The sequence below is a fragment of the Bos mutus genome, chromosome 10, assembly GCF_027580195.1.
Source record: "Bos mutus isolate GX-2022 chromosome 10, NWIPB_WYAK_1.1, whole genome shotgun sequence".
Classification (NCBI taxonomy): Eukaryota; Metazoa; Chordata; class Mammalia; order Artiodactyla; family Bovidae; genus Bos; species Bos mutus.
This window is the reverse complement of record NC_091626.1, coordinates 32,959,781-33,167,258: the sequence shown is the minus strand read 5'-3', so window position 1 is coordinate 33,167,258 and position 207,478 is coordinate 32,959,781. Positions and strand designations below refer to the sequence as shown.

Sequence of the window (207,478 nt, the reverse complement as noted above, 5' to 3'; positions counted from 1 at the left end):
GAGAGTCTCAGTCTTTAGAAATGCACTAATCTGCCTGACTGAATCACTGCTTCTTACCTTAACCTTGCTGAAGAGCTCACATCAAAATAAATTATGGGGAGAAATTTTTTCTAAGTAGAGATGGCCCTGACATTTAGTGAACAATCAAGTCCAGAGATGGGAAGCTAAAATTATCAAGGGAATAGAAGAATTTAATAATAAATAATGGGCTTTGAAAAAGCAAAATCACCAGTCTAAAAGATAAGCTGGACAGGCAAAGCCTGAGGAGAAGGAAAGTACAATATAAGATCTTGAGGCCATGGTGGCTATGGTAGAGTGAACAGCAGTATATCAAAGGCACACCTGAGACCCAATTCGCTCTGTAGCCGTGGGCCTGGGTCCTAGATGTCTCTTGGAACCAGGGACCCACCTTTGCAAAATGCTGACCAAGGATTAGAGAAGCAGTTTGAGATTTTTAAGAGCTGAATAAAGAGTCTCAAACCCATGATTCTGAGTTAACAAGCCATGGATATAAAGCAAACTAACGCCCCAAATATGAAGCTGAAGCAGCCTGAATATTAAGTGTATTCCCTTCTCCAGGGAATCTTCCCAACCCAGGGATCGCACTTGGGTCTCCTGCACTGCAGGTGGATTCTTTACTGTCTGAGCCATCAGGGAAGCTCAAATTATTAAGTACATTAACATCTAATACCATTTGTTGATTTCCTTACTATCTACATGATCTCTCTATTTGATGTCACATGCATGAGTGCGTTCTAAGTCACTTTAGCTATGTCCAACTCTTTGTGACCCTGTGAACCAGAGCCCCCCAGGTTCCTCTGTCCATGGGATTCTCCAGGCAAGAATACTGGAGTGGGTTGCCATGACCTCCTCCAAGGGATCTTCACAACCCAGGGATGGAACCCATATCTCTTACGTCTCCTGCATTGGCAGGTGGATTCTTTACCACTGGCGCCACTTGGGAAGCCCATTTGATGTCACAGAAACATCCTAACTTCATTATGTTTCAAACAAAGTTCTTTATCTTTCTCCGTAGGGTCTTTCCCACCCACTTCGTCTGTCATTTCCCATCTCTGAAATGAAACCTTTGAGATTCATTCTAAGTACCTCCCAATCCCACCCCCTGCACCCCTACCCCCCAACATGTGCAGTTCTATCAGTTTTATCTCCTAAATACCCTGTGACTCAGTTTCCTAATTCAAAACCCTTGAAGACCCTTCTTACTAATGCCTCTGACTTTCTGTTCACTGTACCTGGGAAGATCTTTTCTAAATGTCAGTCTAAATACGACTTGTTCATTCTGGTTTAAACTCATCACTGCTTCTCATGCCACCCAAGACAAAATACAAGCTCTTTAACAAAGCTCTCTCCTTAGCCCCTCCCCATTCTCATTTCAAGTTCAGGTCTCTCTGCATGAGCCAAGGACCACCTTCTTTCCCATCTGGTCATCACATTTGCCCTTTCCTCTCCCCAACCCCTACCTCTGCCTCACCCCCTGTTCATCCTTTAGGACTTGGCTTCACTGCTAGCTTCTTTCAGGAAGCCTTCTCTGAGCCTCAAAGTCTGAGATGGGCACCCAAGACATGTGATTTCATCATTCCTCATGCCTCCCCTATTGCAGCTCCTTTCATGAACAGTTCACTTGTCTTCAACCCCTACTAGTAGCTCCCCATCACTCTCCTGTTCAATCTTCCAACCCCAGTGCCTTACAGAGTAAGCAATAAATGCTGAACTGAATGAGAACTGAATGTTTGTGGAGAACACCAAATATCAGTTATTCCTACTTTTTCCCAACTCAAAACTTAGCTTCCATTAAAGTTTGGCAAGTATCTCTGGAAAAGCAAACAGTCAATCCAATAAGATCTGCCTTTCAATTTCTAAATGAAAGCTCAGTGGACGAGTGCAGGTGTCACCATGAAACGCTTTGAGTTGGTGCAGAGTGGGGTCCACATGAGAGGCTGTGAACTTACACAGGCAACAAGAAGTTCTAGAAGGATTAGGCCCTGGGAGCAGGGCCCTTCCCATTATCTTCTTTCCCATAACAGGACAGTAACCTGATGGCTTCCACCCCCCAACAATCGGAACAGAGTCCTCCATGTGAGTGGTCAGGCAGGGCACACATATCTGCTTCTTGGAACTCCTTGGCACCGTGATCTGTTTGACTGAGTTTTATAACTAACTTCAATTACTTGGAAAGGAAAAAACATTTTCCTTCTTTGCAGCTTGAAATGTCTCATCAAAGAAATGTGGAGACTATGGAAACCAGATTTGATTGGCAGCCAGCTCTTTGCTTCGATCACTTCTGCTGTTCAGCAGCTCTCTTTGGACAAAGGAGTTTGGGCTTTTCTGACAGCCTGATGGGTAATGACATAATTTTAATAATCCTCTCCCCTCAGGGGCAAAAGTAAAAAAGGAAACTTCATAATGAAATTACTGTGCCTCAAAGATGTGGTCGTTAGGTTCATCCTTTCTGAATTGTTCATGTCCAAGGCTCTGGAAACAAGATGCGTATTTCAGGCATGCCTAACACTGCTGTTGGTGCTGTTTTTTGCACTGCCTTGAAGACCGGTGAGGCCTGTAGAAGACTGAGCCCAAAGTGTGAAGCCTCAGAACTGCTATCAGAATACACTCACTCTCAATTCAGCCCTGCTCATCATGTAAAATCATGGATCTAACTCTTCAAAAATTAGAAGACCCTTGTCTTTTAGACTCTAATTTCCAATGGTAAGATCAGGGTGGGGAGAGATGCTTATCTCCCATTCTCACTTGTCTGCAGTGGGCAGAAAAGGATGGGTAGAACGCTTCATGCCTCTGTCTCTCTACTCTACACCCCACCTGTGTTTCTTTTCTGATCGACTGATGAGATTGGAAAATAAATATGGTGACTCAAAATCTTGGAGGTTTAGAGTTCAGGTAGATTTATCAATTGGGATGGTTTTGGCTGCAAATAACAAGACACTGAAGGTGTCATAAGCATACTTGAGCTTAAGTAACAAGAAGCCCAGAGTCAGGGTGATCCAGCATTGGTGTTGCTGCTTAACATTGTCATCAAGGACCTGGGTGCTGCCCATCTGCCTGGTCTGCCATCCCCAGCATGCTGACCTGCCTGCCCTCATGACCTGCCCCAACTCCAAACTTAGTGTCCTTAGGCAACAGTGTCCAAAAACAAAACATCAGGCTGGGGAGGAATAAGAAGAAGAAAGTACCTTGTCACAGCATTTCTCTTTTAAGAGAGGAAAGGTCTTACCAACACTTCCTGCCAGTTTCCGCTTTAATCGCATTGGCCAGAATCAGGCCACACGATCATGTCCTTACTGTAAGGAAGGCTGGGAATGGGAGTGCCTGGCATTTCCAGCCTCTACAGTGGAAGACCAGCTCTGCTGACGAGACAGGGCACCTACTGGTGTCGAGTAGACAACCATCAGTGCCTGTCCCGTGTGTTGGTTGGAGTCAGAGCAAAGGCCAGGTCAAGGCCTGCTCTCTAATTTAACCCCTTTCAGTAGGAAAGTCAGCATCTGTACCTCCTCCTGTCAGATTCCTGTGTCTTATCTGTTAATCCAAAGCTCTGAGCAAGGAGAAAGTCACGATTATCACCCTCAAACACTAACAGTTACTGCCAGGAACACTGTTGACAGTAGGAAAATAAACCAGTACCCTCAGTCTTTATCTGCAAAGTGAGGGGTTTGCATGAGTGTCTCTGAAGCCCCTTCCAGCCCTGACGTTCTGTGGTTCTATGACTATGCATTCAAATGTCTCCATGCAGTGAATCAAATCACAAGTAGCCTAAGAAACATTATGAAAGGAAACAATTTGACTCACATTGACTTACTCTGGCCTTGAGGAATCAAAACTAGTAAATAAGGATGAACTTTGGTGCCAGTGTCAGTTTAATAAAAATAGGAACTTGTGAATATGCCCCAAGCCTGTTGTTCAGTGTAGCCATGTAATGGGCTGACAAGAGTTTAGGAAAATTGTTATTCGCTTGAAACTGAGTTTTGTAAGACAAGAAGAATGACAAGGCACTAAAAATGAGTCTCTCGTTCATCTCTGCTTTGAAATAATCTCTAAGTCTACAGGATACAGCCTGGGTCCGGACAGGCTTGACCTAGCTTATAAAAGTTCCTAGCATCAGCCTCTATTCACACATAATAATAACAGCTAATGTTTTTAGTCTTACTCCCTGTTCAATACATATTAAACACTTTCTTGTCATTGTCTCCTTTAACCCTCACAACAAGAATATTGCTATAATGTTAATATCTCCATTTTACATGTGAAAAAACTGGAGTTAAGTAACTTGCCCAAGGTCACACAGACAAATGTAATGGAGTTAGGATTTGAATTTAGGCAGTCTGTGTCCAGAGCCCATGCCCTTAACCACTATGTTATATTTCTCTGACAGTATCTAAATATTTTTTAAACTTTTCTTTACGTTTCTACTTCTACCACTAATCCATAGGGGTCATTGTTTTTCTACCCACTGAAGCGACTTAGCAGCAGCAGCAGCAGCAGCAGTATTGTATCTGGGGCTTCCCTGGTGGTGCTAGTGGTAAAGAATATGCCTACGATGCAGGAGATACGGGTTCAATCCCTGCATTGGGACAATATCCTGGAGGAGGACATGGCAACCCACTCCAACATTCTTGCCCAGAAAATCCCATAGACAGAGGAACCTGGCAGGCTACAGTCCATGGGGTCACAAAGAGTTGGACTGAAGCAACTGAGCACGCACACATGCAGTATTATATCTGACAGCAAATAGACACTCAATAAATACTTGAAGAATGGATGAATGAATGAACAAATGACTTCCTGTGCAGACTTTTCAATGTTCTTCAAACAGACTCTATTACACCACCCCGCTGCTGTGCCCCACCTTATACAGCTCCCTCTGCCCAGCAGACTCCTACTAATCCTTTGGGCATGTGCTCAGATGTTGTATCCATGCTGTGTTCTTTCCATCCATCTTCCAAAGAGAAAAATAGGTCACATGGAAAACAAGTCACATAAGAAGGAACTAGAATCAGAATGACACAGGATTTGCATATTAATCAGATTAGCTAACAAAAGTCCCCAGGTCTCAGTGGCTGAACATAATAAAATCACTTACCATCAGCAGAAGCTGAGGGCAGGGCTCTGCTATCATTAAGGGACAGAGGGTCCATCTTGTGACAACATCATCTTGAGGTGTGGCCTGGAAGACCACCATGGATGGGAAAGAGACAGCCTGGAAGACAGGGCGAGCCTGAAGTAGGCACATCACTCCCACCACACTCCACCATAACTCAGTCTCATGGCTCTGACCTAACTGCAAACAAGGCTGAGAAATGAGGCAGTCTTGCCCACAAAGAAGATGAAATAAATTTGATGAACACATAATATTCTTTTCACCAGAGCTCCTTCACAGTAATATGGAAAAATACCTTCAAAATTCTATTGAATAGTATCTTCATCTTAGCAAATTCTACACCTAGACACATTTTCAGTCAAGCATAAAAGTAGGATAAAGAAATGTTCAGGCATGCAATATCTCAGATGTGCCTGTTCTCAGGAAGCAACCAAGAAATATAAACAAGGAAGTCAATAAAGGAAGAAGAAAATATCAAATTCAGGAATGAGCAATCCAAGGCAGGAGAGAGTTGAAGAGAATCCAGAAGAGTCAAAAAATGGCCCAGAGAACGGCAAACCCAAACTTGACCAGAAGGGTATAAGGGGGCCACATTTGAAGATGGGGAAAAGGGAAGGGGGCTGGTATATAAATGGATGACATACCACCCTGCTCCCTCATCTTCATTACAGAAAGTCAATAAACAACATCACAAATTTATAAATCTAGAAATTTCAATATAGGCATATTACTTAGAAACAGAGAAGTAAATGACAAATGGAACAGTTAAAAAGAGTTGAAAAGTGTTGCTCTAGGATAGTTGAACTTGGAAGTAGGGTGAGCTGAACTTGGAAATAGGGTGGGATACAGCCAGAGGATGCCATTTGTCATTCTAGCTCTTGGTAGAGTATTTGAGTATTTAACCATGTAATGTATTTCTTGGCTAAAATTTCACATATTTTTTAAATAAACAGGAAAAAGAGATAAAGAGGTTTTCATAATTTTTTCCTTCATCCTACCTAAAGCTCCCCCCCAACAGACCTTATTATGGCCTCAAATGTCAAAGAGGGAAGAACGAGACAGGGTAAATGTTTATTAATATGACATCTTGTTTGAACTCCAAACAGAGTATTTTCACTTCCGTCCAGTTCTTTCAATTCTTCAAAAAAAAACACTGGCCAATGGTCCCATCAAATTGCTAACATCCGCTGGATCATGGAGAAAGCAAGAGAGTTTCAGAAAAATATCTATTTCTGCTTTATTGACTATGCCAAAGCCTTTGACTGTGTGGATCACAATCAACTGTGGAAAATTCTGAAAGAGATGGGAATACCAGACCACCTGACCTGCCTCTTGAGAAACCTATATGCAGGTCAGGAAGCAAGAGTCAGAATGGGTCATGGAACAACAGACTGGTTCCAAATAGGAAAAGGAGTACATCAAGGCTGTATATTGTCACCCTGCTTATTTAACTTATATGCATAGTACATCATGAGAAATGCTGGTCTGGAAGAAGCACAAGCTGGAATCAAGATTGCTGGGAGAAATATCAATAACCTCAGATATGCAGATGACACCACCCTTATGGCAGAAAGTGAAGAGGAACTCAAAAAAGCCTCTTGATGAAAGTGAAAGTGGAGAGTGAAAAAGTTGGCTTAAAGCTCAATGTTCAGAAAACGAAGATCATGGCATCTGGTCCCATCACTTCATGGCAAATAGATGGGGAAACAGTGGAAACAGTGTCAGACTTCATTTTTGGGGGCTTCAAAATCACTGCAGATGGTGACTGCAGCCATGAAAGTAAAAGATGCTTACTCCTTGGAAGGAAATTTATGATCAACCTAGATAGCATATTGAAAAAGCAGAGATATTACTTTGCCAACAAAGGTCTGTCTAGTCAAGACTATGGTTTTTCCTGTGGTCATGTATGGATATGAGAGTTGGACTGTGAAGAAAGCTGAGCGCCGAAGAATTGATGCTTTTGAGCTGTGGTGTTGGAGAAGACTCTTGAGAGTCCCTTGGACTGCAAGGAGATCCAACCAGTCTATTCTAAAGGAGATCAGCCCTGGGTGTTCATTGGAGGACTGATGCTAAAACTGATACTCCAGTACTTTGGCCACCTCATGAGAAGAGTTGACTCATTGGAAAAAACTCTGATGCTGGGAGGGATTGGGGGCAGGAGGAGAAGGGGACAACAGAGGATGAGATGGCTGGATGGCACCACTGACTCGATGGACGTGTGTCTGGGTGAACTCCGGGAGTTGGTGATGGACATGGAGGCCTGGCGTGCTGCGATTCATGGGGTCGCAAAGAGTCGGACACGACTGAGCGATTGAACTGAACTGAACTGAATGGTCCCATCTTCCTGAGTAGGTTCAAGGGAAGAGGGGAAAACAGATGGGGCCATGAACACAGGCCCTGAAATTTCACCAGTGACCACCACCCATGTCTGCCTCTCCTTCATCTTGCCCCCAAAAAAATTAAAAATAAGACATTTTAGGCATTTTTCTGAAATCAATGTGCTCTATGTGCTCTTTATCTAGTTTGACATGACTGTTTTGGTGATCACCCATAAGTATTGCCTCCCAAATTGCTGGTACAGCTATCAGTCTTACCTGTCTAATTTCAATAATTCACCTTTAGTTTTTGTAGGCAACGTTTGTCCATTTCTTGGCTCTCTTGCTACCCTTCATACTTCTACAAGTTTACCAGCAATAGTTCTGCTGTTAGTTCTGTAAGATCTATTAGAATGTCATTTACTTGGTCCTAAATACTTGACAACCTAGACAGCATATTAAAAAGCAGAGACATGTATAATATCATATAAGAAATGAATCGCCAGTCCAGGTTTGATGCAGGATACATGATGCTTGGAGCTGGTGCACTGGGATGACCCAGAGGGATAGTATAGGGAGGGAGGTGGGAGAGGGGGGGTTCAGGATTAGGGACACGTGTACTCCCGTGGTGGATTCATGTTGATGTATGGCAAAACCAATACAATATTATAAAGTAATTAGCCTCTAATTAAAATAAATAAATTTAAATTAAAAAAAAAAAGCAGAGACATTACTTTGCCAACAAAGGTCCATCTAGTCAAAGCTATGGTTTTTTCAGTAGTCATGTATGGATGTGATAGTGGCCTATAAAGAAAGCTGAGCACCAAAGAATTGATGCCTTTGAACTGTGGTGTTGGAGAAGACTCTCGAGAGTCCCTTGGACTGCAAGATCAGACTAGTCAATCCTAAAGGAAGTCAGTCCAGAATATTCATTGGAAGGACTGATGCTGAAACTGAAACTCCAATACTTTGGCCACCTGATGTGAAGAACTGACTCATTGGAAAAGACCCTGATGTTGGGAAAGACTGAAGCTGGGAAGAGAGAAGAGAAGGGGATTACAGAGGATGAGATAGTTGGACGGCATCGCTGACTCAATGGACGTGAATTTGAGTAAGCTCTGGGAGTTGGTGATGGACAGGGAAGTCTGCCATGCTGCAGTCCATGGGGTCGCAAAGAGTCACACAACTGAGTCACACAACTGAGTGACTGAACTGAACTGAACTGAAGAGGCAAGAAGTCATATGAAGAGCCTCAGAGCTTAGTACTTAGTTCATTGAACCAAGGTATTTATCTCCTTAGGGTTCCCACAGCACATTGACCTAACATCCATCGTTATGTCTGTATACAGTTTTTTCCTGCCTGAGACACAGTGAGCTTGAAGGTAAGGACAAAATCTTAGTTTATTCACGTCTGTAGGATTAAACACACAATTCGGAATATTCTATAATATTCTACATGTTCAACATATGTTTATTAAATATTGATTGTAAACTTGTAGTTCATGGAAGAGACAAAAACAGCAAGTCTGATGTGTTTCAAATTCAGGGAGGTATAAGGCTTTAGCATGTCACTCAAGATAAATTTTAATCTAGGAACACACCTCTTCCCTGTGCCCCCTCTTTCTCTTTAGTCACTTAAGAACAGAAATTTGGTTTCTAGATTCTGCCGCTTGTTTTTCTCCATCATCATGAAAACAAGGGTATTCTTTCTTTGAACTGCATGTGGTTACTTTAAAAAAAATTTTTTTTTAATTTTTCTTGGAGTATAGTAGGCTTCCGAAGTGACACAGTGGTAAAGAATCTACCTGCCAGTACACGAGGTTTAAGAGATGTGGGTTCAATCCCTGGGTGGGGAAGATCCCCTAGAGTAGGAAATGGCAATCCGCTCCAGTATTCTTGCCTCGAAAATTCCATGGCTCGAAGACCCTGGTGGGCTACAGTACATGAGGTTGCAAAGAGTCAGACATGACTGAGCACACACACACACACACACACATAATTGCTTTACAATATTGTATTGTTTCTACTGTATAGCGAAGTGAATCAGCTATACGTATAGCTATACACATAGCTGAGCCACCAGGGAAGCCCATATAAACATATACATATAACCCTTCTTTTGTGGATTTCCTTCCCATTTCAGTCACTAAAGAGCACTGAGTAGGGTTCCCTGAACTATGCAGCAGCTTCTCGTTGTGCTCACTTTTACAACTAAATTTAAATACCATAGAAAGGGTCCTGATTGGTTTCTGCTCTTCAGTTAATCCTTGTCTGAGGCCCCAGCTTGGAGAGGGAGATCAGACCCCCTCCTGGGGCGGGCACCTGTGTGACAATTCCAGCAGCATGGTTATTCTATGAGGCTTTTGTAATCAGAACCTCTCTCTGGGGATAGTTTACTGACACTGGAAGTTTGTCATGGTTACAGAGCACTTTGATTTCACAAAAATAAGAGGTCTTCTCTGCTGAGGTGGCAAGTGCTGTTTTGTTTAATACAGATTAACTGGGGAAGAACCACAAGTTCAGTGTTAAAGAGCCAAGATTTCTCTCCCCTCCCTGAGCCAGCCTGCTCAGAAGATAGTGATACGTGTTTATAGTCACTAAATTGAACTGAAGAGAAAGTCAAGTTGGAAGGCATCTGTCTTTGAAAAGAGGCCATCAGAGGCAGGCTCCTGCCCTATCTGCCCATAGAAGTCCTCATATCCCCAGCCATGGGCCCTCTTGGTAATAAACAAATGCAGCTAAGAGTTTGTATTTGGCATAAGAGCCTGATCAATGTTACCTAAAAACAAAATAAAAACAAAAAGGTGACCAAATCTGAGTACTGGGCTTTGGCTCCAGTCAATACGATGCAGGCAAGAGCTGGTGTCCCAGTCTCAGACTAACTTTCTACACCCAAGAAACAACAGCGATTATATCAACCCTGGAACCTCAGTGGGAGGGTCAGCATTTAATGGAAAAGTGCTCTCCTCACAGTTCTCCCCCTGAGCCTGGAGATTAGATGTCTGTGTTGCTATTCCATACCTGACAACAGAAAAAATATATATTTAAATGACATCCAGTGCTGACAAGAATGTTGTACAGATAATACATCAAAATTATGGAGATGCTGTAAATCGATACAAATCTTTGGGAAAATAATTTGCTCATAGATCTTAAAAGTCATAGAAAGTTTTCTACCCTCTCATTCCTGGAAATTTATCCTAGTGGGAAAAAAAATCTAAAATTAGGATACAACTTTGCAAAGTGCACTTATTGTAGCATTATTTTACAAACTATTATAGCAACAGGAAATATCCTAACCGTGCAAGGATAAGAAAGTGTTAGACCATGGTCCAGCCACACAATGGAAAGTATTTATCAATTAAAATTATTATAAAGACTGTAGCATGTGGGAAAGCACTTACAAAGTGCCTGCAGGGGACCCAGGCCACGAGTGGAGGTGGAAGTGCACGGCAGCAGCCCTGGGCAATGGTGGGCGTCCCTGGAGCAGCCGCCTTCCAGCTTGGTGCTGACAAAAGGGTGCCAGCGATGCCTGGATCTCCTGTGAAAGTGAAGATACAGTCAAGCTCCTCACCTCCCACCATGCCACCCCTTCCACCAATAAATCCTGGAGGACCCAGGCCCGTGTCATTCACTCCTACAGCATTGAGCAATGGCATCAACAATTCTCCTCCTACCCTTAGCAGTGCCCCATCACCACCACAAAGATTCAGCAATGGTCCTGCCTCTTCCACATCATCTGCACTAACTAACCAACAGTTGCCAGCCACTCGTGGTGCTCGGCAGCTCAGCAAGTTGAAACGCTTCCTCGCCACTCTGCAGCAGTTTGGCAATGTCATCTCACCTGAGACTGGGGAGAAGGTGCAGACTCTTGTTCTAACACTGGTCAACTCAACAGTAACAATTGAAGAATTCCATTGCAAGCTCCAGGAGGCTACAAACTTTCCTCTTCATCCTTTTTTTATTCCATTCCTCAGGGCCAACCTTTCTCTGCTGCAGCAAGAACTGCTGCACTGCGCTCGGGCTGCCAAGCAGACCCCATCCCAGTACCTGGCTCAACGAGAACACCATCTGCTCAACACAAGTATTGCGTCCCCTGCTGACTCTTCTGAGCTGCTCATGGAAGTGCATGGAAATGGAAAAAGGCCCAGTCCAGAGAGGCGGGAAGAGACCAGTTTTGAAAGAGATGCAATTGCTCCTGAACCTCCTGCCAAGAGAGTGTGTACCATTAGCCCTGCTCCCCGGCACAGTCTTGCCCTCACTGTACCCTTCATGAATGCTGGGGGCCAGTTCCATCCTACTCCTCCGCCTCTTCAGCACTACACCTTAGATGAATCGCAACTTCCCACCTATATCGTGAGCCTAGCAAGATGATAGAACACCGAGAAGTTCGTGATAGACACCACATTCTTAGTCTAAATGGAGGCTATCAAGATGAGTTGGTAGACCACCGTTTGACAGAAAGGGAATGGGCTGATGAATGGAAACATCTTGACCGTGCCCTCAACTGCATTATGGAAATGGCAGAGAAAACAAGGTGCTCCATGGCAGTCCTGCGGCACTGTCAAGAAGCAGACCGTGAAGAACTCAACTACTGGAAAAGACGATTCAACAAAAACACAGAAATGAGGAAAACAGGGAGTGAGTTGGTCTCCAGGCAGCACAATCCTGGGAGCGCAGATTCTCTCAGCAATGATTCTCGCCGGGAATTCAACAGTAGGCAGGGAATAGGATATGTACCTGTGGAGTTTTGGAAAAAGACTGAAGCTGTGAATAAGGTGAAAATTCAGGCCATGTCAGAAGTACAAAAAGCTGTTGCTGAGGCAGAGCAAAAAGCCTTTGAAGTGACTGCAACCGAGAGAGCTAGAATGGAGCAGACAATAGCGGACGTCAAACGGCAGGCTGCAGAGGATGCCTTTCTCGTCATAAACGAGCAGAAGAGTCAACGGAGAACTGCTAGAACTGTGGCCGCAAAGCCAGTGAAACTGCAGTGGCTGCAACATCGCACGATACTGCGGCTGTTTCTGCCCTTACAAAGTGCCCTTACAAAGGCCCTAGTACAAAAACCAGGACAAGAGAGCACCAGAAAAGAAAGCCATAATCTTATTTTTCTTATGAATACTGATATAAAAATAATAAATAAACTGAGCAAATTGAATCCAGCAACATACTAAACACATAATATACCATAGCCAAGTTGGGTTTATTCTAGAAATACAAGGATGATTCAGTAACAGGAAATAATCTGTTCATATAATTCTCCATATTAGATCAAAGGAGGAAAAACACATGATGTCATCTCAACATAGGCTGCAAAAGCATGTAATAAAATAAATCCAACAGTTATTTCCCAATTGAAAATATTTAAATTCTTAGTAAAATAGGAAAAATAAATATTTTCTCAATTATCTGTATATCTAAGCTAAGCTAAGTCGCTTCAGTCATGTCCGACTCTGTGCGACCCCATGGACTGCAGCCTACCAGGCTCCTCCGTCCATGGGATTTTCCAGGCAAGAGCACTATGTATGTAGCTATATTGAGCTTTGGTTATTTAGAACTATAAGAATACAGCAACAGATGAACTGATGAGTTCCTTAAAGACTAACTGAGTGCAATGACTATTCAAAGGTTCAAAGGCAAATCCTGTCCTGATCTTTGCAGATTGTACCTTTAAGTCCAAGTTAGTTTACCTCTATACTCATTAGAATGCTTTGAGCTGCAAATTATTCCCATTCTCAATATTTTCCAGTAGCTTTGCTTTATGCAGATAAGCAATTCCAAGTCTATCAACCCACATGTTCTCACCACTGCCTCCTTCTTACCACCAATCTCCATCTCATTCACCTGTACCAGTAATTTGGGTTTTCCTAAAGATATACCAAGCACATTCCTGCCTTGGGACCTTTGAACTTGCTGTTTCCCCTGTCTAGAAAGTTCTTTCCGCAAATGTTTTAATGGCCCATTCCCTCACTTTATTCACTTGCCTGACCAAACAGCAAGCCTCTCAGATATATGACCCCCAATCGACACTTCCTGTCTTCTTACCCCGCTGGATTACCTGATATCATTCTATGTACTCATGTGTGTACTGTTTTTTTCTGTTAACAGAAATTATGTTTCATGAGGATAGGCACTTTGACCATATTGTTTAGGACAGCGCCGGGCACATAGTAGCTGCTAAGCAGGCAACAGGTTAAGTGAATTGTTGAAATAAAGAGGAAAATATGACTCACACATATTTAAACATCAAGGAACTTGTTATCTCACAAAGCTAAATCCCCAAGGTAGGACTAGGTCCAGGAAATAGTAAAGGTTTTTTTTCTCTTTCTCTGAAATTCTCTATGGTCTTCCCCCTTTAGCATGCCTGCTTTATCCTTAGAAAGAGGCTGCCCGCATGGTCACAAGATGGCTGCAGCAGCACCTAGAGCAACATGCTTTCTCTTTCATGTCCATTTGAGAGAGAGAAAGATTCTCCCTTTATACCAGTCAGAGTTCTCTCATGTTGACACATAAAATTAACCATCATTCCTCACCCATTGTGAAATTAAAGTCCTTCCCTTCCATCTGATTGAGCTCCCTTTGTTCATCACATGCCCACCCCTGACCAACCACTGAAAAGGAGGATTGAATTCCAATTCTGGCTCACATGAATGAGGATCCATCCCTGGAGAAGGGCTAGAGTCAGCCTCTACTGTCTCACAATGGAGGAGTTTCAGGAGGAAAAAGTAGGTGAATCCTTGTCTTAAACAGACAACCAACCATGAACTATAATCTCTGACTTCAGAGAACTCTCAAGCCCAGGAAACCCTTTCTGACAGAGTAACTAGCCTCTTGGGATCTTGAAACACAATTAAACTGTACATGAAACAACAGACTGGTTCCAAATGGAGAAAGGAGTACGTCAAGGCTGTATATTGTCACCCTGCTTATTTAACTTATATGCAGAGTACATCATGAGAAATGCTGGGCTGGATGAAGCACAAGCTGGAATCAAGATTGCTGCAGGAAATATCAATAACCTCAGATACGCAGATGATACCACCCTTATGGCAGAAAGCAAAGAAGAACTAAAAAGTCTCTTGATGAAAATGAAAGAAGAGAGTGAAAAAGTTGGCTTAAAACTGAACATTCAGAAAATGAAAATCATGGCATCCAGTCCCATCACTTCATGGCAAATAGATGGGGAAACAATGGAAATAGTGATAGACTTTATTTTCTTGGGTTCCAAAATCACTGCAGATGGTGACTGCAGCCATGAAATTAAAAGATGCTTCCTCCTTGGAAGTAGAGCTATGACCAACCTGGACAGCGTATTAAAAAGCAGAGACATTACTTTGTAAACAAAGGTCCATCTAGTCAAAGCTATGGTTTTTCCAGTAGCCAGGTATGGATGTAAGAGTTGGACCATAAAGAAAGCTGAGTACTGAAGAACTGATGCTTTTGAACTGTGGTTTTGGAGAAGACTCTTGAGAGTCCCTTGGACTGCAAGGAGATCCAACCAATCCATCCTAAAGGAAATCCATCCTGAATATTCATTGGAAGGACTGATGCTGAAACTGAAACTCCAATATTTTGGCCACCTGATGTGAAGAACTGATTCATTAGAAAAGACCCTGATGCAAAGAACTGACTCATTGGAAAAGCCCCTGATGCTGGGAAAGATTTAAGGTGGGAGGAGAAGCGGAAGACAGAGGATAAGATAGTTGGATGGCATCACTGACTCAATGGACATGAGTTTGAGTAAGCTCCAGGAGTTGGTGATGGACAGGAAAGCTTGATGTGCTGCAGTCCACGGGGTTGCAAAGAGTCGGACATGTCTGAGCAACTGAACTGAACTGATGTCTTGAGTAAAGTACCACTCTTAGACAGGAGACCTGTCTCAAAACCTTTCCTCCTGGGAGAGACTGAGCACTGGGGGAAAGAGAGTCAAATATAACCCTTTCTTGAGGGAAGGAGATGGAAACAGCAGTACAAAACACGTTTCACCAGAGAGCATTTTTCACAAATCAGTGTCAAAACATGAAGCATCTACAAAATAACATATTCCGCCACAGTAATTAAAGGTCATTTACTTCCTATTCAGGCAGTATGAAGAAAGGCAGCATTTCAACACAGGAGAAAATATGTTGTCAGCAAAATCAGCCAGGCTGTAAGTTACTGAGACTATATCACCAGGCACATACCTACACTTGTAAACCAATAGTTCCACTAAAAGTTGCTTTGGTCACAACTCTGACATTAAGGTGATTTCCTAGCAAAAAGAGCCCCAGAGAGACGTTGAAAAACATCTGAAGTATTGTCTACCATTTGAACAATGTTACAACATCCAATGTAACCTGCTGCAAAAGCACAAATCAACTTCTAATGTAGCCTCCCTAGAAAATATTTGATCATTTTTTACAGTGGCTCCTTTTACAGTGAGATGCTTTAAATCTCATATAATTATTTTATTTTTGATTAGCTGTTGAGTTGTCACTAACTATATTAAGCCATTTGGGGATGAATGTTTCACATGCCTTGAAAATGCTACTTTCTCAACATCCGATACATCCAAACTATTGTAAGTTGGCCTCCTTCTCAACCCTCGGCACTGGAGGCTGCAAACAACCATAGCAAAGGCACATATTTTGTTTCTAACACAAAAAAGAGTAAGGTTCTGAGTAAAACTTTCTTGCTTCCTTCTAATTATCTTGCAAGGGTATCTTCTTCAAAGGGGCTACTGTTTACTCACATGACATGGGTCTAAATATTATCCAACATTTGTAAGCTATTTCATGAAAAAACATCCACTAATTTTGTAATAAATGAGAGGGAATTGGAGAAGATTTGAAGACACCCAACATTGCCAGAAAATTTACTAGCCAGAAAATTTGATACAAGTTGCCCCAGAACACAGCCAGCAAGGGACAGAGCTGGAGAATCCAGCCCAGGTCTTCATCCTCCGTAACAGGGCTCCCACCACAGGAAGGCTCGCCCCTCAGCCAGGCAGCCTCGTCCCTTTCTGGTGTACCCTTCTGTACACATAGTGGGCTTCTGCTCATGTGCTACAGCAAGGCACAAATTCACTCTAAGTTTCCTTTCATCCAAAGCGAAGTCCTAGTGAAGATTTAAACATTCATAAGGAGATACACGTAGATATCCCATGAGGATATATATAGATATATCCAACCTAAAGTTGTTCAAAAGAATCATAGCTTTTCCTAGTTCCGATAGGACTGAAACTACACATTAGTAGAGAAACTAATCTCTAGGTCTACTTGATTTTATTCAGCAGAAATCAGGGACCAACGTCAGCCAAATTGTAGAAAGCAGAGAGTCAGACTGAGGCAAGATTAGGAGGTTTCCAAGACTGCTCCGGGCTTCCCTTGTGGTTCAGTTGGTAAAGAATCCACCTGCAATGCAGGAGACTTAGGTTTGATCCCTGGGTTGGGAAGGTCCTCTGGAGAAGGAAAGGCTACCCACTCCAGTATTCTGGCCTGGAGAATTCCATGGATGTGTAGTCCATGGGGTCGCAAAGAGTCGGACACTGCTGAGCGACTTTCACTTTCAGGACTGCTCTAAGGCAAGGGGCTTGAGAGGTTGTAGACAAAGTGAGTCAGGAAATGAAGCAGGAGTCTGAACTGGATGAGAGAATGCGGACAAGGGAGAGCTGACAGGCCATGGAGTCCTTGCAGCAAGGGCCAGGTCACGTTTGTCTCTGAATCCCAGCTTCTGGCATAGTCAATGCTCATCAGTACATACTGAATTTATGATGTATGAAAGAAATGGATGAAAGAATTTATATATACCATGAATGTACACACACACATGGGCATACACACACAGAGAATTGGGGGGGGGCGCTTATACACTAGAACACTAGGATCATCGTTAGACAAAACTCACCATTATTATTCATCCTTGTTAATTCTTGTCTCAGATGGATACTTCTTTGCTTCCTTTGCTCTGACCCTTTAAAATCTAAGACTTTGACGCTCAAACTCTGCTTTCTGGGGAACCCAAGCAAGGGCAGGTAAGTCTCCTGGGAGGCGTCTAGAAAAGAATCTCCTCTCTAGTGGAAAGAGACCTATAAAGAGAAATTGTTCTTTCTTCTTTTGGATGCAGTAACATGAAGACATGACGCCTGGAACTGAGGCAGCCATCTAGTAAGCAAGAGAAAAGTTTGCGAAGGAAAACCAGCGTGTTAAGGACAGTGGTGTGATAAGATCAAAGTCATTGCATCCAACCTTCAGACTTCTTATTATGTGAATTTATAAATATTTGCAGTATTTAAGCCATTGTTAGTCCAATTTTCTGTTAGTTGCCGCCCTATTCCACCTGTTACAATGAGACCAACAGAGTGGGATCCCTCACCTGCCAGCTGTAACTCACACGATGTTGTTGCAACAAGGCGGTAGCACTGAATTCACTTAAATTGAAATAGTCATGTATTTAGGTCAGGAAGTTCAGAAGCACAATAACTTAGGTGGGTTCATAAGTATATTGTTGACAATATTTCTGACCAGCTAATTTAGGAGGACCTGATGTAAACAGAGATAAAATCTAAGCCTCATTTCAGCCAATAATCTGACCCCCTCTTCTTTTTTATTGAGAAATCAATAAAACTAATTCATGTAAAGTGAAAAGGGGAAGTGTTAGTCACTCAGTCATATCCGACTCTTTGGGACCCCATGGACTGTAGCCCACCAGGCTCCTCTATCCATGGAACTCTTTAGGCAAGAATACTGAAGTGGGTTGCCATTTCTTTCTCCAGGGGATCTTCCAGACCCACGGAATGAGCCTGGGTCTCCTGCATTGCAGGCAGACTCTTTACTGTCTGAGCCACCAGGGAAGCCCACATAAAATGGTTTGCAATTTGTATTTGTTGATCTTACATTGTACCAGCCACTATGTTAAGCACTCTACATATATTATCTCTTTGATCCTCAAAACAACCCTATGAAATAGGGAATATTATCATTTTCATTTTATAAATGAGGAAAGGCAAGCTGAAAAGAAGCATCAGATTTCCATCTTGCCATAAATTTCTTCTCTGTTATAATCTCATCCTTTGATATAAATGTTAATGAGTAATGAAATACACAAATATCAGAACACAAGAGAAAGACAGAAAAGCAAGAGACTTCAATAACCCAATCTTAGAATAAGTTAGTCAGTGCTTTGGCAAACAAAGCCAACATGTTCAGAACTTAGAATAAGCTAATATGGAAAAATCCACTTTACATAAGTTTCTTCCAACTCCATTATTCAGTTTCTCTCCAGCAGGCTCTGAGTGGGTTTCTATCTTACCTCTTCCATGACTAGATACTGGGAAGGTTTCCTTAGAAAGGATACCTACCTATTAACAAAAAAAAATTTCCAGTCATTTCCAAAGTTTCCCCTAGAGAATTAATCTTCTTCTAATTCGTGTTCATAAGCTGCCAATCAGATGTCATCAATAGTAATGAAATCCATATCATTAAAATATAAAACTTTTAAAAGCCCATCTGTAAAAAGACAACAAAAGACATGTTTGTTTACTTTAGGAAAACATAGTAACTCTGTGCTAATTAGTCAACTTCCCAACTAAATCAGAATTTCTATTATTCATGACTATGACATTTGATCAAAGGAAAATACTAGGACTACTTGTGGCTTATTTCTCCACAATCTTTTCCCTGGTAGTTAAGCCAAACAGAAATTTCATTACCTGGTTTCTAGTTACACAATAATGAACCAGACTGTTCTGAAATCTCAGACATCACAGCCAAGGATTTTTGAGAGGGGTTGTAGATGAGTCAGGAAAATCAGAAAATAATAGTAATGGGCAATGGTTTTTAGGAATAATTTGTCAAGTGGAGGGGAAAAGAAAAGGTTGTAAGTAGGGATTTTTCAGGGCAGTAATAGAATTGCATAATCTCTCCTCTTAGGAACTCGTCACTCAAATTCACTAAGGTTCCAAGATGGCTTTAGGATAATGTGGTATCCTAGTAAGTTTTCCAGTTCCCTGTAAGGTATATTCTATAGAAGTCCTCATCACTTAGTCTGTTTAGAAAAGCAATGATTGTTGCTTAGAGGTGGCCTCTTGGACTCATTCTCCTTATGGGACATGAAGAAATATATACAAGAAACTCCTTATATGGAAGTTTCATTTGATGATGAGAGGAAGAGCTGCAGGACTACAGATGCCACACAGAAACGTGCCAGCAAAGACATCAGAGAGGAATTTAAGGCCCAGATAAACTCATTTAAGCATATTTATGCATCTAGCTGGTAAAGAATCTGCCTGTGATGTGGGAGACCAGGGTTCGATCCTTGGATTTGGAAGATCCCTTGGAGAAGGGAACAGCAACCCACTCGACCATTCTTGCTTGGAGAATTTCATGGACAGAGGAGCCTGGCAGGCTACAGTCGATGAGGTCGCAAAGAGTCGGACACGACTGAGCAACTAACACACACACACACACACACACATACACACACACACGCATCTACTTGAAGAAAATGATAATCAAGAACACTGAGAGACAAGTGGAATCATATCATGCATTTTACATACATCATCTGTCCCAACAACAGCTCCATAAAATTGGTGATGTTAACCCCTTCTTACAGGAAGAGAGAATAATAAACTACCAAGAGTATTTAAAATTTTAAATATCTCAATCATTGTCTATCCTACGTACATATTAGTTTGTACTTTGCTTCAGATGAGAATTTTGAAATTAAAGACTTTCTCACATGAAATCGTTGAGAACAAGAGTAACACTGGAATGCACATGAGGAACACAGACTTTTTTTCTAGACCACAGATTCTCAAACTCTGATCTCAGGATCCTTTTATTCTCTAAAAATTATTGAAGACTCCCAAGAGCTTTTGTTCATGTACGTTCTAACTGTTAAATCCTTTCATTTCTACCTTTCACCCTCATTTCATCCTTTCATTCTCATTCATGGCACATATTCATAGATATACTCTAACGTTCAACTACTAATCAGTTCTAAAATAACAATAAAAAGCTCATTACATGTTAACATAAATAACACATTTTGTGGGAAAAATATATTTTCCCAAAAAAAGTAGTAAGGAAAACTGCTCTGTTTCACTCATTTACAAGTTGCTATAAGAGCTGGCATATAAAAACATCTGGATTCTTAAAGGTACTTTTATATTCAATCTGTTGTAACACATTGTTTATGTTGACGTATATGATGACAAGCTAGTCTCATAATGATACATAGTTGGGAATGAGAGAAATATTTTCATACTCTTCAGATGTTTATTTTTAACGTTTTAAAAATTACAGTTAATTTATAATGCCCTGTTAGTTTCAGGCGTACACCCAAGGATTCAGTTATACACGTGTGTGTATACAGCTACTCTCTTTCAGATTCTTTTCCATTATATGTTATTACAAGATATAGAATATAATTCCCTGTGCTATACAGTAGGTCTTTGATCATTTATCGATTCCATATATGGTAGTGTGTGTATGTTAATCCCAAATTCTTAATTTATCCCTCCCCTCCCCCATACCCCTCCTTGCTATCCTCCTTATGTAACTAAAAGTTTGTTTTCTATGTCTGTTAGTCTATTTCTGTTTTGTAAAGAAGTTCATTTATATTAATTTTTTAGATTCCACATGTAAATGATACCATATGATATTTGTCTTCCTCTGTATGACTTACTTCAGTTAATATGATAATCTCTAGGACCATCCAGTTTGCTGCAAATGGCATTATTTCATTCTTTTTATGGCTGAGTAATAGTCTATTATGTATGTGCATATATATATTCATACATATATAATATATGCACCATTTTTTATCCATTCATCTGTTGATGGATATTTAGGTTGCTTCCATGCCTTGGCTATTATAAATATTGCGCTGTGAACACTGGGGTGCATTTATCTTTTCTAATTAGGGTTTTTCTCCAGATATATGCCCCGGAGTGGGACTGCAGGGTCATACGTTAGCTCTACCTTTAGTTTTTCAAAACATCCTCCATATTCTTCTCTATAGTGGCCATATCAATTTACATTCCCACCAACAGTGAAGGAGGGTTCCTTTTTCTCCACACCCTGCTCAGCAATTATAATTTATAGAGCTTTTAATTATGCCATTCTGACTGGTGTGGGGAGATACATTACTATAGGTTTAATTTGTATTCTCTCATGATTCTCTTTTCAGTTTAAATTAGGTCTCAGTTGTTGATTTTAGTTTTTATTTCCATTACCCTAGAAGACGGATCCAAAAAAAGAAAACATTACTGTGATGATAAAGCATATTCTTTGGTACTAAACCAAAGCTCAACAAGTGGCAGTTTCTTTAAGGTTGGTTTGTAACATAGAATCTGAAACTACATCAATGAACTTTTTGTAGTGAATTACATTAAAATCCATTTGTCTCTCTTGCACTTTAAATAGTTTACCCAGGCATGATATCGTCACATACTGCATTGGTGATTGAGAAAACATTAGTTGACTGAATTGTGCAAATGTTCTGAGAGTTCATAAATTTCATCATACAACATAAAAATAAAATCACATTCATTCATTCCACCAATACTCTGATCAGAAAAGTCTTTAAATTTCTTGGAAGCTGACAAGGTCACAGTAGTGGATATGTTTTCCAAAATTCTAATTTTCCCTTAAAATTTCAAATTTCATTTTGCCAACCAACACTATCAGTTATTTTCCTTGAAGTGATAGGTTCACTTGAAATTTTTGGCAGAAAATATATGCAAAATACCCAATGCTAAGTAACCACAACTGGTCTTTCACTCTTTCAAGTAAAAATGATGCCCCATGAAAAATCAGCTAATTCAACTCCCAACTCAAACAAGTGCTACTTCTGAAGATAATCATATTTCAATATGTAACAGAAGTGCTGTATATACACTTTCCATATCATCACACAAATATTAAAATTGTTCAAGGAATGAGAATTTTAGTAAAATTTGCCATTTTTACTGCTTTATGAATGACATTCTTAATTGAAACTAGCATGCTTTTTTATGAGAGTTGGACCATAAAGAAGGCTGAGCACCAAAGAATTGATGCTTTTGAACTGTGGTGTTGGAGAAGACTCTTAAGAGTCCCTTGAACTGCAAGGAGATCAAACCAGTCAATACTAAAGGAAATCAACCTTGAATGTTGATTGGAAGGACTAATGCTGCAGCTGAAACTCCAATACTTTGGCCACCTAATGTGAAGAGCCAATTCATTAGAAAAGATCCTGATGCTGGGAAAGATTGAAGGCAGGAAGAGAAGGGGATGACAGAGGATGAGATGGTTGGATGGCATCACTGACTCACTGGATGAGTTTGAGCAAGCTCTGGGAGATGGTGAAGGACAGGGAAACCTGGTGTGCTGCAGTCCATGAGGTAGCAAGGAGGTGGACATGACTGAGCAACTGAACAACAACAACACTATATTATTATATATCATAGATTTTATATATTTGAAAAAAAGAGAACCTCAATCTTATTGGACTTCCCTGGTGGCTCAGATGGTAATGAATCTGTCTGTAATGCAGCTTTTGATCACTGGGTCAGGAAGATCCCCTGGAGAAGGGACTGGCTATCCACTGCAGTATTTTTGCTTGGAGGATTCCATGGACAGAGAAGCCTGGCAGGCTCAGTCTTATTAATTTTTTCCTTTTCTTGAAAAAAATAACATATTTACATTATTTTAAAAGCAAATCAACATTAGAAGTCTAACTCCTACCCTGTCCCCCACTCATGCAGTTCTGCCCTCACCCACTACAGGGAACCGTTTATATTAATGTCTTACTTATCCTTACAGTATTTCATTAGGCAAATGAAGAGAAATGCCGCCCAAAATCTTATTTTCTCCTCTGTTTTTTTTTAAGTAAGCCTACAGTATAAACTCTTTCCAGTATTGCTTTTTCCATCCAATAATATGCCCTAGAGATCTCACCTTATCATTTCATAGAGATCCCCCTCATCCTTTATTACCAGCTGCATGTCATGCCATAGTATCGTCGTCATGCCATAGTATCGTCCTTTATTCCCCTATTGCTTCAATGTCTCCAATCTTCTGCTGCCACAAACTACACTTTCATGAATAACTGAACATATACATGAATGTTTCTTTTTTTAAGGGTTTCACATGTGGTTTATTTCATTTGTATTTCAGCTGTGTAGTTAGCATTTAAGTTTTGCTTTTAGTACTTATTTACATTCATGTGCACAGAGTTTAAAAATAGCATCTTTTGGGTGTGTGATTTTTTTTTACCAATTTTTATTTGAGTATAGTTGCTTTACAATATTGTGTTAGTGTCTGCTGTACAGCTAGGTGAATCAGTTATATATATACAGACATCGTCTCTTTTTCAGATTTCCTTTCCAATTAGGTCACCACAGATCACTGAGTAGAGTTCCCTGTGCATCCTTTAAAATTATGGTTTTCTCCAGATACATGCCTAGGAGTGGGATATATGAAAGCTCTATTTTTACTTTTTTAAGGAGCCTTAATACTGTTCTTCATAGTGGCTGCTTCTTAAACCTAGACTTTCACCTCCTGATCAGGAAGAAAGTATAAGCATGCTTGTAGTCTGATCCCACAGCCAACAACTTGATCCCTTTAGCTTCCAATGTTTCATCCTAGTTTTTAAGGAGACCAATTTGTGTTTCTGTCTCCCTTTGTCTGTCTCTTCTAAGGGCACCTAACATTGGTTTTAGGATCCAACCTAAATCCAGGGTGATCTCACTCAAGATCCTCAACTTAATTCCCTCTGCAAAGATCCATTCCATGTAGAGTCACATTCACAAGTTCTGGCTGGATATATTCTTTGCCTCTGGACAAGTGACAGTGAAGGCTTGATGATCAAAAATAATGTGATATAACTTGACCTGAATAGGAACCTACTCCAATGGAGCTAATAAAATAAAAATTACCTTTGTCTTTTTTTTTTTTTTCTTAAGAACTGGCAATTTCTACTCAGCAAGAGACTCTAAGACTGCCTCTTTCCCACATCAGCTGAAATTACTGTTAACCATACAATCTTGTCCCTGGAAGCCCTGCCTCCTATCCACCCAAAAAATTAAAACACAGTTTTAACTAAAGTTGATCAGAAAGTTGGACAAAGGCTCTTAGGAATAACTACAAGGCAAGACCACTCACAATTGAGGGCACTTTCCTAATAAAAAGGTAAAAAGTGAACCTTTCAAAAGACAAAGAATATATTTGCATGACAGTGGAGAATAAGAGCCTAGCTGAAACTGAGGAATGTATTGACCTAGATGAAATGGAAACATGTGTAAGGATGGATGCTACAAATGCAATAGCAATTTCCCAAGCAGAAGAATGAGTCATTCGGTCAACTGAGATGTTAGGACACTAAGATATAAGGACATGCCTGTGGCATCCAGGAAATCATACTGAATTAAGCTCATGAGATACATACCAAGTTAGACAGGCATGATCCTTAGGGCACTCAAATGTCTATAGATTTTTCATCCTGGCATTTGCCATAGAGAAATATTCCAGGTTAGTAGAGACCAAACATGAATGCCAAGCAGCACTCTTGAGCCTTGGGAGGACCCCAACCTGGGATCCCAAGGCTCACCTTCAGGGTGTGTCCCCAGAAGTGGACAAAGTCATGGAATCCCATGGCCAGCTTGACTTGTTGGCAGCAGAACAGGGTTGTCATGAGGGCCTTCTAGACTGAAGCATCTTTATCATATGTCAGGATGCTTGGACAGCCTGGCTGCCACCCTAGGGGACAACCATCATCATCATCCTCCTCCTCTCAAAGGTCAGACTGCTGGAGGGTACTCACAGGCAGTGGCCCAACAGCCTGCTGGGGAAAACATGTTTTCAAATGGATTGACAATCACAAAGCACAAACCCAACACCAAATGATCCATCCCTAATACCCCTCTAGGCCACTCACAGTCCTCCTTGCTGCTAATACTTTCCAGAAACCCCAAGCCCAAATCTTCACCCAGTGGCTTGGTTTCAATTTGCTCTATTCGCTCAGCAGAGGGATGGAACCCCACAGGCATATAAATATGAAGAGAAAAGAAACCTATCCATGATGATGGAACAACAGCATCAGAACAACACCAACAAACTTGTCCTAAAAGGTAACTGTCATCAAATAGTTTTCTGTGCCCCTAACATACTGTTGGGAGTATAAAACGTTTTACTCAGCACTTAGGGAATCAAAGTGAGTCAACTGTTAACTTCCCTTAATTCAGCTTGGTGGAAGGCATACAGAAAATCTATTAAGATGAATTTGGGTATGTAGAAGTGGGGTCCTGCCATAACAAATATGAGCATGGTCTTGGAGCCTGGAAGACTTTTGAGGCACATGAGAGAGAAAACCTAAATTGACTCCAATAGACTGTTAGTAGAAGAGACTTGAAGACACTGTTTGTTAAGGCTCTGAAGGAAGTGAGGAGCAAGTTACCGGAAACTGGAGAAAGGGAGATGCTTGCAGTGGCAGAAAGCTTTGCAAAGGTCTCCTGCAGTTACGTCAAAAAAAAAATGTAAGGATTGACCTTGGTTATTTAGCCAAAGAGATTTCCAAGCAAAATAAAGAAGGTACCACCTGGCTTCTTCTTGCCATTTGTACAATAGTAAAATGCACTGGGAGACCAGTGAATTGGAGGCGGGGGGTGGAACTGTTAAATCAAGAACCAGGACTTAATGACTTTTTTAAATTATTAGACTTTTTGTATGTTGAAAGATACTAAAATTAAGAAATGGCTTCCTTGCACTGTCAGGAAAATGTGGCACGGGAAAAAAAGCCAAGGATGTGACTTTTGTTAAAATCTCAAGACAGAGTTGCAGAATAGTATTCAGTCACACAAAATGTCCTCTCAAGACACCAAGGCTTTGTCTCCCAGATTCTCTTAATCACACCAAATAGCCATTGAATGAAACCAAGAATCCAACCCAGGGATTGAACCCAGGTCTCCCACATTGCAGGCAGATTCCTTATCAGCTGAGCCACCAAGGAAGCTCAGTGGGGATCTTAGGAGCCTCCTATCTCAGCCATCGCACCAGGGGCACAGGTAGAAAAGGGCTACCTCACAAAGATCTGCGAGTGTGGACTCATTCAATGAAATGAACCCCAGTCCTAGTGGAATCCAAGGAAGACCCATTATGTTTTCAAAAAAGTTATTTTAGCAAAAGTCCTGCCAGATTGGACTGAAGGAACTAGAGATAAATCCCTAGTGGCTCAGTCGGTAAAGAATCTGCCTGCAATGCAGGAGACTGCCTGCAGCGTAGAAGACCTGGGTTCGAGCCCTAGATTGGGAAGATCCCCTGGAAGAGGAAATGGCAACCCACACCAGTATTCTTGACTGGAGACCCCCCATGGAAAGAGAAGACTGGCAGGCTACAGTCCATGGGGTCACAAAGAGTGGGACATGACTTAGTGACTAAATCACCATCACTAAGTGAAAAGAGGCATTTGAACTCACAAAATCCTACTCACAAGAAGTAGGCTAATAGGACTATTAAGCTACAAAGAGTACCATCTTTCACTAAAAAAATAAAATAAAGAATCATTCAGGGGATGAAACCAAGATCTCAAAGAACAGGGCCAATTTGTACCTCCCATTTCGCCCTTTTTGAACAGAACTATCTATATCTATAGCCTTCATCCTCTGCCTATATTCCACAGTTGTAGGGTGCAGGGACAAGGGGTGGATAAGTTGTCTCTCTAGTTTTAAAAATCCATCAATGTAGAGGAATTTTACCCAAAGTGCACTTTCTGATTTGGATAACGAGATGCTGGACTCTGAACAGAGGCTGTAATGAGAAATGGGATAAGACTCTGAACAGAAAGTTTTGGCCACAGCAATCAGAGCAGAAAAAGAAATAAAAGGAATCCAAATTGGAAAAGAAGAAGTAAAACTCTCACTATTTGCAGATGACATGATCCTCTACATAGAAAACCCTAAAGATTCCACCAGAAAATTACTTGAAATAATCAATGACTATAGTAAAGTTGCAGGATGTAAAATCAACACACAGAAATCCCTTGCATTCCTATACACTAATAATGAGAAAACAGAGAGAGAAATTAAGGAAACAATTCCATTCACCATTGCAACGGAAAGAATAAAATACTTAGGAATATATCTACCTAAAGAAACTAAAGACCTATATATAGAAAACTATAAAACACTGGTGAAAGAAATCAAAGAGGACACTAACAGATGGAGAAATATACCATGTTCATGGATTGGAAGAATCAATATAGTGAAAATAAGTATACTACCCAAAGCAATTTATAGATTCAACGCAATCCCTATCAAGCTACCAACAGTATTCTTCACAGAGCTAGAACAAATAATTTCACAATTTGTATGGAAAAACAAAAAACCTCGAATAGCCAAAGCGATCTTGAGAAAGAAGAATGGAACTGGAGGAATCAACCTACCTGACTTCAGGCTCTACTACAAAGCCACAGTTATCAAGACAGTATGGTACTGGCACAAAGACAGAAATATAGATCAATAGAATAAAATAGAAAGCCCAGAGATAAATCCACGCACATATGGACACCTTATCTTTGACAAAGGAGGCAAGAATATACAATGGATTAAAGACAATCTCTTTAACAAGTGGTGCTGGGAAATCTGGTCAACCACTTGTAAAAGAATGAAACTAGACCACTTTCTAACACCATACACCAAAATAAACTCAAAATGGATTAAAGATCTAAACGTAAGACCAGAAACTATAAAACTCCTAGAGGAGAACATAGGCAAAACACTCTCTGACATACATCACAGCAGGATCCTCTATGACCCACCTCCCAGAATATTGGAAATAAAATCAAAAATAAACAAATGGGACCTAATTAACCTTAAAAGCTTCTGCACATCAAAGGAAACTATTAGCAAGGTGAAAAGACAGCCTTCAGAATGGGAGAAAATAATAGCAAATGAAGCAACTGACAAACGACTAATCTCAAAAATATACAAGCAACTCCTACAGCTCAACTCCAGAAAAATAAACGACCCAATCAAAAAATGGGCCAAAGAACTAAATAGACATTTCTCCAAAGAAGACATACAAATGGCTAACAAACACATGTAAAGATGCTCAACATCACTCATTATCAGAGAAATGCAAATCAAAACTACTATGAGGTACCATTTCACACCAGTCAGAATGGCTGCGATCCAAAAGTCTACAAGTAATAAATGCTGGAGAGGGTGTGGAGAAAAGGGAACCCTCTTACACTGTTGGTGGGAATGCAAACTAGTACAGCCACTATGGAGAACAGTGTGGAGATTCCTTAAAAAACTGGAAATAGAACTGCCTTATGATCCAGCAATCCCACTGCTGGGCATACACACTGAGGAAACCAGAAGGGAAAGAGACACGTGTACCCCAATGTTCATCGCAGCACTGTTTATAATAGCCAGGACATGGAAGCAACCTAGATGTCCATCAGCAGATGAATGGATAAGAAAGCTGTGGTACATATACACAATGGAGTATTACTCAGCCATTAAAAAGAATACATTTGAATCAGTTCTAATGAGGTGGATGAAACTGGAGCCTATTATACAGAGTGAAGTAAGCCAGAAGGAAAAACATAAATACAGTATACTAATGCATATATATGGAATTTAGAAAGATGGTAACAATAACCCAGTGTACGAGACAGCAAAAGAGACACTGATGTATAGAACAGTCTTATGGACTCTGTGGGAGAGGGAGAGGGTGGGAAGATTTGGGAGAATGGCATTGAAACATGTAAAATATCATGTAAGAAACGAGTTGCCAGTCCAGGTTCGATACACGATACTGGATGCTTGGGGCTAGTGCACTGGGACGACCCAGAGGGATGGTATGGGGAGGGAGGAGGGAGGAGGGTTCCGGATGGGGAACACATGTATACCTGTGGCAGATTCATTTTGATATTTGGCAAAACTAATACAATTATGTAAAGTTTAAAAATAAAATAAAATTAATTAAAAAAAAAAAGACTGAACAGAGGCTGTAATGAGAAATGTAATGAGAAAAGAAGTGGCTCCTCTTGGAAGGAGGTGGATGTATTTTGGGGGGCAGGAAGGACACCAAGAGGATGTAAACCATTGGGAACTAGATTATGGACAGTGACAAGCAGATTCTAAGATGATCCAGGGAGCCCTGCTTCCTGGCATTCCTGTTTCACATCATCTCCTCCCCTAGAGTATAGCCTGGACCTGTGACTTGCTTTAGGCTAGAATATGGCAACAGAAATGAGATGTCACTTCTGTGACCACATGACATAAGATCAGAACATCCATCTTGTAGCAGATTCTCTCCCTTGCTGTCTTCACTGTAGTGAGCAGGCAGACTGGGGAGACCCTCATAACAAGGAATTGAGGATAGTCTCTGGTCAACAATCAACTGGAAACTGAGGACAGCACCCTGCCAATAGCCAGCCAGAAACTGAGGCCTTTAGCGCTAAAATTGCAAAGCACAGGATTCTGCCAACAGCCACGTGAGCTTGGAAGCAGTTCCTTCCCCCATCAGTCCTTGAGAACAAACAGACCACAACCCTAGCCTACACCCTGATGGCAGCCTGATGCAAAATCCCAAGCAAAATCCCAGCTAAGCCATGCCCAGACTCCTCATCCAGAAAAACTAGGAGCTAATGAATGTGACTTAAGTCTCTAAAGTTTCTAAGTTTATGGTAAATTGTCACACAGCAATAACTAATACAGAGCTCAGTAAGCTAGCCTGGGCTTTGCAGAAGCCTACATGTAGAGCACAGTGCTCAGATCTCTATACACAAGACCCCAGGGGCCTTCCAAAGAAGAAGAGCATAGGCTCATCCTCACAGAAACCTTAGCGTAATGGATACGTTTATCATGCATATTGTTCACTATTCATTTACTCATTCAGTCAACACAGACTTACTGAGCACCCACTACCTGCCAGGCACTGTTATTCTCAGGGCTAGTTTATAGGCATCAGTGAGGCAGATAAAGTCTCCCCTATTGAACTGACCTTCTAGAAAGGGGAGGTAAAAATAAGTTAAAAAAAAGTTAACAAATAAAAGGTAGTTTCAGGCTATGAGAAGCTAAATTCAGTAAATAAAGAGGACTATGAGACAGGAGTGATTCAGAAGAAGGGACTTGTTTATTTAGGTAGACCAGTCATGGGAATCCACTGACATCTAAGCAGAGAACTAAAAAGTGAGAAGCAGCCAATGACACAAAGTACCGAGGGCAGAGGAAACAGCAAATGCAAAAGTCCTGAGGCAGAGCCAAGGAAGAAGATGGCAGCCAAGGGAGCTCGGATCAACGAGTAAGGGAAGAGAATAGCAGGCAAGATCAGAGAGCCGGGTGGTGCCAGATAACTTGGCACCTTGTACACCACGCTTGGGAGTCTAGTCTTTGTTCCTAGTACATCAAGTAATCACGGAAAGGGTTTTTGGAAGAATGTTGACATGATCTGATATTCAGAGCAATCCACTGCCTTTTCTTCAGGCTTTCTTTCATTTATCTGAATCAGTGATGTGTCATGGGATGGAAACAAACCATGAAGCTCATGGAGAAACCATAGGAGAGACTTTGTAATGATTCCTTTAATCTCTCATAGTCCTATTTCTTTTATAGCCTGTACCTGAAGACTTACTGTCTTCCCAGGTGCTGCTGGGTTCAGCGCCGAACTTGGCAGGACTTCCATTGCTATGGGTATCCTCAAAGGAGGTCAGCCTGAGGTGATCCTGGTTGGTTCTTAGCGGCATGGAGACAATTTCAAGGAGATGTAGCCATACGTGGTTATCAGGTGTACATCAAAGCATCGAGCCGTTTGTCTCCAGATGGTAACAGCAGAATGCAGTCTTTCCCAACCTATCTTCTATGTCTCACTTTGGTTTCTTGTTTTTATCTCTTTAAAGAAAACAGTAAAAAATGCAGTGAGTTGTTCATGTAGCATATGTACTCTTTTCTGCAAGGATGTGCATGTGTGTTAAGTTGCTTCAGTCATGTCAGACTCTTTGCAACCGAGTGGACTTCAGCCCACCAGTCTCCTCTGTCCATGGGATTCTCCAGGCAAGAATACCGGAGTGGGTTGCCATGCCCTTCTCCAGGGGATCTTCCTGACCCAGGATCAAACCCATGCCTCTTATGTCTCCTGAATTGGCAGGTGGGTTCTTTAAAACTAGCACCACCTGGGAAACCCCATATTATACCTCAAGAAGCAGTAAAAATGAAAGGGTACATATAATTTCATAATGAAAATAAAGCCTGCAAAATTGATATACTTTTTATTCATGAGCTTTTAAAATGATTCTCCCCAGCACCTCCCTTCCCTTCCCTCTCCCACTGCTGTAATTTAGCTGAACCATTCATGCGGTGTTTTATGTATCTTCAGAGGTTTCTCCCTGTGATGATTCCTCATCAAATTAGCCATAAGAAGAGTACAGGACTCCAGCCCCATAAGGATGCCTCCTGACCTTTGGATTTTCAGAGTCTGCAGAAGAAATAATGAAAGTTCTCCTCTCTCTCCTGACTGGCCCCTCTTGGGCTTCTCCAGGTGGTCCTTCCTGGATTGCTGAAGCTCCTGGAACAAGCAGCAGGCTTTCCAAAGAGACAGAGCTATTCCAGAGTTGTAAGGAGGAAATGAGTCTGCCTGTGAGATTCCACAAGCTCAATTTGTTCAGTCATAATCACTTGCCATTTCACATTGCTCATTATGTGAATTCGCTATTGTCTGAGACACTCCAGGTGCTGAAGTGCAAGGGGGAACAGCGATAATATCCTTTTTGTGTCAGTGAAATAGCCTGTAAACGCCTAATTAACACCATCTGATGTTCAAATTTCCTCATTCAAGCAAACTAGAAGGTTATCTGTGCCAGATTTCTTTCTAATCAGTGGCAGAGATCAATTCCTGACCCCCTGCATTCTCAGAATCTCAGAAAAAGAATTATGCATCTTGAGGGATATCAACTCAACCTGTTACATCCTAATTCTTGACCGGGATGTGCTCTATCCATACAATATGTAATCACTCTGGTCTGAAGAAAGCCCCTTTTATACCAACAGGCATGTCTCAACTTGCGTTGGAGGTTGTTATAGGTCTGCTCCACTTGAGTTTTTGAAAAAAGAATGCACACTATTTGACCTATTTCTCAGACATCAAGACTTTGATAAAAGACAATTAAGCCTTTTTTTCATGATCTCTCTCCTCTTGAATACCTTTAGCTAATATTACCTATATTATATCTGCAAGCTATCAGTAGTTGCTTCCACATGTCCAATTGCTTATGTCGTTATTTCTTGATTTGGAAATTCTACAAACATTGTCAAAGATTCAGCTTAATTTTGCATAACCTGTGTCTCCCCTCTCCCATCCTCCCAATATATCATTCTTTTAATTAAGTCAGTAATCAGGGGCTGCATTAATATGAGTATGTTAATATTCTCTCTAGCCTAATAATAAGCAGTGACACCATGTACTCCCTGATATCATGCACTGAGGGAGGAGCATCATCTCTGAAGCATCCTATCAATATCTTGAAATAATGCCTCTAACTTCAATCTTATCATAAGGAACCATCTGAAACCCCAAACTCAGGGACACTCTAAAACATAACTTACCAGTGTTGTTCAAAAGCATCAGTAATGAAAGATCAGGAAAGACTTGGAAAGTGTCACCAAGTTGAAGAGACTAAGGAGACGTGACAGCTACTTACAACGTGGAGTCCTGAATTGGATGCTAGACGAGAAAAGGGACATTAATGGGAAAACTGGTAAAATCTGAATAAATTCTGTATTTTAGTTGACAGCATTACATCTAGGGTACTTGTGCCAAGGATAAATCCTCTTTGGTTATAGAAGATGGTAACATAAGGGGAAGCTGGAAGAAGGATATCCAGGAATTCACGGTAATATTTTTCAACTCTTGTATAAGTCTAAATTTGTCTCAAAATAAAAAGTTTTAAAAGCGAATAAATAAAATTGAATGAAAATATGATTCATTTAAAAATAAGCTAACACATTACAAGTGTAATATTAAAGTGGCAAAATTAATGGCAGTGATATGTAAATTACTGATGTGTGGGAAATACTTACCTGACTTAGTACCATGCCCCATATGTAGAATGTTTTGGGGTGGGGGAGGGAGAGAATCATGTGTCTCCAAATTATAGCCCTTGAGGGAAAATCTGCTTTAAGAATACATGATCAGAATTCTGCCAGACCTCTTCATGCAGATAAAAATGGGGAAATGTAGCACAAAAGAGACATACACACAGAGGAGAAGGAAAGCAACTGGAAAGCACTAAAAGGCATATTCTGTAGGAAAGGCAACACTCGGGAAAAAAGGATGACACTGGGTAAATCTTCCATTTTTTAAGTTTGAGCCTGAGCGTCAATGCTAGGTGAAGCAGGAGAACACAAGTAGAACATAACAGGAAAACTGTTTTTCTGCCCTAAAGAACCACAGAGTGCAGGGCAGCCACAGCCATTGGAAAGTGAGGGTAATATCACAGAAAGGACAGCACTAGAAAGGAGAAACAAAAATTTTGTGTGCGTAACCTAACCCAAATCTATGACTAACACCTGACCCTCACACGCGTGGAACAAACTCCAGAGAAGGATAAGACAACTGAACGATGATATGAGCTACTTACCAAGCGACGGAGCTTGTAGAGTCCCACCAAATTAGTGTTTGCTACAACTAATTAATACTCTTCAGAGAAATATTACACAATCCAGAGTTCCCATAACATAAAATTTAAAGTATCCAAGAAAAAATTCAAATTTACTCAACATACAAAGGACCAGAAAAATGGGACAAATTCTCAAGAAAAAGACCATTAAGAGAGACAAGTCCCAGATACTGGAATTTGCAAAAAGAACCTTATGATAGCTATGATAACTATACAGAAAGATATTAAGAAAGACATACAGTGAATGAAAAGATAGACATCTCAACAAAGGAATAGACTCCAGAAAATGAACCATGAGAACATTCTAAAACTAAAAAATATAGTATCTAAAATAAAAATATTTGTTATATGAGCATAACAGTTAATAGAGAGGACAGAGGAAAAAGAACTTGAGGAAGATCAATATAGTATCAATTTAAAAAGCACTGAAAAAAGATATTTTTTAAAAAATGAACAGAACATCCACTAGGATGACTATAGATAAAAACAACAACAGAAAACAACGAGCATTAGCAATGAGGTAAAGAAATCAGAACCCCCATGCATTGCTCAAGGAGTGTAAATTAGTGCAGCTACTGTAGAAAAAAAGTCTGACAGTTCCTCAGAAAATTAATCATAGCATTACCATATGACCCAGAAATTTCACTCCAACCTTATTTACTGAAAGGACTGAAAACATGTATTTAAACAAAAACTCATAATGATCACTCATGACAGCACTATTCACAATAGCCAAAAGGTTAAAACAACCTAAATATCAATAAATTGATAATAGATAAATAAAATGTGGTATATCATACAATGAAATATGCAGCAATAAAAAGGAAAGAAGTACTGATACATACAATATGAACTTCAAAAGGAATACGCCAAGTGAGAGAAGCCAGACAAAAAGGTTATACATTATATGATTCCATTTATGTAAAATATCCAGACTAGGTAAATGCATAAAGACTGAAGGCTAATTTATGGTTGACAGCTGTTGGGAGGGAGGAATGGAAAGTGGTTACCTGAAGATTATGGGGTTTTCTTTTGGGATGGTGAAAATATTTGGAATGATATAGAAAAGAAAGCTGTACAATATCTTTAATGTACAAAATGTCAGTGACTAGTATATTTTTAAATGGCCAATTTTTAAAAGTAAATAAAATGATTAATTTTATGTGAATTATATCTCAATAAAAAGATAATTTATTAATAAAAAATGAACAGTACCTGTGATGTATGATACTATAACAAAGATTTAAGTACATGTAATTAGTGTTCCAGAAGAAAGAAGGAGAACAGGACAGAAAAAAATATCTGAAAAATAACAATCAAAATATTTACCAAATCTGGTAATAGGTAAATATGTAGAGATTTAAGCAGCTCAGTGATCTCCAAGCATGATAAATATGAAGCAAAACATGAGGCACATCAGAAGCAAACAGAAAACAAAGGATAAAGCAAATTTTGAAAATAGCCAGAGATGAGCACAAAAAAATAATCCAAGATGAATCATGAGCCTAAACATAAAAGCAAAAATTATAAAGCTTTCAAAGGGGATATATAAAAGAGTATAATTTGGACTGGCAGGGAGGGATGAAAGGAAGCAGGAAGAAAGATTTCTTAGGACACAAGAAACAATAATCATAAAACAAAAAAAGTTAAATTATATCTCATCAAAATTTAAACCTTTTGCTCATTAGGTATGGAGAAAATATTCACAAAACATATATGTGACAAAGAATTATTACCCAAGAAACATAAAGATACCCTACAATTCAATAATAAAAAGGTCAACAACACAATAAAGCAAAATGGGCAAAAATTTGAACAGACACTTCACAAAAGAAGATATACAAATTGCCAAAAACACATGAAAAAGGTGTTTAATATAATTAGTCATCAGGAGAATACAAATGAGAACCTCAATAAAATATCTTTATATGCATTCACCAGAATGGCTAAAACTATTTAAAGTGACACCACTAAATGTTGGCAAAAATGTGCCAACATTTTTGAATGTTGTTGTCCTCATACCTTGTTGTTCAGAGTGTGAAATGTCATATCCACGGTGGAAAATGGTTTAGTAGCATTTTTTATTATTGAGGTAAAATACACATAAAATTAACCATTTTGATCATTTTTACATGTACAGGTCATTTGTACACTTCAGTGTGCAACCATCACCACCACCCATCCTCTTAACTCTTTTCATCTTTTAACGCTGGAACTCCATACTTATTAGAAGATACCCCATTCTTTCCTCCTCTCAGCCGCTGGCAACAACCATTACACTTTCTGTCTTTATGGTTTTGACTCATCTAAGTACGTCGTTTAAGTGGAATCAAACACTATTTGCCTTAGTGTGACCAGCTTATTTTCATTTACTATAATGTTCTCAAGGTTCATCTATGATGTATCATCTTTCAGAATTTCCTTCCTTTTTGAGGCTGAATAATATTCCATGTACATGCCACATTTTGCTCATCCAGCCATCTGCTGGTGGACACTTGAGTTGCTTCCACATTTCAGCTACTGTGAATAATGATGGGTGTAAAAATAACGTTTTGAAGCCCTGTTTTCATTTCTTTTGGGTATATACTCAGAAGGGCAATTGCCAGATCATATGATATTTTTAATATTTTGAGGAACTTCCATACTGTTTCCGCAGCAGCTGTATCATTTTCCATTCCCATCAATAGTGCACAAATGACCTGGTTTCTCCACATCCTTGCCAGCTCTTCTTGTTTTCTGGTTTTTCGATAGTAGCCATCCTTATTGGTATGAGGAGGTATACCTCAGTTTTGATTTGTAGTTTCCTAATGATTAATGATGTTGAGTATCTTTTTATGTGCTTGTTGGCCAGTTATTATCTTCTTTGGAAAAATATCTATTTAAATCCTTGCCCATTTTTGAATTGGGCTGTTTAAGTTTTTTATCGAGTTTTTTAAAGTTCTCCACATATTCTTGATGTTAAACCTTTTACAGATATACGATGTGCAAATATTTTCTCCCATTCATGAGCTGCCTTTTTACTCTGTGGATAGTATCTTAGGATGCACAAATTTTTTAAATTTCATGAAGTCTAATTCACATATTTTTTGTTACCTGTGCCTTTGATGTTATGTCCAAGAAGTCCTGTCAAATATTGTACAATGTTGTACAATGAAACTTTTGTCCTATGTTTATTTCCAAGAGTTTTATTATTTGGGGTCTTACATTTAGGTCCTTGATTCATTTTGAGGTTATTTTTGTATATAGTGATCCAACTTCATTCTTCAAAGTGTGGATATCCAGTTTTCACAGCACTGTTCTTTGAAAAGACTTTCCTTTCCTCATCAAATGGTCTTGGCAGCCTTGTCAAAAATCTTTTGACCATATATGTTTCTTCTGAGTTCTCTATTTTATCCCATTTACCTATATAGCTTTATGCCAAAACCACCACACTGTTTTGATTAATGTAGCTTTATAGTAAGTTTTAAAATCAGAGTGTCCTCCAGTTTTGTTCTTTTTCAAAATCGTTTTGACAATTCATGCTCCCTTGAGATTCCATATACATTTTAGAATGGATTTTTTAATTTCTGCAAAAAATCCTTTTATCAATCAATCATTATCAATTGGGATTTTGACAATGATTACACTCTATCTGTAGATCACTTCAGCAGTATGTATTTTGCCAATAATAATTAATCCAATCAATAAACATGGAATATGTTCCCATTTATGTCTTAATTTCTTTCAGCAGTTTTGTAGTTTTCATTGTACAAGTCTTTCACTATTAATTACTAAGGATTTTATTCTTTTCGATGCTAATAGTATATGGAATTGTTTTTGTAATTTCCTTTTCAGTTTGCTCATTGTATACAGAGATGAAACTGATTTTGGTGTGTTGACTTAGTATTCTGCTACTTTATTAGTTGCAACTTTTTGTGGAGTCTTTAGAGTTTTCTACATGTAACATCATACCACCTGCAAACAAATTTACTTCTTCATTTCCAATTTGGATGCTTTTTCTTTTCCTTGCCTAATTGCTCTGAATAGAACTTCCAGCACTATGTTGAATATAAGTAGTGAAAAAGTGGGTATCCTCATGTTCTTCCTGATCTTAGATGAAAAGCTTTCAGTCTTTCACCATTGAATACCATGTTTGTTATGGATTTTTCACATGTGGCTTTTACAACGTTGAGATAATTTCCTTCTATTTCTATTTTGTTAAGTGTTTATCATGAAAGGGTGTTGAATTTTCTCAAATGCTTCTTCTGCATAAGTTGAGATTACTACGTTGGGGTTTTTTCCCTTCATTTTGATGATGTGGTACATTACATTGACTCATTTTTGTATGTTGAACCATCCTTGCATTCCAGGAATAAATCCCATCTAATTATGGATAATGCTTTTAATATGCTGCTGAATCTGTTTGCTAGCAATTTGCTGGACATTTTTTTATCAATGTCTATAAGGGATATGGGTCTTTAGTTTTACTTTCTTAAATTATCTGTTTTTGGTATCAGGATTATACTGACCTGATAGGAATGGGTTAGGAAGTGTTCCCTCCTCTTTGATTTCTTGAAAACATTTGAGAGGCACTGGTATTAATTCTTCTTTAAATGTTTGGTAGAATTCACTAGTGAAGCCACCTGGGCCGAGATTTTTGTTGGGAGATTTTTGATTACCAATGCAATTCTCTCACTAATTATAAGTCTATTCAGATTTTCTATTTCATGGTGATTGAATCATTTCATCTAGACTACCCAACTTTTTTTTTTTTTGGAGGGGGCAAACAAATGTTCACAGTACTCTTATGTTTTATTTCTATAGAATCAGCGAAGATATCTCCACTTTCATTTCTGATTTTTAGTAATTTGAGTCTTCTTTTATTTAGTCCATCTGGTTACAGGTTTGTTAATTTTCCTGGTTTTTTCAAAGTACCAACTTTTGGTTTCACTTTTCCCTGTTGTTTTTCTATACTCTACTTTGTTTCTGCTTAATAATCTTTATTACTTCCATTCTTCTGCTGTGGGTTTAACTTTTGGGTTTAATAAAGTATTCATCAAACATAATATTTTTAAGGTTACCATGTGTCACACTTTATGCTATTTTACATATACTGCCTAATAGAATATAACAACAGTGAAAAATAAGTACCACTTTACAAATGAATTTGAGGCTTAGCTCAGTTTTCCCAAAGTCACACCGTTGATAAATGTCAGAAGCCAAATGATCCCAGGGGTCTCTGTCTTCCAAGTCCATGGTCATCATCTTGGGTGACACTGGCTGAAGACACCTTGCCTGAAGAGCTTTAGGGAGGACAAAGGGGGCCGTGACTGATATCCATCCTGGTTCTGAGGCCCCATATCATCTGGTAGCAGCAAAATTTGACTCAAATCGTATAATTAATTCAGATTGTGAACAAAATTAAATGAGACAATAAAGATGTAGGAAATGGGAACAACGGAGGATGGGCAAAACTCTGGACAGAGGTGATCAATTAACATTGGTCCAGTCAATCAATGAACATACATGACTTTTAATGGTCTTTTTGATACGGGGAGTAGCATATAGGTATTCAGTTTGTTTCTTAAAATCTTCCTTCTCAAGAATATACAATGAACATGTATCATAATCAGAAACAAGCAAATTTTAATTCCCCTAATCCCACAGTCTTGGTCAACTATTCCGTACTTTTCCATACTTAGTCTTGGCTAAAACAAACAAACAAACAAAATCTGGATTATACATTTGTTTTGCTTCATTATAAGACAGGAAGCAATGTTATAGAAAAGGTTAGACATTCCATGGAAATCAACTCATATTTCTATGAACCCTGAAATTTTTTGTTACAAGTTTCTTCTTGGTAAGTAACTTACCAAGGTGATCTTCAGATGTAAAATTGTCATGCTTTGAAATACAAAACTACTGAATGTACAAGGATTTTTTTTCCCCTCCCAACTTAGTTTAACTGAACATGAAACATTAACTAGTTAACTCTACGTGGTTCCAAATCTAATTAGCCAAGAGAGTAAACCACACCTAAATCAAATGCTTTACAAAGTATCCCAGGGTTGGCTACAGATGACATTCCTCTCAGCACATAGCAATGAGGCTCACATCCCCTGCACTTGTATCTGAGCAGACTTCATCACTGTCTGAGCAACAAAATATGACCGAAATCATGCTGTGACAGTTTCTGGGCCCAGGTTTTAAAGAATTCGCAGTATCCACCTCCTGTCGATTAAAACGTTCATTCCTAGTTTTCATACTTTGAGGAAGTAAAGGAAGGCACCCCCATAAGGAGGTCTGTGTCAAGAAGAAATGAGGTCTCTGGCTGAACCCCAAGTCAACAGCCAGCACCGACTGGCCAGCCATGCAAGTGAGCCATGACTCCTGGCCCCCTTGATAAACCCAAGCTGACACTGGAATAGCAAAGACAAGAATTCTTGCCAAGTCCTGCCCACATCGTACATTTGTGAACAAAATAACTTTGATTTTGCCACCAAGTTTTGGGGTATTTGCATATCCAGCAATAGATCCTGAAGCCCACCCTAATTACAAACTGATTTTCTCAAGTTGAAAGCCTGAACATACCAACTTCACATTTATATTGATCAAATCTACCATTTGTATGGTTCAAAAAGGTCACGGAGGTCAGAAACAGATGAACACACACACATAGCCAGGCGCCTGAAAACTCTTCACCGCTTCTTTATTGGATGTACCCACAGTACAGAACCTCTCACACAGCTGTGAAAGGGGAAGGTTACATTTTCCTTCAGGAGCACCTTCATTTTTGTTTCTGTTACCACTTTGAAGAAAGTAAATCATTTCCAAAGAAAGACATTTTAAACTCCAAGTGTTTTAAGATTCAGCTTGCATTTTGTTGTGTTTGAAAAGGAAGTAGCATATTTTAGCCAGTGCCAGAAGATTCTTTTGTGGCCTTTTGACTTTCATGTGGATCAGAAGTCTTCACTGTCTGGTTCAATCAGTCTATAATTTTCATATGCAAATTTTCATTATCAAAAATGTTTCATTTTTTACCTCTACCCACAAACAGATGCTGTTTAAAAACACACACACACAACTAAATTTAAAACCGGTCATGAACCACAGCATTTCTAACAGGGAAAATGAACTTTTGCTGCCCTCTCCTGCTAAAACAATGAAATACTAAAATACCAAAAGATGTATGAAGCTAAAGCGAAGTCCTCAAACCAAAAGCAATGGACATGTCATTCTCATTATACCTCAATCAAAAATCAGACAACAACCAGAAAATGTATTGGTAATATTTATATTTGAAAGTTCCCCATTGATACATGAGGTCTGGATTACAACTTATATACAATAAGTGATTTCCAAAAAAGTAAAGAGAAGGGAAAGAAGGAAAGACGGGGGAGGGAAGGGAAAGAGTGGGGTAGAAAAGGAAACCTATATTCATAGACGTCATAATCTGGGATGTTTATTTCCAAGAGAGATGCTACTGCTGCAGTTGTGCACAATAAGCAGCACAAACGAACATTCCACCAGATTAAAATTTGCTCAGCTTTCTCTCAAGATGCACCATCCTTTTAGAGTTTCAAAATTAAATACTGAAAAATATAAAATGCGTTCCCAATATAGCTACTACAAAAATTCTTTGTGGCTCATTCCTTAACTCCACTCAGAGAAGCAGCTGAGCCAGAATATAAAAATAAAAATATCGATGTGCAAATAAATATCACTGATCATGTCTGGTGCCACTTTTTTTGTTCTAGGCGACTGTCACTTTGTCATAACATTGGTAACAGCATCAAAAGAGAGAATCTCTTTATTTCTTGGGCCAGGTCAGTGCATCCAATTGAAGGGAAAAAAACAAAACAGAAGGGGGAAAAAAAAACACCTCTGAACACTTAAAAATGCCAATAGCATCCATACATCTTCCCTTTCCCACCCACCCCCCACCCCGGCCCCCACAAAAAAATAAAAAAGCTTTTAAAGCTCTAAATATACTTTTTTTTTCTTTCCATAGTGTGATTGAGCCTAGGGCTATACATTTAAGTATAGCAGGTGCAATTATGAGCAATTCCTGGCTCCGCACCCTGGACTGTCCCACGCATAGAAGGAGGTACAAAATAAATTAAACCCTTCCATTTAGGCAAGTGAGCCCAAGATGAAGGAGTATAACCCTGCTTGTGAGTATCCAGAGGCATTGAGGGTATTACTTATATCTCACTTTTTTTATTTTTTATTTTATTTTATAAAAAACAGATGTTAGGGAGAGCAAAATATAATAAAATTTCAAAGGCCGAAAACTAAACACTGAGGGAAAACTGGGGACACTTGCACAATGAGAAAAGGAATGCATGCTTGATTCAAAGTATGAGATGGGTCAGTTCACTCACATGGCTGTTCCAGGCCCACAGCCTAAGGCCTCAGCATCCTTCTAAACCACAGGGTTTTGTTTTCGTTTTTTGTTTTTCTTCCAAAGACACTCTTAGTCCTACCCCTGAAACCAATATGGTAGGGATAAGGTTGGAGTGATCATCACTCACTAACTACAATATTTGCTATTTAAAAAATATATTTATATATAGTTCTGGAAATTAGGAAGCAAACAAAATATAACACAAAGATGCATTTGTCACAATTAACTCGACTTGCAGCAACAGCAGAAATGTGGGAAAGGACAAAGAGAGAGGGCTGCTGCAAATGCAGCAAGTACGTCCTTAAATATGTCACATAGTGCAACAGTCAGGTTACCTCAGTTACTCTGCGTCACTGGATCCAACATGACAAATGTCACATTGTCACTTTCGGTTAAAGTAGAAAAGACAGTGTTTCTTCTCAGAAGTTGCCCTATGAATTTTAGACATATAATAGCTTCTTTAAATATGTCTAAAATTTGGCCTTATTCTTCTCAGTTTGGAATGCTCAGCATACGAAATTGACATCAAGGATATCGGTACAGCTTTCACCTTAACTCTGAGGACAGGGTAAGGTGCAATAAAGAGTCCTGGTCTTTCTCATTTCAAATGACTGCATTTCATTCTAATGGGCAGAGATATAGTTCATAAACCTGTGACCTTGATAGCAAACAAAAGTTCATATTGTCAAAATTAAATATAAAGCAAAGTCAAAACCCATGGGCTAAAATCAAAAGGGCTGAAGGAGATGGTTTGTTACAAATTTATTTTTTATCTTTAGCATTTGAACTTGCACCTTTGCTCCAGCACTTTTAAAGTAAGTTCTTTCATCTTTGGCAGCCTCTGCCAGCTTTACATTGAATCCCCATTAAAGTTCTTTAAAAAAAAAAAATCTATTAATTCCACTAAACCATGTTGTGTTTGATATTGCATATGACTCTTTTACTGCTGTTTCTTTTTCAGAATTAACAATGCCAAGTTTTGTTTTTGTTTTACAAAGTTATTGAGATGACAATGTCCATAACTGGCTGACTTTTGATGCACAAACTGTGACCTGATAATCCTGAAACACTTGATAGGGGAGAAAGGTCAGCGGCTTTTTTTTTTTCCTTTTTTCTTATAAAGAATAAAACTGCATATTCTATCTTATATTTTAAATGGAAGGAATAAACTATACAAGCCCATATTGATACCATATTTCTATTAAGAGCAACAACAGTTCATATGTTCCTGTTTGCTACTATCACAATTCAACACATGAACGCAGAATCAGCTCCATGTCACGAATACTTCTGGAAGGGATGGTTTAGGATTATCAACTCACTGCTGCCATGTCCATAACAAGCAAAAGCATCCTGGAAATAAATCCCAAAACACGTATCTTTCAGTACATGATAATGCAACTGCATTAGGTTAAGTACACAATGTACACAAGTTTTATCAGCATTTTAACTCCCCAAGATGTAAGATTCCTCTTTCAAATACAGAGCAGAGAGCCAGTAAGATATATCTATAATACAGCCCTAGATTTTGTGTTTTTTTTGTTGTTGTTTTCTTAAACAATTTGGTCACAATGCACCTTTGATATAAAAGCATTTTTAAACTTTATTATTAACACTCAGGACATTAGGAATTTCCAGATTTTTTTCAGTAGCATTTGTAGAACCACTTTTGGTAACAAATACAGTAGTTAGGAATACGCATCCAATTCAGAATGCATAATAATGTTTATCCTGAATCCTTTCTGGCTAAAAACAGGGCTGGCGCTGTGATGGGATACAGAACGAGAATCTACAAAAAACACTGTAATATGTTTGTTTTCCCCAGAGGCTACATCCTCTTTTTGCTGGAATACTTTATAAATACATATTAAAAAGTAAGGCAACAACTCCAAACAGTCCAAGCTGTTTGCTCGACTCTATTCCCAATTAGATTCACATCCTGGCAATCAATTTCATGGTTGTACTGTTCAGTGTTTGTCTTTCTTATTTCCAAATGGTCCGAAAGGATGTCTCCTGACATTTCTAAAACATCTCTGGTATGTGTTTTCAGTGATGTACATAACTAATACTGGTCAGGTGCTGAACCCTCTCCTGTCCCAGTGCCTGTTTTCAAAGGATTCAAGACATTGATCTGGATTCACCATAAACTCAGGCATGAATCCGAAATTCCCTTCCCTACCATGTTTATCACCTGTTCTCTTTTACTCCTAATTTTAAAACTAAAGGAGTACCAGCACTACCTGGTTACTGGAAGGATGTTCATTCCAGTAAACAAAACTTTTAACACGGGACCTTTATACTTCATAGCCCCATTCCACATTCAACTCATGAAGATGTGCAAAAGGAAAAGATGTCAAATTACAGTCAAGTTATCCAGAGGAGGATGTTATACAAACTTATAAGGAAATGACAGTCTTTTTTTTTTTCCTTCCTTTACTATAAATACATTTAACAGCTTAGCAGAAAGACAAGCTAAATTTAAGATTGTTCACATTTGAAAATTGTTTCATACTCTCTGCTAATGATAAATAAGGAACTCCCAATAATGGAATTTTAATATAGCAATTTCATCAACAGACCTCTGAAGACTGCTTTTTTTTTTTAAAAGAGGGTTAGAACAATAATTATGTTTGCCAAGTTCTGAGAAGTCCATCTACTGTCCAAACTTTGGATTGAAGTCCTTATTTTTTTTTTCCTTTTACTTAGAGACAGGTATATACAGTGCTGTTGTAATAATGAAACAAATGTGATATCTACTGTAAAGTTGCACAATACAGAAAACTGTTGCTCCATCTTCTACTACATAAATGTGTGACTCCACAGGTTAGTAATGTTGTTGTCGTTATTTTTGTTAAGTTGGAATTATCCCATCACGTCTAAGACCTCTCTTTAACTCCAGATCCTCCAGTTTTTTCCACAATTCTTCACGTTCCTTTTCTTTCTTTTTCTCACTGGGGAAAAAAAATAGAATATAAGGTAAACAACTGAGAAAGTTTAAAAAGATTATCCAACAATAACTGCCCCTTTGACATATTTTAACCCAGTCTTTTAAAAATCTCTGAAAACTTTGGCATTAAACTTGTAGGTGTTTAATCTTTTTGGTTTTCTGCTCTTTTTTTTTCCTTGACACATATATAGAAAGAACATAGAGTAGGAAATGACAAGTATATTTTAAGATTTCATTTCACATTAATATTCCTTTACACTTAGCTTAATAAGGAAGATTAACTTCAAAATACCAAGAAAAAAAAAGATCAACATTTATAAGTATCTGTTACCCTAAATCCAATGGCATTTTTACTTTGGGTCTAGTTCAAATCTGATTTTCTTTTTCTCTCTGAATAGTTTCTCAAAAGGGTTGCTAGAGATGACATGATATAGAGAAGGTAGTAGGTCAAGAAAACATACTTCCTCTTATTACAGTCCATTTTTTCTGCATTATATGTATGTAAAGTCTTTAGCAGAATCTTGTTCTTAAAAATATCAAACCACAGGAACCAAATTATGAATTTATTTTATACCTATATATAAAACTAAACATCTTTCTTCTATAATTTCAGTTTTAATTCTCAACAGAACTTTGTTAGTATTATCAGTTATTAAATTTTTAATGTTCCAAGCCTTCAAATTGGCTCAATATCAATTTGTGACTTACAGACTTCAGATTTTACTGTTTGGTTAAAATTTTCCCATAAACTAGATGTTCAAAATAGGGTAAATGAATTTTATTTTGCCAAGGACATTTTTAGATTACCATAGTTTTATAAAAGAAAAGATGTTAACTTTAATATCAATGAAGTAGTAAGTACGCAATCCAGGAACACATGGGTACACTATAAATTCATATTTATTAAAAATAACTCACTACACTGTCCCTAGTTTCTTCATGTTGTGATGAACCAGTAAACAGCACACCTGATAATATTTGTGAATCTATAAATTCAGATAATTCCTAAAAACAGGGGCTCTACTTCACTTGGGAAGAATTTGACTTAGCAAGAATTTTGCACTTCACTGTAGTATAGTATATTTATTCAGTGAAGGAAATCCACATAAGTGGAATGTATACATAATTCCACCGCCTTATATTTTTTAAGTCATTACCAGTTTTTTAAGTTGTACTGATTGTCTACAGCAACAGAAATTAATCTTCATGCCCCCCTGCCAAAATACCTCTAGAAATATCTAAAGACTTTTACATCCCCATTCCATCATTTTATAATTAGTATTTTGGCAATTTAAGCCTTGTTTACTGCAACTAGTTTTAACTGGCTCAAATACACTTGATACAATATAAATTTTAGTAGGCATAATAGTTTTTCAAACAATTACCTACTTGGTACCTTTGACCCTGAAAAATTTTATTTATAGGGCAATAATTCTCCAACCACTATGGATCCTAGATACCTAACTGCAGAGCAAAACTGTTTGGTAAATCATCACTTTAGGTTTCTCAGTACAATTTGGGGATAACATTAGGTCTGTCTAAAGCTTTATTATTTATCTATCATTGGCTGTGCTGGGTCTTCATTGCCGTGCAGGCCCTTCTCTAGTCGTGGTGAGCGGGGGCTCTTCGTTGTGGTGGAACAGGCTTCTCAGTGCAGTGGCTTCTCTTGTTGCAGAGCACAGGCTCCAGGCACTTGGGCTTCAGCAGATTCAGTGTGTGGGTTCAGTCATTGTGATTCGGGCTCTAGAGGGCTGGCTCAGTAGTTATGGCACACGGGCTTAGTTGCTCTAGGATGTGGGCTCTTCCCAGACCAGGGATCAAACAGGTTTCCCTTGCACGGCAAGGCAGATTCTTAAACAATGGACTCCCAGGGAAGCCCAACATTAGGTCTAAATAAATGTTATCATAGAATACTGATTTGAAAGTAAATTTTGCTGATCCTGCTGAGTTTCAATGCATATTGATCTTTTTACTTGGAAGAGGAGGAAGATAGTAAGCAAGGGCTTTAGAGACTTTATTCAACTAAAAAACAGCTTCAATATATGTTAGGTTCTTATTGCCTTAATTTTCAGTTTAAATGAAGAGCTGACATGATTAAACATTCATAATCTTGTCACTGAGGCATTTCACCAGTCTTTGATCAAGAGTTGTATAGCAATCAATGCACCCCACTCCAGTACTCTTGCCTGGAAAATCCCATGGACGGAGGAGCCTGGTAGGCTGCAGTCCATGGGGTCGCTAAGAGTCAGACACGACTGAGCGACTTCACTCTGACTTTTCGCTTTCATGCATTGGAGGAGGAAATGGCAACCCACTCCAGTGTTCTTGCCTGGAGAATCCCATGGACAGAGAAGCCTGGTGGGCTGCCGTCTACGGGGTCGCACAGAGTCGGACACGACTGAAGCGACTTAGCAGCAGCAGCAGTCTACCCTATGGGGCTTTTCTTCTAGGTAAACTTTTTGCTGAGTTATCATACATCTTTTATACTGACAGCTTTATCTTCAAAAACCCTAAATATTTCTGATATAGCTTCTGTCACCCCTATTCTTTCCCACTTTTCTCTCTCCCTGTAGGTGGCAGTTTAAAACTTCACTAGGCTGTCATACTAGGGATAATGTCAAACTCCCTGTTACAATTTCACAGAGCACTAATGTTGACATATGTATCCGTCAGAGTTAGTTACTTATTCCACCCACCATTTTCAGATTAAATATTTTAAAAAATGTTGATCTGAACTGCAACAGTTACTAACTTCTTGCCTTCTAGAAATAAATCCTCTTTTCATTTCTTGTTGGGACTCTTTGTGACCCATGCACTGTAGCCCACCAGGCTCCTCTGTCCATGGGGATTCTCCAGCTAGGAATACTGGAGTGGGTTGCCATTCCCTCCGCCAAGGGACTCTTTCCAACCCAGGGGACTCTTCCCAACCCAGGGATCCAACCACGTCTCCCACACTGCAGGTGGATTCTTTACCATTTGAGCCACCAGAGAAGCTCCTGTCGGACAATACCAAATAAATCTCTTTAGTCTCTTTTTCTCTTCCTATATCCATGGAAAAACTAGTATTTCCATCTACTAAGTATACCCTTGTATTGCTCATTAGACAAAATACTGGTTTTTAAATACTCCTTCTGTCATTAAGAAAGTCCACTCGCTATAAATCACTTTAAAGCACCAGACTGTCATAGTCAGCTTCATAGTGTCTATTTGCTGTTAATTATCTTTTTCAAGAGGCTGGCCTATTTAGTTTAAATGATAAATGATCATAAAACAGTTTTGAAATTCAATAAAAATGAACGAAATTAATTCAAATGATTTGAATATTTTAGAAACATGTCTTCAGTAGTCTTAATGGATTTCTGCAGATTTAATTCTTATTCAACTAGGAAAATAAAAATGGGTTTCTAGTTACTATAAAAAGAAGGATATTACGTACAATGCACTCCTTAATGGTATATCACAGTATGAAAATCTGCCCTGTATTCCCTTCACTTAAATAACATTTTTTAAAGATTTTAAGTTTGAAACATGGAGAGTTATTATAAATTTAATGATTTGAAACAACTACAAATATAGTAAATTAAAAGTTCTTTAAGTCTGGTACAACATATCCAATAACTAATATTTACCTCAACATGGTATTAAAAACAACTCAAGTCTCTTCTCTCTACTATTAAACACTTTTCATATTCCATAAAGTTGCTCTTGTATGCCATATCTTGGTAATTTTTTAAAAAATCACTGTGACGATCATCTGTCCCCTGCCACCAAACCTTTCCCTTCATTGCTCCTTTTATCTAAAATCCAAGTAACATATTAAAAATCGGGGAAAGGTGCAAAGGAACCAGACAGTTTTTCTCAGGAGGTTTAGCCAGGTCCTGAGTATGAACACTGGGATCCTTGAAAGTCTATGGTTTTATAATATACACAAAGCTGACATTTTCTTCTGGATGAGAAAAGTCAACCCAGCGGTTCAACTACTAACTAGCTCTCCAGACTTTCCTCAACCTCTCCAAGTACATCAAAGGGTCTGAATATTTGTATGCCCCCAAAATTCACATGTTGACATCCTAAACCCCAGAGGTGATGGTATTAGTAGGTGGGGCCTTTGGGGGTGATAAGGTCATGAGGGTGGAGCCCTCATGAATGGGATTAGTGCTCTTATAAAAGAGACCCCACAGAGATCTCTTGCCCTGTCCACCTTCAAAGACACAGTGAGAAGGTACCAGCTCTGAACCAGAAAGAGGGCCTTCACCCAACTATGGTAGCGCCATGCTCTTGGGTTTCTGGATTCCAGAACATTTTTGTTGTTTGGAAGCTACCCACAAGATACCTATAATACAGTATAGCAGCCCACACAGACTAAGACACATCTTTTGGAAAGTTGAATATACTGAATGAGAAATAACAAAATTGAAGAATCACATAAATGAAATCAAGAAAGACCCATGAAACCAGAAGCATTTATTATAATGAGTTCAACTGGTTTCTGCTCCCTCTGACCTTAAACGTATCAAGATTTGCATAATACTCTTTACCTCCTTGTTCTTTTCACTGCCCTCTAAATCACAGGAATGTGCTGGGTTCTAGTATAGAAAGTTAAGTTCTGGGTCAAAGAGCTAAACAAAAGCATGCCCCATCTCTCTTGCTGCTGGAGTGAAGGACATATCAGCCCCATTCTAGTTCAGAATGGGAGTGAATCCAGATGGCTATCAACCTGATGGTCCCCTTATGTGGGCCTGAAACACCAGTTATGCGTCAGGCTTCTAACCTGGACGCAGAAGAGAAACATTAGGGAAGGGAGGAGGAAAGCAGACTTAACCAAAATGACGCTTTGTTACCCAGTGACACACTAATAAAGACACAACTAATGCACATGCGAAAATGAATATGGAAATAAATACAATTGTGCTGCTTAGGATTTCAGGTACAACGAGGCAAATTCAGCAAAGAGCAAGGAAAGAACTCAACAGTTTTATGCACAGCTGACAAAAAAGCTTTAAAAAGTTACCGCTGACGATCTGACTTGTATGTGGCTGTCAGCTCATCAAACATGGTGCTGTTCATTTCCATAAACGCCTTCAACACATTGTACACTAACGCCACAATAGCCCTGGAAGCACAGAGAGAAAGGAACGTGTTGTTTAGTCCTATGTAATGGGTTGCTGCCCAAAGAAAATGGATGTACAACCTTTACCTGAATGAGCTGCTCACACCGCCTAGTCACCATCCCTTTTTTAGTTGGAACAACTAGAAATGACCTACAATTCATTTCCACCTGAAGAGAGCTACATTCTTTAGACAAGAGATCTTTCTGAGGGGTTGGCAGGATTAGAAAAAGAAAATCTAATTTTGCCCTTCTAATCACTGGTACCCAGAATAGACTTGCCTATGGGCACTTGTTAATTTCATTTAATAAAAAGGCAAGTATAAAGCAACTTCACCCTAAAAATGAACACTTGTGGCAGGACCAACCTTTGAGACCTGAATTTGCATAGAATTTTATTTCTAAAGTGATAAAATACATAATTCATCAAAATCAAAGGCTGTTTCCATGGTAACAAAGTTTATATATCTATAATTCATATTCAAAGATGATACCAAGCCCCCCCTCCCCCGTAAGTTGGGCAGCTTAATAAGAGTTACATTTCTAGTGGTGATTTGCATCAGTCCTCTTGCTGACTCAACACACAGGCCGAAGGTAATTGGCTAGCTGGTGATGGCTGCTATCAGTGATGGAACACTAAACAGCTCAAGAGCCAAATGGCTGCCCATGCTTATCAAGTCTAAGAATAAGCTCTCGGCAATGTGAGGACTCTGCCATGACAAGCCTAGTATCTCCAGACTAGAATCTAAATAACACTTCCCTGTGCAAAACTATACAACATTTCTTCCATTTTGCGTGTTTTCCAACACCACTGAAAAAGGCATTCCTTGGGTTTGAAGTTTCTAAAACATTTATAAGTGGGTTTACTGTGTTGCTTCTACCCTGTGTTCATTAAAAGAGAAACTTCAGCTGTCTTTTGTTGAAAAGAAAGACCTTCTCAGATATGACCGTGATGGAGCTGTGATGGAGAAAAGGCAAACACAGTCTGCTGAGCGGTTAAGGACACGTGCTAGAAGCACTCTAGGTTCTCAAGAGGCTCCCTGCATAATGAAATTTAACTGTTTGCCAGCTCTTATATTTTTATAAGCTTTAGTCACAAATTCGACAAATGTGAAAAGTGAGAAATATGACATTTTACAGTTGTATGCAAAGCTTGTAGACAAACATACTATGGAAATATGGAATTATATTTCATTTTTAATGCCACATTCAATTTTCTTTCTATGTCATAGAGAAACATGTCAAGTCATTCAATACAGAATGCTTTAACTTTCATAAAACTAGATGATAAAAAACATTCAAAAATGTTTTTGCCCTCTACAGAATATGTATAATGACTGAGTTGGTTTTTAAAAAATGGATCTTGCTAAAATGCAAATCAACTCAGACCACTTCCCTTCCTACAACTCTCTAACGTCTCCTTGTTATTCACTTGGTGAAGACTCACGTAGGCACTACTCGATGTTCTCAAATGACCGTGCGCTTCAGCCCTCCCGAATTCACAGGCCTCAGAACACGACAGGTGCTTCTTACCTTTTGTGCCTTTTTAGGCGACGGGTAAACCCACTATCTCAATGGGCTACCCCCATCCCATCCACTTGCCCAATTCTTTTAAGATTCAGTATGAGCATCATCACCCCCATCAATATAATACAAATCTCTCCACTTGATCCAGAGCATCCCCAAAAGATCTTAGCAATATTCATAGACAGGTTAAGATGCCCTCAAATAAACAGATACATGAACATAACAACACTTAAAACACTGTTTTATAAAAAATCTGTTTACTTGTGGGTCTCCCCAACCAGTCAGTGAATTTCTAAAATGTAGACATTTTACCTTTTCACACACGTATCTTCAGCAGCACACACAACATCTGACATACAGCATGCATACAAGATATTTTATCAAGCAAAAGAGAAGGAAGGAAGAAGAGAGGCCAAAGGAGAGGAGGAGAGGGAAAGATGGAAGGAGAGAGGGAGGTATGGAGAGCGGGGAGGAAAGAAGGAAGGAAGGAAGAGGAGGAGGAGAGGAGGGAGGGAGGAAGAAAGAGAAGGAGAGGGAAAACTGTGAAAACCTACGGATTCCAATGCTCTTTTGAAATCCTATAAAGACTGGAAAACATGATGGGAAGGATGACGTTAGAGTTTTCTTCTATTAAACTCATGATGTATTCGTTATTCCAATAATAGAGTGCCCTTTCTGCCACCTTTGAGAAAAGGAAAAAGAAAATGTTAACAGAGAGAAAGAGACAAAGATAAAACAAAATTATAACCTCTTCAAAAAAAGTATTTTAAGACTATTTTAGTATCATTCAAACAAGTATAAAATTAAGTATTAATCACACTTTACATTTTTGTGGGTTTAAAATCTTTCACAAAGTTCCAAACTGGTTAATCAATTTGGGAAAGAAAAAGAAGATCTGCTACCTGCTTATTTTTATTCTCCTTTTAACACATTTATTCTCCTGATTCCACATTTTCCCTACACAGCTCGCAAGCATCAGACACCTTCACCCTGCTTCTAAATGCCATGCTGTTTCCCATCACTTTAATTCCCTTCCTGGCTCACCTCTTTCATCCCACACACTTCAGATCAACCACAGGGCCCAGCATGTAGCTGGCCTTCAGTCAATAGCTGCTGCAGAAAACGCAGCTGCCCATCCCTGTAGAGCAGGCACATTTGCTAAACACCTCCTTTGGCCAGAGACTATGCCCAGCCTGCAGGCAGAATGTGTCATCCTTACCACCATCCGAGGAGTGGGTACCACTGTACAAACGAGGGCACTGGGGTTCAGAGAGATGGGGAACCTGGCTATAGTCACACTGCTTGTCAGTGATAAACTGAGACGTGAGTTTAGTGCCTAGACTCCTTCCAGAGTTCATTTCTGGTCCCCTCCTTTGAACTGGGTAAGCCAGGAGGAAGGCACTCAGTTTTGGACTTAGGGCTACTGGCTGTATGTACATGCACTTGCTATCTCAGACCTCTTTTTTCTGACTGCCACTTTTACCAACTGACCCTCTGAATTCAAAGGAATGCTTCAAAGAAAACCTAAAAAATCTAAAAAGCAATCTAAGATAACAATAAGAATTCAAGTAAACCAAAGTCTCAGAAGAAAAAAAAAACTGTACCAAAAAAAACCCACTAAAAACTCTAAGAGTAGTTATATGGGGAAAGGAAAAGAGTTTCTTTCATTTACACCGATTTAAGAAATTATGCTTCATTTAAATACATTTAATAAGTCTGTCCCCACCCCCTCCACAAAATTCATTTGCTGAAGCCCTAAGCTCTAGTGTGAGTGCATCTGGAGATAGGAGGTAATTAAGGTTAAATGAGGTCATATGGGTGAGGTCCTAATCAGATAGGCTTGGTGACCTTGTATGAAGAGGAAGCAAGAGATTTGCTTCTTTCCTCAAGCATGCAGCAAGGAAAGGCCATGCGAAGACACAGTGAGAAGATGTACAAGCCAGAAAGAACCCTCCCAGCAGCAGACCATGCTGGCACTCTGATCTCAGACTTTCAGCCTACAGAACTATGAGAAATCAATTCCTAGTGTTTAAGCCACACAGACATGTGTGTGCTCAAGTCATGTCCAACTCTTTGTGACCCCATGGACTGTCGCCTGCCAGGCTCCTCTGTCCACAGAGTTTTCTAGGCAAAAATACTGGAGTGGGTTGCCATGCCCATCTCCAGAGGGATCTTCCCAACCCAAGAACCGAACCCATGTCTCTTGCATCTCCTGCATTGACAGGTGGATTCTTTATCACTAGCATCACCTGGGAAGCGCTATGGAAGTCTGCTGTGGTCTAAATGTTTGCGTCCTCCAAAACTCCTAAATTGAGATCCTAATCTCCAAAGATGATGGAATTAGTGCCTTTTCAGAGAGACCCCGAGAGCCCCCTAGCCCCTTCTACTACGTGAGGATACAACAAGAAGTCTGTGACCCAAAAGAGAGCCCTCACCCATACATGCTGCCACCCTGATCTCAGACTGCCAGCCCCTGGGACTCTGAGAAAAGTTTTCTGTTTTTCATAAGCCACCCAGTCTGTGGTATTTTGTTAAGCAGCCCTAAGACACAGACCCAGTGGATTAAGACACTCTGTCTCCCTTTGATGCTTTTGAGCTTCACTTGAGTCTAAGTCTTCCTGATAAAGTTCATTTGGAAAGAGATTCCTGCTCTTTGTCCTCCACTACCCCCAAACACATAATAAAAACTGAAAAATAAGGTAAACAACCCAAGTATTTGAGTACCACAGACCATGAGTAATATGTAAAACATCTACAAAGGGTCCTTCATTTTCAAAGAAACCTAGACATGTGTCATATCATCTGAATGTGATGGTTCATAGAATGGTTTCTTTTTTTTTTCTTGGCTCTGTGGTACAACTGCAAGGTGGTCATTAGATTACTGACTTGACATACTAAAGATGTCTTTAGGTCAAAAATTAGAACAGCAACAGCCAGTGTCTCTAACTATGCAAGATAATAACAGCTCAGAGGGAAGTCTACCATCAAGTCCATCATGCTAGCAGTGGGGCTTTGTGCTGCCAACTGCAATCTGAACAATCTCTTCCAATCAAGAGGCAGTATATAAACAGTCAATTCTCTAGGTCTGTGATTTGGACCTTTGATGAGACAGCCAAATTAGAAAACCTAATGTGTTTCACCCCAGATCACCTTCTTCTCTCCAGTGTGGGTCCCACAGCACAACTTAAACGGCCCCAGTGGAGAAAAGCGCTGCCCAGGCTCACCTTCCCTGTAATCTCTCAGAGTGGCCACAAGGAGGCAGACTGGTGCCACCGGAAGGTCACAGGCTTTCACAAGAAGCTATGCCATGTGACTCCTCACTCCCTCTTGGGAACTTCAACAAATCATTTTCTGAACCTCCTTTTTCTCATCTAGAAAGTGGAGTGGGGGAGTCTCATAGGATGATCTGAAGTTCAGGAGTAATGTATGTGAAACATGTAACACAGTAAAGAAGATCAGCATTCTTTTTTTTGCTTAAGCTTTATTCACCATTCTCTCTTACACACCATAGGAGCCCTACCTGCCTACCTCTTATTCAGCCCTTTCATTTGAGACAAGTTCTTGTACCGCTCTGAAGGTCAGTGTTTACATCTGTAAAAATCATAATGCCCTGCCTGCAGAGTGGTCATGAGAATTCAAGTTACTAGACATGCACCATCACAGTGGATGTCATGTAGCAAGAGTTAAAGATGGAGGTGGTGATTATCACAAGTATTATTATCGTGTGAAAAAACAGCCAATAAAAACAACAGGTAGCTAGTGTCCACTACATTTCTTTCAATAGAAATAAAACTCGACCAAAATAATACATGTTGTACAAGCCACTCTGGCTCATGCCCTCTTTTTAACTAACCTGAAAATGGGGGCTAGACACACACTTGGCGATTTGTTTAAACAAAGGTTCTTGGATTTTAACAAATTGCGAAGGTTCAATCACATCCAGTATTTCTTCCAGCTCCCCAAGGAACATGACCTAGAAGTACATGCAAAACACCAAGAGTCAGGTATTGATTAAAAATCTATACGGACAATGAGGAAAACGAGAATTTTGCATGGTTTTAACATAGTGAAAATTTATGCATAAAATCGAACATGAACAAATGAGAATTTAACTTACGTTGGATGTTTATTTGTAAGAAACTCACCGGAGGGCACTTGTTCAGAACAAACTCCCTGCAGCGTTGAAGACGTGGTTCTATTTACTTTGGAAAAAATACCCTGTGCTACATCTAGTACATAAAGCGGGGAGCACTCACACACTGCAGCAGGGCCCGGGGAACGGGGCTGGCCCTGTGGGGCTTGCCTCCCCTCCTCCATATTTTTACAACGGTGGGCAAGTGGCCCTCCTGCATGATGGACAAAGTCCACTGCGGCACATGCAGATATTTGCCAAACACTGACGGCCCCGTGCCGTGAGCGAGGTGCTCCTCTAGGAGACACTGGTTCACGGAACATACAAAGTCAGAGACACACCAGTGAGCAGATTTAGTCACAGACAGATGCCACTTTAAACTCCTCAGCACACGCTGACCCATTGTCCACGCTTACATGTACATATGTACACACTCGCTCGCTATTGAGCACAATGAATCTCGTTGCCTCAGTACCCTGTGCTTCCAGAACCAGAGCTTTTAGATCCCAAAATGGAGCCAAATCAATAGTACAGTCACTTGTTTTAAATATAATGGAAAACTGAGAGAGAAATAAAAACCATTTTCCTATTTAGGTATGAAGAAATGACTGCCTAGAAAAAAATCAAGTATGCAATTAAAATATGAAAAATGATCTTTTCATATCTTAAGATGCATCTGGGCAGCAATGACTAGTTTAATTTTACCTAACAGGTATTAAGAAATTAGAGAGTTTCTGAAAATATGTAAAGGAGGGTTTTGGCGAACTGAAGCTGATTTGACAAGGAGGGTGTTTCCATCAAAAGTGAAATATTGTCGAGGTAGTATTAACAAATATTACCATTTGTTAAGAAACATTCTGAATTTCTTCTAAAACACTCTCCAAATATAAAACCAACTGCTGACCTTTGTTTCCGGGCCGTTTTCCACATGGTTTCTAAACTTTCAGAAAAGGTGGTATAGATCTGGTGCTCAGCGAGGCTCACTTTGCAAGGAGACTTGCTTCCACCACAACCTCACACTGCACATGCCCGGTGAGGTCTTGGCAAAAGTACAAATGATTATAAATCAGGGATTTCCAGGGCCACTTGTGAACAGCTGAAACTAAAGGTCTGCAACATATTTTAAGATTGTGCATAGTAAGATCTCACCCACATGATGCTTTAAAGTGGGTATCTGGGCAGGTTGCTACAGCATCTATCAACAGTGACAGCAAAACCTCCATACTCCGTAGGAAGCGGACATCAGTGAGCAGACCAGGATAAAAGCCCAGGGTGCAGGAGTCAGGCGGGAAGGCTCTGGCCTAATCACCTAAACTTAGTATGCCCAGGAAGGCTACTTAACCCCTAACTATCAATTTCATAACTAGTAAAAATGAGAATATTTACAGTCCTGCCTTATTCTGAGTTACTGTGAGGATTAGCTAAGATAATGCATCTTTACAGATGCCTATTATCTCAGTGCTCTAGTGAGCTATTAACACACTGACACTGAACACTTACCTCTTTTTGACTACATGTTTTGGGCCAAAATTTCATTAATCCCCTAATAACCTAAAATGAAAAGGAGAAAAACAAATTGCACTTCATTTTTCTTATATACTCCATGAAAAGTAGTTTTTCTGAAGTTTTTCAAAATTATAGAAAAAAATACTTACTGGTTCTGTGAGTGAAGGATCTTTCTCCAGAAACTGTACTATGCAATATGCCAGCTGGAAAAACAAGCAAACACAAGACAAAATTAGAAATTCTATATGCTCAGGGCTCAAAGATGTATTATTAAAAAGCCCTAAAAAGCTTCCAGAATCTGGTTTTAATAACTTCACATTCAATTCATTTAAAAAATAAAATACATATAAAGGAAAATAAGCTACTTTTTCAAGCCAAAGATCGACACTAATAAGGCAGCAGGGAAATTTTTTTAAAAAGAATGTTGGGACATGAAGTAGTCAGTTAATGAAAAGCAGAGGTGAAATACCACATCCAGTATATTCTGAAAGTATCTCATCTACATAGAGTTTGCGCTACATCTCACGGGTTTCTTTCCTCTTTGCTGGAACGTTAACAATATACGGTTTTACTGTGGTTCCAGAAGAGCCCTATCTGAGAAGCAGGCACTTAACTGAAAACACTGCTGACCACCTGAAATGGCACATCCAAGCTGAAATAGTTTCATGGAAAGATTTAAAAGGTTGTACCTGCCATGGATAGAACCCTGAATAAACACCAAGAGTTCCACATCTGATGCTAACTCATCAAGGTAAGAATTTTTTTAAATGATCATGAAGTGTGATATCCTATTTCAAAAACTCAAGGCAAGATCAGCAAAGGGGCTCAGAAAGATTCTTGGACAAGAAATTCACTCTTATGAAACAATATTTTGATGGTGCTCTAAATTAGAAGCATATGGGCTAATTTTTCCTCGAAACACACTATTTCACATTTAAAGAGGAACACTACTCTGAAAGATGTGTTACATTTTTATGAAAACTCAAAACATTCCCATTACAGGGAGGGGGCATGTCAGAGGTTTGAAATGCTAAAACTAAAACGCCATGGTAGCATGTATCGACCTCCCAGTGACATGCTTACCATGCAAGGCAGTGTTAGCGGGAAATTAGAATGAGGGGACTAGACAGGGTATGCTTTTTAAAGTAATGGAGGCTAAAGTGAAAATACTGATTGATTTCATTTCTTGTGAGAGTGTTATTTGTATGGAGAAGGTGAGGAAAAAAAGGTGAATGAACTAGAAGAGGGGGCAAGAAGGGCAAGGACAGAGTAACGCAAGATGAGGATGGGCTAAAAGACTTGAGAACGTTCCAAAATGACTACATACCTCCAAATGTCTAAATCTGAAATCTACATGTTTATCACACGCAACCCGCTGAATATATGATTATGAACTTGGGCAACTAAGTTCTCTCTGTAAGATGAGATGACTAAGCAACTGCTGTTCCCACTTAAGGAATAATTCCCATGATTCTCCTATACACAGGCAAATATATACACATTTTATTTGCTTTGGGGAATATTTTTAACTTTCACAAGCCTTTTGTTTGTTTAAATTAAGTAAATAAAAAGAACAACAAAACACTGGGTTTACAAACTTTATTTTGTTTCCGAAAGTAGTTGTACAAAATTCTACCTGGGCATGGAAGAGTGATAAGCTCCTGACAGTGTGTAAAGGGATCAACACTTTCACCAGGAACTGTTTGTGTTCTGCCTTAAGAGGTAAAGCAAAGCCATTGATAATACTAGGAAAAAGAAAAGAGACATGAATTAGTGATGTTATTACCACAAGCTAAACTGAGATGATGTTCTTGTGAGATCAGGTATATCTAAATCAGTTTCTGTTTGATCCAGAACAAACCAAAACCCACCCCAGTGGCATTCAAGTCCTCTCAGTTGCTTTAAAGAATATCTTTAAGTAGAAAGAGAATTTAAAAGAAGGAAATTTGCTTCTGATCTCCCAGCAAAGGCTCTTGAGCTCTTACACTCAGATGCACAGTTCCCAAAAGCTTTTGTATCAAAACTCTTTATTTTTCCTTCCCCCTTGCTACTGCTGCTGCTAAGTCACTTCAGTCGTGTCCGACTCTGTGTGACCCCATAGATGGCAGCCCACCAGGCGCCCCCATCCCTGGGATTCTCCAGGCAAGAACACTGGAGTGGGTTACCATTTCCTTCTCCAATGCATGAAAATGAAAAAGTGAAAGTGAAGTCGCTCAGTCGTATCCGACTATTCGAGACCCCATGGACGGCAGCCTACCAGGCTCCTCCATCCACAGGATGGGGTGCCATTGCCTTCTCCGTTCCTTCCCCCTTATCCTTCCCCAAATAATCGCTGGCCTGGTTCACTGATGACCCTTTCCATTTCCAGACAGTGTTTCTTTCCATCCCTGAAATCTGCTCATGCCAAGAACACCCCAGGGTATAAAGCCCACCCGTGGGAAGTCCTAAAGGGAACCAAGTGGCTCCACCTTCTCTCTCTCCTCATATTAGGAGAAGAAACTAAGTAACCACATTGTCCAGCTACATTAGACTCCCTTGTGTGTGGAAACCCAACAACAGCTGCCTCTCCCCAATTCATCTCACTACTCCAGGCAGCAGCCGTTCAAGAACTACACCTGGTACATGGGCCCTTTGAAAATGGCAATCTTTCTAATTTTTTAAAAATACTGTATTTATTTATTTTCGGCTATGCTGGGTCCTCCTTGCTGTGTGCAGGATTTCTCTAGCTGCAGTAAGCGGGGGCTACTCTTGGTGGCAGAGCACAGGCTGCTCTCGTTGCAGAACACAGGCTCTCGGGTGTGCAGCCTTCAGGACCTGCGGCACGGGGCTCAGCAGTTGCAGCCTGTGGGCTCTACGGCGTGGGCTCAGTGGTTGTGGTGCACAGGCTCTTCTGCCCGCACCACGTGGAATCTTCCCAGGCCAGATCAAACCTATGTCCCCTGCACTGGCAGGCGGATTCTTATCCACTGTGCCACCAGGGATGTCCCTCTAGTTTATTACAAACCTGCTTTCAAAAATTATGGCAGAGAAACGAAAATGACAAGAAGAAGATGTTTGAGTAACTGGTCTGACGGTGATTAGATGAATAACGAATAAACCGTCGGCTCTTTCTGTCATTCCAAAATAATTAGCAATGCATAATTATGAAAGAAGGGGAACACAAAACTATGTTTTGTAGAGTCAGTTGGGAAACGTGCTATAAGCACAATTGAGACCTGACGTACATACAGTAAGATCTGGGGCAGCGTCTCCCTGTGCCACCTGACCCTAACCATCACAACAATATTCACCCGAGATTAGCAATGAGCTAAAAATGTGCTTGCTGCTGCTAAGTAGCTTCAGTCATGTCCGACTCTGTGCGACCCAATAGACGGCAGCCCACCAGCTTCCCCCGTCCCTGGGATTCTCCAGGCAAGAACACTGGAGTGGGTTGCCATTTCCTTCTCCAATGCATGAAAGTGAAAAGTGAAAATGAAGTCGCTCAGTCGTGTCCGACTCTAGCGACCCCATGGACTGCAGTCTACCAGGCTCCTCCGTCCGTGGGATTTTCTAGGCAAAAGTACTGGAATGGGGTGCCATTGCCTTCTCCGAAAAATGTGCTTACCTTCCTAATATTTCCAGCAGTTCAGCCACACCATTGAAGTGTTCTGTTTCATAAACAAACCTAAAAACAGAGAGGAAAGAAAAGGGGAGGGAAGGGGAGAAGAGGAGAGGAAAGAGAAGGAAAAAAAGAAAAAGTCAGTACGCTATGTTCAAATATTTGAGGTTTACTTAATACTTCTATAAAACCATCAACTTTGCTTCTCCTCCCTCTACTTACCTTAGAAAAATATTGTTAATCTGTTTTCGGATAAATGCTCTAAGACCAAGAAACTTGCCATAAATTCTGTGTAAGACTGTTTTTAAGTAGTCCCGTTCCCGAGGGTCTTCGCTGTCAAACAGCTCCAAAAGCTGTTGTAAATAAAAAATAGTGTAGCTGTCAAAAGCGGTTTCAGCAAAGGATTTAGAAATTCTGCCACTTGTTATTTAAAATCTCTTCCTTCCTTCTTCAAAACACTATTAAAAATCTATTATGTGACAAGCACAGCACTAGTCTCTGGGAATGCAGGGATAAGTCAGTCAGACTAGAGAAGAGATGCACAAGAAGAACAATAATCAGAACCGTAATTATAATATTAGGTAACACACATATAGCACTTAGTATGATCAGCAGGCACTTTTCCAAACAACCTGCTTACGTTGTAGTCTTATTCCCATTTTAAAGAAGAGGAAATTGGGGCACAAAGATGAGAAGTGGTAGAACTAGAATTTGAACCCAAGCAGTCGGGACCCTAGAGTCCATTATTTCAGTCACCACACTTTTGTCACATAAGCCATCTACTGAGCTTATGTTTCAAAGATACAGCTAGGCTTTCAGCTCTCCCAGAGCATACAAGTAAACTGAGATAACCTAACCCAAAGCAAAGATCAAAAAGTTCCCAAGAACACTGGCAACATTCTCTTCTGAGATCCTGGATCTTATTACATGGGTATGTCCACTTTATAAATACTCACTGGTGTGAACATTTATGATTTCCGTATGTATGTTATACATGAATAACATTTTTCAAGCTTCCAATCATTTATAATCTAAAGACAATAACTGAATCCTGGTAAGATCACATCTTAGCAGAATTGAAAACATATGCCAACACAAAAACTTGCACACGAATGTCCACTGCTGCATGATGCATGACAGCCAAAAAGTAAAATAACCCAAGTACCCATCAACTGCTACAAAGTGTGCTACAGTGGAATATTATACAGGCATGAAAAGGAATAATGTACTGAAATATGTTACCACATGGATATGCCTATCGAACATCATGCCAAGCAAAAAAAGCCAGACACAAAAAGGCCACATAGTGTATGATTTCATTGAAATATCCAGAATAGGCAAATCCGTAGAGACAGAAAGTAGAATGAGGAGTGACCACTAATGAGTATGGCATTTGTTTTTGAAATGACAGAAAGTGTTCTGCAATTATATGACAGTGATGATTAAACTTTGTAAAATATTTTGCTAAGTCGCTTCAGTCGTGTCCAACTCTGCGTGACCCCATAGACGGCAGCCCACCAGGCTACCCCATCCCGGGGACTCTCCAGGCAAGAACACTGGAGTGGGTTGTCACTTCCTTCTCCAATGCATGAAAGTGAAAAGTGAAAGGGAAGTCGCTCAGTCGTGTCCAACTCTTAGCGACCCCATGGACTGCAGCCTACCAGGCTCCTCCATCCATGGGATTTTCCAGGCAAGAGTATTAGAGTGGGGTGCCATTGCCTTCTCCATTGTAGAATATATTAAACATTAAATTATAAACTTTAAAAGGCTGAATTTTACAGTATATGAATTATATCTCAGTAAGGCTGCCTTTTTTTTTTTTTTAATGATAACAGGAAGGTTCCTCTACCTGTAGAACAAACTTGGAGACTGGTTTGAATTTTAATTCTTCATACCTTCATTATCATTGCAATAAAGCAACTCATAGTTCTAATGTTAACTTTATAGCAAAACATTTCATGAGCATATAGACACCATACAAATGAATGCAGACTACCTTAATTACCAAAAAAAAAAGCTGTCACGACACACTTAAACATGATTTCAGGTGATTAAAGACTGAGGCTGGGATTGACAGCAGAAGAACTTGGTGGGCAGTAATCAAATAAATTATCTACTTTTGTCTGAACAAAAGACAGAGTTACAGGGCAAAAAAACACAAACTGAAGAACAGTCTTCAAAACTGAGCAGTAAGACAGACTAAATTTTTGACTGTACAATGTCATCCATCCATCCATTCAAAAATTGAATATTTCAAATGAGCATGTCACCAGCCACTGAGCACAGTGTCAGGGACAAAATGATGAGCAATACAGACACTGCTTTTATAGAACCTAGTGTAATGAGGAATACATGGAAATAAACACCATGGCAAGTGACTCAGGATACTAGATAAATACACAGCAGCAACATCTACTCTATTTGAGAGAAGTGGAGTGAGCAGGTAAGACTTCTACTCGAAGTGACATCCATGTAAAAATTAGGAGCCAGAGGTGAAGAAAGTGTTCATGGCAGACTCAACAGTACATACCTTCACCTGCAGCCTATCCAAATAGAAGATGTGGTTAAAATACCTGCCGTCTCTCTGCCTACTTAGTCATACAATCAACCAGCCAGTCAGTCAATCAATCTCTACATATACCAGGGACCATGACCATGACCACTGCCTTTGCTGGGTGCATGCATGTGTGTGTGCGCGCGCGCACACACACACACACACACACACACACACACACACCAACAAACCTGAAACCCACAGGAAAGCAATGAGAAAGTCAACTACACATTTCCACAGGAAACACTGAAGAAAGATGCGAGCCCTGTGGGCAAAAAAGGCCCCATGGGTTCGTTATTTCTTGCCTCTACCGCAGAAAATGACAGATTTCTAACTGACCCATTCCATTCCGTGTTAACAGAAATAATTTACCTTTGAGTTCTATTTTTTAATTTGGTTTCTATTTTTAAGTGTTGCAAAAAGGCTTAATGAGTAATTTGTAACTAACACAGGAGAAGGTTTGAGGGGGTGTAATGCTAGCAAAACTTGAATCAACCATGCTTATGTACTGTTAATCTTAAGAGTTTGATGAACACATAATAATTAAACAAAAATTATTTAACTAATGTGTTTATGACCAACCTAGATAGCATATTCAAAAGCAGAGACAATTACTTTGCCAACAAAGGTCCGTCTAGTCAAGGCTATGGTTTTTCCAGTGGTCATGTATGGATGTGAGAGTTGGACTGTGAAGAAGGCCGAGCACTGAAGAATTGATACTTTTGAACTGTGGTGTTGGAGAAGACTCTTGAGAGTCCCTTGGACTGCAAGGAGATCCAACCGGTCCATTCTGAAGGAGATCAGCCCTGGGATTTCTTTGGAAGGAATGATGCTAAAGCTGGAACTCCAGTACTTTGGCCACCTCATGCGAAGAGTTGACTCATTGGAAAAGACTCTGACGCTGGGAGGGATTGGGGGCAGGAGGAGAAGGGGATGACAGAGGATGAGATGGCTGGATGGCATCACTGACTCAATGGATGTGAGTCTGAGTGAACTCCGGGAGTTGGTGATGGACAGGGAGGCCGGCGTGCTGCGATTCATGGGGTCACGAAGAGTCGGACATGACTGAGTGACTGAACTGAACTGAACTGAATGTGTTTTCATTAGGCCCTCAAAGAAAATGTATTACCAGGCACCTAATCTGAGCCAGTCTTAAAGGCACAAATAATATATATATACTATGTTCTTTGAGAAAGATGAACTATAGTATACAAACTACTTTTCTGCACCGCTACAGAACACACTCAATGATTTCATGATATATGAGGCAAAAGAAAAGGTAGAATCATGTGTAGGCCCAAAAAGAAGGGAGTGGGATGAGTTTTAATTTCCAAAACCAAGTAATATTTGTGTGCATAGTCATATATAAAGTCCAAATACTCCCCACCAAAAAAAAAAAAGCTATGAAAAATATAATCCAGTATCTGTAAATGCCTAGGTAGACTGTGCTCTCTATAATGTAACAGGCAACTTGTTGTCAAAGAAATGAAGCTGGAGAGTTTCCAAGGTGATTGCAGAGCAAAGACAGACCTGTCAACATGCTGTCTCCCACTTTACAAAACCAGCCATCCTGAAGTTGACAGAGACAGTGCCCAGTGACTTAGCCCAACAACCTCCTTTGAACCTCATCATAAATCTACAGTGAAATGTAAAGGACAAATTGAAAAAGGTAGTCAGGGTCTGTCAGTTAGACTAGAGGGGTTGAACCTCTCTCTTCTTAAACACTCCCTGAAATGAGAGTAAAGGAATAAAAATGAAAGAAATCCATGGGGCAGAGAGGACTGGGGAGCAGATCAGACAAATCTGCGTATCTCTCAAAGATGGAAAGTGGATGGCAAGAGGTAACTATCTTAGGTTTCTTCTTCTCCACTCTGCTAAGTGTTTTTCCATTCTGCCAGCAGGGAGGGAAGCCAACAAGAAGCAAGCCAATTCACACCAGAGAACCCTTAAAAGGCATAAGCACTGAAGGCACCAGATACATTTGATGGCAAGGATGTGAGGAGCTAGAAACAGGAGAACTGATTGAAAGTTTGGAGGAAGAGTAACAAGATCTCCCAGATCCATGCAGTTTACTGAAGATTTACACTCAAGGCCTGGAGAGAATAAATGAGCAAGTCTCTAGTCTTGAGGACATCAGATATAGGCTGAAGTAAAACACTTATTAAAAACAATGGGATTCAATAAAATTCTGCATGCTGAAGAGCATTATCTTTGCCAGGCCCTTCCCTGACTAAGCTCTCAGTTCTGACTGAGGCAGGAGGTTAGAAAGTTCCTTATGGGGGAAATGGACAGTCCCAAGAGGAAACAGCTATAGACATACTGATATCTGAAGGTTTCTTATCTGAAGGTTTCTCAATTAAATGGCAAGGCCTCTGCCCAAGTTGCCAAGTGTTTCCCACTTACGCGTGTGTGTACACATGCACACACACACGCACACACACACAGATACAGATTCTAAGAGGTCTTTTTTTTAAAACTAACATGTTAACTATGAATATAGGGCTTCCCTGGTGGCTCAGTCATAAATAACCTGCCTGCCAACGCAGGAGACGCAGGTTTGATCTCTGGGTTGGGAAGATACCCTGCAGAAGGAAATGACAACCCAGTCCAGTATTCTTTCCTGGGAAATCCCATGGACAGAGGAGCCTGGTGGGCCACAGTCCTGCTGCTGCTAAGTCGCTTCAGTCGTGTCAGACCCTGTGCGACCCCATAGACGGCAGCCCACCAGGCTCCCCGACCCCTGGGATTCTCCAGGCAGGAGCACTGGAGTGGGTTGCCATTTCCTTCTCCACAAGGTCACAAAAGAGTTGGACACGACTTAGCAGCTAAACAACAACTACGAATATAGTCTAAGATCACCAAAGACTCTAACATAAAAGATACAGACCCCCCCCAAAAATCATAAAGAATCCAGAGGAAACAGCGCAAGAGTGGAAAAAACTGAAAATAAAAGAATCTGTAACATCCTCAAAACAAACAAATCTACTAGATCTTTGAAACAAAAACAGAATGCTACTATAGATGAATATTCAGGAAATAAAACAGCACACTTAGAAATTCACAGAAGGTCTGGCACATTAAAGTGAGCAAATCTAGCTTGAAAGTATAACCAAATGATAGAGTATACAGAAGAAAGAAGACAAGAAAACTAGCAGATCAAAATGTCAATCAAGTTACGTGGGCAGAATAAAGACATTTTCAGAGAAGTGGGTATCAAAAAATGTACATCCCATCCATGCTTTCCTCAGAAGCATCTAGAGGATGTAGCCCACCAAAATGAAAGGAAATGAAGCAAGTAAAGACACAGTCAGAAAAGGGGCAAAGGGAAGTCCCAGGATGGCCACGGTGGACACAGCCGAAAGTGCAACTAGAGCAGGATGACTTGGGCTCCAGGAAGAAGGCCTCCAAGGAAAATACAAAGACAAAAGACTAGTTATCAGTGTGGGCCAGATTAAGAGCTGTGTGACACTCTCACAGAACTAACGAATGACTAATGACCACTACATAAGGAAGCAAGCAAGTGAAAAATCAGGTAACTACTAATTCTAGGGGTTTAAAAAAAAAAAAAACCCTACAAGAAAACAAATGTCATTATGGCATAATGTGCCTTTGCTCTGAACAACATGTACACAGTCATGTTGTTTGTAAAATACTACAATTTGATTTAATTAAATTTTCTGACTGTACTGGAAAGATGGACAGGAGGGAGATAGAGAGGCAGACATGTAATAGCTTATAACAGGAAGATATTTTAAACAATCAAGAAACAGCATTGCTGCTGCTGCTGCTAAGTCGCTTCAATCATGTTCGACTCTGTACGACCCCATAGACGGCAGCCCACCAGGCTCCCCTGTCCCTGGGATTCTCCAGGCAAGAACACTGGAGTGGGTTGCCATTTCCTCTTTCAATGTATGAAAGTGAAAAGCCAAAGTGAAGTTGCTCAGTCATGTTCGACTCTTAGCGACCCCGTGGACTGCAGCCTACCAGGCTCCTCCATCCATGCGATTTGCCAGGCAAGAGTACTGGAGTGGGGTGCCATCAAGAAACAGCAGTAAGAATGCTATTTAGAAATACTGAGATACATACCAGGAAACAGCTACTTGAATGTGGTTACTTCCAGGGAATGAGACTTTGGGTCGGGGAAGGATCAGGCAGGAGTTGCTATTTTTCTTTACAAAATGTGTGAGCAAAAGACTTGAAACAAAAAGCCCATTATCCTCTTCTGCAATAAAGAAGCAACTGCCCAGCTCTATTTCATGTAAGTGCAAGTGAGTCGCTCAGTCGTGTCCGACTCTTTGCGACCCCGTGGACTGTAGCCTGCCAGGCTCCTCTGTCCATGGGATTTTCCAGGCAAGAATACTGGAGTGGGCTGCCATTTCCTTCTCCAGGGGATGGATCTTCCCAACCCAGGGATCGAACCCGGGTCTCCCGCATTGTAGGCAGATGCTTTTACCGTCTGAGCCACCAGGGAACTTCATGTAAAGAAGAGTAAATAATCAATGAAATTAGTATTCTAAATGTTTCAAACCTAACTAAAATCAGATCTCTACATGTCAGGCTTTACTTAAGCTATTCTGCTATGCTGCTAGTTGCAAGAAAAGCTATGACAAACCTAAACAGCATATTAAAAAGCAGAGACATTACTCTGCCAACAAATGTGTGTATAGTCAAAGCTATGGTTTTTCCAGGACTCATGTATAGATGTGAGAGTTGGACTGTAACAAAGGCTGAATGCAGAAGAACCGATGCTTTTGAGCTGTTGTGTTGGGCGACAAAGAGAGTCCTTTGAACTACAAAGAGATCGAGCCAATCAATCCTAAAGAAAATCAACCCTGAATATTCATTAGAAGGACTGATGTTGAAGCTGAAACTCTAATACTTTGGCCACCTGATGCAAAGAGCCGACTCATTAGAAAAGACCCTGATGCTGGGAAAGATTGAAGGCAGGAGGAGAAGGGGAAGACAGAGGATGAGATGGTTGGATGGCATCACTGACTCAATGGACATGAGTTTGAGCAAGCTCTGGGAGATGGTGAAGGACAAGGAAGCCTGGTGTGCTGCAGTCCATGGGGTCACAAGGAGTCCGACATGACTGAGTGACTGAACAACAAATTCTGCTACATGAAAAAATACTATCTTCCTAATACCTTCACCTCGATCAAGCAAAAGTGCACCTGGAGAAGAGCCAAGAAACAAGAGCCAGCGGCAGCCTGACTCCCATGTATCACAACTCAAGAGGACCAACATATGAAATGAACTGACTGTGGGGCAGTCAATGTGTAAGTACAGTGTGCACAAGCTCACATTATAAGCTTACAGCAATTCTGACTTCAGGAACTTTGTAACTCAGTATAAAAATTTCAAAGGTATAAGTCATACAAACATGAACAACTCCACCAAGTCACATGCTTTTATTTTCCTCCTAATTTCAGCATTCTTCCTACAAAGTAGAGAAGTCCATTCTTTGTCCGTTAAGCATTTATCCTGACTCAAGAAAACCCTGCGGTTTAAAATTTTAAGACAATCAATCTGGAGGGCATCTCAAGAAAGACTGGTTACGCTACATAATGATGCACTTAGTGGGACACAGGCAGGGACTAGCTACGTAATCTGTGGGCCCAGTGCAAAATGAAAATGCCTTACTCCTTGTTCAAGGAGTGTTAAGAATTTCAAGACAAGAACAGCAAAGCATTAAACCATGAACAAGTGCCTTCTAAGCACAGGGCCCTCTGCCCCAGCATGAGCTGCATCCCCACCAAGCTGGCTTTGAATGCAGGAGTCAGAACAGTAAGACCCTTTTTTAAGGTTTCTGAGTTACAGGTTGGACAGATGAGACATGGTAATTTACTGTTCATTGGTAATGGCTATCTGATAAAATTCATGGTAGAAATAAACTCTCAAGTTTTATTTGCTAGACTCTGAGAGAGAAATGTAAACATTTTGACACACTCAAGGAACTTGTTTGGAAAATAGTTCTTTGTATTAGGGCTGAGATTCAAGGTTTGTGAATTTTATTTCATGTTAGAATCTAAAATTTTTTCACAGGTTGGTTTTATGTTGTGTCCAATTTGTCTTCAGTTTTTAAAACACAATAACCAAAGGTCACTATCAAGGACAGGCTGGAAGATTTGCATAATTTGCATGAAAATTACAGCACCTTTCAGCTAAATATAACCGCACATGTGAGGAACAAGTTATTAGCCAGCCATCTCCAAAGTACATATGTTTATGGAGATACTTGAATAGTATGTCTCTTAGCAACCACTGACTACTTTTCAGACCTGCAGAGTGGTTGAAAGCAGTCTTTAGAAATTCACCACTCAATTCCTGCCACAATAATCCACCCAGTGAAATAATTCAAGGTTTGGTGATTCATTTTTGGTCTTGGGGGTACGAAGTGTCAGAAACGAACCATTTGCCCAGCTAATGCAGATGAAATTTATCTTTATTGGGAACAGACAAGGTTGTTTCCTAAGTCTAGGCAAGCCTACACACTTATAGCTTAAGTTACCTAAGTCTAAAATCAACATTACCCTGGAAACAAGTGCACTATGTAATCAATTGACTATCTTTGAAGTCTCTGACAGATTCCTTATGTAAGGATTTAGATTAAGTACATAACAAATGCTAAAGGTTACGTAAACCTAGATTTAACAAAAATTAGTATGAAATTTAAGCTAGTTAATATGTCATTCTGAGTACGTCAAGGCTATATATTGTCACTGTTTATTTAATCTCTATACAGAGTACATCATGCGAAATGTAAGGCTGGATGAATCACAAGCTGGACTCAAGACTGCCAGGAGAGATATCAACAACCTCAGATATGCAGATGATACCATTCTAATAGCAGAAAGCAAAGAGGAACTAAGAGCCTCTGAAGGAAGGTGAAAGAGGAGAGTGAAAAAGCTGGTTTAAAACAACATGAAAAAAAAACGAAGATGATGGCATATTGTCCTATCACTTTATGGCAAATAGATGAGGAAAAAATGGAAATAGTAGCAGATTTTATTTTCTTGGACTGCAAAATCACTGTGGACAGTCATTGCAGTCATGAAATTAAGATACTTGCTCCTTGGAAGAAAACCTGTGACAAGCCTCAACAGCGTATTTAAAAACAGAAACATCACTTTCGCGACAAAGATGCGCAGAGTCAAAGCTGTGGTTTTTCTAGTAGTCATTTACAGATGTGACAGTTGAACCACAAAGCAGACTGAGGGCCAAAGAATGGATGCTTTTGAACTGTGGTACTGGAGAAGACTCTTGAGAGTCCCCTGAACAGCAAGAAGATCAAACCAGTCAATCCTAAAGGAAAGCAACCCTGAATATTCATTGGAAGGAGTGGTGCTGAAGCTGAAGCTCCAACACTTTAGCTACCAGATTTGAAGAGCCGACTCATTAGAAAAGACCCTGATGCTGGGAAAGATTGAGGGTATGAGAAGAAAGGGGCAACAGAGGATGAGGTGGTTGGATGGCATCACTGATGCCACGGACACCAGTCTAAGCAAACTCCGGGAAATCGTGAAAGGGAAGCCTGGCGTGCAGCAATCCACAGGGTCACAAAGAGTTGGACACAACTTAGCAACTGGACAACATAAGTCCATTCTGAAATAAAAACCAGCAAACCCTTCAAAGGTACAAGTCACAGATAGTTCTGACTGGCCCATAAAGAAATCTAGACTTCCAGGTTTTCCTGAAAAAAAATCAAAAGAATCTAGCAACACTTGGCCCACTTAGCAATTAGCCAACAGCTGACCAGAGTGGACTGGCAGCAGGGTCCAAGCTCTCTGGGTCACCACTGTTTCCATCAACTCCTCTCTGTCAAACCCAGACTACTAAATTCCATATCACTTGTCTGACCTCTGAAGATTTGAATGTGCTTTCCCTGGTTCTCATATACTAAAAAGTACGCGTTCCTGGCACTACACAGTTACTTCTAACACTGACTGGAAGAAATCAGTTGGAGAAGTGGAAATGATAAGAATTCAAGGACAAGAGACCATATTAAACATCTTAAAAAAAAAAAAAAAAAAAACAGCCAGAGAAGAACCATACAAGTAGAGTCCAAAGGGCTTTTTGATTTTTTAGATTGGTAAAAGTTAAATCTCAAAAAATTGGTAACATGCTAGGTAAGACATGACAGACTAATATATAACTCTGGGGACGGAGGCTGTTCTAGAAAATAATGACAAAGAAACTCCTCAAAACAAGAGGTGATCCTAACAAAAACAGTAGTGACAGCAGCAGTGTAACGTTTACTGTATAGTTAGTGATCAGAAATTGTTCTCCATACTTACACATGAATATACTTTTTAAATCTGTACAACAACCTTGTAATTACTATCATATTATGGATATTTTGGATCTACTTTCCAGGGGAGGAAACTGAGGCACAAAGCAGTTATATAATTTGCCCAAGGTCAGACACTAAAAAATGGCAGAGTCTGCATCCAAACCTCTCTATACATTATCCACTCATCTGTTTTGCTTCCTGCTGAGGAAATATCAATTAAAAAAGAGTTATTGAAAGAGGCTTTTGAGGAAATACAGGAAGCTTCCGCTGAGATTCAGACTTTAAAAGGACATACACAAAAGATAAAAGGATGGACACATAAAAAATGTTAAGTGTAAAGGAATGGCCCAGTCTTATAAAAGTAGTCTTAGGAAAGTTAATGCACAGAATCAGCTGACATTTATGAAAAATGCAAGGCAACAAAATGAGAATGTAATTGCAATGGAAATACTTTGACTATTCTTATTAATTACAACATACATGTTTATACTTTAAAATGAAAAAATAGAGAAATACCAAAATTAAAAAGTAAAGATCATCATACATAATCTGACACCCTACGAGATAATTAACAAAAATGTACTGTATCTCCTTTCACACTTTTCATTGCATAGACAAATAATCTTTTTCTCTAAAATAACAGACTCAGGTTCAAAATATTTTACTGTTCCACAATGTGCATGTTCCACTTAAAAACAGATCCTGTGTAACTCTATCTCATTCTTTTTACTCAGTGATCTATATTTTGTTAAATGACTGTCCACAGTTTATTCAACTAACCCTCTACTGAGGAACTTTCTAAAGTTGAAAATTGTTCCCAATTTTCTAATAATCATTAACAATGATGCATTCATTATCCCTGTATATTTTGCTTTGTGTACATATCTATTTCTCATGGAACTGCTCAGTCCCAATCTGCATCCACAGAATACCATCAGATCTCCTCTTCAGAGCATTATTCCAATTTAATATATAGGTATGTAGGTACCTATCTATTCATTTGTGCATTTTTATGAGTTTTATGGCATACAGGGGATCTTCCCAACTCAGGGATCGAACCCAAGTCTCCCACATTGCAGGTGGATTCTTTACCATCTGAGCCACCAGGGAAGCCCTAACAAGAAAAAGTCTTTTCTACCCAAATCTCATTATATTCTAGTCTCCTGTACCCATACCATACTTTTATAATATACCTTTATAGTATGTTTTAATGTCTAATAACATATCATTAATTTCCTTTTTCAAAAACGTTTTATTTCATGAACTCTGAAATTTTCAAGTACAGAAACTACTGAGATTTTGGGCTTCCCAGGTGGCGCTAGTGGTAAAGAACCCACCTGCCAATGCAGACTACTTAAGAGATGTGGATTTGAACTCTGGGTTGGGAAGATCCCTTGGAGGAGGGCATGGCAACCCACTGCAGTATTCTTGCCTGGAGAATCCCATGGACAGACAAGCCTGGTAGGCTACAGCCCAAAGGGTCGCACAGAGTCAGACACTACTAAAGTGTGTGTGTGTACACACACACATACAAACACACACACACACACACACACACTGAAATTTTAATTAGAAGTGCACATAAATGTGCAGATTAATCTGGAGATTCTATGGACATTTTTTGATGGCAAGTCTTCCCGCCTTGGAATGTTACATTTCTGCATTTATACAAGGCTTCTTTGCAAATTTTTATTATGTTTCTCATAAATTTTAAAATTATTTCAAAAGGCGGAAATTATGAAACTAATATTGGAATCAAGAAAAATAAGATATTCTGCCAATGTGGACAGGTAATATAATGAGGACGTGAAAAGAGGAATTCATATTTAATGAGCAAATATTAGGCCTCATATACGATACTAGCAGATATTTATGTAAGTCATATTATTTTATCATCGTAACAGCCTACTACTTTGTTTTAACTTGCTATAAGAGAGACAACTGTCATTGTCACTTTACTGAAGAAAACACAGGCTCAGAATAGTCAATAATCTGCCCAAGTTTTCAGTACCTATTTAAGATTGAAGGTAGGGAGCCTGTGTTCATATCTGTAGTGCCAATTCAATTAAGAAAATCTAACAGCTGTCAATTTGGGGTATTTTCTACTTTACTGAACAGTATCTCACTTATTCCACTATCCCTATGTCACGAATGAGGAAATCCATGCTTGGTAGCAAGTATATTAACTTGCTGAAAGTTACACTGTAAGTAGGCAGAAAAGCCAGGGTTTGAAAACAGTTTCTTCTTATGCCACAGTCATATTCTCAGCTCCTAAAATATAAGTTGATACACAGGAGAGTCAGGGTTCAAATCCAGAGTTTTCTAGCTTTCTTTCCATTACATCATGCTAAAATAGCCCAATTCTTATTTTGCTTTAGGGGATGGAGGAATCAAACTATAAAGAATCTAGCTAGCTGCTACCAATAGTGTAAATCTTATAACTAGAATAAATTATGTCTAACTGAATAAATACAGTTCTGCATTAAGATCACCAAAACTCTCTGGAATCTATGAGAATTCACAGAGAATAAGATATCTGCTCAAAGGAAAGGAATAAGGTAAGTGTCATTCTGATTTGCAAAAGGGAAAAATCTGAGGGTTCCCATGTCACAAGAGAAACAGACTAGAACCAGGCTGCACCATGCGAGTCCATGGGGCAGAGGAAAGTCAGGGTGTACAAAATGAATGGGCTGACGATAGAGCACAGACGTAAAAAGACCTGCCAGTTCAAGAACGGTTAAGGCATGGTGGTCAGAGGAAGAGGGAGCGAGGGTGGGACAGGGGATAACGGACAGAATCTCAGCACTAATGTCTCAAGATCCAAAAGGCTCACCATTGCCAGAAGGTCCCAGGTTAGGGCCAAAGGTCCAAGGAAGGAATCTCAGGAGAAGCAGGTAGACGGTTGAGTCCCTTCTCCAAGAAGGTGCTGGGCAAACTTAGGAAAGGAAAAGGAACGGGAGGCCAATTGTACAGGCCACCAACATGAATGAACAGGGTGATATGGAAGATGGAAGCTGACAGAACAACAGCTCATCTCTAACTTGATGCAATGGTTTGAGTCACATGACTACATTCAAGTACCACTCAGTGGTGACGTTTGATCAAGGATCGAATCTGGGCCCTCAGCAATGAGAGCTCAGGAGTCCTAACCACTGGACCACTGGATTTCGGCTTTCCTTTTTATGATAAAGTTCCAAGGTCCATAGAGGAGGGGAATTCTGTAAACATGAAGTCGTGGCTTTTACCATTGCATTGGACAAAATATCTCTCTGACTCTCTTTATAAACAAAAATTTGGAATCAGAGGAGGATGAAATTCTACAGTCGATTTCTAACTGGCTCAAGGATGGAATTCAAAGACTGCTGATTAATGAATCTGTGCTAAAATAAAGGGAAGTTGCTAAAGGCATGCCACAGGCTTCTATCCTCCATCCCGGCTAGTTTAACAATTTTAATTAGTGGCTTTAATGAAGCCAATAGCTAGCATATTTAGAAAGTCACAAATGTGATACAGATGGAAGGCAGAGTGAACAAGGTTGATGACAGAATCAAGACCCAGAAAGACTTCAGAAGGCTGGGGAGATAAGATATTCCATAAGAATATATGTCAGATCCTACGTCAAGATAAAAAAGCTAACTGCAAAATGAACAAAAACAAGGGAAAATGAAAATGGGTTTATGACAAAATGCATGAAACTAAATTGGAAGTCAGTCCAATGCCAGTGGGGGCGGTAGGGGGAATGATAGGGAAAAGGGATAGTTAGGGAGTTTGGGATGGACATCTGCACACTGCTATATTTAAAATGGATAACCAACAAGGACCTACTGTATAACATATGGAACTCTCTACTCAATGCTATATGGCTGCCTGGATGGGAGGGGAGTTTGGGGAGAATGGATACATGTATATGTATGACTGAGTCCCTTCACTGTCTACCTGAACTATCACAACGTTGTTAATTGGCTATATCCCAATATAAAAAAAATAAAAATAAAAAAAGTTAAGACCATAAGCTTATTAACCTAAATTAACAGTGTCACAGAACAGCAAGAAGAGCTAATGAGATGACTCCTTTAAGAACCCTAGCATCCAGACAAGGAATGCAGACCCCAATTCTAAGTTCCATTGGACTGACTGATCTCAGAGCTCTGTGTTCAGATATAGATGTCACCCTTAAAGACAAATGGACACATGTCAAAGACTTCAAAAACTAACAAATGAGACAGATACTTAGGACTCAGTCTAGAGCAGAGAACGCACACTGACAGCTGGAAGGCTAGATCTGTGAGGCAGATGGCTTTAATTCACTCTGAATAGGATTTTAAAACTATCAGAAAATTTCACCAAAAAAACAAATTTGGCAGAAAAAAAACTTTCTCTTGGAAAAAAACCTTATTTAGCAAGAACTGATGAAAGAGGTACAGTCAAAGCTCCCTTCAGGAGCAGCTGGTCTGCCTCCTATTGTCTGAATCTAGCCCCCAGACTATTTTACATGAGCCTACAAACATCTGAGTTGTAACTGCTGCTTTAGAGAAAAACTGCATAGAGGTAAATACAAAAGCTGTGTTCTAGGACCTGAAAGGTTATGCCTGGGCTAATGACACACTAAGGGACTCTACTGAAGAAATAAGGCCAAAGGCATATGAGGTACAGAGAGATTCAACATAAAAAACAACTTTCCAACAAAAAGGGAAGAACCTGCCTAAGTATGTGGCCCTTCCTCACTGAAAAAGAGCAAGCAGGTTACCCCTCATCAGGGTCTCAAAGGAAACTGATTCAATGGGTAAAGAACTAGAAGAGACAAACCAAAATGTCCCTTCCAAGTCTGGGTGTCTCTGATGTTTTAATTTTAGGAGCTTTATTATCATCAGTATTATCGACCATGGAGAGCACACAGACTGGGCCCTGAATGTTTTTCATGTAAGAAAAGCACCGACTTTCATAATAAGATTGCAGGATTTACTGTTTCCATGTCAACAGCGTCTACTGCTGAATAATTATTGGATCCTCTTGGGCACTTTAATTTACCATAAATGTAAGAGAATCGTATCATTTCATCCGTGTTGAGAGATGGGGGCTACTCCTGTCATTCCAAGTTATAGTGAAGGGAATCACACAGAGGCATCATGGTGTAAGAGACAGAAACCTGAACAGGACATGTGTGTGGGGAATCTGGTTAACTTTTTTAGACCTCAAATTTATTCATCTACAAAATGGGCATAAAACTTAGCCATATCTGCTTTAGATTATTGTATATATCAAATTAAATAACGCATATAAAGGTGCTCTGACAACTATACAGTGCTGTAGAAACGCAAGGACTTTCCAATACAAACACAGATCTGTTGTGTTTTGTTTTTTGTTCTGCCTGAAATGCATTTACCTCTTTGGGATAAGGATCTGGACCAATCTACCTATTGCCCAGTGAACCATCAATCTACTTAGCTATCCACCTCTTTAAATAAAAAACGCTGAGAAAGACTGAAGGCAGGAGAAGAAGGGGGCGACAGAGGACAAAATGGCTGGATGGCATCACCAACTTAATGGACATAAGTTTGAGCGGGCTCTGGGAGATGGTGAAGGACAGGGAAGCCTGGCATGCTACAGTCCGTGGGGTGACAGAGTCGGACATGACTGACCGACTGAACAACAACAAATATCAAATCTCACTTTTCCAAAACTTCTCAGCCTCATATGTCCAGAATTCTAAAGGTATTAATTTAAGAAAGGGGAATGAGGTCATCACTTGAGTCATTAACCTTTATCCAGTAAGACACAGAAGATCAATTTCCTGCCAAAGCAATGTTTTAAATTTGAAGTTCTGCATATTACTCACTGTTGCTGCTGCTGCTAAGTCACTTCAGTCGTGTCCAACTCTGTGCGACCCCATAGACGGCAGCCCACCAGGCTTCCCCATCCCTGGGATTCTCCAAGCAAGAACACTGGAGTGGGTTGCCATTTCCTTCTCCAATGCATGAAAGTGAAAAGTTAAAGTGAAGTCGCTCAGTCATGTCCGACTCTTCATGAGCCCATGGACTGCAGCCTACCAGGCTCCTCCGCCCATGGGATTTTCCAGGCAAGAGTACTGGAGCAGGTTGCCATTGCTTTCTCCAATATTGACTCACTAGGAGATACTTATTTTTTTCTACATAAGGCATCTCATTAATCACTTAGAAAGAAGCTACAACAATCCATACACCAGTTGGCTCAAGTATCCATTTTTACAGATGACTGTCAACAAGAACACCATGAACATACTTCAGGTCTGGAGTAAACAGATATGATCCATAATTATAAAATGTAAAATGACATTCAAGAAAAATATGTAGGAAGTTCCAAACAGATGCTAAGTCACTTCAGTCGTGTCCGACTCTGTGCAACCCCATAGACGGTAGCCCACCAGGCTCCCCCGTCCCTGGGATTCTCCAGGCAAGAACACTGGAGTGGGTTGCCATTTCCTTCTCCAATGCATGAAAGTGAAAAGTGAAAGTTAAGTCGCTCGTGTCTGACTCTTCGCGACCCTATGGACTGCAGCCCACCAGGCTCCTCCGTCCATAGGATCCTCCAGGCAAGAGCACTGGAGTGGGGTGCCATTGCCTTCTCTGAAACAGATAGGTGAGAGTTAATCTCTTCAAGGGAATCTTAAGTGTTAACCTGTGCTACTTCCTAGCTATGAAAGCTTACTAGTACCCTGACTTTGATTACTTATTAAAGCTTACTTACGCTCTAGACCATGCCTACTCAGTTTTAACAGATGTATGAAATAGTTTAAAATCCTTATGCAAATAGAAGTTTTCGAATTATATAAAGAATCACAAACTAGAGTTATATAAGTGAAATTCCTTTATAATTACATTTTAAGAAAGAAAATTGCAGGGATTTAGGCATTAGCATTCCTTGTTGTTTAAAATGTAATTTCCAGTAAAATAAATTAAAGAGGTACCTATTACTTTTAATGGGCAATAATAAATTTGTGCATATATATTTGTTTACGGGGTTATATAACTGCCACTGTAAGACTTTTTAACAAACATCTACAGCAAATGAGATAAAGTGTTATCGACTGAAAAACAAATACATACAATGACAAGAATATACTTACCTGTAATACAAATTTCTGATCTATGTATTTTTTGGCAATGCTGGGTTGGAATTCTTGGCTTTCCAAAAACCGTATGAAAAACTCATATACAAGCTGCAAGAAATGGATTATTGTTAATTTCAAACTATAATTCACTGAGAACAGTATTAAAAACCATAAAAAGCTCTAATACTAAAACTGACGAGGGGTTTAGTGTGTTTTAATATCAACTAGCAGTGCTAGCCTTTCTTGCAGCTCACAGTTGCTGTTATGATTTTTAGCTTTTTAAATTTATAATCTGAAACACAGCCTAAGAAAGCAAATAAAAACCTCCCCAAATCTCATCATTCAGAGTGAACCACTGTTAACATTTTAATGTATAAAACTACCGATTTTTTCTATACCTCTACAACATATCAATGTACTATAAATATATGTATGTATGTATGTAGGTAGGTATGTATACACACACACACACACACACATATATAAAATATAGTTTTCAAACTACTTTTACCATCTAAACAATATACTGTGGTCAATTTGTGCCAACAATATCTACACCACCATTCTCAGTAGCCAGAAGCATAGTCCACTATAGATAATTTATAATAAATAATTCCATTATTCATAATTACTTTAACCAATACCCTCTGCTGAGACATGTAAATAGTTCTTAAATTACCACTCTATTAAATTACATCACAATGTACCTTATATAACATACATTAGTGTGCACTTGTTCAAATATTTCACGAGAATAATATCTCTAAAGGGGAATTGTTAGATCAAAAGATATTCAAACATGTCAGGATTATCAACATTCATTACCAATTGCCTTTCAGAAATTTTATGGAAATTTACACTCCTCTAGCAACAACAACAACAATATATAAGAGCGTGTCAGGATGTTCTGATCTGCAAAGATTTAAGAATATCTCATCCACAGAGTCAACCTCAAATAACTTCTGATAAACAGTGGGGGATCACTGTTTACATACTTTGCAAAATAAACCTATGTTAAAGTATACATTAAATCCTGGTGTAGCACATATACCACAGTATGTTAAAACCAGAACTTTCAAGAGACAGATACTGGGTTGAAAACCTAGCTCTACTCCTTACTGTGTAACCCTAGTCTGTTGTTTCAACTGTGCAATGCGAATGATCATCCCTAAGATTAACTGTGATAATATATACATAAAGCCCCTGCACAGTGGCTGACACATACCACCACTGGCATTAGTGCTTAAAACGGGATCCTCTAACTTTTTAGTCTCACCCCTTTATAATGAAAAATTACTGAAGACTCTAAAATGCTTTTGTTTACATGAGATATAGAAGTAGAAATAAATACAAAAACTTTAATATATTTTTATTTATTTTATAAATATAACTATAAAATTATATTTATTTTAATATATTTATTATTCAGAACAATAAAACACATCACATGTTAACATAACTAATATATTTTTGTGAAAAACTTTATTTTTCAAAAAAGTTACTATGAAAAGGAATATTGTTTTTTGTTTTTATAAATCTCTTTAATGGCATGTTAGAAGACAGATTCTCATCTGCCTCTATCTTCAAGCTGTTAGAATATGTTGCTTTGGTTAAAGTATATCAAGAAAATCGAGCTATACACAAACCTACTGTTGTGAAAAAGAAAGAGTACTTCCACAGTTTTTTTTTACATAATTATGGATACTCTTTGATACTACACCAGAACGACAGTCATTTCTTAAAGCTGCAGTTAAGAATCTGAAACCATATCAACGAATTTTTCACTGTTACACTAAATTCCAATCATCTATCTTGCACTTTGGATGATATCTACCCATGCATGGTTACTTAACATCATTCATTGGTCAACTGGAAAACATTGGTTCACTGAGTTACTGCAAATGTTGATATATTTTATTACACAGTATCAATAAAAGTCCTTAATATCTCCATTAATATCTCCAAGGAATTAACATTCCTTAATATCTCCAATTTTTTTTTAAGTCTTTAAGCTTTGGGGAGCTATAAAGTTCATGGTGACAAACAAAGGACAGACACAAGTTTTCCAAAATTCTAATTCTTAATTTTGCTTGAATGCTCTAATTTTATCAGTGGGAAAACAACTGTTTTCTTTGTTTGTTTCACAGAAAACATTTACTAAATACCCAAGTGAGAACCACAGTTTGTCAGGTATTCTTCCAGGTAAAAATGATACTTTATGAATAGTTACTTTAACTTGCAGTTCAGACAATCACACAAATGCTTTATTTAGCACAAGACAAAGATTCAGCAGGCTTTATGCATACTTTCCATTTCACCATGAAGAATGTTATTTTTAATGAGTACTCAAAGGTTCAGATTTAATACAATTAGTAATTTTTGCTGCTCTTCAAGGACATTCTTAATTGAAATTGGATTTTTTAAAATTGTAGGTGCATGGCAGTAGAGAAGGTAACTACTGAGTCAGTTTGACATTTGATTTGTGCTAATAAATGCCAACACAGTAAAGAGAGAATAAAGCAGTATTGTTATAAAACTAATTTTGACTTTGCAGGCCACTGAAAATCTGATCTCAGGATCCCCCAATGGTCTGCAGATACCACTAAACTAAATGTGTCACATAGGGATCTTGTGACTTTAGACTCTAATGTAACACTTATATGAGGTGTTCACGTTAGCATTTTAATTTTCTATAAAATTCTGTTTTGCTCTCTGAAACTCTAGATTCAGAACAACTTCTTCCCTGTGATCTGAACACCGCCACGTTGTACTTCTAGTCATACCAATGCCCGAGTTCAAACATGCCCTAGAAGAATTGCTCTTTTCTTCAATATACTAATCTTTCAACTTACAGTTTTACCAATAGTTTTACATCAGCATTATTCAAATAACTCATGAAAGAGGATTTCATCTCTCTTTTGACTCCCACAAAACGGAGAGATTTCCATCTTCCAGGCCCGACTTGTGGGCTGGCAGGGCTTTCTGGTGGGATTGGCAAAGTGTCCTCTCCCTTCCTGAAAGCCGCTATGGTTTAAAAAAGTTTGGTGGAAATACTTCAGACACATTTATTAATAACCGTAAATGCTCTCTTTTTTACCAATTTTACCTCAGAAACAAAAATCCTCCTTGAGTTTCTAAAGGAAAAGACTAGGGACTGGGGAGAATAAATTACTTTTCAAGGTCACACAAGTGAATTCTCCAAGGAACTTAAGAAGACTTAAGCATTCCAGATTTTCAGTCTCAAGTGTAAAACATTACAAATAACCCCTTAATTGTAAATGGAAGTCCTACAAAATCATTTTCTACTAGAAATATAGACCAAATTTCAAAAAAATGCAAAGAATAACCGTGGTAACCATGGGATGCCAGTTTTAAAGATACCAATAAAAGAAAACATCAAACAAAACACATAGGGTAGGTTTAACATTTTTTCTTATTTTTCAATAAATCCTCAAAGATTCATAATTTGTTATGAGTAATACTGTATGAGCCAAAAATAAAATCCAAGTGTGCTGGAGCAGACAATTAGTGAAAGCAATGAACACAGCCAGCCACCCAACAACCACAGTGTGATTTTATTGTTCTCTACTATTGTCAGAGATGTGGTAATAAACACTGTTTCCTGTGTTTTGCTTCCCTGGTGGCTCAGACGGTAAAGCATTTGCCTGCAACGTGTGAGACCTGGGTTCGATCCCTGGGTCGGGAAGATCCTCTGGAGAAGGAAATGGCAACCCACTCCAATACTCTTGCCTGGAAAATTCCATGGACGGAGGAGCCTGGTAGGCTACAGTCCATGGGATCGCAAAGAGTTGGACACATCTGAGCAACTTCACTGTGTTTTCTTGTAAAATGTGCTCCAGAAGCAGCAGCACACTACAAATGCTGGAGTTATGAAAAAGTGAAAAGGTTGAAGAACATGCAGTTTGGGTTAGGAAAAATCAATTGTCTGATCAATCATAAAGTAAGATGTTGAATAGTAGTGATGGATCACTGCAACAAGAGAGACCAATCATGGACAGAAAGGGAGATTTCTGAAACATCCACCTAGGGTCTTTCAGTGTGACTGATTCGTGGAGTCAGAATGCACAAAGAAGACAGAACTCATGAGACAAGTCAGGAACCAGTACAGAGGCATCCAGAAAGCCAAAGAGAGTGAAGGCAAGACTGCCTACTGACTTGACCTTTGCTATGAATGAAGGTTGCTTTGTGAATTTTAAGAAGTTTCCTTTTTTTTTTTTTTTAAATTGGGGTATAATTTATTTACCATGTTGTGTTAGTATGAGGTGTATAGCAAGATGATACAGATACACATATACACATATTCACTCTTTTTTAGAATCTTTTCTCATGTAGTTTTCTTTTGTGTGTTTGTGTGTGCTCAGTTGGGTCTAACTCTCTGCAGTCCTTTGGATTATAGCCCATCAGGCTCCTCTGTCCCTGGGATTTCCCAGGCAAGAATACTGGAGTGGGCTGCCATTTCCTTCTCCAGGGGATCTTCCTAATCCAGGGATTGAACCCAAGTCTCCAGCATTAGCAGGCAGATTCTTTACAACTGAGCCTTCGGGGAACCTGATCCAGTCTAAGTCATGTTTTCCCCTGAGCTAAAGAAGGGCTGAGAGGACTACAGGCTGAAACACGTGTCAACAGAGATGAAACCAGACTGTTCTGGAACACAGTTTGTTACTTTAGCTCTCCAAGGACACAGATCTCAGCATCAGTCTTCACTGTTGCTTTGGTTTTAAGAGTTTCAGATGAACTAATGGTTAATGTTTCTGTACTAATGACACGGTGTAAGCTTGACATTTGTGGTGGTGGAATTCAGCTTAATAGCTTTAGAAATTAATTTAGTCCCATGTTTTATAGAGTCATTAAGCTTAGGAAGGATTAACTGAAATACTGAGTTAAACTTTATCATACTTTAGGGGAAGTTTATATCTATGGTGATCATAATTTAGAGTATTCAAAAGCTCTTGCAAATGGTAAGAATGGTCTACTGGTCTCTTCTTCAGAATGTAGACTAGACTAAAGTTGAAGCTCTGAAGGCATTTCCCTCCTCGTCTTTTCTACTACACGATGTAGGACTTTTCTAAGAAAATTATCTTTTTGTTTGCTTTGTTTTTTAAATTTCTTCCAGACAATATTGCACCTCTGTGACCTGATGCCAAGTATGAAGAATAAGACATGACAAAACCCCCATCCATTCAAAAGAGTTATTGCTTTTTTTTTTTTGGTCACAATCTGGGATCCACCATGAAAAGCACAAATAGTCTCCCAAATTTCTTAGACTGCAGAAAGTATGTCTGGCACCTTAAGGGAAAAAAAAAAAAAAGCATCTAAGATAGTAAATCAACTATAGGGTTTTAACTAATTTACTCCACTTGGCAATCATAGCAGGAATATATATGTATGACATGCCTAGGTGAGAGTTGAGAAAACACAGCCCTGAAAGCTCTCCATATAACTAGACAAAAGAGCATTACATATGTATCTGCAGCAACCTTGAGCTGCCAAAGCAGGACAGGGAAAGTTGCAAATGTATGTCAAAAATTCTGAAACAGGGAAAAAAATAAACCCTTAGAATATCTCTAGGCCTTCTCTCCCTGCTACAGTTTTCTGCCCTTCAGAAAGTCAACTAGTAACCACAAGCACACTGCTACAAAGATGCAGTGGCTTCTGCCTCGGGTTAAAATGTACAAGGTCATATTCCTTCTCCATCATTCCCTCCGTCCTTACTGTTACACAGCCTTGGAAAACAACCTAACTGAATGGAAAAACTGGCCTTAAGGTTCACTGTACTCACATTTCCTCATTCTATTCATTTGATAAAGTCCGGTCTTGAAAGAAGGCAGCCAGGAAAGGAGGATGGTGAAGGGCTGGTGTGGATAACTCAACACAGTACAAATGGGCTTAATGCTGGGAAAGAAGATGCAGGGATGGTCCTAATCTGTCCTGGCCCATGAGGGTAACTGGAAAACATGGCCTTCTCAGTGCAACAGAGCAAAACTGGCCTTCACACAAGCTTTTTCTCAGCTATTGCTCCTCCTTACGACGCCGTGAAACAGCTACTGCAATTTGTTCTTGTCCTTCCAGGCTAAAGAAACACATTCGTGGTTATCATGAAGACAGGCATTCAAAGTCCCCAGGGCACCTAACTGCTGAAAATGAGGTATGTACTCTGTGACCTAATCACATCTAACTAATATTAATGTGAAATAGTTCTGTTCTTGTTTGAGGCTCCAGCGGGAAGATCACAGAAACGCTAATAAAAGCTGCTGGCCGAGTGTGCAAGCTGGGAGGGGCCGCCCTAAAGCATTGTAACACTTATTATTTTATTCTTTTGGCATCCAATTATCAAGAGTAAGAAACATAAAAAGCATTCTCCAGCTTTCCAGCAATGTACTCTTAATCTGATTTCTTGGTGAATAAAGGCCGTCAAGGAATTCCCATGCTAATCAGCTCATGGATTAATGGATCTTTCTTTTAGAACAAATGTTAGCTCAAAGTACCTGTAAGTGTGGCCACGATGCCTCAAGGGTAGGTTCATCTTCTTCTGGATCAAATTCATTGCTGTCACTAGGAGGAAGAGTTCTGAATATATTGCAAGATACCTAAAAATAAACAAGTAGCAGAGTTAGCTGGAATGGAATCACCTCCTTGGCAGCCTTACACAAGGTCTTTGCGGCCAGCCAAAGGGAACCCAGATGACAAGAACACCACCAAACTGGAAGGAGACCCGGCTTTGAGGCCAGGACCAGCTCCAAGAAAAGCTGGGAAATACAGCAGTACCTTCCACCCTCTTGAACAGTATTCCTTGTGCTTACGATGCCATCTCCACCCCAGGCCTCTGTGATTTTATGCCTTCCATCAAAGCTTGTGCTTCATTACTTACCACTCAAGCAAGCTTCTCATTAATCAATTTACACTAAAATACAAATAACTGCTAATGGGCTTCATGTATTTCCCTTCTCAGGCTTATTCACAATTTGCGGGTTTACAGTCATACTAATGGTAAATTTCAGGCATTTACAGAAAGCAAATCGGAAAAAATATTTCAGAACCTACAGTCCTTACAATCATATCTAACCTGCTCTCAGCGGGTTTGTAAAATAGTAACAATGACCAGGGTAAGGTATCTGTGATACAAACTTCTATAAACCAGGTACTCCTTTACCATAGGAAATTTCCAAACTAAATCCTGGAGGCTCAAAGAATGGCCATGAGTTGACAACTGTTGAAACTGGGCCACGAAGAGACAGGAATTCATTATACTATTCTACTATTTCTGCACATAGTCCAAGATTTCTATGGTAAAATGCTTATTTTTTTAAATGCTGCTGCTACTATTTTGCAGTGACCTTCCCAGGGTTCCTTCCAATTTCTATTCTGTTTCTTGTTCTACTACTTATCTATCCTCTCCTAATGACTCAAATGCAGCCTCAAATTTAAAAATAAAACAGGGGTGGGGAGGGAATTCACTGGTGGTCCAACTGTTTGGACTCTGAGCTTTCACTACAGAGCGCAAGGGTACAACAGTTGTTTGGGGAACTAAGAGCTTGGAGCCTTAAGGCCAACAAACAAACAAACACAAAAGAAACAAGGCAGGGATGGGTAGATATGGTACCAGAAGCCTTTGCTGAACTTTCTATATAATATAGAAAATACTAGGCTATAATATGTTGTTCTGAAAGAGGGGAAAAGAAAGGCTCATATAATCTGAATGTGTTTACTCATTCAACAAATAATTGTTAAGTGCTCATTATGAACTCACACTGTTCTGGGCACAGGGACAATAGAAGTGAATGAAGTAGATAAAAATCTGTGCCCTCCAGGAGTTTATATTCTAGTTTAAAGTCACAATTATCCCTATTTTCTAGATATGGTCACTGAACTCAGAAGTGTAAGCTATGGAAAGACTTGATTTTACTCTAAGTGCAATGGGAAGCCATTAGTGGATCTGAAACAGAAAAAGGATACAGTTCAATTTTTCCTTTTAAAACAATCCCTCTGGCAGCTATGTATAGAACAGACAGGAAGGGGAGAAGTTAGAAGCCTATGAAAGAGTCAAGACATGATGATGGCTAGCAGAGAGGACAGAAACACACTGATTCAAGTATCTTCTAGAGGTAGTATTTGCTGCTGGCTTGGAAGTATGGGGTGAACAAAAGGAAAGACTCGAGAAAGAGTCATAGACGTAAGGTCATTTACCCAAGATGAAAATGACTGGGAAAGGGAAACGTTTCCTTTGTTTGCTGGCTTTAGTGGGGACATCCAGAAATCCATGTTAAAATATGTTAAAAGAGCAATATCCAGGAGCCAACCAGACACATGAACCTGTAAGCTCAGAGGTAGACAGGTCAGGACTGGAGATCTATACAGACTCATCAGCATGTAAAGATATTTGAAACCATGGCATTAAGGGATCTTCTTGAAAGGAATAAATAGAAAGAAGGGAAAGGACCCTCAGATATCCAACATTTAGAAACCAGACATGGATGTGGGGGAGACAAGAAAGACAAATGGAAAGGAGTAGGAAGTAGGAGAAAAAAAAAAGATTTGAGTTTGAGGATCTTATGAGCTAGGAGAAATGAGTGTCTTAAGGAAAAAAAGATGACCAAGCAGCAAATGCTGCTGGATTTTCCTCCAGAGCAAAACCTACTGGATTCAGAAGCCCTATAAAGCGAGTACTATCATTACCCTCAATTTGCCATTGAGGAAATAAAGGCACAGGTGTTGAGAGCTGAGGTTATCGTTAGTAACCAGCAGTTATGACTGAACCCAATCTGTCAGGCTCCACCCCAGTGTTCTAAAAAAGTGGGTAGTCTAACTCTTTTGCACTTCTTTAAATGACTGAAAAATAAAATTATCATTCTACAATATTTTTGCAGGAACTAACTACAGCATGTATAGCACACAGTTACTTTACTTTCATCCCTTCTAACGATTAGAAATTATGTTTACAAAGAAACCAGTGACTTTTCAGATAATCATCAATCAATGATTTCTCTTCAACCAGCCATTCATACTGTGTAATCAAAAGAGCAAAAATCTTTTAATTACTTGCTTTCGAATCTTCATTCAACTATGCGTTTATTGCAGAAACTGAGTTTCCACCTCAACTACATCATTTATATTTATTGTACTCTGGAACAAGTTTTATTTTCCTTCCCACAAGATGCAAAAGTAAAACACAGAAGGAAGGACAACTACATTCCAATAAAAATTAATTTATAAAAAGAAAGAGAAAAGAGAGAGAAAAGAAACACACTTTCTATAGTAAAAAAAAAAAATATGGGTAAAAAGACACAGAAACTTCTGTTCCTCTGTATTCTTTGACATTCAAACTCTTTCACGGTGAGGAAATACTGGGCTGCAGCAAATATTTGCTTACATATTTGTCTCTTCCCACTAATTAGGAATATGCAATGTCATATTCACACTGGTTTTCTTGGCACATATGAGTCTTCCAATAAATGTTCATAAAATAAAGTTTTGGATATATAATACAACTGTATGTTTTTGCTTTAACCAAATTTCAATCTAAATTTTTGAGTGATTTAAATAAGCCTAGGTTATTTAACCTAAGATGTTTAGCTTTGCACAGTGTTCTAAGCCTCTCTTTTGGCCAAAGCTTCATCTCTCAATTATTGTCACATCAAAAGAATGCTGAATTGTATAACCAATCCAAACAACAAAGAATTCTAAAGGCATGTACATGTCACTTAGCCACACAATGCCATTCTTCAGATCCGCCTTCCTTACAATGCTTTACTTAGTACTCCTGAACATTCACCATGAGTAATGAGGAAGCAAGGATCTATTGGGCTGAACAATTAATAGCCAACTCAACTAATTAAGTAGTTGTCTAGAACAAATGGAAAGCAAATCAAGTCAGCCTTTCACTCTGCCTGGCACATCATAGTTGCTTAATAAAAATGTCATGACTAAATGAACCATTGTTCCCATCCTTGAGAATCTATCCTAAGAAACTAATCTAAGACTGAAAAAACTATTTAGTCATTTGCAACATTCTCCAAAAAGTGTAAAATTGGAAATAACCTTTAAGTCCAACATTAGAGAAGCACATCGATTCAGTAGAACACTGTACAGGATTAAAGTTAACCATTATATTGAAGCACAAAGAGATGTCAGAAATAAAGATTTAGGGGGAAAGATGATGTGACTATAATGAAAGTGAAAGTCGCTCAGTCGTGTCTGATTCTTTGCAACCCCATGGACTATACGGTCCATGGAATTCTCCAGGCCAGAATACTGGCGTGGGTAGCCTTTCCCTTCTCTAGAGGATCTTCCCATCCCAGTGATGGAACCCAAGTCTTCTGCACTGCAGGAGAATTCTTTACCCACTGAGCCACAAGGGAAGCCCCAAAATACTGGAGTGGGTAGCCTATCTCTTCTCCAGCGGAAGTTCCCGACCTAGGAATCAAACCGGGGTCTCCTGCATTGCAGGTGCATTCTTTACCAACTGAGCTCTAATGCTGTCAACTGTAACTATACAGATAAGAGCAGATATGGATAACTCAGGTGGCGCTAATGGGAAAGAATCTGTCTGCCAGTGCAGGAGGTACAAGAGACACACGTTCCATTCCTGGACCAGGAAGATTGCCTGGAGAAGGAAATGGCAACCCACTCCAGTATTCTTGCCTGGAGAATCTCGTGGACAAAGGAGCCCAACAGGCTACAGTCCATGGGGTCAAAAAGAGTCAGAAACGACTGATCACACAGCACAACAACTAAAAATAAATTAAGAAAAGCTGTATTAAAGTAAGAGGAATATGGATGAAATTCAGTAGCTGCTATTCATTCTCTTGGGATACACCAAATAAGTTCTAAATGCATAAAAAGCCTAAGTTAGAGACATGAGGTATGTGCATTATGCCTTTAATTTCAAAATAAAAAGAAGCTCTTGAATTTGTTTGAAAAAGATTATGATTGTCAGGAAAGTTAAAAATCAGAGCCTCTCACAATGTCTAGGATCTACCTCATGAATGAATGGTTGAAGGACTGAATGAATGGACCAGGTGAACTATACAGCTGAGCTGCAAAATCATGAGTTTAAAATTGGGTCATCCTTGGATGAAAGTGAGGAGGACAGTTCTCTAAATTCCTCAAGTCTTAGCCAGCACTGTGTATGTGTGAGTCCAACTTGGGAAACGACCCAGTTGCCTTCATCAGATTTCCAAAAGACTTCCAGATTCTAAAATGGTTTAAAACCACTGTTCAAAATAATAAATATGCCTCCATTAAATCTTCCTTTATCATGGCAGTCACTTCTGATTTACAGCCCAGGTTTTAAAAGGACTATTAAGTAGGTAACAATTTAATAGGTACCTAATAGAAGCTTTGCCAACAAAGGTCCATCTAGTCAAGGCTATGGTTTTTCCAGTGGTCATGTATGGATGTGAGAGTTGGAGTATAAAGAAAGCTGAGTGCCAAAGAATTGATGCTTTTGAACTGTGGTGTTGGAGAAGGCTCTTGGGAGTCCCTTGGACTGCAAGGAGATCCAACCAGTCCATCCTAAAGGAGATCAGGTGTTCATTGGAAGGTGTCCTGGTGTTCATTGGAAGGACGGATGTTGAAGCTGAAACTCCAATACTTTGGCCACCTGATGCGAAGAGCTGGCTCATTTGAAAAGTCTCTGATGCTGGGAAAGACTGAGGACAGGAGGAGAAGGAGACAACAGAGGGTGAGATGGTTGGATGGCATCACCAACTCAATGGACATGAGTTTGGGTGAACTCAGGCAGTTGGTGATGGACAGGGAGGCCTGGTGTGCTATGGTTCATGGGCCCACAAATAGTCGGACATGACTGAGCGACTGAACTGAACTGAACAGAAGCAGAAGATATTAAGAAGAGGTGGCAAGAATATACAGAAGAACTATACAAAAAAGATCTTCATGACCCAGATAATCATGATGGTGTGATCACTCACCTACAGCCAGACATCCTGGAATGCAAAGTCAAGTGAGCCTTAGGAAGCAACACCACGAACAAAGCTAGTGGAAGTGATGGAATTCCAGTTGAGCTATTTCAAATCCTAAAAGATGAGGCTATGAAAGTGTTGCACTCAATATCCCAGCAAGTTTGGAAAACTCAGCAGTGGCCACAGGACTGGAAAAGGTCAGTTTTCATTCTAATCCCAAAGAAAGGCAATGCCAAAGAATGCTCAAACTACCACACAATTGCACTCATCTCACATGCTAGTAAAGTAATGCTCAAAATCCTCCAAACCAGGCTTCAACAGTACATGAACCGTGAACTTCCAGATGTTCAAGCTGGTTTTAGGAAAGGCAGAGGAACCAGAGATCAAATTGCCAATACCCACTGGAACATTGAAAAAGTAAGAGAGTTCCAAAAAACCATCTACCTCTGTTTTATTGACTATGCCAAAGTCTTTGACTGTGTGGATCACAACAAACTGGAAAATTCTTCAAGAGATGGGAATACCAGACCATCTGACCTGCCTCTTGAGAAATACATATGCAGGTCAGGAAGCAACAGTTAAAACCAGACACGGAACAACAGACTGGTTCCAAATCTAGAAACTAGTTATGTCAAGGCTGTATACTGTCACCCTGTTTATTTAACTTATATGCAGAGTACATTGTGAGAAACGCTAGCTGAGTGAAGCAAAGACTGGAACTAAGATTACCAGAAGAAATATTAATAACCTCAGATATGCAGGTCACACCACCCTTATGGCAGAAAGCAAAGAAGAACTAAAGAGCCTCTTGATGAAAGTAAAAGAGGAGAGTGAAAAAGTTGGCTTAAAACTCAACATTCAGAAAACTAAGATCAATGCATCTTGTCCCATCACTTCATGGCAAATAGATGGGGACACAATGGAAAGAGTGACAGACTTTATTTGGCGTGGGGGGGGGCTCCAAAATCACTGTAGATGGTGACTGCAGCCATGAAATTAAAAGACACTTGCTCCTTGGAAGGAAAGTTATGACCAACCTAGATAGCATATTAAAAAGGAGAGACATTACTTGGCCAACAAAGGTCTGTCTAGTCAAAGCTATGGTTTTTCCAGTAGTCATGTATGGATGTGAGAGTTGGACCATAAAGAAAGCTGAGCGCCGAAGAACTGATGCTTTTGAACTGTGGTATTGGAGAAGACTCTTGAAAGTCCCTTGGACTGCAAGGAGACCAAACCAGTCCATCCTAAAGAAAATCAGTCCTGAATATTCATTGGAAGAACTGATGTTGAAGCTGAAACTCCAATACTTTGGCCACCTGATGCGAAGAGCTGACTCATTTGAAAAGACCCTGATGCTGGGAAAGATTAAAGGGGGGAGCAGAAGGGGACGACAGAGGATGAGATGGTTGGATGGCATCACCGACTCAATGAACATGAGTTTGAGTAAACTCCAAGAGTTGGTGACCAACAGGGAGGCCTGGCATGCTGCAGTCCATGGGGTCACAGAGTCAGACACTACTGAGCGACTGAACTGAACTGGCAGCTGCGTGCTTAGGCAAATGTATCATGACCACAAGTAGCCACCAGCATCATTCCTCACTGCATAGAAAACTTTAAAGCATCTATGTAGCTAGATTAAAATGCATTCAGGTCTTTATAAAGTCACAAACTGTCACTATTAATACATTTTTAATAACCAGAAATGAACAAAAGTTTTTAAAGTATACTATCTCTATTTTATTTTAATCTATACTGGGGTCAATGCAATGAAAAAAATTAAGAAACAAGTGTCTTTGAGGTAAGTTTAATTCATTTTCATTTCAACAATATTAAAATAAACACTGAAAGTTGGACCAAACTAAAGGTTTGAAGGCATTGGCCTGGTCTCTAGAAAGCAGTGATAAGGACAGAAAGCAAAGCGGGGGGAATGGGAGGAATAGGTATTAAATCTGGATGTTAAAACTTCTGCTCACAGACAGAAAACCTAGGGTAGGTGATTCCACCAAGATATTTTTAGAATCAGATCTTGTTAGAGACTAGTAAGGTGATGGAATTCCAGCTGAGCTATTTAAAATCCTAAAAGATGATGCTGTTAAAGTGCTGCACTCAACATGCAACAAATTTGGAAACTCACCAGTGGCCACAGGACTGGAAAAGGTCAGTTTTCATTCCAATTCCAAAGAAGGGTAGTGCTAAAGATTGTTCAAACTACCAGACAATTGCATTCATTTCTCATGCTAGCAAAGTTAGAGTCAAAATTCTTCAAGCTAGGCTTCAGCAGTACATGAACCGAGAACTTCCAGATGTACAAGCTGGGTTTAGAAAAGGGAAAGGAACCAGAGATCAAATCCAACATTTGCTGGTTCGTACAGAAAACAAGGGAATTCCATAAAAACATCTACTTCTGCTTCATTGACTACACTAAAGCCTTTGACTGTGTGGATCACAACAAACTGTGGAAAATTCTTAAAGAGATGGGAATACAAGACCATCTTATCTGTCTCTTGAGAAACCTGTACACAAGTCAAGAAACAACACTTAGAAACTTACATGGAACAGATAACTGGTTCAAAATAGGAAAAGGAATACAAGGCTATGTATTGTCACTTTATTTAACTTAACACGCAGAGTACATCATGTGAAATGCCAAGAGAAATATCAATAACCTCAGATGTACAGATGATACTACTCAAAGAGCAAAAAGTAAAGAGGAATTAAGGAGCTTCTTGATGAAGGTGAAAAGAGGAGAGTGAGAAAACTGGTTCAAAACTCAACATTAAAAAAACTAAGATCATGGCACCCAGTCTCATTACTTCATGGCAAACAGATGGGGGAAAAGTACAAGCTGTGACAGATTTTATTTTCTTGGGTCACAAAATCACTGCAGACAGTAACTACAGCCACGAAATTAAAAGATGATTGCTCCTTGGAAGGAAAGCAATGGCAAACCTAGACAGTGTATTAAAAAAGCAGAGACATCATTTTGCCAGCAAAGGTCTGTATAGTAAAAGAAGCTATAGCTTTTCCAGTAGTCATAAACAGATGTGAGAGCTAAAGCTGAGCTTAGAAGAAATGATACCTTCAAACCATGGTGTTGGAAAAGACTTCTGAATGTCCCATGAATTCCAAGATCAAACCAGTCAGTACTAAAGGAAATCAACCCTGAATATTCATTGGAAAGACTGATGCTGTAGCTGAAGCTCCAATACTTTGGCTATCTGATACAAAGGGCCGACTCACTGGAAGAGACCCTGATGCTGGGAATGACTGAAAGCAAAAGGAGAAGAGGGCAGCAGAGGATGAAAGATTGGATAGCATTCCCAACTCAATGGACATGAATTTGCGCAAACTCCAGGAGACAGTGAAGGACAGGGAAGCCAGGCATGCTGCAGTCCATAGGTTTGCAAATAGTCGGGACATGACTGAGCAACGTAACAGCAACAAAAAAACCCAGTTCCACTGTAGGAAATCAGAAAAGTGAGGTCCTAAGAGCTTGTGAGTTTTTCAAGGTAAAAGTGCCATGATCTGTCAGAGGGTTCTTGGGGTTCTTTGTTTGACACCTCACCTCTACCACCACCCCTGAGGACCATGTATGGACCTGCCTTCTTTATATCTCTCTTTCTTCCCTGATTCCCCTCACCAGACTCTGTTTTCCCATCACCCCCTTCTCAGGTTTCTGGTCTGCCAGTGGCCTTCAATGACATGCACGGACACTCTTTTTCTGAGAGCATTCAGACTCAAGCTGATGCCCTTACCCGGCACTAACACAGAAATAAAGCAAGCTCTGCATCCCTGATGTCTGGTTCACAGCCCCATCATCAAACATCTGGATGACCGCAAGTTTCGTCTCTGGTGTTTCTCCTCCTCACGTCCCTTCTCACCTTGCCCAGTTAGCTTCTGAGTCCCTCTAGGGCTCTTTACTCATTTCTGAAAGCATGGGCATGTGTGTGGTCAGTCGCTCAGTGGTGTCCAATTCATTAGGACCCTATGGACTACAGCCCACCAGGCTCCTCTGTCCATGGAATGCTCCAGGTAAGAATGCTGGAGTGGGTTGCCATTCTCTTCACCAGAGCATCTTCCTGACCCAGGGATTGAACCGGGGTCTCCTGCTTTGCAGGCAGATTCTTTACCACTGAGCCACCTGGGAATCCCTAATTTCTGAATGCCTAGAGCCTAATATAGAAAAAAATGGAAATAAATAGGGTTTCCAGATAAAATACAGGTTACCAGTTAAGTCTGAGTTTCACATAAACAGTTTTTTGGTCAAATACATCCCACACACTACATGGGGACTAAAAAAGGTTATTCACTGTTCATCTGAAATTCAAATTGAAGTAGGTGCCCTGTATTTTTATTTCCTAAATCCAACAGCCCTAAAATAATACTAATGTTAATTAAGAATCTACCAGTTACAACTCAGTTACAACTCAAAACTGGCACTGTAACACACTGGGGAAGAGGGTGAAAGCGGGAGATGCTAGGCAAGGCCTAGGACCCGACAGCAGCTTGCTTTGAGGGACTGGCTGCTTTCTTATTTTTCAGTTCTTTGGTTTCCCGCTGATTGCTGTTAACTTCGGTGTAAAGAAATAAATTTTGAAGTCTTGACCAAATGTGAAAGAGAAGACTAAAAGAGAAGACTAAAGAGAAGACTAGACATAGCCCATCTAGCAAAAGAAGAAGTGTTTAGGCATATTTTCAACAGTTTTTGATTAAACAACTTATTTCATTTTAACCTGCAATATTAAAATACAACTACTAGCATTTTAAATAATTTATTAAATTACTGCAGGAAAACTCAATATCCTCAATCTCTTTCTCTCCATAGAAACTACTAACTTTACACCATGATTTTGGTTGACACCTTGCCATTGTTATTGCTTAAGGAAAATAACTAGCCTAGCATAAAAAAACAGAATGTGGAAGCACCTAGTAACTACTAAATATCTCCCAGGATTAATAATGAACAAAACAGAAGGTAAGGATAATACAGTTGAGTATTTTTTAAAAATAAAAATACTTTTTTATTTTTTAAAAATTTTATTTTAAAAATTTTATTTTAAAAAAAATATTTATATATATAAAAATTTTATATAAAATATATATATTATATATATTTTATATAAATATATATATAATTTATATATATAATATATATATTAAAAATAAATTTTATATATATATAATTTTATATAAAATTAAATTAAAATTTTTATTTTAAAAAATAAAAATATTAAAAAAAATACCTACTTAACTTAAAGGAATATTAAAAAGTACTTTTTAAAGGTATTAAAGGAATACTTTTTATTTCCTTTGGTTATATATTTGTTAGCACTATTAATATTTAAGGCTTGCGGAAACCAGGCATGTAATGTGGTCAGGGACACTTCCACCACAGTATAACAAGGTAACTTAAATTATCTTCCCTGTGCTTTAAAATAATACTTTCTAGATGATTAAGTGTCATCTTTCTTTGATAAAAGCAAGTGAACTAATTAACATCAGAAAGGTTTCTCCCCCTTTCATCTGTGAAACTGTAATTTCAAATACTTACGCAATACTAGCTGTAAATACAAAAAATGACATCATAACTATAAAATAAATTTTCTTGGGATTACATCTAAGAAGTAAGTTTTCTTTTTTTTTTTTTTTTTTTTAGAAATAAGTTTTCTAACAAAAAAGAGCTACATGATGTTAAGCAGAGAACATTCAAGCAAAATTCAAAATGCCATTATTCCTCTAGCACTCCTCTAGCAAAATTTGTATCAAGACCCCATGCAAGTAACAATTTCAATAATATCCCTGAGTTTTTTCATCCAGTTCTTCGTTTATCATTCCATAATCTATCATGTATTAAAAACAAACAAATGATTTAATCAAGTATTTATAAGCAGAGGCAGGACCCAGGAAACTCAATGTTGAAGCTAGGTCATCACGCATTATTCTCATAGTATTCTGTGGTAGCCCAAAAGATGTATCTAAATAGATACACTAAATCGAAAGAAAATTTCATAGTAGTTCATCAACATCTGCCATGTATGCCATTTTTAAAAATAATCACATCCAAAATAAAAATGTAAACAAAACTTACTTTAAATCTATAAATCAGACATTTGAACAGAGAAGACTGATTTCCAAACATACTAGAATTTGTATTAAACATTCAAACTCGAAGAAATAAAATTCTAACAAAATTTGCTTAGGTACACCTTGCTATGCTATATAATTTTTGTAACATAAAAGTAACAACATATACATATATAGTGTCAAGTTACTTTTGGTAACACCAAATTTAAGAATTCTTAGTGATCCCAATTATAAAGAACCTTCCAAACCTGACTCTCAGCCCCTTTTAATTACACATAAATAAAAATAAAGGGGGAAATCCCAAAGCATCTGTAATTATGCTCAAGAAAATTGCAGAAGATAAACTATCTTTTTAACTCATGCTCTGATTAGGAAACAAATGGCAACATTTTAAACTTTCAATTAGCACTTAATTTAATTCACTGGCAATCCCTTCAATCAATGTTTTGAAAGACAAACTATGTCTTTTAATTATAATAAATCTCCTGTAGTCTCCACTTCAGACTAGGCACAAATTTTCTTTTTAAACCTCACTGTCTACATGAATGGACAAGGCTGTTTAAAACTTATCTAACTCATGGAATCATTAAAATCTCTTATTCTAACATAAAGACAAGTCCTTAACACTAATTCTAAAGAGGAGAAATTTAATTAAATCAGTATAACAACGTCTTAGATTACAGGTGTTATTTTATTCTCTAATATATTAAATATGGTAAGTGTCAATGAAATTAGAAGTTTCAGACAAGCATTTCCATAAGTTATCATTCCAGACATGCTCATTAGAATATGATTCCTTGAACCAAAACCACCTCCACGCAGGTCACAAGCACAGGTCTTAGCAACACAGTAAGGACTAAAATACTGCGACACGTAGGTGTGTCAAGCTACTCCAGTAAGGCTGTTCACATTTGTATCATAAAATCATCTTGTGGACAAAGCTCTATACCTTTCAGAACACATTCACCAAACCAGAACCAAGACAGAGAGCACTGTTTCCGTGTGACTAAGAAATATGCCTGTGAGACAGTTGTGCAGTTTGTTTTACAAGATTCGGAAATCTAAAAGAGGATTTAAAAGATTTCTAAAGTCAACGATTACAACCTAATTATTGTTACCCCTTCACCATCATATTTTAAATCTGTATTAACAGGGCTTTCTAGGACACAGCAGCTATTCTATTGAAACTGATTTCTGAAATGAGGCAGAAAGAACATTTTAAAATGATAAAAAAAATTTTAAAAGCTTAGCAATCAGTTGAAGAAAGAGAGTAACAAATAACAAAACAAACAAACAACAAAAGGAAGCTTAAAAACTTATGTTGCCCAATCAGAGTTTTTAAATACACAGCCAAACTCAAAAGATTAGAGTAATAGAAATCTTAGGCATTTTCCTAACACAAGGATACCATCATTTTTACTTACATCAATATTTCCTTAAGTTTTCCTTTCAAAATCTACTAGGTACACACACTATTCAGATTACACAGACTGGGGGAAAAAAACAACAACAACCTGTTTTCACTGATGTTATTATTACTACTGCTGGTGGTGGTGGCAGTAGTTGATAACTGTTATGATCAACAGATATAACTGGATTTTTCTGAAAATAATTTGACCCCTTTAGACAATCGGTTTCTAGAAGGATCAGAGCACTGACAGCTGTATAGGAAGAAAGGAATCCGTCCATGAGAGATCAAGGACAGACAATCAACAGAACTTGAATACAGATCAAATACAAGTACCAGGTGCAGTTCTGAGGAATAACATCGACACTTAGCTACAAGGAGACGAAAGGGAGAAAGTGTGGGAAGGACAGGCCGTTGTTTTTTGCTCCACTCTCTCTGACCTACGCCCATCAGAAGACCGCAAAGACCAGTGGCAGGAAAAGAGACTGGGAGGGTAGCGAGGTGCAAGGGAAAGAGGAAGACATCTGAGCTGAACCCCTCCATGTACACTTACGTAAAGTTCAAAATCTTGGAAAACTAACTGGAAGAGAGGATTTAAACCCACAAAATTGGTGCTCTTACTCAGTATCGCACCCATCGTACTAAAATGGGAGACCTGTATGAGAGGGTGGCAGTGAGCAGTGGGCTCCCCTACAGTGAGACTGGCTGGGCTATTCCTCACCACAGCCATCCTCTCATCCCCCCAGGAATGCTCCTTTTATTGGTGCCTTTGGATCTTTTCTCTTAGGCTTATCTAATTCTCTAGAAAAGAAGCATACATCTCTAGAATAGTGGCATAAAGGATCTGGGAGCTGAGTGAGGAAGAGGGTTAAGGATCTTTTCACTCAATACGCTTCCCTGCTTTCAAAAAGGTACTGCTGCTTGGAACCAATGTCCCTGAGTTCGGATTCCCTCCAGTTTAGCCTCTCCAGAGAGTAACCCTCAGTCTTCTGCTGCGGGTTGGGAGGAGCAGTCATCTGGCTGCCTGGTTTGGGAGAAGCAGTTCCAGCTATATCTTACACAGACTGTCCACCAAGTCTGTTTTCACCCCAAGCACCCTTACTTTGAAAAGTACCTTTCTGCACCTTCTGGAGTTAATGCAGTGGGAGCTGGCAATTTCCAAACTATTGTTGCTACAGACCAGAATCAGCTTTCTCTAATCAGCCTTGGTAGTGATCACCAGGTCATTTGCTTTATGGTTTCCAAAATGTTGATTCTGAGATCTCTCCGTTTCACTTTTTTCCTGTGGGTTTTATTTCCTTTCAGTAATTTCAATGTGGTTTCAGAGATAAAGGAAGTAGACATATGTGTTCAGTTCAGTCACTCAGTCGTGTCCGACCCTTTGTGACCCTATGAATTGCAGCACACCAGGCCTCCCTGTCTATCACCAACTCCCGGAGTTCACTCAAACTCACGTCCATCGAGTCGGTGATGCCATCCAGCCATCTCATCCTCCGTCGTCCCCTTCTCCTCCTTCTCCCAATCCCTCCCAGCATCAGAGTCTTTTCCAGTGAGTCAACTCTTCACATGAGGTGGCCAAAGTACTGGAGTTTCAGCTTTAGCATCAGTCCTTCCAAAGAACAACCAGAACTGATCTCCTTTAGAATGGACTGGTTGGATCTCCTTGCAGTCCAAGGGACTCTCAAGAGTCTTCTCCAACACCACAGTTCAAAAGCATCAATTCTTTGGCACTCAGCTTTCTTCACAATCCAACTTTCACATCTTCTATGACTACTGGAAAAACCATAGCCTTGACTAAAAGGACCTTTGTTGGCAAAGTAATGTCTCTGCTTTTGAATATGCTATCTAGGTTGGTCATAACTTTCCTTCCAAGGAGTAAGCGTCTTCAAATCTCATGGCTGCAATCACCATCTGCAGTGATTTTGGAACCCCAAAAAATAAAGTCTGACACTGTTTTTCCACTGTTTCCCCATCTATTTCCCATGAAGTGATGGGACCAGATGCCATGATCTTCGTTTTCTGAATGTTGAGCTTTAAGCCAACTTTTTCATTCTCCACTTTCAGTTTCATCAAGAGGCTTTTTAGTTCCTCTTCACTTTCTGCCATAAGGGTAGTGTCATCTGCATATTTGAGGTTATTGATATTTCTCCCGGCAATCTTGATTCCAGCTTGTGCTTCTTCCAGCCCAGCGTTTCTCATGATGTACTCTGCATATGTGCATATGTTCAATTCCTGCTATTTACTCAAAAGTTAGCCATCATTTCCTACAAAACTATTTCTTCCATTAATAACTTCTGCAAATTCAAGCAATTTAATTTTCTTAGGCTAATACATCAATCCTCCATTAGTGGGAAAGAATCCAGTAGAAGGTCAAGAAAATTAAATGGCAACTGCTCTGACCTGAGCCAAAGAAAAGTGAGAGACCCCCACATCAAGTTTTCTTTCTCAGAATTAGCAGCAATCACAGTAAAACATCTTAGTGTGAAGCAGAACAGAAAGCAAAGCACATTCTGGGTCTTGGAATATTAAATACAGAAGTCAATGAATGCCTCAAAGTCATCAATTTCACCCAAGGAACACACATCTCAAAAGAGAGATGATCACTAAATCTCAAGGTGGAGCAAGCTGAATCCTCAGCAGGAAGTTCCTGTCTGTTTTCTGTCACCTTTTCTACTATGATTTCGTTTCCAAGGCCCTAGGATGTCCTTAACTCCATTATTTGCAGTTGTGCAATTCTCAGTAGATCTCAAATTCACTCTAGTCAAAACCAATCACATCCTCCACCTCCCCATAAAAGAGAATTCTCCTTTCACCTTCCTTATTCTAACTCTTAAAAATTTTCTTTAACTCTTCCTCTTTGTTATCTGCTTTATGCAACTTATCAAGAAGTCATTTTAGTTATTCCTTCATAATGTCTCTTGGAGTTAATGGTGGTGTTACTTCTAATAGTGGAAATTTGCAAGCAGCTTAAATGTCTTCCAAATGGGAAAACAGCTAAGCTGTTTTATAAAACAATGCTATATCTACAAGATGTAGAATGAGGCAGACATTAGAATGATGTTTTTAAAAGATATTTAACTACATGAAAGCATGTTTGCATCATAATTCTAAAGAAAAATTTTAATAGAAATTATACATATAGTAAGATTAGAAAAAAAATTTAACAAGGGAAAACATGAAACAGGAAATTTTCCTTAGTGACAGCAATGTTCTAGATTTAGGGTTATGGTTACATGAGTATATAGAATTGTTAAATTCACTGAACATTCACTGCCTAAGCTCTATTCTTAAAATTATATTCCATATATCTTAAAAAAATTTTTTTACTTAAGGGAAAAATCTCATTTTAAAAAAACTGATAGGAGGAAACTTGCCAAAATGTGGGCAATAATTGAATTTAAATAATGAAACTACAGATCATTTTTCCCTCTGGTTCCTGAACTTTCTTTGATGAGCACAGAAAAAAATAGAGAAGATGGGGAGTTTCTTTACATATTCTTCTCTAGTTCCTCTTCCTCTGCCACCATTGCACAGGACTGGGACAACAGTCCTCTGCCACTGGCCATGCTGGGTTGAATCGGCCCACTGAAAAGCTACACAAAGGAGCTGGCAGGAAGCTCTCTTTGTGGGGTAGGAGAAAGAAAAATAAGAATATCATTTACATTTCACCTCCTATTCAAAAACCTTAGCAACTTCCTGCTTGCCATCCACGAGATTAAGCCTACTCTCCCCTACTTAGCCTGCCAAGACCTCTGTAATCTAGAGCCATCCCTGCAGCTTCATCTCATTTCCCACAAATTCCAACCATGAACCCTCCACTCCCATTAGGCTTCTATTTCAAGACTAGACTTTGCTCAAAGAGGCAACTTTTTACCTGCTGACACGCTGACAATAATGTCAAATTTATTCTCTCTAGAGTCTATTATCCCCACACGAACCATCACAGGGAAATATTTCCCACAGAGAGACAACTATATTGCACCGTCTCCAAAATTGGAAATGTAGCAGTGAATCCAAAAGTGAAGATTGTTGATATTAAATCTTGGAATCCAAAAATAGAGGTGTAAACACTGCAATAGTCATGGTGCTTGCTGTGTATAAATACAGAGCAGGCTGTCCTGCTGTTGGCAGTCGCGCACTCACACCCCACACTCAGGCTCGCCCTGTGGCACCAGGTTTTCAGTGCATTTCATTATGCACGGACTGCAGGTCCGAACATCCCAGAAAGGCACTCAAACTGCTCAATTAAGTGATTCCAGTAAGAATCACAGTGCCCAAGTTGATAAAACAATAACAACACGGGGCTTTTTTGAGAACACATATGGTCTTTTAACATCTGCTTTCAACGCTTTACTTTCAAAATCAGCCAGTGCTAAAGGAATAATTAAACCTCTTGAATTTTGAATTAAAAAAACACACAAAACACTGGAGGCTCCTAATGGGGCATTTCTGGCTACTGAGTATGTGTTCTTACATAAAATTACTGAAGATAAACAGGAAACTGCCCAAACTGTCACTGCCCCTTACTCTGTGTCTGTGTGTAATTCTCTGGTCTCTGTGACCCCTCATTAGGAAAATAAAAGCCCTGAGCTAGAGGGTGAGCAGCGAAAACAAAAACACACCTGACCTACCTCTGACCAGAGATGAACATCACTCTTTACCAGATACTACTCTTCATAATAAGCTGAGTAAGATACGCCACTCCAGCCAGCCAGCCCCGCCTCACCAGCCTCACAGAGGCGTGCCAGCCCCGTCTCGGAGGGAGAGGCAAAAGCGTGGGTGTAAGTTCCTCAGAAAAAAAACGAGAGAGGGTTCTAGGGGCACTGTGTACCAACCCTTTTAGCTTCCATTTAAAATGTGCTCTTAAAGACCACTGCCTTCCAATTATTTTATCCTTCAAATTACTACACATGCTTTCCAGAATAGGGCATAAGAGACACCCCGCTTTGTTCCTGACGATACAAAACTCCATTTTCTAGCACCTCACCTACTGTCTAAATTTTTCTAACTTCTCAGAGAAAAATCCAAAAGTCCCACAAAAGAGGCTGGGGTTATTCCAGAATGTTCTACCCTATTCTCATAAAAGGCTTAACTTCTTCAGGAAGGGAAAATCCACAGTATGCCCGTGTAAGCACCTGCCCAGCCCCCCACTCTGTTTGTAACCTACATTTCTGGAGTGCCAGGAAATATCATACTCTCCAAAATACCTTGCTTGTCCATTTTATGAAAAAATAAACTTGCTCTCCAACTCACCAGACAGTTATGCCCAGTCCTATTTCTACTCAGAAACATCCTCTCTTCTCTGTGTCACCCCTGCCCTCCTCTCCTGGCACTGCTCTTCCCTGAATTCTGCCTCAGGCTCTGGTCTTTCCTGTTGTTCCTCCTCTGCTAACCCCCACCACTTCTCTATTCATCACTGTAACTGCATAGAATAGCGTCCCTTATTTTCCCCTCACTTTTCAGAGGCAACTTTCTCTGCAGAAGTCACTAGATAGCGTATTCCTTGTTTTCATTTACAGATCAAGTTTGGTCTTTACTATTGGTCAGAGGCCAGCTACCTCCTGGAAAGGACCTGCTCATTGTTTTCTTGCCAAATTCTTGCCTCAAGCATCTCTCAGAATTCCGCATGGAAGACACTCATTTTCTCCACTTTTTCCTGCTAATAATGCACCGCTATGGTGTAACCGGCTTTTCCCTTAGAGAATCAACCAATAAATCCTTCTCTCTCTCATTTCTGTCCTTCTTCAGTAAAAAGAAGACCAAGCCATAGAAACTAACATCAATCGAATTGCTATGCTAGAGGTAAGGACCCACTTAAATATACGACCGGCAATATTTTCCAATCATTTTGTCATCCATTTTCTTGGCAGGTTTTTCCAGAAGTATTGCTTATACAACTAACCATATTTTCAGTTTCTAGGTTAAATTACAAGGTGGGATAAAAGAGAAATCAAAACTTGAATGCAGTACTGTAATTTATCCTGCAAATTCTGCTGCCAGGCTGGGGGCAAGGAGGGAGGAGAAAGAAAAGGAATATTCTCATGTCAGTTGAAATCATAGTATTGGATAGTTCAGCGCTAGACAAGTCACAGCTGTCAAACCATTTTAAGTATATTGAAAACTCTCAACAATCTGTGAAGCAATTAAGCCAGAGAGACTACAGCTTGTAAATGAAGCAAATAGCAATCATGAGTAGCTCACTGCTTCCTGAGTAAAAACCTGCTCCTTAGAATGTTTAAATTAAACTAAACCCATTAAAATCCCTATCAGATATGTTAAGAGACAATGTTTGCAGAAGAGAAGTGGTAAATTATTAATACAGTGTGGATATTACTATGCAAGTAGTATCAGAAAAAAATGGTTATATAGGTCAACTAAGGACAGCACATACGTAAGTATATACTGTGTTGGCCAAAAAGTTTGTTCAGGTTTTTCCTATCACGTTATGGAAAAATTTAAGCAAACTTTTTGGACAACCTAATATAATTATATACACATGGGCACTTGCAGATTTACAGGGCCGTACCCTATCACAAAAAACAGACTTGAAAATAAGATTTCCCAGAGAGAATTAAAGTTTAAAATCAATAGTCAAAGATGTGAAAAGCCACCTTAATGACACAAAAAGAGCTTTCATGCTAGCAAGACTTCATTGTGACCAAAAAACTAATTAATCCATTCAAAGAAAAAAGTAAGTCTAACAGAGGTGGCAAAGGTAGTACCATAAATGATAACAATAATCACATCACAATAACTTTACAAAGTTACAGTGCGTAACAATCTTAGGATGAAGATTCACCTAAGATCACACAGCGAAGTAAGTGGCCCAGGTTATTCGTCTGTATCACTGACCCAGTAAGGACCACAAATAGGCAGGCTGTACAATCCTAAGTAATCGTAAATACTTCCAAGGATTAGGGGCCAACATAAAGATGAAAGGACATTTAAATATCTAACTTCCTAGCTCTAAATCCAAGCTAACCTAGCAATTTAAGGATCCTTTAGTTGCGGATATGGCCCTCTTGTTTCTAACAAGGAGAGAGGGGGAGAACTGTCATGCAGGGAGCACATGAACTTAGGGGATATGACCATCTCAAGGACTGTGGTTTGGGTGGAACAGAGGAGAGTTCTGAACTACAAAGCTTTCCTCCTGACCACCTCCTCACTCCCAATGACCATGTACTCTTGCCTACTGGAAGGCAGTAGTCAGGCAGGGAAAAAAAAATTAATTTGAGAATAACAAAGGCAACGTAGTTATTATACAGGGTAGTGAGGTTTGGGGTGGGGGGTGGAGAGGGAGTGAAAAGGAAGCTGTTCCTTAAGCAAAAATGAACATTTAACCCCAGAGCTTATTATTTGGTAAAATAACAAGCAAGGAAAAGGTTCCAGGGAAAGCATCAAAGCCTTATTACTTATGTAGAGGGGTTCAAGGAAAACGACACAGTACTGAGGCAAGAGTCCAAGTTTAGAGATTTTAGTCTCCATTCCTATTAGAAAGACTGATCCCAGGAGAGTATTACAGCACAGTAGTCAAGAGGATGAACTCTGTAGCCAGACTGGGTTCAATTCTCAGTCCTGACAGGTACCCAGATGAGTAGCTTTGGGAAGGTTTCTTAACCTCTCTCTACTTCCTTAACATAATCTATAAAATAATATATAATAATAATATAACATATAATACAACAGGGTTGTTGTGAAGACTTAACTGACTCACACAGTATTTGCAGCAGATAATTACACTGCTAACACTGGAAGTTGTGCAGGTGCTGGTCATCTTTCATTAGTACACACCTTTATGAAGAACCACTAAGGATTAAGTAATTCAAACACAATTCTTAATTGTGAAACCATTATAAAAACCAACAAAAGCTGACACAAGAGAAAACAAAAAACCTGAATAGTCACATATGTATTTTAAAAATTGAAGGGGTGGGGGAAGGATGGATTAGGAGTTTGGGATTGGCAGATGCAAACTTATATAGAATGGATAAGCAACAAGGGCCTACTGTATAGCACAGGGAGCTGTATTTAATAACCTATGATAAACCATCATGGAAAAGAATATGAAAATAATGTGTGTATATATATATTCATAATTGATGTATATATAGAGAGATACATATAATTGCTATACAGTAGAAATTAGCAGAGCATTATAAATCAACTATACTTCAATACACTAAATTTTTTTAAACAATGAATTCACTGCCAGAAACCTTCCCATGGAGAAAACTCCAGGCCCAGATGGTTTCATTGGTGAAATCATTCTAACAATTTCATCTTCATCTTTAGTTACTGCCATAAATAGGAAGACCCTGCTTCCCCCTAATCTCATGCTATATTTTAGGGAGCAGCACCTAGCAGAGCACTGCACATGTAAAAATTGGGCTTAAACCATTCTGGAGTCAGACTATGTCTCAAAATTTCATCAAAAACTACAGATCTTCTCCCATAAAAACAGGCAAAACACACAAAATTCTGTGCTCAACATCAAGAGGTCCACTGACCCCCACAAAAATATTCGATGGACACACAAACATGCCAAACAACATTATTAAATGAGCATTAACAGATGCAGCACAGAGTGATAGTTTAATAACAGGACAGAGTGCCTGCCAGTTTCTCTACCCTCTGATACATTACAAACGGTAACAATCTACTCCTAACCTTGAGCAGTGATTTCTTCCTGATCTCATTCTAAAAATATCTTTTGGCAATATTCATCATCATAACCTTACAGTCTTTAAAAATAACAAAAAATTCTTTTTAAAAAAATGTTTAATTGTGGTAAAAGTCCACAATATATATTATATTACACATAATACAAAACATACTATTTTAACCACATTTAACACTTCAGTGGCACTGAGTACATTCACAATGTTGCACAACTCTCACCATCATCCATCTCCAGAGTTTTTCACATTCCTCAACTGAAACTCTAACCCCAGTAAACACTAACTCCCCATCCCCCTTCCCCACTCCCACCCCATGCCCAGGCCCCCTGGCTTCTACTTTCTGACTCTATGAATTTGACTATTCTAGGTACCTCATGATAAGTGGTGTCAACAATTATTTGTCTGCACCTGCTGTATATTCATGGAGAAGGAAATGGCAACCCACTCCAGTATTCTTGCCTGGGGAATTCCATGCACAGAGCAGCCTGGAGGGCTACAGTCCATGGGGTCGCAAAAAGTCAGACATGACTTGGTGACTAAATCACCACCACTGTATATTCAAAGTGCCAATGAATTATTTACCTTCTAATTTACTAGGTCCTATCTTTTAGACTTATCCTATCCTTAAAAATTTCCCAGTAAATTCATCACTTCCTAAATGCCTTTCCCAGATGTTACTCAATTCTCCTCCATTATTTATATTTCTAATCATGTAAGCAACCCCACCTCCTCTATCCCACCACACCCAATGGCTCACACCTACATACAGATCTAATCTCCTCTGGATCTAAAGAGTCACCTCCAAGACAAATCCAGCCAGAATGTAGAGCTAAAGTCCTTATCAGATGCAGGAAAATGAAAAATGGAAATTTCATGCTCCCTCCGGTAGTTATCATTCCCAAAGCTACTTTCAGATGGCTGTTATTTTATGAAAAGAAATCTTCCATCCTTCAGCCTAGAGAGGATGCAGTGAAGTTAACAAAGCACCCATAAGAGTCTGTGTAGGGAGACTCTCAGATCTTTAAATTGCGGACTTCGTATTATTCCACAAAACCGTTTTAGTCTATTAAGAGGCTAACCAGAGCGCTGATTTCCAGTTAAATCATAAAACATATAAAAGATAAAAACAGGGACTTCTCTGGTGGTCCAGTAGTTAAGAATCCACCTGCCAGGGCAGGGGACATGGTTCAATCCCTGGTCCAAGGAGATACCACATGCTGCAGAGCAACTAAGCCCATGCGCCACAACTACTGAGCCAGTGCTCTAAAGCCCAAGAGTCACGACTAGGAGCCCACGTGCTGCAACTGAAGGCCGTGCAACCTAGAGTCCACGCTCTCCAACAAGACAGGCTTCCACAATGAGATGCCCAGGCACCACGACAAGAGTAGTCCCTGCTGGTCACAACTAGAGAAAGCCCACCCGCCGCAACGAAGACCCAGTAGAGCCAAAGAAAAGATAAAACACGTAGATAACTAAGTGACAGGGCGTAATCTGAGAGTGGGAAAAACAAACCAAACGTGTGGACAAGAAGCAATATAAAGGACTCAAGGCAAGATTTCAGTAGAAAATGTTGTATTTTATCTTAAAATTACATTCACTTTGGCAAATCATATATTCTATAATTTGAGATACATATTTAACCAAAATGAGGCAGGAGTGGAGCCAACTCAAATCAAGAAAAGCCAAGATATAGAGAGAAAATATGAAAATAATAACAATAAACTACCTATGTGATAAAACATCCTTCACTCAGGAAAGAAGGGATAGGATTTTCACTCTAATGAGGATAGTACACCCAAGATTCCACTACTGTGTGTGCAATCATTATCCACAGCCATCACTTCAACTTCCTGACACTTCACATACAACCCACTAGCTCCCCCTGAACCACTGCAGTGAAGCACAATGATTCTCTGCTATCACCTGGGGTCCCCAGCATTGTTCTTTATCTCCCCTGCCCTACGCTCATGCTGATAATTACGAATAACCATCTCTAACCTTCCCATCAAGGACTCCTATAACCTCAAAGGTAATATATCTAAACTCAGCTCAGCTTCCATCCAAAACCTGCTGCTAATCCTGCTGTACTTTTCTCAAATAGTAGCTCCATAGACTACCTGTTTTCCAGAGCTATCCGAGACTCCTTTCTCTCTCTCTAAACATCAATGTAAACGCTAAGTGGCTTTAGTTTTACCTCCTAATGAGGGTGGTGGGCACCTGCACTGGGGCTTCACTGCAGCACACGGACTTCTATTGTGGAGAACAGGTTCTACAGCACACGGGCTCGGTCGTTGCAGCAGCGGGTGGGCTTCTATAGTTGCAGCACACAGGCTCGCTAGTCGCAGTGCATGGGCTTAGCTGCCCTGCAGCATGCGAGATCTCAGTTCCCCAACCATGGATCAAACCCGTGTCTTCAGCATTGGAAGGCAGATTATTAACCACTGGAACCATTTTGAGTTTTAAATGCCATCCTTTCCTTCCTTTCTTGATGAAAGTGAAAGAGGAGAGTGAAAAAGTTGGCTTAAAGCTCAAAATTCAGAAAACTAAGATCACGGCATCCAGTCCCATCACTTCATGGCAAATAGATGGGGAAACAGTGGAAACACTGACAGACTATTTTGGGGGGCTCCAAAATCACTGCAGATGGTGACTGCAGCCTTGAAATTAAAAGACGTTTGCTCCTTGGGAGAAAAGTTATGACCAACCTATACAGCACATTAAAAAGTATTACTTTGTCAACAAAGGTCCATCTAATTAAGGCTATGGTTTTTCCAGTAGTTATGTATAGATGTGAGAGCTGGACTATAAAGAAAGCTGAGTGCCGAAGAATTGATGCTTTTGAACTGTGCTGTTGGAGAAGACTCTTAAAGAGTCCCTTGGACTGCAAGGAGATCAAACCAGTCCATCCTAAAGGAAATCAGTCCTGAATATTCATTGGAACGACTGATGTTGAAGCTGAAACTCCAATACTTTGGCCACCTGATGCGAAGAACTGACTCATTTGAAAAGACCAGGATGTTGGGAAAAATTGAAGACGGGAGGAGAAGAGGACAACAGAGGATGAGATGGATGGACGGATCACCGACTCAATGGACATAAGTTTTACTAAACTCCGGGAATTGGTGATAGACAGGGAGGCCTGGCATGCTGCAGTCCATGGGGTTGCAGAGTCAGAGACGACTGAGCAACTAAACTGAACTTTCCTCCCCTTCTCTACTTCCACCCTGTCCTTGGTTCAGGACCTCTAAAATTTCTCTAATACAACAAGCCCCTAATCAATTCTTCTCTGCCTTCACTCCAATCTACCTGGCCCATTGCCACTACAATACAAAACTGACCGTTATCACTCCCCTGTTCATAACTTTTCAATGGTGACCTACTGTCTGTAGATAACCCAGAGGTTCTTTCAGGTCCTTCTGGTCCACACCTACATCTTCAACTGCCACCATTCGCCTCTTCTCACTCCCCACCTCCCACACACACAATGCTACAACAACACAGTACTGCTTGTGTTCCTCTGATTATATCACGTAGTTTGGGAATGCCTTTGTATCATGTAATTCTCTTTTTCATTTCAACCACTGGAGTCAGGCTTTCCTCACTTTGTAAAGCCATTCCGGACCTTCCTACCTTTCCCCTTTCTCTCTGCTCCTTTGTTGCCTTCTACAAACTTCTATTAATACATGGATGACATATTATTTGCTCACATGGGTGCCCTTTCTACCAGACTTTGACAGAGCAGAGCCCTGTCTTTTTTTAATCATCAAAATGTAAAAGTGTGGCTCTAAATCACTCAAATATTACCTGGGGCTAATTAAAATAATGCCTTCACCCGTAAGATTTCCTCTCATATTTGAACTATTTCCCAGAGATGGTTTTGAAAAGGAAGATGTGTGAATATAAAGAGTATAAAAGACTGAGTTTAAGTCTGGATAAAAAAATTAACCCAAGATTACTTATTGTTCAGTGGGCAAGTCATGTCCGACCCTTTGAGAGAGTTAGAAATGCTAAGAAATTTCTCAAATGGATGCATGGCAACAGAACCAGAAAAAAAAAAAAAAAAAAAAACATGAGCATAAATGTAAAAACACTGCCTCAAGGACAGAAGCCTGACACTTGAAATGATACAAGGCAACATGTGCCAAAGCCTAAGGAACTAACAGTCCTGGTTCTCGTTTTTCCATCAGATATGACCCCATGAGAAAGAAACACATGGAAGAAACCACTGACAGAATAGAAGCAACTACTTTGGACAATATTCAGTAAACTTTAAGGATGGCAGGACCCATTCTAAATTTCTTAAAATGTGGTGGTAGTTTTTGAAGCTGGACGGACATGAGAGACCACCACCAACTCCCTTCATTTACAAGGGGAGAAATGGGCTTAGAGGAGCTTAGCCAAGTCTCACAGTAGTTAAGTGGAAGATAAGAAATGAGGACAGTGGCTTCTACTTTATCTGGGGCTATTCCATTACCCACACCACCCGAAGGTGAGTTACATGCTACATTGTTTTATTTTGTTTACACATAAAGAGTCATTTTTCTTTCTTAATTCTAACAGTCTGTAGGTGGTATCTAGACTTTATTTAAATGTCAGAAATGGGTTCCCCAACTCCTCGATTACTTGCATCTGCCACTCTTTTCTTACCCTAACAGGAACAGCAGCTCTCAGAACAGTCCCATCAGGGTTTGGGAATAATGCTGACAACAGAACATGCTATCTTAAGTCATCAGTCATACTCGTTTGTAAAACCTGGCTATCAACTTCACTGATATTTCATTAAAAGCACCACCATTTCTTTCATTAATCCTACTGAAGCAATTTCATTTTACAATAATAAGAAAGAGGAACAGGTGGGGACAGTGACTATTCAACAGGCAGGATTGGAATTAGAGAATCTGAGGACCAGAGGCAGTGGGATATAACACATCTAGCCAATAGAGCAAACAGGAACTCTGAGCTCCTCCAATGATTATAAAGTCAAGTACCTAATAATGAAATCCTCCAAGTATAGTAATAGTATTACTGACTAAACGCTTGCCATGTGTTAGGGACTATCGTTGTTGTTCAGTCAGTAAGTCATGTTTGACTCTTTGCAACCCCATGGACTGCAGCCCACCAGGCTCCTCTGTCCATGGGATTTCCCAGGCAAGAATACTGGAGGGGGTTACCATGTCCTTCTCCAGGGATCTTTCCAATCCAGGGACGAAACCCCATCTCCTAGAGTGGACGCAGATCCTTTACCACTGAGCCTCTGGGGAAGCCCTTTAGGGATTATACCAAGAGCTTCACATTGTCATCTCCAATCCTCACAAAATAACCAAAAGGCAGGTATAATACAGATGACAAAAATAAGCAGTAACAGCACCAGGATTTCTACATACAAGGGGCTCACAGGTGGCAAAATGGAAGGGAATAGAGGATAAGGAGGGACTTAGTTCCAACCCTTCTTAAATCCCTAAATCCCTGTTTACTAGATTGTATGTGTATCTGAGGTGGTGAGAACCTTGATGTACAAACAAAGCATAACAATTTTCCTTAGTGGACTATTTATGGAGCAGGGTGAGAGGGACTGTAGCCACTCTTCCCTCCATCCTACCCACCTCTTGGAACCTCATGTAAACCGAGGACGTTAGAGATGGAGGGCTTAGTCCAAGGTGATGGAGCAAGAAAGGATGCCAAGAGCTGGCATTTGAACCCAAGTTTGTGGGGTTTCAAAGCCCTTTCTCTTTCTACTCTACCATACTACTTCCTTCTCTGTAAATCCCAGACTATCTAAGAATCATGTAAAATTAGTAGCAATTTCACAAATCACAAGATGTGAAAAATAAATTACACCTCCAAGAACCCTAAACTATCATCTAGAAAGTCAATTATCTAATGTCCTAGAATAGCAGGCATGCTACAGATGCAATACTTCCTAAAACAGGACTTAAGTACATTTTAAGGTATATATTCAGAAGCAAATGACAGGAGTCATTTTTTTTGTTGAGGTTTGAGAGTTGTTGCCGGTGCGGGGGAGAGGCACGGATGGATGGTAAAAGAGAAGAGAATATGGTCTCTCCTTTGAGACTCAAGCTGCTTTAGGACCAAGATGATTCACAGGAATGAATTAATTTTTGAATTATGCCACATACTGGGTTTAAAACTGGATATAACCCAATAAATCCAGTATCTTCATCGTAATTTGACAGCATGAAATGCCCATATTTTAAGAGGGAATACGCTTTCATTCACTCATTTGACAATCTCCAGGTAGGCCTGGACTAGGATATTACAGAGGTCACAGGGATGTTCCTGACATAGTTCCTGCTTAGGAGTACTCAGCAGTCCCCAGTCTTTATGGCTAGGGACCAGTTTCATGGAAAACTATTTTTCCATGGACTAGAGGGCGGGGGGGGAAGTGTTTCAAGATGATTCAATTACATTACATTTATTGTGCACTTTATTTCTAATCTAATGCTGCCACTGATCTGACAGGAGGTACCAGTCTGTGGCCCAGAGGCCAGGGACCCCTAGAAGTACTTATAATCTAAATAGAAAAATCAAATAAATGTTTGAAAGGATTAAAGAGCAGCCAGTGAACAAATTCTAAAGGCTGGGTTGTCAAGAAGTGGTAGAACTGAAGAAAGGAGAAAACACTGGACTTTTCAGGAACCAGTGGTAGCACTTTAAGCCAGCTCTTAAAAGCAAGGGCGGAGGGGGCGGCGGGTGGGGGGACGACTAGAATTAGAGGCAGGGGGCCAGGGAATTCACAAAGGTCCAGGAAGAGGGGACAAGACAGGCTACTAGAAAACAAATCCACAAATACATAGCTGTTCTCAAACAAGGGCAAATGATATGCATACAAAGATATTCATGCGGTTATGGTTAAATACATTATGGCACATCCACACAATGAAATGCAGCTATAAAAATGAATGAGGATATGGCAAAACCAATACAATATTGTAAAGTTAAAAAATAAAATAAAATTTAAAAAGAAATTTTTTAAATACAAAAAAATGAATGAGGCAGATTTGTATGTACTTATGTAAGCGAAGACAGCAAGATACAGAGAGTGTGTATAGTATGTTACCATTTGTGTGTTTACAAAAGATAATAGGCTTGGATATGCTTCAATATTCACAGACTATCCATGGAAAGATGCAGAAGAACATTATAAACAGTGGATAACTCTGTTGGCTGAGAACACAGGTAGGTTAAAACCAAGGGACTATGCTCTGAAGAAGCAGGTGGACTAAAGAAAATCCTAGGTATCAGGGTAAGAGGGCTGGAGAACAGGTAAACTCTAGAGCCAAGGTTTCTCACCAGTGGCATTACTGACATTTGAGGCCAGATAATTCTTTGTTACAGGGGCTGTCCTGTGCATTTTAGGAGGTTTAACAGCATTCTTGGCCTCTACCCCTTAGATGCTGGTAGCACCCCCCTCTCAACCCTGATTGCAGCTCCCAAAAATGTCTCCAATGTCAAAGTGCCCTGGCAAGGAAAATCACCCCTGGTTGAGAACCACAGCTCAAGAGCCACAATGTAAACATGTAAACAGTTAATGTACAAAACACTGTTTTACATTCCTGTAAATTAATAAACGCAATAGACACTCCAATGTGAATCTGAGGACTATACTGGACACTGTTTTGAAATGACCTTCATATATGTGTGATAGTTTCTCAAGTTGTGATAATTCAGGTCCCTTCCCAAATCAGAAAACTATTCATTTTTAACCAAAACTACTCCATCACAGATGTCTCTCTTCTGCATTTGTTGAATCTGAGTGCTACAAGTTACACAAAAAGACTAAGCACATTTCAGCAGTACACAGAGGGTGAGCCAGATCCCCAGTGGGCTTCCCAGTGATGCACTGAGCCCCTTAGATCTCTTCAGCATCATTTCAGGAGTTAGTAGACCCATGCCACCACCTCCAAATAGCGTGTGCTCTCTAGACCCAAGATCTTCCAGGAGGCCAAGGAAGGCAACCCTCTCACAAAAATCTAACAGCAGACTGTATTTTGGCTCAGCTTTTGAAAAACTAATATAATTATTGATACAATAAGAACATAATTTCTTATATTATACTAATAATGTTTCTTCTCATAACTCTTAACGACCACACAAAGTATAAGAAGCTGTTCAAAAATAATGAAAGACATCACTCCTGACTGTAAGATTATAAAGTGAATGATTAGTTTATAAAGCCAAGAGAGGCTTTATCTAGGTTCTACATATCACAATTTCATTAAGTTTAAAGCCATTTCTAATATACCACAATGAATGGGGGTTGGGGTGGGGAAATCAAGGCATCCAACAGGCTTGTATATTTTCGAACAGAGATCTAAAACTTTTGTTGATTCTCCTGTGTCTTTTCTTTTCCCAATGCCAGAAATCCAGTAACGCTCTGGCAATCTTGGTTTCGTATTGTGAAGTCAATGATTCCGCCAATACTGTTGTAGGTGACAAGTTCTGGATTTCATTCTCATGAAATCATGCTCTTCAAATTCTAGTATTGTGCCGACTACTTGTGCTTAGCTCTCAGAAGGTTGGCTCTCATTTGTGGAGGTGACCTCCTGTGACCTGACTCTGCAGTAAATACACCTGTGCGTCCTTATGGAAGGTGCTTACATGTGTCCGCGGCGAAAAAAAGAAACTCACCATTCTAACTACTTCAGGGTAAGTCTGCTCTGTCAAACAGCCTCTGCTTATTGTAATGTAGTCCACCAGTTCATTAAGAGTGGAGCGCTTGTATTCTTTCATTTTAAGATCAGATAGCGTGTCCATGAAGTCAAAAATGACACAGCACTGCTGAAGTTTCTTTAGGAACAGTTCAGGCTGCTCTGAGGATGGAACGTCTAAGAAAAAAAAAGGAAATGGTGTAAGTCTGTCATCAATTTCTAGGTAACAGGAATTCTCTGTGAAAGTTAACTTCAAAAGCAAGCTCAAAAAAATAAGAATTCACATGACAACAGTGTTCTTTTAAAACAGTTACACATGGACAGGAGGAGATACCACATCCACTACTTCAGAGACCTTGTCTTCAGAAACTGCAGGGTACCAACACAATGGACAGCGTTTGCTATTCCGCCACCAGACACCAACCAAGATCCCAAGAGCCCTTAGAGAGGTGAAGCAAATTTTAACCAAAAACATCCCAATGTCTACACTCTTAAGCCAAAAACACTGAAAAAGGTCAAACGTTCCATTATAAGGTAGACACAGACGTTGTCACTGTTGGTTTAAATTAATTTTACTAGAAAATTTTCAAAGCAGAAATGTCAGTTGATTCATTTTAATTTCACGCTGACATCCTTGGTATTTAAGGCAACTGTTGTTGAGTGTTTATATTTTTTGTTTTGTTTTGTTTTGGCTTGGTATCTGTGAAGCTTTCTTGTCAAAGACACTCAAAAGATCAAAAGAATGAAGCAATATAGACTCTCTCAAAAAGGGCACATCCATAACAGGACAATGCAGCAAACTCTACCTAAACTCTATCTAGGCTCTCCCTCTTGACCCATCTTCTCTTACAGGGGCGAAAACCACTAACATGTTCATTAATGTGTTCTCAGAATAAACATCTGTTCTTTTCCTACAAACAGCAGATCAGACATTTGGTTTGGTGTCATTAAAAAATACGTAGAAATTTTACACTAAATTCCCCAGCTTAATGGAAACCTGACCTAGAGTTGGACTTGAAAGACACCAACTAATGGTAAATAGTTCATTCCACTTCTATCTTCTTTCCACTACTTTATTCCACCAAACTGGAGCTTCTCTGGAAAGGCAATAATATTACGACAAGAGAACTTCTGCTGCCTTCATCCAAGGAGATTAACTCATAATCCTCAGAATACTCTCTGAGGTAAGCAGGTGGCATTATTATTATTATTCTCCATTTTTCACAAAGAAAATTAGAGACAATCATGGAGGTTCCACAACGAATGAGTTGTGAAGCTAGGCACAGCACCCGAGTCTCTAACCACACTCCCATCTTTCCTCTGTACGATTCAAGAAGGACTCGAACAATGTTTGTCCAGTCACTTGCAACCATCCTCAGCTGCCAAACTCCCAGGAAATGCACTACAATGGCTTTGCAGCACGGGCCTCCTGATTCCTGGAGGTAAATGCAAAGACTAACAGCACCCATCTTGCACAGTCACCAGCAGCCCCAGCAGAGGGTGGACAGGGATAGACTGCTAGTCACAGGATCCACTTGGTTCCTCCTCTCCATTCCCCCTCTCCTCTTCACAACCCACAACCCAAGTGCCAGCCCATGTACCCAGGACCTCATGGATCATTCCCCTCAAAACTGATGTCAACTTTAGGTGAAGCATAACGGTATCTGAAAGTATCACATTTCTCTACCAGATGTAAGGGAACAAGAAATAGCTGATCATTTTAAAAGGTATATAGCACCACTGCTATTCTCAGCAAGAACAAGTTATGTATTTAGAAAGTATTCTCAACCAGTTGCCCCTCTCACCACCACCCCCCAAAGTCCCCCCAAAAGTCTAACATATTGACTTAGTAACATCAAAGAATTTGAATTAAGCCATGAGATGTCTTATTCTATTCCCCTAAATTTAATCACTTTCAAAACATCTAAGCTTTATAAGGACTAAATTAGACAAACCAAGCATTCTCTTTAACTGCTATCTCCTTCAGGTGTTTATATAAACAAACAAAAACTAGACAAGGCTGCTTATCAACATGACTCTATATCCTTAACCCATGGCTAATTAAATGAACATAACCATCATGGTTAATTACTGAAGTCTTCTAAGTTCTAAATCAGATCCCACACCTCAAAGTGGAAGAGGAGTTTTGACGCTGCACAGAGAACAAGAAAAGGCTTATTAATGTATTAAAGTCTTCAGGACAAATTTTAATGAATCCTATTCTTGATACAGTAATTTTGATAAAGCTTAAAAACCAGGCCATGTACAAGGAGAACTCCTTAACTCAGCACATATGAATTATAAAAGCATGTATAAATGACAGTTTTTTCCTCCAAAAAGCAAATCATCATTTAACAATGATTATTCTTTGTGGTCAGTACAATGATACTCAAATAATTCACATTTAGCTATTTAAAAAAATGCAGGCAGTTAACATTTAGTCCTCTTTCTTAATTTTAAACAACTGAAATTTATTCTCTTTTAATCTAAATTGCTATAATGTCAAAGACAAATGTGAAACAGGCTATTCAACTGCCCAATAATGGTAACAGCTCACATTTATTAACCACTATTGGATACAAGTACTGGGTAATATTCTAAGCATTTTACATATTTTATATCTCACTTAGTCCCAACAACAACCCTATGCAATAGGTACTATTTCCCACTTAAGAGATGAGAAAACCAAGACACAAAGAGATCCAGTGACCTTCGCAGAGTCTTAGAGCTAATAAGCAACGGAGAAAGGATTCAAACTCAAGCTAACTGACTCCAGAGCCTGAACTCTTCCCTCTGTGCAACAATCAAACTCAATGGAATGCGGGAATAATACCATATTCCACAGAGAGGTATGCACAAAGAGAAAAGAGGAAGAACACAGAAAGAAAACAACCAACTAATTTCCAACATGCCCTCAATATAAAGTATGATGCTGAACCCTCCAGCCCGTTTCCCAGAGATTAATACATACAGCAACAAGCTATGTTTTATCCTTTATCACAGACTAAATTCCTCTAAAATAACCTCCTTCCCCTAAATTTAAGAACTTAAATAATCAAGACTGAAGGGAAAAAAGGAGAGTCAAGACAAAGAAAAAAGGGGAATGGTGTCCTCAAAGAACCCATCCCATTATAACAATATTTAAAAACTGTGTTTTCATTTGTGCCGAAGGATGCCCTTAACTCACAACAGTCCAAGCACAGGGCTCTCCGTTTGGCCCTCAGACTGCCCCACATGGCTGTGCTGCTCCCACCCCGCGTGCCCTCATCTTCCCTAGTTCCAGCGGGATATAAAAGTAGAATGTGAACAGGCAGGACCGGGCAGGATCAGAGATGAAACACTGAGTAGGGCAGACGGTCCCAGAGATGTAAGTTTAATGTCTACAGAACCAGTCCCAGAGGCAGATGCAAATATTCTTTTTTAAAGAAACATGTGTAAAAAAAGGATCAGGTACTAGGCCATAAAGAAAATCCCATAAATGACAAAAAGAAGAAATCAGACAAGCAGTACATTTTGGCCACATGCAGTAACACTAGATTTTAACAACTCAAAACTACCCACCTCCCAAATCCAAGCCACCTAAGAATCGAAACATTCAGTAACTTAGATGAAGAAAAAAAAATTATAGACATTTCAAAATAAATGTAAACTAGAAAAACTAAGGGTCATTGCAGAGTCCCAAAGCACCCCGGCAGTGGAGGCTTGTGCCGTCTCTCTTCAGTCCTGCACAGACCGTCCCTCCCCCCAGGAGAAGGATTCCATAAAATCATAACCATAAATAATGAAGAATCAGTAAGCAGTTATATAATGCCATGAAGGTCATTAGCACAACAACCCATCCATCCAATGTTAGTATCTGTTTGAAGGGAAGAGTTAACTGATCTAATGATCTTAGCTTGATAAATTTCATAAGGTCAGATTCCACTCTTCTGGAACAACTCTTAGAATTTAAGCTGATTTCCAGAATATGTTCCTCACCCAAGAGGATAATGACCAAACGGTCGATCTTCTTTGACACCTGCATTTCTAACTGTAGTGTCCTTGTCCTTCCCTTTCAGCATGAGTCATTTTCTCACACATGCTTTTTTCTATCACCATCTCTCAGCATCCTCCTATCAATTTTCATTAGTAAGTTGAAATGATTACTCTCACCTCCAAGGTGTTCATACCCAAAGAATTTTAAAATTTACAAGCCCCAAAGTATTGGGAAAACAGGCACAGAATTCAACAGTAGAGAAAGGATGCAAGTTCAGCTTAAGAGCCAAAGATTCTCCTTATATCTAAAGAATAGTCAACGGGTGTTACACACACTTAGTTACACATGTAACACATGCATACAGACACACACACACCCCACTCACCCTCATTATGATTTCAAGGGATGGATGTTTATTACTTGTTTATAACTGGAAGAACACTCTTTCCTCCCTAATCAAGAGCTTCCAGTATTCCACCCCTTCTAAAGTCTGGGACACAGAATCATGGACCCAATATCAGCCCATCTTCTCTGAGGCCTGACTCAATTTTGGACTTTGCAAAGAAGAAAACAGCAAAGGCAGAAGAAATGAAACATGAGCTCAATGTCCTTTGGGTTTGGTACTTGGATGCCAGTTAAACAAAATTGTTGAAAATCACTGCAACTTGCAAATAAATATGCCAACCGAGTAAATAAAGAAAGCCCACATCATTAAATTCATTAGCCACAATATCACAGGAAGAAAGCAGATTGGTTTTTAGAAAAAAATAAAATAAGAGATGTGGGCTGATAATGCATTTACACATAAGCTGTTTAAATGTATGTAGATAAATATTTCCATAAAATGGTCATGTTTGTACTAGAAGTTAAGCAGTAACATTGTTTGAGCTCCTAATGAATAATATTTATAATCAGTTATATCCATTCAAAAGATCTGGGGAAAAAAATTCTAAATTAACAATGCTTTTCACCTGAAAACACCCTGAGCTATTACTCCTTTAGCCCTTTTACATCCATTTCCCCAATTCAAACAACAACAAAAATAGTACTCAGCATGTCAATATGGTCTCTGATCCTCTACCTCCTCCTTTAGAACTTTCCCTAAGGCAAACACACCCCCATCCAAGTATGCTATCAGTCCCTTACAAGTCACCCTTCAAAACTTCAACAAAGTCACAGAACTGTATCTGTATGGGTATATGAGAATATACTTATAGAAAACTAGTCTCACAGCAGTGAGAAGAGCTTGCCTGAGCGCTGAAGACTGAAGTGTGGTATGTTGGCAGATGTGGTAAGATATCTAAAGTAACTGTTAGTCTCTCAGTCATGTCCAACTCTTTGCGACTGCATGAACTGTAGCTCGCCAGGTTCCTCTGTCCGTGGGTATTCCAGAAAAGAATACTGGAGTGGGTAGCCATTTCCTTCTCCAGGTTTCTTCCCAAACCAGGGATCAAACCCAGGTCTCCTGAACTGCAGGCAGATTCTTTACTACTGAGCCATCAGGGAAGCCCCCACTTTTGTCATACCTACTTCAAAAACAAACCTAAAAAGAATCCTATTTTATTCATGGAACTATGCTTCTACTAGGAACTGCTTTGGATACTTAAAAAAAAAAAATCAGATATAGCCAACAATATTTCATCAAAATAAGACCACTATAAATTCTTATAATGAACCAAATAATAAAATTAGGCTTCGTGTCCTATAAACTGAACCCAAGCATACCATGTTGGTGACACAAGACAGTCTCATATAAATAAGCAAATAAGAAACTGACGTGAGCTAAAATAAGTATTAAGTATCTGACCATCCCAATTACTTTATTACTGTGTTCCAAGTAGGGACTCCAAAAACGTTTATTGTTGATGATGCTTCCACTACAAGGGATTTGTATTTTATAAAAGTGTCTCGTGTGATTTCAATGTGTGACCACAGCTGAAGACCACTGTTTTTAAAGTAATCACTTTAAAATCCTTCTTTCATCTCCTTCACCTTTGAAATTTGCCCTCAGTTTATTTAAAGCTAACAGTGAAAACTTTTGGTTTTCAAGCAAAGGAAGGTCCCTGGCAACACCTACAACAGTGAAAGTATTCCTTCTTGGCCCTGGCTATAAATATGTGAATGTAGAGGTGGCTGCTTTCAGAACTCTTCACAATCTATTAGGAAGGTCAAAAACACTTAGCTGATTATTAGCACACACTTTTTTTTAGATTCAAAAATGTGTCACATAGAACTACTACACCAATAAAAAATAGTATCAAAAGAAGACCAAGGTGTTAAATATTAAACAAACTGAAAGGCAGTTAAGACCAGTACTGATATTTTAAGGTTAAAAGAATGATGACAATGATAAGGAACATTTACTACTGCAAAGCACTGTACTAAGCTCTTGACACACATTATCCTATTTAATCCCTAGAATATCTTATGAGTGGCCACTATTAATAGTCCAGGTTTTCAGATGAAAAAACAACAACAAAAAAACAAAAAATAGAGCCTAGACAGCTAAGTCACCTGCCCAACATCACCCACTATTAAGGGTTGTAGCTAGTATCCAAACCCAGATAGTCTTAATCCAGTGCACATACCAATAGCAATGACGATGACGATGACTGGGATAAAGAAAAGCAACTCACTACTATCACCACCACCACCACTGGAGCAATGGGTAAACTATTATGACTGCTTATTTGTTTAAGAAAAGTATCTAAAAGTAAAGGAAAATCTGATACACTTTTCTACAAGTATTTACACATTTTAAAACTTTAACATAAGTGAACAATGGTAGGTGGATAAAGTTTTAAATAATATTAATTATTCTTCCTAATTCGGACAATCAACATGTGTTATTACTCTTTCATGGATCTCTCCAGTTATCCTTTCCCAAAGCTGACAAATATGTACATGCCAGTTTATAAGCAATACCCAAAGGTCACCACTAATGCAGAAAAGTGGCCTCAGCACCAAAACCATAGGATTCAGAGTTATCATATTGTTTCAACACTGTGTTCTAATCAGAATAAATGGGAAACACACACATGCACCCACACATACAAAACTTCTAATAAATATGTTTCCAATTTTTCACAGTTCTCCCTCATGCTTGACCTTCTCATGCACTGTAACTTGTCAGGACAAGAAAAATAAAACATTTAAAAATTCCTAGTTACAGATGTAGATTACATTTCTGCCACCAAACTTATTCACAGGATAGCCACCACAGCCTCTGACTAACACAGTCTCTCTACTATCAGTCCATTACCATTTGCAGAGATGAGACTAGGAAAATAGGAACCAAGGCTTTTTCAATAAAAGGAATTCCTGAAGCATGCTGGGCTATGTCAAAAAAATAAAATAAGAGCTGCAAGAATTATAGAATGTTCTAAAGTATCCCTGACAGCGGCTCCCTCTAAGATTTTAGCAGTAAAATTATTAAAAAGAAGAGGTTGACTTTCTTTTATTTCAGGAAAAGACACTAAAATAATAACTAGATATCACTTATTTCCACTATAATTTCCTAAAATGAAAGGACCTTTAAGGATAGAAAAAGAAGAGAAAGCTCAAACTTAGAATAAAAAATAACCCTTCCTCAAAAAGGAGGGTGGCAATTCTCCACACACACGTACACACATGCACACACACCTGCACACGTGTGAGCACACACAGTCATGTACTCTCTCTGCCCCTGCCCTCCCCTCTACTTGTTCTTCGTTTTGCCCAGTACCAGCAACAACTCTTCCACTGGCCGTCTGCGCTTGGGAACCTCCGGGCCACATCACTTCTTTGTTCCAACATTTCTCTAGTAGCGTGGATAACAGTCTCAGCTGTAACGACAGTACTAATTTCAATTGTATTTAGATGGTTGTAAACGCTGAGAAGATAATCATACACCCTGCATGAGTATAGCAGTATCTCACTTTATAGCAGCCATGAAGTCCTGAAATCCCATAACATAAAAATGCCCCGTAAAACTTTATATATATAACTCCATTCAAGGACTTGCCACATTACATTAGGACCACTTTTTTTTTTTCAAGTCAATGAATCATGTGTCTTGTTCCTCTTTTAATGCCCCCCAGAAGAAGTTTCTGGAACATGGTTGCTGCTGCTGCTAAGTCACTTCAGTCATGTCCAACTCTGTGGGACCCCATAGACGGCAGCCAAGAACACTGGAGTGGGTTGCCATTTCCTTCTCCAATGCATGACAGTGAAAAGTGAAAGTGAAGTCGCTCAGTCGTGTCCGACTCGTAGCGACCGCATGGACTCCAGCCTACCAGTCTCCTCCATCCATGGGATTTTCTAGGCAAGAGTACTGGAGTGGCTTGCCATTAGGTACATAATAAATGCAAGTTGACTTTATAAACCGAATCTTATTTTCCTCTACTTTCAATGGTAAACTACAGCTTTATTCCTCTAGAAAAAAATTATACTGAAGAGGAAAAAGTTTAATATATTTAATAGAATAAATTATTTCCTAATATTTTAGTAATACCAAGTCACAAAATGCAAATTTTAAAACTAAGATGGAACAAGTCAGACAGAAAAAGACATATTGGAGGTTACCACTTATATGTGAAATCTAAAAAAGTCAAACTCAAAGAAACAGAAGCTAGAATGGTGGAGGAAATGAAGAGATAATGGTCAAAAAGTATTAACTTCTAGTTATAAGATAAACAGGTTTTGAGGATCTGAAGTACAGCATGATGTAACACTAAATAAAGCTATATTATATACTTGAAAGTTGCTAAAAGAACAGATCTTAAATGTTCTCACCACAAAAAAGAAATGGTAATTATGTGATCAGATGAGGTGTTAGCTAACACCACGGTAGTAATCACTTTGCAAAATATAAGTGTAGAAAATCAACATACCGTACACATTAAACTTACACAATATTATATATATCTCAAGAAAACTAGACATAAATAAAATTTTAAAACTAGGTTGGTTTTTAATGACACAATATTTATGAATGTTAAAAAAAAAAAGTGTGGCTTATTTGACAAAGACTTAAGTTCTTTGAACCACCTGCCCCTATTACTATCTGAAAAGATTATGTCTCACTTTCTAACACTTTCTTCAAAAAAAAAAAAAAACTGGTTGACTTTTAAAATCAAACAGAATGGTTCATCTTCACAGATGAGAGGAAAATACAACAGAAAAAAATATTTGAAATGAAGATGAATGCATGAAATTAATGAAGTAGTATTATTTGGAATGCCCTTCATAGCAAACATAAATCTAGTAATTTTGTCAAGTTTTTCATTAATAAATGAAAAGTGGGAGATCTGGTGCAAAGGGCATTCACTCACCTAATATTCACTGAACACTCATTGAGGTCCAAACACAGGGAAATCACAAGGAGGAAAAGTGACAAAAATCCCTTCTCTCACAGAGCTTTACATACTAGCAGGAGGAGACAAAAAAACTGCAACTGAAAATAATAAACACGTTGTATGGTATATGCTGGAGGCAGGCAGAATATGTAGGACAAGGGGGATGAGGCCTGTTGGGTTGGAGGGTATGATTTTAAGTGGAATGTTTATCTGGAAGATGCTGTCTGCTGTGCTTAGTCGCTCAGTCATGTCCAACCCTTTGCTACCCCATGGACTGTAGCCCACCAGGCGTGGATTTTTCCAGTAGTCATGTATGGATGTGAGAGCTGGACCATAAAGAAAGCTGAACACTGAAGAATTGATGCTCTTGAACTGTGGTATTGGAGAACACTTGAGAGTCCCTTGGATGGTAAGGAGATCAAACCATTCAATCCTAAAGGAAATCAATCCTGAATATTCCTTGGAAGGACTGATGTGAAGCTCCAATACTGTGGCCACCTGATGCAAAGAACTGACTCACTGGAAAAGACCCTGATGCTGGGAAAGATTGAAGGCAGGAGAAGGAGACACAGAGGATGAGATAGTTGGATAGCATCACTGACTCGATGGACGTGAGTTTGAGCAAGCTCCTGGAGTTTGGACTCTCCAAAGGACAGGGAGATTTTTCCGATGGACAGGGAAGCCTGGCATGCTGCAGCCCATGGGGTCACAAAGAGTTGGACACAACTGAGCAACTTAACTGAGACTCCTCTGTCCATGGGATTCTCCAGGCAAGAATACTACAGTGGGCTGCCATGCTCTCCTCCAAGAGATCTTTCCAACCCAGGTATTGAACCCAGGTCTTGCACATTGCAGGCAGATTCTTTACCGTCTGAGCTACCTGGAAGATGAATTTTGAGCAAATTCTTGAAGATGAGGTAATCAGAGAGTATCTGAGGGGCAAGTGCCTAAGCAGAGGGATAATAAATCCAGGGGACCATGGCAGCAGAGTGTGCAGATGAATCTGAGTATCAGCAAAGAGGCAAACAAGGCTGGAGCCTGAGTGCAAAGTGGGGTGATGGGCTGCAGGAGATCATGGTGGGCCTTGAAAAACACAGTAAGGACTTTGGCCTTGCCTCCAGTCCCTGGAGTAGGGAATGGCACCCCACTCCAGTATCCCTGCCTGGAGAATCCCATGGACAGAGGAGCCTGGTGGGCCACAGTCCATGGGGTCACAAAGAGTCAGACAAAACTGAGCATGCACACAAGGCTTCCAGTTCTGAAGTGGAATCACACTTTTACAGTTTAATAATAGACACTGGACAAGCCACTTACTTTCTGAGCATTAGTCTCCTTATCTGTAAAATGTATTGCACAGGGTGGAGAGAGAAGTAAATGAATTAGGTGTTCTGTAGGCTGTTCAGTCCTTTCCAAAAGCACTTTCAAAAAGTTACCATTTACTTCACAAACATCATATCTATAGCATACAGTATCGAATAAATTTGATATATAAAATCCTATTAAAACTATTTTCTGTATAGAAAGGCTTACATTTGCTTTTTTAGCACATCTTCATTAGTATTTTAAAAACATATACAAAATACATTCTGAACTGTTTTCAGAAACATTAATTTTTGAAAATTTATTCTAATAATATCAAACTTCAATTAAATAAAGGCCATTTCTTTAAACCCCTAAGATAACAATAATTTGTCTTTTCTACATTTGGATTTTAAGACAAGGAGTAAATCATGAAAATCATAATCTGATAAAAAGTAACTAATAGAACAAATTTCCGGGATATGTTAAAGAGTCAGCACTGTTGATGCCCAAATTTCAGCCAAGTTCAAATATATGAGCAACAAAAACCTTCTAAAAGATTATTTTCACTTATTCCATGATTATAAAGTAAGAAATAAATTAATGGGATTATAGTTTTTTTCAACAAGCACTTAGCCCTTCAGCTGACCCTCCCCCACCAAAAGAAAAAAAAAATGCATTACTTCAAGTATTCAGTTAATTGAACACCACCACCCCCACCCCCACCTCTTCCCTAGGGATTACTTCTACAAGGGATAAAAAATGGCCTATCTACTTTCCATTTGTTTTGAGGATTAACATCAGTGGGAATCAGTTCAGAATGAGATGAACCTCAGCTATTTTAATGGTATGATATGAAGTTAAAAACAAATTAAATAGATAGACATCACATTAATATCAATTAAGCCCATGTCTGCTATTTAACCACCACTACCTCTATTTCACAACTTACAGCTGACACTAAAGATATCATTAAACTTAAAAAAAAAAAATTAAAAAAAAAAAAGAATCAATCCAATGTTGCAATGCCAGCTTAGAGATGCTATTTCTGAACCTCGGCTGGGAGTTTTAAATATGAGACCTTAAGCTCCCGAGAGTGACACAGGACTGAGTACAGTGAAATGACCTCTAATCCCAAGAGTAATAAAGAGTGTATATGTATAATTAAAGTCATAATCTGGACAATAAAATCCAGCAATGGCATGTAGTACACCTCACTAACTGTGGAATGTGCCTATACTTCATACAAAGGATATTACTTAATGAATAGAAATTGAAGATAAATGCAAAGCCCATATATATAAACACCATACTGAGAAAAATGAAGTCAATTTTGAAACCTTATTTCCTATTATGTATAAAGACAGTAGTCAAGTATAAAACAATAGACAGGAATTTACATGTATGTATTCATGTATCATGTTCATTTGTATGTATAAATACAACTGTGAGTGCATGATTCCAAAATGGAAACTTAGAAAACAGTAATACAAAGATTTTGTAAAGACACAGAATTAATCTGGCAAGCTTAACAGCTTCAGAGCAGAGAAACATTTTAAAACACTGAACAGTAAGATACACCAACTAGAACGAGGATATTTACAACATAACTCCCTTCTTTGCTACTGACTTCCTGGCCACAAAAATCTGTCACCAAAGGTAGGAAGAGTCACTGACACCTAAAGATAAGCATGCTAATGATGCAACTCTAAGCACAAGTATTTTTACTGAATCTAATTCAGCATTCTACAACCAATGCAGCACTCTGCTGCTGCTAAGCTAAGTCGCTTCAGTCGTGCCCCTGTCCCTGGGATTCTCCAAGCAAGAACACTGGAGTGGGTTGCCATTGCCTTCTCCAATACATGAAAGTGAAAAGTGAAAGTGAAGTGGCTCAGTCATGTACGACTCAGCGACCCCATGGACTACAGCCTACCAGGCTCCTCCATCCATGGGATTTTCCAGGCAAGAGTACTGGAGTGGGGTGCCATTGCCTTCTCCGATTCAGTACTGTAGGGCTTAGCTAATGTCACTGGGTAGTACAAATATTTTCTCTTCAGTTATACTAAAAACGACTTTTAGGAAACATATTCTATGATTGTATCTTCCACTTAAGGAAGCAGACCAAATGTGAGACATAAGATCTGGCGTTAATAAGAGTGATAAACACTAAACTGGACACTTAAGTCTACTATCTCAAAAGTCTGTCAGTTATAATTCTGAAGGAACATTACATAGATGTTTACAATTTCACATTAAGCTGATTTCCTTCAGCACAAGCGGAAACTTTCTACATTCAATATACCAGATGGCTGAGATTATGCTGCAGGTTCCACGCTCTGAAGTCAGGGGTCTGGGCTCTAAGCAGACTCCACTGTTTGTCGCTTGTCAGTTTGGAGAAGTTTGCCAGTTTGTCAGTTTGGGTGACAGTTAAGGCAATGGACTACAAAATCAGACTGCTGGATTCCAAGCCTGTACCTGCCACTTCCTAGCCAGAGAATCAGAGGTGAGACTCAGTCCATCGATTCCCTCAGGAATGAGGGCATAATAGTTGTTATTGTTTAGTCACTAAGTCATGTCCAACTCTTTTGCAAACCCACAGCATGTAGCCCACCAGACTCCTCTGCCCATGGGATTCCCCCAGGCAAAAATACTGGAGCAGGTTGCCATTTCCTTCTCCAGATCTTTCCCACCCAGAGATCGAATCAACATCTCCTGCATCTCCTGCTTTGGCAGGTGGATTCTTTACCGCTGAGCCACTAGGGAAATCCCTTAAGAGTATTTATTGTTGTTCTGGTGCTAAGTTGTGTCTGACTCTGCAACCCCATGGACTGCAGCTCACCAGGCTTCCCTATCCTTCATCATCTCCCGGAGGTTGCTCAAATTCATGTCCATCGAGTTGATGATGTCATCCAACCATCTTATCCTCTGCTGTCCCCTTCTCCTCCTGCCTTCAATCTTTCCTAGCATCAGGGTCTTTTCAAATGAGTCAGTTCTTCACACCAGGTGGCCAAAGTATTGGTGCTTCAGCTTCAACATCAGTCCTTCCAATGAATATTCAGGGTTGATTTCCTTAGGATTGAGTGGTTTGATCTCCTTGCTGTCCAAGGGACTCAAGAAGTCTTCTCCAGCACCACAGCTCGAAAGCATCAATTCCTCAGTGCTCAGCCTTCCTCATGGTCCCACTCTTATATCTATACATGACTACTGGGAAAAAACCATAGCATTTCTAGAAAGACCTTTCTCGGCAAAGCGATGTCTCAGTTTGTCATAGCTTTTATTCCAAGAAGCAAGCGTCTTTTAATTTCATGGCTGCAGTCACCGGCCGCAGTGATTTTGGAGCCCAAGAAAATAAAGTCCATCATGGTTTGCATTGTTTACCCCTCTATTTGCCATGAAGTAATGGAACCAGACGCCATGATCTTTGTTTTCTGAATGCTGTATTTCAAGCCAGCTTTTTCACTCTCTTCTTTCACCTTCATCAAGAGGCTCTTTAGTTCCTCTTTGTTTTCTGTCACTAGGGTAGTATCATCTGTATATCTGAAGTTGTTGATATTTCTCCTGGCAATTTTGATGCTAGACTGTGATTCATCCAGCCTGGCATTTCACACTGATGTACTCTGCAGAGAAGTTAAATAAGCAGGCTAACAATATACAGCCTTGATGTACTCCTTTCCCAATTTTAAACCAGTCCATTGTTCCATGTTCAGTTCTGTTATTTCTTGACCTGCACACAGCTTTCTCAGGAGGCAGGTACAGTGTTTCCATCTGGTATCCCCATCTCTTTAAGAATTTTCCACAGTTTGTTGTGATCCACACAGTCAAAGGCTTTATCATAGTCAATGAACCCCAAGTAGATGCTTTTCTGAAATTCTGTTGCTTTTTCTATGATCCAACAAATGCTGGCAATTTGATCTCTGGTTCCTCTGCCTTTTTAAATCTAGCTTGAACATCTGGAATTTCTCAGTTCACGTACTACTGAAGCTTAGCTTGGAGAATTTTGAGCATAACCTTGCCGGCATGTGAAATGAGTGCAATTGTGCCAAACATTCTTTGGCATTGCCTGTCTTTGAGATTGGAATGAAAACTGACCTTTCCAGTCCTGTGGCCACTGCTGAGTTTTCCAAATTTGCTGGCATATTGAGTACAGCACTTTAAGGGCATCATCTTTTACTATTAGAAATAGCTTCGCTGGAATTCCATCACCTGCACTAGCTTAAGAGTAGTAACTACCTACCTCATATGATTGACTTAAGGATTAAGTGAGTGAATAAAAATAAAAACACATAGAACAATGTCTGGAACACTTTAGGTGCTCAATAAACTTTAGCTGCTACACTGCTGTTGCTAAAAAGCACTGCTGAACCTTAAAATCCTTTGCAAAATGAATCTAAGAATAGTAGCTTTGTCACAGTGAGAGCTCAAGCATTTCATGAGATAATACATAAAATGTTTCACACAATGCCTGACACATGGAAAATGTTTCAAAATATCAGCTTTTTAAAAAATACCTAACAAATGAAAAACATAAATTGATGATACACGGAGGATTTCTTCCCTTCCCTTCTGCATGTGTGTGTGTACATGTGTCTAATTGTGCAAGCCATATTTGTAGAATTATAATATTGAGCTTTTGATCTACTAATATCCAGTGAGATTACTTCAAACTAAAATTGTAATTTGATTAGAAGAAAGGTGAAGACGCTGACTCAATTCAATACGTGAAATGATTTGGCTGTCAGGACATGTTTCAGCAGTGTGTCACAATCAGAGGGTGAAGACAGTCAGCATTTGATTGAAAGTATGAGAGCCTAACAGAGCATCAGGGACAGAAAACCAAGAAATTATGAGAAATACAACCATCTGGAGGAGCACTGGCCAGACCCGGACACACCCAGTTCTCACACATTCCCAAACAATCAGGTTTGCAAAGGAAAGAAAAATAAACAACGTTGCACAGTGTTGTCCTTCAAGCCTGAATTTTAAAATAACATTAGTACTCACAGATGTTAATACTTATAAATATTAGCTAGAAGCAATAACAGTAATTTATACTTAAAGAGTTCTTTACAATAACATATTTATAACAAACATTACTGACCTCCCACAAAAATAACATTAAGTACTGAACCACTTCAAAGTACCTCGTAAACCTTTTTTCTTTTCCACATACTCTGTTATTTAAAGATCTAAGGTGTTAGTTAAAATTCTGCAAACTTTTTATAGCCTCCTACAAGGCTTCAGGCTAAGTCTGGAAGGAATATGATAGGTAGTTTCAGCCTTCCCAGAACAGAACTGGCTTAGAATCTAGTATGTTTAATTTAATAATCAATCATTCATTCATTCATTCCACAAATATTTACAGAACACTTTTTACATGCCAGGCACTAGTTCAGGCCTTAAGTACACATTTCTGAGCACGATCAAACAAGATTCTACTCTTCAAGAAGCTTACAGACCAAAAAGGAAGAAAATCTAACTAAACAGTCATGTAAATAAATATAAAACAGGTTGCACAATGGAGAAAAGGTACAAGATACTATAGGAACATAAACTACAGAGAATAAAAAAGAAATGATGCTTGTCCTCAAAGAAATTCAGCCTGGTTGGAAGCAAAATTAACATATGTAAACAAGAGCAAAAAATATAAGAACAATGCAATTAAGTACCTAAATTTCAAGGACTAAGAGACAGAAAAGTAAAAAGCATTCAGGGAGGACCTAAAATATTCCAGCCAGGGTCCTTCCATGAGTTCTCTCTTGAAATCTTGCAAAAATCCTGAAAGGCAGGCATTAATAATCCCATTTTACAGATAAGAAAACTGAGGCTGCAAGCTATTCAGTTTCATTAATATAGGCCAATAACCATGATGTAAAAGCAGTTTCATTGTACAGAACCAAAAGGTATGAAAATTTTACATTAAAATGGAATCCTTCTTTGGCACTAATTTGAACAGATATACGTGGCAGCAGGAATGTGGAGAACAGATTCCTCTACTTCCTCTTTTATAGTCCATCTCCAACCTCTGAGGCAGACAGTATTTTCACATAATCACACCGTGCACTCATGACCTTTCCACACCCGCAAGTATCTGCCTTATCCTCTGAAAAATATGGTGGATTACCCTGAATGCTAAAGGGCTAACAGGTTTACACCCATGAAGAAACATATTTATACTATTGCAAAGATTTCATAAATAATAACAAAATGGCCTCACTCGGTCTAATTTTAACAATGGACATTTCAAACAAAATGGGCAAGATACTTAGAGCCCCCTCCTTCCCAGTTATATTTACACTACTCACATCCTCATAAGGCAAGTCTTACCAATAGATCTTGGGCAGGAAAAAAAACAAGAAAAGCACATCTTGATAAAAAGAGAAAATATGTTTCTTTTCTTCCAGTTTTACTTAGATATAATTGGACATGTCTAAGGTATACAGTCATTGAGTGGCATCCTGACTTGACAGACATGAGTCTGAGCAAGCTCCAGGAAGTGGTGATGGACAGGGAAGCCTGGCGCACTGCAGTCCACAGGGACACAAAACGTTGGACACAACTGAGCAACTGAACTGAACTGAAGGTATACAGCATAATGATTTGATTTATATACATCATGAAGTGATTATCACAATAAATTTAGTGAATATCCATCATCTCACACAGGTACAAAGTTAATGAAAGAAAAATACGTTCCCTTCTTATAACAAGAACTCTTTGGATTGACACTCTTGACAATTTTGGGAGTTGATAATGGACAGGGAGGCCTGGCGTGCTGCGATTCATGGGCTCGCAAAGAGTCGGACACGACTGAGCAACTAACTGAACTGAACTGAACTGAACGTGTGTGTGTGTTAGTCACTCAGTCACATCCAACTCTTTGCAACCCCATGGACTGCTGCCCACCAGGCTCCTTTGTCCATGGAATTCTCCAGGCAAGAATACTGGAATGGGTAACCAATCCCTTCTTCCCAACCTAGGTATTTAAACCGGGACTCCTATATTGCAGACAGATTCTTTACTGTCTGAGCCACCAGGGAAGCCCATAATATATATAGTGTTCATCATATTTATCATGTGTATATTATATTCCTAGTACTTACTTATCTTGTAAGTATATATCTTTGGACTGCCTTCACTCAATTCCCCCTTCTCTCACCTGTGCCCCAGTCTTAAAAAGATGAAATATCTATTCTGAAGTTCAAACAAATCACATTGTTCGTTTATATCATTCAATTCAGTTCAGTCGCTCAGTCGTGTCCGACTCTTTGCAACCCCATGAACTGCAGTACGCCAGGCCTCCCTGTCCATCACCAGCTCCCGGAGTTCACCCAAACCCATGTCCATTGTGTCGTTGATGCCATCCAACCACCTCATCCTCTGCCGTCCCCTTCTCCTCCTGCCCTCAATCTTTCCCAGCATCGGGGTCTTTTCAAATAAGTCAGCTCTCTGCATCAGGTGGCCAAAGTATTGGAGTTCAGCTTCAACATCAGTCCCTCCAATGAACACCCAGGACTGATCTCCTTTAGGACAGAAAGATAACCAGGCAACAGCATGAGTCATTGCTCCTGAGCCATTGCTCCTCCTGAAGTCCAAAGTCTTAAGAGTTATCAAGCATTGCCAGCAAAGGATAATGTCTCTTTGAAAGGGTTTAACATGCAGCAAGCTCAGCAGAGTTTTGAATGACATTCATCCAGAGTTCAGAAACTCTCATATTACATAAACTGGGAAAAATATGCACCAGATTCTCTGTGGGAATAGAAAGCACATGCTAAAATGTGTATGTTTCCAGCTTCCGATGAAACCAGATGCTTTATCTGTATAGCTGGTTCACAGATCCAGATGGGCCAGAAGAACCTCATTCACACCCCTCATTAAAGTATTTTTCAGAATCCATCTTCTACTGAAAATACCATAATCTCCTAGAGACAATCTGCCCTTTTAGGATCAAAACACTATAAACAATGTCAAAAAATACTTGTTCATGAATGAATAAATCAAAATAAACAAGAGTCACCAAGGACAGGTCAGATATGAAAAAAAAAAGACACACACTCAAGAGCCATTTCCTGTTTCACAATAAATAGTTCTTTCTGAAAATCTTCAATGAGTCACCATTTCCCAGCCATATCATGTATACATAATAGTAAAAACTTAGTAAGCACTTACTCTGAGACAGTCACTACTCTAAGCAGTTTACATGTACTAACTCATTTAATCCTTTCTATAATATTGTGCAGGAGACATTATTATCCTCATTTTACATACAGGAAATTCAGTCTCAGAGAGATTTAGTAATTTGCTCTTGGTCACACAGCTGGAAAGGAGCCCTGCTGAGCCTTAGACTCAAACAATCTGGCACCTGTACACTCTATCACCTCTGCCAGAGAGTAATATGAGTTGGCTTATCAATAACCACTTTTGTTTTTTCATCTCATACCTACAACATAAACTAAAGCAGGGGTCCCCAACCTCCGGGATCTAATGCCTGAGGATCTAAGGTGGAGCTGATAAAATAATAATAGAAATAAAGTGCACAATAGGAATGTCCCTGGTGGTCTAGTGGCTAAGACTTCACACTTCCAATCCAGGGGCCTGGGGTTCAATCCCCGGTCTGGGAACTAGATCTCACACGCCACAGCTAAAGATCTGGCAGGTCACAATGAAGATCAACAATCCTGAATGCTGCAACTAAGACCCGGGGCAACCAAATAAATAATTATTCTTTAAAGTGCACAAAAATGTACACTTGAATCATACTGAAATCATCCCCCCACCCTGCCAACTCCCCTAATCCGTCAAAAAATAGTCTTCCACAAAATTGATCCCTGGTGCCAAAAAGGTTGGTGACCATGGCATTAGAGGGACAAACTGAAAAGGTATCCTCTTAATAAATTCTTTAATATAGTGTCTACTAAAGACACAAGTTCAGTGATCTACCTCCACTTGGACCAAACAAAACGCAAGTACCAGGAGTTATACAGATTCTCTATCTGGACTGTTATTTCTATTAACATTTAAAGGACCCCTTTATGTTGATGTTAAGTCTCTCAAATGATTACTACAATTCTTCTCTGGCCTTCCAACACCCTCCTTTGCACCTGAGCTGCTTTAAATTAAATCTGTTTGGATTTAATTTACTTTTCAAGGAAATGTAAGGACACAGAGGTTTAGCTGTTGCATTTTTTTCTGGAATACCTGACATTTGTTGATCCTTCATATGTTTTGATAAGATGAGTCAAATTGAGTGTTCAATCCTTTGTTATCACTGGCAGGGCCTAAGGTCAAGAAGACATCCAGCAGATTGAGGGCAATGGAACTTAAGGGAACCATGAATGGGACAAGGAAAAAAACAAAGGAAGGGGAAGAAGACATTTTATTTTAGGCAAGAAGAATACGGTTAAGATCGAGCACATTATATGGGAAATATAAGAAGATGTTCATGACTGTGGAAAATTCTTAAAGAGATGGGAATACCAGACTACCCTACCTGCCACCTTGCTTATTTAACTTATACGTAAAGTACATCATGCAAAATGCTAGGCTGGATGAAGCTCAAGCTGGAATCAAGAATGCCAGAAGTATGAATAACCTTAGCTATGCAGATGACACTACCCTAAAGGCAGAAAGTGAAGAGGAACTAAAGGGCCTCTTGATGAAGGTGAAAGAACAGAGTGAAAAAGCTGACTTAAAACTCAACATTCAAAAAATGAAGATCAGAGCATCCAGTCCCAACACTTCATGGCAAATAAATGGAGAAAAAAAATGGAAAGAGTGACAGACTTTATTTTCTTGGGCTCCAAAATAACTGTGGACAGTGACTGCAGTCGTGAAATGAAAAGATGCTTGCTCCTGGGAAGAAAAGCTATGGCAAACCTAAACAGCATATTAAAAAGCAAAGATATCACTTTGCTGGCAAAGGTCCATATAGCCAAAGCTATGGCTTTTCCAGTAGTCATGTACAGATGTGAGAGTTGGACCATAAAACAAGGCTGAGCACTAAAGAATTTATGTTTTTGAACTGTGGTGCTGGAGAAGACTCTTGAGAGACTCTTAGATAGCAAGGAGATCAAACCAGTCAATCCTAAAGGAAATCAACCCTGAATATTCACTGGAAGGACTGATGCTGAAGCTGAAGCACCAATACTTTGACCACCAGATGCGAAGAGCCTACTCACTGGAAAAGACCCTAACTCTGGGAAAGATTGAAGGCAAAAGGAGGAGGAGGAGACAGAGGATGAGATAGTTGAATGGTATGCATCACCAACTCAATGGACATGAGTTTAAGCAAACTCAGAGTCAATAAAGGTCAGGGAAGCCTGACATGCTGCAGTCCATGGGGTTGAGGGGTCAGACAGGACAGAGCGACTGACCAACAACAACAATGTACAACTGACTGGATAGCAGACACAGTTGACTGGGAAGAGTAGGAAACCAGAGTGAAGAATTAGAACAAACCAGGCCTCAAATGGCCTTGAAAAATGCACAGTAATCTGAGTTTCATGCAGGTGACAACAGAGATCTGTTAAGCAGGAGCAAACACAATAAGTGTTTAAGAGAGGTGTGAAGGAAGGTTAGCAAAAACACTGTCACCAAAACCAAACATGAAGAGTTATGACAGCCAAAACTAAGCTGATGGCAACCGAGGAATGGAGGAAAGTCTGAGATACATTTAAAAGACAGGAACAAAGGGGTCAAAAGGATTTTTTTGTCATACTACGTGTAACGCAAAGGAAAGATAGTCAAAGATTACTAATGTCTCCAGGTTGAGAGAATGATGATACTGGTGGTAAAAATGGAATCATTAGAGAGGTTAATTTATAAAGGAAGCTCATGTATGTCATTGTTGGGGACAATGGAGTATGAGATTAACTCCAGGGCATGCACGGGAAGAGAAATTCCTGACGGTACTGGAAACATGAGGCTAAACTAGAGAATAGAGATTCCAGAGTTTTCCCATAAAAGTGAAAGTCAGAGAAATAAATAAGCTCAATGACACTATAAGTGACAAGCTAAGCACAGAAGGTTAAAAATGGAACCATAAAGTGGCTAGAAACAAGACAAAGAAAACTCAATCACAAGGCAGAAAGCTCCGTATGGGAGCTGAGAACCAAGATGAAGTGTCACCAATAACAATAAGCAGAACTTCTAAGCCACATCCTATGCCAAGAGTTTATGACATACAAGTGGAAAAAACTTCTCCTGTAGCCTTAAAGAAATTCTCCTGATGCTAATGAAACAAAACAAGTTCCCAAAGAGGTCTGAGAGATACCCAATGAACTCAAAAACTTGGGAACTGGGACAGGGACAGCTGTAATTTGGTTTTGATTTGGTTTTTATCAAATTAAGAGAAGAAACAAGAGGAAAAAGAGACAAGATGAAAGAGGGAAAAAAATCAAGTCCATTCAAGTTCTTAGGAACTCAGCAGTTTTAACCCACATGCTATTGATTTCAACATTACATTTTAATTAGTAATGTCAGGAAAACTGCATGAAAAAAGCCAAGGTGAAGAGAGAAGAGGAAAAGGTGAAGGTTAGGACTTTGGTTTTAATTCCAGATGCAGTGAAAACCCATGGCAATGTTAAACCCTGAGGGAGAGACATAGCATACAATTTCTATTTTTAAAAAGACTTCTCTGGGCACAATGAGGTGAATGAATGGAAAGGGGGCAAGAAAAGAAGTTGGAAAACCAATCAGACCACTGGTATATAAAAGGCTACTGCCATGGAGTCCCCACAATGACTAGAGACAAAGTGGACTTAGAGATATATACCGGACGCAGCATCAAAAGCACTTACTGATGGCAACCGTTCTTTGGGGAGGGTATGAAGGCGACTTGAAAGTGAGAAATAGGAATCAATGGTGAGTATTGGTTGCCTACTTTGAACAGCTGGGCGAATGGAGGAGTCGTCAGTAAAAAAGAGAAGAAATAGTTGAGTGGGAGAAATCAAGTATTCCACTGAGAATGTGTTAAGTTAGAGGTGTTTAGGAGACATCTAACCTGAAGATGTCTAGTCAGTAACTGGGCATACAAGACCAAAATCTGAAGTAAGGTCAGAGCTGGAGATAGAAATGTGGAAGCAAACAGCACATAAATGTTCTTAAAGCCAATCAAATAGATGAGACCACCTATGGTGAGTAGAGAAGCCTAAAAAATCCAACACATGTAAGTGTAGGAGAGAAGGAAGAAGCAGCAAGGATAATGAGAAAAAATAGCCAGAGTTAGGAAGAAAATGTCCAGAGTGTCACAAAAGCCAAAGCAAAGTATGTTTCCCCAAGGAGAATGGGGACAAGCAGCAGATGCTGCTGACAGACATGTGTCCATCAAGATTTGGAGGTGGCCTTGAAGAGTAATTTCACTAAAGCAACAAAAAGGCAGGGCTACACAACACCAAGAATTTATGGAATCCTACCCTGTGGCCCCACCATTAACATAACTTTTCTTCAATTTATTTATGTTTAATTGAGGGATAACTGCTTTACGATATTGTGTTGGTTTCTGCCATACATCAACATGAATCAGCCATAGGTATGTTTTCAGCCTCTATTCCTGCCTTCAGTTGCTCTGTGCCAAGTTCAAACTTAGGGATTCTGATTTTGGTATAACACGTCACTCTCATCTGTTGGGTAGAGCCTCTGGGTTGGATTCCTTCCTGCCTGGATCAAAGGCCTGCCTATTCATTGCATGGTCTTGAGACCAGACCACGAGGTTCTACATGACATCCATTAAGAGAAGGTCTGTGAATACAATGGGTATTCTAAGTCTTGGCTTGTCCCTAATACATTGCCCTCTACTTAAATTTGAAACAAAGATCATGACTTTCCCTGAAGGTTCAGTGGTTACGACTCTGCGCTCCCACAAGCCATAACTAAACCTGAGCACAGCCAAATAAATAAAAATTTTTTAAAAAACAAAAATCAATGAATATTTTTACTGATGAAGGTGAAAGGAAATTTTAAAACTGTAAGTAGTTTAGTTTTTCTTAATTTGGAGTAAGTATCCAGGTGTTCAAGACATCATTCTTAGACCTTATCATTAGTTTATAAAAACAATTTACATCCTTTTAACTGGGATAATACAATGAAGACAGTGATCATTTTAAGTGGAAAAACTACAACAAAGAAAAACTACTTATGAATATAGAGTGAAAATATTTAATACATTTTTAATTATTATAGAAAGAAAAATACATACATGTATTTTAAAACCTTTACAATAAAACAAAGTGCAGGAAAAGTTTTTAATAGCATGCCTTCACTCCCTATTTTAAAGAGAAAAAAAGTTTCCAACCAAAACACTCAGGCCTCTATAATTTCACCCCACAGGAAAGCCAATCTAAAATGAAAAAAAAAAAAAATCTAATGGAAAGTTTACAGTGGAAACTCTGACAAACGCTTAACTATAGTGTCATAAACAGCACTGCTATCATTACTTATGCCTACATAGCCAGACACAAATGCATACATCCTCCATTTCAATTAGTGGTCAAAAAAAATAGAAGATCATGCATGATACTTAAAGTTTATACTTGCCACTGATGAACCGAAACAAAAAATTAAAACCATAAACACAAGCTAGAGTCAGAATACTCTCAAACAATGCCTTTGCATTTGAAAGCAGGACTGACATTAATTTATATTTGTATAGTACTCAGAAGCATTTTAAGCCATCCCTAAAATACAATACTTCATTTAGTGATCTAACAAAACTATGAGGTAGGCTAAGTTTGATACTAATTTTGCAACTGAGGAACCTGAGTTGCACCAAAGAGGCACAATTTGCTCAAATTACACATATAAGAGTTAACAAGGACCACATTCAAATCCATGTCTTACAGGTTTCAAGAGGTCCACTTCTCCCTCCACCAAAGTTTACAGTAATATAGTCTTTAATTAAAGGGTTTCAAATCCCTGCCAAAATTGGTTCAAATATCACATAAAATACTGTGACTTCTCAACAGACTCAGCTATTTGCCCAAGTAATAACCAAGCTTTGATGATTAGTTCTGAGGCATTAGATGCCCAACTACACTGATGTATGACCAGAAAGCCAATTCTGACAGTTCATTCATTATGCTATTATTTTTCCTAATGAGCACACAGAAATCACTGTAAGACTGTTGGTGGTCATTGTGTTTCCATCCTTTCTTAGAAGTTCCACTGATTTCAAACTCATTAATAATTAGCAGTTATAAAGTAATCTATAAATTACTCATTCATGGCATTCATGAGTAAGATCATATATTTAACACAAACTTAACTAAGAGTAATAGGGATTCCCTGGTAGCTCAGACCATAAAAGCGTCTGCCTGCAAAGCGGGAGACCAGGGTTCAATCCCCAGGTTGGGAAGATCCCCTGGAGAAGGAAACGGCAACCCACTCCAGTACTCTTGCCTAGAAAATTCCATGGATGGAGGAGCCTGGTGGGCTACAGTCCATGAGGTCGCAAAGAGTCAGACACGACTGAGCAACTTCATTTAACTAAGAGTAATAGCTGAAAATTAAAGAACAAGGTGAACCATTTAGACTGTAAAGTATTAGAGTCTGTTTTGTGACTTACACACACCAAAAAAAAAACAAACAAACAAAAAATCCAACACCTCTTTACTTTAAGATGCTGATTAACAAGTATCAAATCTTTCTTTTAATTTTAATAAGACATTTTAACCCAAAATTTCTAAATACTATCATTCACCACATAATCAGTATAAAGTATTAATGAGATATTTTGCATTCTTTTTTCATATCTAAGTCTTCAAAATTCAGTGTATTTTTATACTTCCAAAGCATCTCAATTTGTATCAGCCTCATTTCAAGCATTCCATAATACCATGCATGTAGTGGCCACCATATCAGACAGAGCATAACTAAAGGATTCAAGAAAGGCCACAGGCAAAATTAGAATGTGCAATAACTTTGTCCTTAATGCTCCTCTTCTTCTCTCTTCTCCACTGAGATGCCTTCTTGCTTCCCTTTTCAGGGCCCCATGCTTTGCTATTCACATTCTCTCTCTAGGAAAATAAGAGAGCACAGGGCATGGAAATACACTATGATTCAAACAGCCCTAGATTTGTAACCTGAAATGCCACTTCACCAGTATCTCTTCTCCCCACTTCCCATTTAATTTAACAGACTGTTCTCAGGGTATCCTTTATGAAGTCCACAATATCACAGGCATGATCCAGCATCTGCATCATTTCATAAGAAAAAGAAATTTCACCTAGAAATTAAGATAGCATTTAAACTACTATTTCACCTCTCTGCCTCAGCCAAACTCAATACACCACCTAAAAGCAAATGTGAAATTCAGTTCAGTTCAGTTCATTCGCTCAGTCATGTCCAACTCTTTGTGACCCCATGAATCACAGCACGCCAGGCCTCCCTGTCCATCATCAACTCCTGGAGTTCACTCAGACTCAAGTCCATTGAGTCGGTGATGCCATCCAGCCATCTCATCTTCTGTTGTCCCCTTCTCCTCCTGCCCCCCAATCCCTCCCAGCATCAGGGTCTTTTCCAATGAGTCAACTCTTCGCATGAGGTGCCCAGAGTATTGGAGTTTCAGCCTCAGCATCAGTCCTTCTAATGAACACTCAGGACTAATCTCCTTCAGAATTGACTGGTTGGATTTCCTTGCAGTCCAAGGGACTCTCAAGAGTCTTCTCCAACACCACAGTTCAAAAGCATCAATTCTTCGGTGCTCAGTCTTCTTCACAGTCACAACTCTCACATCCATACATGACCACAGGAAAAACCATAGCCTTGACTAGATGGCCCTTTGTTGGCATAGTCATGTCTCTGCTTTTGAATATGCTATCTAGGTTGGTCATAACTTTTCTTCCAAGGAGTAAGCATCTTTTAATTTCATGGCTGCTGTCACCATCTGCAGTGATTTTGGAGCCCCAAAAAATAAAGTCTGACACTGTTTCCACTGTTTCCCCCATCTATTTGCCATGAAGTGATGGGACCAGATGCCATGATCTTCGTTTTCTGAATGTTGAGTTTTAAGCCAACTTTTTCACTCTCCTCTTTCACCTTCATCAAGAGGCTTTTTAACAATATTAAATAATATGAATAACTACCATTTACTGAGCACTTGATATATTCTAGGAACTGTTGATGTGCTTTAATGATAACAACAACAACAAAACAAATACCAGATAATGTTCTCTGTGGTTTGCAGAAATGACCTCCCTAGTATTCTTGGGCTTCCCTGGTGGCCCATCTGGCAAAGAATCCACCTGCAATGCCGGAGACCTGGGTTTGATGCCTGGGTTGGAAAGATCCCCTGGAGAAGGGAACGCCTACCCACTCCAGTATTCTGGCCTGGAGAACTCCATGCACAGTATAGTCCATGGGGTCGCAAACAGTCGGACACAACTGAGTGACTCACTCATATTCATACATACACCCCCCTTTACAAACGGAGAAACTAAGATCCATAGGGACTATGCATTTTGCCCAAGGTCACGCTGGCAGTTAGGAAGAACCCAGCACCACAGCCTCTGCTCTCTCTTCATCATATGTGAGTAAAATGGGCTAATTTAAGTAAAACGCTTGGAACAATGCCTGACACATGATGAACACTCCATAGATGCTAGTAATTGTTACCAGTATTACTCAATCTTCCTAACAATCAAATAAACTCCTAAAATAAAAACATGAGAAAAGAATATGGAAAACAAGAGGAAACTGAGAAGAGAGAAGGTAACAGATCCATAAGCGAAACCTCAGGAAGAAACAAGTCAAAGCTTTCAGAAAGAAAGGCCAAGTTCAGTGATGACTGTCCAGAGTTTTATATCTTTGTAACAAAATGTCATCTTCTATTATTTTACTGATTCATTTATTTTAAAAAAATGCAATAATACTAAAAGGAAATGGGAAGGGGAGAAGAAGGAATTAGGAAAATGAGGGAAAGAGAAGTTAGATACATTATCTGTAAAAACTAACTGCCAATAAATGAGGATTTATATCCTCATTTTAAGGCAAGCTCTTTCAAAGAAAATGTAAGTGTAGGTTAGCTTAAGGTTAAGTCACTATCCACTACTGACTCCTACAGAAAAAAAAAAGCTCTTACTTAACATGCATACTAGAGTTAAAAATCCAAAAATCTACATGAGAGAAACAATGAATCCCAAGTGATATTGCTCTTATGCAAAACATGGGTAAATGAATCAGTATGATTTAGCTCTGAGATCCTTCAAACACTCTCGAGGCTGTTTTCCCATTTCAAAGGTGGAAATAATAACAACAAAAAAAGACAGAGCTCAATTTCATTTAATATCTGGCTTATTACTTGATCATCTGTTTATACTACTAATAAAACAAAAGAAGGAAAAATTGAATCTACTGATGTGGACACCTACCCTGTAGAACTGAACACTGAGACCATTGTTCTCAACTTGCAAAACAAATAAATGGCAACTTCTGGTCTTCAGCAACCTAATATCCAACATCCAACCATTTTTTTAAGAATAATGAAATTGAAACCTAGAGGGGTTAAGTCTAAAAAAGCCAGATGGTCAGTGGAAAGCAGGAACATAAAGAAATGTCATACTTAAGAGTACGATCCAAGTTCCCTCACTAAGTGTTGCCTCACTTTCCTCATCCAATCGGAGAACTATACCACTCTTCTAGCAAGCTGATAAGAAATAAAGAAAACAGAATGTACAACATCAGCAAGTAATAGGTGCTCGGTAAGCGGGAGACACTTTAGTGTTTTTAGTTAGGTTTTAGTGTTAGGCCAATCCCCCTGCAAGTGGCTCAGCAGGTGACAGTCATCACAGTTACTATTATGAATACAACCTTCTAGGGGACAAGGACTGCGTCTGCCTTAGACGGTGGGTAGAGCCTGGCAGAAAGTAGCCATTAAATACTGGAGGCAGAGAGGAAAGAAAGAAAGATTACACAAATAATCAACAGGAATTGGTACTCAACACAGTTCTTCAAAATTCCTTCTAGAAGGCACTTAATACCATGTGTATAATAACAATATGTACTATTTCATTGTTTTTTCAATCTCAACTTAGGGAATTGCAACAGCATATATTTGTAAATGAAGCAGAATAGAAACAACAATATAAACAAGTGCATCTAACATATGAAATATAAGTTCTATTTCATTTAACTTTTGTATTGGTTACATGTACCCTGTTGCATTTATGGAGAGGCCCATAAATTGCAGCCAGAATGCAAAATGAACCTTTTACTGGAGGTGGCAAAAAAAATCAGAAAACCACCATCTTAGATTTTCTAGGATAGTTTCATTCTTATGTGAATTGTATTTATCAATAAAAGTAAAAGGAAGTATACTAACTAAATAGTATCTGAGTTTTATACATATGTGTGTCAAATACCATGAAGAAAAATTAAATATTTGCCAGACCATAACTTCCAACTGGATTCTAACTTGATCATCAAAAAAGCAAGAGAGTTCCAGAAAAACATCTATTTCTGCTTTATTGACTATGCCAAAGCCTTTGACTGTGTGCATCACAATCAACTGTGGAAAATTCTGAAAGAGATGAGAATACCAGACCACCTGATCTGCCTCTTGAGAAACCTATATGCAGGTCAGGAAGCAACAGTTAGAACTGGACATGGAATAACAGACTGGTTCCAAATAGGAAAAGGAGTACATCAAGGCTGTATATTGTCACCCTGCTTATTTAACTTTTATGCAGAGTACATCATGAGTAACGCTGGGCTGGAAGATGCACAAGCTGGAATCAAGATTGCTGGGAGAAATATCAATAACCTCAGATATGCAGATGACACCACCCTTATGGCATAAAAGTGAAGAGGAACTAAAAAGCCTCTTGATGAAAGTGAAAGAGGAGAGTGAAAAAGTTGGCTTAAAGCTCAACATTCAGAAAACGAAGATCATGGCATCTGGTCCCATCACTTCATGGCAAATAGATGGGGAAACAGTGGAAACAGTGTCAGACTTTATTTTTGGGGGCTCCAAAATCACTGCAGATGGTGACTGCAGCCACGAAATTTAAAGACGCTTACTCCTTGGAAGGACATTTATGACCAACCTAGATAGCATATTCAAAAGCAGAGACATTACTTTGCCAACAAAGGTCCGTTTAGTTAAGGCTATGGTTTTTCCAGTGGTCATGTATGGATGTGAGAGTTGGATTGTGAAGAAAGCTGAGCGCCGAAGAATTGATGCTTTTGAACTGTGGTGTTGGAGAAGACTCTTGGGAGTCCCTTGGACTGCAAGGAGATCCAACCAGTCCATTCTAAAGGAGATCAATCCTGGGTGTTCACTGGAAGGACTGATGCTAAAGTTGAAACTCCAATACTTTGGCCACCTCATGCGAAGAGTTGACTCATTGGAAAAGACTCCGATGCTGGGGAGGATTGGGGGCAGGAGGAGAAGGGGCAACAGAGGATGAGATGGCTGGATGGCATCACCGACTCGATGGACATGAATTTGAGTGAACTCTGGGAGTTGGTGATAGACAGGGAGGCCTGGCATGCTGCGATTCATTGGGTCGCAAAGAGTCGGACACGACTGAGCAACTGAACTGAACTGAACTTCCAACTACTGCTTTGGAAAATACAAACATGGTACCTACATGAAACCTAGAACTTGAAACATACATTCAAAATTCACCAATGAACTCACTCATATGGTCGAACAGTTCTAAACCATTGTAACTTTTTTTCCCAACCAAAACACAAAAATTTACTACAGTGAATAGTAAATTCACTACTTTACTATAAACTCAAGATAAATTCTGAGCATAATTATTCTTTTGTGAGATACCACAAAATAATCGTATGTCTGAGATTCTCTACAGTGAGGCTGAAGTAGCAAAGCAAACTGTACCATAGGCAAAGCCCTCTACTGAAATTCAGAGGCTAGATCTATATATCACAAAAGCCAGAGTTTTGTTGTAATTTATGCCATATGATACCTAACTAGGAAAAAAAAATGCATTAAATGCTTAATATTTACCCTGCTGCTGCTGCTGCTAAGTCTGTTCAGTTATGTCTGACTCTGTGCGACCCCATAGATGGCAGCCCACCAGGCTCCGCCATCCCTGGGATTCTCCAGGCAAGAACACTGGAGTGGGTTGCCATTTCCTTCTCCAGTGCATGAAAGTGAAAAGTGAAAAGTGAAAGTGAAGTTGCTCAGTCGTGTCCGACTCGTAGCGACCCCATGGACTGCAGCCCACCAGGCTCCTCCATCCATGGGATTTTCCAGGCAAGAGTACTGGAGTGGGGTGCCATTGCCTTCTCCAATATTTACCCTACATTAAGTTAAAAAGTATGTAAGTAACACATTTAACTAGAGGGCCAGGAATCTCTTGAGTGACAACAGCCAAGCTGGCTAAGGCAGCAAGCACACTCTGAGTACAACCAGTCTAGGGTATGAGAATCCATGAGAACTTGACTCTATCCCTGATTTAGCATAAGAGCAGACTAAATCACTTATCTTCTCTAGATCCTAATCTCCTTCTGGCTAAAGAAAACATTAAGAAGAGTATCTGTCTCCAGTCTGTTATTCCCATACTTCACAACAAAGACAAAAACACACAGAGACATACACACTCTGAGCTCTTTAAAGATTAATTTCCCTCTAAAGTCTACTTGTCAAGTACTATTCAGGTGACAGCTCCAGCTGTCTGGCCCCAAACGGTCTCTTCTATTCACTCAACACCTCGCTAAATGAACTGACCCGTTTGTTTGCCTACACTTAGGAATCAAGAGCTGAACAAAACGCAGTCTTTGATACAATAGAGTAAGACACGGTTACATGTCAATCTAAATAGCACCTAGCACCACACTGACATCAAATTAAAAACCCTTTTGACAAATCCTAACTAAAAATACTGTCTATAAGGATTAAAGGGCTTGAAAAAAATTCTCCCTGAGCCATCAAGCTAGTAAAATGAAATTTTCCAACTAGAAAAATGAAACGTGTGAAGAGAAAACCAATGCATATGATCAAATATTGTTAGTGTGAATTAAATAAAACAGAAAATGTTTTTATATGTCAAAACTGATCCTAGGCCTATATGAAATATAGGCAATTTCACTTGATTCAACCTAAGAGAATGCCTTAATTCGTTAATAGCACTAAGACTAATAATATTAGTAGCATCAAAGGACAATAGGCTCAAACCAGAATACACATGTGAAAACACTTTCCACAGAGAACTTTTGCTTTGTCTTGTTTTACTTTGTGTTTTGTATTAAAATACACTTAAAAGGAAAACAGTATAATAAATCCCCACATACACATCATCCAACTTCTCTTTCTGACATTCTCTAAATGTCAATATTTACAACATCCTGGAAATTACACGCTATGCAATTGTCTAAACATACAAGATAAACTTGTCAGAATCAACTCAAAAATTCAATGTTCTACAAAATTCTGTCAGGTTTATAGACCAAAAATACTTGAAAACTGCTGCCATCAGGCATGTGTGATCCTGGATGCCATATAGATGGTATTCTCAAAGCATGAGTTTTGGTGAAATATTTTCTTAGTTGTTGAGTTTGGGTTTATATAAGAAAGAGGGGTAAATATATGCTGGCACAAAATATCTCTCATCAACAAGGACAAAGAAACTAACAGAGTAAGCCAGCCATTTACAAAATAAAACAACTATTTGAACACATAAAAATCCTGAAAAGTATTTAATTATATTTACTTCTATGTACCACACAAAGGCACAGGCATATACCTTCTGGCAAGTCTAACAGAATATACTATTCATCAACAGTTTAACTTATCCAATGCCTGCTGTGAGCTGAACCCTGGCATATTTCCTTCAACACATATTTCTTGAATACTTCCTGTGCATTGGACACTGCTCTAGGCAGTGATGATACAGTAGTGAACAAACAAGATGAAAATTCCTGCCCTGATGGGGTTTATGTTCTAGCACAGATACTATTATAAATATGAAGATTAGCTAGTATTTTAAAGGGGGATAAGTGCAACAGTAAAAAGAAAAAGAAAGCAAGGAAAGAGCAACGGGAAAGGCAGCAGGGTTACAATTTTAAGTAGGATGAGCTCACAGACTTGTGGCCTAGACAGACATTTACCTAATTATGACATCAATATGATAATACGTATTACGTGAGATCTGATCAAGGCTCAGTGGGAAGGAGGAGGAGGCCCTTAATTCTGCCTCCCAGAGGAAGGAACATCTGAACCAATTTTTGAGAGATCAAGAGAAGTTGGCCAGAGGCATGAGATGACAATGGGCTCTCAATGCCCAGAGAACAGCATGTGCCGTGGCCGGGAGAGGAGAGCTAGGAGAGGGCAGCCTCCCAGGATGAAGCCAGGGCTGACGTGATGGGGGAGGAGGCAGCTGTGAGAAAGGCAGGCAGGGGTCACAGCAAGGGGGTTCCGCCTTCAAGGGGGTGGCTTTCTACCACGAAGCTGTGCTACAGAAAACTCACACAGGCAGCTCTGAAAGGCAGCTTCGTGTGGGGCCAGGAAAAAAATGAAAAAGCAGAGGCAGTGATGGGGAAAGGAGGACAGGACAGACTCAAAACATCTACTGAGCAGCTAGAAGCAGAAAAGACACGGAGCCCAAACAGATACAGTAAAGGCCACATTGGAGATGAAGGTACCACTCCCTAAAATGGGGACATTCAAAAGAGATCCTAGAGATTTGGGGCACGCTCAATGTTAAGGGACCTGTGAAAGGGACCATGGAGTGGTGAGAAATGCAGATCTGGATTAGAAAAAATTCTAGCCTGGAAATATAAACTGAAAAGTCTGGGAGGTGCAGCTGAAGGCATCAGAATGGATACTATCAATCTTTTTCTCTCCCCTCCCCTCCCCTCCCCTCCCTCTCTCTCTCCAGCTCTCTCTCTCACACATATAGTACATACATACACAATGTATCAGTTACAAAGAGAGCACCAAGATCTTCTCATCTTTTTCAGAAAGAAGCAGCCTGCAACAACACAACTACTACTATTTTTTTTATCTGTCCTAAGTGCACAGTGTCAAACACAATTACTCAAAAGCAAAAAAGGAACTTCTTAAGAATGAGGCTATTACAGATAGTTTCCAGAACCACAAGGAACAATGTTATAATTCAAACCAAAGAAAAGTATTCAGAATCTACTCAAAAGATCAGGAAAGCCAGACACAACAAGGCTCTAACTAGGCCAGGTATATTTGCTGGGTCCTTCACAGTGTTCTCAAGCTAGTCAGAGATACAGGAAGTTTAAAAATACTACCAGGGCACCACCAAGTTCATTTTTTATAGCCTAAGATTTCAATAATTCATAAAAAAACAGATAAGCCAACAAATTATTTTAAATTTGTAGGAGACCAAGCCAGCAAAGAGCTGCCTCATCCTTCTCAGTGGGAGCACCCCTGAAAACAGTCCTGTAGGAGGGGACAATGTAACCACATTTCTTATTTTAAAAATAAAAACTTTTCAGCACTTTAAAAGAAAGGAAAAAATAATTTTTCTCCTAAAGCCATTATTATATCCAAACTCAACCATTTATTTCTTTGAACAGCCTTTTCACCTGCTTTGCTTTCATAAAAGTAAATGTTCCGTCCAAAGAAAGCATCAACTCCTTTTGTAAGATTTTGGCTTAAATCTTTCTGCCTCGCAGAAGAGAGCTACTGCTACGGTATTCAAGTAAAAACACATTTTTTTACATAACTAGTTCAACAAGATGACTATGAAATGTGAGTGCTCTTTTCCATGTTTTTCTTATTTTTTTTAAAAAGCAGGGGAAAAAATCTACAGGTGTTTCTATTATTAGTGATATATAACTTGTGATGCATATATGCAGATGATACCACCCTTATGGCAGAAAGTGAAGAGAAACTAAAGAGCTTCTTGATGAGGGTGAAAGAGGAGAATGAAAAAAGCTGGCTTGAAACTCAACAAGAAAAATACTAAGAGCATGGCATCCGGTCCCATCACTTCATGGCAACTAGAAGGGGGAAAAGTAGGAAAGTAACAGATTTTATTTTCCTGGGTTCCAAAATCACTGTAGACAGTGACTGAAACCAAGAAATTAAAAGACGCTTACTCCTTGGAAGGAAAGTTATGGCAAACCTAGATAGCGTATTAAAAAGCAGACATCAGTTTGCCGACAAAGGTCCGTACAGTCAAAGCTATGGTTTTTCCAGTAGTCATGTACAGATGTGGAGGCTGGACCGTAAAGGAGGCTGAGCGCCAAAGAACTGATGCTTTGAGTTGTGGTGTAGAAGACTCTGGAGAATCCCTTGGACTGCAAGAAGATCAAACCAGTCAATCCTAAAGGACATCAACCCTGAAATTCAATGGAAGGACTGATGCTGAAGTTGAAGCTCCAATACTTTAGCCACCTGACGTGAAAAGCTGGCTTACATCAGGAAAATACCCTGATGCTAGGAAAGATTGAAGGCTTACATCAGGAAAAAACCCTGATGCGAGGAAAGACTGAAGGCAAAAAAGGAAGATGGGGTGGCAGAGGATGAGAGAGGGTTAGATAGCATCACTGACTCAATGGACTTAAATTTGAGCAAACTCCAGGAGATATGCTGCAGTCCAGGGGGTCGCAACGAGTCAAAATGACAGCAATTGAACAACAACTTGCGATGAATCTATGGTTGTGTAAATACTGACAAACATTTGTGGTAGAGAAGCCTCCCAAAGGCATTTCCTCTAAAAACTATGTCCTCGTTACACTTTGGTATTACCTATTCTCTCCAACTCCCCTTCTCACTTCTCTCCTCTCCTCCTCACCTTTCTCCCCCCTGCCCTCTCCTAACTTCTGGCTCTTCCACTCTCTCTTTCATAAGCACACACACACACACACACACACACACTTTAAACATTTTCACCAGGAAGCAATTTTTTTTCCATGATGCTTATAAGTGAAAACATTTGCACAAACAATAGGTTCTCTAACAAATACCAAAAGACACACTCTTCTCGGTAATAAGTCTCTTTCTTTCTTCTCTCTACCTCTCTCTCATACAAAAAGATCTATTATCTATATATGGCAACATTCTTATCTTGAGATGTATGCATGTGTGCATGTTAAGTTGCTTCAGTCATGTTCGACTCTTCGTGACCCTATAGACTGCAGCCTGCCAGGGTCCTCTGTTCATGGGATTCTCCAGGCAAGAATGCTGGAGTTGGTTGCCACGCCCTACTCCAGGAGACCTTCCCAACCCAGAGACAGAACCCACATATCTTAAGTCTCCCACATTGGCAGGCAGGTTCTTTACCACTAGTGCCACCTGGGAAACCCCTTGAGATGTACACTAAATTACATATTTAGTTTATTTGTGCAAATATACTCAATTCTCATCACAAACTGCTTACCAACACCATCATTTGGAATATATCAGAATACGAAACTAGAAATCATGAGATCCACTATGCTCTACCATTTCCTTCCCCTTCCATTTTCTTTCCATCCTATCTCTGCTTTCCTGCCTTCCTCTCTCCTGTATAGACTCTAAGCCCCAAACTATTACCTGTGTTTCAGCTAAAAGACCCCAAGCAAGTATTCACTCTCCTCGTTTTGGCCCCGGACCCCTCCAGGCTCTATCCCCATCCATCCTTAGATGTCCCTCTCAAATGTCATTTTCAAAGGTCATGAACCTTTCCTGGTGATTTGCTCAACCTGATGTCATCTTTCCCTGCCTTTGAAGTGCAGGGGTCCTTTGCTTCTAACTCTCTTACTGCACTTAAGTAGATTACAGGATACGATAATATCTGCCCTCTTGGAATTATATTTAATTGTATTTGTGCCATGTAGCCCCTATGAGACCAACACACAACATGAATAGAGCTGAGCTGTCTCAAACCCACTTTTTTCTGTAACAAATAATTTATTTTATACAAGTATTCTCATATCTCTCTCTCTCACACACACACACCAGTAGCTATATGCAGTTATGAATATGTTAACTGCCTGACTGGTAATTTCACAATGCTTAAGTATTAGAATGGCACATTGTACACTTTAATTATACATATAATTTCTATTCGTCAATCATACTTCAGTAAGAACAAAAAAACAAAGAACAATTGTGCAGTCCGATACAGTAGCCCACATGTAGCTATTAAGCATTTGAAGTATCAGGTGTTCTAAGTGAAGTGCGCTATAAATGTGTAAAAAAACACATGAGATTTCAAAGACTAAGTATGAAAAAGAGAAATAATTCATTTTATATCATATATGTATTAAAATGTATTTTAGATACCTTGAGTTAAAGAAATAAAAATTAATTTTATCTGTTTCTTTTTCCTTTTTTAAAAATCTAGTTTCTAGAAAATTTTAAATTATGTATGTGACTCATATTGAGGTCTGCATCCTATTTCCCTGGGAAGCACTAAACTAACACAAGAAACAAAGGAGACAAATTGCTACAACAAAAAACAAAGAGGAAAACTGCCATTCCTTTGGACCTGGAATAGCCCACACCATTCTACTCTGTGATCATAGAAGAAACCCAGTCATTCTCTGCTCTTCAATAACCTGACTAACAGCTTACTACCTCTGAACAAGAAGTGCAGACAACCTTAAATAAACAGCACACTGAACTGTTACACCTTCACTGACACTCCATACACTTAGATTAAACCTAAATTGTCACAGAAAAAGAAGAAGAAAATACCTTACTTTTCAATCAGAGAGCTTCCTTTTTATTCAAAAGACAACGATGCCATGAGAGGCTCTACCCTAAGCAACTGTTCTTTCCTGTTAAGGACTCCAAAATTCCTGTTTTTCTCTTACATGATGGTTAATCATGTAAAAAATGTGGCCAAATATAAAGGTGCCCTTTAGAAACTTCTACTAAACAAGCAGTATTCCACGTTATTATGACTCTGAGGCCTCTTGTGAAAATTTTTAAAGGGTCACAACAGGTTTAAGTTAACCCCACAGAAAGAATCTGGCATTTTAAAAGGATCTGATGACTCAAAACATTCTTTTGGACTCTCCCAGCCTCTTCACTGGAAATGCACACCGGACGGTCACACCAGTTCGTTTTCTTTTACGCTAACCCAAGTCAAGTACAAACTTGAAATGTGAACTAAAGAGAATTACTTTAGGCTCTCTCCTTCTCAGGTGTTTTGTTTTTGTTTATGGGGGGATTTTTGTTTGATTGGATTTTGCAATTTTGTTTGTTTGTTGCGGGGGGTGGGGGGGGGGAATGCTTTACTTATCCATTTAAGTAGAAAATAACAGCAAAATTAAAATAGCTAATTCCAAGACAGAAACTACCAGAGTGTCCTCACTGGAACTTAGAAGTCGACTCTTTATACCAAGCTTTACTTGGCCAAGTTGTGCCTAATCCTGCCTGTCTCTACCTCTGAGCAAAACATGAAGAAGCTAGACATTCTAACAGCAAAGTCCCCAAAGGTAGCTAAGGGCTAACCAGATGGTCATCTGCCCATCAGCCACTCTAAGTAAAAAATTCTGATACATTAAAGACAGACTTGGCATGAAGCAGCAAGAAATGGGTACAGTTTAAGAAATCAAATAGCTGTTAAGGCTAAACACCCTAACTTCTTTGTATAGAGATGGGTTTCTCAATTTCACACTACTGGTGTTTAGGGCCAGAAAATTCCTTACTGTGGGCAATGTTCTGTGAATTGTAGGATACTTAGCAGCATCTGTGCACTCTCCACCCACTGGATGCCAGCAGTGACCTCCTTCCCACGTACCCACACCACGAGCTGTGACAATCAAAAAGGTCTCCAGACACTGTCAAAGGTCCCTTGGGAGACAAAAAAAGCCCACAGTCAAGAATCATTGGTAGAGAGCAAAAGCACCTGAAAAGCTGCACCAAATCAGAGGCAACTTTCTCCGTGTGGAGGCCGGGTGGCAAGTTGTACTCCAACAGCTGGTCTTGCACACCTGGTAAGAAGTACTTCTGACGAGTCTCTGATACGACCAAACATGGAGGGTCACAATTTATTGAAGGAACCAGCCAAGCTTCAGACACAAGGTTCTTCAACTACAGTGGAAGTAAAGCTTCCTGCCTTAAGTAACTAATTTAATTGGTAAACATTTTTATTAGATTAACCAACAATGATTATTCAGAAGACATGATGTTCTAACTCCTAAACTCAGATGGTTACTGTCTTAATATGGTTTTAAAGAAAAATAAGATACCACTTTGTGACCCAGATAGTTCAGGCTTCCCCAGTGGCTCAGTGGTAAAGAGTCCACCTACAATGCAGAAGACGGAGAAAACACAGATTCGGTAAGTAGGTTGGGAAGACTGTCTGGAAGAAGGCATGGCAACCCACCCCTGTATTCTTGCCTGGAGAATCTCATGGACAGAGGAGCCTGGCGGGCTACAATCCATAGGGTCGTAAAGAGGCGCTTCACAACTTAAGCGACTAGCACGCACACACACACAACCCACACAGTTAGCAAAAAATTAACAGGACTGAGAACATCCGGGGACTGTGGGAAAACAGGTATTCTCCGATAACCTTCTAGGAATGTAGACTGCAACTTGTAAAGTAATTTGGCAGCATCTACCAAACTTGATTTTTTACTCAAAATTCCACTTCTAGGAATCTATCCTACAGGTATACTCACCTCTACACAAGGAGAGGGATGCATAAAGCAGTTCCCACAGCACTGTTTACATCAACAACAAATTGGAAATACTTCAAATGTCAATAAGGAAATAGTTTTAAATAAATTAGTGTATATTCACACCTTGGAAGACTGTATAGCCATTTTTTTTTTTTAAAAAAAAAAGCAATAATAAGACAAACTTTTAAGTGGGAAATAAATGGACAAAGAAATATATATAGTGAGAGAAAGTATGGCTTCATGTATGTGGGTGTGGGTGAGGGCGTGTGTGTGTGTAGATACAGACAGAAAAAAGTCTGAAAGAATATACACCAATTTGTTTTGATTTTTTTGACAAGTATGTGTTCTTTTAAGCCACTAATAATTTTCAAGACACAGACTTAAAGTTAGACTTGGGCTACCTTCATTTTTCAAATTTAAGGCTTATTAAAAACTTGTTTTTTCTGTATGTCACTTTTTCGATAAATCAAGCTTTGTGGTAATTCTGTATCACACACTGGGATGTATCAGAGTCTGCCGTTTGTCAACCACATAATGTTGACATTGCTGAGCCTTCAAAGCAGTCACGTAAGGCTTAATTCACTTTGCCAAGTCAACTTCAAAGAGGTAAGAAATCTCACCAAGATGCCTTCTTGAATCATAGTCAGTGGATAACTAAGAACATAGTCAGAAAGAAGTATTTTAATTTAGCACAATATTTTAATTTTTGTGAAATGTTAATAAATGTTCTATTGTTTAATTTAGCAGACTCTTATCTTATACAAATTTAAATTTGATTCTAAGTTTACTTTTCAATTTATTGCTCTAAATGATCCATACTTATTGATGTGGCTTTGCCTCTTCTACTTAAATATTCAATGAATAATCAAACATCGGAAGGACTGACAGACCTGATAAGAAATAAAAAGTAAAACCTCAATTCTAGATTTAGAGTAACAAACTATTTTATCTGGGTGCACAGTAGGAAAGATACTTTTCCAAAAAAACCTTTTTTGGTTCTAAAATAAACGAGCAGACACTTTTCAAAACAAAATGTCAAGCATGAACCATAATAGCTATGGCCTTTAAACCAGTTTAGCACACCACCCTCTACCCTCAGCTCTAACCAGTTTAACTGCTTTTAAATGGAACATTCTAAGTTGTAAAAATAAACTGTATTCCCTCCTGTTTAAGTTTTCCCATTTTTCCAAGATAGTTTAACCTTTATTAGGGCATTTATCTCAAATACACTATATCCATAGCTCAGTCAGTAAAGAAGCTGCCAGCAATGCAGGAGACCCAGATTCAATTCCTCTGTCAGAAAGATTCCCCTGGAGAAGGAAATGGCAATCCATTCCAGTATTCTTGCCTGGAGAATCCCATCCACAGAGGAGCCATTGGTCGTAAGAGTTGGATACGTCTTAGTGACTATAACGATGATGATATGATACCACTTCTAAATTATTTTACATAGAGATGCATAAATGTGAGCATGATACTATTTCCTTTCTACTGAAAGAACAATATAACAAAGAACCTTGAAGGTCTTTATTCAATTAGAATGCTGGATCTGAAGACTGGATCCATGGGATTTCATAAAACCTGGGTCTACATCAAAAGGCTACATACAATCCTCTTCTTTCTTGACACCACCAAGATAAAGCACCATCTGCAGATAAACCACACTCCTTCATTCTCCAAAAGTAACTAACAGTGTACGGAGTAAGGAACCAGGCAGGTATAAACACAGGAAACTGCACAAAGTTTACCCAGAAACTGGAAAGGTAACCATCACTGCAACCTGTCAAAAAACACCACTTCTTTCATGGCCAAAACACACTCAGTTTAATGGTGCCACCTGGTATTGTTCAATATTTCCTTCGTCACAAATATCAGTAAATCTCATTTCCTTACTCACTTAGAAGACAATACATTTGGTGAACTTTTGGCAATAACTGAATTCAGTTTCTATGGCTTATGTCTTATTTTAAGTATAATATCATTCGGTCAACAAAATAATCATCTTAAAAAAGAAGTTAGTATTTTTTCTTTATGAGTTAGATGGCTTTTTTAGTTAGTATCAACCAAGTCTTGAGAGCTTTTTTGAATGTTTGTCATTTTGTCCTGAGACTCAATGCCCTAAATCCATTAGAGAGACAAATACTGTGGGTTTTATTAAGTGAAAAGGCAAAGTTTGCTTAAATTGTTTTACTTAAGACAGAAACTGTTTAATACACATATTTATAAACAAATATGTATTATCAGATGGTTCATCTAAGCATTTCACTACCTTCTTGACATGGTTTTTCCAAGCTTCACATATATGAATTTTTACAAGGCTTTACAGTGTTTGGGGATCTTTACATGCTAGTAATTTTATCATTCAAGAAAATACAAGGACAAAGTTTTTCTGAATTCAATATATATTTTTAAATAAATCTATGCTTTATTAATCACAAGCCACCTATAAACATCTGAAAAATACTAGTACAATACATTTATGCCCAAGGCCTATTTATTTAGCCTGTAGCTTAGGGGTTTGCATAGATGACTGAACCCCTTACAATTACTACATATCCCTCATCTTTTGAAGGCCACATTTGGTGAACCACTGGCAGAGAACAGGAAACACAAAACTGCCTAGGTACAAACAGCAGACAGCTCTTTAAGTATCTGGAATCTGAAGTGACAGTTTATTGTATGTCAGGCATGAATACGCTATTTCCCTCTAAAATTACAATTCCGAATTTAAATTAAAAATTAGTCACAAAAATCATTTACATACAAGCATTTACTTCATAGGCAATTTTTAAGAAATGCAATTACTCATAAAAAGGCCTCAGGATACTCTAGAACATGGGATATGCCAGCTTCCATTTCCACCACCGAAGAGAAGGTTGATTTAGTCCTGAGCTATGCTGCTCAGCCAGACCATCTCTAACTAAAATCTTAACAAGACTTTGCTACTGAGAGAGACAAACACATTGCAGAAATGCATAAATACAAGTCATAAAACAACCACCTCACTATGAAACTAGAAGAAAGGTGGCAGCAATTACAAGAATGGGGAAAGAGCAGTAACAACACACATTTAGTCATTCCTCTGCCCTATCCTTCCCTTATAGTGCACAGGGAATTGATCAATGTTTGCTAGCATCTTGTCTGTTACTAAATAAACCAAAGAATTTTCCCTCTGGATAAGCCCCAAGAGACCATCTATTCGGGACCCACTGTCTCATTTTACAAATGAGAAAACCCAAAGAACATTAAGTGGCATGTTCCAGGTCATTCAGCCGACTGATATAGCAAGTGGTAGCCCCAGAACTTCTGGTTCCTAGCCTAACCTCTCTAGTGTCTTATCTGGTATTTTACAATCCCTCTTGAATGTCCTAATCTAGATGTGATTTGCATTTATGCTGACAATTATTTTGACAAAGATAATTACTTTAAACAGACATTTCTCACGCTTCATTTTACTATCCTACAAATCATTTCAACTGAGCCTCAGAGTTTACCCATCTATGGAAGTGGTGGTGGTGGTGGATATGCTTTTTGGGCACTGTGAATTTTTCTTATAGGAACATATCTCCTCTTGGATTTTGGAAGTCTATGAAAAATAACTGTGTCCAAAAAATCAATTTCAAACACAACTTTCCAAGAAACAAACTTCCTTTAATGAAGTCCAACTTGGTTTTCAGAAACCAATGCCTGAGATTTACTTTACTTTAAAATCAGATGGGTGCATCATCTCCCATTCAAATAAACACATCAAGGTACCAAATGAAGAGGCATAATTACACTGCAAAATGTTGCAGGTTTTTTATGTTTGGGGGGGTTGTTTGGTATTTTTTTTAACCAACTAAGCCTTTGTGACAGGAAATAGTTTACAACTAAATTCTAAACTCTGGAGTTAAAACTGACCTGAATGACTTTTATACACTTTAAGGTAAGTCGTTAACAACACATAAACAATAAATACTAATACAGAAGACTGCAAAATGAATTAATTAGAAATATGACAGATCATACCACAATAACAACAGCTAAAATTTATAGAGTATTTACTGGGGACAGGTACAATTTTAAGTACCTTCCACGCATTAACTCATTTAATTCTTAAAACCCTGTATGTATGTACTATAATTACCTTTTATTTTACAAACTAAAAAATCAAGGCAGAGACGAATTAAATGACAAGTTCACGGTTAGGTTCTAGTAAGGGACTTAAAATCAGGAAGTGAAGCTCTGGAATCTGTATAGAAAATGCTAACAAGATACAAAGATGGTAGAAAATGTACATGAAATGTCCAGAATATCTAGACAAATCTAGAAGAGACAGAAAGTAGATTAGTGGCTGCCTGGGGCTTGGGGAAAGGGGTAGAAAGAAGAAAGGAAAGTGACTGCTAATGGATATAGGGTTATTTTTGAGGTGATAAAAATGTTCTAAAATTAGACTGTTGGTGATAGTTACACAAATCTGTGACTACACTAAATACTAGTGAATTGTATGGGTAAACTATATGGTGTGCATATCACAGTCAACCCACGGTATCCTCAGGGAATTGGTTTTTGGACACAAATCCCACCCACCTACCAAAATCCATGTGTGCTCAAATTCCTTATACAAAATGGCATTTTGCATATAACCTATGCACCTCCTCCCTTATACTTTAAATCACCTCTAGATCACTTATAATAAAATGTAAATGGCTATATGAATAGTTGTAAATACAATGTAAATGCTATGTAAACAGCTGCCAGCATGAAGTAAATTCAAGTTTTGCCTTTTGGAGCTTTCTGGAATTTTTTCTTTTTCCTGGATATTTTCAATCCACAGTTGGTTGAATCTGCAGTTTTGGAACCTTAGGTTTATCTCAATAAACTGTTATCTCAATAAAGCTGTTTTAAAAAAAGAAAAAGATGAGACTTTCCTAATGGAGCAATTGATAGGAATCCACCTGCCAATGCAGGGAACACGGGTTCGATTCCTGGTCCAGGAAGATTACACATGCCGTGGGGCAACTAAGCCCCCCTGCTCCACAACTACTGAATCTGAGCTCTCGGGCCCAAAAACCACAGCTACTAAGCCCAATCACCCTAGAGCCTCTGCTCCACAACAAGAAGCGATTACAGCAAGAACCCCATGTACCACAAGGAAGAGTAGTTCCCACTCACCACAATTAAAGAAAGCCCATGCACAGCAACAAAGACCCAGCACAGCCAAAATAAATAAAATGAAAAGACGGTGGTGAAATATATTCAAAACTGAACCATATTCAGTAGAAAAAACTGGAGATGATGGTTATATAAATTGCTAGTATTAGGGAAAGCAATTTGAATTCTCTACTTTTGCAACTTTAAATCTAAAATTATTTTAGGTTCTGTTTTGTTTTTAGTTCTTTTTGTTTTTAATGGAAACATCAACATATTATAAAGTAGAGGGTACCACAGCTAGAGGCAAAAGGGCCTGCCTCCTAACACCTGTAACTTCCCTTATCTAAATAATAATAATCCTCATCTTCCTCACTCTCTCACATGCCATGAAGACCAAATGAAATGTGATGTAAGGACAGAGAGCCAGGACAACAGCAGAGATGACCACTGGAGCAGACTCCAATAGATGAGTTAACTGTGACTCAAAAGGGTTATGCTCTTGCTAAGGGTCATGCACAGGGCAAAAACAGCAAACCTCCAAAGCCTGTTCTCTTCCACTACCCCAGACTCCTTCTATGAACACAAGAAATCTTTGTACTGGCATTAGTCAGCAGTTAACCTGGATTCCTTCTGCCAGGAAGATGGGAGGGTAAGAAGGGAACTGGAGAAATGTACACATTAAGTCATAAACCATGATCCTCCAAAAGGCAGAGAAGCTGAGCGCCAGCACTCTTTTTCCTCAAACTACAAGCAAAATGTTCTGGCTCAGCTTCCAATATTAAAAAAAAAAAAAAAGTCAGTGGTTCCCAAAATGGGTAGGCTATTGAAGCAGAAGACAATGACCTAATATCCCAGTAGCACTGCTTTATATTCTTTGTATTTCAGTCTTGTTGCTCAATAAGCACTGAACTAACCAAGAGACATAATACTAATTGGCTAAGTCAATTTCTTGATGTGACTTGAAAAAAAGGCAAATTAACAAATTACTCATAGTTGTGGATACGACAGAATTAGCCCTTACCCCCAAAAATGGGGGATCAATTTAAAAATAAATTCAGAATGATTTGTAAGACCATGAGCCCATATAAATAGTCACCCCCCACCACCCCCGACCAAAAGCTTGAAGAACATAACAACAAAATGTTTGATATTGTAACCATCTCTGGAGCTGAGAGTAGGGGTGATTATTTTTATGTCCTTCTATAATGTTCATCTGTATTTTCTATAATGATATATGTGTGACTTATATAACTGAAAATGTTGCCATTTTTGTTCTTTTTTATTTTTCAGAAGACCAAAAAACACATTCAACTATTCACATAAGAATAATCTGTATATTTTGAAGGTAGTGGAGGGGTAGATTTGGAAAAACTTAGCTCAAGGCTTCTAACTGGAATCATTACATAAAAATAATCTTTAGCAACTGTATATTTTATAAGACAATATTCAATCAATAGTTCTTTAATTTTAATAGCTATTAAAACATTACTCATCACATATTAAATTATAATGAAAATGAAGCAATGGTGGCAAAAGAACTCTAAAACTAAAAAAGAACATTCATCAAATTTAAGATTGTGACTAATCCTAAATCATTTGTTAGTACAATTATTTCCTAAATAAAAGATAAAACAATACCACCATATTTTTGCTGTATGAAATTGATAAAAACATTAGAAGAAATAGGCTGAACATAAATAGTTAACTAGGTACTATGGAGAACATAAAAATCTAAGATTATTCCTACTTTCAAGGAACTGAAAATATTAATAAGAGAAATGAGCTATTTTTTGCATTAAAACACTATACATTATGCAGTGAGTGTAAAATCTGCAAAGCTCTATGTGGGAGCCCTGAAAAGTATGCTAGTAAGGCAGTCCAGTATATGGGAATGGTCCAATAAGCAATACACACCATACATCAAGAATTACATACTCAAGGAGCCTGGGCAAGATAGCAGAGTAGGAAGAGCCTGATTTCACCTCCTCTCACAGGCACACCAAAATTACAACTATTTACAGAGCAACTACTGATGAGAAAGACCAGAATCTAGCAGAAAAGATCATCTACAAGTGACAATGCAAATAAGAAGGAGGGGCAGAGTAGCAGTATAGTCAAAACTCATATAGTCAGAACCCACACCTCCGGTGGGCAGCACACAAGCAGGATGATAATTACAGCTGCAGAGGTTCTCCACAGGGAGCAACAGGTCTGAGTTCCCACATCAGGCTCCCCAGCCTCAGGGATCCTGCACCAGGAAGACAAGCCTCCAGAATGTTTGGCTTTGAATACCAGCAGGACTTACTTTCCTGAGACCCAGAGAGCAACAGGAAACAGGGGCTCCACTTTTAAAGAGCACAAACAAAAACCTCACACACTCTGAACCCAAGGCAGAGGCAGTGATGTGAAAGCAGCCTGGGTCAAACCCACCTGTTGATCTTGGAGAACCTCCCAGAGACACAGGAGGCAACTGGAGTCCCCCTGGGGATATAAGACACTGGCGGCAGTCATCACTTAGCTCATTCTACTGTGTGGACACTGGTGCTGGCAAGCAACATTTTGGAATTCTCCCACTAGCTTAGTAGCACTAGGGACCTAGCCCCGCCTACCAGACTGTCAGCACCAGTACTGAGCCAAGCAATTGGATGGGCAGGGATGCAGCCCCACCCACCAGTAGGCAGGCTGCCTTAAATCCCCCTGAAACCACAGCCCTGAACATGGGCCCTGTTCACCAGAGGGTCCAGGACCCAGCTTACGCACCAGTGGACCAGGCATCAGCCTCAAATCCCACTGGGCCTCAGCCCCACCCATCAGTAACACACCAATTCTGCAACCACCAGGTCTTATAGTCAGAGACTCTGGGACCTGGCTCTGCCTACCAGAAGGCCAGCATTAGACCAGGGACCAAGCTCACACATCAGTGGGCAGGCACAAGCCCAACACCACCACAGTCCCACAGCCTGCCTTATCAGGACCCATCCAACATGCCAGCGGGCTGGCAAAAACCCTAGGACCGCCAAAGCCCTGATCTTGCCCACCATTAGGCCAACACCAGCTCTGGGAAAACCTTAGGTCCATCAGCCAGCGGCCACACCCACTAGTGGGTTAACACCAGCTAACGTCAGCTTCAGGACCCTTAAGGCCCTGCGGCCAGGGACCTTGGAACCTGGACCCACCTACCAGCGAGCAAACACTAGCTCTGAAATATCTTAAACTCCTCAGCCAGTCATGCCAGGATCCTCCATACTCACCAAAAGGCCAGCACTAACTTTGGAACACCCAGAAACCTGCAGTCAGCCATGACAAGAACTGGCCCACCCACCAGCAGGCCAACACTGGATTCAGGAACCCTGGTCCTATAACCCCTCACCCCAGAACCCAGCTCTGCCTTCCAGTGAGCCAGCACTAGTTGTAAGAACCCCTGGGGTTCCATAGCCAGCTACCTTGTGACCTGGTCCCACCCACCAACCAATGGCCATCAAGGCTCCACATAAGGTAAGGCCTGACAACCAACCAGATTGCCCATAGTAGTCAGCCCACCACAAAAGAAGGACCCATGCAGCCTACATAGGGGATACTCCTAAAGCATACAGCCCTGGTAACCAGAGGGAAGTGAGTTGCTGACATGCACAGGACATCTCTTACAAAAGACCACTTCTCCAAGGTCAGGAAACATAATCAACCTAGCAGATACATAGAAATAAAAACAGCAAATCAGACAAAACGGAGATGACAGAGGAACATGTTGCACATGAAGAAACAAGATAAACCCCCCACAGAACTAATTAAAAAGTGGAGACAGGCAATCTACACAGTAGAGTTCAAGGCAATGATGGTAAAGATAATCAAAGAACCCTGGAGAAGAATGGATGAACAGAGTTAGAAAATATAAAGAAGAGCCAAAAATAGATGAAGAATACAACAAATGAATTTTTCTTTAAAAAAAAAAAAAAAAAACTAGAAAGAATCAACAGTAGATTAAATGATACAGAGAAATGAACCAGCAAGCTGGAAGATAAGAGCAGTGGAACTGAAGCTGAACAACAATGACAAAAGAAAATAAAAAGAAATGAAAACAGTTTAAGAGACCTCTGAGACAACATCAAGGGTACTAACACTCACATTACAGGGGTCCCAGAAGGAGAAGAGAGAAAGGGACAGAAAATATATCCTTATTTGAAGACACAATACCTGAAAACTTTCCTAACCTGGAAAGAATGCCCCAAAATGGATTGATCCAAAGAAGACCACACCAAGATACACTGTAATTAAAAAGGCAAAAATTAAAGATAAAGAGAATAATAAAAAGCGGCAAGGGAAAAGCAACAACTTACATACAAGGGAATTCCCAAAGGCTATCAGCTGACTTCTCAGCAGAAATTCTGCAGGCCAGAGGGAGTGGCATGATATATGCAAAAAGCTGAAAGGGAAAAATTTACAACCAAGAAATTTCATTCAGATTTGATGGAGAGATCAAAAGTTCTACAGATAAGCAAAAGCTGAAAGAGTTCAGCACCACCAAACCAGCTTTACAAGAAATGTCAAAGGGAGGTCTCTAAGCAAAACGAAAAGGCCACAACTAGAAACATGAAAGGTACAAGAGGAAAAAGCTCACTGGTAATGGCAAAACCACAGTAACTGCAGCAAATCAACCACATACACAGTCAGTAGGAAGACTAAAATACAAAAGTAGTGTGAAAGCACAAAAGACCGAGTAGCCAAGCAATCCTAAAAACAGAGCTGAAGGTATCACATTACTTGACTTCAGACTATACTATACAAAGTTACAGTAATCAAAAAGGTATGGTACTGGCACAGAAACACACACACAGATCAAGGGAAGAGAATAGAGAGCCTGGAAAGAAACCCACTCACTTATGGTCAATCTACGACAAAGAAGGCAAGAATATGCAACAGGAAAACTCTTTAATAAGTAGTACTGGGAAAACTGAACAGCTACATGTAAAATAATGAAATTAGAACATTTTCTCATACCAGATACAAAAATAAACTCAGAACAGATTAAACATCTAAAATGTAAGACTAGAATTCATAAAACTCCTGGAAGAAAACATAGGATGAATACTCTGACGTAAAACATAGTAATATCTTTTTGGATCTGTCTCCTAAGGCAAAGGAAACAAAGCCCAAAATAAACAAATGAGACCACTTTGCAAAACCTTTTAAACTTAAGAGGTTTTGCAAAGTGAAGGAAACCATCAACCAATCAAAAAGATGACCTATGGAATGGAGAAAGTATCTGCAAATGATACAACAATCATAGTCTCTATCCTCTTAGGTATTAAATAATGAACCAGTGAGAACTGCATGAGGGCTCTGAAAGCCCTTATTAAAAGCAGAATGCAAGGAAAAAATATTGGGAGAACCCCAATACAACTCAAACAAGCAAACAAAAAGATTCTACTTTACTAAGAAGGGCATTGCCCTGTTTTTAAAAGCAAAACAAAACAGAAAAACTCTTTGAAGTTCTGATTTAGCATGCAATACCAAAGTCACATGCCAGGATCCTGAGTCCAAGCTTTGAATACAAGTTCATCACTAGGAAATGAAATCTGGGTAAAAAACCCAGGAGTTTAAGTTATTTCCAATTTTTTCTTCCAAATAAAACTCAACTACAGGTATAGATTATTCCTATCACATTACCTACCTTACTACATGTGAGACCTGGACACCATTGTATAGATTATAAACTTCAAAGTTCTGATTTATCCAAACAGCTCATGTGTTTTCTTGGCAAGTAGAATTTTTCTTGGCAATCAATCAAAAGAACCCTATCCAAGAAGTCAATCAGGTAATTCTTGCAAACTATTTATTCAGCGTATTAAGATGACTGAGGGAATGAAATACAAACTTACCATCTAATCAGGGAGAGCAAACCAACACCCATGAAAAGCAACAACAACCGGTGCAATGTCAGAGCTTTGCATGTATTATTCACACGTTATCCCCAGGACATAGTATAAAATATATGCCCAATAAATGCAGTTAAACAGATGCTGTTTTAGTCATCTTGGTCACTACAGCATCTAGCACATTCCCAGGAGAAGGTCTATTGAATGAATGAACGACAGGGTGCAGTACACATAAATATGTCTTGCATGACTTAGGATAAGAAGACAGAGATGACTGAGGACTAATCAAGAAATATTTCACAGGCAAGACAAAGTCTTGAACCATGAAATCTCAGAACTACAAGAGATCTTATTATAGCATTAGCAGGATCACATAATCTAGTTACTCCCAAGGAAGTTTCTAAAGAAGCCAAAAGCAGCTTTACACCCCGCTAAGGTTAAAAAGATAATTAAACTCGGTAGTAACTACTTTAGAATTGAGGAAATCCGCATAAACGGTGGGGATTACAGAACCCTAATAATAACCACCTATCTGCTCAAGTACTCTTCCCACTCACTCCCCCAACTCCTTCCCCACACTCAAAAGACTAGGCAAGGGAGGCTGGGTCCACGGAGCTGGCGTGTCTCCAAACAGTCTCTGTCAAAGTCTGGAGGAGTATCTTTGGCTGAGAATTTAACTCCTCACATCCTTTTACACCAGCTTTACAATCATTCTATAACCTGGTTCATAAAAGCTGAGAATCAACAGTCTATATCCCCTCTTACACTTTACAGAGTTCCCCAGAGAAACTCGTCCCTTCACAGGCAACATTTCCCGACCACCTTAAGCTATCCTGCTGCCCTTGGCAGAAACTCAGCTTGGAGCATAGAGGACATAGTCCCTGCTTCCCAAGGGATCACTGGGTGGGACAGAAAAGTATCACAAAGTACAAAACTGTGTGGGGATACCATGACAGACATAAAAAAAGTATATGCTCTAGAAGTCTGAAAAGGAAATTACAATTTTGAATGAAGTCTGGTAAGGCTTTCAAGAAAAGGTAATGTTTCATTCATTCATTTATTCAACAATTATTTATTAAGTATGTACTGTGTACCAGGCACTGCATGGGCACAACAATGAACATTTGCTGAGGATCTTGAAAGACTAAAGTAGGGAGTTTACTAAACAAAGAGGAATATGGGATGGAGAAAGATTTCTCAGTCACGAAAAAAGCACACAGAGTCATGAAGTAGGAAAAGGGTACGACAGACTGAGACGCAGGTGAGAATATTCAGCATAGATTTAAACATTGATGAGGTATTCAGCATACCCAGAAAGATGTGTGCTAAAGAACAGAGGACCAACTTTAAATAAATGTCTTAAATATTTAGATTTTATCCTTTATGGATAATAATAAACAGACATTTGTGAAGAGGGAACTTACATGATCACCGTGGAATTTTTAGAAAAAGATCTCTTTTGTGGAGGACAGACTGGTGTCAGCAGAGCAGACAGACAGTGACTTGCCCACTGTCAACCAGTTCATTATTGGTAAAATGGACTAAAACCCAGGTTCTCTTGTTCCTATCCCAACAAGCTTGGGATTATAAAGCAGGAAGAAAAGCACAAGCAGTGAAAGAGAAAAATAAATAAGTGGGACTTCATCAAGATAAAAACTTTTCTGCTTCAAAGGACACCATCAAAAAAGTGAAAGACAAGCCACAACAAGAAAAAATATTTGATAAGAAACTTGTGCTCAAAATATTACAGCAAGTCTCACAACTCAATAACCAAAGAAACAAAAATAGGCAAATGATTTGAACAAAAATGTCTCCAAAGAAGATATCAGATCAGATCAGTCGCTCAGTCGCGTCCGACTCTTTGCAACCCCATAAATTGCAGCACGCCAAGCCTCCCTGTTCATCACCAACTCCCAGAGTTCACTGAGACTCACATCCATCGAGTCAGCGATGCCATCCAGCCATCTCATCCTCTGTCGTCCCCTTCTCCTCCTGCCCCCAATCCCTCCCAGCATCAGAGTCTTTTCCAATGAGTCAACTCTTCGCAGTGGCCAAAGTACTGGAGTTTCAGCTTTAGCATCATTCCTTCCAAAGAAATCCCAGGGCTGATCTCCTTCAGAATGGACTGGTTGGATCTCCTTGCAGTCCAAGGGACTCTCAAGAGAGTTCTCCAACACCACAGTTTAAAAGCATCAATTCTTCGGCGTTCAGCCTTCTTCACAGTCCAACTCTCACATCCATACATGACCACAGGAAAAACCATAGCCTTGACCAGACAAATCTTTGTTGGCAAAGTAATGCCTCTGCTTTTGAATATGCTATCAAGGTTGGTCATAACTTTCCTTCCAAGGAGTAAGCGTCTTTTAAATGACCAATAAGCACATGAAAAGATGTTCAACATCACAAGCCATCAGACAAATGCCTATCACACCCAACAGGATGGGCCGAAACAAAAAGACAAAGAATAACAAGTGCTGGCAAGGATACAGAAGAATCAGATCCCTTATATATTACTAACAGAAATGCAAAATGGCACACCCCTGTGAAGAAGTTTGGCGAGTCCTCAAAAGTTAAACACAGAATTACTACGCCTAAAGTATTTACCCAAGAAAACTTAAGAACATGTCCTCACAAAAACATAACATTATCCATAAAAGCCAAAAAATGGGAACTCAAATGTTCATCAAGTGACAAACGGATAAGTAAAATGTGTTACAATGGAATATGATTGACCACAGAAAGGAATGAAGCAATGATACACGTCACATTATGAACTTTGGAAACCTGCTAAGTGAAAGCAGTCAGTCACAAAGGACCACATAATGTATGATTCCACTTACATGAATAGAAAAAGCAAATCTATGCACAGAAAATAGATTACGGTTGCCGAGGATTAGGGGTGGCAGGGGTGGGGGCAAGGAGAATGAGTAACTGATAATAGGCACAGATTCTTTTAGGAGGAACAAAAATTTCCAAAACTAGAGGGTGGCAATGGTTGCACAACTCTGTGAATGTACTAAACACTGAACTGAACACTGTAAATGGGAGAATTGTACAATATCTAAATTATGTCTCCAAAAAGTTGCTTGAAAAAAGCAGTAAGAAAGAGGTTGGATATTTTAAGCCAAGGGAAGAGGAAAAAAAGATGGGGAAGCAGTAAGCACTAGAGCATGGTCAATGAACTTTCAAAGACCCCGAGAAAAGAATTTGGGGCCTACAAGGTCTGGAAGGAGAGTAACGAAGGCCTGCCTACTGAGGGTGAAGCCCTCCTACAGCCCCTTGGTCCTCACATTCCAAATGCCCTATTTGTTAATTACCTTGCTCCTGGATTGATCCAAGGAGGGCAGTGCGAGTGTCTTCCAGAAGCCACAGGATAAACATGGCACATCTCCCTGGAACCATAAACTTTACTAAAAACACCAATTTTGAGAATTAAAAGAAGCGAAGATCCTATGCAATGCAAAAATCTCTGAATTTTTAAAGTAAAAAACAAAACTTCAAAGAAATTGCAGGATTGTGGCAAGGGTAATTCTCTTATGGCTAGGCACCTGAGTGGACACACTCGAGCATTATCCTTACACCATTTGTCTCATGCCAATAGGAGAGCCTTAGTTTGTATCATCCCTCCTAGTAGAGGCCTTGCTTGCTGCTGCTGCTAAGTCGCTTCAGTCGTGTCCGACTCTGTGCGACCCCAGAGATGGCAGCCCACCAGGCTCCCCTGTCCCTGGGATTCTCCAGGCAAGAACACTGGAGTGGGTTGCCATTTGCCTTGCTTGAGTGGCTCCTAAATGTCTTTGGAATCCAATGCAACTGCCAGATTGAAGCCTGCAAGTCCTTACTCCACTCCCTGCCTTCCCACCCCTGTCCCCTACACACCCCGCACACACCAGTGTTCTCCTCCTGCTCTATAGCTCTGTCCCCACTATCATGCACATGTTCTTCTCTCTTCACACAACCTCACACTCCTCTCTTCAGAGCCACTTTGCACACATCAAAGGCCCTGCCCATTCCTTGCTAAACCACTGGCTACCCACCCCAGCCACAGGCCTTGTGAATGCTAAGACACCCCCTGCCCTCTCCCTGTCACCCCTCACCCTGTCCCTCTCACAGACTAACTGCACATATTCAATATTTTCATAGGGCCCTGAACATCATAAAAGACTATACCCTGCTGCCCATTTCTAAATCCTTCTGATACCATCACTTGTCTAGATACTTGAGAAAGTATGCCTTCTCTATAAATTAGCTAGTACTTCATGAGTATATATTATGTGCCTTCTCTAGTATTAAGTCTTTTGCATATATTAACTTCATTTATTCCTTACAAGTCTAAAATACAAGTTCTATGTGCACCCTCCTTTTTATCACAAAGGAAACTGAGATGTAGATTATTAGATTAGTGATCACTCCAATGTGTGCGTATGTGCTAAGTCGCTTCAGTTGTGTCCGATTCTGTGCGACCCTATGGACTGTAGCCCATCAGGCTCCTCTGTCCGTGGAGATTCTCCGGGCAAGAGTACTGGAGTGGGTTGCCATGCCCTCCTCCAGGAAATCTTTCCGACCCAGGGATTGAACGCACGTCTCTTAGGTCTCCTGCATTGGCAGGTGGGTTCTTTACCACTAGCGCCACCTGGGAAGCCCAAGATCACTCCAACAGTAAATGGCAAAAACTAGACTAAAACTGTAGCCTGTCTCCAAAGTGCATGTTCTTAATCCTGGCCATTCCATTATAAGAAGCCACAATGAAGAAAAGGCCCCAGTCCCTACTGCCATTATGAGCACTCTCTTTCCACTAAATTATTTAAAACCCCATCTTGTTTTGCTTGCCAGCTTCCTAACTCAATCAGCTTTGGAGCAACAGAAATTAATATGTACCCACCCACCTTCTAGGATGGGAGAAGATGTTTCCACAGAGGATTACCTGAATGGCCAGAAAGAAAGAAGGTGAAGCAGTGAAACCTCCTGTCTCAACTTTTCCTCTTCCACATTCCCATTTTAAACTCGAAGATTGTGATTACAATCAAATACAAGTCAGTCCATACCTGCACATTTTCAGGTCTTCATAAATTAAGAACGCTCTATATAAAAATCAATGATATTTTCAAATCAAAGCTTTCAGGAAATTTATGAGTCCTCGGGTTCTTTAGGTCAGCCTTCAAATTCTGAGTCAAATAACTCTCACAAAGACTTTGCTGCTTACCATTCTTAGCTTATTCTGTAGCCCTGTTGTGAATGGTAAATATTTCCATTACTGTTGTTCACACAGCTCATTATGTCTCAGTTATATATTAGTGTATCATACGCACTATAATTTAAGAATCATATAATTGTTTTTATTTTTAAGTATTCTGTAATTCAGAGGTTTCACTAAGCCAGATGCCCTTCCTCCTACTCAGCCCCATCCCATCTCATTATTCCAAATTAGAGGTTTGACTCTATGTTACAAACAAATACCTGTAGATGGTAAACTCCTGCAGAACTCAGATTCAAAGCCTAGAGGTGGCTATAGGAAAGCCATTTGAGAGACAAATTACACTTGAAGCAACCCTATGCCTGGGTCAGCTAAAGTGCAGAGGAAGTGTGGCTCAGTAGGACCTGAATTTGGTACACAGGCCTACCAAAAGGGGGCTTGGGGACTGAAGGAGTTTCCAGCGTACAAGAAGAAGGGATTATCTGGACAAGAAAATGGCAACCCACTCCAATATTCTTGCCTGGGAAATCCCATGGACTGGGGAGGCCAGGCCATGGGGTCACAAAGAGTGGGACACGACTGAGCACACACACACGCTCTCTATACATTTCTACTGAACTTTACAGGCTCCTCAAACTCCTTAGGTCCAAAACAGAATACAACTCTCCCCAAACCTCTTTCTTGTTTTGTATCCCTCCCAGCTTGGGACTTTGGAATTACCCTAGACTTCTTTCTCATTCTGTGTCCTAGCAGCCTTCAAGATCTGTTTATGTCTCTTGCGAAGAATTTATGGGCCCTATTTCATTCTCCCGCTTGATTTTCTTAATAAAAATATCATGTTGTTGATTTTTTGCCATTTTATTTCCCAGGTTTAAATGTACTGTTTGCAGAAGTAGTACTTTCTTTAGACAACATGAACATATAAAGAAGGTAATCATTCATCCCACCAGCAAATGATAGTTTATATTATTTTAATGTATTATTTGTATTTGAAAAAACAACAACTTATATATTCTTGGGAACAAACGTATAGAACTGCTATTTCTTGATTTGTTTTGTCACTTAAGTAGGAGTATTTTTCTTGTCATTAACAATTCTCAGGAAGTTCGGTCATTCTCTGTGAGGTGCTCTTAACTTTCTGACAAATAACTCTGACAATTATCTTTGAAGGAAAAAAAAAGGTATTAACACCACAACAGCTGAACCTCCCCATTTAGCCTTGAGAGTTTGCTGTTTGCAACCTTCTGCAAAAACAAAAAACAAAAAAACAATGAATGAATGAATATTTATGCATTTACATAAGCCATCAGGATAAAAGAGAATGATTATCTTCCTGAGTCCATACAGATATTTATAAAGAAAAATGATCCAAAAATCATTATATTTAGATTGTTTAAAATTTTTTAAGGGAAACTGAATGACTACTTCATTAAATATCATTACACTGGTCCAGCTGAGCATCAGGCAAGGGGAAGAGAGAGGCTGCTTCCAGCCCAGAAATAACGGGACACAGATGAAACTAGCTCTAGTGAACGGCCATCAACAAGGCCCAGTGATGAATATCACCTAATGGTCATTCCACTGAGGCTCAGGGAGCATATACCCTGCTCCAGGCACTGTTCCAGTCATTGGGAATAAACACACAATCTTGGCCCTCAAGGAGTTTACATTCTACCTGGAGGAGAGAGGAAATAAACACACGTCAGGTGATGATATGGAGAAGGCAATGGCAACCCACTCCAGTACTCTTGCCTGGAAAATCCCATGGACGGAGGAGCCTGGTGGGCTGCCGTCTATGGGGTTGCACAGAGTCGGACACGACTGACGCGGCTTAGCAGCAGCAGCAAGTGATTATAAGAGCTAGGGAGTAAAACAATGCCAGCTGGAGAGTGGTAGGAAAGAATGCTAGTTTACGTGGGGATATCAGTGAAGGCCTCTCTGCAAAGAGGATATAAACAGAGATCTAACAGAAGAGAGGAGCTGTGCAGAATATCTGGCAGAGAAAGAGCAAAGATAAAGCCCTGAGACAGGAACAAGTTAGTGTATCAGAAACAGCCAGAAGGGCAGTGGAACAGGACAGGGTGAGTGAGAAGAGTGAGGTAAGAAGAGGTCAGAGAAAGGGCTACATCGTGCAGTCTTACAGCCACAGCAGGGAGTTTAAATTTTGTTCTGAAAGAGATGAGAAGTGAATAGAAGGTTTTAAACATGATTTGACTCTTATTTCAAAAAGTCTGCTCTGGCTGTTGTGTAGAATACAGGGGCAAGGGTGGAAGCGGGGGACCTGTTAGGAGACAGAAGGTGACTGTGGTCTGGACTTGAAGGTAGGACCAGAAGTGGTGGTAGATTCCACATGTATTTCAAAAGAGAGACAATATCCACTGAACCAAGACCTGAAGTCCTCAGAATATCTTTCACAGACTGCAAAAATGGTCACTAATTCTTCTCCTCCTTATATTCATGACACTGCAATACAATTTTAGAGCTCCTCCCACAAAGGGGTGGAGTCTTTCTCCACCCTTAGGATTTCAGCTTGCTTGTAACTTGCTTTAACCAATAAGATAACAGCAAAAATAATGCAAGAGATTTGAAAAGTCCTGAAGCATTAATGATTGCCCTCTCTCACTGCTTCACAGCACCCCACAATCCACCACATAAAGAAAACCAGGCTAACCTGCTGCATGGTGAGAGTCAACACAGCCCAGACACCCCTGCAGCCACAGCCAGTCAACGGTCAACCAACGACCAGATGTATGAATGACACTATTATGCACCAGCTGACTGCAGGTGCAAGAGTGAGCCCAGCAGAGGCCAGGACCATCACGTAGCTGAACCCAACCCCAACTGCCAAACCACAGAATGGTGAGCTAACTAAATGGCTGTTTTAACCCACCAAGTTTTGGAATCATTTGTTAAGCAGCAAAAGCTAACTGAATACCTTTTGATCCCCCAAATTGAAAGCAAACCACTAAGCTCTCCTGGTTTCTCTAATAGCATTACACAAAAAGAAAGTTTCAATTGTAAAGTAAATTGATACAAAATGGGTATGATGTTGATGAGTGATAAGCTGATTAAAAAGGAGAGAGCACAAGTCACAAATTACTGTGTAGCTCATTAAAGTGTGGTGTATGAGACTCAGGGAGCTGAGTTCTTTGTGAAATAAAATCACCAAGATAAGCATCTCAGAAAACCGTGAGAATAAAAGATTTCACACAGATAGACTTTTTCTTTGCAATGTCCTACACACCATTTCTGAAAATTACAAAGTACTTTACCTCCCTTCTAAACATTAAAAATGATAACTTTTTCAAGGCCGTGTAGACAGATGAGTAATTAAAACTCTTTCCTTATAGAAAAGAAACCAATTATATTAAAGAGATCACAACTTGAGATCACTCTTCCTTGACAGATGGGTAGATAGAAGGTGGAAGAATAGAAGGACAGGCATACCTACATACAAATAATACTTCGACTATTAACTGCTTTCAGTAGAAGCATTTACGCTATATGGATAAACTCCTATACATGTTTTCTCAGGTTACAACTAACTACATAAAGGCTTAATCTAATGATCACCAATGTTAAATGGATCATTTTATTCCCACTTGCTTACTTTCTCTAGTTTGAAAATGAAACCCTCTTACTTCCCCAAAGATAATCACTGTTAACAATCCACTCTGCCTCACAAAATATTTTTTTTTAATCTGAAAACCTAAAGATTTAATGGGAGGGGGAAAATTACCTTTTTTAGAACTGAAACAGAAACTGTTTGGATGGTTAAAGGAAAGCACTTGCCAGAGTTTATGGGCTTAGTTTATATTTGGCATTTGGAAACGTGTCTCCGGGAAGAAAGGAAATTCCTGGGGACAGATTCTGATTACCTCTGTTTCTGAAGCTACGCTCACCAAAGGCCTCCCAGGGTCACAGGCTGGTCTATTCAGAATATACATTGCATCTCCTTTCAAGTATAAAGAACAAGGACAGACAGACTGAGTCTTATCAAAGTATGCACAGAAAAATGAAGAGCCCAGAAAATAAAGTTTCTAGTAAAAGAAAATGTTCCCAAATACTGTACAGATTTTCAAAAATATGAACCACTCAGTGTGCTTCTCCTGTTACTCAAAAATTTAGCAAGCCACATCAAATCCTTTCACCTCTTAATTATACTCCCTAATGAAGGGACATGGAAAACCTAAAATTCACTTCTTCCTGAGTTATTAAAAAATATACTGATGGTAGGGCGTGGGAGGCGGGGAGCAGAAGTAGGGAGGGCTTCCTGCAATAACCAACAGAAACTTTTCCTTTTTAATTATGTTAGCTTAAGGCTAGAATTAAAATAAGCTTTTTAGATTTCCTGAACACACACCAAACAAGCGACAGACTGGGTGAAGAAAAAAAGTCCATTAAAGAGAAAAGAGAAACTACACAGAGGACCAGAGTAGTAACTTTTACAGCACAAATGAGCCAGAACCAGTGCATCTGAGATGACATAAATACCTACAAGAAAAGTTGGGCCAAAGTGAGAGAAAAGACGAGAACATACACACTCTCTCCTGCAGCTCCCTCTTTCACGCATACATCCCCTACATATCCAACCAAAGGAGACTACACAAATATGACGCTTTTCAGGCCCTAGCTGCTAAACCAGTGGAAACTTCTCTATGGTGTATTTTAAGGAGAGCAGTAAAGTGCCAGGTTAGTGTCAGCAGCAATTACTGTGAACCAGCAAGTCTGTTTGGTCTACACTTAGGATGTGACAGGAAACTGGGGTGGTTTTATTGTCAAGAAGGTACTAAAATTCATTTAATGTTTGCATACTCTCTCTGCTTTGCAAAGATGATTAAATAAACAGTACCCAATGAAGATCCCACAAAATTTTGATATCTGAACCATCAGCATATTCATTCACTCTATAAGCACTCATGCTATGTCTCCAACACACCAGACACAGACGGTTCTAAATCACAGCTGAAGAGACTGAAGATAAAAGCAGAAGAGGAAGCCTTTCAAAGCACTTGGCAACTTTAGATAATCCTTTCAGAGACTGGGCTCTGTCCAAAGCAGCACCTTTTCACCCTAACCAGGGCAAGCAGTCATAGACATCTGTCTTTAAAGCAATGTTCAGTTTATTAAACAACTATGTTACATAAAAGTCTCTTCATTTAAAATATATATGTACACTTGTTTAAAAGAATATTTAAGATACATATCAGAAAAGAAAAAGGGATGAGTCAGCACTGCTTTACATATATAAAGAATTCCTTTCCTATCTGAAGGATGGCTCCAACTCAACAGGTACTCAATCAACAGGGACAATGTGAAGGGACGCTGTCCTAGACAGTGGGAATATAATCATAAGTGGACATGGTCCCTAACCCAAAGACGGAAATACCATGACAAGGGTCAATCAGCAAGTCTCTGCCATGCGTGAGGTACTGGTCGAGACATATTATAGACATGGATACTATCAACACTTTACAAATGAGTATACTGAGGCTCTGAGTCTAGTCAAGGCTATGGTTTTTCCAGCGGTCATGTATGGATGTGACAGTTGGACTGTGAAGAAAGCTGAGAGCGGAAGAATTGATGCTTTTGAACTGTGGTGTTGGAGAAGACTCTTGAGAGTCCCTTGGACTGTTAGGAGATCCAACCAGTCCATTCTAAAGGAGATCAGTCCTGAGTGTTCATTGGAAGGACTGATGCTGAGGCTGAAACTCCAATACTCTGGGCACCTCATGCGAAGAGTTGACTCATTGGAAAAGACCCTGACGCTGGGAGGGATTGGGGGGCAGGAGGAGAAGGGGACAACAGAGGATGAGATGGCTGGATGGCATCACCGACTCAATGGACGTGAGTCTGAGTAATTCCAGGAGTTGGTGATGGACAGGGAGGCCTGGCGTGCTGTGATTCATGGGGTCGCAAAGAGTCAGACACGACTGAGAGGCTGAACTGAGGCTCTGAGAAAGTTATGTGTCCAAAGTCAACCAGTTTGCAAGGAAAACTGGATGGAATTCCAAGACGTCAGGCTGGCTGGCTCACAAACCTAGCCTCTTCCCATAACCCTACCTTGCTGGCTATGTAACATTTTCGTGTCTTAATCATCAGTCTCCCTAGCTTCCCATGCTACGTCTGTATTTATGACCCAGTCACAGCTAGTTCTATATGGCCTGAAGTAAACTCACCTGAAAGACAAAAAAAAAAAAAACTAAGCAAGAGAAACCGAGTTGGAAAAATAAATGTCAAAAATCTGTCTTAAAAATTTTTTTCTAAACAGATGGCGGGGAAAAAAGTCTAGGAACCATCTCTTGCTTCAACAAAGCTGAAGTCAAACAGTATAGTATACACCTAAAGTGCCTTGCCTTGACTGAAGCTTTCATTTCTCCAAGTTTGCGTCTTTACTTTAAATCTTTAAGATAAAAAGTAAAAATTCAAGGTAGAACAGAATCAGTTCAAGGAGAAAGGTCACTGGGAAGAGAGAGTTCTTTTCTGAACGCATTCCAATTCGACTCCACTTACTGAACTTTGAACTGCCAGTAATTTCCTGGAGCCTTGGTTTCCCTCATTATATACCTACTTCAGTGTATGTACATGCTGTTTTCATGAATGTTTTCAATTCGCAGTCACTTATTTGAATTCATTATTTCTCAACAGAAACTGAAGACATATCAATGGAAAACTCATTATCGTGAGACAAGTATGAGAAACGAGTGGTCAGGACATTGTAATAACCACAGCTTCCCATGGGAAAGAAAAAGGGAAAAAAGCCTTCTAGATTTCTATCAGTCGCTCAGTCACGTCTGACTGTGACCCCATTGCAGCCCGCCAGGCTCCTCTGTCCATGGAATTCTCCAGGCAAGAATCCTGAGGTAGGTAGCCACTTCCTTCTCCACTTCCCCACTCAGGGACCGAACCCACGTCTCCTGCACAGCAGGCAGATTCTTTACCATCTGATGAGAAAAGAGTGGTCTGAACATTGTAACAACCATAACTTCCCATGGGAAAGAAAAAGGGAAAAAAAACTTTCTAGGTTTAGGCCTGAAGAAAGACTAAATACAGGTTCACTGAATACATAATCTCAGTTCATAAAAACAGCTTTAGGTAAAAACTCACAGATGAAGGAAAATTTCTAACACACCTGAAATTCATACTCTAAACCACCTGCTCCAAAGATACTTTTGCAAAACTCCTAACAAATTCTTAGATTTGGGGGGTTGCTTTGGATTTTTACGATTTTCTAATGGTCCCACGAAATGAAAGATGTTAGGTTGATAACTATTTTCTATCTGTCCAGGTAGCATCCACCAACGTCTTAACTCCATTTAGCAACCACCTACGGTCCCTCCTGATGTTTCACGTGACAATGTTCAGTGTCATCACACACATGCAACTCCAAGCCTCCCTCCCCTCAAAGCACAGGACACACCAGCTGGGGAAGACAGGTGAGCACAATGCTTCCACATCCATCATAACGCACTGCAGCTCACTCTTGGCTAGACTAGTCCTTGGGTTCGGTAATCTTTTTTTTACAGCTTCCAAATATTTCTTCACTCAAAAACTCGTTTTAAATGTTCTTTAAAGTCCACTAGTAACTGTAATACATTTACTAATACACTGTTTTGCTTAAACAATTTTGTCTATGTATAGACCAAATAGATTTCAAAAAACAAAACACCCTTCCTAAACATGGTATACAAAAATAGATCATCCTCACAGGATTCAATTGAAACCCAAGCCTTAAGATACAATTCAGTACTATTTATAAATAAATGATAATAACTGTAACAACAATGACAAAGCTAGCTAACATTTATATAATACTTGGCATGAGCTAGGCCCTGCTCCGAGCATTAGCTAAATTAACTCATTCAACACTCAAAACCACCCTGTGGAGAAGTTCTTGATCTCTCATCTTTTCCACATGAGTCAAGCAAAACATTACAACTATCTCACCAAGCAGGGCAAATAACTACACAATTATCCTTATATTTATGGAGAAATGAGTATCAATTATTAACTACGATGCTCTGATGTGAAGAAATTATTCCCTTCTATCTATCCCTACTATCTCTTAAGAGATACTACAAAATAAAAAGGGGGTCTTTCTAGCCAGGAAATATATGAAGGTAAAGTGTTATTTTAACAACTAAAAGAAAATATTCCAGTAAGTAAAACTGCAAAGAAATATAATTTCACCAAGAGCGTGCTAACATTAAATACAGATTTGCACTTAGAGGACTGTACATTGATTCTAAAATCATTTTGAAATTCATTAACCACTGATGTATAAGAGTGGTCCTTTAAGCTCTGACTGTCAAAAACTCCAAACTCTACAGTTCTTTTATTTATTCTGTTGTACACTCCCACAAGTCAGAGTCTGAGACATCACAAACTCTCACAAATCCAATTTTGCTTCAAGCACTGGTACTGAAAAGCACTCACTCCACTCAATTTTCACCACCCACAGAAAGCAGCACAGATAACACCCAATAATTTAAATCATAATAGCTCGGGAAAATTTAAAATTAGCAAGTGATAAAGAGGTGGATTCAATTTTTAACTTCATTCAATTTGTCAAATTTAAAATACTTTCCATTTGTTTTTCCCAATCTTCACAGTAACCATAATGCTTACCAGTGTTAATTGCTTTGCCTAACTGTGGTTTACTGTTGCTTACATTCTCATTTAATGAGCTTCAAGTGGTGTTGACAGTACATCTAGCTCTAATCTTTCCAAACCTTTCTGTATTAATGAATTAAATCTACTGTATTATGTCCCCCACTACTCCAAGCAGCAGTTCATTAAAGAGTGAATTAAAACATGAAAACTTAAGACCACGCACTTTAATAACACAGTGCCATCTATAGAGCGTGTAGCTGGACCTACAAGTGGACTTTATTTAGTTTTAAAAAGACTTTTTTCCATTTTGTACACTTCATGTTTATAGTCTGAAAGTAAACTGGTAAAAATTTTTTAAAAGCAAGTCATGATTAAGTGATTTGTTTTCAAAGAAACCTCAGTGTCAGAAAATGGCAAGCCATGATGTTACCATGACAAGAAAAAAGAACTTTTTAAAATTCCAACTCCAATAATAAGACTACCTCAAAATAATTACAGATCATGAACTCCTTATTACCAAATTCAGACTTAAATTGAAGAAAGTAGGGAAAACCACTAGACCATTCAGGTATGACCTAAATCAAATCCCTTATGATTATACAGTGGAAGTGAGAAATAGATTTAAGGGCCTAGATCTGATAGATAGAGTGCCTGATGAACTATGGAATGAGGTTCGTGACATTGTACAGGAGACAGGGATTAAGACCATCCCCATAAAAAAGAAATGCAAAAAAGCAAAATGGCTGTCTGGGGGGGCCTTACAAATAGCTTTGAAAAGAAGAGAAGCAAAAAGCAAAGGAGAAAAGGAAAGATATAAGCATCTGAATGCAGAGTTCCAAAGAATAGCAAGAAGAGATAAGAAAGCCTTCCTCAGCAATCAATGAAAAGAAATAGAGGAAAACAACAGAATGGGAAAAACTAGAGATCTCTAAAGAAAATTAGAGATACCAAGGGAACATTTCATGCAAAGATGGGCTCAATAAAGGACAGAAATGGTATGGACCTAACAAAAGCAGAAGATATTAAGAAGAGGTGGCAAGAATACACAGAAGAACTGTACAAAAGAGATCTTCACAACCCAGATAATCACGATGGTGTCATCATTGACCTAGAGCCAGACATCCTGCAGTGTGAAGTCAAGTGGGCCTTAGAAAGCATCACTACGAACAAAGCTAGTGGAGGTGATGGAATTCCAGCTGAGCTCTTTCAAATCCTGAAAGATGATGCTATGAAAGTGCTGCACTCAATATGCCAGCAAATTTGGAAAACTCAGCAGTGGCCACAGGACTGGAAAAGGTCAGTTTTCATTCCAATTCCTAAGAAAGGCAATGCCAAAGAATGCTCAAACTACTGCACAATTGCACTCATCTCACATGCTAGTAAAGTAATGCTCAAAGTTCTCCAAGCCAGGCTTCAGCAATACGTGAACCGTGAACTTCCTGATGTTCAAGCTGGTTTTAGAAAAGGCAGAGGAACCAGAGATCAAATTGCCAACATCCGCTGGATCATGGAAAAAGCAAGAGAGCTCCAGAAAAACATCTATTTCTGCTTTATTGACTATGCCAAAGCCTTTGACTATGTGCATCACAATAAACTGTGGAAAATTCTGAAAGACATGGGAATACCAGACCACCTGACCTGCCTCTTGAGAAACCTGTATGCAGGTCAGGAAGCAACAGTTAGAACTGGACATGGAACAACAGACTGGTTCCAAATAGGAAAAGGAGTACGTCAAGGCTGTATATTGTCACGCTGCTTGTTTAACTTATATGCAGAGTACATCTTGAGAAACACTGGACTGGAAGAAACACAAGCTGGAATCAAGATTGCTGGGAGAAATATCAATAACCTCAGATATGCAGATGACACCACCCTTATGGCAGAAAGTGAAGAGGAACTAAAAAACCTCTTGATGAAAGTGAAAGTGGAGAGTGAAAAAGTTGGCTTAAAGCTCAACATTCAGAAAACGAAGATCATGGCATCCGGTCCCATCACTTCATGGGAAATAGATGGGGAAACAGTGGAAACAGTGTCAGACTTTATTTTGGGGGGCTCCAAAATCACTGCAGATGGTGACTTCAGCCATGAAATTAAAAGACGCTTACTTCTTGGAAGGAAAGTTATGACCAACCTAGATAGCATATTCAAAAGCAGAAACATTACTTTGCCAACAAAGGTCCATCTAGTCAAGGCTATGGTTTTTCCTGTGGTCATGTATGGATGTGAGAGTTGGACTGTGAAGAAGACTGAGCGCCGAAGAACTGATGCTTTTGAACTGTGATGTTGGAGAAGACTCTTGAGAGTCCCTTGGACTGCAAGGAGATCCAACCAGTCCATTCTGAAGGAGATCAGCTTTGGGATTTCTTTGGAAGGAATGATGCTAAAGCTGAAACTCCAGTACTTTGGCCACCTCATGCGAAGAGTTGACTCATTGGAAAAGACTCTGATGCTGGGAGGGATTGGGGGCAGGAGGAGAAGGGGACGACAGAGGATGAGATGGCTGGATGGCATCACTGACTCGATGGATGTGAGTCTGAGTGAACTCCGGGAGTTGGTGATGGACAGGGAGGCTTGGCGTGCTGGGATTCATGGGGTCGCAAAGAGTCGGACACGACTGAGCAACTGAACTGAACTGAACTGAAAATAATTACAATGCTATTAATTGTCACATATAACAAAAAAAGAAATTTAAAGCATAACACAAGAATATTTAAACATGAAGGACTTCCCTAGTGGTCCAGTGGTTAAGAATCTGCCTGCCAGTACAGGGGACATGGGTTCGAGCCCTGGCCCGGGAAGATCCCCAAATGCCGCAAGGCAACTAAGCCCACGAGCCGCAACTACTGAATCTGTGTGCTCCAGAGCTCGAGCACCACAGCTAGAGAGTCCATGGGCTGCAACAAAAGACCCCATATGACACAACCAAGACCCGATACAGCCAAACAAATGACTTTTTTTAAAGGGAATATATAAACATGAGGGGAAAATACTCCTTGTGACTGACTGAGTAGGAGGTTTATTTACGAGTGATGTATATAGTCTATCATTGTATATTTACAGCTATGTGCAAATACCCCTGGGCTTCCCCGGGGGCTCAACAGTAAAGAACCTGGCTGCCATTGCAGGAAACACCCTGGGTTGGGAAGATCCCCTGGAGAAGGAAATGTCCCGGGAAATCCCATGAACAGAGGAGCCTGGCGGGCTATTGTCCATGGGGTCACAGAATTAAACAACAACAGACAACAAATACCCTCAGGATCAAGGACAAACTTTAACCTAGCCTGAATTATTTGGGCAAACAACCTGAAGAGCTCTATCAGTCTCTGACCTCCAGCTACAACGGCCTTTTGAGAAGAAGCACCTCATCAGTCTTCTTGTTTTGCCCATCACCATGTTCCCAAGACAGTGCCTGGTACATCACACCACAAAGTAGAAATCTGATGAATGAATGAAGGAACAAATGAACGAAATGAATTAAACAGCCCACAAAACAACTTCAAAAATGAGAATTTAAGTCCCTTGGATGTGACCAATTTAGCCAGAGTCAAATGCAGACTCTTTTCATAGGTGTTTGCTTCTATACACATTGAAAAATACCTGCACACAATTTATTTCATTCAGATCTCACTGAAATTCAAGAGCATGAGTACAGGACCTACCACTTGTAAGCCAAGGGTATTTAAAGTATATACCATTTCTTGAACATACTACTAAACCAGAAATGCCTAAATAAATTCCACTATTAGCTGAAATGCCTTTTACAATGTTAAGTTATAAGTCTAAACACAATAAAATAAAGCTCTATTCAAATTTTTAAGAAATAACTACGTTTAGGTAGTAAAGCACAAGCTTTTCTCAATAGCCAAAGGTTACGCCAAGATTCCTCATACATGAAAAGTTATAGACAGATCTCCAAGATCCAGTCACATCCCAGACTGAAGTGACTGAGTTTTAGAACTTCATCTTAACTGTTATTGATTAAAACATCCTTAAGCCCTCTTAAAGAAAAGGAAAGAGAAGTCGCTCAGTTGTGTCCAACTCTTTGTGACCCCATGGACTGTAGCCTGCCAGGCTCCTTCATCCTTGGGATTTTCCAGGCAAGAGTACTGGAGTAGGTTGCCATTTCCTTCTCCAGTGGATCATCCTGACCCAGGGGTCAAACCCAGGTCTCTCACACTGAAGGCAGACTCTTTATCATCTGAGCTACCAGCGAATCCTTTCTTAAAGTGAGATATATTTTATTTCTAAATCACTGTTGTTGCTGCTGTTGTTTTGAGTCCCTAAGTCGTATTCAACTCTTTGGGACCCCAGGGACCGTGGCCCACCAGGCTCCCTCTGTCCAAGGAATTTCCCAGGCAAGAACACTAGTGAAGTGAAAGTTACTCAGTCATGTCCAACTCTTTGCAACCCCATGGACTATACAGTCCATGGAATTCTCCAGGCCAGAATACTGGAGTGAGTAGCCTTTCCCTTCTCCAGGGAGCTTCCCAACCCAGGGATGGAACCCAGGTCTCCTATATTGCAGGCAGATTCTTCACCCACTGAGTCACAAGGGAAACCCAAGAATACTGGAGTGGGTAGCCTATCCCTTCTCCAGAGGATCTTCCCGACCCAGGAATCAAACCAGGGTCTCCTGCATTGCAGGTGGATTCTTTACCAACTGAGCTATGAGGGAAGCCCTAGAGTAAGCTGTCATTTCCTTTTCCAGGGATCTTCCCCAACCAGGGATCGAACCCACGTTTCCTGCATTGCAGGCAGAGTCTTTACCTCTGAGTCACCAGGGAAGCCCTTCTAAATCACTAGGTACCATTAAAAATAACAGTTGGTTCTATCACGTGTAGATGTAGCTGAAGGTGGAACGGAGAGTACTGAAACTTCCTTTTACTTTTAGAAAGTCCCTTGTATCAATGTGCTTTCAAGTTATTTTGACTTTTGCTCACAAATTAAGGTAAAACACCAGTCCTTCTATTCATCACTAACTTTCTGAAAATTTAACTTGATGAGTCAAAAGGTTGAAACAGCCTTCTGACCCTTAAAAGAAGCATTATTTTTGCTAAATGTCCTTGAATTTCAAAATATTCATTCAAAAAAAGTGTTACAATTTTACAATGTGGAAGGTACAGTCTGGCTGTGATTTCCAAACTGCTAATGTAAGAATACACCAAGAGCTCCTTGGGAACCTGGAACCACTCTGAACTCTCACTTATACCGTTATAAGGTATGGCTAAGGTGCAACCCCTCAATGGAGCGGGTCTTCTGGGCATGTTTCAGTGAAAGGCTAATTCCAAAGCCTGTATCTTTCCTGTCAGAAGATAGCACTTTTCTGAAATGGTAGCAAGTCCCAATTTTCTCCAAGTTCTTTTTCATGCTTTAATGTTTTACTCTGAACCATGTTCCAGACACTGGCAACCACAAATTAATTATATTAAGATGTAACCTCACCTTAAGATGAAAGTCTTTTGACTTGCGGACACAGCTGGGGGGGCAGGGGGTACAGATTAAAATAGCAGCATTGAAACATATATATTACCATATGTAAAATAGATAGCCAGTGGGAATTTGCTGTATGGTACAGGGAGCTCAACCCAGTGGTCTGTGAGAACGTAGAGAAGTGGGATGGGGTGAGAGGGAGGTTCAAAAGGGAGAGGACATATGTGTGTCTATGGCTGATTCACACTGATGCATGGCAGAAACCAATACAACATTGTTCAGCAATTATCCTCCAATTAAAAATAAATAAATTTTTTTAAAAGACAAAAAGGCTTTCATGGTGCCTACATAAAAGGATGGAATTTTGCCAGATCTCTTCCTTCACACTGTATACTCTGAAACATGATACAGGCCCACAGGAGTGACTCAAAGAAAGATCAATGGCAAACAGAAAGCGAGTGAAGGACTATTTATTAAGCACCAACCACACATTAGCAGTTTACCCACATGATCTCATTCCTCACAACCACCTTGGGATGTATGAGTCCCCCTTTACAAAGTGGAAACTGAAGCTCCAAGGAGGTTAAATACCCGATCTCAATTCACAAAGCTAGAATTATCACCCAGGCTTGAACCCAAGACCCTTTCCTACAATATGCTAGTTCCCAAAGATGGGAAGATGAATGGTAAAAAAAAAAAAAAACACTGCCAGGGACTTCCCTGGTAGTCCAGAGATTAAGACTCCACCCTCCCACTGCAGCGGGTGCAGGTTCAATCCCTGGTCAGGAAACTAAGATCCCACATGCCACTGTGCAGCCAGAAAAAGAAAAAAGAAAAAGAAACCACCATGGCAAGAGTGCTACCTGTTTATCAAACTCTATCTGGACTTAATGGTGACAGTGACAACAGGGGTCCAGGGAGGCATCTTCCCTCTCCCTGCCACTGTGAGGTGCCAACTACCCTTTCTGTCTGCCTCTCGGTGGCACTGCCTTGGCGTTTCCAGGGAGCTGAGTCTGGGAGGCCTGCTACTATTCCTCAACTCTTCTCCATCACCACAGTGCTCCTGCCAGCCTGGCTGCTCCCTGCTCTTCTACTCTCTGCTTCTCTTTCTCATCACCTCATCTCCTCACAATTTTCAGGGTTCTTACAAGAGGTAGTAAGATGATTCACTTAGGAAATCATCTTAGCATAGCATAAGCAAGAAAGTTGTTAGGTCCAGGGCCCACCTGTGTTCATCCACCACTAACGCATACAATGGAGAAGGCCTTGGCTTTGAAACCAGGTGGGCCTGGGGCCCCAACTCGGGCCCTCTCTACCCTCTGTCAACAGCAAACATCCCATGCTCTTCGTGTTGTTGCGAAGCGTCAATGCAACACCACGTGCCACATGGCCCAGCACAGGGCAGAACCAAGAGACAGCGCTTCTCTTCTGCTTCACTGGTTACTAAATTATTTCTTCACCAGCAAAGATAACCTGAGCTTCTCCACCCGACTTCTTCCTGGTCTACAACTGTTCCAGAGAAAATGCTGTTTTACAGGCACTCTCAATTTTACATTCAGTCAGCTTAATTTTTCAAAAGACACTGATCAAAAATTTTCCAACCAACCACATTGGAGTCACGTAGCAACTTCTACCTTCAAACATCTTTTAAGATTCTGTTTGATACCAAAAAGAATTAAAAATCAGAAGACACAGGCAGGAGAAATCTCTTGACATGAGATCTCCCTTCTATAGAAACGGGTCATATGACGAATTCTCTCTCTTTCTGCTCTGAGCAAATGGACACCCACCACCCAAGGCAATGATTGCTAGCCTTTGGGAGAAACTCCTTTTGAGAATCTGATGAACACTCTAAACCCTATGCCCAGAAAAATGTCAATCTGCACAGAGACATAAAATACTGCCTGGAATTTCATGAGGGTTAAATTCACAAGCCCTCTGAAACCTACCCATCAACAGCAAAGAGCCCTCAACAAGGAACCATCTACGATATTCAAACTGGCAAAATCATCCATTTAGATTTTGTTTCTTTAAGGTGCAATAAACTCAAAAGCCTAGACAAAAACCTCAAGAAGATAAAGAAAGAAGTATTCACATTCAATTCTCCACATCTGGGTTCAGTGTCAACTCTTTCTGGCTCAAAACAAAATGCTATACATTTAACAAGGCTCAAAACCTAAAAAGAAGGTTCTCTCTTTGAAGCAAAACATCAAAATAAAGAGATGCCCAAGGCTAGTGAATGTGCTGGGAGGGCGGGCAAGGGAAAAGAAGGTTAAAAGATGAAGTATTAAGAACATCTACACATTGTATTTTTCAATATCATCCTTTTTAATTTTCAATGTCTGTGTATGTTCTTAACATGCATTACATATTTACATAATAGCACACATATATATAATATATGAACAGAAATACATGTTATTTTTACTGACAGGAGTAAGCAATCACAAAAAAGTTTGTAAATCCTGTCCTACTAGACAGCTTCCAAAATTAGTTTACCTAACAATAGTTTCTCCTAGGTAACTCTCCACAAGTGGAATTTCCCTTGAAAATAATCACATTAGCCATCCTTCTTACTCCTGAAATGAGAAGTTGGTTTCAAACTGACTCAACAATAATGCTGAGATTGTTCCACAAAAACCAGTTCCCTCTTTTGCTTTTACAGTCTAATTCTCATAGCTCCACTCACTCCATATCTTTCTGCTGCTGCTGCTGCTGAGTCGCTTCAGTCGTGTCCGACTCTGTGTAACTCCATTGACAGCAGCCCACCAGGCTCCCCCGACCCTGGGATTCTCCAGGCGAGAACACTGGAGTGGGTTGCCATTTCCTTCTCCAATGCATGAAAGTGAAAAGTAAAAGGGAAGTCGCTCAGTCGTGTCTGACTCTTAGCAACCCCATGGACTGCAGCCCACCAGGTTCCTCCATCCATGGGATTTTCCAGGCAAGAGTACTGGCGTGGGGTGTCCATGTAATGAATTAAATAAAAAATCAACTGAAAACACTGGTAAGCATTTTCTACTATGCAGTTCTTACCATAATTGTGATAGTTAATACTCTTCAACTCCTACAATGTCCCCATCACTGAGCTAAATGTTTTACCTGCCTGATGGTACTTAATCTGACTCTCTCCAGTTCAGTTCAGTTCAGTTCAGTCGCTCAGTCGTGTCCAACTCTTTGCGACCCCATGAATCACAGCACGCCAGGCCTCCCTGTACATCACCAACTCCCGGAGTTTACTCTTCTAATACACTCCCAGTTTTGTTTTTTTTTAATATTTAATTATTTATTTGGCTGCACCAGATCTTAGTTGCAGCATGTGGGATCTAGTTCCCTGACCAGGGACTGAACTCAGGGCCCCCTGCTTTGGGAGCACAGAGTCTTAGCCACTGGGCCACCAGGGAAGTCCCATATACTCCCAGTTTTGAAGATATAAAGCCAATGCTCAGAAGTCACATGGCTGTGAAGGACCTGGAATTCAAACCTACGTGTGTGTGACCCCAGAGATCATTCTCACCTCAGGGAGGGTAACTGCCTCCTACAAGTAATATATGATACATATGTTAGGTATATACTGTTATATATTAGGTAACAATAATAATACACAGCTATCACATGCATAAGTTCTTTTATGCATAATTGTACTATAATATAAGATCCCTGGTTTTTTAAATAAAATCTTACAATACCAAAGGTAGAAAAGTATTTTTAAGTGGTAAAAGAGAATGTCATTGGCAAACAAATCAAAGAATTACTTTAGTTAGCCTTTATGAAATATCAAGAAACTTTACTGTTCTTTTTCAAGTGCTACAAAATCTAATTAATATTAAGAGTTAACATTATTATAAAAGTTTTAAAGACAAGAAAATCTGACCATAAAACATTGCTCTTAAAGTCCATTATAAATCAGATATTCTCTCAAACTATATTAAGAAAGAACATCTGATAATCTGATCAGCCCATAATTCAGTCCCCAAATACCAGCAGAAAAAAGAAATTTCATTGTACTTAACATCTTAACTTGTGCAAAATCAAAGTGATGAATCCCCTAAGTAAAAGGAATGATTTAGTCTACCATACATATAATCCACTCTATTCTCTCTCCACAAGATACCACTTCTGTTTTTAACCTGAAACACGCAGAATTACACAGAACATAAACCCATTCTCAGCATTTTAGGTGAACACTTAGCAATTTGATCCTTTAAAACTAAAAAATCTTCATTAAACAAGTTTACTATTTTGTGTAAATTACTAGTTAAAATCTGCATGGCCTGGATTTGAGGGGAAGAATTTTAATATTTAGAAAGGAAAAACAAATGTCTATACTGCTATTACTAATAATCTCAATGTTGTCATCTAACAATGTTCATTCATTTGCTAACAAATACTTACTGAATACCAACTATATATGAGGCACTGGTCTAGGCCCTTAGAGATAAGTGAAACAAGGTATTGACACTAAAGATTACATTCTCATGGGGGATGAGAAACAGATAACATACAAGTAAAGAAAGATAAAATAATTTCAGGTTATAAATATGATGCTAAAAAACAATAAAATGATAGAAATGTCAAAGAAGATTATTTTTTAAAGTGATGCAGGATGGTCCGTAAGAAGGTCCCATTTGAGCTGAAATTTGAAGAATGATACCAAGAGGAGAAAGTTCTAAGTAGAAAAGGACCATCTCAATTCTTTGCAGCCAAAGATGGAGAAGCTCTATACAGTCAGCAAAAACAAGACCAGGAGCTGACTGTGGCTCAGACCATGAACTCCTTATTGCCAAATTCAGACTTAAATTGAAGAAAGTAGGGAAAACCACTAGACCATTCAGGTATGACCTAAATCAAATCCCTTATGATTATACAGTGGAAGTGAGAAATAGATTTAAGGGCCTAGATCTGATAGATAGAGGGCCTGATGAACTATGGAATTAGGTTCATGACACTGTACAGGAGACAGGGATCAAGACCATTACCATAGAAAAGAAACGCAAAAAAGCAAAATGGCTGTCTGGGGAAGCCTTACAAATAGCTGTGAAAAGAAGAGAAGCGAAAAGCAAAGGAGAAAAGGAAAGATATAAGCATCTGAATGCAGAGTTCCAAAGAATAGCAAGAAGAGATAAGAAAGCCTTCTTCAGCGATCAATGCAAAGAAATAGAGGAAAACAACAGAATGGGAAAGACTAGGGATCTCTTCAAGAAAATCAGAGATACCAAGGGAACATTTCATGCAAAGATGAGCTCGATAAAGGACAGAAATGGTATGGACCTAACAGAAGCAGAAGATATTAAGAAGAGGTGGCAAGAATATACAGAAGAACTGTACAAAAAAGATCTTCACAACCCAGATAATCACGATGGTGTCATCACTGACCTAGAGCCAGACAACCTGCAGTGTGAAGTCAAGTGGGCTTTAGAAAGCATCACTACAAACAAAGCTAGTGAAGGTGATGGAATTCCAGTTGAGCTATTCCAAATCCTAAAAGATGATGCTGTGAAAGTGCTGCACTGAATATGCCAGCAAATTTGGAAAACTCAGCAGTGGCCACAGGACTGGAAAAGGTCAGTTTTCATTCCAATCCCAAAGAAAGGCAATGCCAAAGAATGCTCAAACTACTGCACAATTGCACTCATCTCACATGCTAGTAAAGTAATGCTCAAATTCTCCAAGCCAGGCTTCAGCAAAATGTGAACCATGAACTTCCTGATGTTCAAGCTGGTTTTAGAAAAGGCAGAGGAACCAGAGATCAAATTGCCAACATCTGCTGGATCATGGAAAAAGCAAGAGAGTTCCAGAAAAACATCTATTTCTGCTTTATTGACTATGCCAAAGCCTGTAACTGTGTGGATCACAATAAACTGTGGAAAATTCTGAAAGAGATGGGAATACCAGACCACCTGATCTGCCTCTTGAGAAATCTATGCAGGTCAGGAAGCAACAGTTAGAACTGGACATGGAACAACAGACTGGTTCCAAATAGGAAAAGGAGTTCGTCAAGGCTGTATATTGTCACCCTGCTTATTTAACTTATATGCAGAGTACATCATGAGAAACGCTGGACTGGAAGAAACACAAGCTGGAATCAAGATTGCTGGGAGAAATATCAATAACCTCAGATATGCAGATGACACTACCCTTATGGCAGAAAGTGAAGAAGAACTAAAAAGCCTCTTGATGAAAGTGAAAGTGGAGAGTGAAAAAGTTGGCTTAAAGCTCAACATTCAGAAAACGAAGATCATGGCATCTGGTCCCACCACTTCATGGGAAATAGATGGGGAAACAGTGGAAACAGTGTCAGACTTTATTTTTCTGGGCTCCAAAATCAGTACAGACGGTGACTGCAGCCATGAAATTAAAAGACGCTTACTTCTTGGAAGGAAAGTTATGACCAACCTAGATAGCATATTCAAAAGCAGAAACATTACTTTGCCAACAAAGGTTCGTCTAGTCAAGGCTATGGTTTTTCCTGTGGTCATATATGGATGTGAGAGTTGGACTGTGAAGAAGGCTGAGCACCAAAGAATTGATGCTTTTGAACTGTGGTGTTGGAGAAGACTCTTGAGAGTCCCTTGGACTGCAAGGAGATCCAACCGGTCCATTCTGAAGGAGATCAGCCCTGGGATTTCTTTGGAAGGAATGATGCTAAAGCTGAAACTCCAGTACTTTGGCCACCTCATGCGAAGAGTTGACTCATTGGAAAAGACTCTGATGCTGGGAGGGACTGGGGGCAGGAGGAGAAGCGGACGACAGAGGATGAGATGGCTGGATGGCATCACTGACTCGATGCACGTGAGTCTCAGTGAACTCCCGGAGTTGGTGATGGACAAGGAGGCCTGGAGTGCTGCGATTCATGGGGTCGCAAAGGGTCGGACACGACTGAGCGACTGATCTGATCTGATCACCTTATGAGAGGTTTTATTTCACAATTTAATTCATTTTTATGTCTTGGATGGGTTATATCCTGGAGAGACCCACTTTATGATGAATTCTGTTTAAAGCTTACAATATTTACTGATAATTATCCAATGCATCTGTGCACACACAAAGCTAACCTGATACACAGAAAAAACAGTAATAGTAATAACAATTTCCCAATCTTTTAGTCTAAGCCAGAAGCACTTAACTCTGGGGAAAGAGCAGTAATGATTATGCTAAATCTTTGAGAATCTGATGAAAGCAATGAACTCTGTCCTCCCAAAAAAAAAAAAAAAAAAACAAAGCATATACACAGAAACTTTACATAAAATTTTAGGAGGTTCTTAGAACCTTGAAGCCCATCTATAACACATACACCCTATCCCCAATCAGAAATCCATGAATCCTAGGTTAAGAATTAAGCAGTAATTATCATACTCAGATGGTATGGATATGAATGCAAGCTGCCACTCTACTTTTAAATCATTCACAAATCAGGAATGCTTACTCTCAATTTATATTGGCCCACATAAGACTCTGTACAGGAATTTTCTCTATTCTACAGAAAGACTTTTAGGATAGATACAGATATAATTAGATATATATATATACAGATATACATATATAGAGAATATAAATGCTGCTGCTGCTGCTGCTAAGTCACTTCAGTCATGTCCGACTCTGTGCAACCCCATAGACGGCAGCCCACCAGGCTCCCCCCGTCCCTGGGATTCTCCAGGCAAGAACACTGGAGTGGGTTGCCATTTCCTTCTCCAATGCATGAAAGTGAAAAGTCAAAGTGAAGTTGCTTAGTCATGTCTGACTCCTAGCGACCCCATGGACTGCAGCCCACCAGGCTCCTCCGTCCGTGGGATTCTCCAGCCAAGAGTACTGGAGTGGGGTGCCATTGCCTTCTCCGAGAATATAGATAAACAGATATATATATACACAGAGAGAGAGAGATTTATACATATATGTATGAAGAAAGATAGATAAATTCCCACCTAAAAGTAAATGAAATACCTCTTCACTACAACTACTGTAATCTTTCACACATGATAACAGTGTAATGTGAGATTTGGTTTGTGCAAAATCTTATAATTTCTTCTCCCGAAGAAAAATATTACCACATTGCTTCAAAGGCTGCAAAGCTGAACATTAACACCTATTAACTTACAGATGTTCTTCTGGTTCAAAAGCAAAGCTTATGATTATTTTTTTTAAACCATTCACACATAACACAAACACACACTACAATTTAGTTGCCTAAGGAATATACATCAATTACAAATTATAAAACAGAAAGAGAGTCACAAAGAAGAAAAACTCAAGGTTACCAAAGGGGGAAAAGGGAGGGGGGTAATAAATTAGAGGAGTTTGGGGTTAGCAGATTTAAACTACTATAAAACAGGGAAATAACAAGGCCCTACAGGGAATTATATTTAATATCTTGTAATAAACCATAAGGGAAAAGAAAATAAAGAATATACTTCACTAATCTAAGGTACAAACTAGATCACTAGATCAATGGTTCTGAACCTTTTTTGATTCCAATACCCCTTCAAGAATTTGAAAAATGTTATACAATTCTCCCATTAAAAAAAAAAAATGGACATGTGCATACAAAATGTGCATATAAATTCATTCTGTTCAGTGCATTTCAAATTAAATCAAGGGTTTAAAAAATGCCTATACCTACAACACAAGTATATTATGGCTGCCTGTTTCTGGGAAGGGGAACTAATTAGGAAAACCAACTTGGAAGGAAGAATTTTCATTACATATCCTTTTGTATTTTTCAAAATTTGAACCATAAAACTCTACTATCTATTCAAACCACCAGTAAGTTAAAAATAAAAAAGCATTACACTCAAATATGTGGCAGGATACCAATGCAGAAGGTAAAAAAATCTTCAGATAAAGATATTTAAAATAACTAGTCTACCAAAATCAACATATCTGCACACTGTTTCTTCATATTTGGGGGTGGAAAGAGGTTCCTGACCACAAAACTATGCTCTTGTTTCCTAATTTTCAGAGAAATTTCCAGTTTCAACTTTTTGCTATGAAAATATAAAAAGTCAAATAATAATTTCACATTATTCATATTCTAACTTCTGAAATCTCAGTTAAATGACAATAATTAGTAATGTATTGGATGTGGTACTGCCATATCTCTTGATTTTTATTATCATTCCCATTTGAAAGATATGGAAACCAAGCTTTCTGACGTTAACTCACTTGCCCTGGGCAACAAAGCTAGAAGTTAGCTAGAACTTTTGCAGGAAACAAAGCCTATGTACCTCCTCCCATGCCACACTGCAGCATAACCTCCACAGAGGAAGGGGAACACTAAAATCAAGGACACTATTTCTCAGGCGATCATTCTCATTATAAATACAGTTTAGAGCCCTAGACCATTATAAAAACTGAGAATTCTATCTGCATTTTCCTATACACTATACAAACCAGATACAAATCAAAGAGAGGAATTATTCCATCTAACAATTTCAAAAGCACAAAAACTAGTTTTAACTTGAAATTATTTAAGTCCTTACAAACTGTCACCCTATAAAATAAAAATGTATGCTGAATCATAAGCCTAAAGTTAAAAAAAAATCAGAGAATGAGTGTCACAGAAATGTTACCCATCTAAAGGTTTCAATATCAAGAGGCAAAGAGTTTCTTTCTGCTGAACAGCACCTCCAGGCATCAAAGTTTTGGGAATATCTGATACCGACTGTTCGAACTATAAGCAAAATGTCTCAGAAACGTATGATGAATTGTGAGCCTAGCAACAATGATGCCACTTCCATTATAATCACATTTTCAAAGAGGTGGTAGTTTTCAAAAACATTTCTCTCAAATCTAAATGTATATAATCGTTTAAAGTTAAAAAGAGAAGGAAATAAGGAGTGGGTAGAGAACATAAACCACCTGACCAGATAATAACTCCTAGTAGTTATTAGTATTATTGCAATTATTATTCATGGGTGTGTGTGTGTATCTGCGTAAGTGTTTATCTCGTCCTAGGTACCTGTCAAAGTCTGTTTCCTGTCCTGCTGTGCAGGTACCCAGAAAGCATCAAAGTCTTTACTTTCTTATGACGCTCATAAGGCACTCAACCTCTACTGAATTTCCCTTATCAGGAAAATGAGGAAAAGTCCTCAAGCTTAAAAACTTTAGGACCTTCTGAAAATACTTTCAGAAGTACTTCACGGAGAAAATTCAGATGTCTATATGTCAAGGTCTATCCTGCAATTTCACAATTGCAGGAAAAGCCAGGTCACTCTAATATATTAACACAGACAGAACTACGTGCTGGTGCTGCTTTCTGCAGAGAATAAAATCACTGATACAAATTTCAAAACCCCACCTATTAGAAAAAGAGCAAAAGAGATGAAACTTTCCTTTCACTTTATTACAGTTCTGCAAATAAAGAGACTTTTTAAAATGCTAAGCAATAATGGTAGTTACTTATTTGACTGAGTTACAGTCAAATACTATGATGTCTATAATATTTTTATAGGGCAAACACACAAAATAAGTGATCATTAATGAATACCTAATTTTTGAGCTTTCAAAAAGTATATGTTAAAAATGTTACAAAATTACAATGTTTATACAATTTCCATTTTCAAACTCCCCTAAAATTAAAGACCTTAAGGACATGTTTTTACTTTATTCTTTAAAGCAACCCCCAAAATTCAACTGTACTTTATATTGCACCCCCAAATAAAATTAACTCAAGCCTTCCAAGTTAGTCAAAACAATTCTATAGAAAATTAAATCAGTAGCTAGCCTTTGGCATGCATGTATAATTTATTCTGGTTTTTCCTAAGGAAATGGCAAAAAAAGAAAAGAAATTCATCTTACATTTTCATTATGTTCATAAACCACTTCCTAAAGTTGTAAGAAGGCACACAAACAAAAGTCAATCCATTGTAAGGACAACAAATGTCATTCAACAAACTCTCTACATTCACTATAATCAAGAACATACACACATTTCTCAAGTCTGTACATGACTGTTACTTCTTTGTTATTCTACAGATATGGAAATCTAACTTATGGAATGCTTCCTAAATATTTTCCCAAAACGTGCTTATTACACAAGAATCACTTTTAGTCTGTCTGGAATTAAGCTTGCAGATGTATCTCGTATTATATGATCTTGTTGCTCTCCAATGCTCCTATGCTGGCAAAATATACAAGTTCACAAAAATCACATTTTTGGAGAGCAGAAATCTTGGAAATTTTTCAGTACTACCGGACTACGTTTAAAATATAGGAAAAAGAAATACAAATAGCCAATAAACACATGAAAAGATGTTCAGTGTCACTAATAATTAGGGAAATAAAAACCACAATGAACTACCACTTCATGCACATTATGATTGCTATTATCAAAAAAAGAAAAGAACAAGTGTCAGTGAGAATGTGCAGAAATTGGAAGAAGCCTTGGGCACTGCTGGTAGGAAAGTAAAATGGTGCAGCTGCTGTGGAAAACAGCATGGCAATTACTCAAAAAATTAAACATATGACCTAGTAGTTCCACTTCTGGGTATATACCCAAAAGAAGTGAAAGCAGGGACTCAAACAGATATTTATACACCCATGTTCAAAGCAGCATTATTCTCAATAACCAAAAGGCGGAAAAAGATGAGTTTTGTGTGCATGAGTGTGTGTGTGTGTGTGTGATGGAATATTAATCAGCCTTAAAAAGGAAAGAAATTCTGTCACATGCTACAACATGGATGAATCTTCAGGACATTACACTAAGCAAGATAAGCCAACCACAAGAGAGACAAATATTGTAGGATTCCACTTATACAAGATACCTAAAGTATTCAAATTCATAGACAGAAAGTAGAATGATGGCTACAAAGAGGTTAGGGGCAGAGGTAACGGGGAGGCAGTATTTATTTAATGGACACAGGATTTCAGTTGGGGAAAGATGAAAAAGTCCTGGAGATGAGAGGTGGGGATGGATGCTTTCACAATGCAAAGGTAAATGCCATGCTTAATGCATACTTTAAAATAGGCAAAGTGATCAATATTATGTTATATATATTTTACCACATTTTTTTAAATAAGGTAAGCAACAGCAAAATGTTGAAACATGAGCCAAATCTGCCTCATGCATGCCTCTTTCACTACTCACAAAACCAACATCATGGCTCTGAGTGGTCAGTTAAATTCCAATTTAAATGTTTACCATGGACCCCAAGAAATTAATATAACAAAGTTTAAATCTGTTCTAAAAAAGTTTAAACTGCTTCCTCCAAATAAAGTCCTTTGCCAGACAGAGATGATAGTAGTTATCAGCTGTCCATTTCAGAGAAAATAAATTAATAAAGAACCCAATATACCTCCCAACTTTGTAGTTCAAGCATGGCTACTTTTATCCCTAGCAAGTTTTTCTTTCATTTTTCTTTCAAAGTCTTACAAAGACTATTTTCATTTTTACCAGCAAAATCTTTAGTCAAAAATTTTCTCCACCAAACTCATATGAGCTCATCTTCATTAACTGTAGATATATCATCTCTACAGTAATAAATATTCATTTCATCTCCACCAACTTCAAGTTTACACTGGGAAAAACATAAGCATAAATTCATATGGGAAAAACAGAAGCTTGAAATATCCTCCGCTACATTTTCTAGTCACACTCCAGCTTTTCTTATGATAACTTTCTTATAATACCTTTGAAACAATTTCACAAATCATTATAGAAATAAATGTTCACTAACTAGCAACCAAGTTTTTTCTTTCCTTTGAGCTTAAAGGAAACCAAGTTTTTTTATTTCCTTTGAGAATAAAGTCCAATTTAGAAAAAAAACAGTTCTCATAAGAACTTATCCATAATTAATTCCACAAACAAGAATGATCATCAAATCCATTTCCTGTTTGTACTATCTGAAAACAAGAATGCATGTAATCAATTACTGACCATTTTTTCTCAATTTTAAAAAAATGAATTATTTCACGTATCATTTTCTATATTTAAGTTAACGGTCCCATATCCTCTACTACTTCCTGTGATTAAGACTGTACAATTTATAGGTGTCATTGCATACAATGTATACATCTAAATCTCAACAGAAAAAAAAAAGAAAAACACAGACCCAGACATCTTAAAGTTTCTGTGGCGTTCAGTTTTTCTACTTATCAATGTTAGAGATACTCCTGATAATAAGTTTTTTTTCATCTGTCCATGGCTATTTATTTAGGTTCAACTGAGCCCTCTAAAAAGGGGGAGTGACTTGTCTAAAACATGTCCTTCAACTTGCAACATAGAATTTTAACAAATATGGAACTTACAAAAAGAAAATTATATACAGATATAAAAAAGATGAATTGAAAAGGAATCCACACCTGGTCATGAGCCTTACCTTTTAGCAGCGGCAGAGGTGTTAACTCAATAGGCTTGCCTTGAGACCTAAACTGTGAGGAACTTTGCGACCTCTTCTGTCTGGCTTTTCTGACGGACTTCCGAGAAAATCCGTCTACTTTATCCACTGATGGAGGAGTAGTTGGTGCTGAGGACATATCCCTACTGAAGAGAAAGAAGTATCATCCACACACCCCCAAGGTGGAAGCAAACAAGTGTGTTACACAAATTCTAAAATTCTCACACACTTTTTTTGAAAATGGGAATATGGGGGAAAAAAAGCTAATAAAATCAATTAACAGTTCTATATTCAATGGGAAAACAGAAAAACTTGGTGGAAAATAGAATTTAAGTACTATATAAACAATATTGTAATATTGCAGTAAAGATGTTCATTTATACCTGAAAAAATTCTTCTAAGCCATGTACTCATTTTTTAACTGCACAGCTCTTCTCATCTTGAGATCCTAAATTAATTTTGGAGCTATTCTGCAACTGGAAAACTTCCATCGATACATTTTCCCAAGATATTTAATATTATGAATGGGCTCTAGAGTTGAAATCCTTATGGTACTTCAAGAATCTACACCAATGGATCACAGCAGGGTGAAATTTACAATTTCTGAACTAACAAGGCATGTCTTTTTAAGGCAATGTGCTAGCTAAAATAAACGACACCATACCACCAATGAAGACAGGCTAGATTAAACAGAACACATAAAGGGCATAATTAAAATCATTTCAAAGAAGCCATCTGATGTTACTAAAGCTTAAAAACTATGATGAAATCGTGCACCAAAATTGAGGTAAAAACCTAAAGTCACAGCCTACTTAGACAACAAAGTTGAGTTCCCTTGAAGTTCATCATCAAATATTAATTTTCATTCCATCAAACTAATGGAACAGAACAGTTCCTTGAGATTTTTTTTAACCTTCTCAAACTATTAAAATGAAGGCTATTTCCTAAAAGTAACAAGCATTAAGCTCAGTTTCATTCACCAATTTAAACAGATGCCCTTATTTCCATGGCACCCAGGCTCCACCATGCCCCATGTAAAATGAATGGCAGTCTTGAATAGAAATAAGACACATAGTGGAAACGCTGAAATGCAATCACTCACCTGGCATCCCTACATAACATGAGTGGCTTTTAACCTCGAAATAAAAGAGTAAGGGAGTTTCTTTCTGAACGTGTGAGAATAAAAAGTTACCTGGATTAGCTGGATTCTGACAGAGCAAAAATAACAAAAACAGAAACCAAGAACAAACAAAACCTTACAGTGCTGAGGTTTGGGATGCTGAAGTCCCGTTTGGCTCTTTTTTAAAAAAAAGGTTTTTAGCAATCTATCTAATTTAGCCTCAAATACAATGTGATAGATAATTGCAAAGCATGAATGACTGTAGAAGTAAGATCACTTAAAAATTCATAATGACTGCATCTACAAGAAGCTCCACAACACATTTGTATGTTGTAAATTTAGGGGCAGCTTTCTTTTCCAATCTGGTATGTGAGTTATTTAGATTACACGTAACCCTCACAACACAAAATTTCCGTAAATCCTGTTCCTCCATCACTCATTTTGTCTCCCCTTTATTCTTCACGTCTCATCTTACAGATAAGTTACTGGTAGCAAAAAAAAAAAAATTTTTTTAAATCACTTGACCCTTATGCCCGCAGCCCAGGATAAACGTCAAGGATCTCTACCCTGAAGCGCTGCAGAACTGAACGTGCAGTAGCAGCGGGTCGGTGCAAAGCCCGGGGAAACAGGTTTCGCCCCGAACTAGAGCGCCCAAGCTTTATCATCCTCTGAGCAGCAGGCATAGGGCATTTCCAAAGCTCAGGATAATCCAAAGGGGGTGCTGGGGTGGAGGAGAAAGACAGACAAGGGGTTGGTCTGTAGGGATGCTCACATACTCCCTTTGCTCCCACCCACCCCATCCCCCCACCACCCGAAGCCCTGGAGAAGCTAAGCTGCTACAGAATCCTTCTCACTACACCAATCCCCCTTTCCTCCCCCCTCCGCCTCCGTCAGTGGATAAAGGGGGACAAGAATACGCCTCCAGTGCCGGAAGGTGGAGAAAAAGGGGGGAGGGGGCAAACAGAACGAGAGACAACATCAGAAGCAATTGCAGGTAAATCAGACAAGTGGGACCGGCGCTCCCTCTCCCGCACCTCATCCCACCGCACCCCTCGCCAGCTCGGGCCAGGCCTTTCCCAAGTCCGGTGCCCTGCAGGTTCTCCAGGAGGACAGGGAAGAGGCAAGCAAGGAGGAAAGGAAGCAGACAAGCCCCGGGGCTGGAGGGACGAAGTTACCTTGAAGCTTCTGGAGAAGAATCCAAAGATGATCTGTGGTTTCGGAGGGGCGGGAGACGGGAGAGAGGGCCGCACCAGGGGCGGGTGGCGGGACAGGGACGTGCAGGGGGAGGTCCGGACAGCGGCAGGGAGCCCGGGGCGACGGCTGTCCGGCGCGGCGTCCCTCCGGTTCCGCGGCGGCGGCGCCTCTAGGCCTCACAGCGCTCCGGCGGCGGCGGCGGCCTCACGATCCTCCCCCGCGGGCCCGTCCCATCAAATCGGCACCGACCCCGTTGCGGCTCCGCCGGTGGCTCCTCGCTCACATTCCCGGCGGGCGGCGCCTCTGCTCGTTGCCTCGGACCCGGCGGCAGAAGCGACGACGAGGGGAGGGGGGAAGGGAGGGAGGAAGACTGAAGCCGCAGCGGCAGCAGAAGGAAAGAGAAAGAGGAGGAGTCGCTGGGGCTGGAGCCGCCGCTGCCAGAGCCTCCGTTCGGTACCCGCGGTGGGTCCCCGTCAATGCCCCTTTCTCTCTCCTATTGTCAATATCACCGGGCGGCTGAGTCCATGGCACACGCGCAACCGAACCTTCTCGCCAACAGCGCCCGCCTCCGGCGCCCACTCACTGGAAACTTCAAACGGGAAGCAAGGCCTCATTGGTCGGCGTCCGCCTTCACTCCCCTGTCAGCATGTTCGGCTGAGAGCCGATCGCGGATTGGCGGCGGGGGGTGGGCGGAGAAACATGAGGGTGGGAAGAGAGGAGACCGAGGATTGGACCAAGGTGAGAGGAACCCGGATGCAGCCGCGTTCTCAGGCCGCGCTGCCGCCGCTTCCGCCAAGCAGTAGGGTAGGCCGAGGAAAAGAGCTGCTGCAGCGACTAGGCCTAACTGGAGCTGCTAAAGCTCGGGAGGTGTGCAGCGGACAAAAATACGAAGGGTTTCTGTGCAGTGCGGAACCTCTGGGCGGCGGTCGTCTGCAGCTTGAGGATTTCGAGGGCAAGGGTCGGGTAATTCCCGGCCCTCGATTCCGCCCTTTTCAGCCGCGAGACTGGCCCTTGTGGGCTCAAGTAGTTCACTCGCGACGGGAACCAGCGCCGCTGCTCGTGTAAATGGGCCCTTCGCGGCTCGCGGCCGTAAACCCCCAGCAGTCGCTCTCCGCTCCACCTTGTGGGAGGCCTGGCACCGAAATCCGAACCCCTGGGGCCCGGCCAAGGGTTGGATATCGCTTCGAATTCTCTCTCGTCCTCGTCTCCTTTTTCCTGAACCTCTGTTTTGAATGTCAGCTCTCTCGAGCTGCTGCAAGCCTGGTTGGGGCCAGGTCGGTGTGGCGGGCGCAGGTGGGAACGCTGTCTCTAAGCCCCGAGATCATTTACTGAGAACCGCCGCTTGGGCTCACCCCTGCACAGAGCTCAGGGAAATCCAGCTCCAAACTGTGGGAGTTTGGGAGCTTTTAATTAGCAAGTTGGATCCGAAAGAGTTTGTGGCGAAGGCTTCACTTAACTCTAGCTGGAACAAGTGATTAAATATTTAGAGAAATGGTTGCATTCTTAGTGAGCCCTAGGCCAAGTGGTGAAGTCCAAGGGGTCTCAAAGAGTCGGACACGACTGAGTGACTGAACAGGCGACGTGGTGCATTACCAGATAATATTCTTGAACCGTTGCTCTATTCGACTGCATGCTACATTTGTCTTTTGAGAGGGTGAAAAAAAAAAAAAAACTCTTAAGTACAAATGCCAAGGTACCAAATGTTCAAAACTTGGAAAATGAAAAAAAAAAAAATAGCATTTATAATCATTGAACCCAGGGACAACCACTGTTCGCATTTTGATGTGCTTCTCTCCAGCATTTTCTTCCTTAAAATTTGTCTATTCCGTTCTGTAGACTTTTAATTTTTCCACTTGGCATTATATCGTGTTTTCCATGTAAGTAAAACTGTACCATGCATACAACTAACAGCAGGAAAAAGAAATGCTTTTATTCCTCTTGTTTGTGTTGTTTAACACTCAAGCGTTGCAAATTTCTATGCATATCCCCAGAAATGAGTCTTGAATGAAAAAAAATTTGTCATTAAAAAAAATTTTAAGTGATATAGGAAGCCGAAAATGTTGGTGCTCTTAGACGGAAGCAGGCTTCCCCGTACTGGCTCCAGATGATTGGCCACTATAGGTGGTGTCTGTGTTTGCTCTGAAAAGTTCCATCTCCCCTAAGCATTATAAAACTGGCTAGAATACCAGTCTCCCTCCCACCTTCAAGCAACTTGCATTTCCACATCTCAATTTCTCATACCAGTCTTCATGAAAAATTCAGTGTCCCAGCCATGCAGTACTTCTTTGCTCAATTTCTGATTAAGGGTAAATGTAGAATTTAAACCAGAGAAGATTTTAAAACCAACTCAGTTTCCCTTGGCAACAATTGAACTGTCAAAGAGTAGTGCTTGTTTGAAATGCTCACAGCTGTTGCTTAGAATATTTCACATTTTGTAGAGTGGGGATTTTGCTTGCAAATTATGGATCTCTATAAAGACAATTCATTTCAAAACTCTTGATTTCTATAAAATGGCTGAGTAACTGAAATGAGTAGGTTTTTTTAAATGGAAAAATCCTTGCCTATGTGAGAGATTGTTCCTTGAACTGATAGTTTCTAAAGGAGATCCAAGCATCCAAGGGGTATGTATATTCCAGCAAAGTACAAAGCAGTTGAGAAATGGAGTATTTCCTGTCATATCAATAAAGCATGGAGTAACAACCATCAGCTATTTTGGCTCTCCAAATGTGAATTTCTGAGCTGGGAGGGCCCCCAGGAAGCCCTCAGGCTGCAGTCATTCCCTAGATGAGCACTGAGGAGCTGGTGGTGGGGGAGGGGCAGGGCAGATGAGGGGTGCAGGGAAGATGCGAAAAATGCAGAATACTGGCCCCAGATAGCTGAGATGTAAATGAAAGAAGTGATTTCAGTGAACCTAGACTCTTGCATCTTCCTATATATAGAAAAGCACTAAATTCCTTGAGATATCCTCAGTTCAGTTCAGTTGCTTAGTCGTGTCCGACTCTTTGCCACCCCATGGACTGCAGCCCTCCATGCCTCCCTGTCCATCACCAACTCCCAGAGTTTACTCAAACTCATGAGATACCTGGTTTTCCTTAATTAACAATAATCTTTTAATGTTTAAACCACCTGCTCATTGTTGGAAACTTCTATATAACCTGACTCCTCCCCCCGACCCTCAGAGCAGCTCTCTCAGGGTCGCTTGAGATGCTGTTTCCCCGGGCTTAAAGTCCTAAAAATTCCCACCAAATAAAATATAACTCTGAACTTTTAGATTGTGACTATTTTTAAAGTCAACCCAGTCCATTTGGGTTGCAGGAGGAAAAAGTATGGGGACATCTCTTTATGCCTGCTGCTGGTGCTGCTAAGTCGCTTCAGTCGTGTCCGACTCTGTGCGACCCCATAGACAGCAGCCCACCAGGCTCCCCCGTCCCTGGGATTCTCCAAGCAAAAACACTGGAGTGGGGTGCCATTTCCTTCTCCAATGCATGAACGTGAAAAGGGAAAGTGAAGTCGCTCAGTCGTGTCCGACTCTTAGCAACCCCATGGACTGCAGCCTACCAGGCTCTTCCATCCATGGGATTTTCCAGGCAAGAGTACTGGAGTGGGGTGCCATTGCCTTCTCCGTCTTTATGCCTAGTTCTAATCAAAAAAGAAAACTAATATTCTACATAATATTTTACATATATATAATGAGTGATCCTGCACCCAGTCCATGGAATGATCTCTTGGCCTAGAACAGCACAGGAGAGGTCCTCAAGGAAAAGTGGGAGTTACGCATTTTCAAGGGTTGGCAGTGGTAGTCCCACTCAGTCAAATCTCTGTCAACATGTAATGACTTATTGCAGTTTGCTCGGTTCAGTTAAGAGAAGTTACTGAATATATTACCTAGGTTTAATGAAACTCATGATTGAGCTCAGCAGCTCAGTCATATCTGACTCGTTGTGACCCCAAGAACTGTAGCCTGCCTCTGTTCATGGGATTTCCCAGGCAAGAATACTGAAGTGGGTTGTCATTTCCTAACTAATCCATAGAAAATATCCAAGCTGCTTTACAGGGTTCTTTGCAATGAAACCACAGGAAAACAAGCAAATGGCAGAACTGACACATCTTCTAGTATCAGGTTTTTTGGCAGCTACATTTCAAAATTAATATAATAAATTCAACCAAATTTTGGCTTGAAAAAATACCAAACTCATCAAGAAGATTCTGAATGTGGATTTATATCCACTGTCATTAACAGTGAACTTCATCCTGAACATATAATTGAGTTATTAGCTAATGCTGGTAGCATATGTATACACTTTATAAATAAATATACATATATGCGGTTAATAATTGCTCCCCAAAAATATGCTGATGGGAATGAATGATCAAAAAAGTTTGGAGACGTCTACTCTACACAAAAATATAAAAACAAACAACAATGAAGAAATACATTATAGTTGTCTGGGAAACCATCAAGTGACAAAACACTGTTCATTGTATCAGATGAAAGCATTCAGTTCCCAGACCAAGGCTGAGCTTACCGTGAATCTACTAGTGAGTTGACCATGTGATGAGACTGGAAGATATAAACTATCATCTTCTGGTGAACTAAAGAAGGGTTAAGATAATAAGCAGAAGTATCATCAAAACAATTATCAACAAGTATAGGAGGAAAGGGCTTCCATGGTGGCTCAGTGGTAAAGAACCCTACTGCCAATTGCAGGGGACACATGTCTTCAAGTTCAATCACTGCGTGAGGAAGACCCCCTGGAGAAGGAAATGGCAACCCACTCCAGTATTCTTGCTGGGAGAATCCCATGGACAGAGGAACCTTGAGGGTTACAGTCTGTGGGTCCCAAAGAATCAGACACAACTGAGTGACTACACTACCACCACAGGAGACAAAGACTTCTGCTGATAAGATGACACCATCAGAGGTGTCATCTTATCAGCATAAGTACCATCAGAGGTGCACAAGCCCAATTTGTGAGTGGGGGTAGAGGGTACATGAAGCTGGTTGTGAGCTAAGAGTGAAAAATAGTGAAAAAGCCTGAGACAAGAGCTGCTGTCTTAGAAAAGCAATAAAAGGATTATATATACAGATACATAGGCAAGAAAATTTGGTACTACAACATTTACCTACACAGGAAACACCCTCAGCACTGACATTTTCTTGGGTCACAATTTAAACAGTGCAGTTGCGTTTTCAGATATACCTCAAAAGTCATAGGTTATGCATGGCTTTTCATGTGATTAATGTGTATAATTATAGCTTGAAATTTAAAACATTTAGCTGTTCCAGTTCCATTCCTAGCAGTGAGAAGTCCTAGGTCACTAATGCATCAAACAGGAAGAGGGACCCTATGTTGCTGATGGGGAAGGAAATTTAACAAAAAAGGGGGAAAAAACAGGGAACGAGAAAGCCTATGCTTCAAGTGCATTTTCTTTCACATAGGCTAAAAGACAAATGTACTACAAGCAATAATTTTGCTGGTAAAATAGTCAACTTATATACAATTAAATGGACTAATGTGTGTGCCTGCTCAGTTGCCTCCAATTCTTTGCAACCCCATGGAGCCTGCCAGGCTCCTCTGTCCATGGAATTCTCCAGGCAAAATACTGGAGTGGGTAGCTATTCATTTCCCCAGGGGATCTTCCCCACCCAGGCATCAATCCCATATCTTGCATGGCAGGCAGTTTCTTTACCATCTGAGCCACCAAGGAAGCCACAAAAAATGGACTAAATTTGTAACTAATTATAATCATAATGATGAGAACACAGACTCTGGAATCAGATACTGTACTCAAAGTAGAATTCCAGTGCCAAGAGCTAGCAACTGGGCCAGATTTCTCACTCTTCACAGCCTGGGTTTCCTGGCCTGTAAATGAACAGAAGAATACTTCCTAACTCAGGATAGTCATCAGATTTAAATAAGGTTATACAAAAGAGATCTCAATGACCCGGATAACCACGATGGTGTGATCACTCACCTAGGGCCAGACATCCTGGAATGCGAAGTTAAGTGGGCCTTAGGAAGCATCACCAGGAACAAAGCTAGTGGAGGTGATGGAATTCCAGCTGAGCTATTTCAAAGGTTAAAGTGCTGCACTCAATATGCCAGCAAATTTGGAAAACTCAGCAGTGACCACAGGACTGGAAAAAGTCAGTTTTCATTCCAACCCCAAAGAAGGGTAATGCCAAAGAATATTCAAACTACCACACAATTGCACTCATTTCACATGCTAGCAAGATCATGCTCAAAATCCTCCAAGCTAGGCTTCAACAGTACATGAACCAAGAACTTCAGATGTTCAAGCTGGATTTAGAAAACGCAGAGGAACCAGAGATTAAGTTGCCAACATCCACCTGATCATACAAAAAGCAAGAAAATTCCAGAAAACCATCTACTTCTGCTTCATTGACTATGCTAAAGCACTTGACTGTGTG

The 207,478-nt window shown here is 39.6% G+C and overlaps 1 protein-coding gene and 1 pseudogene across 3 annotated transcripts; one reads left to right on the top strand and one right to left on the bottom strand.

Annotated features, from left to right (window-relative positions):
- Positions 1–10,911: 10,911 nt before the first annotated feature.
- Positions 10,912–12,501, top strand: LOC102279280 (protein CBFA2T2 pseudogene; annotated as a pseudogene).
- A 28,842-nt stretch (positions 12,502–41,343) lies between these two features.
- PPP2R5E (protein phosphatase 2 regulatory subunit B'epsilon) lies at positions 41,344–201,576 on the bottom strand. Of its 3 annotated transcripts, none has more exons than XM_005898262.3 (14): positions 201,027–201,576; positions 198,714–198,877; positions 115,982–116,178; positions 85,730–85,831; positions 79,239–79,331; positions 61,512–61,642; positions 61,296–61,355; positions 59,328–59,436; positions 57,841–57,894; positions 57,686–57,736; positions 55,907–56,026; positions 52,608–52,735; positions 50,446–50,532; positions 41,344–45,423 (listed from the first exon to the last, which is right to left on the bottom strand). In XM_005898262.3, exons 2-14 carry the CDS (start codon positions 198,868–198,870, stop codon positions 45,324–45,326), a joined length of 1,389 nt encoding a protein of 462 aa, XP_005898324.1. In that variant the 5' UTR covers positions 198,871–198,877; positions 201,027–201,576; the 3' UTR covers positions 41,344–45,323. The 3 variants fall into 3 exon arrangements, with proteins under 3 accessions (XP_005898324.1, XP_005898322.1, XP_005898323.1); XM_005898260.3 differs by having other exon boundaries at positions 50,431–50,532; positions 201,027–201,572; XM_005898261.3 differs by having other exon boundaries at positions 50,431–50,532; positions 198,714–198,874; positions 201,027–201,572.
- Positions 201,577–207,478: the final 5,902 nt, after the last annotated feature.

What these genes read in the sequence shown, in the direction of transcription:
- PPP2R5E (XM_005898260.3), bottom strand. Translation starts at nt 198,870, where the DNA reads ATGTCCTCAGCACCAACTACTCCTCCATCAGTGGATAAAGTAGACGGA. An exon ending in CTGCTGGAAATATTAGGAAG is followed by an intron (nt 59,437 to 61,295) that starts GTAAGCACATTT and finishes TCTTTTTCCTAG; the next exon opens with TATTATCAATGGCTTTGCTT. An exon ending in TATCACTCTTCCATGCCCAG is followed by an intron (nt 57,895 to 59,327) that starts GTAGAATTTTGT and finishes TTGTTTTTCCAG; the next exon opens with CTGGCATATTGCATAGTACA.